Below are 288,358 nucleotides of genomic sequence, written 5' to 3' on the forward strand. Positions count from 1 at the left end.
TGAACAAGGAACGAGAAAAATTGAAGAAGCGTCCGTTACACTGCCCTTGTTGTGCCTTGTGGCAATGGCCGTCGCGTCGCTGTCGCCTGTCTTTTCTGCTTTTCTTCTGCTAGTTGCATGCCTCCATGTCGGCGGAGGTCTGCGGGGTTTGTGTGTGTGTGTGTGTTGTATTCCGGTGTCCACTGTGGGATGGTCACAGGGTCTAATCCAATTTGAGTTGTGCAGATGGAACTTGCCCTTATTACCCCTGTGCTCGGATGCTGCCTTCAGAGTATGGTGACGACGACTGGAGTCGGTGTTCCAGCTCCTGCCACAACACGAATACGGAAGCAGCCTTACTAGTACTGTTGGCTCTCCTTCTATCCAGAACTAATACGACCTCTGGCGCTCACACTGAACCGTCCCCTGACTACCAGCCAATACGTCCCAGTAACGAGCGCACTTTTCCAAATGTCACCCACCCCTCTGCGATACATCCACCATTACGTGGAACCCCTTTTCGTTCAGTAGAACTTTGTCTAGTCAGGCCACCAGCATCGTCGTTGCAGGTGGTGCTTTTTTATCATGACACCCAGCAGACGTTGCTTGCGGGGGCTCACAAACGCTGGCACAACATGTAGAGAGAGAAAGGGTAAGTCTTTGTGGGGTCTAGGGACTGGGAAGAAGCTGCGCTTATATAAGAGAAAGTGCTCTGTGCTTATTTCGTAAAAAGGAATGAACAAAATGTATTCCATTAAATAGTATAATGGCAAGTAGATTGAAAGGTATATACGCTTTGTGATTTATTAGTGAGCAATGTACAGATTTCACATATTTTCGAAATAGCCAACAACAGGACAGCACACTATCAAAAAAGTACTTAAGCATGTTTGATAAGAAGTTACCAATTCTTATCAAAATGAATTGAAAACATTGATTAAATTGATTGTCTATTTCAAACTGTTACTTGGGAAGCATGGAAACGGGACGTCGCAAAGATAGTCCATACAAGCACTAATTCATGCAAGGACTAGTCATTGTGCGAATATTAGAATATTCACCACGGCGTTTTGTGCCGTTTGCCGTCATAGGAAATACGTGAAAACGTTAAAACATGTTTTGAGAGTGTCTACTACTCAGCTGTTTGTAACCTTGAGTTCGAACTTAGGTTAGAGCGAGCGGCTTTGCAGCATTTAGCAATACTGACCTGGATAGGTAGTTCACATGGAAAAAGTTGAGCGATTACAACAATGAAATCATCAATGCCAGCGAAAGTAGACCGGGGTCGGGCGGTACAAAAATTCTGTCTTTAATATAAAATAGAGTTTGAACTGGAAGGGGATCTCCTGCACGGAAGCGTCCATTCATTCTTCTGTCACTATTTGACGTTCAGTCACACACACCTATCTGACACTGCCTACCTACACGCAAATTGCTAGTTTTTCTTGTGTATGGAAAGGCACGTTCACACAGCTTGTTAGGTTCTACTACGAAATATCGGGATAAACTATTTGCTTGCGATCATGAGTTGCACAGTGATACTATGGGCCATACCGCAAGCTTGATAGAATATTTGGCCTAAGCGAAGGCTGTAGGATTGCGGTCAGCTATTTGGGGTTTTCAAGCCTAAAAGATGTACTGCTAGAACCTTGATTAGCAATTTTACCAGAGAAAATATAGTATTTAGTCCACTGCTTCAAATCAAACGTCTTAAATAAAGCTAAAAAACAGATACTATCCTTGGCGACCATAGGAGAGTAGAACTTGCTTACTGGATCCGTATTCCGGAGAAAATTTATGGTATACATATAGTTGTGCACGCAAAATCGGAATAATACCAAATCTCGGTTGGAATATTTCTCCATGCGGTTCTCTATGCCGCACTTTTCCATTAAATTTATAACAAAAAAAGCAAACAATAATAACAACTGCTATAAATAACCCTTTCGAGTAATCAAGTCCTGTAATATAGGAATAAGCAATAGAACTATCTCTACAGGATAAACGTAAGTAGAATATATTGCAAAATAAACCAAGTGCACACTTAAAGACACTTTATCAAGTGGTGTCTTATTTACTTATATTTTATTAATTCATCAATACGTGTTTCTAGCTATGTTGACTCCTCAGTCGGCAACGGACTAACAGCGGGGTCTTGGTTACTAGTAGACTGAAACCCATTTTCATGATGAAGGGCACATTTGGAGAGCACAAATGTCCTTCAAGGAAAAACCTATGTGCAAACACTGCGATGTAAACAAGGTCTATGCGACTGTGTGCTGATTCCGTAACGTGTCCTATTTCTGATTGTATAAGGAAACGATCCGTCTAGACTTATCGAGTTCAATCAAGTCTCAAACTTCACTTTACTTTTTTCATAGGCATTTATATTTCGTGCTGATCCATGTCCTTTACCAGCGGCTAGTGGGTTATATAGACAGACAGGCGGGCGGATGTTATCGCCTGCCAGTTTCCCTGGGCTAACTAAGCGGTGGGCGGCATCACTCCTACCGCCTCAGCTCGGCCTTCGAGCGTACAATTGTACAATCCTATGTTGTTCGAGCGCTGTAAGGTTGCTACGGCGTCGTTGTTGGATTTTAGCGTCTTTAGTACAATCCAGCTGGTTCAGTCAAGTCGGCCGGGCCATTGGCCGCTGGTTGTTATATTAATTGTCCTAATCCGTTCCTGGCTGATTGGAAAACTAAAGGGAATGAGTGAGACAGAGCTTTCGGAAGCCGAAGAAGCTAGGCCAAAAGCAGGATCCTACTCAGGACCAGAAACAGGTTTGAATGACCGTCGGTAACAACAGCGTGCGCAACTGAAGCGAACGGGACGGCCTACAAGTGCCGATTGGGTGGATTTGTAGTGAACAGCATACAGGCCGACAAGGCCTCGTTTCGGTGCCTGTCAACCACCTATTGAGGTGGCGTTGTGTGTGTAGTACTTCCCAGTCTGCCTGCCAGTTCGAACTCGCTATGGTGGACAAAACTGAATCGATGGAGATTGTTCTGGGCTGACATCGATGACCCACTGACCAGAAATACTACACTCATGGACAGAAGCTTGCCCGGAAGGTGAACGGCAGAACCTTGTAGATAATTTCAGCTTAATGAGCCCTCGGAAAACGATTTAGATTCAACAGCAGCGGCGCCAGCAGCGGCTGCGGAAGCAGATGAATCAGCGACGAAGCAAACCGGAGCGGGTGGCGGCGGCCGCCGGTGTGCCAAGGTCGGCCTGCGCTGTTGACTCTGTTCTTTTCTGTCTTGCCGCTGCGTTCCATGCCCGCTGGCATGCGACCTTACGAAGACAAAAGAGCTCTGACGAGCAACGTGATGCATATATACCAGTGAGGCAGATGCCAACTGATTCTCGGCAATCAACAACGCTTAGCGTGAATGAATGAAGAAATAGAGCACCATAGTGATAACTTAATACTTGAATGCATTGTGATGTGATAATTGGGTATGTCCGAATTGTTAATTAACCCATAAGAACAAGGTAAATACGTTGCCAGGTAGGTCACACAACTGTCGCTGAAACAGGACATGAAATAATTACAGCATGGGTTCATTGAGATTTTTCTTTGCCAGGCTGTTTAAATACGCTGTTTGATGACGCATTGCGAACTGTGTGTACTTGGATTGTAAATAGCTTGTAAGAATAAATCATTTTTCTGATCTTAATCCCTCAGTCTGTTACTTTTCGTTCTTACAGATGATCTTTAGTAAAAAATAAATCACTATATTCGTAATAAATGTCATTGTAATTAATACAAAGCTTGCTACTATAAGTCTAAATTAATTTGGGTTTTGAAAACTGAACCCGATGAGCTCTTCAACCGTATAACATTGGGGGCGCCGCTACTATTTCCTTGATCTTTTCTTGTCACTGGACCCCTTATTACGAAAATCGTCAGAACGACAATCCAAATAAATATATAAATATATTCAATTTAAATCATCATCGCGCCTTAGGCAAAAAGCAAATATATTAATTTTCTTGCTACATATCTCAAGACTTGTATTTATACCAGCAACATCGTGGTTATGCTAGCAGTAAGCTCAAGATAAATTATTGATTTCAAATGAAAAGATATCATCACTGAGGTTGACTTAAATTTACGACACACGCATCACTCCTTACTCTCATTCCTGCGTTTTTTCCGTGTCCCCATCAGGACACTACCACTTCACACTTGCTTGCTAGCCAGGTTGTGATCTAAGCATGGTGTGCGTCTTTCAATACATTCAGCGTCATGTTCCTCTATCATAGCCAGAATAAGAAACGTTTAACACAAATCGTCACACAGAATCAAATCGATTTCGGTTCACAGCTTTACGGAAACCCAGGCAGATGAGTGGATAAGTGGCAAAGCGAGTTAGTAAGAGGTACGCGGGAACACGATTTGAGCGGTAGAATATATCTATTGTGAAACTTCTACATGAGGAATAAAGGGAAATATAACACGGAAAAAGGAAAACCACAGTGCGCTCTATAGAGAGCTCTCGAAATCACTGTTATAGAACTTATATTAGGGAAGCGAACTAACGGTGGGAATAAAATATGTCTGCCCGTGAATAGATCGATTGAGATTGAGGCAACCGATATTCGAGTAGCTGAGTGAAAAGTCTCGTAGTTCCATAAATGTAATGTTGCCTTCCGCAGGCTATTAAAGATGTTTCAACATTGGGAGGTAAAAAAATGTTCAGGTAGAAGAGGTTGTAGTCGCCGCGTCAAATCCGAGTTGTCATAGGTGTTCTCGTTCCGCCTCGTGTGAAGAAAAATTATACCTAATTTTGGCAAAGCTACATGTCCTTTCACTTGCGTATCTGTGACTCTATAACAAAAAGTAATCGACGCAAATCCGTTTGACTCATGCTGCTAATGCTCCATACGAATACTTTACTCCCTCCCCCTATTTATCTTTACACGACTGGGAATCAACATCGGATCTTCTTTGGCTGACCGGAAACGATCCTCTTCATGATTTAAAGAGATACTTTTTTGTCTTTCATTTCTTTCATTCTCCCTTTTGTCCGTCATTAGATCAGGCCAGCGGTCCTAGCAACTGGGCCGGCTGAACTGTATCCGAAGCATCCGAAATTCATTGTTGTACACTAAAAGCTATGGAACAGACAGTCGGTTGATCAGGTACGATCGTGTTCTGCTATGAGGCTGGTATACGGAGAAGTCCAAATATGTTCCTTTTCCCGTTAGTTCCTCTTTCTAGGTTTTTATGCGGCGCACTCAGGCGGAGTCTATAACTAGACACAGAGGATATTCCCGTGCCCGTTTTTATACTGCAGGGTGCTAATTTTTTAATCAATTAACGAGATTTAATTGACCATTTAAAATGGTGCTTCTCCTTTTACGGGTGTTACATTATATATAATTTTTTTTCCCTCTTATATTCTTTACCTATATATAAAAAAATATTGTAAAAAATCACTTTCCAAATGACCGTTAAAAATTGTTGAGAAGTCGCAGTGTTATCCTATAATCTATCAGCCGATAGCCTACTTAAAACGATCTTATTAGTACAGTATGAATTCGATGGCGCGAGGCAGCTATACTCTATATATTCTAGACCGTCTTAGAGCATTTGACGTAAATACTAGCTATTTTTGTGGACGCCTGCTTAATGATCGCCTTTCTGCTATAGCTGCTTTGAAAGTTCGTTCCGACCAATGAATTTTCATTAAGCAATAGCCTTGCGACACAATAAACGAATGATCAGGAGCTGGTTAGGCAGTAGTAACGACAGCTTCGCCAGCGAACTCTTCAGCCGATCAACGGCATACGCGCTCGAAGGTATCGACGTTGGCCGCCACACATGGTCATACTGTCTTCTTCCAGATAGATTTATCTGTCATTCATGGGAATCTAGTATTTCCTGCCGCGCCATCTCAGGTCCCTATCTATGTTAGTTCCGCCATGAGCTCCTCAAGTCAGTGTAGACATAAACACATACACGGAGGGTATAGGTTGGCACTATGTTATTTTCCAACGGGCAGACAGAGGCAGGGCTGGCTTCTTGCCTCTCTATAAATGTGTCCTTGTGCCAATGGAACCATTTGAGTATTGAGAATAACGTGAATACGTATGCAGAATTTAGCAGAGACCATGTATTTGCAAAGTGGATACACATATGACAATATGTATAATAGTTCTATATACTGCATATAGACATAAATAATTGAAAAATATAATGTCATTGTTAATAAATTCGTACACTCAAAATATGTTGCTTTTTAAAGCGCGTTATATAAATGGAAAAAAAGTGATATCTTACCTTGATGTACCTTTCCGAGCGTTATCATTGACGTTTGCCAATCAGACCTTGGTAGGAACGAGGGTGAAGAAAATATTTTATCCGAGATCAGCTAGCCCGGAGGTAGCAGCTACCTGCCCGGAGGGAGTTTGAGCGCTCCGATTTGATTAAAGAGCGACACCGTAAGACGCCATGCAAGTCACTTTTGTGTGGGTTACTCTGGTCTGATCTGAGTTCCGATATACGAACCCAGCAGTAACACCAGAAGCTGAAGCTGCAAAGAGCAACCTCTGATTAGTACGGGCAGGTCGGCGCACGAACCAGGGAACCGCAATGGTAAAGTGAACGAAGATTTTTCTGATTTTGCTTTTTAATGACATAACTTCATAGCAGATGTAGTCATCCACCAACTTCCATCCAATGTCAGCCGATCGAAGGTTGGTCCGTCTGCTGAAACCCTATCAGGTCAAACCTCGAAGCCTAAGCAGCAACCAATTCGTTCTTGAACATCCCGGGCCACCGGAAGGCATAGTAAGTCAGAAAAGCGAGAGAAAAGTGGCAAAAGGAGAATCCGCAAAGGAAAACCCAGGCATCAGAGTGCCGACAGGAGGCAAAAGTAAGGTAGCGGTAAAGAAAAAGCAGAATACGGCTAAGACAGGGAATTCGACATATCCACGAGGGATGCCCACCGAAGGGGTACGTAGTGTGCTCATTTAGCCACCAGAAGTCAAATAAGTTGGAATATAGAAATGTTGAGGCATTGATAACTTCTCCGCTTGTGCCGAAACGCCATCCACTTCGAAACTAAGTTGGTAGAGGTAGACAGGACCGATGGGCTGCAGGGAGGGCAACTATGCTTGCGTGCTACGGAATGTATTAAGGAGCGAAATCATCGTAGGCCCCTCATTATGTTGTGCGAGATGCGCTTGGTCCCTGCTGCCATCTTGATTCCTGATGAGGTACATAATTGCGCCTCTATTCGTCGTCCACGTGTCAATACATTCTTCCCATGAGGTGTTCACCCCATCAAATCCGAACGATGCGGCTGACACGTTACGGGACTAGTACCAACGGATACCTTAACCCGTCAACAGAAGAACTTGGTGGGCTCTGCCCTCAGGCGTATGGTGACTACGAGTGAGCAGCGTCTATTTAAAAAAATTCACAATGAAGTATCAAAATTCAGCTTTTCGGATTACACTCGGATTGCGTCTAACTATCTAAAGCGATGGCAGAGTCGCACACAGGTATGGAACGACAGGTTGGGCCAATTATGTGTCACGAATAAGTGACGATTTAACGAGTAGTTAACCAGCTAGAAAATTCTCAGAACTACACGACAAACAAAGGAAAAGGACAAAAAGCATCAGAAATTTAAATGAAGGTTTTTCAAGCGAAGGATGCATTAATAACAGAATTCAGTCATGATCATTTTTAAACATATGATTATAAGAATGTTATGAATAACCATGTGTATAACTATAGTAACTATGTTGTGCAAATATTAATCTGCTTTCGTCGAAAATCTCTCAGCCCGCTAATACAAACGGTTACTTTTCTAGGAGTACTATAGGTACGCGATCTATTCGCATGATATCTTAGTGGATAATGTATTTGCCTACTAACCTCAGGGGGTGTTGTGGTTTGGGTTCGAATCTAAGCATAGACAGACTTTGTGTCGAAGCCAGCCGTCTGGTAGAATGCTTAACTCGAACCATAGAGGTACTCGGGTCAGCTTAAGCCAGCGCTAACTCTATCGGATAAATGTCAAATTGATCATATCGAGTAACCTCCGGATCAAATAAGTAGTACGATTTGTAAGCACATCATGTACAACCTGTTACACATGCATGTTTGTCACAAAAAGACGTTTCATTATGTATAGGTCCTAGTCAAAAGACCACTGATCGACTTCTCATACTGTTGTCGATTAACTCGATCATTTACATACTGGCCCATTAGATAATAACACTTGAATCCCTTTTAGGTTCGAAGTTAAGATAAAATGTTTCTATTGACATGTAGTTTGGTAAGTTAGAGAGGAGGGAAGGGCAAGAACGCAACGTTCAAGAACGTCAGGTGGGGTGACGAACTGCACGCTCTTTGATACGGGCACTGCACCACGGTGGAGAGCCTATGTCTTCTATGCGGTTTTTCTTTTTTCGACGATGAGGGTATTAGGCCAGCCAGCAGAGTAGAAAATAGCTTCTTGTCGCTCTCTTTTGCTAAGACGGCTGTGTAAGCCATACATCTTTACGAAGGGGTTCCGCACCGTAACTGCTCACTATCTACCTCGATAGAGGAGGAGGAGGATGAAGCGGCTTTTCCCTGGTATTTAATGGTCGGATCAGACTTTTCTCAAAGATTGCGGGATTATCGAATCGGGTGTGTTTGGAACGGACCGCCTGTGTAGACCTCGTACGGTGGAAATAGATAAAAAAAAAATTGAGAAGCGGCAACACGGATTCATCGTGTTCTCGGTTTCAACAAGTTGTACCTGCATGTAACAAGGGTGTAGTCACTGCCCATAAACTAGAGGAAAACTCCCAGGTATAAGATAGAATCCAAACGCACTACAAGATTAGCCAGATAGTATAATACATGGATAATGGCCGTTTATTTTAATATTGAAATAGTGGAAAAGTGAGAACTGTAGGTCCCAAACCGCTCGGCGTTGAAACGCTTATCGTTGAATGTCTATAGCAGATATTCATTACAATAGGAGGGTTGATAGTCTTCATTTCTCTTTAATGTTATTTTCATTACTGGTGGTGGTGTTTCGGCAAATAATGATTGGCGGGTGCCAACGTGTGAAATTAGAGTTCCATATATGTGAGCCGCAGACAAACAAAGAACTGCGACCCATATTTTGCGAACAATTTGCCAGCAAAAAGAGTTACCCGATCAAGTATTGGTTTTTTAAGAATGGTTTTGTCTCAGATACACTTCAGAAGTAAAAGCCTATTCTTAGATCTTAAATGTGTCAGATATGTTTTCGGAACGCACTGCAGCATTTGAACTATTTTACGTACATGGAAACGTGGTGGTTCTGTTTTGTGCGTAAAGTCCCTGACTGTATTTATGCAGTTTGAATGTACGAGAAAGTGTACGTTTTTATGACAGACTGGCAAGCCAACTTATAGTAACGTCAGCTGTCTACCGGTGAGTACAGCTGCGTATAGCCGTCTCCTAGCCTCAAGACGGCAAACGATTCCGGGTTTTGCCCAAACGACCGTGAAAGGCGTTTCCCAAAACTGTAAAAGCAACTTGGAGTTGGTCCAAACCGTACAACAGTATCTGCTCGGCCTTCTGTATGTGTGCTTTCTCTCTCTGACTTCTCGGTGTTGCAATACCGGTAAATTCAATGACGACAAAAATGCTCATCAATATATGTTTGAGATATGTTAGTGAGAAAAAAAACCTCCGCGTGCTTCCCAAACTGAACCGTATCCTTAGGTTTGAAAAAGTTCTAGCTTACACTTTCCTCGATTTCTTCCTTACGATTTTCCTCGACTCAGGGTAATTCCTCGTAAAATTCATTCACGCTCTAATAGCTTGTTAGCCTCTCTATCGGCGGCGTACACACGGATTGCGATTTGTCTTACGTACGTGAAGACTGAAGGTGTTAGCAGAAACAGGCCAAACATATGCTTTGAAAGCAGTTTATAGGAACGAATAGCCGACTCATCTTTGGTGCCAGATGGTTCATTAGAGCGTACCTCGAAAAAATACTGGACCAAAATGCCCGCTATTTAGTGACTAGCGCGGTCAATCCTGAATAACGTTATGCAATATTCCCCGTTGTACCCCTCTTAGCAGGACTAAATTTCCTCGTTTTAAAAGGTAATGGTCACTTTTATTACTACTAGTTAGATTATTACAAGCTGGATCTTAATTAAAGCGTCTTCCCCAAAAATTACCCGCCCAACCGTGTTGAGTGCTCATGCTGTATGTGTGCGCAGAAGATTCTACCACCGTCGACAAAAAGCGAGAGATACCTTATTGATCATCCCTGGATCGCACTTTCTAAACTGATGCACGTTTGCATTGGTACGTCGCTGTTCTAAATCTTCTGGCTGCATGCGACGCTGATTGTACAACCTTGTCTGTTTAATCGAAGCCTACCGGGGCATCAATAAACTGAAGTATAACATTGGTAAAAATTAGGCCGAGAAATAACCTTTTGAAAGATGCGGTTCGCTCGTGGAATTGCCGCGTATCAAGAATCATTTGTAAAAATCTGAAACTAATATCTCTTTTATTGTCGACGTGCGAGGCTTTACTATTATTTCGTTTATGACCACATACAGTAACACTTGAAAATAATGAATACAATTTATGTGCCATTCCCGGAAAAACGTCGTTTCGCATGACGTTACGTCTATGTATTTCAATGCGTGGATCTACCAGGGTGAATCTATGCTTTATTGACCAATAGTAGCCCAGTTTAGATAGACTCACGTATTCTATGACTGTTGAAACCAACAGGAAGCGTATTCGGGTTACGACGACCGTTTCAAGGATACTTTGTGCGTGAATTTATGCAACCAAAAACGATTTGAGAGAAAGTATAAGCCTTAGTTAGCTGGCCATAAGAAGATTTCAGGGTCAACTGAGCAAGGGTAGTATTCTGAGTACATATATTTTGCAGGCAGTTTTCCGCAGGCTGTGTTGAGAATGTAAAGTGTCACTAGCTATCATTTCACTAACCCAACTGGCAAAGACTCAAACCCCAGTCGTAACACCCCAATACGCAAATGGGGCATGCGAAATGTTTAGTGCTGCGTTGACCGACATGTATACGATACACGTTAACACCACCTTACAACAGCAGCCGGTGACGAGTCGACTAAACAACAGGGACTAATGAGTCTAAAATTATAGGATGGCTTAAGTCGTCAGGAACGGATCATGTATACAATGGCGTCAATGCCCCCTAAAATTTGCCCTGGCCCGCCCTTGGTGAAACTTGTAACACCTTACAGGAACACATTGCATAGTGAAATGTCACTTACCTGCAAATTAGAAGGGGGAAACAATAGTGAGAGCGGCAAATACCATGTTTCGCAATGAGTTGACAGCACATTACGCTTAGGTAAAGTGGGCACGAACGAAATTTAATGCTGAACGCGCCACTTAATGAAAATTATGCATTTTTAGCATTGCTAAAAACCGGTGAGAAATTTCTAGCGCCCTCGGTGCTCAGTGTCTGAACGTGTATCGTATGTTAATAGCCACGAAATGAATGCAGCTGGAAAACCCGTGTTGGATTGAGTTTTTTTTTTTTATTTAACAATCTACTCTTTCCAATAACTATATGAGAAGGGGAAGTGCACTTCTAGCGAAAATAAGTTTTCATTGGAACTCAAAGCAGCAATTTGTATATGTAAGTAACTTGTCATGAAGAGCTCTAATTAGCGCGACGGCGAGAATTGAAAACGACATGGTATAAGAACAGCTATATGATACTCACATCCAGATGTCCAAGTATCATAAGATTAACTGCTATGCTATTGACGACCGGCCAATGGGATAAAAAGGGATTCGGGGTGGTTACAGAGAAAAGCTGAGTTGAGGTTTAGGTTAATGATTTCGTCACCCACCTCAAACCTCTGACCCCAGACAACCAAGCATCCTATACCGCGCTTCATGACTTTGGCAGGGGATCAGTTTGATGTACTTGTGGCTATCGGGATAGTCAGCATTGATTCGTCCCTCCGCCGTCTCTTTCGATGTGGGCACAGAAACTGGCTTAGGCAGGATTTGTTTAATAATTCGACTTTCTCTGCCCCTGACTTCGATGTACATATAGCGCGAATCAACGAGCACGGAAGTCGGGCTCGTATTGCACATTTTCACTGCAGTACAATACAAATAGGAGCAGATAAATGTCCAACCGTATAGCACCCACAGTAGTGTTCAGCGGCGGCGGGCATCTAAACTTTAAATTCCCTTGTCGGTGCATCTACAGTACGTGTTTCGTATACAGTTTATAATTGCCGTTTAGACTGGCAACTATATGACAGTAAATCTGTGAAAGGGATTGATTTTCGAGGTTTGATACAAAGTAGCGTATGCAAGAGAAATGAGGCTTGGATAGCCACGTCCCTGGTAAGTCGACAGCTTTGTTGGCCGCATCCAGAACGTTCATTGCGCTGCCGGCGTGACCACTATTTAACGTAACAGCTATTACCTCAATGGCAGCAGGCGTTATCAGGGCTCGACAAACTCAACCTGCACCATCACAACGAAGAACGTAATCCGAGAGTTCCTTGTCGAAAAGGCCTCTATCTTCATTTTCTTGGAAGTCTTTGTGGAACTAGCGATCCGCACAGAGAAAACTGCGCTTCATGAGAACAGGTATAGCTTATTTTGGCTTCCCGAGAGTCATAAGTTTCACGATAAGTATCACCAGCTGACCTTCATTTGTAATATGTACCTTACACTCTTTAGCTGTGCATCACGCTCAAATGCTAATTTATCTCAAGGGCGAATTAATGTAAAGTGTGCCCGTATTTCTGTGCGTATGCATAGGTAATCCAAGGACGTCTTTTTTTTCAATACAATTGCTAAAGACTGGTTTACCGCGTCCTCGTGATAAATTAACAAGTAACGTGTTTGCCTGCTTATTTTAGCACGCTCTTATCCATGTTCAAACCTGCCTGTAGACACACTTGGTTTCGTGGTGGGAGTCAGCCAACTGATGTATAGTCTAATGCCGATACCGAACATGTAATTCAAAACATAGAGACTGCTTTACCGCTCAGCTTATGTGACAATGATAACGGTGTTTATGACCTCTGCCAAGAATGTTTACAAAGCAGATCGAGTCCCATAATATGGCGCAAGCCGCGTCGGAAAGGTACTACAGAACTTCACAATAGCTGGTAAATTTGTAACATAGAACAAATACTTTTTCTTAATCATGAGATTCTGGATATAGCTCTCATTTCGACCCTGTTTCCGAAGAAATTATTCAAATTTTCCTCGCGTTTTGAAGTATATCATGAGGCGTGACACTAATATTATATATATATATATATATATAAATGTTGTCGTATGATATATATCATTGCCATTAAGCCAACCAACTTGGCTCAACTAGATATGGCGAGTTGTCGTGTGATCCGTCTCCATCGGCTTACTTTCGATGGGATACGCGATGCTACGGGAGAAATCCGGGAAGGTAGAGCGGCTTGACGACTAAAGGGTGAATTTTATACCGAGGGGGGGGGGGCTTGTGGGTAGCTGATATCGTTTCAACCAAAGACATGCGCTTGCTTTCCGCAAGCTACACGTGTTCTTGTGGGCGTCGTTAGCTGCTGTCGACTGCGTACCGTTGTTATGTCACGCGATTCTGAGTGGTTATGTATATTCGTCAGCAAAGAAGGCAGGGGCTTGGTAGCGATGGCGCAGGAAGTGGAGGCAACAACTAGAAGACTTTGCCCTAACCGAGTTGGGGGGCTATTGGACAGAGTAGCTAGCTGCCTACCTAGGCAAGCTGTAATATAGACAGCGTTCCACTGCTACAACTAACTATGGCTTGCATTACTCGAAGTTGCGCACGACGACCCTTCCATCTGGCCGTCCGGCCGGTCGACCTGTCGGTTCATGCATCAAATCCACTGCTTATCGCGACGCTTGAGGGCTAGATGTATAGGGGAGATGCATGGATACGACTCTGTGTATGCGCGTGTGCCTGTTTGTGCAAACAACTGTGTTCTACATGCCAACTTGTAGATGCAAGTGTGCTGTCTAGGCTAGTAGCAGCTAGGAAAGATGACGACCAAAGAGTGAATAGAGGAAACTAGGAGATTGTAGGCTGACAGTATTTTAACAAGGAAGAGACTGTGCATGCGTCTCTATAAACGTGGTCGAGTTAGAGCGATCGTCGTAGTGACTGGCTATCAGGCGGAAGCAACCCCACTGACGAGGTGAAAGGGTCCGAAGCTGGGTACCACTGCATGCGGTGCCTTAAAGAGTGCTCTGCAAGCGCTGAAGTACAACGTCCACCTAACCCATATTAGACACCCACGTTTATTATCACCCCCCATCGGATACATGGAAAGAGCATCCGGGACAGCCATGCGCTGAGTGTACGCGTTCGAGACTTCTTCGTCATTAGTAAGAAGTCCAGCGAGCCCGGTGGCATTCCACTTCTCCAGCGAAGGAAAAGCCCTGTTGGATCGGCGTTGCCTCATCTCCACCCGAAAGCTGAACATCGTACTGGCCACTTTAATCCCCTTACTTGTCTATGCCCTCAGTACCACAGCCGCTTATTGATCCTTTCTGACTGACTATCGTCGTGTCTCAAGCACTCGTATAGACTAATCATATTCATAAACATGAGGAGGACCTATACGAACGAACGAATGGCCATTCGGTTGTTGACGCGTTCCCTGCTTTAATGCAAGATTCGCAGTTGGCACCGGGCAGTCGTGTATAGGACATCAAGATGAGGCCATTTCAAAATTGTTAGTGGCGATGGCAAGCATAAACAGGCCTTTGTCACCCCTAAATCGTCGAAGGCAAACTTAAGGGAACGTAGCCTAGAACAGTGGACAAACCCTGCAGCAAACGCGTCGCATATCGTCTAAATCCAAAAGAGTTGTGTAATTCTGAAACAAGAGACGAGAACCCGGGAAGGAGAAGGCAACTGGCGCAATTGTTGCCTACGATAAGCTAACGGGCATATTCGAGTAAAAAGCTGTCAATAGCAGAAGGGTGTCCTTTCGCACCAGCCAATTTTCACTAATGACTCATTGCAATAGCGCGTTTTGTGGAGCCTAGGAGTCAGGCCTTTAAGTAACAGTGAGCGTATAGCACATAATGCCGGTAAAAGCATGCAGTTCGTTGATCAGTCTGCTTTTTTTGTGGCTGACCATGGCTTGGACCATATGACCAGGGTTCATATGTAGTTATACACTTCTCCATTTTGTTATGTAGCAAATGTCAGTATTTTTGCCCGTATTACAATCCTTTGTATTCTGAGACGAAAATGTATTTAGTTTCGCTGTACTCTGTTGAAAGGACACAGTAGGCATCACCACGAGGATATTTAGCCATACCGTTCAAAGACTATAATCGACACGACGACCTGTAACCTAAAAAAGCCAATAACAACAATAACCCGTTAAAGTACGCATAATAACAAATTCATTTAGCCGAAACCGGTCACTATCGAAGGGTGACGTGCGTTATGTGCGACCCAACCTTAAAATATTTACCTGTGTTCTAATCTTTATTAGAATAAGCTTGATAGAAAAGTAGCAGTTACAAGTACCTTAACCTAATCATTTTTATTTTCCTTCTCCCTGCGAAGACGTTACAAAGGTTTTGTATATACATTTGTTTCGTCGTGAAAATCAATATCGGGGCTATCGTAGCTTTCTCGCAAATCACCCGTACCTGAAAAAAGGTCACGGTTTTTAAAAACCTACCTATACAAGCTACATATAAAACTTCCCGGCACTATTGTGTATTGTGCAGTAAGTGCAAACGTCCACTCGGACCTGAATCGCCTATTGCCACATTCTGACTAAGCCTCGACTTTGGTGACAAGATAGGATTGTGTGAGGGTTGTATCAGGGGACACGCATTCTATGGGAACGCAGGGATGCTGACACAAATTTAGTTCCGACACAGCGACGTTTTCTGATCTCGAACAGGGCCTTCGTCGGTCTATTCACAGCCGTCCTTCTCTGTGTGCATAGAATCGTTTCTGTTCCGCAGGAAAGCAAATATCACACTCTAACTAACATGTAGGTCGTCCATGTGTGCCCATGGACAATGTCGATGAATTACTGGCGAAGCTTGGGGCAGAGCCTCTGCTGGTGATTCTGCTACTACCTTGGAGCTGTGGATGGCAAGTGCTCCTTGAAACGACTCAATTGGCTTGTCGGTGGCTGGCTTCTTGCAAGAAAACCAGATAAACGACAGAAAGGGGACTGAAAACTACTGACGGGTCTCGCCGACCCTTGTCATATACCAGCTCTTTATCATATATTTTAAGACTTTGTGCAGCAATGACATTTGGTGGGTGACGGTAACGGCAAAAACTACGCCCGCTGTTGCGCAGTGCTTTACCAATCGGACGTTATCACCATACTCACTTTCGCCGCAACTCTTAGCGATTATAGGATGCCGAACCGATACTAACTTCTCTAGCGCATTGATACTGCGTATAGGCAACGGCCCGTCACGTTCCTCAGCGTCACGAAGATAATTTGTCCATAGCAACAGCAGGCTTTGAACGGCAGTGTTGACATCAGATGCCTGCAAATCTGGTCGTTTACCAAGTACTTGCTGAGGACATAATGATGATTCAATCAGGTTAAAAGAGTGTTAGATTTCGAGTACAAGCACGGACACAGGAACACGTGCCTACTCTCTTAAGCTAGCTTTAAAAACATTTCGCTAAAAGTAGCGTCAGGAAAAGGTAACAGATTTTTAAACCGTGGAAACGTAAGAAAGATGTGCATCCGAATCCGTACCGAAACTAACTATCATCAAATTTGACACATTGCTCAGTGCAAGCTTATTTCGACTGTCGCATGCAGGTGTTTTAACAAACAACAGCATGCTTGCATGCAGCAAATATTCCCAAAAAAAAAAGTGATCGATAGTGCCCGAACGTCACAATATGGGTAGAAATCAAAGGTTAAGGGCACGTAGGGTCTTATTAAATTGCTTTAAAGCTTTGTGCAATAAATTATGCAATAAGCCCGCTACTATTTATTCATTAGGCTAAGGGAAGTAAGGGAAAGGTATCGACTTTGAATGTTAAAATAAAAACTCGAAAATATCTGTTCTACAAAAAATGTTAAAGTATTCTGTTAATGAACAGATTGCCAAAACTATTGATAGAACCAGAATGTTTGTGTTTGTTCACGTTCCACTATAGGAGGGGTACCCAATCTTTATAGCAGCCCATTTTAATACTTCAAACTAATTGTCTACGGAAGGAATCTTAATTTGCAGTGATCGTATTAGCTGTTTAAAAACAGCTACTATCTGGAGTACGTTTCTACAGATTTGAAGCATCCTGGTGCTAACGAGAAAGAGCTTCAATCGTTCCCCAGTGAAAATGACTCGACCAGTTTTAGGTGAAAGGTTCAACAGCGATTATAGACAGATGTATAAGGAACAGAATTAGCTCTGTTTGGCCACCATAGAATGACTTCCATCACTACAACCATTCAGAACGGATTAAAACCTGTTTAATGCATAAGTAAATTATATATTTCCAACCGTATTGGATTTGCGACGTAGATCTCCATAGACAGAAACGCCACCGTTATGATTATTAAATGAAAAAAGAAAAATAGTATTTCACCGCAACTGACCTAGTCACAGTGTTAATTGATTACTAATTTTTACAAACGCATATAGCTATAGTAACAGCAGACTTCTATAGAACTAAACTTTGTTTTAACGTGAAATCATTGCTAAAAGTATGTATCAAAAGAAATCTTTCAGACAATGATACTGCGTATAGACCTCGGAAAGCATTTTATATCCACCCTGATCAAGTCAGATTCAACATCGACCTCAGATCTACGATGTGCAGACAGGCAGACGGATATACATACGAATACACACAGACTAGTCTTTGTTACGACATCTCGTGCACGTCACTCACCATTATAGCAGGATAAAGGTGTGGGTGAGCAAACAAAAGACACTCAGTACTAGCTGCAGATAGCAGGGAGAAAGATAAAGAACAATGTGCTTCCAAGAACTGATCCAGAAGAAGCGACAGCCCGAAGGCAGGCGATGCAGACCTGCTTAGTACATTTAGTGGAAGAAATAGGCTACGGGACAGGGAGCAAGGAACAGAGAAAAAGTGAAGTTCGTTGTATGGGGACATTGAAACAGAGGCGCTGAACCAGATCTGTAGCAAAGAGGCATGACGTTCACTTTGCACGGTGTTCGTGTTCGTTGAGTTGGCTGCATATAATCCTGGTTTGGGATATCCGGATAGGATTCAGGTGAATCCTTGATTCTGTCAAATAAGTTCGTGTGTCTTGTATTGGAGTTTAGAGCGATATTGATACAATACTTTTGTATGTATTTTTTTTTTGTAAAACTTGTTTGTTTATAAACTGCTACTACAAAGCTAACGATATGAAGACGACAAAAACACGCATTAGGTGTTATCACCAAAACAGGTTCTTTTAATTCAACAGTTGCATAATAGTGTATTCTCTGTGAACGTATAACGTCATTTGTACGCTCCTTTCCTCGCTAATTTGTTCCTGTGGCCTGGCTTATTGATGGACCCACTATGCGGCATATAAGAAAGCTTTCTCGAGATTTCATGAAGAAACCAATATAATATTGCAACTTTTTTTCGTAGTACGCCTGTCATCATTCTATCACATTATTCCACGCTGCGTTTTCTTCCAACAAAAATATTTTGACGCCAAGGCGTCATTTCTATACTATCGAGCTTATGGAAGATAGGGCTCCTTAAATTTCGGTGTACGCTTGTTTCTGTGACCACGACCAACCAAGGCACGTTGAGTACTATGACAATAGAATTGTCAAGAAAGGAGAAATTCTTCTTCGGCTCTCTCTTATTTTCACTTTTATTTGCAAACCTCAACCCTCAATCACCACTAGCACATTACAGGGGCCCACATAAAATAGTATCGGGAAGCATCAGTCCGTTTGTGGCTTTTCAAAACTAGCTGGGATCAGCGTATGACAACAAGCGATCTAGCTGAAACAGCGCTAGCGCGTCAGTACATAAACCTATCGACTTCTTCCTCCTCATAACGCTTTCTGCTAATAGATCGTCGCCCTGGTTACAATAAAGACGCTGTTACAGTCAAGGTCACATCGGTCAGGTCGACGATCATAGACAGCATACTTGGGGGTCGCAGGCGTATGCAGCGCAAGCTATAGCGCTAGTCTGTGGATGGCTGTGGATGCGCTGGTCTGTGGATTCGTACTTCAGGCTATGTGTGGTGTCGTTGAAAGGACGGGCTATTTGGGGACTTCCATAAAAATCAAGGGACAGAACCGGCCAAACTAGGATGTAGTGCTACAAATCAAATAAGAGTTGTAGCGGTGGCCGCGGCCGCGAAAGCTGATGTCTTCCAGGAACTTCTGAGCATGACAGGGAGTTGGAGGGGACCAAGGGTGTATCATTGGGCGAGTCTATCGGGGTCGTGCGAGTGGAACTAAACTTCCCCAATCCCCAAGCGCACTATTACCACGTCGCGGTTGCTTTCATCTAATTGATAAAACGGGTTAGAGGGGGGGGCTTCACGTAGTGGTACCCTCGAAGCCACAGCCCAGTCACCCCGCATCCCAAAGGAGAACGAAGGCCTTCTGCCGCTCACGCAACAGCTCCTGATCACCCTGACTTTGGCGCATTCCGTTCCTTTGTTTGGATCACCCTTCGGTGAAAGGTATACACGTCGGAATCATTGTAGAATCATGTTATTGAATTAAAGCCTTACTGTTGCATTATCACTTGAGATAATGACTATGAAACTCAACTTTATTGTAGTAATTAGCTGTATTTTTGGTTTCAACCGTGAAAGGAAACGTACATACAAGAATCCAGGGGCAAAAACATGAACAAACGGAGTACTTATATGCAGCGTGACTAGCGAGTGTATCATGTAGCATATTTTAGCTTATTTAGCTGCATGATTTATTACACTTATAGTACTGTAGAGTATGTCGATGCATGGTTCAGTGGGAATAAAAACGTGAACTTGTGTCAGCTAACTGTAAGTGACCAGGAGCGACTGTCTAATTTGCATCTATATGGTGACATGCGCCAAACTTCTGCAATACGTAACTGCCTAGCCGCTGCCATATGTAGAGACGTGACTTGATTTTACCGTTACATAAGTTACTTGGAAAAGAAGATAGCATTTTAAAACTATAATTAATTACGACTCAATCGGCCATTTCTGACTGTGTCTCTGACTAAATGACCACTAAACATTTTACCTATGTTTCAATACTTTCACGGCAAACGTCAAGAGCTGTATAATAATTACCTCGACGCAAAAATGATTGAAGAAGATTGCTGTTTCTATTAAAATATATTCCACTTCTATAATAGAGCGTCGTTCAATTATCTACTCTAAGCGTCAAGAGTTATTGAGTTTCTTATAATTATCTATGCACTTCGGGCCAGTTCTTCTTCGTGAGCACAACATATGAATATGCGCGTTAGTTTTAATTGCGTTTTACATAAGATTTTAAATGTGTGATATTCTTCAGGGTCTTTTTCCGCTAAACATCAATTCTAGTGTACGTATTCCTACTTGCCTGTTACCGTTCCTGTACAGGCCTTTTGTCCTGCGACATTCATCTCAGCGGAACGTATTAGTGGGTTACGAATGTAAAATAGTGAATACTATCGTCTTTCATTGAAGGTACTGATAGAATACGTTATGAGGCGATGATATTTTTCCATGTACATTTTTGTGTGCAAACGTAGACGTTGCCAAAAATTGTAAACTTCAGTTCCGACAATAAAATTCATATTGCATTAAATTGTTATAAATAAGATTTTATTAAATTTAAATTAAAATGCAATTTCATTAAACGAGTTATATATACCTCCTAGTTGTTAAGTTCACGTGACCAGGCGATACAGTCTAAAAATAGTCAGCGATATTTAGCTTATCAAATTCTGAAGATAGCCCTCGCAGCTTCAGAATACGCTCAATGGCTATTGAATTACTTTTCTCGAAATTGTTTTGCTCCTGTGCGGTCTGACAGAGATTGGATATTACAACCGGTCGATCCTCCAAATATCTCTTATGTTGTTTCGCCCATGTCGCAGCTTCACCCTCGATAAGTTAACTGACTAATTCTAGTTAAAGTTTCTACCAGAAGAAGTTACCGTGCTGTCCTTTTGGTGCCTCGAATTCTTTAACAGACATCGATAGGTATCTGGAGCGTTCTATAAATATAGAGAAACTTTGGCCGCTTCTATTGCCGGGAACAAAGCCACAGAAGGACCCGCAGCTGCCACGGCGACTATTCAAATTACCAATCAAACATTGGCTTTAGAGCTTTGTTCTGCTTTTAATTAAACGTTCAGAAAATTATCAAGACAAGTTGTGCACAACTGTGTTGTTGTTGATAACTAGCCGAATTATCCTGCTACTGTTACTTGAGGGAGCACACTGTCTTCTTGTTAGAATCGCCGTTGTGTTTCACTCAGCCAGTCAATCAGTCATCAAACAGATTTTCAAATGCAATAAATTGACACGAGAGTAGATTAACCAAGTTAGTGGACAGAACTTGAAGACAACGGGCGATCGTACGGCCGGCGATTACATTGGGCGCGAAATACGAATGTGTAGCAGACGCTATCCGTTTGTCAACAAGCTTTTCCACAGTACCTGAGAGCTGTATGAATTTATAGAGCGAATAACAAGATGCCGATCACGTCAATGTCTGTGCATCTTGCTTTTTTGTCGTGTTTGTAATCTTGTGGGATCACTAACCTTGTCTAAGTAATCACCTTCGTTTATTTATTATAGACGTTTCTAGTATAAAGGGCTAATATTTTGTTATAATATAGTTATCTTAACTGTTATTATAGCCCATTGTTATGCCGTTGGAGTCAGGCAATTAAGTGTTTTTTTTTTTAAAGTTATATGCTGTATGTGTTAATAAATTCAAACTGCGAAGTAGCCGAGACGAGGTCGATCCTAAAATACTTGTTCCCTGATCAGAAATTGCATTAGTTACTTCAACAGAAAATTCGTTCTAGATGATATAATTGAAAGTTTAGGGTATTCTAAACTGGATGCAAAAATCACTGATTTACTAATATTAAAGTGGAGCCAGATAAATAGTGTATTGACTGACATATCGGGAGACGATGCAAACGTTTTTTTTTTTTTTTTTTTTTCATAAATAGTTTGGAACCTACCCTCAATTTGAGTTTACATCAATGAAATAAATGTTTATCAAGCTCGCCTTCTCATCTGAATGTCTTTTATACAGGAAACTCATTGTAATGTAAATAGTTTTGGTAAATTGTCTAAATGAAATTAGACGTAGCAATGTTATTTTGTTAGTATCTCTTCTATTGATAGTACAGCTTTCCACATAAACGTGTAGAAAACATGTTGAAAGGACACGGCAGCTTCGATTTCATAGCACGAGTGGGTACATCTTTTCCTGGTATGACCAAATCAAATCAATACATTATAAAACATGTCATGAGAAAAGTTATAGCCATATGAAGGACGACAGATTGTGCAAAATCAGCTCGCATCATCGGCCGAGATCGTCTGGTGTAATCTCGTTGTCTAAAGAAGACGTTGGAGTACGTGCTCTTCACCATTTCAGCAAACTCCTTAAACCGAGCAGACGGCCAAATTAGTCGAAAACCAAAAATTTACTCTGTAACGCTGAAACGAAATTTCTATGAGATATTGTCGGACAGAGTCGGTTCCAAGGAGCTTACGATGTGGTACATTATGAGCTTGGATCTACAACTAAAATCCAGACAGACAAGCAAATATATTCGTGGTTTCTTAACCAAAACCGACAATAACCATATGTCAAAGCTAAAATGGCGGCCGCGCAATGTACAAGTGAATGCAACCCGTTCATGATGTTGAGCGGCTTGAATCCCTAAACGCAACACAACACAGATAACAGTTTTCGTTCGACGATGCTAGTGGAAAAATCCTCCTATCTCCCATTCCTTCACTTCCTGGATATGAACCATTATAACTGAACGTGGGATCCATACACTGACTTTATGGAAAAGCGCAGGGAGATTTTTTAATTTCAGCCTCTGTTTCATTATACTGTAAACAGAAACCCATACTGTGCACTTCGCACTATTGTGGATTGACTACTAGGAACTTCCAGTACACGCCAGCCGCAGGAAACGCGAGAGAGTTATCTTTAACAGATCCACTAGACTATGAGGGGAACGAAGACTATCTCGACCAGTGGGAGAAGAGGACACAGGGGAGACAGGCTGAGATCTACGCATGTGTAGAACATCCATATATAGCTCCTATACTGACTTGTGGGTCGCATGTAAAAAGAAGGGGCTGCGAAGGGTGGGGTAGATGCGTAGCTACATGTTCAAACCATGTGCCACTGGCGTAAGTTTTTCCTCTGCTCCTGTAGACAGCATCGGAGTGACGTTCAAGCTTCTTAAAACGCGCGTACGACAGATACCACGAACTCCTTTCGACGTACTTTCGGCAGACAACGCTGCTGCTGTACATGTTCAAATATTAACCGATTGATACGAAGAAAAGATAGTTTCTAAATCTGAACAGTCTAGAATGTCCCTCGATATTCGGTAAGGACGTTTCTTCCGAGAAGGAGATCGCGGTATGCTGTCTTCGGCATTTTCAGGGGAGAATTATTGGCGCTTTCACCGGAACGACGTCTGCATAGCGGTAAGGAAGCGCCCAGCGTTGTAAGCTTGCGAACTCCGATCACAGCATTCCTCGGACAACACCACCTTCAAGAAATACAACATTTAGTTTACGGTGGTGCGGAATTGCCCTATCAAAACAATTCTTTGAAGTGACGGCGACAGAATAAGTTGAAGATCGCCTAACAGCATTAAACTTATGATGGGCCCATAATAAAAGAGCATCGTCATCTGTTATTGCATTGGCGACTTAAATTTAACTTTGATTGCCATGTGTCCAGTATGTTGTATCGTAACTCGCCCTTGAATAAACGTGTCAGGGATTGTTTAGACCGTAATAAGGACATCAGCGTGTTAGTCAGCGGACAAAAGTCGAGCCTGATCTGTGTGCGCTCTTGCTGTTGATACTGTGTTACACGTCATCAATAATGCATATGTAATGCGAGGACGACGGTTTAATCGGAACCCTGATGGTCATACTCAGTCGTCTAGATACCGTGCCTGTTTTGCATGTTCTAGTCCTTATTCTAGATGCTTGTTATTAGGATCAAGCCAGCATCATGGTTCTCATTCTCTTTATGCTACCTAATAAATGCCACCAGGTTGAATGAGGATCGCTGTCAATTATACGGATGAGTCTTTCTGTTTCTTCTTTATCAAGGAGGTTATAATGGAAGAATATTTTATGGGTTTTGTAGAGGTGTTGATAGATTTTATTGTTATACTTATCGTCTGAGCGTATAAAAGCTATATGCATTTACCTTAAACCATGATCAAATGATAATTCGGTAACGGTAAAAAAAGAACGATAAGTCATAGTATTCGAAAACAGTTTTTTTTTTTTTTATAAAAAATTGGTTCTTGGTGTAATCGAGAGCAGAGTCCATTAATGGGCCATTATCCAGCTAGAAGGTAATTTTATGCAAAAAAGTTTTTGGTGCTGCTAAATATTTGCCGGCACAAGACTTTCATTAATTACTAATAAAGGTGCTAACTTTGTTTTGTTTCTAAATATGTACCTTATGTACAAATGCGTCTATGTATAGACACGTTTATTTGGTTGATGACCATAATAATAATAACAACAGCAACAGACGGTAAGCAGCCTTCGACGTTAATTCAATTCCAAGTTGGCCACCAATTGTTTCTGGCTCTATTTTATCTAAAGCAATGTTAGAACGCAAGCTCTATATTATTGCCCGATTTAATCCAAGCGTTTGAACTGACAACTTGTTCAGTTTTGTACTTGAGTGGGCCAGGAAAGCCGGCAGCCGATCTGACCTGAGAAGGCACTCCTGTCCAGGTAAATAGTGCAGACAGACGTGGGGGACGGCGGCTAGTATACGTCCGCGATGGACTGAAACTGGACGAGAGTCTGTCTGACAGACTAACTGCATCTGCAACTTTCTCTCCTTTAGCAGTTGCGGGCATACAGTTACCATTGTTGGCTCGTTATCTACTTGTCCGCCTTGTTACAAGTTTTTTTTTTGCATTTCCAACTAGCGTCAGGAAACGTTTTCTTTCTTTCGTTCCCCAGGAAGACCCGAAACCGGTACATGAAATGCGTTCTGTAATGGGCCCTTACGTTTGGCTTAGAAGCAGGCGGAAATCAAAATAGATGTGTTACGTCTTTATAGCATAATGGGACGCGCGATTGGTTAGCGCCCAGTATCGATGTAGATGATACGAATTTCATTGATCCACTTTCGTATTTTAAAATCTATAGCTTATTCAGTTTCGATCTATAAATTAAAAAGTGTTTTAGAGGTACTTGTCGTACAAACAATGACATTCGCCCACCCGTCAGACTAAGTAGAGATCCGTCACCTTCCTGCTCGCCGCCAACTGCTAAACTTTTAAAACTGCGAATCCCTTATGAATAACTAATTGAAACAGAATTGTAAGGCACATCAGAGAATGTGTGAGTGGAGGTATAGGAACAGCTGAAGTGCGAAAATAATGACAAAACAATGCAATACAATACAGGTAGATATGCTCAACGATGTACAGCCTTCACAGCAGTAACTCACACACTTCACAGCTCCTCATGACTGGAGGACTAGGAAGGGGTCACTTATCAGTTTGAGCAATTTTCTTCAGAACAGCGGAGCTTTAAGGAATTGTCTAGATACAAGGTGCTCTCTTGCCTTCTATCCTTGTAGCGTTTTTACCAAGAATGAACGGAGCGGACCCTTATGCGAAGCTGAGCGGTGTCGTCGCTTGAAAACGCCGGCGGTCCTAATAAGAATCGACGGTTTATTGTGGAACATTAATGCATATGAGACATAGCTGAGGCAGTGGGACTGCTACAGATGTTGACTATATCAGGACGGACTGACGGATCGGTTAGGGCGGCGAACGCATCTTACAATCCATCACGCCAAGTGCTTCCACGATGCTCTCGTATAGAGTGAGGGATTACAGCCGTACTAACCAGCCAGCCAGCGGTTGAAGCGAAGGCATAATAGAATCTTGGATAGGTTCTGCGCGAAATCAGCATTGTGTTCCTTCCCGCTGGTGTCATATAGGTCGATTTACCTATTCGTAATGGAAGAACTAGGAAGGATTCGATCTGGAATCTATGGAAAGGCCCTACTCGAAACCTTTGCAATTAGATCATCGAGGACTCTTTGTTCATCTCCTTCCTGTACGTATTCTAGCCAACCCCTGACAATATTCGCAATTTGTGAGTGCTCATTGCTGCCAGCGCCTCCGCCATCTGTCTGCTGCACTAGAGGAGTTCTACGGGATTCCAATGCCATATTCCCATCGCGACTCTCTGCTTTAAACCTCAAGTGTCTGAGGTACAATGGCATCGTCCTTTTTTACCTTTTCTAGATCTTTAGACCTGTGTTCCTCTTGTCGATCTCTACCACCCCGTTTTCACATTCTAATGCCATCGCCGATCGCAGCTTTTTCGGCGGCATCCGAAAAAAATTCGAAACAGATTGATTTGAAAGCGGATTTCTTCTATCACTGTGCATCACGTGTAGTCTATGGTATCGTCAAAGTTCTTCACGTTGCCATGTGCTGGTCACGTGAACGCGTTTTATAATTTTATGTGCCTGCTCCTCTCGATGAGCTAGCTCTCTGCAAAACACTATTTTTCACAGTGTTTTCTGTTGTCGTAATTTAAACTTGTTAAGTTACTACTAACTCGTTCCGTATGATCTGGCTGGGCTTTAGCATGATTTTGAAAAGTGCGTTCTCCAGTTAATACGAGTTGTACTTTGCAAAGCTAAGTCACAATAACGGGCATGAATGGCTTCTTCAAAACTGACTCGTTCATTTACAGGAAGAATTTGCCTTTTTATTTACGGGTGAAATACATTTTGTGTATCTCTATTAATGAGTGGAAAATATACGGAATAATAGTATTGTTGTATTTTTGTAATATTTTGAATGTCATTGTAGCCGTTATTTATTTACAAACTCTTCTTACAAATACACTTAAGACGATAGAAGTGTTCCGTCTGGACATGGTCCATTTACGATGGACCGATAGACTGGCTTGAAATCTAAAGCTTTGTTTGTTATAAAGTACAGAAAAACGCATGAAAGGCGTTCCTGTGACACCTTCGCTAGGTATCATTGGTGTACAGATTAAGCCCTGGCCCTTAAGTTTTGACTAAGCAAAATTGTTTAGACCTCTACTTTGACAGTGAGGTGTTCTATTGCGCTAAACAACTACTTCTTTTGGGACATCCCAGAGAAATGTACAGTTTATACTCGACAAAAAACAAGATGTCATGTTTTACAATATCTAAGGTTTGTACTACGTACAAGGCTGGGGGAACCGACTGTAACTTTGCAGAGGACAATTTGAAGGCGTCGATAGATAGTGCATGCTTAGAATTTTATGCGGAACTTGAGCTTTCGAAAGCGGATCAGATCGGCGAAAACTAAGTTTAGCTTGAACTGCATCATGTGAAACGCTTTCAAGCTTTTTAGTTAGATTGGTGTAAGTTTCATACCAAACCGCCATGAATGAATATCCAATAAAATTACTATGGGCACACATCGAGACCGATAAAAGGACATCAGCAGGCAACTACGATTCTTGTCCTAAACATCCTTCCGTAGTAAATATTTTCTACAGCGGTAGACCCAAAACAATTGTCTTTAAGATATCAAACTAAGACGTATCGTGAAGTCAATGTTCTTCTTTGTATTCTTACACACACACAGATAATGAATAAACATGCAAATATTATAGAAGCAAATTGGGCTAGATAACCTTTTAAATTTTGCGGTTAAGGAACTTCGCACGATAGCACACATATGTACCTACTGAATGGCAAACCTGTTAGCTGTCGTTGCTGGTAGCTTTTACTGAGGCAAACTACAGAAGTTAGTCATTCATTAAAAAAACTAAGTAATTACCACGCGCTTTACAATACGTTACGTGCTGAAGGTTTGAAGCTCATTAGTACGGGCATTGTACTACTGTTTTAAGTGGGTTCCGTAGTTAGGTTATTCGCGCTATTCTACTATGTAGAATATCGTTCCCTTCATTCCAAATGCTACAGTCTATTGTTAGGTTTAAAGCTTGTGGATCGAGTTAGCTCAGCCCCGTTCGTCCCTACGACATTCCAGTGTTGAAAGCTGCACACGAGACGTCCTTGATGAAATGTTGCTTAAACATATACCACTATGAAGCGCGTCAGAAATCAAGCGACGTCGTAAGGGGTCGAGAAGTTACTAGCTCACGGCCACGGATATTTCAGCGGACAGCCAGGAAAGAACGGAGTGCGCCTGTCAAGTATTATTCTCATTGTAAAAAAAAAAGGGCAAAATGTTCAGGTGATTTCAAGCTGGACATGTACACGGTGGTTAAAGACGGTCACCAAGCGCTGCTGGTACAGCGTATTAAATATACAGGACGCAATAAACTAATGAGAAATGTCAAGCATACGTCAGGCAATAGGTAAGGTTATGATGAAGAGTAAATACTACATTTCTAGATTTTTTCCTGAGTTGATTTTTAAACGAAAGCTAATCATTGAGTGCAGGCCATTCATCAGGCGTTTACATGCGCTTAATTAACTTTGTGTTTATACCAGCATGTTGATGCTGATAGCAACCCGACTGGCCCGAACCTATGCAGCTTTCGGTGGATAGGTAGCAGCGCCAGTATTGGCAAAAGCAAGTGACGCTATTTAGGAATATTTGGCGCTTGCCCTGGTCAACGCCTAATGCTGGCCTGTGCAATAGCGCCACATGCTTTGCTTACGAAATCCTCCTTTGATACTGTTGAATTAGTAAAGCTGGTTGCCTATCACAAACTAGTACAGTGCCGTTCACATTTACGCGCAATTATCTCACAGTAAGGCTGTTTCAGTGGCCTGGGAAGAAGTCCATTGGAGCTTCAATAGGCCTATGATGACTACATCATTGAAAAAAAGATGTGTGAGCGCCAGCATTAATGTATGCTAATCATAATAGCTACCGTAAGGCAAGCTATTTGGTATTGATTCAATGCACGCTGTAACGCAACTTTCAATCGAAAATATGGCTACGTTCGTTCGCCGCGGGCTAATCAAAGAAGTCCCCATGACAGTATAGTGGGTAACGCATCCGCCTCCGAATTTTGAGGACACGTTATAGTCTAGCTTCGAGTTCGGGCACGCACTCGTGCATTTCGTGCTGGGAGCCATCCGTGTGGCCGCAGCGGTACCGGACGTAAACGCCGAAAATAACGCCGAAGAAGTCGAAACATAGGGGCCCACTACAGGAGCAATGGTTTCCATTTATTCCCAGTGTTTATATCAAGACCATGGTCAAAAAGGAAATCTTTTTCTCTCTTCTGTCTTATTTTTACACCGGACTGAACGGTCTGTCACGTCTGAATGTGTGTATATCGGGAAGCCACCCTCTTAGGAAAGGCAGCGTTCAGACTACGGTCTGATTCAAGTCTATCTTGATGTTCTATAAGTCTATATATTTGTACGGACCATTCTTTATCGTTTTAAAGTTGAGGCAAAATCGAAAAGTATCGAAAATTGTTTTTGGCCCATTGTTCTTTAGTGCTTTCCTGTATTTCCACAGTTCGTGTTTGCCTGTTGCATTGGAGCTGAGTGTACACAATGGCCTCCATCATGGTAAGAGACTAGGACATGTCGGGCTGCTTTAAAAACGTCATCAAGCTTACCTACGCTTCAACATTTTTAAAGGTCGTCACACGCCTCTGCCGTGCCGTGTCTCGCGCCGGATCGCATCACACATTTGAAAAGTCCGAGAGTGACATCATCAACTTGACGAATGATTTGAAATCAATGTCAAATGGTTTTTCAAAAGTATTCAGATTTTAATAGATAATAGTGATCTATTCATATAGCGTACTATAGTGTAGTAGGGCATAATCCGCTCGAAGCCCGAAACTCGAACGAGATAATTACAGTATTAGTCAATATTCAGATATTACGCAACGGCATATCGATAGACGGTAGAAAGGGGCAGAATGAACAAAGTGTCTTACCGGGAGCTTCAAAAATTTCCCCATGATACTTTTATTGTGTTCGAGAGGAATGCTGTCATATGGATCTGCTTTTTCAGCCAATATAGCTAAGAATCAACGAAAAATAGATAGAGCTACTTTATTTGGACATTATAATAAACTAGCTCTATTATCATAACCAATAGTTTAATTTTCATCAAAAGTTTACCGGATCTTTAGGATAAAAATATTAACACGTTTTCTCAAACGACATTTCTTAATATTGTTGTTCTAAATTAACGTTATGCCTTTCCTTGAGTGCTAGATAGAGAAGCGGTCATACGCTCTATCCACGAAGTGTTTTCTCCTGGTGCTCCGTTTTCAATAAAGTAGAGGCTTAAATTTATTTGATTTTGTTTATAGCTTTCGCTAAATTTTGAGCCTTCTCCTTATACCGTTATGAACCTGCGTGGCTATTGTTATTGAATTTGTCTTGGGGCCCTGCGAGTCTAGGGGATACACTTGGCTTGCAGAGAGCATACCCACCCGGGGGCCACGAATAAGAGGAGCAAGTCGAAACGGAAAGTTTACAGTGGCTGGGGTTACTGCCTACGTGATTTATCCCCCGTCGGCTTTTTTGCAGCAGTTACATTGCGCTCCTCGAATATTTGTAGATTTTGATTATAGTAGTAGTTGAACAAGAAGTGGAAAGGTAGACAGGTACTGAAGAAAGCTATGGTAGGTTCTCTTTCCTCTCCGCAGACTCTTTTTCGGGTCCTTCGAGTTTCACTCTTCAGACACGCAGATGACGTCAATATAGATTTTTCTCGTCTTTCACTTGTTCCGTTTTAGCTGCCTGTTCAGTCGCGTCGACTCGCCGCCAGTTCCATTGGCTCATTTAGACGTCGAAACACCTGCGCAGGTTCAGGATGCAGGACATGAAGCGCAATATGGTATCCCCTTCCTGCTGGCGTGGCCTACTCTGAGCACCTAAAGATGCTTACTCGGCTGAACCTCTCCCCGTTGTGGGGTAGTCGGACAACGAAATCAGGTTAATTCGTAGAGGAGGTCAAAATCGGGAGCGATGCGAACGATTTTCACTCAAAAGAAAAACAACAAAAACACGTTGTTCTGTCTTGCCATTCATCTCTAGTTGCTGTCTTACCGCCTGGTACGCGAACGAAGTCAACGTATATAACGTAAGCGAGCGCCAGAGTAGTAGACGTAGATTCAATGGCAACGAGTAGGTAGCAAAAATGCAAAGTAAGCAATAACCTGACAGAGAAAATACTAACTGTGTTCTAGTCTATTGCAGCCAAAAACTAATAAGACCCGTAAAATCCTTGTGGATTACGTATAGTAATCCCTCAACATGTACTTGCGCTTTCACAGTGGTTCGCTCCATTCTTAGCTAGTCATCTATATAGAATAGTACGTACGTTGATATCTGCACCTTCGAAACCTACAGAAACGCTACGGATCAATCTTAATGTTGATCTTTAGTCTGCGCAAAACTGAAGCAAAAGAACTTATCTGACCTTTTATCATTTACCATTGGATTTGAACTAAGGACGTTTTTGGGTTCTGTTCGGTAAGAGCCATTATACTACTACGTCAAAAAAAAAAAAAAAAAAAAAAAAGTGAAAAATTCGCTTTTATGCTAACTACACATATCCGAATCGTCCCTCAAATGACTTTGCATCGGGTTTAACGTACGTGTAGTACCGTTTTCTCTAATTCGCGAACTTATTCGCACATTTAGGCCTATTTTTGTTGTCCTTATAGTTGCTCAGTCGTGCCAAAGCTTTTCATCGGGCATGCTTCTGAAAAAGAACGTCTCGTGATCTGAAAATCTGGTGAATAACGAAGTTAACTGTAAAAAACGTGTTACAAACAGCGACATTTAGGTTGATCTACTACCCACAACCTGCCATTTAAGAGTTTCGACCAATTTTGGCGGACGCCGATCTAAGGTTGCCTTCAAAGCGCTCTCGTCAATTACCGAGCCTACAGTAGCACTCGTTACTTACTCGTAGACATTAATCTCGAAAAGCTCCCTGCAACGTTGCAGGGAGCCTCTCGTGAATTCTTGGCTTCGTCGTGAACACGGAACATGATGTCAAACCTTTGGTGCTCTATCTCTCTTCGGTTTACAAAGATCGACTGGAAGTTTTTCACCTTTAAGCGTCTAAAAGACAACACGAAATACACACTCGAATTATCCGCCATTGTTGTCTTTGGATATATCGAAAAGCGGTCTACTATGGGTCGAGCATTAGCCGACAAAGACCAGTTGATTTTACCGACATTTGTTTCATCCATAACGTGAGAAAAATTTTATTCGGCAAAAAATACCTTATAGCACACCTAATAGCTCTTTTAACAGCTGCATGGACGTAACGGATAAATCCATGTAGTATTTCTGATCCTTTTGAAGAAAACGTATGATATACATTACTTCAGTCATTGTGACACCATGACGATCAACATACGCTGTACTGTCTAGTGATTTTTAGGACGACCATATGCAATTTAGATGCAATACGACATATATTTCTAGCCGAGTAGAAGCTCCGTCTTTTCAGAAGATTTGAGATGTTTTCACCTTCAATCTTTACTTTTATACAGAATATTTATGTCGCTCCTGGAAGCGATAGGTATATTCGCATTTGTATACTACAAACCAGATATGACTATCACTTACGTCCCAGGTCGAGTTCCGCCCTTATCATCATAAACGTGATGCTTCCAACCTCTCCAATCTTTACTTTCTGTGTAAATTTGTGTAAAATCACTTCGCATTATAATACTATGTCACTCAATTAAGCTAAGAGTAGCACTAGAGCAAGACCCTATTATTCCAGCCGGGGGTAGTCTATTTAGATTGCGTACGTGTGCGGCCGTGGATGGTCTAATGGTGACCTAATGCGGCTTGAACGAAAAGTTCATCAGATGTAGCTAGGGCTATCAAAGGCGATCGCTATTAAGGCGAGGATTAGTAGCAGGGATAAGACCAAAGGCAGTTTTCCGGTTATTGGTATGAGCCATCATGCAGTCGGCTACAGTGCCCATTGCTTTAGCGATCGGAGCCGTTTGAGCAGCGATCTTAGCGAGTGCAACGGGCTTTTTACTTGCTTGCTGTATTATCATTTAATCGGAAATAATAATGTCCATATAAAGAAATCTAAATCAAATAAGTAGCAAACGGCGTTTGTGTTCACAAATATGGAATTTAAGTAAAAAAAAGTCGCTTGGTAACAACCGGAAAGCAAGAGGCATGCTACTATGCAAGGGACACTTGACTATCAGGAACTTCAAGGTTTAAAGGTTCTCTAAAATTAAATTAAATAAAAAAAATATCCTAAGGTTTTACTAGAAAACGCAGACCTTAACGCGAGGTCTACCTTATTCACAAAACCATTCCCTAGATATCTGCGCTGCCATATCTGACTTCTACCTGATGAATATGGGTCATTAGCCATTATTTATTATATTTTAACAAAAACATTTTAAGGCAATCTAAGGGGACGTTTATCGCAAACTTCCATTTTCAAATTTATTTATTTTGGCGCGTTCAACATTGACCACTAAAAAAAAAACCATGTGCGACGTAGTTTTTTGGGTCCCGTCGATATTGTTGTGTTTTTACGCTGTTACGCTAGTTCAAACCTATACTTTCTACAACGAATCCTTGGGTATGTTCTGTCTAATTGACATTTATAGCTCCGGGACATATAATCTGCACGAAGATATTTATTTGCTGTCCTAGAACTGCATTCATGCTCACTGGATCTACAAAATGAAGGTGGTCAGTAACTGGTATTCTGAGCCGTTCAGTGAAGAAAGCCAGTTTTGGTACTGGGTTAGACAACACGATTCATTGGCTTAGTCAGGGCTGAGTTAGCAACTTAGTAGTTGTGGTTCTGCAAAACAGCGAATTTTAAATAGTTATCTTCGTTTCAACCATCGGAGTCACTAGTTGCGGGTCCTACAACTGACGCCACCTCGTGTTCTGTCGCGCTGCTAATTTCCTCATTCAGAGTGTTGTTGGCAAGGTTCTAGATAGCATAGGACAATACCTGGCGGCCTCCTACGCTACCTATATCGAAACAGCAAGCAAAATCAGTTGACAGGACACGACGGCGCTCATGATCGTTCAAATCACGCGTATTATCAATAGTGCAAGTAGCGAAAACGCCCGCAACAACGGCAAAAGCTGGCCCATGTCAGCAATTCCTCCATTCATTTTCCCGCTCCATCTCCCTGCCGCCTCCGTTCTATGCTATACGAAATGCTATCTGGTGTCTCAATTCATCACCATTAAAGATATCCCAACTTCACAGTGCAGTCTCCTGGTACGGCTGATGTCTGAGTGCTGTCGTTTTTGCTGTGTTTGCCTTCTCGATACGCGAGTGTGCACAACCCCATACCTCCACAGGTTTTTCTAATGGCTCACATAATATTATCTGGATTTTTTCTTTCCCAATTCAGAATGAGTGAATTGGATACAATATAGTTTAATTAATCGATCTTCTTTGTACAGTGTCGACCTTTTCTTTCATTGTATGGCGCTTCCGAATTGTTAGTTGTAGAAATGCGCACACACACTAGTTTACGTCGGGAATTGAAAAACAGTAAAGAGAAACAGCGAGAAAAAGATGGAAAGGGATAGAGGGAAAGAAAGGGGTGGACAGAGTCTCGTTTGAGCGCCTAGTTGTTGCCAGACAATTCGCTGATTGGTTACGTGTATAAGGTTCTTGTTCATTTGTTTACAAAATAGTTCCGAGCAGTTGAACACCTGCTGACTATGCATATATATTTGCATATTGTTTTACTGGTGTTATAAAGTATTTACGAGAACACAGACTAACTAACATACATTAGTTAACAGTATAATAGTTAAGTAACGTGCATTAATGCAGAGATTCAACATAGGGCCGCTTAATCACCGATGGCTTGAACTCACCAAATTGTCCGCCTTATATGTTCAGTTACAAATGAATCCGGCGAACTTTAAAATTGATAAGATTTTGAGATAGAATTTTTTTTTTCGTGTATAAGAATTACTTTCCTTTATTATTTACACACTTAACCCAGCACTTTGGCAGCTTCCGGACAGCCAATATACCTCTCATTCGCGTTCCCATATGTAATTTCTTTATCTATGGCTACTTGACACTGCGATATGTTTGCCCAACAGTTGTTCTTCTTACGGCATCGAGAGCCCCGTAATTTCACGGAATTCAATCGAAGAAATAAGCGGTTTAAAGCCAACGCCTACTATTCCTTTGCTTAACCTAGGAAGTAATTGCGGTATGGCGATGAGGTCTGGCGTTGTTGTTGGACCAACAGACTGCATGTTTTCGAACGCCGCGCTATTGTCCATGAGTCTCTTGAGAAATTTGTGATATGTAGCATTTATAGTTTCATTTTCGGTAAGTATCCCGTAAGGCCAGGTGTCCTTGATGTCCATTTGAAGTACTGCCACCGGCTTACATATGAACCTAGTCCATACTATTACAGAATTCAATTTCTCTCCACGACGACGCCATGCTCACGCCTTCTTCCTGTCTGATTGACTGTACAGATTGAACCATGCTTCATCTACGGCGACCGTATCCTTCAGGCGGGTTGTCTATAGATTAAAGTCTCACAAGTCGTTAGTGAGGCATGAATTTACGGAGGACCCATTTTTTCGAATTTTCAGCATTTGGGTTACAATTCTGTAACACGTTACATTTAAAACCTTAGACGACTCGTGTAATATGTATCCAGCGAAACCGTTAGCCCTCAGTAGACACCACGTGGCCCAAGGCGTCTCAAAGGAGCTTGTGGGTTAGCAGTGCCTTGAAGAAAACGAGCTTGACAGTTGAATTCCGTGCGTTCCATTTGGGTAATTCAGCATTTCTCTTCCCTACCCTTAGTTGGCTTGCTATCTGGTTTCAAAGCCTAGGGTGGGGCTCGCATTGTAATAAGCATCATTTGACATCCGTACGATCCCATTGTAATAATTTTCAGTATTCACGGCGAAGATCGCTTTCTTTTTCTTTAATCAGGGTTATCCGAAACAGATACATCCAATGCTACGTGGATGATGGGACATGCCGTATTGGCAAAAAGACAGAAGAAAACCATCCAATAGGCGATTCCGATATCTTTATGAGTGAGAGTAAGGTTGGTTGTCGGTACGCGCCGGGTCGAAAGCCCCGTTACAATAAGACGCAGATTAATATCAGCAGACAAGCCATCATATATCTCTAAATGGTTCATAGTTTTCGCAAAATACTAATTATGGATAAATACTTGCGATGACGGTAACACATAGAAAATCCGGCTAAAATATTGGTATACAGAGAGTAAGACGTCTAGAAGAGTAAAATATGATTCATCGATTGCCATGACAAGAATATAAGTTTAAGGAATCGGTCTATGGTTTTTTTATATGATGAAGGTACTTGTCTAAAAGATTTATAGGGAAATAGATGGCCAAGTGTTTCCAGAACGCAGAGTAGATTTCAGGTGCTATCGGATATGGATTCTGTAGGGACGTGCACTTGTTAATTGCAAACAAACACTGGAAAGAACAATCGAGGCAACAAACTTGAGAAGCTCTGGGTAGAAAGCTGTTTTTGGATAGAAAAATTTCAGAGAGCGGATAAGAATCCCATCAAGAATAACAGAAGAACTCTGATCGAACTAAATTTTTTTGTCAAACAATTATCCAGCGCAAGTAACAAATAACTTATTTCGCTCTGCAGACGTTACTTACCGTGTAGCCATTAAATATCAGCTTGCCTTTTTCTTTAAATATTCAAGGCGAAACTAGCCAGTTTGTTATTCTGTTAAAAGTAACAGAAACAAACATATTGCTTTGTCTTGTTTACGAGTTCAGATGTTGTAGGATGTTCTGAATTAATAAGATCATGCGTAATTTCTGTCCCAAGTTAGCTTTACTGCCTAGAGCAACAGCAATTATTAAGCTTATAACAGGAACAATAATTCGTAGTTTACGTCTAGTATCTGGGCGAGTTTTATATAAATGCACGTACTAATCTGATTGTATTGTTTTTATTCTAAAAAAACAATGCATGCAAAAACTCATTATTAACCCAAGCGCACAGAGTTTGATGAAGCGGAGAAAAGCAATCGAAAAAAACACGATGTAAACTTGCGCACGCTGTTTTAGCGGAATTTTTGCTCATCCAATTTGTGGACTGCGATGTTTTCCTCGAATATTTAGCATCGATTATGCTGTAAACTAACTTCGTATAATGATTTTTTGAAGACATTTCAAGGTTCTGTCAGCTAAAAATATCAAGGCCGATAACTTCAGCCTACATGATAATTTTATTTTCCGATAATTTTCATGTTTTAAAGTTCCGCCAAACGTCTCTATTGCCGACGGTGCCAAAACGTGGAAGTACTAAAGCAACACGCACATTGCACAGGCCGTGAGAAAATTATGCTAGTACATTTTCAATATATCTAGATTGAAGGCTACCATTATTGATAGTAATGGTCATCGAAAATCGGCATCGTTTTTGAACGCTGTGTATCAATTGGCACACGAGCGCAAGTCGTTTGTTGCCAAGACAATTTTTCGTCAGATATTTCATGTAGCAACCTTCAATTTCTGCAATTTTAAATAATACATTTTTGTTATAAACCATCACATCATAATTGCCTATCGTATTTTATAGCTGAGGCTATACGCACTAAGCGGGCCCTGATATCCAGCTCGGTGCAACCTCTGCCAGCAAATCGACGAACATGCTGTGGCAGAACAAACACACTCACCTGTTTATTTTGTTAAAAATTCTAATTACATTACTATGTAGACTTGTATGTTTTTTTCCATGCAAGCATTTGACGCGTTTATATATAAGGCTTTTGTTTGCTGTACGTATATATATCCATCATGTTTAATGTCTAAGTTCGCTTGCATATGGTGCCAGTGCAAGTCCTCTATGTAACGTTTTATAGAGAAAAAATATTTTAAGGAATGCTTATCGAGACGAACAATTGTTCTATCTATTGTGTTATCATATTTTTGTTACGATGAATTTACTCAGCTCATCAGAACACATTAACCGTACCCGATTTCTTCAGGTTCGAATATTGTAGATCGGTGCAGTAGCAGGCATTTCGCATGATTCCGTTATATTGAGGTTTTTCTCTACCAGCTACAGCTTTTGCCGCTCTTCAGCCGAAACAGCCCCAGCCTGCCGGCCCTGATTCCTTGATAAGTGTATCGACCAGATCCTAGACGAGAAGAACGAGATCCTTAATAACACTCTCCCTATATATCTCTTCCTTAAAATACCAAAGGAATAAATCCCTCTTAAGCGAACTCGAGAAAACAAACTACCCCGATTTCCCTTCAGCCTCGGCTGCGTCGGCCTCGTCGGTCGCTACTTAGTCGTCGACTGCGGCTAGGCTCAGCGCCACGACCCTGCTATATCCTTGCCACACTCAGGCACATAGCTCTTCGACAGCTGCCGACGCCAACGGGCTTGGTTGCCAAAGCTCAAGCAGTGTCTCCTAGTATAGTTATAGCAGCTTCAACTGCTGCATGAGGATCCCGGTCAGTCGCTTGCTAGCTCAGGCTGGGTCGCCTCATCGCAGATCCTTGCCGCTGCCGCCACGTCGGTGGCAGGCAAACGTTAAGTCTGTCTGCTTGTCAGATCCGCAAGCCACTTCCCTTTCCGGGTTGGCTTCTAAGAAACGTGTCTACCACCCCACCCAGACCGGACCAGACAACAGGACCGTGGACAGTCAGTCAGACAGAGAGCAATTCAGCGAGAAAAAAGAGGCAGCGGCAAATTACGAGGGGACCAGCCCCAGTAGCAGCAGCCAGTTTTCTTCTCGAAGGCTCTTATTGTCGCGTAGATCCTACCGAATGTGGGACGGAATTTCCCTCCTTTCCGTTTCCTCACTAGCAGCAGCAGCAGCAGCAGTGGCAGTACCCCCACCATTTCCACCTCAAAAGAAGAACAACTGCAAATTGCTGTGTGACTAGACCCAGTGATCCACTTGGGCTCGGCGAGGACGACGCGAAGTGTACGCGACCAATAGCTTGGCCATCGAACCGTCACATTCAATTTACATATTTACCGTAGCTCATATAATCAATGTTGAATGAAAGTTAAGCTTGTGGCGCTGTTAGAAATTCCCGTAAACTTGAAGCGTCCCAAAAAATAATTAAATACCACACCTTTTTATAATATCTATCATTGAATGAACACCGTTTATTGATAATACACAACTGTATGTACAACAAGCGGGCGCAAGCATCCAGTAACATCATCGGCTTCGACAGAAGCTGAAGATGATTTTGCAGAACACTATTATATTGGTTCGGGATCCGCCGAGCTGTTTTCCTGCCATATTTTAGTCGAAACGAGACAGGACGGGGTGCCTGCTTGCTTCGTTGGTGCCTGACCGGTTAGGGGTACCCCATTCGTCGAAGGAACGAATCGCGCTTGCCGGGCAGGGCGCACTTCCAGGAACTAGGCGCTGCGTTCTCTGCTTTACTTACGGCATCTTGGTACAGCGACACCACGGGGTAGCGTGTGGAGGCGGGGCGAATGAGTATTGGCGGCGGGAGGAACCTCGGGCCCATCAAACCTCGGCATACCATCTCCTGCACATCATCATCTTAGTCGCGACTTGCCGCCAGTCAGTGACCCGGCGGCGGTAACAATGACAAGCGATACAGAAGTACCATTAGCAGAAGCATGCTCGGCACATCGCTTAGCAGCTCCTGTCTTACAGATCATATATTGCCGATTAGTGCTGGCCGACTACTAGGCAATTCATTGCTTGTTTGCCTGATCCAAGCGATTCCACGACGCTGTTCTGTTGTTGCGCTCTCTCAGAAGGTGGAGAGCGAGAATCAGGGAACGAGAGTGTCAACTGACGGCCAAACGCTACCTGCCCAAACCACATACAGATCCACCCAAATCACGGAGCGTGACGGCGTCAAATGGCATCGGCGCAAGCTTTGCTTTGAGAACCACTTTCAAATAACAACAAAAAAAAATATGACTGATGCGGACTGAAAATGCTCGCACACCACGTGTTTTCTGTAATTGAGGACTAAAATATTGAAAACCTGACACACATATTGACAATTCGCTCGAGCTAACTAGCTAGCTCGAATGATGAGCATCTTAAGCGTGGAGAAGATACAGAGCCCAAGCTGTCAAGATAAGTATTTCGATGCCGCATGCATATACGTTGTCCAAGCTGCACGACAAGGTTATCGCACCTCCCGACGTCTAACGAGTCAGGACTCTAGTTTGACTCGTATTGAACGAAGAAACGATTCTTTTCAATCTGCTGTGCAGCCTTTCTGTAATTCTGCTTGTTGGCTAGGGTATGCCTGTCTATTACGCAGTTTCGTCTTCCCTGCACAGTAGGAGGCATAGCGTAAGAGGATGAAGACAAAAACGAGGGTGAACATGCTAAGTGTCGTTGATCGCTTAAATTGAGGCACCAAGATCGCCATTTCCTGTATTGAACTGTTGGAAGGACTACCAGGAACAACTACCCTCCCCCCGATACGCTTGGGACTCCACGGACAATGCGTTTCTCTCTCTCCTCCCCAAATAAAGCGCCATAGTTCATTCCTCCCACCGAAGAACGGTAACCCAGGCGCTACCGAGTCCAGATCGCGGGCGGTGCAGATGTGGGTTAGAGTACGACAGCGCCTTCGGAGCCAACCCTCGAGAATAGGCACTGTTCCGGACTATATCGTGCCTTATAGATAGTGGATGAAATATTCATGCTGCGAAACGTATATTTGTCTTATGATATATTCTTCTCGTCAGCTCACCTTCTCAACTTTCCGGGCTCCCTCAGAGGGCGTGTATATATACGTACACATGTTGTATATGAGTAACTATATATATGTGTGTAAACCCATGTCGTCCTGCTTATCGCTGTTGCCAGCAGCGTTTCAGAGCAGAACACGACAGCGGCGGTAGAAATCATCGTCGTCACTCTCGTCACGGCAGTAGTTGCCAGCAGCAGTTCCTGGAACAGCTGGCGCGAAACGACCACTACACCCTCGTATGGCCAAAGATGATTTGGCAAGGGCGTTCGACGCTGACATGACGAGACCAATGTGAGCGGTGAGAGCTGGCGTAGCTTAAGTTGCCAGTGTCTCGCGTTCGACAACAATGGCATGGAAGAGAAGATATTTTCGGGGAAAGGCATAATTGTCGCTACTAACGAGTTTCGAATCGGAGATCAGCTAGACGACAAAACAAGCGTTCCACTTTTAATTTAGATGTACACTTTCTTTATATCCTTTTAGTTCTTTCCTCTCTCTGTCTGTCACTTGAACATCTCTGGCGTGCGGATACCTATCTAGATTGCTTCCTGTAGCAAACGATAGCGTGAACCAGCTAGATGACACCTACATACTAGTTTATGTAGCGATTTATACTTTTAATCGATATTGCTGACATTTTTTTCAAAACATATTATCAGTAGAATAAACGACTTTATAAAGCCTTCTCGAAAATATATATGTATATTCCAAGAAAATATATATCAATCCATATAGATCAAAACGTTGCACATTTTTGGTTGTTTTGTGGGATCATTTTATTCCGGTACTCTGGCTACGCAAACGGCATCTGCCTCCAAATGTAGGTAACTTAATTAGCCGGGCTACGAACGACCCATGCCCATTTGCCTCTAAACACATATAGTATAGATATGGTTATGCACTTGGTTGCTGAAGGTAACAGTTTCACAGAAAGTTTTCGTAAAAATCAGAATATTCTAAGAGAAAAGTTGCCTTAGAATACTGTACCTTTTTCCTAGAGATTAAATTTAAACCATTCTTGATTGTAAGAGGGCGATTGGAGCATTATTGACCATGATGATATGACTTGATACCATGGTTCGGGAATCCATCTGCAATTTCAGGATTTTTTAAAATTCGATCTGGTCAATTTTGCCTGCAAACATGCGTACGCATTACCAGCGTTGCTTCGTAATGTACCTAAATTGAGAACTTTATCTTAAGAAAAAGACTGAAACATTAAAATAGAGCACAATGGTAATTTTTTTATCTCCTATTATGTTTCTCATACACATGTACTACTAACACTTGAAACATTTAAATAGTCGAACGTTGAATTTTCGCAAGCCACGATCTCATTGCCTGTACCAATCGATGAAAATGGAAAAGCTAGCCTATTCTATATGAATTGTTTATTTATGAATTTATTTATTTGCAAAGATAATGAATGTTATCAACTGAACCCAATGCTAGCTATTTGAAATTAGCGCGAACACAGTCGATACGTGCACCTGTCGCTGCACGTACCCAATTAATTATCGCAGAGTTGTCATAAAGGCTAAGTAAAGTTACTTTGAAATTGCGAAAATTGCGTTACTGTTGTTGGCAGTTGCCACTATTATGAAGCAATTGCCGCCCCTTTTTCCTCATATTCCTTCCCTTTTTTCCTGTTTTAAGGCGTGTTCTTGCTTTTCTTGAGCGTGAGCAGTAGATCCGCACATGCGGAAACAAAAAGCAAAGCATCAACTTACTTGCAAGGGTTCGTACTCCTTTCAATTGGCCTGGCTCGGCAGACTTTTGTGACTTTTACAGGAAGTAGCAGCATTGTCCTACTTTCTAAATCCGTACAATAGAGAACCGATAACTTGTTTGCTGCTTGCATGAACACACGTTGAGGGCCAGCGTCAGTTTCCGTGCTACCTGTGGGGTGAATACCTCGATATCTGTTCACCTCGGAGCAGTGTTACCCTGCAATAGTTTTTGCACGCTTGTTTCCGATTTCGTTCTTCGTATCGCATCGTAAACCATAAGTGCCCAACACGAACAAGGGCACAAGGTTTTATGCGACCTCGAATGTTCTCTGTCCAATTTATCGCCGCAGTCGCAGCCATCCATAAGAACATTATGTACGTTCGATCATATGCTCGATCACTCTGCTGCCATTTTTTCGGAATCAGGCTGGGATTGTTGCTACTGCTCTCGATTTTTTGGATTATTGGCAGAAGTCTAACTAACATTATGGATTTATTAACGGAATTATTACACACACATAAATATCTCCTACAATCATCTATATATATATATATACATATATTGTTCTCAAAGGAAACGCATTCAGAGTTCACTGCACGTTTCCTGAAAGGTTTATATATACAGGTTCAGTATAATATCCCAATATCAAATAGAGTATACAGAACCAATTAAAACACCGCCTAGTATAGGGTTTTGTTAAGTTTATTAAATTTATTTGAAAGATTTCTAGATATGATACTAGAAAGTAACAAGCAGCATAATACCTATTACAATTTTTGTTGTATTTAGTGCATCTAGATGTATCGGCAGGCTTGTGGAAACCTAATTTCCTGCAGAGTATATGGTGGAGCCGATGTACGGCAAAGCGAGTGGTTCGTTTCTTTCCACTCATTGTTCCTTATCGCATCGAAAGCAAAGAAATCCCCATCAATCGGCGCGCTTTTCGTTCTCAGTTTCTAAGGTTGGTTTTGAGGGCTACCGTTGCTGGGACCTCAAAGCGACGGCGTAGGTTTTCGAACAGCAGTGACCAGTCGGCTAAGAGATATGGGGGTTATCATGTCTAGTCGTACTGCTTTTCTAAAGAAGCGAATTTCTACGCGATTTAACTGTTCGAGGTTTTCCACTGCTAAGACTCTCCAGTTGACGCCCATGCAGCCAACATTGCCTTCCTGTACCTTCGGTGACATGTGCAGTGGACTTTCTTCCATTCGCGGAGAAGAGCAACCTCAGGTACGGAAGCCGCTTTTCGCAGGCAACAGGTGACCTCGCGAGGTGTAAGGTGTCAGTGGTCGCTGTCGTGCTTCTTCTTTTTAACTTCATTGCTGCCATCTTAGTTAGGTTTACGATCAATCCTAAATCTGTGACTGTCGCATAGAGCGTATTACACTTGGAACCTGTTCGATCCGTACATCATTAAGCCGTCTGCATATAAAACAACTGCGATTGATTTTCCAGGCTTTTTTTAATGAAGTAGATCTTTGAGCAAAATAGACAATAAAAGTGTTCTTAGTTCTTGTCTTCCTGAGCCCTGAGTCCGTCTATACGAAGGATGGGAGTTCGGCCACTTCGCCAATGACTACTCTGGTCCTTCGTAAAATCGTAGCGAGAAGGTTGAGCACATTTTTTTTTTTTATAAAAGATCCACCCCGACCAGCGTGAGCATAACTTTGTCTCTGAGCGTTAAGTCGAAAGCTGTCGCGATAAAGTCGACGAATACAATTGCATAACGTGCCCGATGTCAGTCATCAGGCTCCTGCATGCCGTTTCTGTGAAGCGTTCGTTCCGGAACCCATGTTGCCCTGTTGCGACAATGTATACGTTTTTTAAGTAGCTACCCAGTTTCTTAACCTGTAAGCCGGAAAGCAACTTATAACAAACGCTTTTGCTCGTTATTGCCTGTCATGACGGTAGCATTGTTGATTTGTCTATTTCCAGTGATTATTATATCGTGCTCTCTCCACTGCGCTGGAAGTGTACCAGTACATAAAGATTTACTAAAAAGTGCCATCCAGCGCGGCGCCATAACGATGGTACAGTTGAGATGCTCGTTGCGGACCCTCTTCGAACTGGCGGCTTTTTTATTACATAAATTCCCGCACGATGCGGTCTTCTTGAAGATAATCGCATTGTAAAGAGATCTTTTTTTATTACGCTGCGACGAAGAAGGGCACTGCGCGTGGTACCGCATCGTTTGATGCAAGACATCTCGGGATGTGATTTATGAGCGTCGACGAGTTAATCGGTCAGGTCGCCGAGCAGCCGAAATAGTGTTATAGTCACTTGTGTGGTTGACATTCTGCATCGGCGATCAAACGAGTCACCAGCCGTTCAAGCTTTTGTTGCCTTTTTGACAAATCGCGTTAAAAACGGAGACTAAAAAAACTCGGCCTGCATCTTGGCCACACGGCTGAAGGCCATCTGGACCCTTCGTACAGGGCCTGCACCTCCAGAACCCAAGGGCCGAGAGGCTATCCTATAGACTCAAAAATGTCTACCAGATACTACACAGAGGTTGCGGCATTCTGCACGTCCAATACAGGGAGAGCTCCGTGGGCGTGTTTCACGAGCTTGTAGGTATCGCGACAGAGCTTGGCATTTGACAGTCAGTGCGGGTGCAATTTGGACGGTGAGATCTATCGCTACTAGCATGTGAGCATGAATGCGTGCTTCTTTTGACAGTAAATGTTGCGTATGTCAGAAACATATTGATAAGCAAATTTCCTGCATGTAGCGTTGAGGTAGAATTGACGATTTTAGCAATTATCGTCTGCAAGCATGCTTTGGGAGGCCGTGGTGCGGCGTGAGTTCAGCTGGTCGAGGTGGATGCTGATGCCGCTAGCAATGGCCTAAGAAAAGGCAGAGCGAGGAAGACAGCTCTTCTAGTCCGCAGACGAGCTTCTCCACCGCAATGTATGTTGACCATGAATCAGCCAAGGGTGTTATTTCTCACAAGGCTTAACATGGGGCTGCCTGTTCTATGACTGTAGAAAATAAAAGTGCCGTCGCTGGGACGGCCCGGTCCGTTGCTACTCGTTTCAATACAGCGCACAAAACAAAAACACGGTGTGTTAAATAAGCTAGTTTCTAAGGTTTTCATTAGCACGAAGATGTTTATACTCTCTAAGGCGTCGGGGGAGAAAAGCGTCAGAGTTGCGGCTTTCTCATTCCATTCTGTTATTCCTAGTGTCTCCTCAAGGTCCGGTCTCGCTGAAGGTCCGCGATTGTAAGCGACTGTAGTGATTCAAGGAATCGCGTACTGTAGCTGGTTCTTCAGTCGTCAATACTCCTAGAATCTGCTTCACGAAGTTCGCCTTCTTTAAGGGCAACCTCGCTCTCTTTGGAGAAGACCTTACGATATAAAGAAGGTCCCTGCATTTATTAAACTAAATCGGTACGATCGATCGAAAGAATCTGGCCGACGCCTAATTCTAAGGAAGACTAATCTGACTCAAATACTTGTTAGCAATTACAATTCAATAGCGACTGCTCGACTCATTGTAAAATATGCATCCTTCTTTTATTATTTGGTTTACTTAAATTCACAGATTGAGAAATTTGAAATTAGAAAGTAAGCTTCCATTGTCGCCTTCGCTATTTGCCGGATTCCTAGCAAGACCAAAAGCACCCAATCCAACGATAAATAAAATATATCTTTCTTTTACCTAACGAGGTGAAGCAGATTGGTACTACTACTCAAAAGCAACAGAGTCCATAAAGAGGCAAAGGCGTACGTATGATTTTCCAACTTTATATATGCTCTTATATACACTGGAAGCGCTATCTGGAACTTCGAAGGCGAAGGAGTACCTAAGCAGGACATAACGAATAGAAAGCGTGTGCAGACGGCTTTGAATAACGAACTGCCTCGAGAAATTGGGCCTGACAAGCGTCCTGACGTCAAGCAGATCTAAATTCAACTTTTACAAAAATAGCTTAAAACAATTTACGCTAAAGAGAGCGCAAAGAAATGCGCCACGTGCACCTATCTACATGCGCACATATGGAGACATACAGACACAAACATCCGCGCGCAAAAGACAAAACCCAGCCCAGATTTTATTAGAGAGAGTGGAATAGTAGCAAAGTAAACAGGATCCCAAATGCACAAACAGGACTTGCCACGAACGTCAGATACCATTACAACCAACAGCTGAATATGTGCATTTACTGATTGGCCTGCTCGCTACTGATAGGACGAGAAAAACTGAGGGGAGCGCATTAAAGAAATGCATGCCACCAAGGAAGCAATCAAGGGGTCTAATTTTGAATTTTTGAACACCATTCTATCCTTATACTTCTAGGGCGCAGTACAAATATCATTTATCATATATCTTAAAATTGATACTCTTAACGAATTATTATACCGTTATGAAAACAATTCTTATTCAGCTTTTTCGAGCTTAGAGGCTTCAGTACTAAGTAAAATAGAAACTAGCTTTAGAGAGATTCGGCAAAGATCTTCAAGGGACCCATGTAAACACGTATATCACACATAAAGCGATTTACCGATTATATACAAGAGTTAACTTCTACTTGAAAAACCAAAATCAGGACTTATATACATAACTTATTCTAATTATAATTGTTATTGCTGTGAATAAAAGCCAGTAGAAATTAATTTGTAAACAGGTATGGCTCGATTGGTACAATCACAGATAGTGTGCTAGCCGTCAGCCTAAAAGTTCGCTTTTTGATTATTACAATATATAAAATGAAACATTTGGGCCATTTGGTATTCGGAACTGATTTCCACATGTTAAATTTCACTACCAACTAATGGAAAATACTTCTAGTGGCACTTTCCAAGCAATTCATTTCCCTTCTCTTCTTTTTTTTTTTTTTTTTCGAACCAATGCTCTAACGAATTCTTTAGAATTTATTCGTGTTGAACGCCAGAGTTCAGCCATCATCGTAGAGCGGCCGCAGTGGCATGTAGTATAGTTTTAACGAGTTGTGATTGTTTTTATTATTACTATTATTATTATTATTGTTATTACGTATTGTGAAGGTCTGACGTCGAACATACGGAAAACAAGGAAAACAAAACCTATCGCACAAAGGATAGATTCGAGGACGTGTCAGGCTTCAAGCGTTCGTTTTCAAATCGAAATCGGTAGCAAAAATCAATTTTCGAAAATTTTCACCAAAAAGATAGCAACTGTGTTGCGCCGCTGACCATTCAGGTTTCGACCATCACAATCGTCTTCGGTCCTGCTTCACCGGCTTCACTATCGCCATCACACCCACCCATAGTGGCCTTCTGGCAAGGTGCCTTTTTCGTTCGATTCCAAAGACATACATTCTTTTGACTCTCACTTGCTTTCCGTACGGCGTTTGAGCACTTCGAAGATTCCCTGTCCGCTACCGCTCTCTTCTGCCCAAAATTTAACAGGCAGCGACGATTTGGCTTTAGCCCTCCTTCGCCTCCGCCTCCGTCGTCTCTAAGTGGTAGGAACAGCCTGGACAGCAGAAAAGTGGGTGCCCCTTGGAGCTATTTGCCATGCCTCGTAAGCCACGAGAAGGTGGAAAACGAAAACGCAAAAATATCGATAATGTAAGACGTCATTTTAGAAGAGGGTAAAAGCAAACCGGGAAAACGAAGAAACTCAAGGAACCTCTTTGAGCTGGAAAACGCAAATCGTTTTCTCCACTTGCAGGGCAAAGTCGAAATAAGCGGCGTGGCAAGGCTGGTGCGGGGCAGGGAGGGATGGAAGGAGGTCGACAGAAATACAACGAGAACAGTTAGTCCAACGAGATCATCGAAAGCCTCGAAAATAACAATGAGAAAACAGTGGAAGCTTTTGGAACGAACCCATAAGAGAAACTAGGTAGATAGGTAAAGAAATTGCTGAGGGAAGCCGTTCTACTGTGTGCGGCATGGCGGGCGAAGACTAGCCGTACGTGTGTCCGGGCACTTGATTTGTACAGATTTGTTCGCTCCGGAGATTATTTGCCATTTGTTTTTTTTTTTTATAGAACCACTTATTTAGCGAAAAAGGCAGGCAGGCATGCATGCATATTGGAAAAAGAACCACTACCGCGCATTTAGAGCATACGAAACAGACAGACAGTACAGGAAGACGGTGGGGTATGGTTTAAGCAACAGCATTTGAACTACGTCATTATCGTGTCACTGGTTAGTGAAACAAAAGGAACACGAGTGGTACATATTTACTTAATGATTTGAATCAAAGACGGATTAGAGAGATGATTGAGGAAGCACTCTCGTAGAACTGCGTTTGAAAGCCGGCTTAATATCTCTCGTTAATGCATGCTGATTGTACGGTACATAATTTTCCTTTATCATCAGGGACCGTAATTAACATTTTTTTTAGTTTTTAATCAGCTTGTATTTGGTCGTCCAGAGAGTAATAGCGGCTTTTGTGTTTTGTCTTCCTTTTGATCTTTTGTTCGTTCAAAGTCAGGTCTTCACTGGAAAAGTTTTTTTTTGTTGCCGTTCAAGAGCATTTTTCTGGTCTTTTCCACATTACAAAATCTTTGGGTTGGTTTCAAACTCCTAGGATCGATACGTAGAATGACAAACAGCATTTTCGACACCTATTTTGATTCATATGATGTCCCGTGTAGAACAACAGAGTGCTCCGTATATCGTGAATCGAACTTTATCGTTAAATCTAATAACTATCTTTCGCTAAAGGTGGCTAAAGACGATCCGCAATTTCGAAAAATCGTTTCATTGAAGCCTACATTAGGCCATTTTCGGGTCACGTCCTTGGCTATGGGGTCCCTATTGTTCGCTTACATTGTATTATTACTTAGGCTGGTTATTATTTCAGTGAAAACCGAGTGGTGACTTTTACGGACGCTGTTTTTTTTCAGCATCGGGCATATTGATCTCTATCCGTATGAAACAAAGACAGAATTTTGTGACCTAGAGAAAACGATAGTAACAAGCTAGAAAAACAAAGAGGGGCCTCTCTAATTCGATACGTGACACGCGGTTGTCCAAAAATGGAATGAGAACAAGGGAAGCGCTGAACAAAAACTATCATGACTTTTCAAACAGCCTTCAGTTTGCCACTCTGTTGTATATTGGATTTAGCATATTCTCACTGTATATTTCAGTACCCATGATTGTTTATGGATAGGAATACATGGACAGCGAGCACTTCTAGAACGGTTATTGTAAACCGCTGATTTTTTTTTTATATCATTTATTTTACTGGTTAGAGACATGCGATATAAGTTGGGCTCGTGAGCTTCGGAAAGTTTGCCGGTTAAGCCGATAAGCTCGGAATGATGGGAAAGGCTGGGGGTTGCTGAGTCCAATGGGTCGTTCCGTTTAGGCTCGCCGCGCCCCTATCCTTATACAGAAGTTTTGTGAATCAACTAAGATAACGTAGTACCAGATTAGACTTAACAGCTACAATCCTACTAGTAATCTCACTTGGATGCTAAACGTTAGAATTCACAGTGTCTTGTTTTACCAACCTATTTAACTTGACTTGGGAAAAATAGTAAATAGAGCAACAAATTTATTTCAAAGCGTATCATTGTTTCAAATGAGCAAAAATCCAGAAGCTTTTCGCGTCTTCATATATGGCATAGTTGGATTTGTTACTGTCTGACTCGTGGGTTCAGTATCTATGCAAATGCAGCGACTAACGAGAGAAGTAGAACGGTAATACATTGGCATGTCACTGCAATACCAATTTATACGTTTCAACATATGAGCTCATTAAAATTACTGCGTTAGTACTTTGCTATTAGTAATAGTACCGGTTTTCTTCGTCGTTGGAATTCATTAACTCGTTCTGGATGTCCCATTGGATACGAAAAAAGAAGATTGGTAAATTTCCTGGGAGCTGCTCTTCCTGGGAGAAAGCTCTACCGACAACACGTAGGCGATTCGTATTACATATTAAAACGCGAAGAAGCCACCACAAGCCGAACCCGAACGGTGATCCTTGCCGGTGAGAGGAAGTCTAATTAACTGGACGTCCTTAGTTAGGTGCCGGACACGGCCGCGACAGCTGGGAACTCTCTAGCTGTTACCACCATCGGCGATGCCGTCGCGCGTGGTCGCTGGCCGCTGCATGTTACTCGCTTTTCCGCATCACCACGAACCAAGTACAGAATTTGCAGACATTGGTGGGACCCCACAACAGGGAAAGGACGCTTATAGGGATGGTTGGGGGCAGCTTGGCGAGGTGGGGGTTTCAGGGGCGTGCAATGGTAGCACTGCAAGCAAGGGAGAAGGCTTATAGTTATTATTTTGGTTAATGTATGTGTCGAGAGCTGTTACCGGGCGAAGCAGATAAAAGGTTAGACAGAGGCCGTTGCAACGAGCTAACCAAAGCAGTGTACCAGCTCCCATTTCCACCTGCCGGCCCGAGTCGGTGCAGAGGAACTGCAGGCCCAAGTCCAAGGCTCCATGCCTTACACTGCTGGCAACGTGCGCCGGTAGGTGGTAATGGGTCAGGAGTAACTTTTCAGGAAATGGCAACCAAGGATAGAGCAGAAAGCCAAAGGACGTTAAGCCAGAACTAGAGGGATGAATGCGCTTGGCCGCGTACGCCTCTAAATGATATAGCTGGTTTGAATTACAAATGGTAAGAAGATATGATACGACAGTACGGTTCAACAGCATTTCATATAGAACGCACCGTACAATGGTCAAACATCCTTTCCTGCAGTTGCATACATAGAGGCCTTTAATATATGGCAGTGTAACAACAGTTCTACGCTTGCTAATGCCGTTAAATTCCAGAATAAAATGAATAGTATCTACGACTGGTTTCAAGTTTAAGCTACCTCACGCGTCTCTAGGTTTAGAAAGCAGACTCGTTACTACTTTGCCACTGAGGGCAATTATGTGTCAGTTTGCCCAACAAACTAAAATATATTTTAGAGCATCCTCATGCTAAAAGCTACAAAAAAAAAATATTACATTAAGTATCAGTTGAGGTATGTCGAAAAACTAGTAGATAGCACGTATAAAGTAATGTTCATTAATTAGCTACGAAGCACAAATGCCTGAGACAACAAATCGACCTAGTATAAGCATAGCCCCTCCTGACCATTTGTGAATATTCGAAATAATCGGTGGGCGTCGTACTGTATTGCTTCCGGTAGCGAATTCGATGACTACAGGAAAAAAACAGCGACTCACTGCTTCAAATTTTCACCTATAACATAAAGAATCTTTCAAAAATTAATATGATCGAATAGTTTGCCACCCCAGTGAGGTATGCTTTACGCGATAGTAAGTGTACGTGTCGTTCGGTGTTTCCTTAACGCAAAAACGTCAAATGAGCAGGAGAAAATTTATGCAGGATGTATTGATCAGCCAGTGTCAGTATCTGGCGCTTTCCGAGAAGCAGTACCCAATAGAAATTAATCAAAAACCTGTATAATTGGAATCAAAGAGACACTTTTCACTTGTTCACTAGCTGCATTCAATATATATCTTTTTAATATATCGCCTGTAGGAATCACGGTCAACATTAGTGATAGTAGTAGTAGTAGCAGCAGCAATTACTATAGACAAAGACATCGCCCATGTACCGCTCATTTGCCAATGATATTGACCTAAGGTCAGTGAGACGCGCCGGGCTTTTTTCTAAGGTATTAATTGCTATCAACTCGTAAATTGTGACTAAAAGTAGGTTCTTTCTCATTGAGTTTTTAGGTTAGGTTCAAATCGAGATAATGATTTTTTTGCAAATTGAATTGACGATACGTCCAACCAATAGCGTCTGGAAGAAAAGGGTTAATTTTTGGTAAGGGCAAAATTGAAACAGGGTTATGCCATTAAACGTGCTTTGTGGTTTTAAAGCAAACTAGGCAATCAGGCAAAAAAAAACTGTCTACAGAAGAGCCAAAAATCATCATTGCGTCTGACTATATATAACAGCACAATCGGTCACATTTAAACACTGATGTGCAGAAAATGGGGGCAAAGAGAGGCTTATAATTAAATAAAACATGAATCCACAGTGAGAAAAAAATCCATTTTACCAATAGGAAAGAAACTTTTTTTCTAGCTGAAAATTTGCCTTCAATCTAACTTCAACCCTACCCGTTTTTTCGCTGCATCAGCGAGTTCCGTAATACCGACATCGTCCCAATCACTTGCCAGTGGATCAGCTAAGACGACGTTACAAATACTTCGAAATGCTATATCCTTTAAAAATTTGATATTAAACAAATTCTGAATCCCTGTCATACCGCGACGGGTCCGATCACCTCAGGTTTCCTCTTTTCTTTCTAAATATATAGCTTAGAGTTGTGTATTTACAACTGCGTATGTCTGATATGCTTCACATTCCCTAGTCTACGAACTGTATTACGCAATAGTTTCAGTTGCAGTTTACGACTGAGACGTTTTCAGGTGTTTCGAGTAGCTGCTATATCATATCAAATGTATCCATACCTTAAAAATGTTGGACTGGCCTAGTATTAGGTATGAGCATTCAATATTGATCTGCTGCAGATGCATGCATCATGCCCTATACGTTTGGCAAACACTTTTTAGATACTGCACTTGTTCCTCCTATGACTTAAGTCATAGGAGCGCAGCGTCCCCCAAACAGTTTTCAATTAAAATCTTACTCTGAGCTCCAGCTGGTGCTTCTGTTGAATACGGGATGTCTGTTCCTTTATATGCGCGTTATTAGATGTTAATAAACTGCTCAGGTCGCTTACCGCAAAGGAAAAATGGTTGTGAGCATAGAACTACTGCAGTGCGATCATTGATTTATATTATTTCGAACTTAGCTGTTATTTGCAGAATTATTAGCGTCATCGTCGTTTGGCTTAAACACGCGATAGCTGCGAGGATCTGGCCTCAACCTTGTGAGGCTCATGGCCTGCCGGCTGATCCTATTGCTGAGTTTGTCGAGAAATCGGCGCTTAATTATTTTATGCGTATTCAGTCATATCGATCTGTGCAGTGGTCGAGTAAAAACAATGCCAGGTCTGATGAAACAATTAATATAAGCCTAAACAAGTTATATGGTCCCTGCGTATCCGTATACGTGTTGTAGATGTGAGCAAACGCTTTTTGGCCTAGCCCATTGCGCCGACCGGGCTGTCGACAAAAACGTCAATGAGCGAGATGATTTGATTCGATAGAGCTTCAGATATGAACAAGCAACTATTAAGGAGCCTTGAAATAATAGGTCGTGTCAGCGAATAGCCTGAACAAAATCCTATATCGTTGTACCTGAAGCACGAAGAGAGCGCAACGGCTTATCGCGGAGACTCCGCCATTCCCAAAAAGCAATCTGTATTACAAAATAAATATCAATTCTTACTGCTATTCATAAGCGTCAACGGATGTCCAAAGAAGACGTCCTTAATCACCTTCAGCAAGGTGCCTTGAACGCCTTAATTATATTACTATTATTATTATTATTATTATTACTGGACACAAAGGCATACTTCTACATTTACTGCTTAAGCCAACTGTGCCGTTCACGTATTTGATTGAACTAGCAAAGAAATGAATATGCGAAATCGAGAATGAGCTTTGACACTATGCTTTCAAGAGAAACAGAAGAGATACTGAGAGAATACTGGGTGTTATATTTTATTATTACTAAATATATTACACAGGTAAAGTACAGCAAACGAAAGGGTCATCAATACTATCTTTTAATCACTCGGATGCACAGATAGACGTCTCGAAGCTCAGCGGACGAGCTTTCTTCCTTGTCGATCCGCTCGGATAATCAGGCTTTAATAGCAAAGCAGGCTTAAGAACCAGTGCAAAGCTCTATGGTGACCGATAGTAATGCTGGAAGCAAATACTATGCGAAAGAAACTACGTGAGACCACGACGGAACTTGATCAGAACAGGACGCATAGACCAATGGCGTAACGAACAGCTAAGCTTACATCATCCTTTTTGTGGTTATTTTCTTCAGAGGTCGGTTGCGTTACAGGCAAGGTTATCTCAATCACTTTTAGGCTTTAGGACAATATATTATAGTCTCTAGAGATTTCTAACTAGTAGCTGTAGTTCAAGTTTCTCACTTGCCGCTGCCACTGTTCCTTCTTCTACCTCTTTTTCTTCATTTTGGCTATACCTCTCTCGTATTATTACGCTCTCACAGATGGCTGGCCACTTCAGCCTCTCGGCTATCACTGAAGTTGCTATTCTAGTACATTATAGACAATGATTACGTGACGATGCTTTTACAGACTTTATGCTGTTGGTTAACCCGTCTGGTTTCTTATGTTCTCATTCTACTCGGCCGGGTCTTTGATACAACCAAGCGTCTTTTTTTTTGAGTGCAGCGCCGCATCTATGTGTATGAGTATATAGTTTTGCTTCAGAAGACGCCTTGGGCAACCTCTGTTGTTCTTTGCCCCTTAGCAACACCCATTTGCTCAACGCAACTCATCTACGATCTGTCTTCTGAGCCTTGTTCGTAGATGAGCACTTAGCGAACATCACAGCCGAAGTCGTCAGCCACAGGGGTTCCGTCGCTCCTAACGGTCGATGTAGGCGTCCCCGCTCGTTTCAAACCTTACAACGGCCATAAGGCCACTAGCTGAAGAATAGGTGCAGATCCAGAACAGAGAAGCTCGATTTGCGGGTTTTAGGTTGGAACTGGACCTTCTGTTCAGGTTGCGGTAAGCAAAGCGGCGGTGGGTTCCTGCCTCCGTTATCTACAGGCAACTAGGTAAATAAAAAATCATAGCTACGGAAGGACTGGAAAGGACGGAGAACAGAAAAGCAACGAGAGGCCAAAGAGGGGATTTTGAGTGCTACAAATAACAGCTGGATACAAAACGAGCCTAAATTGACCAAAAGTTGCTATATAATGCACTCATTGTTTGATAGAAGTAGAATAGAGCTTGTACGGATATTTTACTGATTAAACGGATGTAAGCCGATGTCGTGTGCTGAACGTATTACACTTTCTTACCATAATTGGTCACAATTATAGTAGAGACAATTCTATAGAAATTAGCCTTTTTCCAACTCTTTTCTGCATCGCACCTAAACCTAATCTACCCGTGTGGTACATAACAGAAAATGACTAGTCGGACGCTTACAACGCGCTTCCTCAATCATCAGGCATAGAGATACGCAGTTAGCGGGCTAATTCGAGGTGGTCGACAGGATTGAGCGATAAGAAGGATTGGATATTTGATGTGATCGCATAACTCGTTCTTGGCGCATCTCAGCGTTCGACTTTATATATGTCTGTATATACGAGCCTTAGTGGATGTGTCTGTTCCTATTATAGTCTTCCAGGTAAAAGAGCATTCTGTCTTCCGGCACCAAAAAAGAAGCATCTTCTCCCACGAACCACATTCACGCTACAACCCCCTCTAAGCTTGCCTCTTATTGTTTCTGCTACAGCCGTTGCTACGACGAATTCGACACTAAACAGCTCACTATAACAAAACTGTGTTAGCTACTTATATGACGCCACCTTCTGGAAAGGCCCTGATAGCTTCTCATTTTTGCTTGCCGAAGTCTATTTCGAGCTGTTGCGTTGTGTCTGCCCGTATGCCATACCAACCAAATGTACCGCGTGTCGCATGCAACCTATAATAAGCCACACCATATACATATAGTTGATTCTTGTAAACTCTGCCAATCCATGATTCTACGGTAATTGGCTCGGGGACCGTTTCGTGGAAGGAATGGTTCATTGCTGCTATTAAAACAAACCGGCCCAGTTTTTCTAGCTCGAAGTACTTTCTTCTGGTCTCAGACACCAAAACCTTCAAGAACTCTGCTGACAACACAACCACGTACACCCGTAGAATGTCATAGTCAAAGGTAAAAAAAAAAGCGCTAATAAACGGACATTGTAACAATTATTTGTGAATTAAAAAACATCATCTTGGTCATATTGTAACTCACGTATTTCTGCTATGTGCCAAATGTATTTTCGCCGAGACGGAAATAATTTGTTTGTTACTCTTTTCGTTAATTGGTGACTGCTTTACTCCGATGACGCGCGAAGCCCGCACTCTGTTTACTGCTAGGGAATTTTTCTAGCATGATCTGTCTAACTGTAACAATAATCTCACAGCGTCAAACCCGATGGGGATCGCAGACATCCCAAAATTGTTTTCATAATGGAGATGAAGCTGAATAAACGTTTAGATACCTTCGAAATCTAGCAAATTCAATTTTAGACTAGACGCAAACTTTACATCTAAGCAGCTATCAAAATAGATGACGTAGACACATAGGGGCATTCGATAGAGATGAGTTCAGCAGCTGTCGTCGTTATGGCGTATTATTACTCACGTTCGACCTTTACTTTTAATCAACCATAACTTAAATTGCGGAACCCGTACAAATCTGTACAGATGTCCCTAAACTGAGCCGTAGACATTCAGCATCACAGTGGTGCGGCTGTAGTGGACCGCCAGTGGAGACAGCAACCGCTAATATATACATGTAAATGAACCTAACGGCTACGAGTACGATGGGGACGGCCTCTACAGCGCTGCTCGCCGTACCGAACATGATGACACCGAATCGCGACCATTATAGAATGATTTTAACGACGTAACCCCTGAATCCTGGCTGACCCCTCACCGTCTCATTTTCAGCCGCTGCTATTCCACTCAGTGAAACGACGCGTTGAAGAAAACTTCGAAGCCATCCTGGAATCGACTCGCATTCTTTATGAACGCATACTAGACGATATCTAACGTGCTCCCTTTAAAGCAAAGTATGGCTTCCCTATAAACCTATTGCAGACAGGGTCGCTAGCCTCCGTCGCCGGCACAGGAATTGAAGAGAGTTTAATATCAATGTTTTCGTTCAAAATAAGCGCGAGAAAATGCCGGTCGTGAAAGAAGACGAGCATGTAAGAGCGCTTATTGGAACACGCAGACATTACACTTCCATGTGGTAACGCCGCTGCTTTCTAGAACCGCCTCTACAGCCTTCTCTGACCGAGATTCAGCGTTATACAAACACATGTATACAAAGCAACCTTTACATCTCTGAAACTGTATCCACGGGGCACGGTGCAGTCGTCGTCAATACAAACGAATAAATGATTTAGTTGTCTATGTATGGCTGCCTGTTCGTTGAATACGCCACGACCTACCTTGAACATGAGTGCATGGCAGAACGCTGCGTAGCCCATCGGACGCTGAGCCGCACACTGATACCCTCGTAAGGCTTCTTCCTTCAATTGCTGGCGGATGGAAGGCAAGATCCATTCGCTCCAGGAAGTTGAACCCGCAAAAAAGTCGCCCCTAACACTACTAGCTGCCACCACGAGTGATACAACATCACTATTCAAAAACATCTCGAAAATCAACCGAGCTCAGGCATGACAACTGACTGCGACCCGGAAAAAGGAGAAAAAAAGAAGTGACAGGACGAAGAAGCTTAGGAGTTCAGTATGTTACGCGTGAGGAGAGTAGAACGAAAGAGGAGGGGTTAAAGCAGCTATATTCGAGGGAGCCAAGACCCCACCAAAGATGGTGGGCTTTTCGTTCGTTGCTTTACAGGTAAAATTTGTTCGTTCGTTTACGTCGTGGGTAGCCTCTCCCGCCTCCCGAGGGGGCTTCAACGAAAGAAACGGGTTTCGGTTCAGCTGGCTTTTTTCGTACTCTTGCCAATCTGCTGAAAGAAAAACGGAGTGGGAATATAGGTAGAGGGGAACAAAGGCGACAGATGGAAGCAAGGAAAAGCCTGTGGTGAGTAGCGTGTCGTGAGGCATAGTGCGAGGACTTGTATATGTATATGCGCATAGTCTGTCTGCATGCATGCCTGTCTCTAGGTTATCTGTAGACTGCTCCTCTACGCAACCAATACAAGGCTGTACGTATATTGCAAGCGAACATGTGGTCCGCTCCTTCATATGCTGCTGGCGCATAAATAGATGCGACGGAAGTAACGCCGTCGTGTTATTTTCTCTGTTCTTTCGGTGCGACTGGCAAATTTACTTACGCCACTACCGCTATGGCGGCAACATACATGGTGCGAGCAAATCTTAAACACGGCTGCATGGCGAATAAGGAAAGGATGCGGGGTTTAGACGACGGGCAGGCACAGGCCGGCCACTCCGCCGTTTCTTCGCTGGCTATATCGGCTGTCTACCAGTAGCGCATATGGCTATGTCTGTTCTGAATTTGGCCACGTTGTGCGGTGTTGCGGGTTTTCGTCTCAACGGCTGTCTTTGGCACAATAGTGGAAGAGAGGGATATTGAGAACCTGAATCTGGATGTACATATCACTGCGCAGTTATTTGAATTGGAGCTTCATTGACTATAAGGCTATCCTTACAGGGATACTTGATTGGCCTGAAAAGCTGATTTGAGTAAAAGGGTTGTGAGGAGCAGATGAAAAGAAGGACCAACAACACGCAAAGATATCGAAAGTCGTGACTAAAATATATACACGAAAGGCCAACTCTATTGAAGAACGTAGCTCATTATGTCCTTTTACGTGAGGACCCTTTTACAACAGTCTAACCGACCAGTGGCCTTTATGTGAAATCCCCCGTTATTATCTAAAGAGTTGACATTACTGGTCCGTTCGGTGCCTCGAACCGTTGACAGTCAATTTTAGGACATGTTAAGATATGTTAAGTTTTCCCACATTAGACATTTTTCTCAAAGCTGCAATAGAGTCGGCCAAAGCTAAGAAACTTCTTATTGCTTTAATCTGTTATCTGATAGTGGTTCAAGTGGGCGACAAATCGAAGCATGTATATCTGAATTCGACAGAAACGCGTTATTTTCGTTAATATGTTCTTTCGACAATAGCATCTTCTTGGTAAGTTGGAAGCACTTGACCATTAGCATCCCTTACGAAATTCGAATACCCCATTTCCGTTACTGTTTGGCGCCATATAACACTCTCGGTGACCATCGAATAGAGCGATTCTCGTTCTTTTTTTTTTATATTTTCTCGTCAAAGGTTAGCTAGATGCACTCCTACCCTGACTGTTAGTGTTCTGCCTTTTTGGAAGCTTCATCAAATGTTTTCTCCGTATATCATGGAAACGCACGTGGCGCAATATATCGCGTTTAAGCATTATGTATGCATTCAATAGATGTATTTGTCGCACCCTCTGCGGCTCTTGGGGCTACCAATTAGTTAGCGTTAATAAAAATGAACGGCACGCCAAAAAGAGCATCGCTAGTCAGATACGTCGGTGTTGTTTTCTGACAACTCATAGAAGCGTTACGCATGTACTTCAGCCCGATCGCTTGTCGTGGATGTCGCAAAGTTAGGTATGTCATCATGCTTCAACCGCAAACCAGCTTTCAGATTTCTTTTTTCGAACTTCGTAAATCAAGACTAGTGATGGTGGGTATCCCGAGGCTATTGAATAATGCAGCGAATATCAAACTGGTTAACCGTATAACTGCCTGTATAGGCACTATTTCGAGAGCTGAAGTGTCAGTTTAACAGACGGCCCTGTGGCGCTTTCGCGAGCGCCGTTCGCATCTCGATCATGTCAGTCACTTTAACGTTTCGCGCGCGACCTCTGCCCATCGCAGAAAGCTGACGAAGTCAAAAGGTCAAAGTGAAGTTTAGATCGCGAAAGACGATCGGCGCCCATCACGGAGCGGCGAGGAGGCTTAGCAATTCGTGGCTGAAATATTCAGGATTGGTATTGGATGTCGTTGGCTGTCAAGAATTCTCACAGCCTATAACCTATAGACAAGCGAGTCACAAGGCAACCTAGCCTGGATAGAACTTCTTGTTTTGCTTAAAAAAGTCCATTTGTTTTGTATTCTCTGTTGTAAAGGTGGCGTACATCGAAAACACTCACTGAAGCAATAGTAGGTGAAATAAATAACTTGATCCAAGCCGCATCTGAATATCAGTCGAAGCAAGCGCCAAAAAAGAAATTGTCTAACCACTAAAGCACGTTAATTAAACAACAATTAATAAAACGGCAACATGAAAGACTGAGATCGCTAACCGTCTTCAGACATGTCGGTGTGAATATTGACCAGAAACAATCATTGACAAGGGTAAGATTGTTGGCATCTCTTTCTGAGAAAGGCACCGTTCTGCACGGCAACATTTTGATATACGTAAACTTCATCAACACTTTAATCGTGAAGTACGGTTGTGCTGTACAGATCGGCTTTCACCGTCTCTACATGCTAACGTTCGGCACCTAATAAGCGTAATTAATCCCTTAGCGCCAACTGTCACAGATGCCTTTTCGCTGGGGCGGACCTATTAAATGTTCTGAAAAATACCATTAGCAACGATTTAAGTGTACCCCGTACTTCGTCGAGACGTCGGGCCGATGTGTGATAGTGTTATTCAGCGATGAATGCTCATCTATAGTGCGGTAGTGGGATATGCATCGTGCAATGCATATGTAGCTCGAACCTAATGACGTGCACATGCAGCCAGTGAACTGTCAGTTCTCGTGCACAACGGCGTCTCTTACTTCCCGGAAGACGTAGGCCCTCAACCTGAGTTTCCTCTTGATATCGTCGAGTGACTCTTCCCACTAGTGCGAGTACTGCTTGCTCTGCTGCCAAGCGGGTATATGCACTTTACGGATTACACTCGAAGGCAGCAACTGGCGTGATGAAGCATCAGCAGTGAATGCGCGTCTTTTCCTACGCCGCGCCAGAAGACCAAACGAGTGCCTTGTGGACACTGAGTTCGTTGCGGTAGCTTCGATCGTCAAAGGCAGAAAAGCAGTCAGGCTGGCTAGCAGGCACTGAGAGACCAGGTAAAGCAGACCGTTCATCTTATATAGACCGATCGGTATAGTGGTGAAATGAAGACGAGGTGTTGACCTAGCGGGCAAACCCAAAAGCCATGGCGCTTGCCGTGTCTTGCCGCGTCGTATTCGAGAACAAACGAATGTAAGTCTGCATGTGATCACTATGACGGGCTCTAGACGAAGGAATAACTTAAGATTAGCATATGTTTCTTTTCACACAAATGATCATTGAGAGCTGATAATTACTTAACACTATAGACGGTGGGACAAAAGTAACTTGTACAAAAGTACAAACAAAAACTAACGATTCTGAATCTTTTGGCCAAATGGCTTTGTTTCAAATTGTCAAAAGACGTTTGCTTCACTCTATATATTGCCTTGTCGAACACGGATATAATCACAGCCTCTTTATCACACAACTATACACTTCGCTCTTATTTTACCCAAAATATCAGCCCGCGAGCCTCGAGAACGCATGCGTGTTATATCCAGGAATTTCGTTGATCTCGTATTCGAGATTGTCCTCTTACGGAATGCCCAATTAGGGCAAAATGATATATGGATTTCTGTCTAAATAGACCTGAGTAGTATAAGTAAGAGAAGAACCGGCAAGGAAGAGGTTAGTGCTGTTATTCCGGCATTCTAAAATGGGTAGAATCGTCATATCCAAGCTCGAAGATATTCTATTAGAAAATAATATACAATGATGATTCTCGTATTAACTATTCATGCTCGAATGAGTAGTTTCTATTAAGATTGTAAATCATTCGACTGGATGGGAAAATCCTTACGAAACATTCTAGCTCTTACCTTACTTACGGGAGGTATACGAAATTTGTATAAAGATACAATAAGCTTCCCTCTGTATTTCGAGTTTTTCCATTACATCAATTTCAAGAAAGGCTCGAAGCTAGACTGCAGCGTGCCCCTTAAATTAGTACGGAAATTTGTTAACCATTAAACTATTACGGGACCTGTTCCTGCTTGGCTTTTCTGGCTCGGAATTTAGGTACTACCATATCGATGTAAAGGAATATGGCGATATATTATGCCATATTCAATGGAATCAGCTCAATGAAGCGTGAGACCATTGATAATAGCTGAACAAAAGTTAAGATTGTTTGCGCGACGCCACATAACACTGGCAAGATTTACTGAAGTTCTCTTCTCCGTACAATATATTGACGCCTAAGTTGAACCAGCTTTACATGTAACAGAAAAACACTTTATAGTTTTGTCAATAAAACTGACTTTTAAAAGATTTAGTAGCATATATATTAGCTGACCTACGTCCTAACCCGAACCCGCCGCTGCACCCCTTACAATTCTACAGAAAAAAAACATGTATTCACGGTGTACCGCGTCACATATCTATCTTAGGTCCTTCGAATGAAGTTGGATTATATTTTGCGATGTGCCGAATTTCATAGAATATCTCTGTACTGTTACTGAAAACAGTTGTCGGATTTTCATAATATGCACAGGTCACGTCAATAAGGTTATTTACATTTTCTATACAATAGAGAAAACCATATTTTATGCCACTCTGTGGCATTTAATCGTTCGCTTCCGGCAGTTCGTACTCCCTGTCCAGGCGCACCAGGGAACACTGAATCAGCTCCGTCTTGCCCATCATCTATGATCGTACGATAACCTCTGACACGTAAAATCACCTTTTAATGGGCACTTACTCGAAACTCAACCGACGTTCAGTAGTTTCCCACAATTCGGTCGTTAGCACGAATCGCTCGAGCCTTAAACAAGCTGAGCTCACTCGACAAGGAAGAAGTGCAGATAACAAAAGGTGAGGGTGTCCCACGAGCCAATGGTGCACAAAATCGTATGGCTTCTTACTTTACGTGCAATTCCTTTCTCTGTATGTCTCGTTGGATGCATTTCATTGGGTTGTACGCGTGAGAGCTGTATGTAAACAATTGTCTACTCCACTCAGTAAACGTGAACAGCTTCTTTACTTCGCCTTCTTTGAGACGTCAATGGCAGTTTCGAATATCTCAGCGGCACACAATTACGAGGTGGAGCTAACTTACATAGTCCATCAAGGACAAGTCAAGGACCTGTAACTTACACACCCAAGTGAGCTACAGGTAGCGACTAAAGTCACGAAAACGTACTTTTTTCGGTGACACTGATATATTGTGTAACCTACTGACCAGCCGCTCCAGGTGACATGCAAGTTCTACAGCAGTTCACACGGGTTCGAGTAGTTGCCATCGTCTTAGAGTTGTTGCTTTCATTCGTCCCTAATTCTTCAAAATACGGCAGCGTTAAGTGTGGTAAACAATTCATGTATATGTCTACTCTCGTATGTGAGCAGGCGTGTACAAATAGGATTGTTTTGGTGCGAAACCGTCAATCGCGTGCCGTCGTGTGGACCAGTAATGTGTGAACGTCGAGAAATGGCGGGTTGGCAACACTGAGGCCACTGCCCGGCTGATGGAGCCGCCAGAATCAGCCTTCGTTCAAGTTTTCGTTGCGAAAAAACAGGGTGAGAGTCGTCGCATTCCGAAAGGAACAAAGTTGTGCCCCAATCTGTTCATCAATCTCTTGTGTACTTTACGCAATGACGTCGCACTCCTTCGCTATTCATGCTACCGATGGCAGAGCATTGCCAACCAACACATGGTAGCTTGTAGCTACAACTTTCCGGCGGGGTGCAATGGAGCTTGGCACAGTAGACAGGCTTGACATACACATATGTGCTCTTTGCACTTATCATCGATAGCCTCTATCTTCGAAAATCTCTGTCGTCTTGTGAAGTTTCCTATGTATGCTTGAGAAAACAGCCCGGTTTGATAAACGGCCTAATAAAGGGAGCTGGACGGAGATATACGGATGGGCGTACCTAGGCCGTAACATAAACGGGAAGTACTTATGTTTATGCGCCGATATGTGTCTGTATTTCCTGCGTTGGTTGTGTAGCAAAGTCTAAAAAACAATATCATCCAAGGCGTTATTCTATCTATTATTAGGACCTATGTCAGGCTGTCCGAAATGAACAAAATTTTTGCCTGATGATTCACTTAATAGATATAGAATACTTACAAAATATTGTAAGCAACCGATTGAAGCACTTCCGCATCATCGTTCCTGCGACGCTTTCTGAACGAAAGACAAGAAATGCCCAAATGAGATTTACAAATGATGGTTCGATCTACAGTGGAAGAAATGTGACAAATTATGATTGAAATCGCAGATAGACGGTAAAGTGTTCCATCGATAAAACACTATTTTTGGACTATTAGGTTTGAATTAGTCGGGCGGTCGATTATTCGTTAATAAACCTAGCATGTAGTATTATTAATATAATCTTAAAACGTTTTTGTTGTAGTTGGTTTATTTGGTTTGTATAAATAAATTTGCGTGTTCTCCTTGAAAATATATTAAGTTGCTACTGCGTTTGCTTGGCTTGCATACGCGGTCCCGAGAAACGCTCCCCGGGGCTATCGACGAGAGCTATCAGACAACTACGATAGTCTAAGTATTGTTGTTCAATCTCTTCGTTATTTCAAAAGAACTGATTTCTATTCATTTGTCGGCGATTTGTTTCGTTGCTTGCCACTCTTGGCTATCCCAGCGGTAGCGAACGTCATGCAGATCGTCCGGGCTATCTAAACGCGAGTTCTAATCGAAGTATTTGTTCCCGTGCATCTCCACCCAGCGCTCTCTTCGTGTATAAAATTTGTTGTTGATTTACAGTATTCGCGAACGGACAAACATTCACAGACGTTGCTCGTTCAGACTGTAACGTTGATGCATACGCCCGAGCGCCCGATCCGCCGAGCGTCCGGGCGAAGGGCTGGGAGGAAACACTCATCAGATGCGATATGATACGAAATGCTGAAAGTATTAGTAGAAGAGCATGACAAGAACGCGTTCTGGTTCAACCGAAGAGCAGCGTCTTTATCTAAGACGCTTGTTTTTTACTCTAGGATAGAAGCCATTTCTTGTCTTGTGGCCACACGCGGTAACGACCATAGAACAGAAAGACCTTAGCCCCCCCCCGTTCAAGCTTCTCAAGAACGTGTTCACAATAGCAAACATCACATATATGTATATTATAATCATGAATCTCACGCCGCTACCAGGCGACGCGGTTTAAATACGAAATGTACCCGACTGACAAAAACATAGTGTATGTATATATAGTTCACCCACGTTATTTCGAACAAAAAAAAAAACACGCCGAAAAATACACTATCGAGATCGGTTTAATACTATTAAATCATATTTTGCCTCTTATGTAGTTTGGATGTTCTTGTTGTAAGCATTCTGAGGAGAATGGCAAATGCTAGAATCAAGAACAGGGGCAGAACGAAAACAATTTTGAGGTTCCAGTGGAAGCTGTACCAATTTTCTAAAGTTACTTGCGTTGACTTACACGGATATCCGACGATAGTCTTTTTTCACGTCAAACTTTGTTGGCTGTTTTAACGTGAAAATATACGTACTATGCGTATAAATCGGATCGGTCGATTCGGTGTTACCCTTGTACGATTATCGTCTGCATAATTCGCCAAATGCCGTTAGGGTATATCATACAATCTTGGTGCAATGCTTGGTAACATAGCAAAGCTGCAAGCTGCAACGTACCAAACGTTTCTCTATCTTCTAATACTAAATGTAGAAACAATTCTTTTTCTGTATTTCTGCTTTGCAGGCATCGCCATACACGGGAAAATATATATAAGAAAATGTCGAAAGGTGAGATTTCACAATAGTCCGCCTTGAATTAGGTCAGTTAAAATGTTTGCTACTTGGGCCCTGCCCTTTTCCTATTGTATTTCTAAAGTGTTTCAGGTTGGCTGAAGGCTTTAATCCAGCTTAAGACCGAACGAACTTTTGTTGCCAGTGTCAAATCGGATTTACCGTTGTTGTTATTGTTAGCAGCGCGTTCTCCTGCTTTACCCTGCCCGATATTCCGTTTCATATAGATTCCCGTTAATACCATTTCTTCTGGTGCTGCTGCTGCTGCTACCCTAATAATAAAGAAATAAGTGACTATGGCGGCACTGACAGCGATGGCGGCGGGTTAATAAAACCATAAATTACAAAGCAGATATTGACACTTTGTTTTCCTGAACTCTCCGTGCCTCACTCACGATCATTTTCACTACGACTACTTTACCGCGTTATCGTAGCCGTTTGGCGCCAACCTATCGAAAGTTCAGCCTGTTGGTCTTGCTGATCGCCGGTTTTTCCTAGCCCGATTCTATGCGAGTTCCCGCCACCGTCGTAGCCGGTGCAGTCGATTCCAGCGCGACGTCGGTAGCACCGGTAAACGAAACGCATAAGAAGAGGATAGTCGAGTTATTCTGCTTCAAAGAAAACCGTGCGTAGCATTCTACTCTATAGTCAATCCACTCTAGGATCAATCCCCTGGTGCTAGGCTCCCACTCTGGGAGGCATACAGGCACATTCAACCACCCAGCCGCTATTGCCTTGGCTAGCTACCATATCACATATTATACGGCCAGTCTCATCAGGGACTCAGTCAAGCAGTGGGGAAACACGAAAACTGAATCGAAGCCAACAACAAATAGAGAGAGTCAGCCACCCACCCGCCTGCCGTCAAATAATGAAATACAAGTTCCGGATACGACTCAACTGATCTTGTCCGACGATGCATGTCGCCGCTGCCAATACTGCCGTCCCGGACACCGTTCGAGGGTCGACTGTTCCACGCTTGATGCATTTCGCCGTAGTAGGCCACAATTGTTATACAATATATACGTTTTGTATGTGTGAGAGTCTCCATAGCTGGTACCGCACAAGTAATCCAGTGGTACGAGCTCGTGCTTAGCCACTTCCCTTCCGTTTGTCTTTGCGCTTTTTAGCCAGCTCTCGATTCCGTTCGTTCTATCAGATGATATATAGGGTCACGCGTTTTATATGAAGTATGGATTCGATGAGAATCGCTATTGAACAACAACTCTTCAGTTGCTGGTGCTGCTGCTGTTGTTGCTGTCAGCCTCAGCAGCAATACAGACAGCTGCACAACGGACGCTGCAATATACTCACTTCGATAGCAGCGGCGGCAGTAACAACGACAAGACTCTGCTGGAGACTGCCGGTTTCATGGACCGCTCGCACGTAGATAGGCGCTCGCTTATGGGATGAAACCAGCCCGTGGCCGGCATTATTGCATCTGTTCATACTGACATGGCGTTCATTGTGTTCCCAGCAGTAGGTGCTCGACTAAATGTGCGTCAAGTTCATTTGTTTAACCACAGAGGATTTAAGAGGGTGAGAGAGAGAGAGAGAGAGAGAGAGAGAGAGAGAGAACTGCTATACTCGGATGTAGAGATAGTATTTGAATAGATGCGTAACGTTGGTTGTAGTAATAATTGCCTATTACGTTTCTGCTGGCGTATCGCAGCAAAGGCCAAACATTATAAAAACCAAGCGGAGCCAATAAATGAATAAAAAGAAGCCAAAGAAAAATTCATCCATTCGTTATAAAAGCGTATAAAATTTTGAGCTAATCAAAAGTCGGTACTACTGATTGTAATGAAATGTTCATTGGCGCTGATTAACTAAACCTTATATTGTACATTTTCATATAATAGCTAGTTCTTTGATTCAAAGATTTAGCTTTACATAAACATGTATTATTCGGCAACGTGCCCGGCCGTTTGTCGATTTGTGGTGGGATATAATGCAGCTAGCATTCAGACATGAGTTACGCCATCAATCAAGATTCCTACACCTGTAACCTAACAAGCGACCCTGGCAACGTCAAACTCGCTCACCTGCCAACACATGAGGCTGAATCCTGTATGCTGATTACCTAGCTGATATATCCGGCGAGCAAGGGGGTTGAAGTGACCCAACTTTCGACGGTGCTCCTCCATACTAAACCTGAGGGATATGCGTACAAAAAAATAACCTATACCACATTTCGGTGAGAACATCGGACAGAATTTTATAACCAGCGTGTGAGCGGTGACAGTGCTAATAACAGGTACTATTGTCTATGTGCTTCCGTTTGTGCTTCTGCTGTTCAACTTTCCTTCTTGGTCTGCCATCTGTACGGTATTACGACAAAAACTTTTGACAGATTGACTAAAAATATTGCTGGCTTTAGCAAATTGGTCCCAAAATACGCACGAGCTCAGCAAGTGGCAGTTCACTAACCAAATCATCGTTTGTTCCCAAAAATCCGTTATTTCATCGTTGACTATCCTTGCAATACATCGATAGCCCCGAGGCGTCAAAGCTGGATTCTGCTAGTTTATATACTGTTACCTTTTTTTCGCTTTTCTATTTCGATATTGTCGGAAATTTGCAAAGTTGCTCACCCGGTAGATGTGGCGTAGCTAGTAAGGGCAACACATATAGGTCAGGTCTAAGACGGGAACACATGCGTTTACACAATGCCGGCAATAGTCGAGAGAATGTAGGACCTGCAGCAGTGGAGGCGTCAGAACCTTTTAAATGGAATAGAACAGACGATTGGTCGAGTTTAAGTGGCATTCGGTTGTCTCGGCATTTTCAGAATCAACACCCTAAAAACCTTCCTTATGTCGCAACTCGGCCATGGTAGAACCACTTGTTCTAACGGGGTCGGGTGACGGTGGTCAAAGCGGATAGCGCCCATGTGTGTTCCTAGGCTCTTCCCTTACCTCTTATTTTGGCCATTCCTTAGTGTCCTTCTCTCCTTAACAAAAGAATATCCCACGTTGCGCAGAACAAACAAACAACGTTCCAAGGGGATTCTTAGGCGATGGCCACCATGGGGCCTGGAAAAATGGTCTGCGTAGACAAAGGACGAACGTGAAAGCGCCGGGGTCTTTATGACCCCGGAGCTTTCGCGTTCGCGCTCATCCTAACTATTTACTTCTTGACTAGTTTTTCTTCTAATTTGGTGTTGTCCCAGGCCGGGCAAACAGATCCTCAGGCTGTGGCAAGATGTGAGAAAGAAATATACTAGAGAACAGACGAATATGGGCATATAATACAAAGAGAAAGTATAGGAAAAACATTACACAAAAGAGATAACGCTTTCATTGGTTTAATTTCATCCAGCTCAAATATTTGATTATCTGTCTTATTATTACGTCGACTGGAAAATTCTACGTCTAAGTGACGAAGTGTATTATTGCGTTTGTTAGATAGTTATTAATGAAAATCGTGGCAGGTTGGATCATGATAATGTTAAATCAAATTGACCGTTATATCAGAATTGGCTGATAACTTTTATGCCTTTTGAACGTATGCTGCGACGTTACGACGTTATGTTTGATTACTTATTTACCTCGTGAAGCAACGGTGCAATACTTACTTTCTAATGCAAGAACGGCTATAGCAGCAAAGAAGTACTACAATATTAAATATTTGATCCTTCTTAGATGCCGTTCATTTCGTGGAGCGCTGCACAAAGCAAAATCGAAATCCACGGTCAACCTGTCGCAACCTGAATCTTTGAAGTAGGGACGTGTACATACCAATGAAGCCCTTTCGCAAACAAAAGTATCTGTAGGAGAGCTGCGAAACACGAAGAGATCATAGCGGAATTAGTGGCCGCTGCCATGATCATAACGTTCTAGAAACTATCCTTTTTTTGTGCATTCGTAGTTTTTTTAGTCTATACACTTCTTGTCTTTCTCTGATCATGCTTTCGTGCTGCATGTTTCTCAGGCTGAAGATTAGCGCAGTTTCCCAAAAGAGAAAGCTTTTTTTGCCCGATTTCATCGCCAGTTACGTGCATCGTGCTTTACCGAAGTAACCTGTGGCCAATTATATGCGGCTCCATATCATACGTATGTATTACATAAGTACACGGAGTTTTAGGAGCATCCGGAAACGGGGTCTAGCCACGCCACAAACTGAATTCACTACTCCGTTGCTCAGAGAGGCATGGATAAGTTGCACTGCCGTTCTCAAGTTAGGCAGCTCGTCCCCATACAGCGGTTACCGATAAATAGTACCAGCTTACTTCGTTATTCTTGTTGTTGCACCTTTGTTAGCTTATCTCGCCTATAGGCTTTTACCAACTGCCTGTATTTCTCGTTATCACCCTGGGAGCACGAAGTTTTCAGCCAGGCAGTCGTCTGGATCCTGCTGCCCCTTCCTGAATAGGGCATGAGTAAGTGAGTGAAACGGCATGCAAACACAAAGCCAACAAAATACATCTACTGGTAGGCAAGTCAATCGCCATCTACGAACCCATTATTAAGTCCAGTCGTTATATAGTCGTTGGTGCGAATCAACAGGGTGGCCGCAAACGATCACCATGAACTCCGCCGGCGGCCTTTCTTCTCTTGATCCCGCAGCGCATAACTCAACGACTCGCTTAGCTACTCGTTTCGACACTTTCCTATTCTGTGTTGCTAAGAAAAAGGAAAAAGGCCAACACACAGCTTCGAGCCAACGAAGGAACTTGCCACCATCCGAAAACTGCCACGCATCTGATTACCACCACAGAAATTAGTGCCGCTTGAAAGCCTACAACAGCGAAATCGCTGCTATTTCTATCATTACAACTGTTTTCCCCATCAGCAGCAGCCAGCGCCTTCATCAGAGCGGCTTCTATGCCATATAATATGCAAATATTATGCCAGTTTATAGGCAGCCTCAGGGATTTGCCTCATGCGTCCACCGACCCCCAGACGATGCTTCCCGGTATCTAGGTGACGCTGCACTAACTAGCGGTGTCGGCCATCGTAGTGTTGTTGTATGCATTTTGCTGTGTATGTCGGCAAGCGCCCCTCGACGGCGTCCAAGCAGCGCGCGCTTAGTTAGAGGAATCACACGACATATCAAAAATATATACACATACATGCAGGACGAAACATAGTACTCCGTACATTATCTCCTATGCTTTAGGTGCGAGTCAGACGTCAAACAGCGAAGACTTAAGCAGGAAAAGAAAATGCACAAGAGAGAGATGCGTGGGGCGAGAGTGAGAGAGGAAAGAGCAGACTAAAACCAAGAGAAGTCAATTAGCAAAGAACGCCATCAACAACATCAGTAAGTGTAGGAGGCTAAAAAAAACCGCAACAGTGTCACGAGGGCACTGGGGTATTCAACAACGTCGGTACCACCCGCTCTCGACAGTAGCGACACAGAACAGAAAGCGGACGGAAGCGGTCCTACAGCTGCATGTATATGCTGTGTATTTTGTCTCATATACTAATTGCCAAAAGCTTTTTCCGCATGCGGGCGACTTGATGAAAATAGGACGTAATTACAAGGACATGGTCAGTGCGGGAGTCCGCCGGTTTATAGGGTTGGCGATGCTAGTAATAGCACAAACTGTTTACTAGAAACGCCTTTAAAGATAATCCTAACGAGTTAATGATGGAAACAATGCTTGGAGCTTAAGACTCTGGGGTTCCTGATTACAATTCAAGTAAGTACTGCAGACTGATGCAGTACTGGACCTGCAGATGAGTCAATGAAATATAGGGAGTCAGCTATACCTTAGGATAATTGAAACATTTATATATATATATATATATATATGAATAACACGACGCTTTAAAAACAAAACTTCGGAAATTAGAAGATCAATTAGTACATAACTAGCAGTTTTTCACTATAACCATTTATTTAACGACTATGATTGTTTCGTCCCACTTGACAGTGAACATCGTGTCCAACAAAACCAAGACTAGTGTAAGGTTGTTATTCCTGCCAAAGACGGCGACTCTTGTTGCTCTCTCAAAATGGACCCAAACTATTTCCCGTATCATAGACCTACCTTTACGATGCCGGAGGAAATGTGCCCGATGCTGCGTAGTTCAACGTGACAATTCACTGCTATCGGCTAAGGTATACGGTCGTGTGTCTCCTTGTGTGAGCATAGATACATATGTGTGTATCTCTAAAGTCACTTCCGTACCGCCATCCCTTGACTTCCATCCACCAAACTCCCGACAGGCTTTGACTTTCATCGTCGGGAAAAACTAACTACAACTCTCTCCGCCCAACGGAAAACCCTTTGAAACACATTCAACCGACCATAATCTAACGCATGGATCCTTCGGTCCCGTGTGCGGCTTGTAACGAGAAACTAAAAAATGTGCGGGAAAAGGAAGCGTACGTAGTGGTACGTAGCAGTAGCTGGTCTGTTGATTGAGTAACTGGTCTGCTCGCTCTGTTTCCACTGCTCGGACAAAAGGACACCTCTCTTGAGTCACATGTTCTATGTAGATCGCGTTATATAGCTCCGTGGAACAGACAAAACAAGCCAGTGCTTAGGCTTTCGACTATACACGATTATAGATTGCCCAAATAGGCTCATATGCAAAGTATCCCTTTCGAATATTCTAGTGAGATATAAAAAGAAGCACCGCAGGTACACCCATAACCATAGGAACCCTGTAGGTAAGAGATATTTGGAACACTAGTACGTTATGAATGTAACGAAGTTAACGCATCTCACCCAAATAATAATCCCTATTTTATTATATAAAAAAATATTTTTTTCCTTCACCCAAAGTGAAATGTGACGTATGTAACAATATATGTATTTTAAATAATTTGTCGCTTGCAGTCCGTGAGAACGTATTTCTATGTAATATAAAATTACGCTGTAATATAAAATTTTATATGCCACAAAGTAAAAATACTAGGTCCGATAAAGCTACCCATTACTTCGTTTTCTACGAACCTTGTATAATCTGATAAGTTATGAAGGAAATATTGATTGGTAGTACCATCATCGAAGATGATGGGTACATATTAAGCTTCGTAATATTTTTACGCCGATATTTTGAAAAACTACTTGGACATATACTAGCTACGTATCATCGGTTGTGTGAAATTAAGCACGCATAAGCTAACTATCTGCAGGACCAGTTTAATAAACTGAGTTGGACGGGTCACGCTCGTTATAACCATTTACGCGAAGTTTGACTTATCTTCTATCGTGCTCCGTCATTTGTCACACACGGTTATTACTTAATTTCAGCGACCGTCACACATCTCTTCGATAACATCGCGTTAGCTTATCAGTTCAGGAAACGGGTGGAGATCATTCTATAAACAGGTAGACTATTTACCAATGATTATTTTCATTTTAGCTTAATTGCTAGTGTCCAGCTGTACTAACTTCTTGACAATTCTTCCTCATAAACCATTATTCACATACTATCTATGGAGATATCCTTACCATTGCAATAAAACATGGAAAAAAAAAACCTGAAACATGAGTTGCCGATATCAACATCAGGCTAGTGACCACAGCTGAATTAAGCTTATAGGAGATCTTTAAGCAGACGCACAGTCTCTTCTTCCCTTCTACTTTCCCTTGTGTCGCGTTTCCTTTGAGCTTAAACCATTATATAAAATAACACGACAGACGATACTCCGCTAATCTTCATGTGAACTGTGTCTTTGTGCACGATGCCGCTCGTAAGCGACGATATTCCAGAACCATATTTGAGCTAGCACAACTCACGCCAGCGGAAAAAGTGAACGAAAGAACAAAAAAAAAAATAGAACTACACCTTTATGTCACCAAAAGACAAAAAGATGACGCTGAGTATGAACACCGGGAGCAAACATGTACAAATACAGAAGGACAAAGAAAATGGGGACCGATGGAGGTCGGTTGCGGCGGGTGGTGTGAGCAGGTCCATTTGCAAACACTGTCGTCTGCACAGGTGCACTGGCTCTGATGGGAATAAACGGCAGGGGGTGACGTTCTTTCTGCCGCAAGCTTTACGAAACGCCTGAACTGTTCAAGAGAAAGAGGGAGAAATGCAAACGTGTGGCGTGAACTTTCTAAACGGAATGTGCCTCTACAGACAAGACGTTTGACAGTGAAGTGGGGCTCGAAACCGCGTCCTCAGTTCGACTACTGTAGCGGTCGCCGCCGCCGTTCGTTTATTTCAAAAAGCGTCCCATCCACTTTCACGCTCAGGGGACCGAGCTGCCTAGGAGGCAGTCAAAGAAAGCGGCGTGGTGCTCGTCTTCGTTTCCTGAAGCCCCTTCATCGAGAAAGCCCCATCAGCCTGTAGCGGCACCTTTTTGCAAAGCTCGCAGCTTCCTCCACTGCAGGGCGGGAGTTGGTGGACGAGCGCGAAGGCTGAAGGGAACAGTGAGAGAGAAAATAGAAAAAGGGGCCAGGCGGGGAGAAAGAGACAACGGGAGGAGGCGAAGAACGAAATGTGATGATAGAGCCTGAAGGCGAAAGAACGGCAGAGGCGCTACTTGAATTACCTCGAATTGCGAGGCACTACTACCACCACTACGGAGCCACTAGTATATACCACTGGTGCCGCTTCTGCTGTTAGGAAATGAGGTAGTTCATTGGTCGGATTTCGGAACTCTACCACCTCTGCTTGACTATGACCACCATCCTCGCTGACAGCAACGGCGGAAAAAGCTAAGGCTACCGAGCAAAGTTTTAGGAATCGTGCGAAGACTTCGCTAACACCTGTCAACGGTAACTATTGTTGTTACCACTACTGCTATTGATTCTGCTGTAATAGTTTCTGCCTCTGTGGTTTAACGGAGGTCTGGGCTTGTGGTCTGAACCCCAGGCCCCTTAACTGTAGTACGTGTTGTTCACAGAATGGTAGAATGACTGGCTTATTCTGCCGCCCGGACTGAGTAAGCCGAACTGGCCAAGAGAGTTGTAACAACGACGTAGCCAAAATGAATGTATAGCCTCATATCAGCCATTTGGTGGCATGGCTTTTGTGTGGGGTTCTGTTCACGACAGCTCAATAAACAGGCTACGTTTGTACGTCGTGTTGGCTGGTCTGTCCGCAAGGCCGGGAATTATGGACCTATGTGTACAGCATAAGACAGAAAGAAATACGGCTCGTTCATCCCTTTATTGACACCCACTTTTACACATATTCATAGTAGGATCGGCTAACGTTAAGACAGCCGGATATTATTTAAGGGTAACGGCAGTACCATTATCGTGTCGAAATAGCCCTTTTGGCGGCGTATTACTACGTACACAACGTACGCAGAGCTCGACCTAGTGTCTACAGGTCTCCTTAATAATATTTGTACATTACATTAATGGAAAGAAATTATCGATTGGTCAATTAGAGGTGTGCATAATTTTCGTGGCCGTATGCTGAACCTCTCGATTACAGTGCGTAATAAACGCGAACCTGCAGAAACAAGCGGCCCGCTGTGCCTATACAGTATGGAAACTGATACGTACTATTTTAGTACTGTGTTATATACAACGCTGAGAATGTCACGCTGGCATGCCGAGATGTCAGAAGCCGTTCTGGATAAAAACGGCTCGTTCCGAATGGTAACCATATGCGCAGAAAAAGGTATTTACTTCTGAAAGCCTTTTGTTGATTGTTGCAGTCAGATCATTGAACAGCGCAAGGAAAAGTAATGCTCCCAGGTTGAGACCCTGCGTATCCTCAGTGGTTTAGCTAAGGGGTTCGACCGAATGCGCGACTCCATGGTACGCAGTTACTTCATTCTAGAAAGACGGTCCGTGTACGACGGAGCTAGCGACTAATGACCGCAGGTTCTTTTTGTTATGCTATGCCACCTACTTAGACTCGTTGGAAATTAATAAGAAATGAGCTTTTCGTCAGGTATTTGGTGTTTGGTACGAAATATGCATTGAAGACCCTTGAAAAGCAAGGCATCGCATACATACCTGTTCTGAATGCAGGTGGCGGATGCGATGGATCGTTGGCTTTGTTCGGGTGCGGGTGCAGAAATGACTCATTGTCTCTACAGAATTGAATTCTTCGGTGATTTTTCCCGAGATGCTGTATTTCTTAACCCAAAACATTTTTCGTGTAAGTCCGCCGGAATGCCTTCTTTATGAACGTAAACGAGAGTTCAGGGAAGACCACTGCCCATTCTATATTTCCACTTCGACTGATGATACCGTCTCATGATTCCAGTGAACCAAGGCTGAATAACAGAGTTGACTAGACGGTCCGTATAAGTAGGCGCGTACTCACTAATATCACTCCCATCGGGTATCGACAGACGACTTTTGAGAAGAGAAATATCAGAGACTTGACGAAATTCGGGAGTTCGTATATCCTTGAAGTGCACCCTTAATGCTACGCAAATCTATTACTACAACTCACTTTGTTATTATTATCTGTCACCGAAAATTCAATTTACATCCGGAGTTGACCAGCAAAAATTTTAACTATGGACATATTATTAATGTGGTTCTCTAATGCTGGAAACGATCCATCATTCACTGATATGCGCCATGACAGAGGTTCTTGTTTTCACATCGTCGGACCGTTCTAAACGCGAGTTTAGAGATTCTAAACAAAGAGAGTGAAAGCGCCTCGATCCACCGCATCAAAACATTTTGTTAAAATCTTTGATTAAAGATGCTGTACTCTCAGCGTAGGGTGGCCAGATACAGCGGGAGACCAAAGACGGGAAATGATCTGCATCATTTCGTCTTCGTTAATCGGAAGTGCCTTTAGCCTTAGCCAATTGTTCCGTTTACAGGATGGCAAGTCTTTCGCTCGCAGGCCGTTCTGGTTCCTTAGTCCCGACTTCGGTACGTTGGACAAGCGAATAGGCACTGTGGAACCTACTCCAAATGAATGGCATTCTACTTTGGACCCATGTTAGTATAAGAACATCTGTCTTACCGCCAACGGAAATCATGGTCACAGATTGAAGACACTTTTACTAATCCACTGAGCAATAATTAAGTCTGTAAGGGCAGGGTCAGCTTTCAAATTGATTTTTGTCGCCAAACTTGTTCGACCTTAGGATTTAGTTGAACGCACCAACTATTTTCCATATTTCGGGCTGAGGCTAAAACCACTTTTGATGCGTTTGTTTCGAAACGAGCCACCACGGTGTTATTAATCGTAAACACTCCGAAAAAACTACCCCTCCTGTCTGTAGGAACGGCATTCTTTCCATTGACTTCCAAATAGGCCTCGCTACAGTGTCAAAAATGCCTTCTGGGGTTTAATTGCGAGGTGAGTGCCGATACTGACTTCACTAGATCTCCGCCTGGAGTGAGTGAAGTTAGTATTTCCTAACCGTACTTTCCGAGTGCACACCTCATGATTAGTATACCTGTATACCGACTGTGCAGAATGGAACCCAACGTGGTAGACCCCGGAGTAAGACCCGATGTATTCGAGACCCCATCGTATCGCCAATGTTTCCATAGCATTATCATTACCATTACCAACGATGTAGTAAAAGGTACACAGTACTAATTGCGCAATCGAAGACTGCCATATTTTGTTCTATACGACCATTTGGCGATGAGTGAAAGGTAAGAATCGACACAATTTCCAGTGTGCTTGTCAACGACGCACTGTTTTTCCCTTTCAGAATTGGTTGTCCAGAAATTTACCCGTTAAACCACTGAAGTATTCCACTCTGTGGATCGCTAATTGTGTACTCAATTTGTCGTGTTTATGTAACACTGATGTGCAGTATTTTGGTAAAGGGTGCTGACGAAAGCATCACCCTTTACCGAAAGCATCTCGTTTCTGATAACAGAAAGCCGGCGTTCAATTCAATGTTTCTGTAACACAGGTATTATAGAATCATTCGTTTCCAGGTACAAGACGGATGTTGTTACAAATGGTTCTTTTAATTGTTGTACTTGACTATGCCAAAAGCTCGTTATGTTTTTTCATATTAGACTTTGGTGAACGGAACCTATTCCACGCAGGCTCTAGGCTCACTCGGATACAACTAATTAAACCAAATAGTTTTTTGTGATCTGACGTAATTATGTGATCAGGGACTATTAGCTGCAGCATGGTTTATAAGAACTGATTTTACATTTTGTGGTTTTTCCCATTAGGAAAATTTTTTTTTAGCTAATACGAGATATTGTCGGCGTGGAGAGATAAATTAGCATTCATACACACTGTCCCCATCTTTTCTAATCAAGTCATTCTCTTGCATCATTCATGATTTACGTCATCAATCAGATGTCAATGGAACACGAGCAGCGATCAAAGAAACTATCAAACCAACATGGTTTCAACACGGAGAAAAGTTACTACGACGAAGATCAGCGATTCTGATGAACTGACCGAAGAGATCAAGATTTAGACGCTTCGTAATAACAAATTTTGAACAACGTGAATATTTTGATTAGATTAATTAAGTCTATAGACGGACGTATCTTGTTGCATATCGCACTTACGGAACTAATATATGCACTATAACCCTTGTCGCATGTCTATTAGATTGGACAGTTTCTGGCCTCTCCAGCCCTGTGACCTATTTTCAACAGGCCAGATTCAGTTTTAGAGTAACTAGAAAAATCCGTTTAACCATTTACGTCAGTAACCACTGGCCTACCTGGTCAAAGCCGCATGGCTACACTTAATCTACGCTAGTTTCCCGTTTGGCGACTATGGTAGCGTGCGGTAGCTCGCTAAGTCTTTAGACTCGAGACGCGCACCTAGGATCCGCTCTGCCAACGTCTGCGGATAGGACCATGATCACTCATGTCGGGAGAGCTTTTAAATTGGTCATTCAGCTGGACGAATTCTGATTACTACTGCAGTTATCCTTTCCGGCTGCGGCATCATGATCCAAAGCTCGCATTGCAGTCGTAAAAAACGTGGAAAAAGTAACAGAGCAGTGAACTAACGCTGCACTAGAAATCCTCATCTCAACGGCCCTAAAAGGCCACTGCTTGAATCTATGATACTATTCGATATTAAATCTTCGGCCCAGTCATTCCCTTATTACAAAACGGGCTCAGTCGACACAAGATCGAACTGAAAGAGGTCGGAGTTACGTTAGCTGGAGCAAATTGGTCTAGCTTTTGTAAATCGACAACTTTTGTGAACGTGCTGCATTTTTCCGATAGAAGCTCTAACGTTCTCCACATATGCCACAGTCAACCTATACAATTGGTCAAATAATCCCTCAGTACCAGCTTTTACTCGTTACTCTGCTAGAGACCGTCCCGATTCGAAACTCTCTAAGAGAAGCAAAAAGCACACCTTGTTCCCTATATTTACTCGATATGAATAACATGAGTGGCTTCCTTGACTGTGCCAATTAGCAACTGAATCTGCGTAACAATTTTTCCCCCCCTACATATAGCGTTTCTGTGCCAGTTATTTGTAATTGAAATGACTCTGTTCTCTTTATCGATTTTAAATCGCAATACACCAAGACCATGACGGAGACCCGTAAAACGTTCTCGGTCAAACAAGACAAGCATGGTATGGTTCTTTATCTCAGTTGGTATCCGGCAACCGGAGGTTAAGTCCTACACCTGGTCGTCTGCTACGAATTGGCCTTACAGAGAAACTGGAGAACACTGGAGAATTCTGTTACATAAAATTAATTCACTGAATAATTTCTCTTGTAGTAAACACTAGTGAAGAATTTACACAATGCTATGTCTATAAATACTCGAGAGCTAGCCCTGTTAACAGGCTGGAACACTTTAAATCATTGTTTTCGTGGCGATGGGACGGTAACAGGAACTAACGCGGAACGTCCGGCGTTGTTCTAACCACGCGAACATATTTCGATAGTGGTGATTTTCTTGTATTATACACATTTGCGGGCATCGTGTTGTCGAGCTGAAAGGGTAGAAACCTGCTGAAAAGATGGACGATTTACTTTGACGAACGAGAAATCAAGTTACTTTTATATCAGTTCTATCATTGAATGACCTTGCTTTGACTCCTGAAGATTCAAATGAAGAATGAATCGTATTTTCGAAAACTCTTTTATTGGTGAATATGTAATCCGTACTATAACCCATATTTTCAGTTCTAAAAAGCTTAGTCCCAGTCCTCTTAGGCCTAACTAAAAACCACTTGGTTCAGGAACAAATGAAGAGAATAATTTCGTCTTTTAAAATTATTCTCCTCATTTGTCCGTTAACCAATTAATCAGTAGATGATCAATTAACCCAATAGTTTCCTTCTAATTTTAAGAAGTATTATTACGGCGTTAAGCAGCCATTAATTACTTTATTTGTAAGATATTTTCGGTACATCCGACTGCGCAGCAAATACAGAGCTGACACACTTAAATAGCTATTCAAGTTGAGAGGTCTATGGATAGTAACCTTTAGTATCTTTCAATAAACTGACTGTTCAATCTGACGGTGCATCTACTATTTAAGGACCCGGGATGAGGTTCGGCCTGAATCAGGCTGGCTACAAAGGCGTTGCTCCCGTGGTCATTTCCAGATTGTCGACCTCATTTTCAATTTGCTGAGCATGGGTTACGTTTGTTCCGGTTCGATGAAGCTATTAACTTTTCAGTCGCCATCAGCGCAGAGTATGGCAGAGATTATAGAGAGCAAATAGGAAAGATCGAAGGAAATTTCCGCCATGTTACCTTACCACGATAGCCATCACCGGCCTTCACCCCCAACAGCTTTTCGATGAATTCAAGCTTTCACTCTGAAATTTTCGGAATATATGTAAGATTTGTATGATGTGATCGCAACGAGTAACTTCCGCCCCTCATGGTGGTCCGGTTCTTCGGCACCCCTCTCGTCTGACAGGCACAGCCGAGTACAAGGCGCTTTCCTTCTCGAGATTATTCTGACGCTTTTGTCCCGCTTCTCCACCTCTGGAGCGTAACGGTCGTGCAATTCTTCCTGTGCGCTTATTCATCATGCGTCGTAGCCAAACAGTTGTGTTCTGTAAGAAGGAAAACATATTCTCCTTACTTTCACGCATTGGAGCTGACCAAGTGGCTATGATTAGATGGTAGCGTCGGCGCCTTCAGTGGCGCGGACGGATACAACTCCCTCTACAGGTGGCGACAGCGGACCATTCAGGAATTGTGATGGCCGCTCCGACGGCCGCAACCACAGACCACTGCCTCTGAGCGCAATAGGATAAGAAACAGGAAGAACAGCAATGTTTCTACGTATATCTGCCTGTATGAAAACAGAAAAAGGCAGGAGAAAAGGAACTGTACGAGGTGGCTTGACGCATTTGTTGTAGGATGTGACGAAAAGCAAAGCGAACACGCAAGCTTTGCCTTAGTCGTTGCATCAAGCACATACGGTCTTACACATAGAGCCATTCGTACACATCCGAGAGGTAGATAGGACACAGAAATGAGTAGGAGGATGTGGGTATTGAGGTAGCGTAATAAAAACGGACGAAGGCTCAAATGGCCACGAAGCACCACATACAATAATTTATCACATTTCTCTTGTCGCAGCCTTTTCATTAGCAAGTGCCACGCAAGGGACCCGGGGCACAGCTGTCGCAGAAGGGTAGCTTAGCAGGGGCAGCCGTGGGCGTGCTATCAATTGCTTGCCTCTGCGCCTTACAGCCGTTCACGGTTTAAGAGGAGTCGGCTTGGCGTCGGTGTCCTTGGTAACCCCCTCTCTTTGCATTAGTATTTCTTCTGTTTCTAAGTCGTTGGCGGCTACGTCTGGCAGGGAAGCTTTCCCCACTTGTCCGAGGGAACCAACTCTCAACGAAACAGTTCTCTGTTGCACACAAGACACTGTAGCTGCCACTATCAGCGATAGGAAGGATGTGAGGCATAGAAGCGGCCATAGACGTTGGATTTGCTCTGGTTTCAAACGACCGCTGAGATCTTCCCGTTGCGTAAGTAACCTCCAATGTGTAACAGAAGTTTATGAAATCAAATTATATTTATCTAATATTACGAACAAATGCAGTCGGCTGTATATATATATATATATATATTATACGTTCCCATCTACCTCTTACCACTGCATAGTTTATTCATAATTAGGCAAAATTGCCAGAATCAGTATCTGTGAAAAGTCGGTTAAAGAGAAATAACATTTTGAATAGCCTTGCCATCAAAGGCAAAACTGATTAATTAAAGAATGAAAATGTGTACCTGGAACTTTTGCGTTTAAAAATACCCTTGTTTCCCTATTAGTATTTGATTCTTTCAATAACTTCTCTTTAAAAGAACAAAAATACTCTGGCTTTTGCCTCTGCTAATTGATATATATTCATCGTTGGATGGTTCTACACTATCCCCAACAGCTATAGCCGTATATGCACGCATTGAAGCATCGCAAATCTTTTACCTATTTTTTTTTTTTACCTAAGCTATATATGACAGTCGTTTGGCTCACTGGACACTCATCAGTCGTCATTAATCGTCGACCGTGTACTATTTAAGTAGGGTCTATATAAACTCGACATGATTAGGCAAAATGCGTCACATTTACGTATAACTTGCAGATATCACAATAATTGAAACTAACTTTTGGTACGTAGCTACTTAGTAAAGATTAGTTATTCGTAATCTTCCAGCTAAATACTTTTCGTTTGCTATATTTCTCGATATATAAACACTAGATTTTGTATTCAACTGAAATCCTTCGTCCACGCAGTGTGTTATTATATTAAAACGTGCTTTTTATTACAATGATAACAAGGGAAAGAAATTAGGAACGAAAAGCATTCAGCTACTAATTTATGGGCTGATCACCACTTAGCTGGCCTTCATCATATGCCTAATTTATGCCAGTAGTAGTAGAAGTAGCGTAAGTAGCCGAGGTTCACTAGTCCTGCACACAGATACTGCTCAGAATCGTACTTGTAGAAGCGGTTCGGGCTGCTATTCAATTGTGTGTGCGTATATTTCCCACAAGCTAAAGCGGCTGAAATCAGAAACCAGATTCCATTGGCCTCCCGTCGCACTGCCACTCTCTTCTTACCCTATTTGTGTCCTACTTCTTTGTCTGTCCGCACTCCGTTTCCCGGACAGATTCCTTTGGCCCAATAGTTTGCTGTCCTCTTTACTTGTTCCATGGCTCACAGACACTGGGTATTCCCCTTTAACAGGCACGCTTTCGAAGCGGAACCAAATATATAGCAAATATCTGGCAGTATCGTGAGGTAAAATACGTCGTCTGCCTTCTTTGCCGTTCCCTTGTTTTTGTCCCTGGCACGCAACAGTGTTCCTGCAAGTCGCACCACCGGGACGGATCTGCCTTGCACTACGTTGTATTCAGCTCAACAGATTCATTGCACGTGCTCTGCAGCGACTACGATTACTAGTTCTATTCCCTATCAACGAATTTTATCTTACCAAGTTGCCTGTGTCCTTCGCATTCGCAACGGACAAATCTCTTTAGTCTTTCTTACTTCTAGCAGATGCTTTCATATTCCTGTGAAGGATGCAGGACACGCGGCAGTAAACCAAATTCTTCCAGAGGCGTGTGGCAACAAATCAACTCAGCCTTCCGTTGCCTATTATCAAACAGGCAAAGATCCTCGAACCTGCCCGCAGGCTTGCTTGCATGCCAGGTCGCATCTAGGCTAGTTGATGGCGCCCAGAACGACGAAATAAAATAATTTCGCTCCCACATGTCCGCCATAGCTTCTGGCATTCCTGCAGAAGTGAAACAGACTTCAGACTTGATATATAACCTTTGTGCATAGGTAAAAAGCAAAAATCGTTTCCGTGGCATCATACCTTATTAATAGTCATAAAAAGAATTTGACATCTAATAGCCATAACTCGGTTTGACCGAATTGAGACTTTGTGTTTCCTAAGTCGTACATATCGCATAGACTAGATGAAAAATGACGTTAATAATTTAATAATACCAAAGTACACAGCCGATGCCCATTTGTTGCTTTTCGCGGTTTCGTTGTCTTTGCACCCGCAGCCTAAACGGGTACACTGTACAGTTTCAGCGATTTTTTTTGCTACAGCCCACCAGTCTGGTTGTTTTCGCTTGTATCTAGGCCGTATGTAGCATGGCGTCGTTTCTCTACGCTTTCAAGCCATGTGCACTTCTGTATATTGTTGTATGCGTCTATGTCTACGTCTGCAGTCTGTCCTACATCTGCAAGGTTACCGAAGGCTGGCCTTAACGACGAATAGAGGGGGGTCGCTATACAGGTGTATTTGGCCATTTTCCTTGACCCCCTGGTTATCGCCGTCAGCTTGTGACCTCGCGTACGTTCGACCTCGCATGCCAACTTGTCGTTCTCTATCTCGCATGGCGATAATAAGCTTTAACAGGTAAACGAGCTAAAAATTGACAGGACCCACGTTCAGTAGTTACAGCCCGGCAGCGGCACCAAAGTTCCTCGTTCAGGCACCTCTCATTGAGCGGGAGCTAAGGGTTGCCTGTTACAGTCTCACCACGTTATGAGTCTAACATACATGTAGCGAAGCATCGGCAATTTTCTGTCCAATTAACGAACCTTTTCTCTTACTTGCGCTCCTTGTTCCTGTTTTAGGCAGGTTGTGTATTTTTTTCGGGCTAAATCCACCAGTCTAATATAGATTTAACCGTATAGTTTCGAGCAATTTTAGGCGTCGTAATGTATTAACTTACTGAAATTCCAATAGATAAATGTATTACCAGGGTTAGTCTAGGAGGTCGCAGCGAAACGTACCGGTTACCGGAATTTATAGACACAGAAGACTATGGCTCCATTGCTGCTTTTCTTCTGGAGCTGCTTAAAATAAGCAACCATTTTTTTAGCCTTCGAGCTTTCATTTAATCGGACCAGACTGTAAAATCTTTGAAGGTTCTAATAAAAAACTATGTAGATAGTAATCTACATGGTACACACTAGCAACATGTGATCACTACATAGTAGAGCTTGCTTTTTACATTCTGTTTGTCTACTATGTCACTACATGCTCACAATGTAGTAGATTAAATATTACAATTATAAATTCAATGAATAGCAGAACTCGCAAGCGATTGAAATGTAGATGGATGATGCACGGATGATATTGTTGGTTTTAACGTGCTTAACGTGCACATCAGCAATATAGACCAACATCAATACCGAAACAACAACACAGTGCGATGGCCATTGTTGGCTGCTAACTAAAATGTTACCTATCAATTATAACTCATGCGGAGACGGCAGATATGGCAGTGCCAGCAAGGCTATCAATAATTGAACACGGCGCAGAACTATGGTGGAATCCATCTTTTAAGTTTTTGATATGTGAACTTCATCTCAAACTAGCCACATTACTAAATCCTAAACAACTGCGACCCCCTCTCCTTAACCGCCATCAGGCTCATGTCAACACCAACGAGCAGGACTAGCATTACCACGACACCGTCCTGTCGTCGCAAGCAACACCTGCAACCTAACTATCAAATATAAAACAGTACGGCCGCCGCGTTACCGACACTTACCAATATAATATTAGTAGTAGAAACGGTCGACTACAGTTGCTCTTCTTGGTCGACTTTTGATGTTATCCCACCAATCAGGTACGTAGGTAGGTATTCGTGGTAGACGTGCCTCGTCTACAAGTATGCTACAGTAATAGTTGTAGTATCAGGGGGTGTGCAGGAACGGGAAACAACGAGGTAGGGGATGGGAACAGGTTAGTGCTTCACACGTTGATTCAATTAGAGATAAAGGCCACCTCGTTGCCGTACAGGTGCTGCATATATACACACGGCCCTGGCAATTAGAATGAATTACAATAGATTATCGCCCCTTAGTAAGCTGCAGTGCCAGCTGCAATGGCAGTTTCATACACACAAGTTGAATATCCGAACTAGAATGTATAGTATTATGCATTCGGTCGACGAGCATCCTGACATCGTAGCGGCTACCTGCCGAGTTCATTCGGGCAAGGCTCGACAGCTTCGGTGTCGAGAAACTCATCAAAGTGCGCCGGAAAACCGTGACTAAGCACGAGGAAAGAGTACTCCAACAAAGAAAGGAAAGGGAGGAGTACGAGAAGGCGATATTCGACTTTTACCGATAACAACGCAGTTAAGGGTCAGCGTAGTAACGTTTGCTACTGTTAGTCCTTCAACAGCTTCCACTGGTTCTAATTGAATTTTGTATAATGGGAGAACTTTCAACATATTTTGGAAAGTTGCAGTCTGCACACTTCGTTGTCGTTTCGTTACCGGCCATTATCTATAACCGGTCTGGCAGTGCTCCGGAAAAGGTTGTTTTCGATTGTGTTGCCGCGATCAAGGAGTGTTCTAGCACCCGCCTTCGCCGCAGGATTTGAGGCCTCGCTAGCATTTGCACATAATCGAACCTTAAACGACAAATTAAACTGTATTGTGTATAAGGACTGAAGAATGGTTTCCGGTGCGTAAGTACAGGATGAAACCGATGGTGGATAATGAAACTCAGTGTTGACTGGGTCAGTACAATATAACGCATTTGAACTATACTATGAATTCCGGTAGGCTAAATGATTGACTGAAAGACGTATCGAGTAGTCCTAAACTGTTTTGGTGGTATACTTTGAAGGGTTCTCAGCTTCTCGAATACTTTCACAGATTTCTAGCTGTGAGCCCAAGCAGTTAGCCACTATGAACATATCTACATATGTATAATCATAACAGCTCGTGATTTTTTCAGGCCAAAAAGGCCATTATCCATGGCACTAAATTATGCTCTAGATGAGACAAGATTGTTACAAGTAAATAGCCAGATACATTTCTTTTGAAGGCGTTCAAATCAAAAAAGTTAGCCTTCGTGACGACGACTCTAACCATAGCGGTACATGGACTTTTCACCCTAGGCTATGTAAGAATATTTGTACTAATCAAAGCAATGGCATACCTGCGGCACGAGGGAATATGTTGGGCCACTACCGCCAAGTGTGACGGCTGTACATAAAAATATGAGCTCAACTTCTATGTGGAATTGATCCTCTAGTATTGACCTCGTATTTCGAGCGTATTGTTTCGCAGTGTACCTATCTGAACAAGGCGTTCGTGAGACTAGTAGCAAAAGTAAACAATTTATTGGTTGGAAAATCTGAACTGCCGTTTACTGCTCCTTGATAACTTACCACTTCTAGCGGTTATTTCGCCAGTTTTTTTTTGTCTGAAAGCACTACGAAGCGCGCAGCACGGTGAGGCGATCTATGTTCAAGCAGAGAAACAGCCAAATGAGTAGATTCATAGCCTGTAAACAGCCATCGTCCTATTTTCCAACTGTAGACACGTGTTTTATCCACCACCATTCACTGCCCAACACAAACGTCAGGCCATGGCATATTTTGCTATGATGCTATGCTGCAGTAATCGGGAGGTAATTTGAAATCACTATAGTTAGGTAGGCCGTCGCCATGCCCAGCCTTCTCCACTTGCCATCTGCCGTGTTATTCAGTCTCTTATCACTTTAACACCAGTCATCCCGTAGTCATTTGCCGATGCCAGCGCTATCGGCGTCACCGGCCAGTACAGCTCCTTCGATCCCCGCATAAGATCTTTCGCCTATAAGCTAACCCGAAAATCTTATCTATCTTGGCAGCTCTGGCAAGTACGACACGGCATATTCAGTCACTGCGCCAGTCAATATCAGCTAGCGTAGGTATACGGTCATTGCACTAACCGTACTAACACAGAAAACCTGCTGCTTACCTGTGAGGTGGTCTTGGTGCTAACCCGCTTCGGCAATGGTACGGTATTCTCTTGGCGGTTGTCTCCTGAGACCCTTTCGTGAGCACTTGATTTAATCGCTTTGGTGGTAGAGCACATCGCTGATCGAGTCGAGCTGGCGGCGACAGCGGCAGCTCTTCGAGGGGCTCAAATATATATGCGAATATGATGATTTTATAAAGGGGAGATATTAAAACATCATCCAAAAGCAAGGGCTTCTAATGGGTCCCTGAGTATTCTTTTTGGTTAATAATAACGAAATAAAAAGACGAAGACCACAACCAAAACGATGCACTTTATGCATTTGCAATTGCTAAACAAACCAAACAAATGCATAGGCGTCTTGGGCGAGGAGAAGAACAGGAAAATTAACAGGCTTAAACATGTATATTAAATGAGGAAAAGTTTGTTTTTCGAACACTCACAGGCTCATTTAAGGCCCAGATAATCTTCTTTGTTTTAGGCTTATGCTTGTGTGTACGCTTGGACGTTATCCATACTGCCTGGCTGTAGATGTACACTATGGACACAGTCAGTTAATGTAGCTTGGTGAAACCATGTCTTGTTTCATAAGACATGATGCCATCAGTTTACGTCACTAAATAGTGATTAATACAATTTTTCCGCATCATAATATTACGTTACTGTTAATGCTGTCACTATTGCGCGGACGCAAAGATGCTGACCTCTGTCTCGTCCCCCTATTCAATGACTCTTTATATGGATGCAATAATACACTGCAATACGCGTCAAACCTGCCCCCTAATGACGATACGTACAAGAAAGATTATTCGTTTCTCTACATGTGCAGAGAAACGCTACCGCGCGTATGGAAGTCAACTTGAATATGGCTTTCCCCCGTTTTTCCGAGTTACTCCACATAAATTCCAAGGTCACCAACTTATACACAACATGTAGTACGGCTTATCTTTTATCAGCGTCTACGGTGATAGGTGTTCAACAGATGACTGCTAACCTCAGACAAAGACATCTCGTTCGGATTCCCGCATACATTCAGCTACTGTCTTTACATATTCTACTCCACCATATGAATATGCTATAATGGTCCTGTTAAGTGTCAGAAGCCTTATTCTCAGCCAAGCCATATTCAACTATTATAAGGGCCGGTCATCATATACAAACAGCGCCTGGAAGCATTTGTTTGTCGCGCAAAGAACTTTATGATACATTTGTGATGAAATAGAGAATGAGCAGATTTTGGCTTGCTTTCTTTATATTTTCTGCCGGCTTGCTGGCCTGCATCAACCGTTGCGACGAAAAACTACGCAAACGCCAATTAGCGCCGATAGAATAAGCCGGAGTGCAACAGCATCTAATGTCCGACACGAATGGCCAGCTTGAGTGCATTTTTTAAAATAGTAAAAAGCATCAAAGATTGCTCCTGAATTTGAGTCAATTCTACTCACAGCTCAGATGTTTAGCGCGAAGCTTTTATGGCCAAGGGACTTCACTCAATCAGAAAGGGATGTCTTTCCCATCTCTATATCATATCAATCTACTTACCTTGCGCTCAGTCTCTCAATGACGCTGCTAGTTGGTGCATTTTGCAGGACAGCTGAACGAAATAGAAATGGGGGGGGGGAGGGGGCTCTTTGCCTGGTAGAATGACTGTGGCGCGCCTGGCCGATCAGAGAAGACACCCGAGTTCTTGGAATCGCCAGCGCCGTCTGGCCGGACCTGACTGTGGGGCGTTCTTTTCCCGTTAGCAAATGGGGCTCTGAGAGTTGACTGTTCGGGAGTATAGCCGCAGTATTGTTTCTTCCTTTGAAGGAGGCTAGCAACGCTGGGAAAGTTGAATAGTCTTATGCTGGTCTTCACTCTGCTCTGGCAGAAACAGATGGGCAGCGTCGGCTATAGCGGGAGCGATGAGGCCGAAGGATCTAAGAGGGTGGAGACATTTCGACGCTGTTCAGTATAGTGTCTACTGCCACATACTATTCTGGATGCACTGCTAGTGGATAGTAGTTACAGCTGCTAGCTGCGATCCATTCCAGATGAGCCACCTAACTGGATCGGCATCGCTATTACTGCGTACAAGGGCTGATAAGGGGGCAAATCTAGGGATAAGGGGAAAAGAAAAAAGCATGGGCGGATGTTCGGCAATGAACGAAGGGGCTTCAAATGAAAGGGGAAGGGGGGAGGGGGTCGTAAAAGAGGACGAAACATGGGAAACGTGACAGGTCAATGGAAGGCTGGCTCGAGCAGGACAGATCATACGCAGCAAATGACGAAAGCTTTTCTAGCGTAGCGGGGTCGCAAATGAACTAGCAGGCCATCGTAACATGCAATAAAGCCAGACAAATAGAAGAATATAAGTGAGAGTAGTGTCTGAAGTGCAACGAAGTGAAGAATGACGATGATGACGAGAACAGTTATAACAACAAAAACAAAAAGTTTTGTTTGCGAATAACATTCGTAACTGTCGATATGGCGTGCTATGCAAAACGCGAGCGAAGAAGAGATGTTTCCAATCACAGTCACAAAAGTCGGTATACTCTGTCAGGCCTTTCGTACCCATATATGCATGTATTTATTTAAGACACAAGCAGACAAAACTGCGTACGTAGAATCTTGATTTAACGTTAAGCTTACATATTAAAAACAGAAGATAAAAAAGATAAGTATGACTGGTTTTATGGGGCACTGAAGAGGGACAACTGAGAAATGGCACGTTATAGCACGGAAACGACCAGGCCTCTGAAAGTGATTGTATAATGCTTCACATATGGACATGATACATGACTATCGCTTCCTTGAGCCAAAAATCTATTTAAGATTGCGGCTTTGTATTGATGGTTCCTCTTAAGTTTAAAAGGCACAGCTAACCACCTATACATTAGAAGGCGCTGTCAATGAGGTACGAGATAGGACTCTCGGCACCTGATGCGACGCTGATTTAAACATGTTAATAAAAAATAATTCAGCTATTCCTGCAAGTGCTTTGATCATTCAAGCTGCCTTTGTAGATTACGATATACAGGCCTCTTATTGCACTCCACCCTCTACGCTTGTTATGGAAGCAGATTCTACATGGAAAATCCACGGGTTGACGCGGCGATAAAAAAACCGGTGAGCGGGCTTCGTATAAGGGTCGCTGTGGGACTCAGCAGTTGTAAAAGGCTCTATTCGGTTGCACACTCGTACTGAAGCGGCCTTGTATTTGAATATTGTATGGCTTTTTAATATCTGCCTCAAATACTAAGGTCTGATACGCACTCAAACGTCCAATGAGACATTTTTTCATAACTTTTAGACGTTTTCAACATGATTTTGACCTAATTTTTAGAAGTTCATTACACCTTTAGACCAAAAATATTGTCATATTATATCTGTTAATTTAATATTATATTAATTTTATCGTTATTTCACTTGAACTACGACAACGCTGTCCTACTAGGCTTGTCATCACACATGGCTTTACTGAGTCTTGCTAATTGCACCCCACAGTGGCAACTTTTCAAATACACTTGGCCAACGTTCTAGGCCTATTTCAACAAACGTTAAAGCAAAGTGTTTCCATGATTTAAGAGGTCCAGTGATACTAGTATTTGTTTTTTTTGCATAGGAAGTAGAGTACAAGACTTAGGATTATTTCCATGATTTCTCCATTTTAAATAATCATCAGCACAATCTATTGCTAACTTATTAGATCAGTTTTAAACCTGTTCGATTTCACAAATAGGCCCATCTGCAAATTAACTCAAATAGATTAAACGCCTTTTTACAGTATACTTTTTTGAAACTAGAGATATCTTAATGCACCTCTGCATCGTCAATGGCAAGAGCATCTACTTGATATCTACTTTCATAGAACTTGTAGGGTGTTTATTGGGTATTGGCTTGGCGTTTTCGTTTCAATTTATACAGCATGCCGTACCGGGTGAACAGCTCCCTTTGGGTCATTCGTGAACGAGCTATAAATTACAAGCAAAAGGCCGATATGAGAAGGAGACATTATATAATAAACCGACTCCGACTCGGTTGCAGAATGCAAGAAAAGCTGGGACGAACGCAGTAAATCGTGACAACCAGATCTCGGCCACCCACAGTGAAGAACCAACCCAGTCAATGATGCCTCGTCGAAGCAATCTCACCGAACCGGTTAAGCTGAAATTGACTATTCGATTATCGAGTCCACTTGCAACGTATGAGCAGCAGCAGCAGCAGCAGCAACAGGCCCAGGCCGAAGCCGACTCAGATCGACCTAGATGGAAATCTTTTTCTGCTGGTCCTTGGCAAAGCTTTGAATTCCCCACCGCCGTCAGGATCACCAGCGCACAGGATTGCCAGCGTGACCAATAGGCTTGCTGGGGGGCGACACTGGACCGTTCAGGGCAACAGCATCTCTGAAAAGCTACTGCTTTCCATACTTCCAGACATGCGAACGTTGTTTCTAACGGATGTGATGGCCATCAAAGCACCACTACAAGTTTGTCCTGCTGTGAAAATGACAGCAACGACAAAAACAACATAAATAACAACGAAAGCAATTTCTTTGAACGCTTAAGCTAAACGCGACTAGGAAGTGGCAACAAGAGGAACGTGGTAAACCCATGTATGCATCAGCGCTCACTTACGCCAGTATCTATCAGCGGAGTGTTTGGTACTTTATTTACCAATAGAAGAACTGGCAGATACAATACTCACTTAAATATGATCTACTTTATTACTTTTGTTAGCGGTGAGCGTGGCATAGTTGGCAGAATGAATAATATATATATATATATATATAGCACTACATCTGCGCTATTCATATACATTCGAGAAGAGATGAAGTCGCGTTGTGATGATTCTCCGCCATTCGAACGAAAGCGTTTATATGCTCAGTCACACTGGCTCAATGGGGCTCTCAAATGGGGCGGAACTATGAGGTTTGGGCGTGTAACATCGTGTGGGGTTAGGGGGATTCAACGGGCGGTAACGAGAATGCGAGTTTGAGAAGACTTAAAACCGGGCGTATAGGGGGCCGTGGGGGCTTCCTGGAATCGAGACTCCTGTGCGGGACTCCGTGATGGCTGCGTTGCTTACAAGAGAGGTTGTGGGGAGGAACGAACGAACAACCGAGTGAGAGAACGAGCGAGAGAGCGAAATGGAAAGCCCTATATCGTGGAAAAGCGAGGCGCTGGCTATAAGCTAGCATTCGATAAGAATGGGTCTCAGTGTAGGTTTTATAAGAGGTTCGTTCACCAACAATAATACATCCTTGTGAGCGGACCTGACCGACTAAGTGAAACGATGGCTAGACCAGTTAAATACTACTAGATAACGACACAGCGGCATGGCTTACTTCCTGCCAATGAGAGGGATATGGCACTTCAGAGTCCTTAGGGTACAAAGGGGATGGGTGTAAATGTATACATATTGTCGGATTCCGATTAGCTACCGTTAGCTAAATGTGAGCCGGATAAATGTGCACAAACATGTGAAGTTGCAGTTTTAAGCCCTCATTTATGTGACCCAAGCATTCGCAGGTGGTCGAATGGTCGTTATCGTATAGTCCATGGTAGCGTACAACTAGAACGTGCAGACTATACCCGTTGATCAACAACAAACATAATCAAATACTCAACAAGCTTTTTCCTCGCTAATCTGATCGGTATAGGACTCACTTAATAATCTGCGTACTGCGTACTATGACACAGCACCCGAAACGGCACATTATTATTAAAATCATTGAGATAGTTTGTTGTCGCGCGAAAAGATTGAATATCTTATCTTAGAACATACAGTGCAGCCGCAATATTGAAACTTTTAATGGTTACGAATGCCTGTTATAATAAAATGATGTTGTCGGAGGATGTCTTCACAGCAAGTTTGCGAATAGTCCATCAATAAGCTTGAAGCTCGACACGATATAAGTCTACCGCGATGTTTTATAGTATTCGACAGTGGTAAGAAGAACGAAGGTTTTCGTCCGTCTGCTCGTCTGCTAGTACCAGCCGAAGTGTCAGGATTAGGCATAGCACCTTCAGATATTTTACACAATGGGTATTCGGAGAGGCACCATGCGATAGGCAAGGGAAGACGACTAGCCGACCAGGCGGGGTGTCGGTAACTGGCGGAGCAGCCTGCCAGAGGTACGGCAATAGCACAAACGAAAGAAAAAGACTCACGGAACGAGGTACAGAGAATATGAAGAGCGATGCGATTAATTAGGTTTAAAAGTCATGCTACAAAAGGCCAACGCTGTCATCGTATATGTGTCAAGACATCTAGCATCGCCGAACAACGACTAGCCTAACACGCCGAGGTAATGCCGTATCGGCAAAGTCAAATAGAGCGAATATTTGCGTCCTAAAATTGAAAATGAGGGTGGTGCTGACCATCCAGCCTGCTAATAGAACAAAGAGAAATATGGGGAGAATAACTGGGAGCCCATTAGACTAATCTCGCAAAGGGACAAGTGGCGAATAGATAGGGACCCCTGCCCATAGAGACTGCTGAGCATCGAATGAACGTGTGGTTGTAACTGGGCCTATCCGTGCGTTCAAATATATGAGACAGAGCAACAGAGATATAAGGAGAGCTAGAGACGAAATATGGAAAGGCAATACGTGTGTAAGCATGCGGGTGACAAACGTTATTATTTTTGACGGACAAAGCAAAAGCGTGAAGCTTAAGTAGCGTTTGTGTTTTATGTCCGGCGCTTGAGCAGTTAGGCGTGACTTCAGACGACTGGCTTTCGACATCAAAGGAAATGTGTCTGTGCTGGGATTTGAACCTAAACCGCCACGTATGCTTAGATTTGACAAGCGTACATGTTAGCCACTGCGATATCTCGGTGGTGGTATGCAGACGGTCCTAGCGCTGAGACGACCCGATATCGATGGACAGATTTGGTATTTTTTATTTTGAGGACCTTTTTTTGTTCTTTCATTTCTGACCGCGCGAACACCTACCAAGTTACCACTGATACATACATATGGCCAGTACCACAAAATGAACTCATATATCGAAGAGAAAAAGAGGCGCGTTCGACGCTTATATAAAAAGTTGTGCGATTTTTTACAAAAACTTTTTTACAAGCAAAAAGATATTTGGATTCATACGCAAATGTAAAACCTGTCTCGGTATAAATTAGTGGTGTTATTTAGCAAAATGGATACATGTTCGTGTACAGTTATCCTAGGTTTCTATGTTACTATTGAAATATATTTTAAGAGCTTCTTTGATTAAAAATTAACGTCAGCTTCGTGAGCGAGTTACGCGCACTGACATAAGAATCATGCAAACCTCCGACCATCTAACATGGCAATCCTAAAGCGATACATTTTGGTAATAATTATAAATTATTAAACAAAAAAAAAACTAAATCAGTTGTTGGTTATCGCTGTAAAAATAAGGAACGACACTTTAAGGTAACATCAAGCTGCCGGTAGAATAACTGTGTCCCAAGAAAGGCTCAGCCAATAATGTAGGAACCCTTAATAAACTGTCGTTGCAATCAACGAGATCGGTCCGTTTGTTTCAATTTTCTGGAAACTGTTAAAAAAGCAAGACTATACACATCCATAAATACATTCAATGACGTTTTCTTTCTTTCCTTCACATATAAGGTACTAGTTCCCGTATTCTATTTAGAATATGGAAACAGGTGCACATCTATAAAAACAATTATTACAATGTGAATTACTAAAAAAACGTGGTACCTTCGCCCGCACGCTAAACTAATCGTCGTAGGCTAAAACAGTGGCCCGTTTCATTGAACCATTATCTAAGGAAATAGAGGTACTATGTATTATACCGTAAATGGTGCTTTTGACTTGAACGGCCAAAGCTCTGGTTGAAAAAGAATTGCCATACAGTTTGTGCAAAGAATAAATAAGCATCACTGAGCCACTCTCAGACCTTCCGGAAACCGGTTTCAAGCTAGAAGCGAACAAGAAATAGGTTCGTTAGAAAAGGCGAGACCCCATTTTTAGAAAAAATCTTGTTACGATGTATGCTATGGATTGTATAGGATTCGCGCGTATCTTCGAAGCGTCGTAATCGTTCTAACTTATTGAATTGGAAATATTTTAATCACAGACAATTATAGCCGCGTTAGCGTTTCATCATCACCACACACTGCTGAAATATAGTGTCTCAGTATGAACAGTATAATTTAGCCTCTGCGAAATATTTGTTAGCGCCGACCTCATAGTCAAAAAAATTGTATTAAATCAATGATAGCTCCTATGGGGCCGAAATATTGTCATCTTCTGGGTTTTGCAAACGGTGTCCTATATGCGTGGATACACCCGAGAGCATTCTTACAATCCGAAACAACGTTCGACTGTATTTTGCCAATAACAAATATGTAAATGTCCATTTTTTTTTGTCTCATAGTCGGCTAGTCATCCGATACGGATGTCATAAGTTGTCAGGGAACAAACTTACTTCTTTAGTTGATTATTGGGATTCGGCCGAGACTTCGCCTACTGGCCGTATTGCTTGCTTTCTCGCTTTTTAGAACTGTACTTCATAATGACTGGGGAGTCTCTTCAAACGGCTTCACTACCCCCGCCCGGGCACAGAGGCCATGGATACGGAAGTGGAGCGGCATTTCTTCAATTTACGATATCGGCAACAGCCATCCTCCAGCCTACCCGAGAGCTCGACCGACTGATACCGATCGACCAATTGCGAGAGTGCTGAGCAAAACTGAAGAGGCTTCACGGAAAGGAAGGGCGTTGAACGTCTGCCGAAACTGAGTCTGCGCATGTTTGTGTACGATGTATGTGTGCGTGTGTGCAGGCATGCGTGCGTGTACGTGTGAGGCCGAAGGAGAAACGAGGAACAGATACTGCAAACGAGGCAAAAAGCAAAACCCATATTTGAAGATGTGTACTGCGAGAAAACACAACGACGTGCCCAGAAGCGAAGTGAAGCTCAAGAGGTAAACAGAAATTGCAGATACTGCTACATATAAATATGGAATCTCCATTGTACCATTGCTCTATGTGCGGACGCTAGATACTTATGTTTAGAAGCAACAGAACAAAACTTTCAGAGATTAATTTTCCGATGGACTTAATAGTACGCATGTTCCAGTTCGGGCCAGTCGAAGGTCTGATTTACAATAAGCAGTACCAAAGTTTCCCATCAGTAAATAATAAGGCATCTTAGGATCAAGGGGTAATAGGATCAAGGGCGCCGAATGACCTAAAAAGGACAGCGCAGGTAAGCTAGCTTTTAAAAACATTGGACGACTGCAAAAAACTCGAGTTCCTAGAACAGAAAATCCAGATAGTAATAATGTCTTCTTAATTATGAAACAACAACCGTTTGTCCTTGATCGCCTATTGAATAGCAGAAACGAAAATCTCGCCATGCAAAGGCAGTATTGTCATTACTCGCCAATACCTGTATGCTTATTATTCGCGACAAAAATCGTGTCTTTTCAGGTAGACAGCCTATTGCATTAGGCCCTAATTTGCAGTTGTCAGGAATATTTGCCGTACCAATAATTTCAAACAACAGACAGTCACTGTATTCAGCATCATGCCAGCCAGCCCGCTCTGTTCCTGTCGGATTGGCTGTCTTATCGGTCTGTCTGATGCGTCACTTTTCAATGAGTTTTTGAAGTTGCATCTGTAGGAGTTGCACCATCAGCGGCAACGATGATCCAACCTAGGCTACGCATAGTGCCCAAGGCACCGAGGAAAATCGGACCGCTCGTCAAAGGCTCTAGTGTATTGTCGACTAAGATAGGGGGACACCCCTGCGTCAGTGTATCTTCGTAGCATCATCATAAGCTCCGCATGCTTTCTCGCGCTGGCTCTGCGATAACGCGGAGAAGGAGCATTAGAAACATAGAAGCGGAGATGTAGACAAACCCATTTAGGGGGATAGTTGTTTGAGCAGGGGAAGACCCGCTGTCGGCCTATGAACACGACTTGACCCTACAAACGGGCGATACCAAGCGACTTCATTGTCAAAAGGGGGAAGACAGCTTATTTGGTGCCGGGAACGAAGAGCTGAAGGCGACTGACGAAAATGGGGGGAACAAGTAACAGACGAAGGTGTAGAGGACTGAAACGAGGAAGTCATCACTGCTGCCATCGCCGTTGTCAGTCTGAGCTCGTTGGCCGAGCTGTGTTCCAGGAACTTCACGGCCCAAAAGTGTCTGAGGGGCAGATAAAATGAAGAAAAGCGGCGTAAGAGAATAAACGAAAGCTAAGCTGGCTAGCGTAGGGAGTGTATGAAAACGAACGCAATCGCGGCGGCATTCGCTGGTCCGATGCTATCCGGCGCGAGGACGAGGTCGAAAATGATCATTGTAAATCTGCCGCTGCTGATAATGCTGGTAGTGATGAGAAATATGCGTTTGTTATGGCACTCTGTGTTAGTGCTGTCGTTGCCATTGCTCGCGCTGATGATGCTGCTGGAACAATGATATCGAGACAACGAAAGGCCGCGAGGACGGTGATGATAGCCAGTAGCTAAGTCATCGCCAGAGGCGTTTGCAGACTGTAGACCTCTTTGATACTGCTGCACAAAGGTTGTTCTGTAACTTGTATGCATGAAGCATAGTTTTCTGTTAGTCACAGCTTAAGTGCGGCGTTTTGGTCGGGGCCCTGGCGTTCAGGTATAGAGACGGTAAATACCGCTGTATTAACACCATATTTACGAGAAGCTCTATGGAGGTAAAGTCTGACAATGCTGTGATTAGTGGAACGAAGGCATCTAATTGTGATGAGATTGAATTCAATTAACGGCCTCGTGGTAATGGCGGTTATTGATCTAAGCGATGTTGCACAGGAGGGAGAGGCGTTCCAGGTCAATTACGTTTCAGTGCTTTAACTGTAGGTGTACACATGATACGATTCGATTGATAGTAGTAGTAATAAGCGAATGCATTTATAATTCAATACACCCCTTATTAAGAACACGTACGCACCCCACCTGTGCGCTACTTTCTACCCATATGTCTGGGCCTTTGTATCCGTCGGCCGTCAAATCATTTAGATCGAACTCAGAGCGAAATCGATCTAGGATCAGTGTGGTGTCTACTGACAGGAGCTCGCTAAAAAGGAGAATAAGAAGGATGTAATTGAATTTTCTATGCGTCGAAACGAGGCCGCGTACCACGATATGTGGCAGTCTGGATTGCATGAGAGAAGGCAAGAAGCGAAGTGATTTTTGCTGTCCATATAATGGCAACGATGTCATCGGTGAGATGGGGCTTGCTGGCCGGGGCTTGCGAAAAATGGCAAGGCAAATATCGAATTCGCTAGACGCTGACAAGTATTGAGCGCTCCACTGTAATACAACTGTTGTAATATACGGTGCCGGCAAAAAGTACTGCATGGGGCAACCGCGCCGTAAAGGCAATAATATAAGATTATGCTTGCTACTACAAATTGTCAACTGTTTGAGACTATGAGCGAGGCCTAGTTGTGAGACTGAAGTCAGAGGAATAAACAGGGCAAAAGGAGTCTCAAAGATTTGAAATGGCATACTGCATTATGTCTCAGGGTATTAGCAATCCTGACCGCAAAATAGCGGCTGCAGGATATTTCTGAGACGTTTTTCCGACAATAATTTTTAACTGTAGCTGTTCTCCTGTTCTAGCATTCATCCTATACCATACGCTTATTCGAAATGAATTGAAATTATATGCCAATAAACTTTCTCAACATGCAAGCAATGGCCAAATTTTTAGTTGACCTATATCCAATTTTCATGGAACGGTCGTTTTTTCAGGGATCTATTCACTCTTCATATAATAAGGCACCGTATCTGATCAAAGCGATCCCTACGTATTAAACTACCCTGTATTACTATTTTCGCGATATGTTGTTATGATATGATGAACTATGCTATTTTACACATGGGCATATACATCCTCTCTTCACATATATAGATTATTTTTATCAATAACTAATAAATAAGTAAAAGTAGTCACTCAAGCTCATGTCATATCAGATCATTTCAAAGTCTTCGATCTTTTATTTTGATAGGCTCTTTTGGTTGCTTTTTCTTTATGTATGTATGAACTTCAATTTTTTTTCCTAGTGATCGAATGCATCTGTACTATCAAAGAAACGACCCGCTATCACGGCTCAAGATTCGCCGAGCCGCGATGACCTTGGTCGCGTAGAGGTTCCGGGAACAGTTCGCAGTTACTTCTCTGTCCGTGTCGTTTTTCTGCTTTTCGGCGGTAGATTTCCTGATCTCGCTTTAGCTGATCCGATATTTCGTCGTTTTTTTTGTCTTCTTCCAGCGGACGCCCGTGCTGAAGCAGAAGCTGAATCGACGGTCAGTCGCATCCTCTCACGAAGACGATGGGGACTGTTGTGATTCGCCGGATGAACGCCGCCAGTGAAGCACTTAATGGAATCGATCGCAGACGAGTAGGACGAAACCTGTCAGCTGTATGTACACATACGTAAGATGAGAGCACAGCGATTGCTCAACCTGGTTCTTCGAAGCAGACTTTTTGTTATAAAAACTGCTAGCAATTGGGTAGTACGAAGCGACAACAGCGTTGAAAGAGATAGAGCAATAAAACTGTTCTGTAGCAGGCTTTCGTAAACGCTTAGCGGTAAGGACAGGGTTTGATGAGCGGCCTACGAACTAAGCAGATTGTTTGAAATTAAAATAATTTCAAGTGGTAGAATTTGTTGAAAATAGCGGACAGCGTTAACTTTGGTCTAACAATTTGGCGAGCGTTCTTCAGTTATATTTTTTTTTAGATTTTACACTGTAAAGTCTTCATACTGCGCGGGCAAATGTACACACATAGAACATGGAGCCAATGGCCTGATAAGGCCATAATTCGTCCGGGAATAAGTCAAGGTCAGGTATTGTCCTCTCGTAAAGAAGAGCCTGCAGCCATAACTTGAACCGTTTTTTCAACAGGATCTTCCCAATTAAAATTATACCTTTCTGAACGGAATCTCCATATGATAGTGTGCTTGTTCGGTAGAGCGTTCGTGTTTCACTCTGTGTTGGTGAATGTCTGTTTACCGGTGAAAGAGACTGGCGCAGGTCTACTCGTCGTTCAATGGCTACATGCCGCTGACCTGAGTCCACAGGTATCTGTCCCTGAGGCGCGTCTAGCGTCACATCCCACTGACCTACATTTTCTGTTGACAACCGTGCGTTAAATGAATGTTTCGAACTGAAAGGTGGGAACATTTTCAACGAGACAGCCTCCACTGAGACAGACAGCCTGTTATACTAGAAGAACCAAAACTAACGGGTTCGGACTATGACAAAAAGGTTTTTCGAAACAAGGCCCTCGTCCTATTCAGACGGCTCTACATTGTGATAATAGCAGACACCTAAGTAAACCGGTTACGATCTTAAGCTCTAATGATTACGATTCTCATCAGCTTTTCTAAATGTTTGTATAAAATAGGTTTTCAACTGAGCAGGTGTAATCTGGCTTTAACGGACAAAGGCAATTGCAGCATTCATTTAATATGACGCATATGAACGAGGTCCATGTGGGATGTATTGATTGCGTAACAGCAGCAAGAAAAAACATAGAAAGAATGGAAATCGAACGGATAGCCTGTCAGTTAGTAAAAGGCTATTTAGATGCGCGCACTCAGACCAGAGTATACGCGAATTTACATCTTAGGTTATCTAACGTAGAAAGGCTATCTCGATACTAGACTGTTTCTAAACATAGTATGAATTTTCTTCTATTCTTAGATATATGCATTTCTTTTGCACCCTATGCATAGAATGTATCATTTCAGAAGTGCGTACACCGCTTAGCCGGATAGATACACGTATGTCACGTATTTTACATGTGGGTACATTTGCTTCAAGTTCTGACTAGAGTACATTTAGTGTGGGGGAAATTCTTGTACTCTGGTTGTAGGCAAGATCCAATTAGTAAATATGAAGCACTATTCATTCGTATGAAGTCCACAAACGTTCTGCAGCATGTTCTCTATCGCACCGATATTTAGAGATTATTCGTTAAATTTTTTTAGAAAAAAGTCCTAGGAATACGACATTTTTGTTACTAAAAATTAAGACATTGAGCAACTATAGCAAACTACACCGACTGTGGGCCAGCGATCGTTGTAAAAGGGGACGTTTGCATCGATGCAGAAAGAGTCGGTCGCCAAAACGAATAGCGTCGTCTTTGTTGTCTAGCGAGGAAGCATGGAGATATCACAAAAGCTCTTTAGGTGGAAGAAGCAGTAAAGAAACGATGGCAAAGAAAGGACGTGACTTCAGGAGAAAACGAAAGTGTTGATCAGAACACAGAGTGTTCGTCTTCGTCGGCGGTACTCGCGATAATGCTAAATGGTGAATTCGGCCGGACCGCTAGGAGGTGGGCGAGCCTAAGAAAAGACATTAGGGCAAACCGGCAGGAGGTCCAGCAGAGCTAGAAGTGAGGAATATGCCAGCAGGAGGAGGAGGAGGAGGAGGATTATGACCAAAGAAGTTTGGGCCAGGGGCTAAAAAACGCAGCACGGATGACGATTGATGTCAACACTTTATGATTCCTGGAAGCCAATTTTGGGTAATACTAGCGCTGCGACATACATACATACATACATACGCGTGCTTAGACACCACGCTGACAGAGAAGAAGGCCTTACCGAGACTTCTACGCACGTCCAATATGCAACGGCGTCGACTCTTATGCTGCTTTTGCCCAGTTTACTGCCTGCCCCGTTTTTGCTGCTTAGAGCTTTACGCGGTGGAGGCTTAGGCGGGTAATTGGCGACCCAATGTCATTTGTGTCCCGTCACTTAGTATCGTCATCTATGCCCGCAGAAGCGCGTCTTGCACACGATGGTTGTGGCTGTACCGTGGCGGAGGGCGCACCAGCTCTATGTGGTGGTTGTTTGCTCACAAGGCAATAGTCATGATGGCTATTTCCTCACAAAGAACAGAAAAGTTTTCCATCTGTTTGCAAACGATATTTCTCGCCCTCCTGTAGGCGACATAGAAATGAACGAGTTTAGCGTCTGCTGAGAAAGGAAAGCCAAACGAACAGACGAGGGTAGACAAAAAGAGAGAAGGTGCCCATGAATGAGCGAATGTTCCTATTGTTTAGATAACTCTGAAAAAGATATGGGCATATGAATATTATAACGAATTTTGCTACTATCTAAAATACAACAGACACGGGGGTATGACAGTTAAACGCTGCATCAAGGCTACATCTGTGTTACTACTGCGATCAGGTCAAACGATGAGAGATGTTATGTCGATTAAGTTAGATATAATCAAACAAAATGCTACAGTGCTATGATATATTTACGCTAATATTTTGAGAGTTCTTAGATCGATTGTTAATTCAGTAGAATTCCTGAATACTGAACATAAATGTATGAAGATCAAGGTTCATAAGGTCTTTATGAGTGTCCTACCAGTGGAAATTATACTTATAGAAATAATCATTTGTAATCCGGAGTCGGAAGGTTCTTGGGGCAACATTGTTGCGATAGGGTGATGCTGCACCGTATTCATCCATTTAGAACGTACGGCTTTAGCTCGCGAAAGCCTTGCGTTTTGAAGTATCTGTAGCTACGCTGCAATATCTGCGTGCACCCGAAGCCATCATCTGACCATTTCCAGCTATAAGCAGTCTGCCTTCACGCGTATATATCACTTATTATTGAGTATCATTTATTGTAGAACATCCTTCGAAGGTCTCTTTCCTCATCCTTTGCCGACAAAGTAGAACACTCTGCCATTAGCTTAATTTTCGGCTAGAATATTGGCTCGAGAGCACTGAAAGCGGCCTATTAAAAATATTCGTATGTGCGGCACCTTCGCGTCTTTTAGGCATCTTTCGACCTTTATATCTAATATGTCAAATATATATAGACCTCTTACGTAGATTGATGAGTCGCTTATGTTGTATGTCACTGTCACAAAGCGTCGAATGCCCGACTAGCTGAGTTACGTTCTAATATAAGGCAGGTAGTAACGACGTTTGGTTGATGATGCTGAGGAAAGCGTCACTTGTATTTCTGCTGCGCCTATGAGACCCAAACAAATCCCAGCCCTAAGATTTGTGAATATTTTCTTAAGACGCCGTACATTGATATATGACGAAAATGTTTTCATTCAAGAAGTTTAGGGTGGTGGGCAAATGCTTTACTTAGGTCTAATATGTGGTAAACGATAAGATGTTTTCGTCACTTGTACAGGCAAAAGAAAGAAAGGGTTGGCCTTTATTTAATTTAATGCGCGCTGTTACAGACACAAACTAACAGCCTTTTCGTCAGAATCTAGAAATTTAGAGCTAAACCTGTATTCAAAGGAGTTAAGAAAATCCTTCAATAATGAATAATGATCATCCATCTCATCGAAAGTTACCGCATCGCGAAGTAGGATATTACAGGTTATTAGTGCCCTTTAGTTGAGCCTATGATACTTCGCCTGAGAATAACGATGTGAATCGATTTCAGTTTGTTATGATAAATTCAACATTATTTGACTACTTTACACAGTGCCGTAAACGCTGCAAGACGCCATGCTTATCCGGCCCTGTGGACCCGTGGTCCAAGGAAGAGACCCAGCCAGTTTGAGGAAAGCCGCGTATCAGCTGGAGGAAAAATAAAAATAAGAGAGCGAAGAAAAATAAAAACAAAATATGACCACCCGAAACTTAATACGAGAGAGCACTCAGTGCGATCGAAAAAAAAAAGGCTGCTGCTTATGACGATTGTATCTACATGGCCATAGGCCCCTCCTGTCGTCTAGCTCATAGCCTCGTTCGACATCCCTCGAGCTTTGCCAGCAGTGCGTTTCGACTGCAACCAACGCTTTTTCTACCAGCTAGTCTGACAGGAACAATGCTTTGGCGGTCACAGATTGCACACAAACACATCTGAAGAAACCAGCGACGGACGGATGACTGAAAGCTTACTCTATCATATTATCAATAGTAGAATTATTTCATTCTACTAATAGCATGTACGCTATCGGCTGTGTGAGATGCGATGATGTATTAGACATTCTCTAGTAACGCATAATAACACCTACAAACACGCTGGGAATATGCCTCGTCACAACCTGGTGCTTCATATGGCTGGATAGCAATTTAACAAGCTGCAATCTTGAAAGCTGAACTCTCGCGGTATAGCGTAAAATATAAGATAGATGTTCATTTTATATCTACGGAGAGAGAGAGAGAGAGAGAGAGAGAGAGAGAGAGAGAGAGAGAGAGATTTATACACTAGTCTCAGCCCAGTGACGGATACTAGCAGCACGCGTCGTTGGTAAATGCAGGTTGCAGGATGCTGTCTTTAGCGAGACTTCAGGTAAGACGTTTAGCGCACAGCACTACTGTTCAAACCTGTGCCTTCGCTTGCCCTCGTTTGACATCCGCCAGTGAATTCGAAATCTCTAAGGAACGCCGAACCCGCCAGGAGGTCAAGAGATTAAGAGCTCGAGGGTTGGGAATGATGGCAGCGGGGGGGGATGAAGCAAGGGAATTGCGGCAGCAGCGGCTTGCTTAACAGTACGCGGCTGCCGCAATTCCCTCGCTTCCCAAAGCGGCACCGAAACACAACGGAACGCCTTGACAGAGCTCCTTCAAGCGACCGTTCTAATGGGCGAAGTGGAACGGGTTGAAATGAAAGGATCCAAGTGACGGGTTAGTCAAAGCGGAGCAAAACAAGCGGCATCAACCGCACAGCAGTTAACATATAGGAAAGTTTGTGAAAAAATATTAAGATAGAATAAAGGTGCGCCATGAAACATGATGGAAATCAGCATTGCAGAAGATGAAGAACGTCGGCCTAAGCCGCATAGGCAGCCGACAGTAAAGAGAGGTTGCATCGTCCTTAGCTTGTACGCACTTCGCACTTCCTTCCTACTTACGGTGAGCAATGTTTCTGGAGTTAGGCACGCGTGCCTCTGCTGGAAAACAGGTGAGCAGTATACGCCGACATCGTTTGCTTTTACCGCTATCTATCCTTTGTAGCAGTTCTAACAGCAAGAAGAAAGTTTATTAGATTTAGACGGCAAGCGACATATATATGAAACAATAGTGAGTTTGTTTTGAATAGCGGAATCTGATTTTATGGAGAGCTTAATATGTAATGAAAATAGCAATTATAATAGGATTCGCGTATATATATATATATATATTATTTATGATAATTAAAAGAAGTACCGTAGATACGTTTCGCCAGAAGCGAACAAATCAAACCCCGAACTATTCAGAGATTAGTTTACATTGGTCAAGTCTGTTGCTGCTAACGCTAAATTTGAAAGAAATCGTCATCACGCCATATGGGCTACTTTAGCTAATTAAGAATGATAACTTAAAGGAACTTGAACTGAATAATGCCAAACCGCTGCTATACGAAACTGTAATCATTCCCCTTTAACGTAAGTAATAACAGCGGCGTAAATATTCGTATCCACCATATTGGTATTATGGCCATCAACAAGATTTCAAGGAAAGTTGTTTCCATTGCACAAAACGTCAACGATTCTCTAATGTGGTAAGGTGCAGTCCGACGCTGTATCGTGTTAAGTTCAGGTGATTTCTTAGTTAAAAGTAACACGAAAACTACGTCAAAGTTACATATCCTTTGAATTCAGAGCACTAGAGTTTTTCGTAAAATATCGCCTGTTTCCCGTTATCGTCGAACGTATAACGAAGCACGATTCGAGAACAGATTAGTCGGTTTCATTCATTTCCCTTTTTTGAAGTAGAATCTTTAGCCGATAATGATGGTCGGGCTTGGCCATTTGAGGCGTAGCTTACCCCTGGATAAAGCAATTCGTAATTTGCTTTTTCAATCACCCACCGTTGTCTTGCGGCGTACCTTTATTTCTCTCTAAAACCATTCTCGATTCGAACTAATTGCCCTGCGGTACAGCAGTTGTACAATGTAGATTTTAATCAAAGCTCAAAAATCGCGTGGCTGAGTTTACACATATTCCAAGTAAACCGGTAGCCGCACAGGCTGAATCGGTGAAGCGCCTGGCTAACGAACAGGGATCCAACAATTAAACCACCCTAAAACCATTATCTTTGCTATTGGCTTTTTAAAACGGCCGTTATGAAGACAAAATTTCGTCATTATGAAGCCTTGAACAACAATTACCCCAGCCAACTTTAGCCGCTATAGCCGGCAACCTGCTACGCTCAGAGAGCCACTGCCTATTCTAGGACATTTATATGCTCAGTTTGCTGGTTGGCTGGCTAACTCACTACCGCCTTAGCTCGTTGAAGGCAGGAGCAGCCCGGACCTCAGCCAACGATCTCTCGGACGTCAAATTCATCGAAGAAATGACTCAACCGGTACTCGCTTGAAATTCGATCATTATATTTTTACGAAACGTCACACAAATGCATTTTCAAATGTCGTGCAAGTAACGAGTAAACCCAAACTCAAAGATATATATCGTCAATAGATTTTCTAAGGTCAAAATAACGTTATGACCAAGAGGTTCAAGCAACTGATACGGAGGGGTTTACACTATCAGGTCAGTGATTCAATTTCAAGTACCAACCAAACGCCTCCATAAACTCTTCCAAGTTTTCCGGCTGTAATTTGTCTTCCATAATTAATGAATTTTTCCGTAAGTTCCATAGGTAATGAATATCCTCATCTCGGTTAGAAACATACCTCTACTAGGCAAATGTGTTCAAAAATGTAATCGGCTACTGCATGACTCTGAAGTAAGCTAAAGATACAATAAAAGTAAGTAAAACGATCGAGTGCTATAGTCATAACACGCGAAGATAACAATGAACTCTATTTTTTGCTCATAGCGTCAGCACGGACGACATACCTATCGCCACAGACGACAGATCATTGACCGACGCTTACGGAAGCGCTTAGGTAAAGTTCAGCTGTTACAGATGCGGCGTGCAATAGCGTAAGAAGGACGACGTGCATTTGTCATCCATCTTTGAGTGCAACATATCCTTTTTGTCATATACGGTACAGTACCTCGTAAACGAAAAAGGGACAGGCCAGCATCGATTCGCAGAGAAAAGAAAGTCGTTGTAGCATTTGACTCGTCGTTTAGTGAACTTTCATGGTTTAATTAAGTTGTACTCCTAGTGCATTGAAATATGCTAACAAGTTACAGAAACGTAATTATCACGTATAGAATAGTTAGGAGGGGCTCTCTTCCGTAAGATGTGGCAAAGCAGCCCATACCTTATGCATCTCTCTATCTAGTCTCAATCACCAATTAAAGCGTCTATTTAATGTAGCCTTACGCGTGATGCTCTCCGTTGAGCCTCGGTGTCTAATTGCCTGCGGCGACGTGTCTTTTAAGGCCTACCTATCCTTCGACTTTACGCACCTAGCAGGACAATGCTTCTACTGAAAGTTAAAGATAAAGGCGAAGATCGTTCAATATGTAATTAACAAGCTTGCTAATTTCCTGCGTTCACCCTGATATTGAACCATGACATACATGGCGATGTTTACCAGGCTGATTTTAACATCGACTTTTATGTTGTGCCTTGATAGAGGCGCCTGTTTCACTGGTAGACGAACTAAGAGCGTTTCGAAACCGCTGACTGGATTGGAACAGCGTCATTTTTGTCCACGGCTAACATATGCTTTAAGTGTTTCATTTGCTAGAACCACGATCTTCTCATCGAGCATGTCAGATATGATTGCCATTGGTACGGGTACAAGAGCCGTTGTGCGAAAATCGAATAGCGCCAACCTTTTTACCTGTTTGATATGTTATACCATTTGTTGTCTTTAAATGTTATACCTGAATGGTCTGCTTTAAAGATAAATATCAAACTTACCTAAAAGCAACATAGTCCAAGTTCTGCAATGATTACAACAACGCCCCATTCTCAACTGATGTCAAGTCATCTGTCAAACATATCTACCTTCAGATTTGAAAATTTCTTCAGGCACATTTCTTCTAATTGACAAACTTACCAGCTGATTACATTGTAGTAAGCGTGTGCGTCTGCTTGACATTTCAGCCTTTGCCGAGAACGAATATATAAAAGCACGGAAACCTACCTAGTAGAATCTGACCCAGTAGGATTGCTATGGCGCTGCATAATAAGTACGCATCAGCGTATATTTATATAGACTCATTCAGACACATAAACGCACCGTTTACAAGTACCAGACCAGACAGCCTGGGCATTCGTTCCCTACCGCGTTACATCACAGAGCAAATGCAACTGGCTCCGCTTGCCCGGGGCACAGAACAATACCACAGTGCAGCGGGGCGCATGGAACGATCGATCGAACTAGTGGACTAGCAAACCGTTTTATAGATCGCCTTAACGTTCTCGCCAAGTTAGGCCGTCTCTTCTCGTTCCCAAAAACCGAAGAAACCGACCTCAAATGAAGCTAAGCAGATTCGCGCACTACTGTGTGCTCAACGGACAAGCTAAATCCACACTGGGTAACGTATGGGTAGTTGGCTAATTAGACAATGAACGTACGGATGTTCGGGCGAGCTGCATCGCAGCGTCCGCATGCTTTACGCCTTGGTCCTGTGGACATCCTCTGTTACTGAAGTTTGTAGCTCAAGGCGGGCAGCAGAGTTCGTTAAGACGAACGCGCATCAGACATCAGAAGGTGCCACCCGGCAAGATTCAACGAGGAAAGACATTGAAGTCAGGGAGAAAAGGGCGCTTACTGATGACGGAGTCTACGAATACTTTACAGCCCTCGCCCAACGGTCGCTCGTAGATGTTGTCGAAAGGTCCGTCATTTAGCTTTAAGACGAAGTCTGGATAAGTGGAAATTGTAATACACTAACTATAGAAACTAGTAGTGGTACATCGTATAATATACTAAAAACATAGTAAATGTTAGGCGGGCGAGAGGCCATTGATATGTTATGTGAGATGAGCTCTACTTTATCTGTCACCCTCACTAACCGACCGAGTTTTCTGACATACTACACAACCTGTTTAGCGCGTTAGATAGTTGGTCATTCGCTCAGGTCGTATTGAAAAGGGTTTTTCTTCACGTTTCTTTTTTGCCTACGGCTCCGCTTGGTTTGCCTAGAGAGGTTCTACAGTACGTCTCCTCCCTTTTCGACCTCAGCGTAGACATCGGTGGCGCGAAACCACTGTGGCCTGACAACTAACGGTCGACGTGAGAAGAAAACGTAAGACTGAATACGTAAAAGCCAGAAAAAAAACTATTGAACAAGACACACACATCGGGTGGGCCTACGAAATCGTTTTCTTAACACGTTTGGCCTTTTGACCGATACCTACAAGGAGACAAAGTACTTCTGCTGAAGGAAAAACGAAAAGAAGGAAAGGGCCGAAACGTTCAGACGATTGGACCACAATAGTAGCATGTAAGCAGAACAGCAGCAATGTACACAAGCTTTAATACCAGCCCATACTCAAACAGACAGCAAAGATCCCCGGGTATTCAGGCCGGTAAACCTCCACCGCAGCTCTTATTTAGCAATATCGCATGAACTGGAGGTCATGAAAAAAGTTAGGCGTATTTCCACTAAACACCGCCTATATAATTAGCTAGCATGAACACGTACTCCATTACATAAAGTAGCATAAAGGTGTGATCTTTTTATTCGCTAGTTTATACTTTCATTCTTGTCTCTCCATAATATCGTTTTCAACTGAGGTTGATATAGAATAGGTCTACAGCTTTCACGCCCTTGTCCTTAGCTTTTAGGCCCTCTGCTTTACTAGCACACTCGATAGTCGGCTTAGGTTAAGTTAGACTACTTTAAGGATCAGAGGAGTTACGCAGGACTGCATTACTTTAAGGATTTGTGGATTGGTTACTACGATTATAGCTGATGCTGTTTTTGCTGTAACTGCTTCGGGTTCCCCAAGAGCCTTGTCATGATAACAAAATTCGCTCATCTACGTGCAGACGTCTGCGTGGGGGGGGAGAGGCAACGTTCAGCTATGTCTCAGACTTTGACTCTAGGTCCACGCTACTTCGAGCATTACTCATCGTTTCTGTTCGACGTCGATATGCTTAGAAGCCGTGGAGTCAACCAAGTTGTCTATCGCTAGTTTTGCCGATCAACTCCTGCTGGGCAAACTTGCCCATGGCCTACCTTGTCGGCTCGAGAGAGATCCAGTTGCCCCGATTTTTTTGTGATACGACTACTTATATAGCTGACACTTTATGCAGGCCACCTAATTAGTGGCCCACCCATTCCCTGCCTACTGCTGGTCTTCGCCACAGCATCACTTTGTTTCGTGCTTACAATACAGTTATTAACAGCGAAGGCACTCCTACTCAACTCCTACAAGGTATGTGCTACAAGGTCGCAAGAAGTGACTTTGTGAGCGTGCACATGTTTGCGTGGGAGTTTCCAACAGGATGCCGCTTTGCAAGGTCAGCTCCCACTGAGAATGCGTCTACCAGTTGTTCCATTACAATGCAATGAACGGAATATCGCTCATCTGACGCACTTGTCCAAGCTAGCACTGCAACATATGGTAGAACTTATTGGCAATAGTTACTTTGTGTGCATACCTATTACGAATAGATATTTCTAAATGCGTCGTTTGTGGCTTACTTTATTCGAATCAAAGCTTTTGAGCTGAATATCTCTTTTTAAAAAATTACATGGTCACTGGACTTTCTAATGATTTTTCGTAATAATAACCTCTTTGTCACGATTCCGGCTGCGTGTCATATTGGCACGGTAGCAATAGGTGTGAGGCATTTAGTAACTTGCCAGACTGTGGCAATGAGAGTCTGGTTGGTTGGTTAGTTGGTTGATAAATATCGCGCGTGACGTTATATTTGCAGCTGTAATAGAATAATTCGCTGAGTACAAGACATGATTCCGTGTGTCTTTTTTGGGACCCGCCGTCTGATGAGGCCTCGTAGTCAAAGGATGAATAGCGCTTGCAGGATGACACAGATGAACGCTATACTCACTGTGCATACAGAATTTGCTTTTCGAGGATAAATCCAAATGAAAAAAAAACTAATCAAATATTATAGGTTTGTTGCAACCTGCTATCTATATAATGGAATTTAGAGCTTCTTACTTGCGACTGGGTTTTCTACATCTATCTCTACGCAATATATTAGTCTACAATTTCTCATTTAAATAATTTTAATATAGTGAATAGTTTTTATTGTTAAGATCCCGTTTTCGATATAGAAAAATAGTAGGAACAGTAATTAATGGATATCATTGACTTCGGGAACTTATCAACGGAAAGGAACAACCATTATGTATTTATCCGGGTGTCTGCTGTTCACTGTTCGATTTATTCAGTATGGATCTTTGTAGAGATAGGCACAACGTGGCCTCTTATCAGTCTGGTAGACAACGGTCAATGCTGCAAGTTACCAAAAACAAAATTTTCGATAATTGCTCATATCTAGATAATTAAATAGCTAATTAAGAAAAAGTTGACAAAGGCCAACTATTTCGTCCCCCGGATAGCCTAAACTGAGAAAATCAAAATAACGGGATTATATGTCATAAAGACTAAAAAATCGACATTTTTTCCAAGTTGATTTTTTTCTCTTTAATACCACCAGATGAGCCTGAAAAAAGCACTAAGTTGCTGTTTTTATACACGTATCAAAATAGATAAGCATTTTGCAGTACTTTTCCTCAAATAACTATAAACAAACTAGGTACTGACATTTTTTTCTCATTTGAACCTTTCATCTTGGGTGTAAAAGAAAAGCCCTTAGTTCAGCAGCATGATGTCTACGCAACGTCAACATACATACTGGACCCAGAGCTAAACCTAAAGAGGCTAGCCTGCCTTTGCGTTTGACATAGAGCTAAACCCACGACAAATGAGGAGGAGGGTATTTCCGTCACTCTCTCACACACCCCACTCCCCACCCAGTAAGCACCAGGAATGCGTCCTTTCCTCGTACGCTTCGCCTGGCACGTGAGTCAGCCTTAGGCGTTGGTTGTTAGGCTGGGATCGGAATGAGTGAGAAAGGCCCGAGTGATTTTGCTGACGCAATGGTGCGTCACCGCCCAAAGAGGTAGTGGTGCTGACAGCGGGTCGAATACGTACGTTCTGACAGAAAGAGCACGGGGTGGAGAAAGGGTAGAGAATCCGATGGCGATATATGGGTGGTTGGGTAGCGGCGAAAGAGGCCAATGCAACGGGCCTATTGTGGCAGGTGCTCAAGACCTTTACGGGAGTGGAAAGGACACAATCCGTTCAGGCCACCGTGGTTCAGATGATGGTGGCGAAGAAGAGCACAGGTAAAAGAGAGCTGAATAAAAACTAGGTTAACGTAACAGAGAAGGCTGGGGAACCGACAGATGGCTGGAAAGGTAGTGCATCGATGAAAGGGTGGAAGCAATCCAGTTAGCCAGCCAGTGCCAGTCATACCCGTTCCATTTGGGAGGAAGACAACCGAAAGACTTGGCGACCCAGGAACTTGGCCTAGTTGCGGCACTAGTCCTGCTCCAGTAGAAGTGCTACACAGCGAAGCACTGTCCAGGGATCGGCCATGCCGCAACGGCACCGCCGCCAGCGTAAAAATGGGTCAATGAGGATCTCATTAAAGGGTGGTGGGGGTGGGTTCGCTAGAAAAGAATGCGCAGTCTAGTTGTCTCGAGAATTCTTGGATAGAATGTAATCGGCATTCAAGAATATGGGGATACTATGTATCCTAAAAGCGATACCTGGTACAGAAGACGTCTGTGGAATACATTATCGAACTGTCATCACTTAGCTCCCAGTCGGCTAACGTAGTCTGGATAATTGTAGTTATCGACTTACGAATGTAAGCGTGCTTGCTAAATCATTCAAATTCTGTCTCTGCGCCTTCGGAGCAGGTTCATTAGCAAGGGAAGGAGGCAGAAGTAAAAAAAAATAACTGGACGTTATTTTTTCGCTAAGACCTAACGATTTCCAATCAAATGTACGTAAAAAGTCAAATAATTATAGTCGAATACTAGTAGCAACAGGTACGTCTCATAATATGAACACAATGGAAGCAAATGATACGCAAATAGTGTAAACAACTTAATCGAGACAATAGCGAAGGAGGCAAGAACCGACAATTTTGCAGCTTGCAGCCAGGCTTGTCCTGAAAGGCTTTAGTCCTTATAGAACAAAAACATAAGTAGAAGACGTAAGATTTCCGTCATACAAGACGCCGATTAACGAAAAGAAACCCTATACCGAAATAAGTCGTCCGCACCCCCCCCCCCACACCCACATAACGTCATAAGATGAAGATCGATAATAAAAACTATTTCTAATATAAAAAGCATGTACGACCATATAGATTTATGCTGCACTCTGATGGAAAGGTGGCATACGGTAGGAAACAGTTGACGCACCAAATACATTGAACGCTTCTTTAGATTACGCACACGGTAACGCGATGTCGGAGAAGAGGTAGAAAAAGAATGGTAAAGGCTTACGAACTAGTAATTAGTACACGAGCATCCAGTAAGTGGCGATCAGGAATCGTCAATGTTTGGCTACGATTAATACGACTGGTTTGTTCTATATTTACGATGAGTAGAATGATTGTCGTTTGATATTTCTGCCTGTGTCCCACGTTCGTTCTATAGTAGTAGCCCTTAGTGCAGACGACGACAAACGGTGACTGTTAATGTCGGTCTCTGTTGGACAAGCAATACGTGTGAAAACTACGACAATAATGGAAAAAATTATGAGGAAAAACGAATAACACGCTAGGCCTAATGTCGGTCATGTATTTTATGCAATTTGTTAGATAGCCTTTCCTGTGAACAACTTTCCAATCCAACATGGCGTCTAACCTAAACCGGCCTGATGATGGCAACTCATGATAATCTAAATCAATGCGGATTCATAAGAAGAACATTATTGATCTAGTAATGTTTTTTTTCGTTGTATTTCAGCATCAACTTCTAGCAAAACGCTATGGATATGGATATCACTAGATCCATTTTACGGACTGACTGTAAACCATCGCGTAACAACGTTAAGCATGCATTGCCCCCTGTAGCTGTATTCATACATTTTAGGCATTTCAGAAGGCCTTATATGAAAGTGATCGTTTGTATAGCGTTTAGTGATTGAAGTCAAATATAAAATTTAGCTAGGATTTGCTGTCTAGCAAATGTGCAGAATGGAAACATTCTGCACATCTAATCTAGATAATAATAATAATAATAATCTAGATAATCTAATTATAGATGAGGTTTTTTTGAATAAAAAAGACCAGAAATCTCAGCTAGGTCACAGTGAAGAAGTGTTGACACAACACGATTCGGCTAGTGAATCAAATCTAAAACACAAATGCCCCACCCTTTCAATATCAGATGACCAGTTTCATCTGTTCATCATTCAGCAGCATTTTCTCAGTGACTTTTGCACAATATAGATTAAATAAGTACGATACGACGAAATAAATAATTGAGTTACATATGTCTATGAATATATATTGCGAAGTAGTTTTTGTACATGCAGGTTAATAGTTCACATGGTGCAATGAGGGGCTATGCCTCGGGATAATTTTTGCCATTCCAAATATTCTTAAGTTTATTTATCAGTCGTCTGAGCTAGCTTAGTCAAAACGTACACTCATATGCATGTCTGTTGCAAAAGTACTAAGACTGCTTTTATTCGAACGGTTCAGTAAGACCCTGTTGCTTAAATGTGCATATTAACGGGTAACGACAAACATATCTTCATAAGCCTTGGCCTGCCTGAATCGAATTGCCTAACCTCTGAGTATCGCAGTTTGATTCGTAGCCTTTGAGGAGGAGCTTCTTTTCCGTGCACCGCGAGTGCTTTAAGTCATGCGATCGGGGTATTCGCTGTATTCCGGTTATGTAGGATGGCACTGATCGCCGGGTGTGGCGTGACGCGATTTTTGTCTTTCTCGACATCTCGTGTAATTCTAACGATTCGACTCTGGCTCGAGAGCTCTGGAGTATCACCATCAGCCTGGTTCTGGTTGCGCTGGTGGCGGTAACCAAACCGATTGGTTTGGCCTGATCCCGCCACGTTCACAAGCACAGGGCCTTCAATCAATCGGTGCCGCCTGTACGTCAGTGTCTACGGCTCGAAGAGACGCCGCACGTTGGCCGGACGCATCCTTGACTCGCAATGGGGGAAAGCGGTTTTGGGGTTGGGCCTCATAATGAGCATAAGCGCAACAAAGACCCAGCACACAGAATCGGCACCATCACTATTCGGTACTAATCGTAGTAGGTTAAGCTTGAAGCGACATTAGCGGACGGGCAACAGCGATAGCGGCCGCAGAGGCGGCTACGGCAGCGGACGCAGCAGTATGCAGAGGTACACACACAATCACTGACATCTATGTACTTACATATGCAAACATACGGCTTCTCCAAGTTCCTCTCTCTCTCTCTCTCCCTCTCTCTCTCTCTCTCTATATATATATATATATTCGCATGATGACAGCGTTTCCTTCGACCGCGGATTGCTAGTTCCATAGCCTATTGGCGCTCAACAGCCGCAGCAATTCCCGATTCACGAGTCACTCACCCAGTAACTCTCTCACACATAAACTACCTTGGCCAACCAACGGTCGCCACCGGTGGGGTGTACAGTCTTAAACTGACTCAGTGCTTGGTACTGCTGATCGTGATGGGGTAGCGGTGATGTAGCGACGATCATCATAGTGGTTTGTAGTAGACGGTTGATCAAGATCGTTGAGCGTGAGCGACTCTCCGCCAGGAATTGAGAAGGCTGAACTGAGAAAAGGAATAGGAACCAGAAACAACTGGGTCGGGCATTTAGGCACACCGACAAACACGCACGCTCATACACACACTGATCTACGTTTTTTGTATGTGGTAGCTAGTGAAATGGGAGCAATGACCGCCATCGACCTGCTTTTCGGCCTTGGCCGGGGGCCCGACTGCCTCCGCCGGCCAGGGTAATTGACCTGAAAAGGCAGAACTGGCGCGGGAGTTTAACTCAGGTGAAGAAATAAGCAATTAGGAGATTCCGACGAATGTACAGAACAGCATTGGTAGCGGCGGACTACAGCAGGCCAATAACTCGTAAAGGAAACCTCTACCTCAGGCACGGCCACATGTTAATATGGATACAGGCAAGACTACATATGCATCGATAGAAGGTATGGCGACGGAGAGAACATGGTGAACATCAACGAATCATAGTACCTTAAACTGAACAAATTTTGAAAAGTCGCGGTTCACAATGACAATCTGAGTGTTTAGCTGCCACCTAACTCTGCCAAATTCCAAGAAAGCTGGATCAGCTTCTACCGTCCATTGTGATCAGGAACAAAGCTGAAAGGGATTGCCGACGTTGCTTTAAGGCAACTTGGGCCTATGGAACAATTACATTGCAAGCAGTCACATTCAAGGGTTTTATTAAAATTGATGAAAAACAAACGATCTGTATACACAGCTGAAAAATCGACTATCTTGATAACTACGTTTAAAGTCGATTATTAACAACATTAGAAGAGTCACAGATGAACCGATCAACGGGCTAACTACTGAATATAAACAATGTAAATTAGGGCGGACAAGCAAGCTTTTAATCTGAGCTTCTCTAATTTGTGCCTATGCTGGATAATAGAATTGATACGAGACAGCGTCAATGACAAAAAAGAAAGGGTCTCTATTATATTGAATAGTTTACGTTAGTATGATTATCTTGGTCTGCGATATGAATCGTTACTTTATCAAATAGAACTTCTCTCATTTTAAACACTGTTCACAACACAGGAAGATAATTGTCGAAAAGTATCTAGTAAGGCGCCAAACAACCCGTTTTTGCAATACCGTATCGTGTAATATAGTACCAAATTTTACGCCGTTATGATACTCTTAACAAAACCTATTATCCGTAATATAATAGTAAAAGTAATAGACGTGAAAAATATATGAAAAAAACGTGAACGGTTCATTTCCTGGAAAACAATATACCTACATGTATAATCTATACTTGATTGTTGTTGTTGCCATGGTAATGATTATGTCTATCTCTCTATCACTATAATCTAGATTTTTATAATGCATCGTCAAGTCCATTAAGATTACGGTGTAGTCATCTAGCATTATAGTTAACAAGGTAATGGACAAAAGTAAGTGAGCTATGGCCTGAAAACGGTATGAAGTCACTGGCCATTTTTAAAGGTGCAGTTCTCCCTTTAGATTTGCTCGCTCGTTGACGAGACAGTTAATATTATATGGCAAGCGTTCCATTGACGCGCACTTCTACAATGGAGCATCGCCTTTTAATTACTACACTTTATAAGCTCTACGTGATGTAATCATATTATGCCGTGCGATGCTTATAGACTATAATGGACTACCAAGTAAACATCAGTTGGCTTCGTTGATGCTGTTCTGTCAATATCATCATTATTCATCAGAGGGCTCTTGACGGGGGTGGTGGATACGAGAAATTTGATGAATCTCATTTTGCTTCGTCTGAAAATCCGTCTTCACTCGTCTCCTATCTTCAGACGCTACCTAGTTTTCTTTCGCGTTAGCTGCACCTGCTCATAAGCATATCAATCTTGATGGCGTTCATTCATTTGCGCACTGTGACGTTAACATTCCCAGCTTCTACATGTACTTTATAAAATTAAATAAAGTATTGTGATGTCTGGTCTGTGTAATCAGTGCCACAAACGGCCTGTTGCTCTTATCAACCCCCCTATCCGTCTTATCCTTAACACCGCCAACTTCAACATCAGCAACAACAACAATAATAGTAACAACAACAGAGCCATCACTCACACGGGCATCCCCGAGCTCGACGTCTAGTCGAAATGCTAGTCAGAGCGACGCTCATACGATATGCTGTGTTTCATATTGAGTAAACAACATGCGCTAGCCATCCGTACAATTGCGCGTGCATGAATTAGAAGTGTCTGACTAGCAGATAAACAACGTCGGTCTTTACGTGTGATTGCCATAGCTAGCTAGACCGGCTCATAATGCGCTATGAGAAGGAGTTCGCAAGAAGCAAGATGCTATGCCAAGGTGATCCGAAAACTGCTGATGAATCCAGTCAGCCCAGTACGGTAACCAAAGCTTCAGCGGCTGCCTGCCGGTCTTTGCCATAGCTACCCGTGCCAATCATTACTGAGCTGCACGCGTATGCAAGACGGATTAGACTCCGCTATTAGCTATGAAAAAAAAAACTGCGTTTCTATTTTTTTCCATTTGCGTAGACGTCTCGAGCTGTGTTTAGTAATATAACAGAAAAATTGCAGAATAGAAAGAGGGAACGAAGCGACGCGAAAAAAGGAAAAAAAAAAGTGAAGTGCGGCTAAAGATGTTCACTCACTCCTCACATCTGGAAGATGAACTTCACTATTATAACTGAAATAGTAATAAGACGACGACAGACATACTGCAGATCGACAAAAACATCGGTATAGCTAAATACGTAAATTTGGTGCAGTTCGTAAGGAAGCCCTTTTCCAGAAAAGCGTTGCATTTATCGATGTTATTGTTTCAGTTGCTCTTTTTTTCTCCTATTTCTCTCAGCAGCTCTACCAACTTATATGACATTTTTAATCTGTTGACATAAGCAGGCTCGCAGTAAGTAATGACGCACCATCTGCAATAATGCTAGATGATTTCCATAATACATGTGATTAACAAATGATCATAAACAAACACATGCTCCTCGTTACGTTGACGAGTACTTCAACCAACTTCAGAAAATGTTTCAAGTGATCGATGCCACACCTGCAATTGATTACGTTATCGGCTATGAGGAATTGGCTTCGTTTACTGTTTTCCTTATTTTTTAGAACGGGGAGGACTTTTACGTGATCCACCGCATTCAGCCACAAATGGGAGTATCGTGCAGTAGACTTTTAACTTGTTCAACTTATATGATTCGTTTTTATCGTTTCGTCATCTCAGGCAAATAAGGCGCCGGATATATTACTCTCTGCGCTCTTCTCTTCTTGGAATAGGTTCGAAGAGTCCTGTAACTATCGTAGATGGCATTTCCCGGTTTGGCGTACCGAAAATGTTCAGTAACGTAAACGTAAATGTCTAGATATTCAACGGAGGTTTATGGCGAATTTCATATCAGCTAGGCTGGCGCTGCCTCTGCGTCGATCGGAGTATGCCCCCTTTTATATATCTCCATCTACACTATTCACCCCGCTAACTGGCGTAGGCCGCCTCGAGATTGATGATGCTTATCCTTAGAGTCTGTTCCTGGTGCTCTATGCATCTACAGACGTCAGAAGTATGAGAAACAACCTGTCCTTAAGGCCAAAATACAACTTTTTCGAACTGAACTTTGCTCGTAGGTCAATTTTTAGTTGGCATGATAATTGTCGACTTCTGGAAGCGTTGGTTAGCGTTGGAACCTTATCGTTTAGTCAGTCGCGTTCGAATTTCGTTACGACATTGACTCACGCCTAGAATTTAAAAAAAAGGGTATGCGTCTGCGTCTGTTGGTGACTCCTATTCGCCAGTGACCTCAGTTCAACATCATACGTTCTGCAATAACTTGTAATTTGCAAAAAAAATCGTTTCGCAGGACTACGTAGCGCTATCACAGAATGACGAGAAACACATTTGCGCAAAAAGTCTCGTACCTAAATGCACATTCATATGTAATCATTGCAAAATTAATTTTATCTTGAAAATCGATTGCAATACGCCTTGAGCCGTTTTGAGATGAATAAAAGTTACAGTACCTAAGTTGAGACTTCTTTTCATGCTTTCTTAAAAAAAGACTATATCTAACTATTTAAAAAAAAGTAAAAATAGATAATTCGACAAAATTATATGTGTGACTTGTGGCGATTATGTTCACTTAAGATAAGCACCATTTACTTCGACCACAAGGTGGATGCTGGACCTAAATCGCTTACTAATCATTTTCAAAATTCCTTTTCTTTGATCCGCGATCAACTTCTCAGTAGTAACCGTGCGTCAAGCGGTGTTGGCAGGTGTGCTGTCGTTCAAGTGCCGCTCTAATAAGCTATAATAGAAAAACCGAGCAGGATTAATTTTTGATGGTAGTTGGCCTGAACGCCTAAAAATGCAGGCTTCAAAAGCCGTTGGAGCTTATTTAAACGATCTAGTTGACAATTTACATTTCTCAAACTTCTTGAATCCTTCTAAAGCGACCATTAATTTTTCTATGAAAAACCCAAATATACCAAATGCTTTTTGAGCCACTTCGATTAATTACTCAGCCCCCCTAGACCTAAGATCTGGTGAGAATTTTCGGGTGTACTTCACGGAAAATTTCTTCTGACTTTTCAAATGCCCCACAAATCCCAGCAATAACAGGAAGCGTCGATTTTGGGCGAAACAAAAGCTTTTGGTCTTAATCGGGTACGCCAAAGTTTGTCCCGATTTGAATATCGCGCCTTTCGTTCATACCGCTAAATCAGATCCAAAGACAGACCAAGCTGTGACACATCTGTAAATTTTAATGAGTCGTATTTTTCCCCATGCTACTTCATCGAACAAAGCTGTGGGAAGTAAAAACAACAAGCAAAAACAAATTTGCAACAAGTGTAAATCTTATCGCCTAACGGGATGTTCCCCAGTTGTCTCTTTTTTTCGTTTAGATAGCTTCGTACCTGGGCACATGAGGAAAAGGTTTTGCGCTACATTTTTATGAGCGAAGGATCTTTCGCAGTGGTTTCCCAGGATCATTGACCTGGTTATTTTTTGCCGCTTGGGATCAATCAGGCGTATTAGGGCGTTCACTGTTAAAGAAATATTTGGGAAGTTATTCTAATTTCGAAGTTTGCAGATCAGTTTTATATAGTAAAAGACCTACGCACTAAAATTTTATGCAAGCGAAAGAGGCTTTAGTCGAGGTAAAGTTGAAAGTTGGCCTAAATTAGGCCATTGAAAGATAATTGCTTTTTCAGACAAAGCATCATTTGAAAAAATGCTGTGCATTTCCCCAGTTAATGAAATAAATTGGGGTATATATAGACATGAATTTCCTTTTGGGGTGAACCACACAGCAAGATCGTTGAAAACTTGTGCGCTGAGATGAAATATCAAATCCCCACCACTAAGTAGTCACGATATTTTGAAGATATAACGACCAGGGCATATAATGGAGCAGTGCGCTAACAATAATAATAGCTCAGCTCTCTGAGCGTCAGCCAAGGGCAGTACGTCACGATGTAAGTGAAGCGTCCAATCAAATTAAACTCGACATAAAGACTTTCAACAAGGGATTACTAATTTGATATCTATATTTTAGGGGTGTTGACGTTTTTCAGTTGATTTTTCCCAAGACGAAAAACGATGCTGTCGATTTGATGTTCGCAAATTATTTTTAGGCCCTTCGTTTCGATAAAGGGCAAAAAATTTTATCGCAATACGACGCTGACCATCACGCGGCCAGGGCACATCCGTGAATAATGAGCATCGGCTCTGAATTTACAACTTGTAAATTGGCCTATCTTTCATAACATACCAGCCCTCAGGTGTTCCCTCTGTACCAACGTGTCCTCTAGCTCTGTCCAACAATTTTGCAGGGCCATGCGAAGTGGGACATTGTTCAATATTATTAGGCTACATTTCCACCTATAAACCATTCGGACATAACGACGTTGAGGAAGCCGGCCCGTTAGAATCCGGAAACGCTGTTCCCCTCATACGACTACTTTAGCGGCGTCGACTGATGCAGCGAAAGTAGATGAGCTAGCTATGCTAACAGGCCTCCAGTAGCGATGAAACGAACTTTTGTAACAAACATGGCACTGCAGAATTTGAAGCAGTGGCTGTAGCAGAGCGACAATGGGTATGGTAGTCCTATCAAGCTAGATTATTTACCTGCAATACGTAATGGGGTTTTGAAGCCACAAACGACTATAGCTGTCCATCAGTTCTCTTCGGCTTTATCATTATGACTATTATTATAGCGGTCGATCCAATCAGTAGACCAATCACCATCATCGACTTCTACAAATTTGAAATATCTAGTGCAGATGCCACGAAGTTCATTAAGAGTTACTGCATGCGGAGACCTTGTATGCTATTATATCTTGCTGAAACGGTGCTCCGAATTTCGCTAATTAGCCTTCTAGTGAATCTAAGGACGTGTAGCCAGTAAGGACAAAAACAAAACAGGTGGCAACGCCATGGCCATCCGAGCCTTAGTCCTATTCACACTTATTGTAAACCAATTGTTAGTCTATTGAGCTATTCTTGTGAAAATGATCATCACAGTCGAGTATAGTTAGGCCTACACGATTTGCTCACCCAGTAAGAGCAGAAGATAACAGGCACATTGGATTCTAGTGTGCTATTCTACATGTTTGTATGTAATGATACTAATATATGTCTGTTTGTATTGATGACCTAGAAAACGGCGCTTACGTTTTATGAATGCAGTTTTGATTTGAGGAGGAAAAAGTTCGATAAGAACTACATGTCTCCGGAAAATTCATTTTACATTAAGTTTATTTTCAAGGAACCGAATGTAAACTAAAGCAAAACAGCTTTTGAACTATTTTCCTAGCAACGGGCGAAAATTTCTATACAATTTCAGTGTCTCAATTTTTATCAAGCTCTACATTGAGATTAGATACGAAACTGTCCTGTTCTATAAAATCGGTACGTTTATATTGTGTGCATGAAACGGATATCCGATTCTAAAACAAACAAGGACCTGTAATTTTTCTGCTAACTATCAGTTAGCGAATATAGTACAAACTCATTGTTGTTTGTAGTTCCTCAGCTTGTTGACGTGAAAGCTTAGCGTGGATCTATCCTATTTTGGCGTCGGCTCGCATGTTAAAGCCTCCAGCTGCGTTATAAGTAGACCCAGCCGTGACCGCCTAATTCCGCTGCTATATGAGTATAAAAACGAGCTTGTTAACTATTACATTTTTGTTACAGAACAGTGACAACGTGCCCATAGAACAAAACAATCTTTGTTGTAACATTTTTTAAAAATGCAAATATTCTACAAGAAGACGGTCATTGGGATCGTCTAATTGAAATATCGATGAGCATAGCTCGCTGCCGCTGAAGTCCTGCATAGACAACAGAGCTACATTTATTAATTGTGGTCGTAGGCTGAACAGAAAGGGGCAACTGAAGAGGCAGAACAGTCGGTCAAATCTACCGAAAACACGAGCTAAAATATTTTTCCCGTTGTTATGATTTGTAAATTTGAAAACGTTTCTGTGAAGTTCGTATCTGTATAACCTTCGCGAGCACACAATTCTTTAGCCAGAACAGTTGTTCCAAGCTCCGTTTTACGCTCAACGACACTGCAAAATATTTTTGCCGGATTTTGGTTCACTGCTGTACCTCACTGTGTACCTCACCATCCTGAGCAAGTTAATTTCTTTGATAAGTTCTATACGTGAATCAGTAGTTTTCCATAGCTATAGTAATTTGAATAGAAGTACTTTGCTATAGTTGATTATCTTTGAAGACACAACCCAAAAGATCCCACTTACGATACACTTACGTTTAACTAGAAGACAGATTTATTTTTTGGTAAGCATCATTTAAGGTACCGGTAGATTATCACGTAACAAAGAGCTTTTATTATAAGATACATATATCCTTTCAATATAAATAGAAAAACTGTTAATTGCAAAACACTTCTGAAAAAAAAACAAAATTGAGGTACCTGTTTGCAGCATTTACTTTAGTCGCATCTTAACGATGTGCTTAAATGAAAACATTGATAAAATCTCCAAAGTAAATTAAATATTTCTACATATACTTGGTTACTCTGTGCGTACTCACTCTGGTCGTTGTTAATCTGTATCTGTAAGTATGAAAAAGGTTTCCAGATATGGATCACGTTAATAATACTCCTTATTGACCCGTTGGTTATGTGCGATCTTATGTATATATAATATTGTTTTTTACCTATCGCTGCAAGGACTCCACCTAGGATTACGCGGAATATTTATAGTGACTGACATGATTAAACAATCAAATCGCATAATCGAGGCAAGGCTCATAGACACTAAATTATCCACCGGGTCTATGAGCGCGTTCTCGCCTGACCTCCAGTCCTGGACCTATTTCCTTTTACGACGATCTCGAGAAATAGTGCACATGTCAAAATTATTAACACATTCTACAAATATACGTACGTGTATGCTGCAGCGTTTACGATCGTTTGGCTTATGAGCCCTTCCCCTCTTTAGCGTCGCCTGATCCGTCTTTTCGTGTTCTTCTTTCTTCTAAGTAACCTCAACGAACTCACCAGCATCCACTACGATTACCGTTGCCACCTCACTACTTTAATCCGCAGTGGCCATGTTCTCATTATCTTCGCCACTAGTGCAATACACAATGTGGGTAATACCTGTGCTGCTTTGCCGGCCCTTTCCGGAGAAAGTGGTTCACGGATATTGCTTGGTTGGCAAGCGCCGTTGGTAGCTACAAGCGAGATAAGGTGAAAGGGCGGAAGGGACTGAAAAGGTGCAGTAGTAGCTAGAGGGTGGGAATTCAGATCGAGGGGTGCCTTGGTAAGCCGTCGCACATAGTTGTACACAACTGAAGCCCAGCAACAACGTTCCTCCCTCAGACGTTAAGATGGGAGCGCCGAAGGGCTGAAAGAAGGAAAGGAGGTTGAAAATGCATAGGTGGGGTACTTCCTATAACCCCGTCAAACTGCCTGTACCGCATGTACGTTCGTCTGACGCTGCGCGTAGCTATAACGTCGAGCGGCGGCCGCATTGTAGCAGTTCGACTAGGGAAGCAATATATAATGCAATACAGAACTCACCTCCGCTATGGCTAAGCTACCCGTTACCATACAACTGCGCGGCCGGTCGGCCAACAGCTGAAAGACCAACAACACCGTAAACTGTCAACTGGACAAATATTGACAAAGTAGCCATAGGCTTTCTCAATAATGGTCACGGATGAGGCCGTCAACTGGCATTCCTGTGTCCTGTACGCGGAGAACATTAAGGGCAAACGTAAAACGACGCCAGCTCAAAGCTAGATAGGGATCTGGTGTAATGGGCCTACATTCGTGCATGAAAATCCCTCTCCTGGGTGTGGTGCAAGGAGTTGGATGCAGCGGTGAGCGACGATGTAGACATTGTTCTAGAGTACTACTGAGCAAGAGTTTAAGTGAAGTAACCGTCAAAGACTACAGCCAGAGAGAAATTTAGGAAAAGCACTTGTTTCACGGGCGATAGAAGCGGGCTGTCTGCTTTCTTTTGTAGGTGACTTCTATCTAGCGGCATGAGTGACAACGTCAACAACTACGACGGGCTGGAAAATCGCCGCGACCAGAGGATTTTCCTAAGCAGAAAATAGGGGCCTTGACGAACATTATAGGGCCAAGGAAGTACGTGCCTGCTCTTCGCCAGCCATCGTCGCCTAGCTAGTACAGCTTAGCGTGCGAAGCAGCCAGCGCAAATTCTAGCGTTGCACATTCAACCCACCGACGCGACGCGCGCGTCGGGACTCAGGCGGGTGGGAGCCAGCGTCTGACCGAATGCCCCCGTGGCACTGTCAACCCTAGTCGCAGCAGTAGATTTGCGAATGTTTACCGAGCCAACACAGCACAAAGAAAAGACACTGTGTTGTTGCCAAATGTACCACCGACTACTATATCTATCGCTACTGTTATTTTTACAACCGTGGTTGCACTGCCGTCGCATATCGTACTGCTGCTACGCCGATATACATGTGCGAGCAGTGGACAGGGAGAGCGAGCCGCACATTTTCCGGTGCAACTTAAGCGACGACGCTTTGAGGCCGACAGCCGTCGAATACCTGTTGTCCCTAGAGTTTTTGTCCGTCGGCTCTTCTACCTGCCAATCAGCGGTGCTCCAAGACACTATAGTAGTTTTTTTCTTATTTCGGCTGCAACATAGCTTGCTAGCAATATTCGAACAGAGTTTTTACCCCATGCTTCCGAAGCCAACGAGTGACTAGGATGGTGGCCAGTAGCGACACAGCGAACGTTCGCTTTCAGTTCATTTTCCTAAGGGCGTATGGTGACATTAGCCCAGGAAATGTTTCTTAGGCGGCAAGTAGAACGACATCTGAGTTTTGACTTGTGAAAAAATGCACGAACATCGCCCAGAATGCTCTCGCTTAATTCATACGCTTATGTAAGCCAAATGTAAACAGACTATCGTGGATGTTCATTAATATAGAGCAATTTTCTCATTTACTTACTAAAAAAATTGACAAAGACGATTTTGGCAGGCGGTCCGCCATTGGAGAAAATGACAAAAAAATTCGATTGAAAAAATATTCTTTGGAAAACGATTATAGACGCCCGCTGTTTGACGAGTCTTCACTTCCTCATGGGAATGGCGAACCATTCTGACAAGCTTTGAGGTGTTACAATTCAGTTTTTTTCCACTGAGTCCATAAAACGCCGATGCATCAATTGATGTCAAAACGTATGAAGTTTAAAAAACATGCTATAACCCGCATCACTTAAGGAGATAAATGATTACCAATTACTATATTATATCTCTTAATATTTTTGCTGTTATTATTATTATCAAAGCCATTATTTTGATTGAGATGGCGCTCGTAGAAAAGGCTCTGGTCCTGTGGCGGACACCCGTTTCATGTAGTGGTCTCAAAGCATGTTTTCCATAGCACTGACCACGTCTCAGATTCCGATGAGATATCCGATTTTGAGAGAAAAGTGCAATAATAAGTAAAGTGAAATAAAAAAAGGCTGGGGTTCGCTTATTAAATTTTATGTTTAAAATGTCACTTATTGACTTTTATTACACAAATGAGAATAACGTAGCTCTTCCCTTGTAATGACAGATTCTTGGGTAATTTAACGTTAGCATTAAAAAATCAAACAGGTTGAATTAGAAATACACGTATCCTTCCTAACTTACCACGGTACGTCTTTTGTCTTTTTGGCTAGAGTCTGAATAATAGCGTCTCTTATATGAATATATTTTCTCACATTCTTGGCTAATATAGTAATTCAGATGAACCTACTTACTCAATCCTATTTGATGTATATTATGTCACAATTTCGCAGTAAAGCGATGCCTATCGGTGCCTTGCGGATAACTAGGATTTTATACCTCTTTTAGCAGGCTAACTTGCTGAGCTACATTTTCAAAACGATCGCGCTATCATCGTAGCCATTACATACTGTAACTTTCTTATGCTATGATACAAACTTGATTCTGCAGGCTATTGATGCACTTTGCTACGAATTACTACAAATCAATTGCAATTTCCTAGGTCCAGACACGCATTCTACTCCGTGTAGCGATTGTTCAGCGGCCCCCAACTGGGTTCGGTTATTCTATTCGGGTCGAAGCACAAGATACTCGTGGTTCATGAAAATGGCTCAGTACAAATCAATTACGTAAGACTCCTAGCTGGGACATTTCTTCGACGCTTGAAAAGAATAAAACAGAAGGTAAAAGTGATGCACAAAGGAAAAGACGCAATTTAGCCAACAAACGACTGGGGACCTGAGAAGAGTTCGCAGACGAGCCGATTTGAACATAGACAGCAACACGGTTGCCTTGGGTTGGACCAACTGCTGGAGTTCGGTGAGTAACGGCGAGCTTCCCGTTGTTATCTATCCCCCACCAACAACCCCACTGACATTATACATGGGGCACGGGGAGTTGCTCCCTCATAAAGTAATGTGCAAATGGACAAAGCGTGCAGGAGAAGAGCGATGCCTAGACAAGAAGAATAGAATAGCAGCTGTTTCACAGAAGACGACTAAGGAGAAAAAAGGGCAAGCGCGCTGGCCGTTGGTTAAAGCAAGAAATTCAAGCGAAACAAAGGCCGGCGATTGAAATACCCTGTTCCCCATCCCGGTCTCGAACATCTGCCCTCTGAATCTGCACAATCGCTTGATGGGCGACTACTTCTTCAGGAGAGTGAGTAGAAACTTTGTCAATTGCTAGGAAGCAACAACAGAAACAGAAATACTGAATAAAGGGCGTAAAAGTAAGAGTGCGCTCACAGAGTCTAAGAACGACGCAACGCTGTCATGTTCTTATCTGCTTTATTTTTGAAAATATCCAAAATGGTTAGTACAGTAAATAGGGTGTCAAGTCCCATTGGAAAATCGCCCGAGTGGGGCAGCTGCCACAAAGAATAAAAATGAGCTTTCTAGAGGAAATCCCTTGTCAACGGCCCTTCTTCTCTTCCTCGAACTCGATCCTTTCACTGCAATTTCTCCGTCAACAACTGCCCGTGATTCGCTCTGTGCATTCTATATTTAATCAGATTCATCTTTCGAACGTTGTATTTACAGTCGGACTGGCTTATGGTAAGGCAAGTTGCCTTAGGTTTCTTGTTGGCGACGATGGCGGCTAGACAACCGCCTGTACCCTTAAAAAGATCCAAGGCTATACAAGAAGTACATTGATTAGGGTTGGGAAGGGCGTATTTGATCTGTCAAATGTCAAATGTTTCACTGTAAACGACTCTTAGTCCTCTATTACCGTTTAATGCATCTTTCCGTGCATCAGACCCTACATCATTTAATACCTCGACGTAATTACTTAAGCTTCGCTCTTAGCCTATTAAGAACCGAATGAAAGCAGATTGCATTGCAGTATTGATAAAAACATAAATACACCCATGCTATCATTGCTGACTATCTAGACAATGAATAGGCTTGCTGGACTTATTACTCTCTGTCCAATTTTCAAGCAGCTCGTAATTCCGTCAAGCCAATTTTGTGCTCAGGAGACGCCCGCGAGTTACTATAATATTTTGGGTCGTTCGTTTTAAATAGCCAACTCATCTTACTGCTTCGGATCGGGCATCGCAGGTGGCCCTGAAAAATTCGAAACGAGAAATGATCCTTATGTAAGGTGGTCGGTCTATGTCACTCGGAACTCTATGTGAACTCTTCCGGTGCTTCTCCATCCAATACTTTCTAAGTGAAACATGGAAACCGCTCGTATCCATTGTCCTACACATGGGTGTCTCTCCTATATGCTAACGTCACCGCAACCTGACATCGCTACTTCGCCGGCAAAACAGCTTAGTTTCTGCCCGGACACTGTTATGCAACTGCCAAAGTCGACTCCGGTACGCGCTGGCTCTGCCGCGCTCGTGGCACGATCTTCCTTTCCCATGCGTCGACAACATTGGGGGGCCGGTGTCACTCCTCCAGTCCTCTTCACAGAGGTCCTGCTAGTACACGAAAGCTTCCGGGGTGAATGCTTAGAGAATGGCATGGTTTGAGAAGCTGTGCCTATTTGTGGCCCACTGTTTGGCGTGAATGAAAGAACGAACTGTGTAGCATGGTACAGGGAGTGTGCAGATAAACTCTAGCAGGATTAAAAGTCTCCAAGACGCTCTTAGAGCGCATAGTCAGCTCACACTAGACCTACCAGCGCGCACACTAGTGGATATGTGGCATTACCATGCTTCTGTAGAGTTCTGTTTACGCCTCACCACGTACACTCCTTACTGCTTGCTAGCCAGACATCGGGTGGCAAGAAAAGCGTTGCTTTGGCCTTGCCTGCTTGCCATTGGCTCGCCCTATTGACACTGTCCAGAGAATGTTGCAGGTCACTAAACTGTACCGGTCTGCACCATGGGTAAAGCGTTGAAAGGTATAACACTTGCAGAGATTACTTAGACAGTCACGGATTGATAATTTTAATGACACACAGGACACAGTAAACTAAATAACTCGATAGCACCTGGCTATTCATTAAGAGTAACCAGAAACTAGAAAAAAACAAGTAAACAGATAGAATTTTCTAATACATTAGTACTTTTCTCTCATCTTTGTTACTGATATGCATTGATAAGTTTTTCTTTGCAACGCTGTAGCGTATCTTTATCGGTATCTGGATAAAATTGCTCCGTTGTAAACCAACCGCGAAGGACAAATTGATTGAGCTGTAAAAATGTTTAAGCCCCACATCGCATTTGCTAGATAGAACATGATGCTTTATTTTATATTGGTATTGCCGATACTGGACAAAGGCGTCGTTCACAGCGACAATTTTTGCGACCGAATTCTCTTCTTCCAAGTTTCCTTATATGCTAGTTTTTATGGACTAACGTATTCGAAGGTATCTCTGATATAAACCTCAATGCCAATAATGTCCATACAATTCAAGCGTATTGTCTTGGTTATTTGAACATCAAACGCTTATATTATATAATTTTAGTATCTCGATCGGCTTTTACCACCATCCTTGACGCATCGAAATGTCTTCAGTGATCGTTTTATCTTTTCTATAGATTGATAGCTTCTAAGGAACGAGGTATTTATATATTCAATAACAGATCTGACATCAAGATGTCTGCTCGAATTTGGCATTCGTTCTTCCTATTTGACGAAATGTTTTCTATGTGCTGGAAGTTATGCGAGCGAAGCATCGTCCATCGCGATTGCAGCTTGAAGTCCAAGTTTAAATTCGCCATTAGCTATTTTCGAACTATTCCTTTATCACTGTGTAAATATTTTTTTTTTTTTTTTTTTTTTTTTGTAATAATCATGTGTCAGGTTGTGCTGATACGTTTCGGGAAAAAAAGCTGTTTGCCGCCGTGTCAAGCTTGTTGTTAGGTTCTAAAAATGCTAGCTTTCTTTCGCTGCCAAGGGCAGCACAGGAACGTACATCCGCTACGATAAACAGTCCGCCAAAGTCTAAATTTAAACGGTAGATAAACCTTTCGTTCTCCTATTTAATGTCCATTATATCTGCCATAGTGCTATAATGACCCAGCAAGCTTGGGATCTGAACTCAGGCGTAGACACACTTTATTTGAATCCTGAAGGGCTAGCCCATTGATACAGTGGTTAATCGCTAACCCACGGGTATACACTTTAGTATGTTCAATGTCTACTAGTCACTGATAGCTATCCTACAATTAAAATCTAAACAAATTATGTATTTCTAGTGGCGACAAGCTAAAGCGACAGTCGAACTGAGAAAAATGTATATTGGTCAAACACCTAAAGGTTCTATTAATTTGTCCACCTGAAAGATAAAACATTTACTTCATACTTTATCGAATAGATCGTTTCAAATCGAAGGGTGAGGATTAGATTGACGATGGCAAGGCCCAGAACTTAAACCTTGTTAAGCTTCAATGGTCAGCGTATGAACGTATTGCGAAAAACTTTCGGAAAAAGTTGTTGAGAACTGTTCGCCCAAAAGGTTATGACTGAATTTAATACTATAAATACTTCCAAAGACATCGAAAACAGGAACTCATTATATAGAACAGGAGCAGCCTTATAATTCTTATTGCGGACTACGCAAGCCAGCATGTGTTAGGCGCAGCGGTATCTCATAAATACACCAATCGGTCTGAATTGCTAATATTATATTTAGCAGATCCTAGGTGACTCACCTACATCCAAAACTGGCTATGATTCGCTCAACTCGAGTTGAATCTATTCCCTTTAAACTAATCGACGTGCAGCTGAAGTATTTGTCGATACTTTTAAGAGAAACCACAAGACGCTTAAGGCACGGAAGAATCCCTTGCGATGGTCCTGTCTGTAATGTTAGGCGACCCTATGAAAGACCCGCCAAATTTAAATGATTGAGGTGGCGTCTTTATGTGTGGTTACCCACCTTTCTTTTCGTTCTATAAATACACTCGCATATATAGACAGAATCATGCACTTTTTTGGCCTTTTTTCCAAATCTGCCAGAAAAGTCCGTATAAGATATCAGTATAAGATATCAAAGAACATTAGTTTGGCAATTTCACGCAGCAACAATAAGGTTTTGGAGGAAGATCAATTTTGGAAAAAGCACTCCTTTAAATTTGCTCTCCCGTCTTTAAATACATCTTATCACCTTAACATAGGTTGGAAAGAAAGACAATTAAATGCTACCTTCGAAACCGTTGAACATGAATCACCTTATCGCATACAGCTACGCGACCTTACAAACATTCCCTATCTTTGAGCGCAGTGTTCCGAGTCCAGTTACTCTTTGTTCCCGTTTACGTACAAACTGATAAAATAACCAGCTGATCATAAATATTGCATTTGAGACGAAATCAATGATTTTGTCCGAGCCTGCTAAAACTGATAAAAAGAAGTATTGAGATTTAAACAAACAGTCGTGCATTTTTTGCTAGAGTTGACGCCTCGCCCTGTGTCACTACTCCCAGAATTCTTATTTGGAAGCCAGTTGAAGATACTAATAACGCTGACGCTGCCGGCGTTACGAACGAGTGAGGTATCCAAACGGTCTACATTGAGATAGATATTGTTTCATAATATCTGGTCACATACGGTCAATAGAAATGTAGAGCTTTTGACGGGTTGGGTGGGGCGTAATGTACAGCTCGTAAACATCTGGTGAGCTATCGAAACCCAGTTACATGTTTTGCTTCGATTCGGCCGTTTGGCGATTATCGAACAAACGTTTCAGTGGGCAGAGCATATATGATTAGTTCTAAATAAGACCAGTGTTTTGCAAAATAGGCCTGATATCGAGTCTCTGCCTTATTACGCGACACGAAATTGTAGTTAATTTCCACTTTTTACTTTCTAACCGTGTATACTATTAGCGGTTTGTTATTGACTGGAAGTAGATCTCATACCTCCATTTCTGGGCTTTCGAAACATCGGATCCGCTTTGCGGTAATGCAATAGCGAGTTTTTGTTCCTGGTTCTTTCGCTCCTATTTGTTCTGCCGAAGCGTATCGGCGACCAGTATTCTCTACGGGAAATCGCTGTATCCTTGATACATGCATATGTGACAATTACGAAACATGAATGTTTGTGTATTTCGATACGGGCTTAATCCAGAACTCTCTATTTCTGAAAGTGTGAAAAGCCTTTAGCCTTGAGTGCAGCGTCGATAATGTCAGGCAAGTAATTCTCGTATATATATATATATATATATATATATATATATAAGGTTCATCTCTTCTCCCGTTCAGTTCTGTTCGATGCGGTGTACTACGCATACTCCATTGAGGTTGCAGCTGCCGCTTCAGTGTCCCGTGATGCCTCTCTGCAGCTCTGTTTAGACCACCGCTGACATTCGTCTCCGCCTATAGACTCCCTCGTACAAACACTTATCCTCTCGCTTAGGTATCCCAAAACACAATCGAGTCTAGCACAGATCGGCCTAGCTGCCAAGAGTATCGTTGACTCTCCCAAATTCGTTCCGGAGCTCCGTGTTGGCTATGGCTGGCATCTCCCTCGTCCGAACTATGTTGAACGATCGCCATTCAATCTCCTTTTGTAGGTAACATATGTTACAAAGGGAACGTCATATTGCTGATTAGCTCACGATGCTCGTACCGTGCAGCCAACAACTGCGCGCTGCTTCGGCGTGAAAGCCACAACAAGGCCACGAAAATCCGTAGAAAATCTGTCTTGTAGTTTCCGTGGGCCGTCGGTATTTCAATGGTCATCTCTCAATTTGGGCGTTTCCGTTGTGTCTCTTTATCACTATCTCTATCATAGAAGCGTTGTAATAGCCTTTTGGTCGACTTCTCGCCTCGTTTCAAAGAATACCTTAAGACACTGATGACGGTGGTAGTGATACCAATGTTGCATCTGCAATACCGGCTGCTGTCCGTTGGGTGACGCCAGCTATCGACAAGACTCTTACGACGTCGTGCGTGTGAAGAATACTTCGCTGAGCTAATGCAAGCCCTAGCGCAACGGACTGCCTGTAGCCTGCGCAGGTGGTAGGGTCGGATGCATCGAATCCGACGTTAACACTTCGATACGGTAAGCCACACAACTTGATCAGTAAAGAGAATTCAATGTACAGCTTTGGCCCGAGCTTTCTGAAGTCTGTGATTTTGAGGCCCAATTAAAAAACTCAATGAGGCGATAGAACGACCAGGATCTAGACAGCCGGGTTCTTCCTTGTTTTGAAGCTTCGACATGGCGGCAGTATTTTTAAATGATTAGCTTAGTAATATACACTGGCCGGTGCTCCTGTCACGGCTTGTTATCGTCAGAATTCACGGACTAGTAGACTAATGGGATGACGTGTAGATAAGTCGTAACGGTGAGTCATTAGAGGACAGCAAGCGTCTGAGACAGAAAGGGTCCAGGTAGTAGAGTAGAATATCTGACACTTATTAGGAAATCAATGTTGTGTGAAATCATATGAATAATGGAGATCGTGCTGTGTTTTCTATACTGCAGATTGCACCAACTGCGTCCGAAATCAATACCCTTGCAAGCCGTCGGCACGGAATCTGTAGCGCTGACAGTATGGCCTGTATAACTTAAGCTAATTCTTCCCCATACTGCTGAAAAGCTTCGAGGGTTTCGGCTTACAGAGATGCATGTCGTCATATACCGTAGAATGCACAATAGAATATAAATGTTTAGCATAATAAATAGTCGGCAACGTAGGCAGATTTCGTGAAGAGCGCACACTACTGGAAGGCGAGCAGTGGCGAGGCACGAAGGTTCCCACAGTAAAAGCTGCTTTCAAACCGTATTAGCTAATGACTGCTTCCGTAGCGGAGGTGGTGGCACGCCATACGCATTGCTGATGGATGCTGCCCAAAGAGACTGCTGTGCCTTACCGTAAGCAGGCAGGCAAGCAGGCGTCGTTGTCGCTGTCGATGGCCGTGACGCAATTTAGAGTGCAATGATCGCCTGCGATTGGGGTGGGGGATCGTGAAGTTGCTACTGCTGCTGCTGCTGCTGCTGCTGCTGTCGTCCGAATCGGAGCGGAAGCGATTATAATTGAAATTAAAATGTTGGGTATGAACGAGCATTCAAGTTAACGTGTACACTACAAAACAAGGGCCGCATTGCAGACTTTTTTTTCGCAGTGCTTTCAAGTCTCTTCGTTCCTTTCAGATTGGCAAGTAGCTCCTTTCAATAAGATACCGCCATATCGTCAAGTATAAATTATAGCTGAATAGGGAGTAACACTGCCGCCTTTACCGAACGGGGGACGAAGCTGCAAACTTTAGGAAGAGTATTATTATATTAAGAGCCTATTATCCTGAAAGTAGGAAGAACATAACATTCGGACTATTTCGCAAACTCGTATGAACTAGCAACTAGCAATTGCGGTATCCAGCAGTTAGCGCTTGTGTTCGTTTTACTAAATTCATCAGATGCTTGGTGAGATTTTCCAATAAATAAATTAGTACCTATTTTCTGGCGATTTGTTGTACACGCATACGATCGTGATCTATGATGGGCGAACTCTGTCCTAATGACAGTGTAGTGATAATATGTTTGCCTGACAAAGTTAAAGGTCCGTGAGATGATCTAGCTTCAAAACCAAGATATCGACACGTTTAATTCCGTGTTAATAGCCAGCCGCTTGAACGATAACATTAGACGTAGCGTTATTGAGGCATTTTGGTTGAGAAGGAGCTGGCCATTCAGTACATTCGTGCAACAGCCATCATTTGTGGTATATAACTTCGTTCCAAACAACTGGCTAGTCATCAAATGTTACAATCTCCTGTTTGCAGTACACGTTACAGCTCTGTATCTAGCTACTTCAAGAGCTGTTTCATCTTAACTACGCTCATTAGAACTTCAAAACTCAACGAATAGCTGCGAGTGATGAAACCGCCAAAAGTCGTTTACCAAGTAAGCGTTACGATTCAGCTCCCCTTCATACAGTCTTACGCACAACTTTCTCGTTCGGTAATTGGGTTACCCATCTGAGATTGAACCAGCGCCTCATCGTAAATTTTAAAGATCAAAATTAGTTTCCCCCCTGATTTCATTGTCTCCTAACAAGGGAACGTATTATATTAGTCCTACCTATAACCAGCTTCCGTTATTTCAGTATAAAAATTTTTGGCTATACTTCAGCAGTGTTAGTTGGCGGTATCACTGCAGCCTGCGGAAGGACGAGAGGGAACCGGCAGATACGTTGGATAAATTTGAACTGAAACACGTCTTCCTAAATACTGATCACGGTGTCGATTGTCATAACATTAGCTTCATCTGGCTCCTGCTAGATATAGTTCTGTATTTTATCGTACAACGATCCTCACGGATGCAAAGGACAACTCCGACCTGCAATTACCATCGACCACGCGCTTCCAACATATATTTGACAATCCGTTATTTCAAGCCTGCATTGTTCTTCAAACGAATCTAAAGTGTATGATTTTTGCGTCTGACTTCCAGCAAAGTCATCATGTAAGAATGCCACAAATATTATACGCCCGGCACTGAAGCCGCTGGGCATTACCTCAGACGGCTGGTTCTCGGCACGAAACGAAGTATGTATGTACACGCCCACATCCACATTTAATCCATCACCACTCGCATTTAATAACCAATAAACAAGTTAGCCACTTCGCTATGACCGGGCCAAAAAAGTTGTACGCCAATGCCCGCAAGAAAACTGGCGTTTTTAAGTACCTAGAAGTAATTATTAAGCTTCGCAGCACAACAGAGTTAACACTGTAGACACCACGAAAAACAAACGTCCAGCGCTTCTATTTACGCAATGTAGCGAACAGAAAGTACGCATGGACGGAAGGTGACGTAAGAAACGCTTAAAAATGTCCAGGTTGGTTAATTAAGCTCTATTTTGCCTGTTTAAAATTTCCACTCGAATCAATCGACTGAACACTTAAGTGCCCTAGATCGGACATAATAAATAAAAAATTGACGATTATGAGTTGACGGTCATAATTTCAGTCCTGGCACATATACATATAGCACGGCGGACGATAATTATGCTGAGCAAAATACATCTGCGAAGTCTAATTTATAAGGTAGGCTGTCGATTCCTTTGAAGGGGCTTTTTTTGCAATGAACTTTTCATAGCACGCATCATCTCAACTATCGCATTGTAGATCGCTGGTGTTTCTGCTTTAGGTGCATAGTTCCAAAGTTCGAAATAGAAGATTTAGTATCTAATGGACCCATGTTAATATACCAGAGCTGTGCACGACAGGTTTTGCATGTCAGGTAGTGATATACACGCCCGACCGAAAGCCATAATCAGCCAGTAGACCTTGGCAATGTAACTATCGTTCGACGATCTGAGCTCTGAAGTTGGCGCGCAATACCTGCCAGAAAAATCAAAGACTATGCTATGTAAGGCAATTACATAGCACCTCGTTAATCACCTGAGCGTAAACTGATCGATTTTTAATAGCAGTGATTACAAAACGTCTACCACTATCCATCGTAATTCACCACACAACTTACTAAGTTACAATCTAATAACATATTTAAGTCACTTTCCGTACACTTAAGCCACAATCTGATACACCTATATTGATTTGCAGTAAAGCAGGTCTTTTCTTAGCCCAGTGGAAAAACCTAAGGTCTATGGCGAATCGGTCTAATAAAAGTACTGAGAGTGTGTATCCAACTTCAATTTCGTTCACAATAAACAAGAGACGAAAATAGCGTACAAGTCGGTAACGTTTATGTTTTTACGAACCCTGTCAGAAAAAATAATGTTCTTTTCCTACCCTTACGGGAATAGGTTGTCTTGATTCGTAATTTCCACTTACATATATTGGTTTACTATTATGGATACTCCGTATTTATGGTTTTACTAGAGGATGCAAAGGAGCACTATCCTTCGCAGTAGGAAAATTGAGCTAGCCAAAGTAAAAAAAAAGAACATGTAATTTCGTTTTATTTGTAAAAGCAAAACACATTGCGACATTCAGCGTTCTCTTGATGAGTGTTTGCTGTGAAGACTGTAAGGCAATGGCACGATGACACGTTCTTTACCCGGACGCTAGTAAAATCAACACCAGCGAATACGTCGAATAGTAGCTAGTCCAACTGAAGTGTTGCCTCTACGTAGACATTACACGGTCAACGCTAGGGATTGGTCGACGTTTGTCCTGGCCGTTAGAGTTAACAGTATTCCTGCGCAATGATAATAAATACTATCTTCGCCGTACAGCTGCATTAAAAAATTCATCTATCCGTACGATTATTATCTTTGTCTCTCGCCTAAAATAACTCTGCGAGGATGAGCCACAGATTGTCTCCGAAGGCTGCCAGCTGAAAAGCAATTACTGCTTTTAGTCCTTTATCTATTTAAGCCTCTTTTGATATCGTTCCCATAAGGTTCCGTTATCAACTCTACATATATCTACATGCATACATGCAACATGGAGCCAATAGAAGTCGTAGACGTCAGCTTTCTATCTGTATGACTAGTTTATGAATATTAATAGAACCAGTTAATGTAAAGTGGAGCCGTACAAGCTATAATACAGTGATAGAGATCGGCATCAAAGGTCTTTCATCGTCTTTGCCCTACAGTAAACTCTGACTCTGTTTCCGTTGTCCGAACTACAAATCCCTCTATTACTATCATCAGCTGGGCTTGATCAGGCAAGGTAAAACAATTGCCATAATGCTTACTTACGTTCCAGTCCTGTCGAGGATCCTTCAGGATGCCATGTTCTGCAATAACAACTTGGGAATATGTTTTAGCATAGGGTTAGTATGCAATCGCAAACTTGAATTCAGATTTAGACAACAAAAACTGGCCGAGGCGAGCTTAGAATGAGCTGTATAGGATGAGAGAAGGCGTCATGGGGAAAGTGACAAAATCGGTTGAGATGATAACTCATGCAAGACATGAGGCTGAATTAACTTCGAAGAGTACAAGTAAAACAAAGATATACGTACGCAAAGAAACAACAATAGCATCGAGGGCCACTACGGTTTTTGCTTAAGTAAGGTCGTTTAAGGCTGGCCCAGCATTTGTTAGCAGGCCGGCCCACAGCCGCCATCGGTACCCTTCTAGATGGGACCATCGTGGAGTCTAATACATGATCAAACAGAAACACGCACGCATACACACACAAATACGCATGTGCAGCGCCGTTCACGGTTCTCCTTAGGCTCCTGCAACGTTGGTGTTTGGATTTTCGCGCAGATAGTATTATGCTGGCACTGGGCAGCCATCTTCTGGTTTCAGTCTGGGGATGGACGATGCCAGCAGTGTGGTCCGAGCTTTCGTCTTATGTCGGTCGGTTGAGGCTCGTCGCCTTGTCCTGATCTTTCTATAGCATCGCTGGCTGGCAGGAAGGTACTCTAGCAGAGCAGCAATGCATGCAGCCGTGTGTTGCCACTGCCATCGCCGCTGATAGTGTACAGCTGTAATCGAGTTAACGATAAAACTTTTACTACAAACACAATATATCCAACAGGGATGGGGCGACAGAAACGCCTGTTATTACTATGACGTTAAGAGAAAAACAGGGGAGAAGGGGAACGAAAGGAAGTCGGCAGAAGAATACTAGGGTAGAGGGGAAATAGAAAGAGGGTTACATTGAGAGATAGGCTCAATGTGATGGTAATAGACGAGGCAAGCGTTCGGTACAGCTGGACTGTATATCGGGTGCGGGGACTCAACAGCAGGAGCTGAAGTAGCAGTAGCAGAACAGATAAAAATGGAACGCGTCGCAGACAAACATTAGACCGAACGGAAGGCGAATTGAAGATTAATGCGTGGATAAGAGAAGAGTCTGAGACCTTCGTCACACTGTCGCGGGCGATCGCGACTAAAGATCACTTCTTCAGTGTTAACGAGTAGAACAACGGGTGTTCCGTGCTTTTAGGTGGAATATCCACTCTTGTGCGCTACCGGTATAATCTGGATTCCATTGTCATGCAGTTACTCCTGAATGGTGGGCCCACCTACGACTTCGTCATATTAGATGGGCATACAGACAACTTTGCTTACAGTTTAAAAATGGCTTGATCATATGTCCAGATATTCATATAGATTAATGCGTACTCGGAAACTACAGAGAGAAACACTTGTTTTTGCAATGCTAAAGTGATTTTCCTTTACGCGCAATGAAGTGTGAGATATTTCCTACCTTCAGGCTGATCTGATCATATCTACACAACAGAAAAGATCGCAACTGTTTATTCGGAAATCACGAGTTCAGAAGGGCACAGATCACAAGTTCGAAGTAAGCTTTTTTTTTGCAAAGACCTGAAACAGTCCCGTATTAATACTTGTGCTGTTTTTCATATTCTACGTCCGTCGTTTAAGTCGTTAGGCATGAGCTGGGCTAGGGTGGCTGGCTATTAGCACGAAAGAACTTACGTCAACGCCCGCATTCGAACTTAGACCACTGCGTGTCTTTGAATTTAACAAGCAGACACATTACCTATTGCCCTGTAATGGGGACACCAATACCTATACGAAACACCAACTGCCCATTTAGTTTTGGAAAACATTTCGAATATAATACGAATAAAGGATGTTATAATTTCCACGTTACTTCAGGATAATTATCCGACGAGTCGCTATTAAGAACTTAAATCAGTTAGAGACATCACTGAACCCCGGTCGACGACTCAAGCATGGCTACAAGTTCGACATTATCCCCTATCCTTTTCGACGAGGATAGTGCAGAAAAAGTTTTCGTCTTTTAAAATGTCAGTAGTTCTCTTTGACCATACGTCGTAAGTGAATGTCTAATTAAAGTTACGTTTGAATATCAATAAGACGATGTCAAATGTTGTGCAGACGCAGCCCTTCCTTCAATGCTGTCGAATATATATAGCGTAATACAACAGAGTGGATGCAATTCTTGAAAGATCAGTGTATGCAAATGGAAATACTATGAAATAAATCACGCGTTTTTTACCGTGAACGAAATAGACAAGATCCGTTAGAAGATCTCCGTCCCCTTCGGATCATTGAGGAAGTGTAACTGTGAGCCTTAGACCTGGTTGCGGGAAATGAAAATCGTTTATAGCGGCCATTGTTCTATTTTTCCCCGGTAGAACTACTGGCCGCAGTGACTCTGCGGAGGCGAGCCAGGCCAAGATACGTGGCAGCTTTATTTTAAAATCAACTGGACTATCATTTATACCAAAGAAATACGACGATTTTTCTCCTAAAGATGCTAATGCGAAACAGAGGAACGATCAGACTATAATTTTAAAGTGCTAAACCTCGCATTGCGTATGCTTATATTCCATACATTTCTACGACCTCTATCTGTAGCCAAGTACTCTGCAAGAAATATATACATTGTTTCTAATACGTTTATCTTCAGTTTCTGTGACGTAACTATCCTTACACCTAGCGGCAGGCAGTTGTATTCCTGCTTGATTGTGGAAAGATACATACTTTGAAGATGGGCGTAAAGGAAATAACTTGCTGGAGCTAGGCGTAGCGTTGCAGATGTTTACTGAGAATGGTCTGATCGGACTACAACGATGATGACTAACTAACCGATTAACGGTACAGGGACGTCAGAAAGCCACTATCATTGTGTCACTGGCCAGTCAATGAGGGAAACTACTACAGTGCCTCACAGAGGTTGAACCTACGCCAGGGGTGTACGCAAAAGGGCCCCTGGAAGAACAAACAACGTCGTCATGCCAAGAGCGGCGTACGAAAGATGGACGACAACTTAAGACAAGGAAATCAAAAAAACACGACGAGCGTACAGAAGACTTCGTGATCAAAAAGCTCCAATAAAGGCAAGCCGCCACACTGCCGTATTCGGAAAAGCTCCGATTGGATCAATACTAACTTGAGCCTTACATAGTTTGTGCTAATCTGCAGACTGACATCTATCTGTCAAACTCTTTATGTAGGAAGTGCTGTGTTTTACAAAAGGGTTCTTGGCTTACATTGACGCTTGTCGTTTTCACGATATATATGAATATTTTTCACACAGCAGACCAACGGTCTACTGTTTTTATGTCAGCTACCTATAATTTTAACTTAAGTTTTATTCAAGATATAAACCGGCTCATTAAGAGTAGGCTAAAACTGAACTATGGTCAAATTGTCTTAGCAACGCGTTGTCTTCATAAAGCCGTTCTAATAATGATACGCAACATTGCTGGAGAAGAACTTGTTGTCATTTTTACTGTTTTGTTGCAACACTGTTTATGCCGCACGAGAAAGACGTTAGCAGCCTGCCTGTCTGATTAGCGTTGGCACTGCCAATCAGACCCATTGATGCGGTCGTCGTTCCGTTACCCTCTTGACCATAAATAACGTTTATTCAATTGTGATCATTCCCCACCCTATCAGTCAGTCAAATCCACGATTGGATCCAGCACAGCTGTCAGGCAGGCAAGCAATGCTATGTACACTTCAACAGTATCTGCATTTCTTGACCAATTAGTCTTTGGATTGATACTGTGTAATGTATTAGAGGTTCCATCTACAAATGATACCAGTAGTCAGTGACGAAAGTTCGAGATTTCAAAAAGGATTATCTTATATGAAAGGTAGACAAATAATATGTATAGTGCTTTCAAACTACAATGACAACAATAGCAAATTGGAAAAGGCGCCTTCCGATAAGTCGGTGTAATCCATCTAGAAGTGTTAGATAGATCAGGAGTAACACTGATCGGCCTAGTATAAAATGGTTGGGTTACGGGAAACATAGGATTATAGGAGTGATCTTGTTTTCAAAAAAAGAAGGAACATCGCTCTAAAAACTAAATCTATTAAATTTGTTGCATACGCGTTAATAATTCGCCGTTCCGGGTTCTTTCTTCGCTCGAATTTGAAAAGCTCGAGCTCTCTGGGTCGACTAACTATTTTTGTACTTCATCGGACTGAAAAACGATATAATATCTATTGGATCACAAAGAAAGAATCAACGAACCCATTTTTCCACCACTACTTTGACCTAAATATTGGATGTGTCAGTTATTAGCACCAATTAAAAGGCAACAAAAAATCATATGCACCCAAATGCAGATGAACTTCGAAGAGGCTTTGGCCTGACTAGTCGCGCTAAATAAAGTACCATATTATCTAATCGCAATCGTAGCTCCTTCTTCAAAAGGGTTTCTCTAGTTTTGTTAATTGACTGACTTTTTTTCCCATGAAACAATTAGTGACCCATTTAATCTCTACTCTGCATAACTCCACCTTGTAGGGCTATACAAGCCCATGATGTAGACATCACTAACCGATCATTTTTTGCGATTTGTTAAATTGCTAACAGCCTCTTCTCTAGTAGGAAAAATGTTTGTCATACATTCTGTTACGGGCTTGATTCTTCCATAGTAACGGATATTTCTCCCAATCGTGGTAGGTACATATTGACTAACATAAGTCCTTTATCTTTTCAGTTCGACAGAACCTCTGTGAAACAAATCTAAGAATCATAGTAGATGACAGGCCGGGCAGTGTCGCTATAGTATAGATCGCTTCTTCCCAGTTCCGTAGTCTGTGCATAGCGCCCACGTTCTCATATATTTAGGCATTTGCACGTGTCCTCCTGTCCGGGTCTGTTTCCGTTCGTAGCATCTCCCTGCTGCTCGATGAGACAAATGCGTGGGAGAATGGCCAGATGACACATGGCGGCCTCGGGACACGACGGAACACGTAAGCGAAACCGTGACAGCGTGCACCATACTACAATGGTACTAGTACCTGTCTTACAGCAATTCATGCCCTATATCCGGATAGCAAGAGTTGACGCATAGACAATACCATTCAGTTGCGACTGGACCATACCTTCGTAAGTGCGCGGAGGCATCTAGTTAAATATGCATTAAGCTACTCCACACTGGGGTTGCTGCCCTACGCTGTTGAAATAATGTTCTTAAAAGTTATTTCCATAAGGGCTTTGGGCAAAAGTCTTAGGTGTAAGAATAATATAAGCTGTATTCAACGGCGCATAAACTGTTCGTAACGGTGCGTTGCATCTTTGGAAATGCACATATACTTACAGGCTATGACTAGGACGGTGTCATTGCTAGGCGCTATCTTTATTGAGCGCGCGGGAGGAAACAGAGTGACCAGATGGAATCCATTGATAAATAGTACATTGGCATCACTACATTGGCCCTTTCGGCAATCTCATCTTTACGTCTAAAATCCATTAAATCAAGCGAGCAGCATTTCTACTCGAAAACGATCTCCTTGAGCATTTCCGTCGTATCCATGAACGGTCCGCTTCCCTGACCTGCTTCTGGACCGGTTAGTCCCAATGGGTGCCGGTAACGAACCAGTCCTGTCAATGACTAGACAAGGAAAGCCTGAGCAAATGGCGACCAAGACATTGTGTCTCAACCTCATTGTTGAGTAAATGCCGGAAATAACTAATCGTGAAAAGCGAAAGCAACGCCAGTGTACTTTAGTGGGATAACTGGCTACGATGTGCGCCTCCCATCTGCCTTGATACCAGAAGTGAAGCTGCCCTGAACCCTGTCTGCAGTGGATGCTTTTTCTGTGCTGCCTTTCCTATCGTTAGACTCTGTTTCATTATTTAGATTCTGAGCTAACCTTGAGGTTGAGTGAAGACTTCTACTACGACGTCTGACGCGTAGAGTCGCTTCCCACTGTAGCAACAATAGGGCTTGCTCTTCCTGACCAAAGCACGATGCGTTCAAAGGCAGTAATAGACGCTTGTGTGAACGGTCGCTCATCAATCGGCGGCTAAGTGCGGCTCTCAAAAGACGTTGAACAGTATGATGAGATGAGTTTTCGTTGTGGGTATTTTACCTTCAATCTCGTTCCCTAACACGATTTTTCAATGTACTAATTTAGTGTTGGGTTGTTGTAGAAAATTATAGATATATGATTATATCTGGAGGGTGTGCTAGAAACGTTCATATATGACAGGCACACAATGATTGTACAATGATGAAAAATATAAAACTAATTGTTTTTTGTATTCGTTGTATGGGCATATTGCATGTCAAGTAGTAGGCCTTCCCTACTTTGGCTTTCAAAAAGCGCTTTGACGGACCATTGAGGGAGCCGGTTGCCCCTACACCATCCCCCGACTGCTATTCGCAGTTTGTTTTCTTCTATTTTCTCTTTTCGAACCATAAATTGACATCGTTTTTTCAGGTGATTTATGGAAGTTGGGCAAAATGCAAAACGCTCGGAGAAATCGAACTGCTCTCTATGAGTTTGAACAACTAGTAATGAAGGCAGCTTCTACAAACATTGATATTGAAGTAATCAACCTGCTATGGATTCAGCTCAGGTAGTTCATGCAGCGAGTATATTATGCGTTTCGTTACGTGGTTATAACAGATCAGATATACATACATTTCCGCCTCAGGTGCGCCGTACACGACTGAAACTACGCTTGAAGTGATCTAGGCATCTTGTTTAACTGTCAAACCACACATCTAAGCGTAACGACTTTTTCGACGCTAAGACGGAACTTATGAAACAACAACAATAATAATAACAATAAAGGACGCAAAGTTAGCCTATTCAGATTTGTTCGTCTGACATACGGAGAACATGAGTTGTATTTTTTTTTTTGTCATTTCTTGATTGGTTGGATCAGTTTTGTAGAAAAACGCGTCCGGTGCGTACACGCGTATTCCAAGTTGATCGTTGCAGAGGTGTGGAGGCCACTGTACCTGGTATTAACTACCACGCGTTTTGAGTTTTCCATTTATCATAATACTACAAGAAAATCGGGCTCAAGATTCATCTTTTGTGAAATACCGATTTCTAATTCGAGTCCTTCTGCGGCCATCAATGTCATCACCAGATAATGTCTTCGTGGAGGATGCGCGGTCGTGAGCCGGAACACGCTATGTAATCGCGACTCTGGTGGAAAGAAAGGAGTGGCAATACGATGTAAACGTTTGAGCTGATCTCTTTTCGATATTACCCGCCTGTCCACCTCTCCTAGATCCCGTCCTCAAATCAAACCACACTTGTTCCGGTATCACGAAAAGGACGATATTTAGGCTGCCGTCTATGGAAATAGTGACAATGGTCAATGTATCAAAATAATTGCTAACCGCGATTGCCGCCGAGCAGCAGAAAGAGATTTTGTAAAAGGGCAACTTGCGTCTGCAAGATCCTCTCGGTTTCAAACAATACGTCGGTGATCGTATTTGACAATGCTCCATTTTATTGCCAGGTAAAGAGGACATACGTTCTTTTAACTCTTCCGTCTTCATCGCTGCACTTCTATTACGCATCGCCGCCGAAGAAAGATTGTTTCAACAACGAGTCAAACTAACAAAACCTAATCTCTACTTTCTCTTCCCTATCTGAGCTCGAAACTCACAGATTTATAACTAAGACTATATACTGAGGCGCTATCTGCTTCATAAATAAAGCAATCGCCAGAAGTAGCAGGAACGGCTGCGTCAGTAGATATCGTAATTTCCAACATTGTGCTCTTCTAGCCAAAGCAGACAGTCGCTTTCTAGCAAACTTAGCAAGTTCGACTAACTTCAGAACTAAAATGTTCATAACATCACGCGCTGCACGATTTGGTGTGCAGGTTCATTTTGCTATTATCACATTCGTAGCTAAGCTGAAAGGAAGAAATATATAGACTGTGAATTTGTAACACGAAAGACGCTTCGTTATCATTGTATCGCACTATATCTTATACGCTATCGCGACGCTCGTATCATGTCAACAAAATTGTCTCGCGGTAAAAAGTCTTACTTAATAAGGTACAAATACGAACTTACTTTATAATGCTAAATAAAAAGGTTACATTTAGATTGCGTCACGTGAAGAGCTATTGTGCTACAATAGTCCCTGTCAAAATGTTCCTGTTGCACTTATTCTTCAGTGGGAAGAGATTGTTACGAGGCCTAGTCGGTTATCTAGCCGACAAACCCATTCATTAATATAACGTATGTGCGTGGCACCGGAAAAAAAGCCAGATCTTTTTAGTAGACGACAATCAAATCATCCCAGAGAAAGCTACACATTTTTTTCGAAACTTGAACGAAGATCAGCTGTTAGCCGATCCTTTTGGAGACGCTGGACAAACCTTCACGAAAACTTCAATTTTTTTTCCAAAATCAACGGTCCGCATTAATGCCAGTTTTCATTCGACTTCTGAAAAACGCGAAAAGGATTTTTATGGGGCAAAAATTGAAGTTTTCAATAAGGCTTACATTTTAAAGGGCTTGAAAATTCATCCTGCTATAGAAATTAATCGCTTATTCGGAGAAGGGAATATCGATTGCCAGTTAAGTCATCGAGATAGGCTGTAACGATTAGTCCTTTTAGGACTTCTGACACCTTTTGAACTTTTTAGCCACTTCGAACCCTTGCATTGTTGGGTCTTTTGGTCTGGTGTTAGCCCAAAGTTGAATTTCGATGGAATCCTTTCCAAGTAGCATATTTGAGCGATACTTCGCTGTGTGCAAGCTTACCAATATCGCCTAACGCTTAGAAAAATGCTTTGAACATGATCAGTTAGTGCATTTGGTCCAAAATTAACGCTGTAGTCGCGGCGGATAGTAGTGATCCTGAATACATGTGGCCGTCTGGAACGACACTTCTAGCACGCACAAAACATTTCGTTAAAATATGTTTTTGTTTGGGCGTAATTCTAGGAATAGCTTACAAGAAAAAGTCCGAATTCAGATCCCGCAGACGGTTCAGCTTACTCCCATCACAACCGCTTTGACGTTCTTGAAAATCTCTTGGGGAACTCTATTTAGTTTGACGCAAAATGCAGGGCCATGGTTACTACCAAAAGGAGGTAGTTCAGATGTGTCCTGTCGATTTCCAGGAAGCCATCCACATTTATCGCGAATATGAATTCTCGAATGCCCTCGTGCTCCGGCTTGCCCCCAGCTAAAACTTATTCTACTGATGTCCAGTCCCACTGACAACGATCCCGCGATAATGCAGAATTTGTATGTTATTGAAGCTGCATACATACATATCCCCACGACCTTTTTCTGTGCTTCGGGCCGAATGACTTTATGGCACATACAATTGTGTAACACAGCGTGTGCCCTTTGAGACTGTATGAACAGACTGAACAGACTAAGGATGCCTGTCGTGGTTCTGCCGGGGTATACACTCAGACACACACACCCGCACTACACATCTGTGTTTATATAAAACGACTTCGAAAATAGCGCGGTAATGCTCTATTGGTCGGCGATATGTAGATCGTAGGTTTTACCCCATGCTTTCCCTTTAGCTCTAGCCTGTGAAAGCATAAACACCTTGGCTTCATACAGAAGGCTTTTCTTTCAGAACTATTATCGGATGAAGGAAAAAAATGCATTTTGACTCGACTCGGATCCGGTTTTCGTATGGCATACGATTATGAGTACGGCTCTGTTCGGCGGCACATGACAAAACCAACGCCAGTCGCTGGCTTCAAATAATCTCATCGGAATAACACGGTCCCCTCAACGGCATCCTGATATGCGATAAACAGTAAACTGAAGAATTATTGCTTAGAAGAAAAATCGTCATTTGTAACATTAGCAATAGCTATACGGAACAAATTATTGAGCGATACTTGGAAGGTCACGATGCTTGGTAGTGTGGTAGAATAGATCAACAAAAAAGATAACATTAAGTTTAACCAACTTGTTACATAGCTACAAATATTATTCGGGTTGATCGAAATCAGGTGTGGCACGAGCCATTCCAAAGTACTTTATCAGTAAAAATATTAGCCCGGTGCGGGGTTTGCCCTATAGAGCCAAGAAGAAAATATTGTTTTGTAGAGTTAAGACGCTAGCCTATAAAAGCATCCACATATTGGTAAGAATCTGTCATATTTCACGCCTTCTTCCCACTATGTAACGGGATGCACAACGGGACTCGACGGCATACACAATCTCGGGCTTCTTGGACTGAATACCTTTTGAAAAGTTAAGTTTTCAAACAAAGACGGTCCATCTTTAAGCTTTAGGTAGCGGGGAGCTAGAAAACGTGGGCAGCTACAGTATGGACACAGCCCAATCAGTAATTACTGTAGTCGATCACGTTACTCTACTTGGATCAGGAGCAAGACGCTAAATGGCAACAGCGCACAGAAAGGAATACTAGGGTTAAGGAGATCTATAAGATAACTATTGCTAAATCCAACCAACTCGCCAAAATCACTTGCAAGCCTTAGAAAGCGATGATTTTTTTAAAATTTATTATGAGGAAGGTATTCTAACCCAGGGTGGATTGACCATATGAGATTAAAGGATAAGATTAACGGAAATTTTATTTATTACAGGATTTGTTATCGCAGTACGTTCGTGGCTCACCTACGTTGTACTTTTGATGAATCCAGCAAGATTTATGATAATTTGGAAAACTACGGGAAATTAAATATTGTAGAAAGTGTGTTATTGCCATGGCAACGTCGTTTGCCGTGTCCCATCCTTCGTAGGCGATCTAAACTCGTATATCCTGTAAAACGGCATAGTGCGTATTCTTTAGTATGCTCTGAATCCTTATCTCTGCTAGAAGCATGTCGTGCGCAGGAGATACGTATTTCGTACTTTTACAGGATCGAAAACCTTTCCCCCAAAATGCGTAACTAGCCTTACCTGTGTCGTAATGGAAATCGAGATTGTTATAAGGGTTGTAATTTGCAACGATATCCTGCGAAAGCTTATAATAGAGCAAGGGTAGTTTACCGCAGCTGAGAGACGCACGTCGGGTATTATTGCACGGCATGGAATTGACGGTACAGATAACACCATTTAAATACGTACTTACCCCACGTTTTCTTCCATTTGACCAGACGCTAGCATTAAGCGTCCAATTAAATCTGGTTGAATTCTATGTCTTCGAGTGCTAATCCGATGTATACGTTGTCTGCATACATCGGTACGTTAATAGTAACATCGGTTCGTTCGCGCATAGTTAAGCGAGGTCATCGTATAGGTAAAACCCGTCTGAAAAATAAGTATTAATTACTAAGGTTCGGAGGGAAACCAACAGGTTCTTGTTGATAGCATATTGGTTAGCGTAATTAGAAATTTGTACGGCCTTTACCCTTCGTTAGAAATCGTCGATGTTTCCGGTAAGCGAAATTAATCGTAACAAGCGTAGGCCACGACAATTCGGTTACGTTATACAATAAAGCTAACTTCAACGTGACAAGAGCTCAATCAGATGTGATGCTGATGATCATCGTTAAAGCTTCAAGTAGAGTTGATACGAATTGCTTTAGGGCATCATCATCATCAACAGATGTTTGTAAATACGAAGACTCTGGCGTATGCAGAAAGACCTGATACTATACATTGATCTGAATAGAATGCTGGAATTTAAGGCAATTTATAGGGAAGGGAAAATCTGCTAGCTTGTAAATATAGGATTCTAAACGGAGCTCCCGATTCGAATACGAAGATTTAGCTTGTTCTGCAGAACAATATCGTCTGGAGGTGCTTTCTTCATCGAGTCAGCTTGAACAAAGGCTGTCATGCACTTCAGTAATTTACTATAATTGCAAGAGTCGTACACGTTTGTACGTCCATACAGTTGTTACAGGTGCAATTGCGGAATCTACGAAGTAGCAAAATTGTTATTGCCTTTTAAACGTTATTGTTTTCTGAGCGTATGTGTAATATAGAACTTCTAGCGTCAACGTATAGCCAGCTCATTGTTGAGCCTGCTGTAATTATCGTAGCGAACTTTCGGAGACCAACGGTGTATGCGTATCCCGCCGTTGGGCAGTGACTAGACTGCAAAATGGGTCTACCTCATTGGAATTACAAGCTTTGGGCGCCGTTGTAGCTTCGGCGACGGGGAAGAATGGTCATTTGTTATCAGTACTTGTAATTCTGATTATCTACCGATCTTTATTATGTAAGCAGCGTTTCTCTGATAGACGGCAGAGAGGAGACAGCTAATGAAGTCACCAAATGATTAATATCTCTTGGCGACAAGGCTTTTCAGCACGACGTTTTTTTCACATTAACGAACTAAGGATGAAACAAAATGTAAATATAAGAGAAACTAATTATTTGCTTCCATTGTTGGCGCCATAAGCTTCTTAGCAGGGTCCTGAAATGTAACGCTTCTACATGAAAAGGTTATAAAAACAGTACGTATATAAAGAAACACTGTAACAAGACCTGTGACGTAATGCCGTTATTGATTGCCTATCGAACATTCACATATTTAAATATTCGAAACTTCCATAGTTTATCCTTATTAAACAAAATTTGAGTGGTAGCTATTACGAGTCTACCAATCGTGAATGAGCCGGTTTGCATGTCAACGTGTCATTAACGAAGTTTCGAAAAACCTCTCCGTAACAGGAATTCATTCTCAAACTTGCAAGAAGATGCTAATGAAGCTTCTCGAAGTACGCCTGATGACCCACCATAGTAATCCCGATCATTTTCGCTGTCCAGATACCGTTGGTTATGTTTGATGATCAACTATTGTGTGCACAATGATTGCTACGGTATTGGGAAGCCGGCACTGCCACGCTCCATGGTCGCGTTGGCGTAGAAATGAGGGGAAGTGCTCATGTTATACGTCTATAACAATAGAGCTAGGTAAAATGAAGTACTTTTTAGATCAGCGATGCCGAACAGTTTTGAGCGTTTGTTAAGTTATGGGGCAGTTAGATCCATCCGTTCTAGAACGCCCGTCCCCTAATACGTTTCAAAGGATCTTTGCTATGCGCCATTTCGATCATACATTTGTGTAGTAGATAAATTTTTCGACAATTAACACTCGGGACTATATTTAGAGCTTTTGCTCGGGTGGAAATTCGCTCAATTAGAAACAAATCAAGCGTTACTCGTATAACGTATAACGACTACGCTGATGTATCGTATATAATAGATTATCAATGTAGAACATGGGTAGATAAGAAAAAGGGTTCAACAATAATATTAATTATAATATCAGCGCTCAGTTGTGGCCAGCTCTGACAGATGCCAAAAAAATAAAATGGGCATCGTAACAAATAAGATGGTTTCTTGAAATAAAAAAAAATTTATACCTGCTTTCTGTTAGCGTACGTTAAGCTGCCAGTCAATACGGTTCTGTTTAGACACAGAGAGTCAATGCTAGACAGAAGCCATTCTATGCATACAACATACAAATCTACGTCGATGATCGGCACTGGGTTTATCTCAAGAAAATAGGGTTGACTCACGTTTCGCTGTTTTTTTTTTACCAAGAGCAACAATGTTTGTTATAGGTTACTACTTGATGGTTTTTTAATAGATCATAGTTAATTCGGGGAGGTTTCAAACGTAGCAGACATTTCCTACTACAGTATATTAATTATTAACGAGACGGGAACGTTAACGCGAAAAAATGCCCTTGCTATTTCCACGTGCCGGCTGTACGCGGCTAGATACAATGCGAAGCTGCATTAATGCATTTCGTAATGGATGTCTCTTAATAGATTACAGATATTTCATCTACTATAGCTGGCTGGTTCAGGGCTGGGCAAATTTTCTCGAACTCCTCTGTCGGCAAGACGCGTTTCCAGATGCATGTTTTCGTTATTGGACCACATTAGAAATTTATTCCCGGCTCAGTACATACATGGGCTTCGTGTTGCTGGTTTAACGTGGTGCTTCATATGCATCGGCCTTCATAGCAGGCTTGTTACAATTATGAGTATGGCCGTTACAGGTTTCACTGAAATGTTGATCGGTACATGAAAGAGTCATCGTATCTATACAAAACAGGATGAATCGCTGCGTGAGCGTCGATTCATTTTATATGGAAAGGACTCTTATAGCGTGTCGCCGTTATAAAATCGTTCGCGCCTGCTGCGTCCATTGACCATTGCTTAACGTATTCCAGAAGAACCAGACACACTGTTCTAAACCAACTAGCTTACTTATTTCGAACAGGAATCGAGTGAAGTGTAAATAGACACTTAGAGGAGAATCTGGTAGCAGCGTCTTCACGAAGATAGATACGCGAAATTAGAACCATTGTCGGACTTAATCACGTTACACAATATAGCCGAACTACATGTCTGAGCGTTCATGTTTCGCTAATCATATTTAAAGAAGCTCACTCAGCCTCTTTTGTCTAGAGGCTCCTTAGAAACCTTGGGGTATACTCTCATGTTGCTGATAGTTGACCCGCATCCCCATCAGCTCATGATATAAATGTCAATTCGGTAATATGCCGCTAATCTTGTTAGCCTTTTAAAATGCACAAGCAGGTAGGCTTCACTGTTCAGCGTAATTTACGTCCAATTGATGAGCTAAACTTGCAAGCGTCCCTGGTGAACCTATTAGAAAATGTAGCAGATCACGTCTTGATCCGCAAAACAGACACAACTTTGCACAAACTGGTAGAAAGCTGCAAGACCGTCATGCAAGACCGACAATTGCAGTGCTCAGGAGGGGGCTTCTTAGAAGTAAGATAAGGACAAAGATGATAGCCAACTCGTGGCGAAGATCAACGAAAACCGATTATTTTCATCTACTTACCCGACATGTTCAGATGAAGATGGGCTGAAAATGAAGCGCACGTGCAGACTATACACGATAACAGTTAAACCGGGATTATCATGAAACAGTCTCCTCTCGTATTGCGGGGATTCGAAAGTATTATCACTTGCTTTATGTACTGAGTTAGTGAGGCCTGGGAACGGAAGCAGACATAGACACTCATCTATAAACTGAAATTAATTTCGTCACTTTTATCATTTTTATAGGCAGAACAGAATGATATTCTAGGTACGTTTGTATCGTAATTTTGATCATTGTTCAATTATCCGCGTTAACACGAACGTTTTGATTAAATTTATATCATATAAGACAGTATACTAATTTAAGTAATCATTGAAAAAAGTATTGTCTTTATCACAGAGCAAAATTTCATTTTTTTTTTGTGAAAAAAAAACACTGTAAGCTTAGTCCTTGCGATGGGTCTTCGTGTTGATAATAAAAAACTATCTTATTTCTTTAGTAACTACGTTTACAAGTTAATTTAACAAACATTTTCATTTAAATCTTATCCAGTTTATAAGCTGTAGACAAAAAGAACAGAAGTAAATCAGTATTTGCAAAGCTCGACAATCGTCATCTTTAGCTTGAACCGTTAACCGACAACGGGTTTGGAGTGCATTTATATATATGCTCGTGTCGCAATCTCGTTTGACATAACTTTACGAGGGACTAACTTGAACAGTTCTATTTATTGTTCTGTCTGGCTTATTTACTGCATGTATCCGCTGATCGCTACGTTCTGCGCAGTCTGTTTCGATCATAGATCTCACTTATAATAAAGATGGTGGAGTTTTATCAAAGACGAGGAAAGCTGACGTTTCAGTGAATCGAACTTGAAGGTGAGTAGTACTTCCTTTGTTCTAGAAGGGTCACTCACCGCGTTGGTCCTTTCTCGAACCGACATGCAATAGATTTGCCGATATACTAGTACATCGAGGTATAATTGAGCCAGTATCGGATCTCGACCAATACTTGCAATCCGAATTATATTAGTACACGTGCTTTCATAATAAGTAGATCGAGTGAAATGTTTTCTGTGTAGGCTTCCTTCACATACACAAACACACTTGTATATTCGAGTATTCATACGAAACTGCATATAGATAACCTATGACGCACATCTCCCCTAATATGTCGAAGTTCTAGAGCCACTTCACCCCTCATTTCGATTGGAAGTTATAACCCTCAGAAGGCTCAAGGCACCTGAGAGCACTTTCAAGCGGACTGTTATTTACATTCTGGAAGGCTCAGCCCCCCCTGGAAATGAGCTTTTCTCTATGGGTTTCGAAATTCCCACACACGTCCCTACTAAACGTAGAGCTAAGCTTGGCGACAACGAGCGCGACTTGAACGCCGCTGATGAAGAACAATATTCAACCTATGGCAACGAACCGGTGCCGAGGTGACTCGCGACTCGGCCCCAAAAAAGCGGCTCAACGTAGCTGCGTAGTTCTTCATTATATGGAAATGTAGACTTCCTTACTTAAGCTAGCTTAAGCAGGACTCTTATAGGCGTAACGGCGGCAGCGGCGGAGGCGATCACATGAAGCATTGAGGTCCACACAGGGGCGGCGGGGGCGGCAGTGGCCGGCGACGAAATCCCCGCTCAGCATGCGCTTTCAATTTACTTCGTTGTGTCGATTCAGCCAGCCAGCCAGCCAGCCAGCGGACGACACTAAACCTGTTACCAGCTACTGCGTTGGGATGTTACCCAATAAAAGACGGCGACACCCACTGGCGCGCGTGGTAGGAAAAGACTAGCGCACACAAACACACGAACAAATCTGCATAGGAGCGCATATTTAATGCACATTGGAATTAAGTGGAGTCGAGAGGTGGCCAAGGCCAAGCAGAATGCACAATATAGCGTACTAGCCGTTGCTCGCACAGTGGTGCAGCTGTATGATCAGAAGAATTCTGTAGAAATGTTAGTCGAAAAATTATTAGCCGATTCTGGGGTCAAGCACCGTGTTAGGGATAGATTTACCCAGGTTCCGTTGCTAATTTCGTCGCAATGAAGACAACAACAGCACTATCTCATAGACATTTCTCCATTCGACGAAAAGAATCGTCTTTGAATTAGTGCCATATCAAGCTATAGCGTTGACGAAAGCAGTCCAGTCTGAGGTTAACTGATCGATCGATCGATAAGATTACGTTGTAAAGCGAACGAATCAAAGAGAGGAAATGATAGTGCGGTCAGGTACCATACATTGCTGAATCAAACAATCCTTTGACGTGCCAGGCCATAGCGACCTGAGATTTTTTAGCCTACACACCAGCCGGTTCGCAATCGTCCGTACTATAGATAGATTTGGCAATCATTAACTTGTGCTTTAGTTAGATTAAGGACAGCCCATTTATTACAACCAAATGATAGCGATCAAAGCAGAACCGCCTACATATATGTGTGCGTATGCGTGCTCGGCGCTAATAACACCTGTAAAAAAGATATCACAAAACATTTATTTTTTAGTCTTACAAATAAAGCGTCCTGTGTATATAGTAGACAGGATGCGGCGAACTTTGACTATATCCAGGCCCATCCGCAATGTTCGAAGCAGAGAGTGTTCTTCAAAACGTTATTGAACTGGGTCTTGTGTAATGTTTTGAAGGTACCATTAGTTGTTGTAGTAGTTGTGCAGCCTAACGGGAAACGTGGCTTCTTTAGCTTTACTAGTGAGATCCATATAACGTGCTTTGCAAAACAAAGCTTTAAGTGTTTGTTAAACCCGATTAGTTAGGTGAGATACCTAGCAGAGTTCTAAGCCTGAACAAAGACACTACTGAATATGGAGATTGTACGATAAACCCGTGGCTGTAGCAGTGAGTTAGCGATGGCTCGCTGTGTCAGCTGTAATCTCTTATCTGTCGACGGTAATCTCTCTCTCCTTCTTTATGTCGACACAACGGCAGCAGCGGCAATAGTGACAAGTACACGTCTAATTTGACTCACTCGTACTATGACTTCAAGGGTCCCATTTATTCTTTCGTAGCTTTTTCGAGCTTTCGAGCTTTTCGGAGCTTATTCGAACAAAAGTGTCCCTACCACTCGGTATTCACCTCATAGAATCGTTCATTTGTCAACTGTGTTATCAATTTCCAGCAAACTATATGCGTGCAGCCGCCATTGTTTAGCCCATCTGATCCCTTCTTACGTTCTCGAGCTTTGTGGTAACTGGTGAGGAATTCTCCTTGGGGAGACGGAAACGTAGTTTAGAAGCTACTGGAAATAACTGAAAACAATACTTCAGCGAACTTTTGAGGTTGTTGGCTTAGGCGGGAAGACACCTAAGGACCATGAAGCAGACAGCCAATTGCAAAAATGACATGACTTTCGCCTTGTGCGGTAGCTGGTACGCACTTCGCACGTTCGTATTGTCGATTATCTGATCGATTACGGACGCGTGTTTGAGATCTAGCGAAAAAATATATATATATATATAGCGTCATAAGCCTGCACTGTCCTTTTATTGGCGTTGAATTTGTTGCTTGTAATTAAGTTTCGTTTGTCGGCCGAGCTATTTTCTTAGAGTTCGTCGTTATTATACAAACGGCTCATTTACACTGTATAGGCCCAACAGACTTTCGAAGCTGCCAGCTGCACAGACACTAGAATGTCCCCACAATTACAGCCCATCATCAGTAAGAACACGACTGTCACATCAGAATCATCGTTCTCGTAGCTATTCCTTCGATTGCTGGGGGTACTGAGTCGTCAGCTGACGAGTGTGTACCGCGAATGGTTTTGATTCGGGAAGTGGGCGACATCGCGCTATAGCCGCACTCGTTGCTTCGTCGTCGTCGGAATCTAAACTCTGCTTTTCGGTCCTACGTACATACAAACCCTGGAATCATCGCCATGTTTCGCGTTGCTCGAGGCCAGGCGAATAGCCTGTCGCTGCTGGGAACGCCACCGTCGTGGCTGCCTCTTTCGGTGCCAGTCATACTTTGACATTCTTGCAATAACGTGCGTAACTCGTCGACGTCTAGATGGATCGCGAAAAATTGCGAGCTGTCATCGTTTGCGCCCACCGGCAGCAACAACAAACTGCTAAGTGTCTATGCAGCATAGCCGACTGGGCACTGCTTGCTGGTATCACGGTGGAGCTTGCTACGAGAAGGCCCTGTAGCGTTATTTTGAGTCCTCTATGGGGTAGAGCGAGAAGGGTCGGTGTTACAATCTTTATAACCACAGCTTCTTTCGTTACCCGTCGTCGAGCAGAGAGAGTAGCCGCGCCCACTGCCAACGACGTTTCAAACTATGAGCATCTTTGTATATATATATATATATATGCGGAGCACCATTAGCAAGATGGCTTTTAAAATACATAGTGCACCATGAGAAGGTCGTGAAGACTTTGCATGTTAGTCGAAACGGACAGCCATAGAGTTTGCTCCACTTGCCCACCATTAAGATGGAATTCAGCAAAAGAGAAATACAACTGACACAGTGGGTTGTCGTGTGAATTTCTTCATTCATTTAACCTTAGCGACCCATCCATGTTCTAGCCTGTGAGGCCTGCCAGGGCATGCGGTCTTTGCTGGCTGAAATCAGGCCGCCGGTGATTGAACTTTTCAGAAATGAACGATGCATTTCATTCTATTTTATAGGCTTCGACTTTTGCATTACACGATTAATATTTGTCCGAATAATAATTATCCGATTTTCTTCGGAACCGTATATTTTATTCGAAATGTATTTATGGGATTTAGAGGCGACGGTACACCTTGAACATGTGTGAAGTTTACGATCGAATGTATACGCATACAGATTATAAGGCTAGTCTATTTTTATGTTAGTAGTAATCAGCCTAGGTCTATAAGAGTCTCGTATCATATACTGGTCCATAGATGTTGTTTTCTATTACGACCCAAATAATCGATGCTTACTGCTAAATCATTCGTCGTAGTGCCATTCGAACACAATGTACCGTCGATATATAATAGGAATAGTACTTTTCCTTAACAAGATGTCAAGGTAAGAACATGATGAAGCTCCATCTCGGGCGTCAATCATAGAATCGTTAGCAAGCCAAAAAAAGCGACGCCTTGACAGCGGAAGGAGTCTTCCGCCCTAGCAGCAGCAGTAGCAGAATTAGCGACAAATCCACGCCGGAAACACAACTGTCAAAATGTATTTATCTGAATAGCGGGATACAAACAACAGCGATCGACCCCAATCGGTAAACAATCTTCTTCCACACCCGGGTCAGTAGAATTTCGAAAGCCTTCCGCATTGAGCGTCATTTAGTCGTAGATTTGCTTATTGATCAAATGCTGTAGTACCATGTTTATTTGCTTTTCTTTTTCCAGCTGACTTATTTTCACCGGCTTGTTGATTGGACCATCGCTCGTTGTAGCGCAGAAACCCAGGCTGTTTCTTTTTTGGCTTTTACATTTCATTTATGTTACTGCCTTATACAGCCATATAAAATGTTGGTTTTCCATACCATCCAGACGGATATCACCTATAAGCCAAAGACAGCTCTTCTCATCAGCTACAGATCATCCCTATCGTTACCTTTGTATGTGAATAGACACATTTTCTATATACCATATAAAGTCATTCGAGAATCGTCTTTTGTTGTTGTTTCTATTGTAGTTTGCTCACAATAGCTGTGCCACTTTACCCGTTTAATTCATAAAAGCTGCCTGTTTTTTCTATCATAGGCCGATATGTAAATTTCACAAAATCGCCTTTTGAACCCACCTTTTAGTACTATAGTACAGTGCATGTACGACCCACAGCCCGGCTATCTTGCGTCAGCGAGGTGGCGCCGACTTACCCCTCATTAATTCCGATAGGAAATTCTTGCTTTCGTGACCCTCGCTAAGCGAATCTAGGACTCAACTTAAGCACAGACCCACACTAATAGACCCGTCTGATTGCTGTCTCGAACGTTCGTACTGTGACTGAGGGCTACGGTATCCAGTACGGCGACAGACTGGATGGCTGAGATGTCCAACAGACAGTTGAAAATACTGTTTTCAACTGTAGCAACAATGGCGAGACTCGTAAACAGATCTCGTTGCGGATGTCACTGGCCACGCTTCACTGAAAGCTAAACACGCCCACTGACAAAGGGGCGGCTTCATCTATATTCTATTCTAACCAGCCATTGCTACCGTTCTAGCTGCGATACGGCGTAATTTTCATTGTGGCATTGAGTTACTCAGCGCGTATTCAGTAGATCTTTCTTAAAAATAAGGCATTGGTGAACCCTTTATACGACTGGAGGTATACCAGAATAGAATTGTTTCATTTCTTTTCGAGGAGATCAGTTCTGTTAAACAAAATCAAACAATCCAAACGTTCTATCGCTCACTTACGAACACGTTACTTGAAAGGATCCTCTTTTGGACGCCTGCCGTCTTAAGAACTGTCCACTTCCTTGGAATATTGTGATAACTCTCGAGTAACCTAATTGCTCTTCTTTACAGTTGTACATTTGCTGTCGTACGTAAATACTGTTTCAACCTTATATAAAACTTTAATTATAGTTAGTTATAATTTCACCGAATTCAAGCAACCAAAGGAAACATAGTAAACGATTGCTTTAGAAAATTATATATATATATATATAATTTTTTTTATAGTCTCTTAAATTCGTTGTAATTTTTGCAGATTCAGTTGGTACCTAAATCGTGTAATTTAACTGGTGCCTACTCTAGACACACGATTTATCACGTTAGATTATTTGTTCACCTAACGGGTGGGACGGAAGACATAGTTCAGTGCTTATTAGTCGCAAGCAGTTGCAAGGCAGAAGACCAAAATTAGAAAAAAAACAATAAATTTCGTTGCAGCCGGCGACGAGTCGGCCGTTGCAAGAGCCAGTTGATAGGTCGTAAACAAAAGCAGATCATATGGACGAGAACACAGCTTAAGCTGGTGGAATTACGTCACATATTCGCAGCTGCCTTCTTCGCTATTGTCTCAGAGCGGAACGCCGAGAGAGATGACTGTCTTTCGTTGGCTATCACTTGTACACAGCATATGCTATCACTTCTACTTAGTAGTTACATCATTGTTTAATGATGTATCCGCAAACGGCCTCGCAGCTCGTATGTGATGTCCCTTCTTACCCCAAAGAGTTTTCCGTTCATACAGTCATCCCTGCCTAGCTGCACCGCGCCTCTTCTTAACCTTTCTATAGGGTCACGTTCAATCGCCCTTCCCATTTGGAATTTGGACGCAAAGCAGACGTCAAGAGCTTGCTGCGGACGCCCCGCCGTGAAATGGTAGTACTCGCTTCTCCTGATCCCATCTCCACGAAACAGGGGCTGGTTTTGTTCTCTACCCGTAGAATCCTCATCACAGTGGAGAATGCGGTACAGTGACGGGAAGCCGTAAGCTGAGGATGCGCTACCCTCTTGTCACACGATTTTCATGCCCTTTTCCTCGATTTGCCCCGCCTAATGAGACGGGACCTGTGAAGTACCATGCAAGCAATAGCTCGCCCTCTCAGTATGGCCCACATTGGTTTAAATACTTTTTGGCGCATCAACCAGCCGCAACAGGTGAGATTGCCGGGAGCGCACAGGCATTTTTGGGTTGCTCGTATGTGACAGGCTGGAAAGAACGGAGATACCTCCGCGGTAGCGGTAACAGGCTTCAAAGCGGTAGGAGCTGAGTACGGGTGTGTATGTGTGCCCATGTAGATTGCAAAACAGGTAGCTGAAGGCTCACTCTGTGTAGCGACAGTGTTTCCTGTTGAAAGGGTGGAAAGATGGTTCCTTAACGAGTGGGACAGGCAGAGGGGCACGCTGGATTTATAAGGTTTCACCGTACGAAGAGAGACTGGAACGCTATATGCGCGTCCGTCAGATGTGTATGTGTGTGTGTAGCTGTGTGTTCACATCGCTGGCGTAATCCAGCTGTTCGAGAGGAATGAGTTAATAGACGGGAATCTCCGCGGTAGTAATCACTTGCTAAGAAGAACATAAAATGCGAGGCGAGATGGCACTGGTCGGAACACCTGGGAATTTGTTCGATTTGCGTGAGATTCAAAGGGAACGAAGTGAAGAGAAAGTCGGACGCCAATGAACTCTGCCTCACATTTCTTAGTGGACGAACTTAGCGATGTCTGCTTCTTGTTGCTACAAGAAGGCCATACCAAAAGCAGTTTGGCCAAGGCCAAATTTTCACAAAGAATATACATTTTCGAGCGTAGTGAAGTTTGTTAGAGCCGCTTGATGTGTGGGACGTCTTCTTATAGCGTTGTTACGACTTCTGTGTTGATTCGGCATCTCGTTCAATCATGCCAACACTAATATCAAAGCCAGCAACCCGGAAACACACGGTAGGTATGTAGTTATAACATGAGGTCTGGACCCTTCTCAGATTAACGAGATAATAATGAACTGTGCCAGGTCCGGTAAATTCGAAGACACGACACAGGTATTCAAACGAATACAAAAGCGGAGCCATTGCAAGAAGAGTTGATAGGAACGCTTCGATGGCAGAATTCTAAACGGAAAACGATTGCTCCGTCTAACTGAAGTCTCTAGGCAGCTTCAGTGAAGAATTAATCTAATATAGCCATGTCACGTCGGTCCTACTGGAAATGAAAGGATCATGGATTAAAATTTAACTCTGTAGAGCAACAGAAATTCGTATGCTTACCACCTATATTGAACAGTGTCGAAATTGAAATACAAATTAGCGAACTTAACTCAAATATCGATCTCGCTGCATAGTCGCCCCTGTCCTTAACTTTAACGTAGTAAAATATCAAGAGCTAGAGGCAGAGGCCTTACCCTAAAAAAAACACTAGCCTAAACATAGTTTTCCACCTCTGATAAGGCTGCGTAGCACTTGTAGAGATAACGTATTGTGCTCATATATACGTATATATGTCGACCTTAAATTCAGTTTGTTTCGACAATATCTTGGCCATTAGTTTGTACGGCTCTGATATATAGTACTTACTTTTGCATACCGCATTAGTGTAACGGCCGTAGCAAGCACTTGGCAGAGTTTTGCAACTAGAGCTGAAATCAGTTTGCTCTCTCGTAATGCATTCTTAGCCTCGGGCAACTTCTGTTTTCCTTATGTGTCCTTCCAGTATATATGGTTTAATTATTCATATACTTAACTAAATTTACCGCGCTTTCATCACGCTAACTCATCTTGCAATGTTTACTTAACTCAAATATCGATATCGTCTGCACTATCTATTCATGCAAGCGTATGTGTACCGCAGATGTTGCACGCCGAGCTATGCACGATATAACGCACGATGTGCCAATATGTCACACAATATTCGTTTTTTTTCGAATTTAAATACGATGCACCCATATGTTGCCGTGTGCATTAACGTGTTATAACGCCGTCGTTTGTATCAGTCGTTCATCCTCTACCGTGATAATTTGCGCAATCTTCAGATACGTACCATCTGTCTGTGCGTGTGGTTCACGGCTTTCTTTTACCTACGACTCTTCATTCCCTCTTGACTTCTGCTGCTCTCTCTCTTGTTCGCAGGGGGGGGGGGGGGTCTGGAAATGGAATCGAGTGGAAGAACCCGAAGGTATGGAGAGACACTCAGCAGTCCTTCGAAACGCGCATAGCCCGACATGAAAATGAAGATGTAGTCAAATCCAGTTGCTCTCCTTCGCCTACGAAGCATCGAGTGGCTAGATCAGCGTACCTGACTCGTTCAACTTTCTTCTGCTCAACTTGCCTACTCTTTCTTTGAGACAGTACGGTACAGTGGCAGATGAATGCACGGTCAGCCGAGCAGCTTCGTAGTGTCTGGTCGCAGAAGCCAACCAGCTACGACCTACCATTAGCAGGCTGAGATAAGGACGATTTATAGCAGTGACGTTTGCCATGTGCGACAACTTTAGGTGTCACCACAAAGCAAAGAGTGGAGCAATTCAGCAATGGTTGGTTTGGAGTTGTTAGCAGTATCCGAGTGCCGACTACATGAAGCTGGCCGCCGGTAGGCTACTGAATTCGAATGTTAAAAGCTACGCTAGTAGGCTCGAACACACCACATACGACAGACTCTACGAAAGCGCCTTCACACAAATGGGCAAATGACTCGCCTCCTGCTGCCTTTCGTCCTCTGGATAGGCTTTTACCCGAAAAGTCCCAAGATCCCCGCGTCCACTCAGTTTGACTCCCCAGGGGCCTATCGTAAGAAGGAGAAGTGACAGAAAGAGCGAGGGCAAAAGTGTTCCGCTAAGCGATAGGGTCGCCTAGTGCAAGTGCTACTAAAGTTAAAGCTGTTGTAGACGGCACTGTCTTTGCTAGTTGTGGTATTGACCAAACGGTGTGATTTCTCATATCACCAGCATCGTTGCAAGCCGCGGAAACTGGCTCTGACTATTATCAAACACAAGGCATTGCCAACATTGTTCTACAAAGGATACGCCGAGTTAACTTAACTACACGGTTGTTTTGGATCTACTAAGCAAGCGAACAAGCACAGAAGGACCCAGAGACAAGGGTGAAGAAAAAAACAAGTTGGTGTGAATAGTGACAGCTCTAGCGATGTTAGCGGGCGGACAAATAGGGTGTGGTCAGACTGACCTAAAACTGCAAACCCGAGAGATAAGTTGCAATAATATAATTGAAAATACGAATACCGTAGATTAGTTGCAAGAAGAATCCCAGGCCCGTGATAGATTGCTGGGTAACGTATTTGTCTGCAAAACTTAAGGATGCCGGACGAAAAATTCGATATAACGACACGCCGCTCGGGCTATTATCTGCGATTGACAGAGGATGTGCCCGAATTGCTAAATTATAGACCATGGAACGATTTTCCTACAGTAAAACCCAGAATCTCGAAGTGATCGACGATATTGACTTCTAGTGCCGATGGACGCTGGCTTTTATTCTCTAAAATGCCGCTGGTATTTTGTCTAATTTGATATCAGACACCTGCTTACCCCAGTACGGGACGGGTGTTGGCCAAAGATTGAGCTGGGTGGAAAACTACGTAGAGGTAGCGTGTGAGCGACTTTGAGCCGATAGCTCAGTAATTTCCCTAATGAAAACGAATAAAAGGCGAGGGCTCCTTCCAGGACAGTCGACGAAACAGGGAGGCTCAAAAGATCAACTTGATTTAACAGTTGGCATCGACATCGACCGAGGGTGGCTACCTACGGTTTCTCCATATCTTTCTTTGCTCTCAATCGTAGTAAAGAGCACTTTTTTTTTTAATATCCACCGCCTGCATTGAGTCGACTGCCCTCGCACCATCCCTACAACTTGCGGTCATCCCACGTCGATCCTTCCTCGAAGCGTTGCAAGTTCTTACCGATCCTTCTTATCAATATAGATAAGGCAGAGGAATAGTCCACGGACTTCAGGCAGCCTCACATATGTATATTCGTCGATGCCAAGTTCCGAAATCCGCCTAACCCTGTATCCATTGTAGCATCACGTTGCTACTAGAGTTCTGGGGCTGGGTTATTATAGCCACAAGTCATCTGCACGGCTATTTAACTATGCTCGTTAGTCGGTAGTCGAGTAACTGTGATTACAAAATCCTGAAATTTCAATATTAGGATCAGTAAACGCAGGTGCAGGGGAAACAGTTACACTGGGTGAGGGCAGATAAAGACAAGCTTCGCATTTTTACATGAATCAGTAGTAGATAAGTGCACCCCCATGATGTTTCCGCTGCAGCCTCTGGTAATGACATTTGATGTTACTTTTTATTTATCAAAGTTCTCACTCGATAGGTTAGGTTTTGCATAACAGATTGAAACTGTTACCAACCATTTGTGTATTCATTTTCCGAGCGGCTTATGGACATTAAATATAGTTATACACATGCCAGTTGAAATTCAGAAGCTCTGCACATTTTTTGTTTAAAAAAAGTTGTAGAAAGCTTATGTCGGCTTTTTATGCAACGAACTAAGGCTATAAGACTGAGATAAGGATAATCTGACCAAAGCAAATGATACTTGACACAATATATAACTCAATATATTAGTACCGATGTAAAATATCGACTTTTAAACTGTCAAGAGACTTTTACCCTATGTTGTGTAATCTTTGGTAATATGTTATTGTCGTTTTTGCTCATTGCTACGTTACCTAACTTCTCGTTTGCGATAGTCGATTTTTATCAGGTGTTCGAAGACTGCCCCTCTGCTCTACAGGTACTTTTCGTCCTAATTGCAAAATTTCACATCCAGCTTGAGTATCAACAGTGGATGTATTGGATAAAAAAGGCAAATTTGCGGTACGGCCATTTTACCGTTGTAGAAATGCTACACAAGCAAGTTAGGAGGTTGATTAAACGTAAGATGAGCGCTCTATAACTCAGCTTTAACCTTACAACTATGCTTTTTCGAAAATTGCTTGAAATGATCTTCGATAAACGCGAAAAGTCGGGAGGAACGCGTTCTTTGGATCGCAAATGCCGCTTTTTAACTTTGCAATACATTCTTGAATAATACTTCCTTTTATAAGATCTTCATCGTACGCACCTTAACTGTATCGGGTTTTTCTTGCAGTTCCCTGACGTCGACTAAAAACAAATAACAAGTGGCACCCAAAATATACATTTTTGGGACTTTAAACTCAAGGCGAGGTTCAGATCTAAGTTAGATTATACTAAAAAGATCACAGAGAAAAAAGAGATCTTGTTCAACGTGCGGTATCTCCTTGCCGGATATAACATTTAACTATAAGCAGAAGAAAAATTGGTAAGAGAAAGAAATCAACAAAGATTAAAGAGTTTTAACAGAATAAAAATTGATTTTACTACCCTGTACGACGACATATGCGTGTATGTATCAGTGGCTCGTATTGATCCCATCGCCGTTTTAGAAAACATATGATAGTGCCAACATCACCCTTGACGGACTCAGTCACTCTAAGCGTTTTTTTCTAACGGCGTTCAACGACCCATGTCTCACCTACGATAGCTGAATCGCAGTACACAAGCTTTCTTTAGACCCCAGGGATATGTGATGTTTATAGGCCATCTTCTTTTAGGCCATTCAGATGCCTTATACTCTTTCCACTAGAAATCATCGTAGTAAGTGTAACGGGCAGTCGACGCTTCCGTTGCATCTCAATTTGAGTCTTGAGCATCTGGCACCAAGAAAACGCAATTTCAAATGAAAGCAGCCATAATCTCAACCGCACCTCACACACGGTACACCTACTCGATACGAAATCCACACGCATCGTGGGTTGGCTTATCCGTTGGTGTAGGCTGAGCCTTTCTGGGCTATGAGCTCCCTGACCAGACCCGGTGATCCCCTCTGCTGGGAGACACATGTGTGCTCATTAGGGCGCGTTGCATATAGAGTCGTCTCCCTGTTGCATTTTTCAAGACACAATCTACTAGAGGTTTGCTTGCACTACGATATCGACTAAGCCGGTCTATGTCGGTGCACGGAGCACCGAGCCGTTCATTGAAGTCTTGCCTTACTATGCCCTTCTTCGGCTGCTTCGTTGCCTGATATCCGAGACAGCTTAAGGGAGTTTCTTTCCCATCCCGTATTGATGCCCCCAACGAAAGAATTCCTTTGTTTGGATTGGTAATATAGACTATGGGGGCTCAGCGTCTTGTGCCCTGCGTGAATCTACCTATGTAATATGCAGTAGAAGGTGTTAGGAAAACTTAAATCTGCAACGATTATACTCACCCCCTGGATGAAGTAAGCGATTCTACTTCAAATTTCAAAGTTGATATTATTTAAGCTCAATACATTCAAATTGAAACATAATATCTTACGTTAAACGTGTCGCTAACGTTATCTGGCATTTTTTGAATCAATATCTTCCTGACAACTTCTCGCTAAAGAAACTGAGCTATTCCCTATATTCTTTACGTTAACATACAACAGAGCCCACATGTTTTATTTTTTATGCGAACATCTAATTTCGCAGTTAACTCAAAGGCTTTTTGTGATAGTGTTTCCTTAGGTGTAGACCGATAAACCTGTGAACATGTCTATTTTTTTTTTATTATCGTGCGGATCGAGGCTGGACGCGCAAATGCTATTAGAGTATTATTATTATTCATGGTATGATTTGTAGGATTGCAAAATCTTCCCACAGCTCAGCTTTTGGTAGTATAGATTCTGTCGTGTACTGTATAAGTTACTTAGTTACCGTTTATATATATATATATATATACACCGAGAAAAGATGTTAAAAACACAATTAGCTTGCCCTGTCGTATACTAACACGCAAGTCAAGCTTTATCCTTCATAATTGAACAAGCAGATCTGTGCTAATCAAAGTCAAATGAATAGAGTTTGTATTAAATATTAGATTAGAATGAATTAATACCAAATACGAAGTTTGAGAGAATTCCGCTATTGTTTGTTAAATAATATATATAATACTGCTTAATATATTCGCGCAGAATTTTCTGCGTCCTTCTTCTTATGCCTGAGACACCTTCCAATCGGTATATGTGTGTACCTTGGCTAGTAAACGATTGTACTGTTATTCTCTATAGAAAGACTCCTATGAGGTTTGCGACCAGGCACAGATGTTTCTGCAGGCCGCTCCCGCAACCTGCTTTCAGGATATAAGACAGACCTTTTTCACTGGCGACCAACCGTTCAAACAATATCTCTTACTACTCGTGTTTCCTTCGTCGGGCTTCCGTGGTTGTTCACGTCCCTTGCTTTTGGCAAGCTACACAACGGCATCAGCAGCAGCTTTGAAATTCTCCAGAGTCACTCATACACTCGCAGGAACATTGGATTTCTCGAAACTGAGTCGTCCGCCTTCTCATCAAGGTTCAAGAGAAGGATAAGAAATGATAACATCTTTACTAAATGAACTAATTGCTCACGAAGCTTAGGTTTTGTCGTTCAACATTCGATAAGACATGTTAATAACAAGAAGGGCGTAAGGCAGAAACGAAAGGCAAAAAAAATGGTTGAGCGGTAGGCCACGTTTGATCTGTCTGATTCTATTTCTGTTTTTTTTTCTGACCTTTCTCTATGTCCTCATGTTCATTTTTATACTTCAAACTAGTGCCTTTTCACCCAGGTTAACCGAGACCGTCACACATTTGCGTAAGGCGGGGCTGGCTCTTCAGCTGTCCAATAGAAATAGTTAGTCTGTTTCTGTCTGTAACAAGGAGGCTTAGAAGAATTCGGCAGTGGCGCAGGAACACGGATGGCAAAAACACGACGAGTGTGAGAAAGATAGAGAGCAAGAATTTCGAGGAGATCCACGTGGAACGAAGGGGCAGCAACAGGACAAGGGACAAAGTCGTCGGAAGCAATAACCCACCGCCGATGTAGGTCGGCTGGCTGGCACAGCTAGTCGGGCCAATCGGGTTGGAACTTAAAACACTTGAAAATTTGGACCTTCAATGAACGAGCCTCGATACGCAGTTGACACTTCAGATTTCATTCGTTGAGGATTTGCCGCTCGGCTTCGCGGCTAGAGCCGGCAGGTTTATGGTAATGGACAAAAACTAGCGTAAGCCAAATGAAATTTCAAGGATTCTGGAAGGAACCAGCAAAAAAACTACTTTTTTGCACACATGCACAGCAGATGAGGTGGTCATCGGCATTGTTATGCGCGGATGCTCTGCTATTGGCGCCACCTCACTGTATCCCTGTCGCTGCATTCGCGTGGCCAATTTTTCCACCGAGCGCTGTTTGCCTGTCCAGCCTTCGGTTGAGTCCGTTTTCCAAAACAATAACGAATCTCAATAGACATTCCGTAAAGCAGTGGACCTGCCGAGGGCTGCTTTACGACGAATAGTATACAATCAGAAGCTAACAAACTGTGTGTAAACTGTTTTTGATTATGACACATTATGTAAACAGTCCAAATGTTGTTCTCCTCTGTGCAGCAGTGTCATCTTTACTAAGCCGCTCTGCCTCTGCGACTGACATTAAACTGGCTTTCTCGGCTTCATCGCAGCCGTCGTCGTCGTCACCAGGCGCGACACTCGCAAGTATCCTCAGGCTGCGGCAGTCTGACGGCGAAGCCGAGGAACTCGGAGGATGTTGGGCTACGACATTACAACAGACGAAGCAATCGTGCGTGGATTTAGACAGTACGAGGCAGGCCGCTTTAGCGTTACGTTATCTCAATTGCCAGCTCCACCAGTTAGGGCTGCCAGAAATCCGTTGTCCTGATTTAGATAAGTGTGCAACGTTCAAGGAGATCTCTAAATCGGCCTGGCTACTACCTGTATTAGTTCAGTTTCACGTACAGGTGATGTCAACGTGCGCATTTCAAGAGTTACACAATCAGCAAAAGCGGGTGGTGAAAGTGGCCCGGCAGATCGCGGAGGCGATTGATGGCATCTCGGCTGACATCCGCCAGCTTCTCATTGTTGGACAGAAGGTAAAACTTTTCGAAGATCGAATTGGCTTGCTACAAAATCAAACTTTAATGAAGCAAACTCGTATTAAAAGGATGGTCGAATCCGACCATATGGTTCGTATATATGAGACAATTGAAGAAATGCGGGTGTTTCTCACAAGCACATACTATTCGGCTCAATTTTCAATAGAGTCTTTTATATTACTTGTTATCTCATTGGCGCTCACGTATCCGTCGTCTCTTCGATTTGCCCGAGGTCATTTGGCCGGATTGGTTGGTCTTAAATTGTTCATTGAGCGACAGATTATCTACAGTTTACTCAGACATAACAAGTCAATTGACGGAAGCTTGACGAACGTACAGATATTTAGCAGGACTGTGTTTTTGTTGGGGGCCATGCTGCTGCTAACGAAGGGCAATAAAGCAACTGAGTCAAAAGTGACTTCAAGAGACATTGAGAATAGTATACGTCAGCTTGAAGTAGAGTTGATCATGTTACACAGTAATCGCCCGTTGAACTTGGCTACTGAGTGACTATTGATATAGAGCTAATTAAATACTATGATTTAAAAAGAGCAGCTTTTTTGTTCAGTTCTCCACGTAAGTATATCACTTACTTGCTCTTTAGGCATTTAATACGCACAAAGTTATGAACTTCGCTTTGTGACGGCATTCATCTTTACTTCTAAACCGGATTGCATCCTGGTGTAGAAATGATGATTCATTAAGTGCAACTTAAATATTAATTTATCAAATCAGGTTTGTTAAATTGAAGTTACATTTAATGAATCATATTTATTTTAATGAATTTAGATTAAAGAACAAATAATCGTCTTATAATAATTTTTATTAGTATTGAAGTTCCTGGTCGAAAAGCGGTCAGGGAAAGAGCATGCATAGATTAAATACGCAGAATACTGATAGTCAGTCGACAACGATTGTCCCCATGTAAGCAGAAAACTATTATGGATTGCCTAACCTTGTAAATTTTTAGGGTTTATGAACCACTTGGACAAGCTCCGTTAATGGCGCAACGTAGTATCACGTGTAATTCCCATTCCTAGAAAGAAACCCACCCCTACTGCTTTGAAATATATATTCACCAGCAATGATCTGTATCTCTTCTGATAAAAAAAAAACTCCATGCTTTTATAGATGAAATTAGGGTGATTTATTTGTAGATTGCGATCTAAAAGAACAATCGTTCAACACAGGTTGATCTCGAACTATGAATAGTTCGCATAAGCCATATGTAGAGTTGGGAAATATACTCGATGATAAAGCCCTTTCATCGTTACTGTGCTCCTAACTAAATGTGATTAACTGATTTTTTTTTAAATTAAAAAAAAAACTTTTTTTTTTAAAAAAGTTCTAGTTTTTTTAGAGCTTTACGTCCGATACTGCTGTTAAGTACACTGTCGCACGTCTGAATTTCTACGTAAAACTATTCTGGCTATTCGTCAGCGCTCAGTTCACTCGAGTTGAAATTGTGTGTCACAGGGTTACAATCGAACGATTATGGAGAAAAAAAAGAACAAATTTTCAGGACATCGTCAACAGGAGAAGGAAAGTTGGTGCATATCACTGATTAAACATTTTGCGTACATGAGTCCGTGGCAGTGTTTCAGTCTAAACATATATAGCAGTCCTCTTACGGCGACTTACGAATAGTCCCGTCACAGACGACAAAATAAATGATCTCTACAACGTTTACAACAGCACTCATTATATCATTTGATAAGCAAATTAAACACGCCTGTCCATCGTGCGGAATTGACTCGTACACCTCCAATAAATCGAAGAATCTTCACGACATGCGAAAAAAGATAGGTGCTTACCGAGAACCTGGCTTTAACTGTGGGGTGGACCTCGAAATCTCTGGTCGTCTGGCTTTCTCCAACGCGCGCATGGTTTTTCGAAGCATACACACACGAATCACAAATCCCAGTATTTCTCTACGAATATATGGTATACAGAGGAGGTTGAAGGACCGAACTATTGGAAAACGAGAGCACGTTATAATTCAAACGGTATTTGACACTTTTTGTATCGTTAAAAATCGTCGTGGAAAATCCCACTGAGACAGGGTGACTCCGGTACGTGCGAGGTGCACTCTTGAAAAATGACCGTACAGAGGTTCTTCTTTGCAGATACAGTGAAACGGTCGACCGGACGAAGGGTCATCAGAAGAACGACCTTGGTTAGGCCATTCTTACTTGATCACGGTTGGGTCAATCTCAGACGACAAAAAATACCAGGCGCTGCGCCGGTGACAATATATCCGTGGTACAATAGTGTCGTCGATGCGATTCTATATGCTATGACAGCAGCTATTAACTAGTTCTAAGTGTGTTTACGCTCGCTGGTGCCGCAGAATGCTCCGAAGTACCTAAGCATAGAGAGGACAGAATGTTGGGCCACTCTTATTATTGTACTATTTTATTCAGTTCGAAAAGGATTGTCATCCCGATGATCATTATGCAAGCTTAGGTGCTCACTTTAAACAGGAGCACGCTTCTAGAACTTAATTGCTAGTAAATTGATAACGTAACAGTAGACCGAGATTCAGATCATCATACCGAGACGGTCGCCTGATTCGTGGTAAAACTATTGTCGCCGTTTCTTTAGTTGTGGTCACTTGCATATGCAACTATGCATATATATATATATACGCGTTCACAGAGCAACAGTTCTCCGCTATATAGATATATCACCGTTGCGTTCCTGATTTCTCTCTTACTAGCTGTCCAGTTACAGTATATTAAATAAGGATACATATGCCGAAAAAGGCAGGCGTCATGGTGATATTCAGTGATTGTCTCCGCAGTTGGATAATATGTAAAAACCAGCGCCAATGACAGCGTTTCTAATCTTCCTTGGTCATGATGAAAGGAATGCTCATCACGGCCTAGTGAGGCCATAATCCGAACGCCCGGAGAACCTGGGTTTCTACAATATCCCATCATTTGGCGGCGCTGGCCGCAGAAGGACAGCGAAGAGAGGAATCGAATAGGCATTAGGAGGCGGTATCAACAGTTGACGTAGCAATAGTATGCATTCGGTGATATATCGGGTTGATATTTAGCGGTTAGAAACCGTCGGATCGCCGTGGAGTATACCCACTTGCTGTGCGTGTCGGTTATCCGTATGTGATGTCGCGATAAGTGTCGGATGATCGAAGACACTGTGACGATATAAACCGGACCTATGGACAGATATGTACTAGACAGTTGGCAAGATCCTGAACAAGATGTTAGCCACTTGCATATACTGCTTGAATACAATGCGTGTACAGCCAGAGAATGTACTGAACTGGTTACTTGTTATTTTAGTTAAACCACAGACACGTCAGATAAAATAGCAGTTATAACAGTATACGATACCCTATCAACTTCCTTGTATCTGGTATCGTTTTCAGCGTAGGCAGACGGGCTTCCCTTTGAATTTTTCTAGACTTGAATATTAATGGTAACATAACGTAAAATTACTCAACTAATACGATAAAATTCGGTAGGCGTTCGTGCGCAAGATTATATTGGATTTTATGGTATTTCTCAAATACGAAAAGGTTTTGGTTGTATGTGCCCTTTGCTTGAGCCGTAAACATAATACGAAATGGACAGCCTTACATTTGCCAGTTTATAGATGTTCTTCTGACTACAGATGAGATATTAAGCCGGAAGTAGCCATGCAAAATCGTCGACGATTTGCATGGCTACTTCCGGCTTTATTTTATGCATTATTTTTGGTATTCATTTCTGAGTAGACATTTTTCGTTTTTACGCCCGCAGCTCGTTTTTTTATCGCCTACTTCCTCCGCCTGGACGTATCTTTTTAATGCGACCATTTGTCCACAGATGGGGTAGTCATCAATGAAGCGTTGGCGAGCACGCTCTATCACTACATTGAAAGCAGAACGAACAAACGGCACGCATCAGGCGTCTTCAATTTGATCTCCTCCTACTGCCGTCATCCGTCCGCGCATTATCCCGTTGCCTCTGTAGGACCATGCCTTCACTCAACCTCTATAGGGGTTTCCCAGTTCCTCTTGGGCTCTTCGTCATAGCTTATCCATTTCCACAACCTCTACTCGTACGAGTCCTCTATCCCCAGAACATCATACTCTGTCGATTCATTCGACATAACTCTACGATTTTCGTTCTCGCTTCGCGTTCAGAGTCTCGGCTCTTTTTTGAACCCCAGTTACTCCCTCGCCACGCTTTTATTCCAGTTTTCCCTCTGCCCCCGGGTCCCTTTTCTGCCTTACAGTTTGCGTCGCCCCCTCTTCTCGCCTGCTTTTCATTTCGTCGTCTTCTTCAGCCCTGTCTGTGGCTGAGTTGGCTGCTGCTCCACGGAAGGAGCTTCCGATCGAATTTCCCCCAGTTAGTTCTGGCCTCATTTTCCCTAAATCCCTTCGATCGTCATCCGTAGGCCCAAACGCTGCCCACTCTTCTCTTATTAGGTCAGTCGTGCCAACAGCCCACGGCGGTGGATTTAAGCGATTTTAACGTTGAAGGACCGTCTTGATTATGGGATGGATTTTTGGTGAGGACCACACTTCACTATGCTTCAGGCCTATACAACGTTCAGGCATGTGTTGGAACACCCACACTTACTTCTGCATTCAGCCAGGGTTTTTCTACGCCGGCCAACAGCTTCATAAATGCAGGCCAATGCACGCATGTGCACGCGCGAGCATTCACAGTCAGATTTGAACAACTTAAACCAACAGATTGCTCACACGTAGCCGATGAAACCTCCACTGCATTAGAAACGGATATGATAACGACGCTGGCTGGCCGCATTGTTTCTAGCTTCTGAAACGAGTGGTGTCATTGCCTCTATGCGTGGGAAGGGGTTTGTGACGCCAGCAACTCTTGCTCTTAGTTGGTTTTCACAACTATGACGACCGGCACAGCGAGCTTAGCTGTTGGCTTTCGATTTCGGTCTAAAGGGTGCATATACAACGGCAGCAGCACCAGTTGATCGCATTCTCTCTTCTCGTCCTCCTACATGTCTCTTTTTTTCGAGTTCGTTTCCACTGGCTTCCGATAGTTGAAGCCATCTAGGAAGTGTGTAGCTGATGGGAACCTCCGCCTTTGAAATATAAGTGCGAAGCAAGCATTGCGTTTCTCCAAAGTGTACTTTGGCGCCGAAAGAGTCGTGCAAAAGTTCCGATTGGTAACAGTAGCATAGTAGCATTATAGTGTAGCGACCGTACGGCCAAAGACTTTTTTCTTTCTCACCTGCGCTGTGCATAGAATTGGAGCAGGTCGACATGATGTGGGCCGATTGAGGGGTACCCGCACTCGGACGAAACCGTAATGGAGGAGAAACGTAACTAGAGGAAGTAAAAACGAGCGGTGTTTCCACCTCCGTCTTTTCTACCGGCTACTGCAGGCGTCGGGCGAGGCTGCAACGAAAAAAATAAAAATCTTCCTAAAGTTCGTTCACGCGCGCAAGAATGAATGGTTTCCTTTTCCGCTGCGGAGGCGAAGACGGGACGGACGTGTACAAATGTACGCGTAGTTGTTCCAAGAAGGCGGCATGCGCTAAACGCCACGAGAATGCACCAGCTAAACTTACCAACAGATGATCCTCTCATGCAGTGTGTAGGCTGAGCGCAAATTCCGGACGAAATTAGCTTGTCTGCCGGTCCTTCTGTTGAACAAGCAGCCGAGCGTGATCTATGCCACCACACCGGTACGGGTATAAGCGCCTTGCGTTATACTTCCTTTTTCTTCGTGGTAATTTGTTCATGTCATCTTTAGTAGTAACATTAATAATAGCCTTTGTAAGTGAGCGCCGAATGGCAGCGTAGACGGTGCCAGAGAGCAAGTAGACGATGAAAGGACCCGTCAAGGGAAAACAAGGAGGGGAGCATGAAATGAATAATTTTTGTTACATCAATTGGCATCAAGTTGTTTGCTTACGAATAGGCTGGCTAGAGCTCATCTTCACATGAGTTGAATAGTAAACTGGACATCGCGGTTTAGTGTCGAAAGCGACGACCAAGTCCAAACAATACATCGGATAGTCGAGGAGTCACATATGCAGAGGAACGGAAATCGTCAATGATTGAGCTAATCCTGATATCACTACGCAAGACAACCTGCAATTCGCTGCAAAATGTCTCTGCTCTAATCGTGATAAATTTTGCCGTTTGCTTCGCAGATTTTCTATAGGAAGGAACTAAACTAAGATCTACTGAAAGCGTAAGATAATTTCCTGTTCGACTAACGAACTCAATGTGAGACGTTAGCATTAATAAAGATAAAAGTGACAAGCGTTAGGTCATACTATGTTGCTTCTATTTGCACCCTTTTGACATGTTTGTTCTTCGGTATCATATTCAGAGTACGAACGCTGTTATGGCAAAACAGAACAATGCTAGACGGTCGTATAAATGACTCACCGCGGTATTATTCATTTTTTGGTTTAGTGACTGAGCTGAATCTAGAAGCTTCGAATCTTAAAGAAAAAAATAGACTAGACTACGTGCAAGCAGTTTGTCACATTTTACATTTAAGGTACGGTGGACTCTCGCGTCGACACTTCAAGGACAGCATAGCCAGCTAGACTATCAGGACTCTTAATGCTCAGGCCAAGGTTGCTGACAGCCGTTGGAGAAGCTTGCCGCTTGCGCGACGTGGTCTGCGCAGTCGTCGGTTTCAATGACGACAACTAACCGTAGGATCACGGTCCTGAAGGCTACCATACGGTCGAGTCGACACAACTCATCGAGTCCAAGCTGATGATAAGGTTGTTACGCCACTATGCTGTCCTGCGATAGCTCATCGATCTTTTCCAGCTGTGTGTTTTGCGGTCAGATTGTCCATTGATTGCAATTTTATTAGCTGACAAGCCGATAACTTCACAAAAGTGGCAATCCAGTTCCCTAACAGAGTTATCTGGCAGTATAGGGTAGCACTTTTGGTACTTTCTCTTTTCCAGCTTCAGAGTACACATTTTGCAAGACGATCCATTGGGTTATTTTTCTTTATTGAATCTTTCCGATCGCCTGGTTACCGTTCGGGCACTTTAGCTTTGATAGTTAACTGTAAGTTTTTACACCTTCAGGCTCATCTAGGGAATCTATAGTCCCTTTCCGATTCGTTTATCGCTTTTATCATTTGTAGTTGGTGATGAATTTTTAGTTGCACAATACAGATCTACAATATGCTGTTTCGAATAGAACGAGTTCGGCTGTAGTTAACACTGAAAAGCATGCCAGATCATGCTAAATCGCCATGTTTCCTATCAGATACAATACTGTACAAGTATCACCTCTATATAGCACTTTTTAAAATTACTTACTGTAGAGCTTGATCGGAACGTGTCTTGCATTTAAAACGATCAAATGTTTCTACCCATTGACGGACGCACCTGTAACAAGCTATCTCGGTTCCGGGACAAATATCAGTTTCAATTATGCCTGCTGCATGGTATCTTATGAGCTCCGTACCAGGATCGAGGGGCTTCAAATAGGGGAAGCTCGAAAAGGGTGCCACTTTTCAGCCCTTGCAATACATGAGCTAATGGAAAGCGCAGAGTATGCTCGTGGTTGGCATTAGTTGCGTCTTCCATTATTTTCTTCCAACTAAGCCAGGAATACTAGCGACAACGATTTTTAAAATTACGGCTAGTACAAAACTCGTCTACAGCATTGATTAACTAATTCACGGAAAGTGAATTTGTCTAAACCCCATAAAAAAGATTATACCAAAAAACCTAGCAGTCGGAAAACTGCTAGTTCAATATAGCAACCTAAAATAGTATAGACGCATGGCGGCCACTAAGGATATAATGAAGTTGCGAGTCAGTATTTCATGAGTGCAGCACTAAATAATACTAACATCTTCCTTTTTCCTAATTTGAATATTATAAACCTCGAAAGCTCAAGGGAATAAGTCTTATGTTGAAATCTACAGAGTTTATTCTCTGTTTCAATAACAATCCAACTTCATCAATTTAGTCACGCACGAAATAGTACGTGCTCACACATTACCGGATCGCCTCTAAGCATCGTGTCTGTATATGTAAAGTTTGTTAGAAGAATGGTAAAGTACTGCTTCATGACATTGTCTGTTGCACAGTTTAGTCCGCTAGAGAGTAAGAGTCAAACGAAATTTCTCTGAGCGGAACTTCTGATTACTGCTTTTCGAAGCCGCCCGAGAACTGTTGATGGCATCGTCTATTGCATACGAGACGGCATCGAAAGATATGCTGATAGCTGTTAGAAAATAGCTAACACACAGCTGAGATTTGTGTTCATTCATTACGGCGAATAGCGAGCTTACAAAGCTGTAGAGAGGTATGTATTATTATCGTAGCTGTTGATGTTGATTGCCCGTAAACGTATCTTTTGATGACCTCGATCTTTCCGTTGTTCTCAGTACGTACCGCGTTCTCAGCGGAATAGCCGCCCCGGTCAAGCTATTTCGAGACGAATCGACGAGGTGGGGAAGGTCATTAAATGAATGCATTCCTTCGGTATACCTGCCGGCCATGTCTGCAATAAAGCATCTCCTTTAATATAAATACACCTCGAATGCACTTGCATTCTTTACCCTCGATGTAGCCTAGTCTCTGCTGCTTCCGAACCATACGGGCTATTCGCATCTGTGGGACGTAAGGAAGCGGCACATGTACACCCAGACACAGGGCACGAAAGGACACGGCCTACACAGCAGACAATACAGACGTGATTCCTTTACGGGCGACGGAGGGTGAATGGTGCCAGTGAATTCGGCGGTGTGGTTTAGTGCCAGCGTAACGGCGTACTCGATTGATCATTAATTACTCTTTATTCGTACGGGGGAACTTTGTTTTCCAACTTTAGACACGAGGCTGTCGGCGACCGACTGCGGTTTAGACGGTAAGGTTTGATAAAAGCGAACACGACCGAAGATCGTGTAAATAAATTCTCGTCTTCCTGAATTCTAAATGTAGAAAATTCACGAGGTCCGTTCCACGAATGTGAACGAACAGGCACAATCTTCGCTATACATGTGCGATCTGTTAGATCCTGGCCTCGGCGTGACCCTTCTCTGCCCCGATCTCGTTTCGACACGGAAGAAGACTGAAAATTAGGCTGACTGGAAGACACTGTCCTGCAACCGTAGCCGTGTGGGCTAGTGGGTGGCTTGCTGATGTGCATGTTGTGTTTGAGTTGCCTTAGGCATGACGCTTTAAGGTCATACGTTATAGTGTATTGCAAGCAGAATCTTGACTAACAATATTGTCAACACCCACGCGCAATATCATATGTATCTGCGTACATAGGCAAAATAGTTCTTTACCCTTCTGGCTACTTTCTATTCCCTTTGACTGGTAGTGTTTCTTTGCAATGTGCATCAACGTCCTCGAACTCGTATACAACTCTTACAAAGGCAACTACGGATGGACTACGCAGGAACTGGCTGTTTCGTTATTCGTCAGCACCGAGCAATACTACCTCACGAAGACTTCCGCCATTCTGTGAGGTCCTCGGTTAACTGATACTCTTCCAATTTGCATTTTCTGTTACCGATTTTCGAATACGAGTCCTGCCAGCTTCACCTGCTGCTGCTATCGGGCTGGTCAGCAATCAACCCTTCTTGCGTTGGTGCCTGTTCTGCCCGTCGTTGCACTAGCGATTGCCTCCATACTCGCCTGTGTTCTAATAGTCCCTATCGATTGAGAAAACAAACATAATTCCATACGTTCTACGTGGTGTTTCCCATGGCATGCAGTTGTCGCCTGGATAGTTTCGCTGACATAGCTTTGTGTTGTTGTTGTTGTTACCACTGCTGTTGTCAACATCATCGCATTCGTCGACGCCGAGCTTTCACTCGCGTCCTTCCGTCGTCCTGTGAGCCCAATCCTGCGTATCTTCTATAGTGCAAGCCAGAAGGGTGTATCCTGTCATGCGTCTGCAAAGGAAGGTAATACAAGAATTCAACACAGTATGCATAAACCGCCTATGCAATTGATGGGATAGGTGCGCGCTTGCGAGTCAAACGATAGGCGGTGCTACTGCAACTGTTGTCTTTATATTGGCCGGGGTGTGTTTTTATTTAGCTTATTAACGAATAAAGGGGATGAATATCGTTTGGAAATGTTGACAAGACAATTTCTGTTGGTACATCCATAGTACTCGTATTATTAGTGGCGTAATAACGTGGCAACCAGTGCGATAGAACTCCCGTACTCGAGCTCTACGAAGAGATTCCATCATCTATACCCATAAAGTAATAGAGGCCATTTATAGCATGGGCTTACTAGGAAGAAAGACCTTTGCAAGGCGAAAATTGGACATGAAGGTGTGATACATGATTAAGGACCGGAATACCGCGATAGCCAAGAGCGATGTCCTTTCCAGTCTGCTTGCCTTTGCTCTGTGTCGTTTGTCGAAGCGCCGGCTACTCTACTAACACCACGCCAAACGCTACGTATCGTCACCGCAACGAGATCCCGATGTTTTGTTTAACCCACCAACCTCATTCCGTTCACACTAAAGTAGAATTACAAATAGAACAATTGAAACAAAAAGAAACTAAACTAAGAAAGGAATGAAAGGCACTATGGTGGCTGTCCTTCTTACTATAACCTTTAGTCGTATAGCCTTCTCTCATCTACAGGTCAGAAGGGGAAAAACCGTAAGCCAAAAGCGAGGCTGGCACAAAGTAAGCGACGATACAACTAGCTCTGCGTAGTGAGATCTCAAGGGGCGCTATCGCTGTGGCTGCCCTACCAACGGCTGCTCCGTTTGCGGCAGCGGCGGCTTCGGTTATGACGGCCAGCTCGGCTGTTGACGTTCTCAGCTGAGCATTGTTTCGGCTCTCGTTGAGTATTCCGTTCAGGTGGCAGGCCAGCTATCTTGAACAGCTGTCGATGTCCGCACAGTGGTGGCGGTCGGCCGACGGCCGGTGATGAGTTGGCTGACTGCGTGTGTGCGCGGCCAATAAAACCATAGAAAACTTCTGCCGCAAACACGTTAGCGCCGACGCCGACAAAGATGATGGAGAAAGCTGAAAAAAGGAGCAACCGGTAGGAAGGAAAAGATGGATACGTGGTAGAGGTAAAGCTTTTGTTGGTCTGGCCGCACCGACCCCTTTACATTGTCGTCGTTTTAGTCGAGACCAGCCAGCGCATCAGCCACCTGTAGCAGAAAAAAGCGCTGAAAGAAGAACACTGTTCAAAGGTCATGCGCAGGCCTTGATCGGCCCTTGAGAGGCAACGCCTAAGAAGAATGGCATTACCCCAGTTGTACACATGAACGCCAGTGAAACACTGTAACAACCTGTGGCGCAATAACAAAGACTAAACAAAAACTGGACGCCCTAGAAGCTGACGCTCCTACCAGATGAGGCAGAAAGGTGCGATGACTCGGGAAAGTTTTTTCGAGGTGCTTTTTGGCCAGTAAATAATCATGTTCCCATAATATTGCAGTGGTGAGATGTTTGCTTACTGAGCTTTCGGAGTGAGGTGGTTTAGGTTGGAGATTAAAGCAGATGACGTTAGCTTTTTTTTTACTATGAAGTAGGTTTCAGAGCAGAGCAAGGGCGTGTTCTGGGTAGGTAGTACGACTCTTTGCCGTGGCAACCGTGGGCAAAAAACATTCTGACCAATGCTGGTTCAAAACGTAGCATTAGCAAATGAAAACACAGGACTTATTATGAAAAAGGAGTTAGAAGAGGTAGTAGTTATTATGCTGCGTTACAGGTTTGTTGCAGAAACTTCAGCTATATCCAACAGGGTTCCTCCCGCCAGTCTTCAGAGCAAAGGTGATTCTAAAATTTTGTCCTTTATATGAGGATAACTGACGACCAGCTTAGGAAATTCGAAAACGGGTATATACCCTAAGTATCATGCCGTAGGCCAGCTGTCTAATCTAAATCTCGTAGGTCTTCGTAGTGAATAATTTGTTCCTTATAGTTGGATTTGATAAATTTGGTACTATTCTATTGATTCGTATGTCTTACGACTGTGTGTTTAGATCATATCTTTTGTTTCTACCTTGCATGGATTACTTAAATTTAAATCTTATCCATAATCAACCACTTCTTCAAATCGCGCTCATTGACCTTTTGTTAAATACGAAGGATGTCAGAGGTACCATGCATCATGTGCAAACAAAATAAAGTTGTGTCCGAACTTCTGACAGTTTGCTCGCGACTGGAGAAGTGAGAACCGGCAGCGAGATTTTGGGCTAAGGATGAATGATCCTGAACATTTATCTCCTTAACATTATATGGTTAGCGTTACATGGGTTTCATTGCAAGGATAAATTTAGGTGAAGCTAGATGGTATCCTCTGATTAACCTAACTCAGTTATTTAGTAATGCGAACTTCGATCCCATTGTCTGGTATGACTCGGTAACTGAAATCAATTATGTTAGAAACAAGTATCATTGAAATTTCCTTGCGGGTGCTTGAATCGAGCTGGCTAGAATGCAGGCAAAAGCGCGTTCCATTACTGTTTGATCCAATCATCAAGCAAATAAATGCTTGTCGAACAACAGACGAATATGCAAGCCAAAGACAAAAAGACCAGAGAAAATAGAGTCCTTCCAGGTAGCAAATGGGTTTACGGATTTATCGTGGCTCTAAGCTTTGCTTCGTACGATGAAGGACAACTTATTCGAATGGCCCTTGAACGCTTGTTTACTAGAGCGGTACAATATCTCGACTGGCTGACTTCGTTCCGTTTTTCTCGGTCGCAATCGCTCAGGGTGGCTCGCGCGTACCTTCTCACACACTTGGTTTCTACACATTGTATATTGCATCCACCCATCCCTTTCTTTCAATATAGGCGCCTCTTTCATTGACATATCTATATTTTTATAGACGTATTTCTGCCCAGCCTCCTCCTGCTGCTTCTCGGGTTATCAAGCGCCCGTAGTCCTTAGCGGCGTGCATTTCAAGTGTAGATCTTTTTGAGATAGCTAACCCTACATGGTGAAAATCTATAAAGAGATCTCTAGTCGCTACTGTTGCTAACCCTTTTTCAAAGGTTCGTTTTTTTTGTTGTATGCCTGACAGCGCGGCGGGAACCTTCGGCCGAACACAAACGCAAAATCGGAGCAAATCTTGGAAAGAGGAAAAGTACGAGCGGATACTGATTGATCCGCAAAAGACGAGAAAGACATTCTTAGAGATTTGGCCACGCAAAGGATGAGCGGGAGGTTGAGCTGAGCTGGACTGGGCCAGCCTGAGCAAACCTCCGGCACAAGGCCACAGCTACTCATATCGTACTTATGTAGCCGCTTATATTATCGATAGGCAGCCACGCGGTGCGGCCACTCACGTCAAAATGCTTCTTCAGATCATCGAGGAGCGTAAAGACATCTTGCTCTTGGAAGCTGTCGCCATAGGCCCCGCCATCCGAAACGCTCCCAACGAGTCCAAGGGTTAGCAGAGACGGCTAGCCAGCCAGCCAGCCAGCCAACGCCAATCTACGGAAGCCAAACATACGGAGGATGAGTACGATTGAAGATAGGGGGAAGCGAAAGAGCTGACTCATCTCAGTCGATCGAATGTGGGTTTGAGAACAGTTCTGAAGACGAACGGATCGAGATCTTGATAGTACGGCGATCTTCAGATTAGTTTATAGTCATTTCAACATAGCCTACAAAGCAAACGAAGACTAGCAGCAGCGAAAGCAACAGAACTGAAAAAACAAGTTTGCAGAAATGTCGAGCGAATTGGTGCTTTGGCAAATAGTATTAAGGCTCCTGCTGTAGGGATACGAAAATTGTTATTCAGCTCAGGGACACGAGCTGATCTAAAATTGAATGTTTTACTAACTGTCTTAAAAGATTACTAAAATTAGTTAAAGGAAGATTATGTCAAGAGACTTTCTACCGGATAAGGGGACAGAAGAACGTCTTAACCTCAATCAGCTGTGAAACACCGTAGATTATTTACAAAATCAGTAGCCCTTCAAAGTTTTTGTTCGCTGCCATAAGGAAAGGATAACAATGATTACTTCAAATAAATGATCTCCACTTGTTAAATTATTTTCCCTAGTTTACTGTTCTCATTTAACAGCATTCGAATGTAATCCCCTTGACCGTGAGTCATCCACTCGTTAGCGCGAACGCATAACTGTATACCGCATCTGTTGTTACTGAGTGAGATCCTGTGGCGGTATGAAATCCTATGAACGGGCTAGGAATATTACATTTAGCGTGGGCCATCTTGCTCGAGTCAATGGTATCACGTAGAGGGCATTTGCATGTGTGTGCATTTTTGCGCTGTGCATGCAATAAACAAGATCGATTGCGGTTCGGTGTCTTCCGTTATTATATTATGTTGCTAGTTGTAATGGTGGCAGTGGCAGTAGTACGAGGCAGCGACCGTGAACTATAGAAGCGTATTGGACGACTGCTTGTCCCTTGTGTAGAAGTTTCGTTGTTGTGCATCCAAAATCTGTGCATGGCTTTTCAATGCAACAGCGGCCACAGGAACAGAAATAACAGCTGGTAAGAGATGGCCCCCAGACGCGCAAAAGCATTCGTTTCCTCCCTTCAGCTTCATTCCTTTGTTTCCCGCTCCCCCCGCTGTCGTTACCTTTGACCAGTGCTAGTGAGAAATAACGAGCCGAGTCAAAGTAGGGAGCGATGACCAGGATTGACGGTATTATTATGGTGCAGATGGTTTTTTTCCACAGAGGACACAACCACGCTTCTTTTGCCATCCGTGCCCCTATAAGGGCTTCACTGCAGGAAAACTGCTCAAAATATTCAGTCAATTGATATTTGCTAAATTATATTATTTTCAATATATAGTACATGGCACGCATTCAGAGAATAAGGAAATTATTAGTCAAATAGTACTGGTCTTTTGTTGCTCTAGTTACGATGCTCTATAGGCAAACATGCTGCTTATAGACACTATGTACTGCATTTGAGTCACTTGCTCAAACAGTGTTTTCTTGTTCGTGCCGGAACTTATGCAATTTAAAATTGTGGTCATGATGATCGCACCCGACCAGGATGGGCGAAGAAGACCTACACGGTTGACAGTATTTGGGGCTGGCTTTATTTAGACCACCTTTTCAATTCCGAGCGATAAAACGTCATTGTTTTCAATTTCACCAACGTCATTTTCCGAGTCCTCCCACTGCTGCACATGCTTTAGTAGGAAACAAATGGCATTAAGTGAGCAAGAGGTTATTTGAATTGATGCGCTCCTTCTTGCTTTCGGATATTATCTTAAGAACAAAAAGCTTTGTCGTAATAATTTCTTCGGTCAAAAATGCTACATGCTTCCTATATCGTATCGTAATCTAGCTTCTGTACTGTGACAGGGGCCTGACACAAGGCCAACGTTTGAAAATGGCACTTGAGTTGACAGGATGTCATTTAGACGATAGCGTTTCGCAGGACTACGTTTATTGCTCGAAACTGTTTCGCACAGGTGGGCATTGACGTCAATGGGCTGTGTGTGGGTGAGTCACATCCGGCTGATCAGGTTGGCTCGTACTATCCTGACTCAAAAGTTATTCCCGTTAGTAGAGGATCCAAAGAGACTGTATTACCATATGTTCTACTGAGACACGTACAAACGGTTCAATTAGACTTACATGGGTCTCAGAACAAAGCTAGAATCGGCCTATTAAAGATGCTTTACGGTAGGTCAGCTATATTAAATGTTGCTGGTATTCACATTTAATATAGCTGACCATTCACGTTTAATTTCAACTGGCTGAGAGCGGGTGGCTACACGCCATCTTCGACAGGAAATTCTCGTATTGAAACAAAGGAAAAAAAGATTCAATAGAATAAGCAGTTAGGTTTTTCCAGGGTTTAAGATCCGACTATTAGCCCGATGTTGTATGTATGAAGTAGAATATTACTTTAAACCTAGATATTTCTGCTAGTTATTTGCTTTCAACATACCCATTGGAATTTATAACACATTGTAGAATTCATTGCAATTATTTGATGGGTTTGAGGTACGAAAGTTAGAATCAAACCATAGCCATATTGATAGAATTCCGTAAATCGACAAAATTGGAAGCCGCAAAACCAGGTCTTCTGCGAGACCATTCTAAGAACACAAATAATATTAACATTTATTTTGTCTATCTCGGGAACAATTTCTATTTTTCCATTCCATTTAATTCATTAACAATGTGTATTATTGAAATTAGATAAACTAAAAAGATCTAGAGCTGATAATGTAAGTGATCTCTTAAGAGCTTATCTTCATGCGTATTTGCTTTACGAATCAGGTGAATTCACTCGTTAGTTAACATCATCCCGTAATTATCGTTTGCGCATGGCCTTGGCCGATTCCAGGAGCCGGCCTGCCTTTAATGGCCTTGCCCTCCTACACTCCATACGACCGGCCAGAGAGCTTAACCCAATATTAGCGAAGAGCAGCAAACGATGTGGCATCGATCATAACAACCGAAGCGTCCGTATCAATTTAAATGTTACTGAATTGCAGTAAGCGCACTGAGGCGGCCCAACTGATAGGCTTGGGCGACCCACCGCTTGAATCCAGAGAGCTTTTTCGTTCGATGTTTCAAAAAAATATGGCGAAAATGATTTTCTCATTGGGTCAGTCGCTATTGGGAATTGCATTGAAATGTTATTTCCTGAGTGCATCATTGCACCCCTTTTTGTTGTGTAAACTAGCATTGAATATACTAGGAAAGCTTACTTACGCATGCATTTTGCGTAAATAGCAATATCACTGAACAAATGGCGGGCAACAACAACAAATAACGGATGAACGCATGCTAAATAAACTGTTACTAAAGCTGTTACTAGAGCAGCTTTTTAGCCAGCATTAGGCAGGCGCCAGCCACATGCCAACACCGAAAGTCTACATCGAAAGTTTAATGTAATATAATTTTCGACCTCAGATAAAGTAATATTTTCTAGAATCTAGCTCAACTAATGACGAGAAAATTGAGCTTGATGAAAAAATATTTTTTCCCACTTGGTCGTTACTATTCATGCAAAGTAGATCGTTCTTTCGCTTTGTTTTTTAAATACGCATAGTTGTCATGACGATGACGGTGCTCTAAGATATCAACAGAAACGTGTCTCGAGCATCGATGCTTTGAAGTATTTTACGGAGGACCGCCGCTACTCTTTAGAGAATAACAACTTTGAAAAAGTCTTCCCAATTTCTTATTCATTATTGATTCTTCCTTCATCACCCGCTAGAACGTCCGTATACTGCCAGTATTGCTGCTTGGTGGCTTACCTATCGCATCATAGAATCTCAATTATTCTCGGAAAAAGCACAACGTTTCAGGACTAGCAAGACCAGCTTACAGGAGTCCTGAATCTTAACGTAATGAATTATATATACAGCTGCTAGTATTGACTGAGCTGCTGCGAAAATTGTCATATGTACGGACAACAAAACCCAAAAACCCGCATATATATTGCACTAGAAGCCCAAAAGCAGCTGGCCTGCAACCCGTTATTTGGACGCTACTATACAGTGTTCGTGTTTGGCCACGTCATCGCTTAGTCAAGTGGCCTCTCATGAACATTATAGCTGACAAAACAAACTCGGTGTTTGAGTCACTCACTTACTGAGTCGCTATGACGTCCTTCCCTCAGAGCCCTTTCCATTCGCCTGCGCTAACTACGCACAGTACCTTGCGATACCCCTCGTCCAGACTGCTCCAACATCGTCTTTGGCACAAAGCTTGCTTGCGTGAACTAGAAATCCGTGACCCTCTTAGTTCACAAATGATTCGAATAACTGGGGCTAGCTTATAATGAGCGTTTTTATTGCAAAAGGTGTCGAGCGCATGTTCGTTTTGTCTATCTAAGCGATGACTGCAGTTCTTCATCAGCAGTGAAGTACGTGGTCCACTTTAGGTATAGTAGAAGAGTGCCAGGTTTCACTTTATCTGCTAATAATATCAGTGACTAGCGCAGAAGTACCGAAATAATTTCGGCATACGGCAGATGGGTCGGAAACTAGTCTGACAACTGTTTAGCAACATAAATCTACATTTGAACTAACTATTTGACATACTCGAAGTATCAAACATAGATAGTAACTCTGATTGAACAAAGCATTTGGGTTGTTACTTATATTTGTCGTAGAAAATAAATGAGAGTACACATTTTAAGGTTTCCTAGGTGTACATAAATCCTTTGTATAAAGAAGCAATTTTCATTAGGCAGGCGCTTGGACGATGATTCTTCTATATGCGTTCGGGATTTTGCGATGCTTGACATGTACAGACAATGCTGCCATTGTTTAAGAAAATTTATGCCTTACTGCTGTAAGAGCAATGCCCATAAACAATACTTGTGGGTTGTGTTATACATTATATCTATAGATCGGTCCAAGGTACCCTAAAAGGATCTCTGCGTAATGCCTGCTGCTGCTATATACTTTGTGGGATTTATACGTGAGAAATAGAGAACCCGTTCCAAATACAGCGGCAAACGTCTGCATGTTTGGGATAATCGTCACCATTGATATATAAGTGACACCACATTGATCGATCTGCCCGTTCCGAAGTTCAATGATCCGATCCCTCCTATTAGTTGTTGCTTAAATCGGTACGCGCCTATTTGCTTTTTAGTTGACTTTCTGCGACAACCGTTGCAACAACCACTAAGGTGACGAAATTTCGTAGCGAACTGGGATATACAGACATCTGCCTTAGGAACCCTCTAAAATCTATATGCATAAAATTTGTTACTTTTTCATATAGACACAAGTCGATCCTCTCATTTACCGCATACGTTTTGTTATCCGCAGGAAGAATCTCTTCTTCGTAGCATAATGTTGTTGCTGTGGTAGTAATAATAATAATTAACATTATTATTACAGGCATGTATGTGATATTTTCGCCGAACCCGAGTATACACGCTCCCATTTTCGTCCTTGACGAAGGAAAAAAGCACCAATTTTCATTTATTGTCATAACCATGGACTCAGCCCTTAGCCGTCGCAAAAAAATCAACTTAACTGTACGATGACAGAAAAGTTTCTCTGATTGCTGATAAGTTATCTAAGCCAATGATAGCCAATTACGTAATGTGCGCAACTTGCGTTCTGTTACCCGCCGAGTTCCGTATAGCAGGAACTGTATGAAATCGTTCGTCGTTGGTCGTGCCAAGGACGCCTTACGTGACTAGCACTGCATCAATTACTCACATAGAGTGCAAAACAAGCTTTTTATACGTATCCTAATTTTGGGCCAAGGTCAGAACCGCTGTGCGAAATTTTCGTCGACTTAAACACTGATGCGGGTGCAGCTGGGTCAAGCAACGTGACGATGACGATGTCGCTCTGGACTAACCCGGATATCTGGGGCGTGAAATTTGTTGTTACAATTGGATGTCTTTTTGACATATCCTCTCTTAATTTCTGTCATTGTGTATGTCTGCAATTTGGCTTACCCGATATGGGCAAGCTTTAATCCAAGGATAGACGAATCGCATCGAGGAAACATGCGGACAATCCTTCCACCATTACGATATTACTGATATTGTGATGATAAAAAATAGTCAATAAACCTGTGCTCGTAGCTTACTCTTGTCAACTGATTGGAACAAAATAGGTCCATTAGATATGATAGTGCTGAAAGACTAACCATAAAATGACAGGTTTTAACAGTAGACAATGTATATATATATATATATATTATAAACGCGTTTCTTAGTTTGTTTCAACTACTAAATAACATATGTTAATAAATAGCTCAGCTGTTTGTTATACTGTATCGGCTTGATTAAAGTCGGCCAGCAGTTACTACTGAAGACTAGAGCTTCTACGAAAAAAAAGGATGCACCGGATCTTTCATTGGACATTTGATAAATAGTGAGAAAAAGTTTTGTCCCAGATTTATCGTAGATGCAAATCGTCTTCTCTTGCCAGTAGTAAGCCCAATTACCCGTAATTTGTTTCTAGGCTGTTGTTAAAAGATCAAAGATCATGTAAACTAGATTCGTTTCGGACGCTACCAGAAGCCAAGTAACATTGTTCTCCAGCCCCCGTCAGGCGAGAGTTCATCGCCCTGTATGCTTCCTAAGATAATAACTAGGTAAGTAGGAAATGGCATATTGCAGATTCGAAAATCCGCATTGCTTTAGTTTCGCAGACATGCAGCGCAAGTCTAACAGCTGGAATAGGCGCTCCATCGTGTAGTTCAACCCATAGACGCATAAAGAATTGTTTGTATCGGTTGTCCAACAGGTGCGACGAGCCTGTACCACTTGCTCGTTTCGAAGTTCGTAATAGGAAATGAAAAAGAAGTAATACAAAAGTCTTCGTCGGCGTTGACAAGTACGTGGTAAATGATCTTGCGTCTATTAGTCAGTAGGAGATGGCAAACAAGCTATCGTGTTTGGTATAATGTGACTTTATGATGATTCTATGACGTGACTGATACCATAATATGGCATATGTATAGAATTACTCCTACTAGAACCTACAAAATCATCAGATGCTAGCGCTTCTTATTGGCACGTACGACCAACAATTATTAGACGGAATTAATTAAGATATTTAATTTAGTTATTGTACAGGCGGAGTTACTTAGGAGAAAGCGGCAATCCTATTATATTTTTTAATATGTATTAAATCTGGCGACAAAAAATGTTCACTACTCTTGGAAATTATGAGAAAATTTGAAATAACGTAAGTGTTCGCAGGCGCTGCGAACCTCGACAATGATTACCTGTAAACGTATTACAAAAATCATTATAGCATAATTGTGTAGGTTATGAATGATAAGTTCAAGTTAAGCGTATAACGAAATAAATTTGCATAAATAAAATAAATGACTTCTTGCGGTGAATAATACAATTAATTCATAGAAAAATAGAATGTAAATTCTTTCGGAAAGTAGTAGTAGTAGTAGGCCAATTCAGGCGATAGATAGTAAATTATCTTATACCTGGAAAATATATTAGGCCTGGAGGATAAACTGTCTGATTCTACAATTAGGAGATCAAGCCAATGTAATTGGTTTTGAACGTCTTTCCCGTTAGGAAAAGTCACCGCCGAGACCTTAAAAACATTAGTGTTTACAGTACATCTTGATAGCATAAGTGAATGTTGCTTAAACTTACTAAAAAATAATATCTTTTTGTGAATTCCGCTGATGTTCAGACGCATAGGTAAGATCGCATGAATAATCACTTCCACATATATATATATATATAATTAGTATAATTTAGTATATATTGCAAAGCATTGATAGCACTTGTCTACTATTGTGCTGTCGTACTGGTATTCGTAAAGAAGGACCACCAGCTCATACGTTGTGCATCACGAGATCGTACTTGGCCGCAAGTGGCACAAAGTGCCGACTTCAATCTAAGAATACATAGCGTAACGTCCTTAGCTGAGACTGTCAATAGTCTTTGGTTTTCAAGCAGCGTACGCGGTTAAATCAGGCTAACGTGAAGGGCATTTCTATTCTGTCCCTTGTTGATACAAAATGATTTCAGCTTTTCTGCGTATTACAGGTACATTGCGCTCTAATTGACTAATTGGGACGTATGATAATGGTTTGTGTCAAGCTGCCACTCGTGCTTCCAAATCACGGATTTCCAAATATTTATTGGAGGCTGTACGTTTCAAGGTGTAGAATCCTTTCGACGTTGAACGCTAAAAGGGAGATTAGGCAGGCACGTGTCAGCATCCATCAATATTCGTCAGTCTACTAACATATTCTGAAAACTGGATGTGTAGTAAGCAAAGCTGCTTCAACCTTCAGCGGTACGAGCAAATCGCATACTCAGCGTCTGCCTTATATAAAATGGAAACTTTTTTTTTATTCGGACATTGTTTTCGTGTTGGACAAAATAATCCCCTAGGCTTTAAGTCGTTCAGGTACAGAATGCGTAATCTAACCCACTCAACCAATCCTATATAGCAATGTTAACCCTAAGGTAATCACTGAAAACCTATAGGTTGATCTGCGCACTGCCGTAAATAAACCCACTAACTAACAGTCGATACGTTTTGGAACACATTAGAAACTGGCTTTTTCACCGAAGCCAAAACTAGCTTACCCATCTGGTCGGCGCCTTGATGTTCGTATTGAGACGGAGAGGAGACCGACTGCTATCAGCCTACGCAATACTTATCCAGCTAACAGAATGGTACCACTTGTAAAAAAAGCGAGACCAATAAATGCCCCCATTGACCATGTCAAAGAACTATTAGACAGATATGTGTTGGTCGATCTGCGTGTGTATCGAAATAGCAGATTCTCCGGAATAGTTGCTACATCAAAATTGTGCGAACGTGATTCTAGCTATGTATTTATAATAATAATTCAAAGACTACACACTGTCAATGTGTACATGTCTGCCTTTAGTAGAAATAGCATTGACCGCCTTATCGACATCAATAGGGATCCTGCCTAATGCCATAATAAAACGAAGAAACATATGAATTAAATTAGCCAAATATGTGTATTATATTCGAGTGTATTCTTATTCTGGTGGGCAGTGAGCCTCGTTTGAAGAAGGACTCAAACAAAGAAGTGACAGCTCTCCTTCACTGGAAGTGTGAAGCACTTCATCTCGGCGAAAACGCGCGAAAACTAAATGCACGCGGTGCGTGATGATACACATTTCAACGGCACGGTATTGCAGTCTCAAGGGCCTATTTTGATATGTCTCTCTCATTGTTGTTAATCCAGACACGCAATTTAGCGAGAACAAAACTATCAATTAGACAACAAAAAGCTATCGGTTGAACAAAAATTCATTCTGCAGTTGACATTGGTACCGACAGGTGGTAATATCGTGACCGCGTTCCAATGTAAAACATAAAACCGGAATTGTCAAATGTTGCCCTTCAGTTTGTGTTGCCTGTGTATGTTAACGAAAGTCAACTTCATACAGAAACAGTTATTAATATATAAGTTATATTACACCTACATGGGGTTATTATTTTTGCAGAGAAAAGTTTTATAAATAAAATAATATAAAAATCTCACTGATTTTCCTCTAGCATCGGTAGTAATACGATCACAAGGACAATTACTAAATATTAACACCTAGATCAATCAATACATAAACAAACAAAAAATTTCAGCTATTTCAAGCAATATCCTTGCTTTCAAACTCTAGCTTGCATCAACTCGATCGTGTGATACGGCAGCAGAGTATCATGTGGCAGATAGATTAGTTAAGACTTGAGACCTCCACGGAATCATTCAAACTCAAGCAAAGAATGAGTAAAATGTGTACTAAGCTTTTTTGATGCTTGCATCAGTGGCTGGTTCGACGCCTAGGAATGGCAATAAATTACGATACAGGGCAAGCCTCAAACCCTTCAACTTACATTTGCTGAAGCATAAAGTTGTCACTGTCGTATTCTAAACATCCGGGGGCTCAACCCCTCCCCTTCAATTTCGAACATTTCGTATACCTCTAGATAGCTAGCTAGCTAGCTAGTTAGTCGATAACGCTTAAGAATTTATTAAAACATCAAAATCAAGCTTTTCATAAATTAAAGGAACGCATTAGCTTTCTATTCGAGTAGGCCTCGTTTCAGACTGGATTGTCCTAAAATCAGCGACGATTTTAACAGTACATTACGATATCTTTTGTGCCATCTTTAAGTGTGACTGTTAATTACTTAATTAGAAATTCGATATAGGTATATTTTAAAGGAGCCCCAAAAATACAATTTGTATCTTTCATGATAAGTTAGTGGAAAACTTTATTTCGACATAGCTTTTAAGATTATTTTTCATGTATAGTGTTTTAAAAGTTCCAAGGAAAGCAGCATATTGTTCAACTTGCATTATTACGGCTATGCTATGCAGGATACGATCCACAGTCCGATGAACTTGTTTGACTGACTGGATGTTTTTTCAGAATTTACTCTGTCGCAATACCGCTTGTCAGTTTAAGGCTCGTTTATTAATATTATTATGATTCTTGGCATTTATCATTCTGTGTCAAACTAAAATTCCTAAGCTTGCCTCGTTAAAGATCAATATTGTACGGGGCTAAGTTACTCCTCACCAGGCGAACCCCTGAGATCTCCGACTACGTTCCTATTTTCCTTCTCAGAAAATTCGCTCCTTTAACCCAAGGACCTCTAGCAGAGCAACCATGTGTGGCCAGAGATCCTGGGAACCAGCCTTGAGGTTCGGCGTTAATTAAAGCATCAAGCCTTAATTAAATTCGAAGGCATTCTATATGAACTAGCCTTGCGTTCCGTCGTTATCAAAATTGAGTCGACACGCGTCGGGGTTTAGAACTCATTCTCACGAAAGGTGGGTCACATTTTTGGTGTTCGTGAGCGAAACCAAAAACAGCAAGCAGGAAGTTACGAAAACACAGTATACTTCCTGTAAAACACTACAGGGAGTACACTCAAAACTTGAATATAGTTCTTGATGGAGTGATAGGTCCCAGCGAGCGAAGGATAGTACCAAGTAGCATCAATACCCTACTAAAGAAGTTGGAATTTGTAACAAAAAATCACGGCATGAAAATGACTGCCTCGTGACCTACTTTTCTTCCAAATCTGTTAACTCATTAAACGTAACTGTTAGTAGCTGGCTAAATAATGAGGAATTATAATCAATCGCGTTTATATTTTCAGCTTCATTTCATTGAAAGTTCCCTAAAGAATTCCATAATAAGAGAAAAGCTTGAAGTATGTACGTGTTGGAAAAATTCCAACAACCTCAAAGGACTAAGTGCCTGAACAAGGCACACAGCGTCATGAGCAAGTGCTTTTTTCGACGCAGACAAGTTCCTTCGCTAAATACGAGAAGTAATTGATTTTTAGTTGGGTCATTAGTTGATATAACGGCAAGTTTTTTTAAAAAGCAATCGTTGATTATCGTATCTACGCATGCTTTGTACCAACAATCAATAGCCACTCACGTTTCAAAGATTTCATTAAACGGATATTTCGAAGACTACTCTCGCGACAGGGTCTGCCCACTGCGATCGCCAAACTTAACAAGTTTTTTATAATATCGAATAAAATATATTATTTACAGAAGTCGTTTTGACCTCTGTGAGTTTCTGTCAGCTTTTTGCCTAACGTACTGATTATTTACATCAAACTTGCACCTACTTAAGGCCACAATGCTCTATTGAATACAAGTATAACCATTCTATTATACGTGGAAGTACTGCGTCCTAGGGACACAGAAGTGGTATGGGTTCGAATATCTCAAGGTAGGCATAATTTGACCCCCTGAATTGCTCGTACTGATCCCCCCTCCTACTTACACAGGGCCTTAACGCAATGTCTAAACAACGTCGTATTAAGGTCTGTTGTAGAAGGGATAGCTGAGAAAGCAATGGAGAAACTCGTACTACATCAGTGCACCCACAGCGCAAGGAGCTTTTTCACTCCGTCCCTTTATTGTAGTCAACATGCGTCACTCCGTCGACGATCTTTGCCCCACGGATCTCCTATTCCTGTGTCCCTTTGCATTGTTCCCCTCCCCCTTCTCGCCCGTTTCGCGTCTATGACACACCGCTTGCAACTTGTACAACAGTTACAGGTATGAATAGCGGCTTGTTGTTACCGCTGAGTCAATAGAACGAGCGGTGTTAGTATCACGATACAGTAGAATTTACAGCAGACATTATCACGGCAGTGCCTCGTGTCTTAAAGGCTTTCAAGGGACAATATCAATTCCATTTAACTTACTCCCACGCAACCAGCTGCGTTGATTAGACCTGGAGCCAAGCGAACCCTTAGGAAACGAAGCGGGCGAGCAAAACAGGACTGCTGAACTGCAACATTTGAGATTTCGAATATTCTTCTCTGCTAGCTGGGGCTGGGCATCGCTTGCCTGAGACGCCGCAGTGGCCTAGGGAAGGGCTGCGGATCAAGTGTTTTCTACTCATCGATCATCGCTAGTGGTTCGATCGCTGATGTCGTTATCATGATGGCGCACAGATGCCCTCTATAGCTTCACATAGAAGTCTCTCATGCAGACAGACCTGGGCAACCTGCCTTGAGTTGTTCTAGCTCACTTTCCTTTGTTCAGCACAACAGCGGCAAGAACTATAGCTGTCTGTGTTGATTAGTAGTACCTATGACAGGTAGTATCCACTGTATACAAGGAGACGAAAAATCAAACGCACTCCATTCGCAGTAGAATTAAAAAAATGTATTTTTTTAGCGTTGCCATTTTATGAACAAAATTATGAATCTAGCTGTTGAATGCTCTAACGGATAAACTCAGAGTCTTGTTTATTTAACACATGGTTAAACTACGCCTATTATCTAAAACGAGTTTTATATACATATATATGTGTGTGTAGCTAGCGTTTCCGTACTGAGTGACAACCTGTGAAGCATCCAAATAGAAAAGCTGTGTAGAAAACTGGGCGTCAAGTGATCCCATGCGGATCGTTAGAGAGAACAACGGCGCTCGAGTTCGTATATTTATAGGTCCTATAAGTACCTGTATATACAATATGCCTAATTACTGCATAGCCAAGGAGTGACAGTTACTTGGTCCTCATATCAATAGTGGTTTGAGCAATCTGAATAATAAACATCCTGAATCTTCCTACATTTGCGTAGTAACTTAAATTTTCTGCCAAGCTACACTATGAATTAGAGACGGAATAATCAATTTGAATCTTCTAGAATTTTACTGCTATCCATAACAGAACGACCATATCTACCTACAGGTTTTACCTGAGTAAAAGTGGAAAGGTAGAGGAACTAACGATAGCTACTGCACGACTACTGCTGTTTCGAAGGCAACACAGTCGATAATTTCAATTGCTTATTTAGGTATCTTATCATAGTTAGAAAGCATTACAGAGTTCTATAGTGTTTCGTTTTCGGTTTGCGCGACGCACACGTTTTTTGCCGCTGAAGCGTCCACCAGTGTCTTTCTTGATAAATATATGGCTATCGATCACGAATCATTCATATCGTTTCCACTCTAGTGATTCTAAAATAATTGAATCATATATTTATGCTATTAATGAAATTTCAATATAAATGTGTTTGTTTTTTACCATGATGATGTGGTTTGCCGCAAAGTTGAAATAGTGTATCTTGCAATGTTTTTCTGTTTGTAAGCTCTCCACATGGGGTCGAACATGCGAAGTTGCTTACCGTAGTTGCTCAGGAAATCTATTAAACAATATGTTTATGAGATAAAATCTAAAAATAACTGTAAAGGTGGAGATTTGGTTAACCAAAAGCACTTCGCGAGTCACGAAGGCTATCTGAAAAATTTGCAGAGGACAGCGGGCAGGCTAGGTACGTCGCTAAATGCTTTGCACGCCGATAGATTCTTGTGCGGTGTGGGTTAGGTCGTCAATGAAATAGATGTATGAAGCTGCCCGACATCCATCACCTCGTCAGATTTTGCTTTGTGGCACTTCGTTCCACTTAAATCGTGCACAAAGATCAATATCATCGTTAATGTGTTTCGTTTAGTTTTTTTTTTTGTAGCAAGAAGTAAGCATTCGCAAATGTCCCCCTTCATCGCGCGTTAAAAGTTTCTGTTATTTATTACTGATGCTCTACTATCCGATTTCTACGGTTTCTGCATTAGTACAGGTTATTTATGTAGAATACTTGTAAAGAAAATTATGTAGAACAATAATGTAGAAGCGAAGTAAATCTAGGTTTGCAAAAGCCGCCAATGATATGAAACATGAAATCTTTGGGGCACATATTGCAGTGTATGATTGATCCGTTCCATGCAATAATTTTAAAAATCAATGGTTTATTTGTGGCTAAAACGGCGAAGTTTCGTTTAAAATAGTTAGGTAAAAGCATACTTAATTAACTTTTTATTTTTTAGTTACATTTCTTTACCGCCCTTAAAGATAGCAGTTTTGCTACACTGACATATAATTATTAGTGTCCATGATAGAACAATCTTGCAATAAGGCACCCCACAAAAACAATATAAACTCAGTTATGTAATATATATATTGTTATATATGTTAGAAGGTCGGGTAACTAATCAGGCTTCCCATGTGAACAGACTATCTGTATTTCCCATCAACCATGATAAACTGCAAAGGGAAATGTATTGTTTCTTTTATATTTGCCACTATAATGCCATAATAAACCATCAATTAGAAACAGACAAATCGTGCCGCTACCGAGAGATGACATATGCGAATCTAATGTGTTAAGTGGTTTTGGGGGAGGCAGCTGACCGTTTTGATCGACAGGATTAACGGTATATAAAACGCTATAACAGCAGCAGATGCAGAACATGAAGCCTTCCGTTGAGGACAGCTTCGCTGTCTTTTTGTCCTTTTGATTTCCCGTCCAAGCTGACCCCTTCGACGAGCTCTTTCGCGCCTGTGAGACCCTTTACGCTCCTTTTTTCGCGTGCGGTTCCGGTTCAATTACATTTCAGCTAGCCATACGGAAAAAAGGTGCCATCAATAAAAAGTGCATTACAAAGCGTTTACTAGAACACCGAGTCCGGGATCATGTAGTATGAAGTAATACCATGTTACTTAGTGTAAGCAAGAACAGACATTTTTATTTGCATCTTTGGGCTCGGTTTGTTCAGACTTCCCTCGTCCAGGGACGCGTTTACGTTTTAACCTAAAAAACAGATACAGATATATCTATTTCTATGTTCTAGGATTTTGCTTGGGGTGCGGGGCTGTATGACGAAGGAGAGTGAGTGTCTGTCATCCGGGCTTCTTAGAAAGTTTGCACCAGCACTAAAAATCTGTATTAATTCTTTGACGATTTTGCTCGCTTTGTCTTAATATCGCAGCATGGATTTCAATGGAACAAATTGTATTTTTCCTACGCCAAGCAATAGGCAGACTTGAATGATGTTGGCATCGTTTACGGCATGCCGGTCGACAATATTGTAGCAATCTGTAGGGAGGCTGTAACACTGAGCCTCGCAACTCTGCCTGGTCCATTCAACGAATTAACAAAATGTCCACGCATCGAATTAGAAATCGTAACTTAACAGAATTTATATAGAATTTCCTTCAGATAATAAAATTGATTTAACTAGAAGATGACTCAACAGTGGTGTGCAGACCTGATGTAGAAAATCGTAACCCAACATTGAACATTTCGACTCAACAACCCTAAAAACTTGTTGTTGCCCTATGTCTAGTACAAATGAATTCAAATCTAGAAGCGTAGTTGTGGCAATGCCATTGGCTAGAGGATCAGATCGCCATCCACGAAAGAACGCGCCGAGTACAAGATCAGGCAATTAGACAGTACTTTGTTCTTATAGAAACACATTTATAAACCACTGCAGCTAACGACGTTTAGACTAATTTTTAGCAATGTTCAGTTTTGCCAATCTTCGAATTAGGAGGCAGATCCAGAGATGAAAATGAAAGATTCCTATATCCTATTATTAAAGAAATTAACCGGATATCTCCAAAAGAAAAGAGGGTACAGCTTCAATTAGGCGTGAAAGTCCTTGCTTGTATCAAGCACTGTATATAGATGTTTTTATGAAAGGGTAACGATTTTTGGTGCCTCGTAACATTGGACGATAGAACGGACAATGTTAGCGCTCCAGAAATACTATTGTTTGTATTAGCTATTTTTTTTTGTTTTTACATTAGTTTTACTGAGAACGCCAGCCATCATTTTTTTGAACGGGAGTTTCTATACCGATGATGAGTTCTACATTACAGGAAGATGACACGGTTTAGCTACCATCGTCTATTGGGCCCTACACATTTGCCTATAGGGACGTTTACACAGAGGGCACCATGTCTAGACGAACTTAATGAGAATAAACTCCGGCGAACTTAACGATCATGCGAAGTTGTCCTGTGGGAACAAGTTAATGCAAGGTCAATTATAGATTTACCAAGAATTGGGTCGAGAACGCCAAATATTATAACAACTGCAAAGACCTGGATCGCCACAAGATCATCTAATAGCCGCATAGAATATGTATTTTACCGTACGGCATAACTTTACATTTGGAACTATTCCAATATGTAGTGATAATTTTATAAACACACTTTAATTTCGTCTTGATGCCGCTTTTAAATGTGTCCATAATGACATTGTAACAGGTCTTGACCCGTTTTACTTAGGCTCCTCTTGATTTTAAGGACAATGATCTACCCGAATATTAAAAAGATAAATAAAAAAAAACATTTCACTAGACATAATAAATTAGCACACATGATTCCATAGAAAATGATGATTTCGAAATTCCTATAAGACGCACTATCGCTGGTCAGTCCTTTAACTGAACTCAACATAGTTTGTTGTTTGCGTCTTTATTTTGAAGTCACTCTGATGTGTGGAGAAAAATATAAATAGCAATAAAGACATAAGTGTTTAACGACAATTGGTTCAATCATTCGGGACTGCATTCGTTGAGCTATTAGTATCAAACTATAAAAAAAAACTTGGTAAAGAGATGGTATTTCTTCTCTGACATTTAATTTCTCTCATTTCTGGTAAACCAGATCTTGCGGCCTACGTATATCCAGATCGGTCTTATTTTCCAAATCATAACATCCGCTATAATCTTGCTAAGGTAAAACTTTCAGTAGATTTAGATAATACGACATAAATAATACCAATTCACCTCAACATGTTGCCTGAAGGAGGACGGTTCTAATATCCTAATGTAAACAAAAATGAGTGCTGGGCCAAATATAGCTATAGGATAGACAATTCACAATCGTTGAAAGTTTAGTACACTACGATATTTTATCGTTTGTCAAAACCAGTAACATCAAAGCCTCTTATCTACTTTGTAGGTCCTTTCCGCTATGCCTCAGGCTTTCTCGTGACGAACTGGGTACAACTACCTTAGTGTTTCTTACCGTTTCTAATGCTATAATCTGTTAACAACATATGTCAGCTTTGCGCTTTAGGTTTAAGGGCCTCGTGAAATTCTGAGATATGACCTAAAACTAAGTCACTCCCATGTCGATAAACATTTGCCCAGGTGCTTTTATGTAAGTAGCGATAGTTGATTCTATAATAAGAGTTCGTATTCTTGAGTAAAAACATATACAAGCAAGCTTGCATTTAGATGCTATAACTAAGCAAAAACATGATCGTTTAAAATACACCTAGATTAGTTTTTTCGTACGTTTTCACCACCAGTAATGATTGGCGGGTGTGACCTCTTGAAACTGACGATAGCATAGCGCTGAGGACGTGCAGGTCATGCAGCTTCATTAGGACGACAAGTTATTAGAATCAATCGAATGCTTAAAGTTTAGAAAACTGCATGAGAGGCTGATTGCTTGTCGGTCTCCTATTGGCCGTCTCCCGTTCTGCCTGCTGCTAGTGGATGGCCCACGGACACCTGTCTTCATCAATTGTCAACCAAGTTCTCATTGAGAACCGAAGGAAGGGTACAAGATGTCGACATTGACTATAGACATCCAGATTGGAATGGTTGATTAGACGAAAGCAACAAAGACGTAAATAGAAAAGCAGCGTAGCGAGCAAGAAAATAAAATGTAAAATTCTATATATTTATCACGGCCGCTAGTTCTAAAAAGCAGGTCACCCTCACTTTGTCCTATTTGGTGACACCGGCCAACACAAACAGCCATGCCTATATGCTTGTCGGTCGAAAATATGAACGAATGATACGTTAATTCTGACATGTATGCACTGCTTGGCGTCTGTCGTATTTGATAATAGCGTTATCAAATAATTATTCTCGATTTTCCTTTGAGGCAAACGGAAAAATAACTGATGGATTTAATGATCGGCCGTATACAAGCTGGAAAATTTGGAGACTCAATATTGTAAAGCAGAAAAACAGCCCATGTCAATGCTGGAAAAAACTATTAAAGCAGATAGCTTGCATGTGGTTTTACTTCAACTATGCTACTACGTATACAGATGAACGCATTTCACGTCGAAGCTTAGGCTAAACATGTGCTAGGCCGTTGAACGGGAATCGGTCTGTATTTTGATGTATATATGTATGCGTGTATATGTACTGCAATGAGATAGGAACCAATATTGTTCTGCATATGTAGTACATGTGTACGTTCTATGCAGATGTCCGCTATTTCCTAATGAGACCGACATCTATGCTGATTCCTTTGTGTTCCTATGTTTTTTCGCCCCCTCTTTAAACTATGTTCCCTAGGGAAGAGAGAAAAAGGTGGCTGGTCTACTGTACTCTTTCTCAACACGAGCGGATGAGACACCAAAGGATAAAAAGTTACAGCATATATATGCTCTCTACAGTACTAAAACAGCAGTGTACACGGCTACTGGGTACGTTCACAAACAAGCAATGGTAGTAGAATACACGCGACAGATAATCGAGCCTCAAACAGGCGCGTTAGAGGAATAGCCATTACCGCCAGATCCACTCACGACAAAAAGTGAAGGGAGCTAAACCATATGTATATAGGGCTATGTAAGATGATAATATTCAAAGATCGTGTATATATTAGCCGAATAGAGGCTGCGAAAATGGATGAAGTTCATGTCGGAGCGGAATAGGCCAAAGTAGAAGCGAAAACACGAAAATTGTGCTCAGCTGACGCTAGAAAAAGGAGTTCAGCATTGTTATTAACATTGCAGTTGTAGCGGGCAGACGACCAGTAAATACTGCTCAGTGGTTTCTATTGTCGAGAGGCTAGATAAGGGTCATATAAAGGATCGCACCCGGCAAGCTCTGGTTTTTGAAATTTCGTCAACTTCCTTTTAAGTGCTAATCATACGTATTAAGAAATTGTTCTCCCACAGTCTCGAATTATCACAAGCTGTCCAGTGTCCTCAGCTCACGAATTAAATTAATCTCAGCTAGAAATATCGAGCTGACTGGAGGCAATAGAGCCCTCTATTACGTAGCTTTCTGACATCTCCTATTGAATTTTTTCGCAGGAAAAGGTGCAACGGAATGGTGATGCTGTTCAGTACCTATTTGCCTTCGCCTTTGCGCCATGGTCCCTGGAAGCTCGTTCTTATCCGTTTCATAGTTTTCCTCGTAGGACACCCTTAGCTACAGCTACTGGTTCACTGAGTATCGGTATGTTGTCTCATGTGCCAGCAGTGCTAACTAGGCGATGACGCAGGAAGTGAGCTAAGAATGCGTGTAAGAGGCATCCAATGATCGTGTCCTATATTATGCCCTTATAATTGACGTCATGGTGGTCCTCTCCCGTGCCCTTATTGTGGGAGGAGCTGTCCTTTGTGGCGCAATGTAAACCGTTGTTGGGCATGTTTGACGTAGATGGGGAAGGATCAATAGGTAAGTGAAGTAAATGAGCAAGTGTATTTCAGAGCGCCGGCGGAAAGCCGTAAAAACAACGAAGCTGAATACATTCGAACTTCATTTGTGTTCTAATTAAACCGAAGGATTCGTTGGTAATTTAGATTTAAAAATATCTGTATTTATTTATCTGCAAGCACTTTTTATATTGAAAAATGTTGTGACGAAATGTATTTGTATGGCAAAATACTTTGCCAGTAGAATATTTAAGATATTTTTTGTGCACGCAATCTTACATCGTAACGAAGTTACTAATTCAGTGTTTACAAAACGATTGCTTTATTGGGATAGCATTTATAACGATGCTAGTAAATATATGTAATCAGCACATTCATAACAAATTATGGCATTGAAGATGGATACTACTTCGATGAGAACCGTGTGAGTAACTTACTTCAGGTCAACAATTATCACCGAGTAGCCAATAATAATTCGTTGGCATCTTAGGGGCAGAGTGGTGAGTCTTATAGCACATAAATCCCCAACACGTGTTTGACCTCAACAGAGGCAACAACAAACGACAGTGATCGCAGTATCCAGATGCGATATCCGTGCATGCAAACGCTGCCACTTTGCTACGAAACTTTCACCATTGACTTTATTTATCGCAAACCCCATAAGTGTCCATAGACGTTCGTTCCACACGACCAGACCCGCTGCAGATGAATCTGTCTATGGCGTGTTTGCTTGCAAATGGTCAGATGCATAGCCAGCTGGCACGTCAGAGTGACACGCTCTACTTACCACTACTGTTAATGCAAACAGTCACTCTTTATATATATACAGATCAGATACATATGGTACGTCTTGCAGCCGCTTTGTTGCCAGCGCTGCGGTAAGGAGGAATTATTGAAAAATGATTTTGCTTTTTTTCCATGAAGCGGACGTGAACGTTGATAAACTGTTACAGTTACATATAGCATTGTGGACCGTCGTTGTGTTGTTGTTGATGAGGTTTCAGCTGAAGTTCGTTGTCTTTCCTGACACGCGCGCATGCCTCCGAATACTATACTTGCTAATATCATAGACATCGGCGGATAGCTGTTGGGTTGCAGATGATTAACGTTGTTTATCGTGCAATGACTATCTTTGCGAAAAAATTTCAAGCGCGAGAGAGCTAAAACAGCATATCCTGACCTATTCAACGACGATGACGCGTATTCCGCGTGAGTTATGTACAAGTTGTGCCTATATAGTAATTGTTCTATTTCAGGATTGTGCGTCGACGGCGTGGTCACCTCAGCTGCTATAGTTAGTCGATCTATAGCGCCGACTTACCTTCCTTCGTGCAACATATCGTAATAGTTGCACCAAATTTGTGTGTATGCCATTATACAAACGTGGTCGTATTGTTTGTTCGTGGTAGCGTCCACCGCGTCTACCGTGCTGCTTACAATTCACCAATACGCTTTCGTCAGTATATTACTTATTTGTTTTGCATCTAGATGGACGATCACGGTAAGGCCGAAAAAACGAGTGAGCCACACGTCAACCCATAGCAATAATAGTGAAGGCGATTGTTGCTGATAGCGGGATTATCAGAGCGAAGCCAGCTTTCGCCATTGTACGACAATGGCTAGAAACAATACGATACATCGTAATATATATGTGTGCAGCTTAGTTGTCTCCTTCGATGTCGTAATAACCATTTTTAAATACCTACTTACACCTGCTTCCTACGACCCCTATCGGCAAACCCCATGCCGCCCTCATGTTGCGTTTGTAGATATATTAAAATAACTAAACAGTAACCATCAGTCTTAAAGTTTTTATCGTGGTTGTCGCTGAATGTGCAGCTGTTACTGATATTAACAGCAGCTTCACAGCTGCCGACAGGCGTTTCCTATAATTAACAAAGAAAAGAAATAATAGAACGAAAAGGTCCATGTTCGCTAGAACTGATTCTTCGAACTTCTTCACGCACTCACCCAATAGTCCGTTATGTTGAGCCCACCTATATCCGATCCGTCTAAACGTGAAGAGACGCAGGCCCAAGGAAGAAGACAGAAAAATGGCCACATTTGTTTTATTGAACACAAACTAAATGTGGCTATAATCCGTAACGGAGAGAGGTACGCGGTATAAATTGGCAGATAGAAAGAAACAAATGGTCACGTTTCTGTTTTGCATTTCAAATCGAGCACTCGAATGGAAGCGTGCTTTAACCTGGGGGCATTTTACTGCAGTATGATCCTACCCCGAAGATTCACTGCTCCCTTAGAAGAACGATGAAAAAATAGAATAGATACGTGTTCTAACAAGCAGTTGTTAGCTTTTCGTCTATACCGTAATGGGTCATCGATACAGCTTGAAGACGATAATGACAAGATACATTTTGATGACACCAGGTAAGAAAGACGACGTATTTATGGTAGTCTACATTTTCATTTTTTTCGCTTCGTAAAACAACGGCGGCAGAAAGCGTAAATAGTCTTCCTTACAATGCTGCTGTATTGCCTGAGAATGATCTGCGAGGATGAAAATGGACCCTCCCTGCTGGTCCGAGACCCGGGAGGGACAGCTGTAGAACTAAACTAATAATAAGTGTAGGAGTTATACTAGAAGCAGTAAATTTTCTTCGATGTTCTTTTATCATCCTTACAATTACCAGTGGTGCGTGTGCGTACGTATTATCCGTGCTCTGATACAGTGTCCCGTAACAAACCAATAAAGTTACCACTTTCGGATTGCACAGTTGCTCAATACATTGACATTGCCGCAGATCGCAATGTTTGAGCTCACAGCCGCTGCTGTTGCTGCTACTGCCAACAGTACGAGCCTCATTATCTTCTTTTTTTCCGTCTATGATTTCCGTTATCTCTAATTATCGAACTAGTATTATTAGTTTATTTTAATTTTCCATATTTGACGTCTGTTTCGAACGCTTCGGGAATTTTGTCTGTATATTTGGGCTATTTGGGCGTCTGTCAATGCTGCTGATAGTACAGTGCCGGCTGTATAAGTCTACTGTACCTTGGGCAAGTGCACAGGGAGAGCTATGCATGGAAACGTTTCAAATCTTTTGCAAATCTAACTTGTAAGATATATAATTAGCTATTGTTGCTATTATTAGTATTTAGTTATAGCTATACGTAGCAGAAATAATCTGGTCCTAAGTAACATAGTAATTAATTGTTACGTACTACCGTATAATTAACCAAGGTTGTGCAAGCACCATAATTATATCTATTTCACGATGTCCAATTATAAACGTTGCATCCTATAATACTTAGGCTTTGTGAAATTGTCGATAACGTAAAATTGGATGATGGTAGTAACTCGACATTGTTACATCCAGTCTCAGTGGCAATGCTTGATTTGTTCATTGATCTTTGCTCATTAAATCTAAATTAATCGCACCATATACGTAAGACAGACACTTTATCGTGTTGATTACTCAATAATAGTGAGCAATTGCGGCTGAGAGCTCAAAGTTTGCCGTACGACCTATACAACAGTTCCAGTATGCGTTGATTCGTGTTCATAGATGATCAGCAAAACATTTTGATATCTATAAGAGCATATATGCTATTTGAAGAGGGTCTAGAGGAAAGCATACGGTAATCAAGTTGCCAGACCACCGTGCCAACCGTGTGAGGATATCAGAAATGTGATGAAGCAACATCCCAGCCGGCGGCTGTTGAGGTCCGCTTAAACTTCGGCGAATTTTCCACAGACAGTTCCTCGTGTCGGATGCTGGCCTTTACACAAGCATTTCTACCTCTGAACTAATATTGTTACTCGGCTAGACCTCTGCGATAACGACAACAACACGACGTTACAGCAACATGTTGTTTAGTTTCACTATATAGCCAGCTACGTATTTGTATGTAGATATAACTGTTTCCTTAACCATGTCAGGCTGAGCGTAGAAGGAAACTAACGATCCCGTCGTTGCCTACAGCCTGACATCCTCCCTCCTGTTGTCGCGGTATCTCGCTGTTGTACGAGCAGTGAGTACCGCTTTCTGCATAGCGCGGCCGACAGTCATACGTGATTCCTGCACAGATGTAGGCAATGTTGTGTTTAGATGGATGCGGTCTGTGCGGCAGCAGCGACGGATTTGCTGACCCTACCCGACCCGGCAACGCGACATCCGCAAAACGCGTTTTGACTACTGAAGGCGAGCTCGACGGAAAGGTGTATCAGCGCCGAGGCCCAGGTTGCGTAACGCGTTACAGACGTACAGCCAGCCGTAACGAGAGGTGAGGGGGAGAGAAAAAGACCGAAATCATCGGCAAAAAAGTACCGGACCAGTGATGTGATACGATGAGCTCAGCTGCACCGTAACGAAGCTAAGTGAACTTTAGTATGCGAGAAAATAACTAAAGTATGACGCTAAACGTAGCAGTGAACAGTAGACAATAAGCTTTACATCCATATGATGACGTTGAACAAGAGGCTAGTTTTCAAAGAAGCACATTATGACCTGTTTTTATCTCTTTAGCTATAATGTCAGACCATGAAAGGAATGACTGGCTCGTGTGGGTTCATCATTTCCGCATTCGCGTTATTGCGTGCCTTAATTTGTCCATCTCACGCTGCGAACTCTTCTATAGATACGGAAGACTCTGAGCAAATCCCCATTTTCCTGCGTAATGATACATTCTCTGTAAGCTTCTACAAAAAAATTAGCTTCCGATAGAATTAACTATAGCATGCTTCTCTGGTATTACTCGAAAGTCATCTTATATAGTTTTTCGAAACCGTGCTAGGTAAGCATTGCTTTTTGAAGAACCTTTAATGATAAAGCCTGTTCTCGCCGGACCCTAAATTTATACCAATATAACCTCAAACATCTATATATATACTAGTGAGGCTATACTGATATCAAGTTGACATGCTACGCCCATGCGAAATGAATAAATTCAGAGTATAATTGAGCGAGGGGTATACGGCACGAAATAGTCAAATATTTGATAGACATATTTACTATTGTAATTATCAACTAAGAAGAACCAAAATCTCTGGAAAATAACTATGACACACCATAGAATGTTAGTGGGCTGAGATTACGCACACCGCGAACTATTCTTTAGTATAGTTAGGTTGGTCATAATAGACTTTTCCATAAGATATGCCCTTCCTGACCTCGACCAGACACCCCAGAGTATGTAGGCTCGTACTACCGTGTTTAAAGGACAAAATTATGTGATCATTCATAACCGAACGTTAACATTTAAGCTGAGCTTTGCATTTCGCATATATATATATGTCTGAGTCTCGGAAAATCATCTCCTAGGCAATGTCGAACAAATGAGATGCAAATGAACGCAAGGATTTATGTCATACACCTTGAACAGACAGACAGACAGCCTGACTGGCTGGCTGCAGTCTGGTCGGGGGTTGATGCGACTTAATCTTGGGGCCGTTCCTGTATGAGCGGGTCGAAGCACTGAACGGGAACCCGCCATCAGTTGGTTTAACCTCCCGTGATAGATCTGGCTTCACTCACTATTCCGTACGTGGCAATAGCTGTACCGGATCAAAGCTATCTAGCAGTCGCTAGTGGACTATGCGACCTGAAGCATTGGCACTCTGCTGCAGTCTGACTCCTGAGGAGATATGGCCTCAGCCCGCTACCCCATATGTCTCCATTCGACTTTCCCATAGGACTACGAGCTGGATCAGTAGTGAATCGTAAAGTAGAATTTTGCACACAGTAAGCTGGTGCAGAACGAAATGATTACACTTTGCCGATATTACATGTTACGAGGTACGTAATATTCTTCGAAACATATTTCCTTTCCGTTCATGTAGGCAGGTATATCCCATCCTGCTGCTACTGCAAGATTAACAAAAAATTGAAACTATATTAACATAAGCACTAGATACTCTGTACATTTTTTAGCACAACAGATCGGGGGTAGTTGGATAATTTTTTGATATCCTTCTTTGGATAGAAACAACATATCGGTAACGCGTTCTAAAAGGAGTAGTGCATTTAGCGAGTTTGAAAGAGATCAACGAGCCGTAGAAAGCTAAGCAAATTCCCGCTTTCAATATATTGTATTGAGTTCGCCCCCTTAGCCTGCAAACAAAGTATCCATAACATCTGAAAGAGCAGAACTGCACGATGGAAAAATATCCAGAATACAATTATTTACACCAGTACTGCACAAAGAGATACGATGAAACAGAATAGGTGGATCATTTACGGGCTATTGGCTACGGATTTTACCCTTATCTATCTAGCGAGAAGCCATAAATGTTTCGCACTGGCTTGTTCCCACCTCTCGGTACAAACATATAGTGGCTAAATCGACAATAGGAACTTGGTAATCATAAGATATTGTCATACCCTCTTTTTGAAAATACTTTATTGTGGTTTATCACATTGAATACTCTGCGAGGTCATGCCAGAAGGTAATTAACAGAATTTTTAGCATTTATCTTATCTTATCTTCAATTTTTAGAATACTCAAATGTACAACACTGTTGTATGTATGTATTATGTTCCAACATAAATCGCGTCAAGAATGTTGATTGAAATTCAATAAATTATAGTACTTGAAACATTTTTAAGCAAGTAGCAGGTCTCAGTATATTTTTTTGCAAAGATTCACTTTTTATATGCACTTCCTCAATTAGAATCATAAATACCGTGAATATCAGGCATAAATCACTCAAGGACACCTGTATTTCTATAGCTAAGGCACTGGCGAGCTGGTCGTGCTTTCATTGTGCGTCCTATTCTAATTCGTCTAAAGTCAACTGTCTTCAATTTCTGTGAAATCAAAATATTTCTTTTCATTTAAATTACCACCATTAAACGTATAGCAACTAACGTCTTGCACGATCCATTCTGGTAAGCGCACGCTAAGCGAAACTACCATGTCACCTGCCGCACGAAACGTATCCGAGTTTCATTGTATTACGGGGTTCGCGCTTTTAAACGGAACGAGGATAGCTAATAGGATCAGCTTGAGTCTCCCAGAAACTTGCATCGGATCAGCTCTGAATAACAAGATTTCCCTTTCAACAATATCTAGACATTACCAAATCAGCCGCAACTCTATCTCTGTCTACAGATATAGAAGATTTATAGAGCTGACATTAACCAGAAAAAGTTAAATTTTGTCCTAGACGATAAAATGTTCTGCTATGTTTTTGGACTAAAGTGTATAATACACAAACGCATTTCTATAACTATGTAAAAACTTAGCTTACAAACTGGCAAAAACTCGCACCTCTACTTGCATGTAGCGGGTTCCATCAGCAGCAACGCCAGTTGGGGAGGGGGAACGAAGAAATATCATAAGCTTGAACCATTTGAAATACCCAGTGACATTCCTGCTCGTTTAATTGCTACCTTGTACAGAATTTCTGTTTGTTTTCCTTGTCTTGGGCCAGTACATTGAGCCCATAAATTGTCACCTAACGGCCCCATTTACTGTTACGACGATATCAGCGATACGGGAAAGCGCCCTTTAGATAACAGCGGTGATACGATAAGGCGTGAACGTATATCGGTTGGAACATGCGTACACACAAAATCATAAACGCGTTCGGTCCATTGACGCTGGAAGACTTTTAGCTAAAACCGTTTTGTGAAACAATGAAAACTATATCAATACTACTTCGTGGTGTACAGATGCGCGACGTCACACAGGCACCCAATAGTCCAAGCGGCTTTCACCGTCGATGCTATAGAAAATACCATCAGAGTGCCGCGTACATACCTGCAAACGTACACCGCTGCCGTCGATAAAATCTTTTCGCCATTTTACTTTAAGCTTTTACGTTATACACTACGGGTCCAAATCAACGCACGCTATATTTTCTATATATATATATATATATATATATATATATATATAACTGCTGAAAATATGCTAATTGTATCGTGTAAAATAAATAAGTTTCGCTGTCTGTCTCAACTTAGTGCTATGGTAAAAGCAATAAAACAAAAAAGTCCAGTAAATGTTTCTCGTCTACTGGGGCTCATAAAGCTAGTATTTGGCACAGTATGTGGTTGGAACTATCGTGCACCGTATACATGGCATGAGAGAAGATCTGCTGCATTTCTTTAGTCCAGGAAAACTTATTTTTTGGCTCTGAATATTTTCTGAATACAACTAGACCGAAGACGTAACTATAAATGTTGTCTTTACAGACTTACCTTATTTGTCAGAGGGTTCTGTTGTCCACAAAGGCCATTCACAGCATCTATTTTACTTCCTTAGTAATCATGCAGCGCAGTCAAGTAAGACAAGCAAAATTATCCTAGCCGATTATAAGATGATGAAACCAGACGCAGAGCTAATTTTAGCGCACGATAGTTTACAGAATATATACGTGCTAGTGAGAAAAATATATTACCTGGTAACATGTAGAAGAGGCAAGCACACCCATAAGGTCTGGACATTATGAAACAGTGTAGATTAGATAATCATGGATGTTTGGAAGGGAAGTTGACCGAGCTAAAAATTACTGAACTTTAATTATAAGCAGGCATGCTGCTTAAATCTTGAACGACTGGCCTTAGATCTGTGTTCCTGTATTAATAACTGAGGTCTAGCTAGAATTTGTATTATGTCAATTATGGTAATCGATCGCGATGTGCTAACGTTTCACGCAGGCTCAGCATCGGTTCCTCATAGCAGTCGTGCGAGCACCCGCGGTCTGTTATCATAATAGCAACGTTCGACGACGCTAATGCACAGAAAAAACGTCGCTCAGCTTACTTTTTTTTTTATTGCAATTTTATTGACAGACGGGACTCGTAGCTGTGAATTTTCTGAGGTTGATGTATTTTCTCTTAGCTGTTTTCCTTTCACTTCTTCTTTCCCAACGATTCTGACACGTTTAACAGCATTCGCTCTAGAGATTTCAGTTGAAGCCTAAACAGTCTTTATCACATTGTGCAGACGCTATCGCATAACGAAAAAGGCCATAGTATCCTACGGAGAGGCGTACTAATGCTCGTAGCAGTGGGCGCTCGCAGAGTATTGTCACAATCTGTTAAAAAAGATTCAGTTACATACAAAACAGTTACCACATAAGTGGAAATTCAATTGAAACATTAATGAATTCGCTACTACTTTCGTACTCGTTAAAGAAGTTCCCTCCACAGTCGATGCAAATTAACAAAGCGTCGCCCATTTCGACATGGCTTCAAACAGACCAAGATCCAAGTTGGGAAAATAGCATTCACAAATGCGGAATCATGCATTGCCACGTACCGCTCCAGTGTGCTGCTCGATAAACCCAATCATCTTTTGGGTGTCTTTGCCAATTGGTTCTATTCGACCCATCTTTTTTAACAGCTAAGCAGAAGGGGTCAAACTACGCTTCGTTCTCCTCCGACCGTTATCAACTTAGTCTAGTCCTTAATAATGTACTTTCCGTAGTTGAAATCAGAATAACTCTACCATTGGCTATGGCATTATGCACGCCTTTGCTCAATTTTTTCATCGTCTTGGCCTTAAAAAAAAAAAAGTTAAATAACTGCCATAACTTTCAGTTGTAGCTCAAAATAATCATGTTGGCATCACAATCAGAAAAAATCATCTGCTCCTTCTTTCCGCTTAGTTTTCCCGTAGTCCACTCACGGCCATGCGTGGACCGCGTGCGATGGACGAAAAGGAGACGTGTCAGCCTGCTACGTTCGCAGGCAACCCGGTTTTCGTTATCGAAATCTTCGTGTGCAATTTTAATTTTTAGGTAGTCGGACAAAGTTCGTCATAGATAGATAGGTATTGAGACGCTGAATCTGATGACGACTCAACACTAATTTCCATAGTGTTGCCATTGAAAGGTTGTTGTTTTGTTGCTGCTGCTGTTGTTGTTGCTATGCTTCCATCACCGCTGATGATTCTTGGTGGCTTTGTTCTTAGCCGTCAACGACGACAGCGACAGACATAATGTGGTTACTCTGTGCGGTTCTTTGATCACGCTTCGGTGGACGTTCGCTGGCGGATATATTTCTTTGTGTCTATCATAAAAATTCATCTGCATTTAACCTGTAGCAAAAACGGTGGCCACAACAAAGCGCTGGTAGCAACGAAGCGGCCCATGATACCAATAGCTGCGCCTGTTGGTAACGAAATTGAAGATGAGCATTGTGAGTTTGTTCCTCATATCACCCTCTTCGAGATGAACATCATAGCCCAACATTCAACGAGTTGTTAATGCTGCTCCCGCCACATAACAAATGGCGTGTGCCAAATCGAGCCCACGGCTTGTAGTAGATTTGAACAGAACGATCTTGATGAAAAATTAATTATACGATATGATTAACTGATCAGTAGGACAGTCGAAGTGTTGACCAGCGATCAGTGGATCTCCGGACAGAAACAATACAAACAACAACAACAACAACAACGGCAGCACCGTCACGGCCACGAGACCCCTAGCCTACGAATGGAAGGCACGAAACAGCAGTTAGAAGGGAGGTAGAGCACGAATCGATCCCCGGCATCGAAAGAGAGTCGGACGGAACCCGACGTTTTGTCGCTAATTTTCTAATAACTGCTAACTTTTTCTCGCCTGTTACGTAAACCTCTCTAGGTAACAGGCCACTATCTAAAAACCTATAGCTATGGCATCAGCCACAATAATGTCCGACGTAGAAATGCCCAAAAAAAATAATTTTTAACAATTATAAAAATCAAAACCGGGGCCACTGGAAGCAACTCGTCGTTACGTGTCGGCAGAGAGGCAAAGCGGTTCCTTTGACCCACGGAAAGAACCGGTGGCACAAGTACAACTCGGATTCGTATTTGCAAAAACTGTGTTGTCTTCACTGTGCGGTACCAGCAGGCGGTTTACAAGAGGCATATCGGTGCCGACTTCACGTAAAAGAAAGCTTCACATATTGGCTTTGCCTTTCGACTAGCTTCTAACGACACGACCAACTGCGTAGCGTGCTTGATTATGGTGAGGGTGAAGAATCGGGCAATTTGCTGGCAAATGTATATGTGCGCAAGAGCAGAAACACACAATGAAGGCTATGAAACGGAGGACGCGTATTCTGCGAAACTTTTGGGCAATCATTACTACGCTATGTATAAAAGCAACACCAATCGAAAAGCTACCCATTAGCTAGGTAGAGAAGTAAAAGGAAAGTTGGAACTTACTCGTGTGTTAGCCTTCTTGCTTTTAGGAAGCTAGTGGGCTATACCATACCCGACTAGAAATCACGAAGGCGGTTTACAATGCTCCGATTAAACGCGGCGGCCATAATCAGCTACTGACCACAGATAGTTCCAGCTGAGTGATGCGAGCTAAACTGCTACCAGAAATCCCACTGAATCCCTTGCTGAAAATTAATAGCAAAACCAATGAAGAAATTTCATAACTTGCATCCTCAGTCACAATGAAATTGAAAACAAGAAGTATAATTAAAAACCTATTTCGTTTATATACATCGGTATAGGTTTTTGAATCTTTTTTCTCTTAAACCTTTTCGAACTGTTCTGTTTCGTACTAACATGCCGGTTCGAATGCACGACCAGAGACAGAAGCGTCGTGTGTATGTGCGTGCTGCTAGGAGCATGGGTAACGTGTACTAACATTTCACGTCCGAGTACATCGGAGTCCTCGTCGTAAAGCGGCTAATTTTTAAGAGATCAAGTAGCACTTTGTAGCTATCATTGGGTCAGTTTTGTGTGTATCAATTATATGTGTATATTTACCTGTATACTTTTGATTACGAACGCCACCTTTGAGTACAACGTCACAAAAAAAGTATGTACCAAGAATGCACATATGGATATTGACAAATACATGAGTGAAGCCATTAAACAGAAATCTTCATCCTAACGTCGAAGGACGTCACGACGACACTTGTGAGACTCTAGCATAATATACAAAGGCCCCGATTAACTTAGTGCGCCGCGCCGACTTCCCTGAATGCGTGGCAGTGGCGTCCATAAAACATTTAGGGGCCATTTAAGCTAAACTCAGCCATGTCAACTATGACAATGAAGATAAGTCGGTAGACTTCGAGAAAATCGTTTAGGCAATCGAACGACAAGATTTCCTCTGTCTATGTACTAAGCAATATGTTTTTGGTGCCCTAGCTATCATGAACTAGAAACAGCTCTTTTTTTTTGGAAAAAAAATTTTGGATATGTATATAGATTATACATATCCAATGTCGGCATCCACTAAAAAAACTATTAATTAACGTAAAACTTGGTGAACTCTACCTAGATGAAGCTGAGGTAAACGAAATGTGAGGATTTGTGCATTTTACTACCGGATGTCTCGTGTCGTTTGCTTCGCTATTAGAACATACGTAGAAAAAGAGGTTTCCTGGTTAACTGCCAAGGTTGATTACTAGTCAGCGTTACAATTGAAGGAATCGCGCTCTTCAAGAACAGTTTTTAACACTAGCCACTATGCGATGCTAAAGGCGTAAACAATAATCTGATCCCAGAGAGGCAATATTTGACTGTAAAAGGAATAGCATTTATGCCGTTTATCCCGTTCTAGCATTAGCAACTCCGTGAAGAGCAACTGTCCACTATAGCAGTTACCTCCTGTCCAGCTTGAGCTGGGCTTCAGCACTTGAATTATAGAAAACGCATAGATGGCTCACATTCCTATTTTACCATATAATTTACTACCACTGAAGCTATTTCCTCTGGACCATCTTTCGAGCAACTCCTAAGATAGAGAATACGACAAAGACTAAACGAGTATACAGATACGCAAAACTCTAACCACTACGCTCTCTAAAAAGTTTTCATTGCAATAGCGAAAAAAAAAAGCCCACTTCCGCTAGATGTTTGATGACCCTCAAACGGCGAGGCAGGAAAGAATGAAGGCGAAGCTTTAGAAAAAAGGAAATGTGACCATCGGTGTTTATCATACAGTGGTTACTAGCACCTACTAATTGTTCGGCGCATTCGCTTATATAAGCTAGGCAACATCACAGAGGCAGATGCTTACGCCTTATTCAGTAGCAAGCGGAATAATTCCTTATTTATTTTATAGTCGTCAATGTAATCGTCGTAGGTATGTATATTCTATGTATAGTATGTCACCATCTAAGCTTCCACTGCTTTAACGAAGCTCGAAATCTCGACTAATTCGAGCTACTGTATTATCCAGTATCAGCTAAGACGTTGCGGAATACTTTCAAATCAACACGGCAAACATATAATATATGATAAAAAAAAAAAACCCAAGTTGAAAAATTGTATTTAAGCTTGTTAAGTTACCCCAATAATACCTACTGATTAGGTCCAAACCAGCCAGGTCGCAAACGTCCGGATCGTATGGCAACGTTTCGATATCGCATGTTTAGAACAGCCTATTCGAATCTTGCCCCGAGGTCTAAAAATGTTTATCAGCCATAGCATGCGCGCATACATGGCATGCATCGTATAATGCAGTAAGCTCCATTATATCCATTGTATCTTCTCTGGTTCCTGTGCATGCGATGATATTCGATTGTGGTCACTTCTAAATGATTACGTTGTTGTTCGACTCTCCCTGTTTTTACTTGTAGAAAAATGGCAGTCTGTCCTCACTCAAACGAAAACCGATCCGTGTCTTCAAAATAAACCCAGTTTTTATCGTCTGCCGATGGTCCGAAGATTCCGCCCCGTTCGTTTCAGCTGGTTTTGTTTTACGCTCCAAGAACGTATCCCAAGCGATGAAGACAACGACCGCAGACGATCACCGTCATCTTCACCGCCATCCCCGGAACGTCCAGCTGGATCGGTGATACCGATTTCTCTCGCTCTTATTGTTGTTGTTACTGCCGCCACCGTCGCCATTCTAAGTATCGTCATCCATCGTTTGTTGTGCTGTTCGCTTACATCACGAAGTTCGCCTGCTTCGTTAGCCACGCAGATTTCGAACAAGTCCACGGGTAAACGAAGAAAAAAAGGTCTGCAGCGACGACGTTCTTGTTAGCATTTGTTTCGTCGTCGCAGTTATTTTCACGCCGGTGATGATGTTGATTCCTACGGTATACCTTCCTAGCCTTTTCTGCATTTGCGCTTCGTTTTCTCTATCGTCCTACTTGCACCATGTGTTCTACTATCTTTACGAGTTGATATTGCTGTTTCTGAGTTCGCTCAGCGCCGGATTCCATTCGTTCGTCCTTCTTCCAGTTGCTCTTGTTGCTCCTGCTGCTGTTGTTGTTATTGTTGTTGTATAATAATAAATGCTATAGTTGCTGTCGGCGATGTTGACGCGCAAAGAGACTATCCTTCGGGCGATCGGTCGCGTTTCGTTGCGCTGATGCGACGTGGCATCAGACGAACACGCGAACTAGCACGATGTTGTTGTTATTGGTGACGGCAATGATTCTGTTGATGATAGTTTTCTTCTATGAAGCTCACTTAGTCTTTTTCATTCTGTATCTATCCTATTAGCTCGTTCCGAGCACTAGAAAATGGCAAAATGCAGGTTTTCGGGTTTCAAGGTCCCTCCTTTTGTTAGCTCCATAGCGATTTCCAGCGGTAGCAATTTCGACTGTGTTGGCTATTAATACTACATACACACGGCAAAAGTTGCCAGACGCGTGCCATCACGGGCGGAACTTACCTGAGCTTTCACAGTGACAGCAGCGGTCGGCGTCGAACAGTCCGCCGACGTGTTTCAGCGGCGCCATGGAGCGGTGGCAATACATGACCGTGTATAACCGCGATTTTCTTTAGCTGAGTGTCGTTTCGGCAAATCTGTGCTATTGTCCGACGACAATATATTATATATATATATATATGCGTGTGTGCGTGTATTTGTCCCTGGCTAGGGTTCGTAGTCACACATTACTGAGGCCCAATCGGTCGATTGATGAAGTTCAACAACGCACCATTTTTATGGTCGTTAGCTGTTTTCCTTTTTGTTTGTCCAACCCCTAAAAGATGATGGTAACGGAAAAAGGTTGATCCAACTTCACTTCATCGTCGCTGCACGATAGATAATGATCTGTGGGATCAAGACAGGTCGAGTGAGCGGCAAAAACAAAGAACCCTAGTAAGCGGACAGATTTCAAAGTGTTCATTGCACTGCCTTAAAAGGAAAAATCACTTTCCTTTTTCAGTTCATTGAATCGTGATGATGATATTATTTGTTTTTGCTAATTAGCTTTCTTCTATTCTGAATTTATCTCCAGTGGAAAAGTTTTTTAGCTAGCTGAGCACAGGAACTACTAGGCGAGCATTTAGAATTCATAGGGAAAAAAACGCAGGGTTTCGCTTCGAAACATAACTATACCTCTTTTCAGGTCAGTTTTCCCTTTGATTCGAATGTTGCTCCGTACGTCCTTTCTCTGCAGCTAGCTAGTGGTCAGTATCATAATCGTGATCCAACACTTCTGACATGTCAAAATTTTCACAAGAGTCTCCTGCTAAACGTAGTGGACTGGCCACTGAGTGCATGCCCTTCTGGGAACATCATTTACCCTTCAGCTGATGTTGGCAAGGTGGAGGAGCCGTAGGGCGCGCAATGGAATTGCTGCTCACCTAGCCAAAGTATAGTGGATAAGCTCAACGTGACAGACCGCACAGTTCTTGTATAAACATTATAAACGGGTTGGCAAAATCGTAAAGAGCACCTTCGAAACTGGGAATTAGAATGGCAGGTAAAATTGAAGGGAGCTCTATACACTGTTCATCGACATTGCAAAGAGCTACCGATCAGACAACACTGAATCAACTTATCTGTATATTAATCTATTGCTACAGGACGCTACGCTGCCGCACAGATCAGTATATTATAATGGGTCGGCATTTGCGATCCTAATCTCCTGAAGAGAGGGTGACAAAATAATGAAATTATTTCAATAATTTATGAGTACGCCTCATAAGATAACATAACAAGCCGATTTTATTATTCGGCTTGTTACGTTATTTTGCTTTTGAAACAACCAGGAGCTATATAAATCTAACCAATAAGTCAACAAATGACAACGTCCATGTTTTCATTTATTCTTTTGATATTTCTATTTTTATGGACTCTATTCGTCAGCCAACTTCCTTTAGACACGTTCAGATTCTATCATTTTTGTTTTTCTACGACAAGCTAGTTATCTATTAAGCGTGGTGATTTCCTTTTCCTTTCTACCAGACAATCTGCTTCAAATCGTCGTGCCTATAATTTGCCGAGCCGGTGTATGTAAAAGCTAATGTAATTAATTATTACGCCATCAATATAAGATTGTGTTGTCGAAAGAGAACTAACCGTTTTTATAACTAGGAGCTAAAGTATTATCCCATCCCAAACAATCTAAGTCGTGTCTGGGTCGGCATCGTTGGCGTATCTCTATTTAGATTTGAAATAGAACGTACTTAAGATGAGTGAAATTTCCGCAGAGACTCATTTGATTTTGATAAAGACACGACTGTTGTTTATGTTCATAACAAATTACCCTGTTTATGGCCAAGGTGGCTTACCGAATTAAACGGTCCAAGGGCTGCACTGTCGCTTTCATTTAGAGATGTCGATATGAAAGGAACTTCTCGTAGTGGTCGACCAATTAGGGAAAAAGCTGATGAAACTATTAAGCAAAGCGGACACGTCAGTAGTTGTGATATCGCCAAAAAAAGTAAACATCCAGCACTAAATAGTTTGAGGGGAGATGGCTACGAAAAGAACTCGTTGTTTGGGTGCCACACGGATTGACGTGAAGTATTCCGACCGTACTTCCGTCTGCGAACCTTCACAAAGTGCCCACAATCACGTAATAAAAAGTAGATTACATACATCAATAGAATGCAAATAAAGAGAAAAATAAATTAACAAAATGTGCTTTACAATCTTTGCCTGATCTTGCCTGACTGATGCCGCTGGCGTGGGGCTATGTTTGGCGGGGTTGTTAAGGAATCACTCATTGTGAGCTGCTGCTGCTGCTGCTGCGATTTCGCGAAACGATTGACTCGGACCTGTGCTGTTAACAGTTAGCAAGATTAAGACAAGCCATCGAAAAAATCGATGGAAATCAGTGAATGGGAAAGGCGTCGTCAACCATCATGACAATGTCAGACCACGTACGCCTTTGACTACCCGGCAAAAATTGGGAGAACTTAAATCAGGAATTTTAACGCATCGCCCATACAGCCCAAACCTTGCGCCATCAGACTTCCATCATCTGTTTCGGTTGTTGTCGAACTCCTGCAACGATGTTAATTTAGCTTCAATGGAAAGGTGCAAAAATCACTTGTCATAATCTTTTGCCCAGGATCCACAAAGCTTCCACGATTACGGCGTTACGGCTTTACCAGAAAAATGACGGAAGGTCATTAATAAAAATGGCGCACATTTAATTTAGTAGTGTTATTCTAAAATATAAAAAATATTCGCTTCAATTCTGTTTTTAAAACGGCTAAGATATTTTCGACAACAGTATATGGGCTGGAGATACAGACGTTCCTCCTCAAGCCTGACCAATGATCTGTCTATCGGTTTACAGCGTCGTGTATCACAATTCAGAGCTTCCAGAATAGGATATGCGATATGTTTATGTGAGAGCACATGCAAACACTCGTTGTTTGCATGTGCTCTCACCACACGAAAACAGAACGAAATGACGAATGCCAACCAGTCCCCTACATATTCCACGAGTTCGTAGATAAGCAATCTACATTTCGTTAGATCACTGTGACCTGATGTGATCAACAAGTTTCCTCTCTGATTTCTTAGCCTATCAACATGGTTTCCTTGATTTGGCAAGTGGCCATCATTGATTTAGCTATATTTGATGCGCGTACGAACTTTAATAATTAAATGAACGAATGCCCACAGTTACAGCGACGTATGAAGTTTGCACTGAAGAATTAGCGAGACTGCTTACTATGATGTACTTCAGAGTTGAACGGTCATTATTGGTGAGTGCGCGCAGAAGTCATCACGAATCCCGGATTACGGGCAAGGGCCAATATAGAGCCATATAGTTACACAGATAGGCTGAGCTGTAGAGTTAAATAAATCTGTATTTTATCTGCCACCATAATACAAGCAGTAACTATTATATCAGCTCGTACCGCGCACGTCCAATTTAACCAAGAAAGGAATCTGCTTAGGTGACCCCTGTCTGAAGTTTAGCCACTTGAATTGATAGATCGAGTAGACATAGATCGAATTCGTCAATATTGCTATGCTGCCAAATGATCTGGATAAAATGACACAGCAGCGGCTAAAAATTAGTTTAACCATACGCGAAATATACAATGACAATAACGTGGATATAAACATGTAAGCTAACACTCTACCTAGGTTTCACTATCGCTATCTGGTATCCACTTGGCGGTGGGTAAATGTAGGAGCTCCAACATGTTCACCTCGAGGCCGACCAAACGACTCGTCCAACAGAACAATAGAATTAGCTGGAAAGGATGTTGGAGTTTGCAGCAGGGTTCTTTACAGGACTCCCAATAGTCACGTTACCTTTATAGTACTGTAACTTTCATGTTTTCCATGCCAATATCAGTTATCAGAGCTGAGGTAAAATGGAATAGCAACTCGGGGCCATAGGCGAGGCAAGATTAATCTCTTTGAGCGTGATACGTGCATGCCGAAGTCAGAAACAATATGTTATTTTGATGCCTCGGATACAAATTTCAGGTACTATATAATAATACGATAGACTTCACTAGGGTTGCTCTCAGTACGGGCTGTCTTTAGTCTGTTGTGTGTATCTGTAATATGAATAAACGTTTTACGGTATTAACGTCTGCTGCTAACCAACGATGGATGATTAATTAGATGCTTACTAAATACCCTCCACTACAGACAATAGCGGATAACACACGCCTTGTATAGCGATGAGTACATAGCAATAAAATATAATGGGTTATATTAATAACAACAGTAGTAATGGCCGAGAGATGAAAAGAGCACAAAGATTATTCAGTCGCCCTAAAATATGGGTTGGTTTTGAGCACTGGAAAAGCATCGGCTTCCGTAAGGTTACAATGTTTCCTGGTAAGACACCGTACTTCGAAGAGAGATGCTAGCAGTTGTGGAACGAATTAAATCGATCCGGTGGAGTCGGTAGGGAAAAGGTAAATGAATAGCGCGCACAAGCAGAGCGTGACCAGGCACATACGCACGCACGCACGCACGCACGCACGCACGCACGCACGTCCGCTCGCCAGCACGATAAATGGAGATGGCAGAGACGATAGTTGGTTTAGCGAGCAGACCTGGCCGAAAACATCCTGCCCAATTGTTACTCTACAATGTAGAAGATTTACTGTTGACTAGTTGAAAAATTGCTAGTCGAAACTGCTCTACTAACAATCGTTAGATCTATCATGTAGTATCAACCTTCTACATGAAATAGAAGATGCACATCTAAAGAAAAATGGACCGTGACTTTTACGACAGTTATAAGGCTCTATATGTATCGTAATCGTATTGCGCATTAAACGAGCGTCGATATGACAAACAGGTCGAATAACGCACTAGCAAGCTCAGACAAGAGCGGGCCATTTCATACTGCATCATAGATGCGAAATAGCCTCATTATACTATAGAGATTCGTGGAACTTTCAACCTCTACGTACTACATACTGGTACCGCGTGAATTACGTAAGATTAGGGAGTAGGCGGCGTGTCCCTATATTATCGTGCTAGGTATGTTGCCTTCGTTTAGACTAGATTCCTGTATATTTTTATGTGCTTTCAAAACATCCAATATGTTCTTGGCAGCACAGTTTCCCTGTGAGTTGTGTTGGGCCTTTTCGACGTTCTTTTGTGTATAGAATAAAATTTTCGGTTTTTTACTTCTTAGCCATCATATGACGTATATCAATACAGGTCACTGCACAAACATAGTCCTATATATATTTCAGTAATATAGAAGTCGTTTTTTCGTTTTTATCGCCATGAAATCGAAAGTGTTGAATTCTTTTATTCTCGGCTCGCACCGATCCGACGGGCGCTAGCAACCGCGAATAGAAGTTGACAGTCGGCTGTGTAGATGCAGGACATATCGAGGACTCATTGATGCCACAGAAAATCCATTTCTTCCAGTCGTCCCGTCCCGCCCCGCCGTCGTACCACAAAAAGCACCAGACGCCACAAAAATCGCTCGCCGAGAAGCCACCAAACAAACTGCAAACAAAGCTGAAGTGTGATGACCTTTTTGAGAAACGCAGAGACTAGCCAGCTAGCGGCCGAAGAGGCAAGCAAGATAATGGCTTCCAACTCAGCCGAAACAACCAGCCTCGGCCAACTTTCGAGTCATGTGATTGTGTACAACGCAATACAGCGAAAGCCAAGCTTTACGTAAGTGTATGTGGGTGACCATATTGAAAGCAAGTCAAGGTGGGCCGCCGATGCTGATTCGCGGCCGGAGCAGCCCGCTCCACAAATGCATGGAAACTCTTTTGATGACAAACGGAAAAAAATAACAGAGGCAACAGCACCGGCTTTCAAGAAGTTGGCAAAAGTGTGAACCGACTGATGAGACTCGATGATTCCGTGGTCATTTGAATTCTCCGGATACTCATAGAATAAAGTCTTGGTAAATCCAAATAAAAATTTACCGGGTTGGTGTAAACCAACACTCACGGACGCGCTGTAGTCTGTGACAGGTACAAACGCAGCGATACATTAGGGAATGGATGTTTGTGTATGACAAGTCACGAAATCGTATCAGCCTCGTCTCGCGTAGTGAGAAAGCATGAACGACTTCAGAAACTGATTAGGGGAGGCGAAATATGTCTCGATAGATTTTTCTTGAACATACGAGACTGTATAAATTGTATGCATAACAATATGACAACAATGCACATGGCGTTGTTTGACAAAAAAAAACAACAGAATAGCAATACCACAACATGAAAACGAAGTGAACGAGCGTGTGCGCCCCCGGCTAGACAATCCAACTACCCCAAGTTCATCAATCAAGCTAGCACCAAGGCACCATTTAGATTATTTATCTCAAATAGTTAGATAATGTCTCATTATGGCTAATTTGTCGCGAAAGGAGACCAATCAAGACCGACGCATCATAGTTCGGTGGCGTCTCATACGGAAGTATTTCGAAAATTGCCGAATCTGCTAACGATGCCTGTTGCACATAACGACAGCTTGGTCCGTTTTGTACGTTATACTTCAACCTAGGTGATCGTCGTTTTAATGCAATGCCAACATGTTGCAGAAAATACGTACTCGAATCTGAGGTACAGATAGGGCGTGTTGAGCCTAAGCTCTCTTAGAACTGATAGCGCGGATGTTCAAGGTTGGTCACTAGGCCCATCAAATTCAAACGGCACTGCAGCGGCAGAATAAGCTTATTCTGATGCTATGCCGCATCAATTTCAATTCGTACGTTTATTTGTCGTCGGATGGACAGGTAACATGGTCCGACTGGATGACCAATACAAATAGGATTCGGGACTGCGAAGAACCTCCTGTTTCATCGAACAGCGATACCTGGTCGTCGTTTTTGTCCTTTTGGCTGTAATAATTTTGACTGTGTTTATTTAATTAACAAATCCTAATAACATTTTTGTAATGCTGCTGATAATTAGTATTCTATTAGTTTATTGTTTATATTGAGGCTGAACATTTTTCTTACTCAACATTATATTCGGCCTAGCCCTCGTGCATAGTCAAATGCCGAACTCAACCACGCTCCTCCAATTCAAATACAGGCCGCACCCCCATTCTACGTATCTGACTTGATTTCGCGTATTGGCTGGTTTATCTAAGGAGAAATACGTAAACACAAACAAGCTTTAGCACAGTTAGATCTATTACCATTTTCTGATTAACGTTAATATATATATATATATATATATATATGCAGTCAAATGATTTTCTTGCGACAGAGTGTAATACGTTAAAGCAGTCGATAGTTTGTGTTCTTTCCCGTCCAGTTGTGTTCTCGTGCTAGACTAGTTGGCCAATGCCACCGTTATTGACTACTGCTGCCTCGCCAGCTAACTATCTGAATCACCGAAACCGAGGTGTAACAACGCTTAGACTTCCTTCTGTCTGTCTACTTCTATTTGTATCGCATGAACATAAGTCCTGCGTTTAACTCCGAGTAGCCAGCTGCACGCGTATGCATGCACAGATATCCGGATACGAACGTATTCGTCTCTCCATACGAAACAGAGTCCATCTGTTGCCAGCCGATCGCTGCTCCAGCAGAGAAGCAGGCAATTAGCAGCGCCGATCAAATGAATAGAACTTGGATGAGGAAGCAAGACCGTTCACTTCGATGACGAAAGTGATCTGTTTGCGGGTTGAGAGCTGGCCTGCGTACTTGGGTGTACGTTTCCGTGCAACAATACGAACATACACAGACTCACGTGCACACACGCATACATATAAACACTTTAGTATAGATTGTAGAATACTAAGCTGACGGTCGTTAACGTTCTATGGCTCGTGAGCTTGTAGCGTTCAGTTGAGCACTGCCGTAAATTAAGTATTATTAAATGTCGCAGCCTGAACGAGGCATTACGAATACAGATGTTGGATAAACACATGTTAAACTTTTATGCATCAAGCAAGAAAAGGGTACCCAATACCTCGCGCGATGATTACAAACCTGCTACTCTTTTTTAATTGACCTCTCAACTTGTAAGTGGAACGCTAATTCTTCATTAAACTTGATACAATTTCCATTTCTCTTTCAATGATTGTCCTTTATACAGTCATTTCTGCAAAAGGACGACGCAGTTGAAGAGCAACAATACGCCAGAAGTCATGTGAAGATTTTGGCTCGTGGCAAGTCGACTGGCCATACACGTGGTAAATCCTTGTTGAAAACAATTCTTTGTTTCACGCAGTGTGATCTTTCCTTCATGTTGGTACGATAACAGAGTAACCGAAGAGGTAATATCTAACGAAAAGTGCACGTGGAAAACGTGAAGTTTCCTCCCGCACCCTGCTCCCTACTTACATACATATATGCTAGTCTTTCAGAAAAACAAAGAACGGCAAGTTAGATTTTTTCGACCGAAAGTGCCCAATAAACATACTGCCATTACACGATTACGCGTTCGTGCTGATTTAATTTTTACTGACGATTTCAGAAAGGCAGAAACACCATCGGTTGCATTTAATTTGCAATCGATTCCACTCATGTGGTCGCCCGGCTGTTGACATCAGCGTTTGAGCGAACACTGAACAGACGTTGATTTCCTTCGGAGTCGCCCTTCAAAAAGTTACAGATGACTCGTCGAAGTGAAGACCGGATTTACTGCATAGTTTTCTTCTATATCAGTCTTTTTGTGTCGCCGCCCCGCTGATCTTACGTGTCCAACTGATCTCAACACTGCCTACGAGTAAAAGCAAATCGTTAAAAAGCAGACCAAGTAGCCTTGTACTTTTAAACACACAACCGAACGCGGTCATCAGAATAAGGAATTACCACTTTATATTATTCCTCACCAAGGTGAAGTATTGAGGAGAAGCAATGTGTTCGTTCAAGATCACTTACAAAAGTATGGAGTCGTTAGAACCTAGCTTGAATAGATTTCCGTGATCTATTGAGATAAATCCTCCTTCAGCTAACCAAGTTGGTTCGATCGGGTATGAAAGAGGTCATAATATTATTTACGCAACCTTGCTTACCTACTTACCAAAGGACCTACACTTTGAGTTCATATTACATCATATCGATAGATTCGATCATTTTTTTTACCTCAAAATTATAAATCAGTCATATTTGTACTTCACCAGAGTATTCATGTTCCCTGTCATTATTCCTGTTTCATGGGCGCTCTTCTCGATTGTTACTCGAGGGCCTTTATCAGCAATCGCCATTTCGAAGTTAACTCAGACGCTATATATATTGAACAGACGACCAAGACTCTGTCGAGTGCTGCAAACTTATAATCTTCTCACACAGCATAAAGGGCTCGCGTACCGTATGCTAAATTGAGCTCTCAAAACTATTAGACATGTGGAGTGCGCCTCTTCGCTATCAAATTTGCTAATTTACAGCAACGTAGCAAGCTGCGTATTATCTATAGTACGCCATGGAAGCTGCAATTTGTTGGCACCCCCTTCCCCCAAGAAGGGCAGATAGAATAGGTCGTGCATCCGCTCATGGTCGTTCAGTGACGCCACGAACGACAGATGGGTCACGTGAGGTCTCCCTTTCGCCGCTGAACCGCCTCAGAGAAGGTGTTTTGATCCTGACAATATGTAAAGTTATGGTATTACGAAAAGTTACATCCGAATTGGGGTAAACTGAAAGTACCAGAATTGTTACCGATAAATATACAGTCGTCTACTGTTTTAACTACAGGCTTGAGCTGATATACACTGTGGATTAAATTCATGCAGCATACATTCACCATGTTACGACGTTCTATTATCGTTTTAATAATAATTTAGTAACTAATCAGGGATTATTAGACGTTAAGAGTTAGCAGAATGAAGGAATTTTTTTTTTCTGTCGTTTCCAGTAGTTCCGATATGAATGGACATTACAAATACTTACCCGTGCCGACCAAACGCCTTGTTAAAGCATCAGAATCCTTTCACCGGTCGTGACCCGGTGACTATTAAGCGAATGCGTCTGTTTGTGTATTCATGTCGGATCGTATCGTAGAGCTGTTCAACACTTCACGTAAGGGTGGGGGTTGATCACTTCGTCTCGATACGAGCTGCCGTTCAGTGTTTGAACGTTACAGTTGCTGTTGATCTACACCTCCGTAGAGTTTCAAGCTGGATTAACATAACGTATGTGTGTTCATCCTATTAGAAAGTGCTCCTATTAGAAAAAGAAGGGCAACTCATCTGTTAAGCTAAATACTAACTATCTCTGGTCGGCCAACGTTCGTCAGCTGGTACAGCTACGCAAGGAGCTACTGGCAGCCGGTAACCGCCCTGTTCGAGTTACCGAAATGGCGCAGATTGCAGACTCACTTTCCCGCCTGCAATATTAGAACTTTAGTCAGAAGTTCGGCTGGCTAGAGTTGGACCAACATCGGTACGACCCGACGTAATGCTAGCACAGAGGTGAAACCAGCTTGTAAGCCCAGCATACATTGTAAATTTCGATCTAAATAGCTGGGTCTTGCTTATTAGTTGATCCTTAAAAATGGTGGAAAGTATTTGATAAAGAATTCGATAATTTTGTCAACATAGTGATTATAATTGACATGGTATCTTTTGAAAGTGTAGCTTAATTTGCATACAGAGTCCAAACGAACTGGAAATCGCTAATGTACATACTAATTACAAAGGTTATGACAGCGACGGCAAAGTTTTTATTTATTTATTTAGAGAGAGTAGATCTAAATTTAAACGTAAATGTCTCGCTGTTTTACTAATAGTTCTGATATATCCACTGGGTGCAAACGATACTAATTGAACCTGTGGAGGTCGACATAGAATGAAATACTAGCTCTAAAGAACAATGCGGAGATTCTACAATTGATTGGGGCCTATTTGGTTGTTTTCAATAAACATTCCTCAGATATTCCGATGTATTCAGAATGCGACGTGGTAGCCCGAATGCCCAAAAGAACTGGTCTAGCAAAACAGAACTTCAAGCGCCAGTTTATACAAGTCGTATTTTTCAACATTACTGACTAGCAAGATGCATTCGCAAATCTAGAAGAATATGGCAGAGATTTCGACAGGTGACAAAATTGGTCTTCTACAGATAGCGAAAGGACCACGTATGGAAAAACATTGACCACTGCGTAGTGAGGCTGATTTGTCTCAGTTTTTGTTCCGAAGGCTCCGAATCAACGTTTTTTTTCATGCTGCCCCATGGCGCACAGCGCGTTTGCTGGGGAAGAGGTCATACTGCTTGATGGCTGTTGTTGAAAAATCAAGTCAATCGCTGGATCAGCCCATGTCAAGATCGCAAGAGGAAGTACCTCTATTACTGAGGAATTTATAATAAAGCGCGTGAAGCAAGTGAGCTTGAGTTCTAGAAGGCAGTGCCTCCTTGAAAGTGGCTTTTGTCGATGACCCGCTTAAGGTTGGGAGGCACCGGCGATTGACTTGATGATCCGTTCACCTTCGGAGTGTACCGAAAATAAACAGCCCACGTCCCTTTTTCTCATTCGTTCCATCTTGAAGAAAGTAGCTACGCTGCAAATATACGCACATGCCTGCAGATAGATCAGCAAGAGTCTTTGTAGTAACGACAGTAATCTATCAGTGATCACATACGACGACGACGACGACGACCCGGGATCAGGTGCCGTCACGATGGCGACGTAGAGCTTCGTTTGTGCTTTGCCTTGTAGACAGGACCAAACGAGACGTTGTCCTAGGGAGAGACTCCACTAAATTTAATAACTTAAAACTCCCATTGTTTGCTACTGCGTCTTTTGCACGTTGCTGTTCTGCCACCGCCCTTCGAGTGTAGCGGCTGTTCAATACAGGGGTGGTAGCGGATAGCGTGAATCGCGCCAGTTCTCCCTGGGGACGCCCTCCGTATTCGCTTAGTATCATGATATCTTGCCTCTCGTTTCGCCGCATTAAATTGCCTTTTGGAGTTTTGGGCGTTTCTTTAAGAAGCGCCACGTACAACTCTCCCTCCAGATGGGCCACGTTTGCCTGGCCGTCGTCACTTATGTAGAAAACATCCTGCCCTAGTCTGGTCTGGGTTACACTAGCCGCAACCTCTTTTTCTTTCGATCTGACAAAACTGTGGGGCAGACGCGTCCACGTCAGTGAGCCTAGTTGTCCAGAAGGTTTCATGTTAAGGAATGCAAAAAACCTCCCTTGCTTAAGCGGGTCAACGCTATGGGTGCAATGTAATATTGACGATGGGCCATTGTGAGTGAAACTACTGCGACGGAACCCAGAGATACACGTTCATTAGCGGACGGACGTTGGGAACCATTACTTGAGTGCGTGCTGCACTGCTTGAAAGCGGGAAGTTATTGAGACTTTGGTGTTGAAAGGCGTAGATGTACGTGCGTGTATTTGAAGCTGAAGTTTCTGCGTCAGCTGACTTTTTTTTCGCATTTTGATCTAATGATGATCAGTAACAAGTTTTGTAAGCATCCATTTATATGAGTGCTGGTTTACGAAATATTTAGTATAACATCATGGCATCTTTGTAGTCTTGTAGGGAGTATCGTTTCTGTAGGCAAGTGGCACAACAAGTTTGTTGTTGCAAAAACAACCAAAATCCTGTAATTTGCCGGGGCAGATTTTAGAGTTATCGCTGCATGGATAAAGCAGCAAAGATGAGGAACATGTGAAGCGTAAATTTTCTTTCGTTTCTAATAAACATAAATCTTTCAAAGGTACAAGAAGCTCAAAACAGTTTACTCTTTTTTTCCTAAAAGCAATGAACAAAACTACTTTCATTATCAACAATACGTTCTACAGGGTTTAGCTAGAGATTTTGCACCTGGTTACTATCCCATTCGATAAAAATTCCATGAGAACAGCACAATTTCAGCGACCGTTTTGTTTCGTAATTTGAAGGCAGAAAGAACTTGGATTTGAAGTCTGTCTTTGGTATGCAGCCAAACAATGGAAGTGCAGATTCGTATGGTTGTCAGGTTTCTCATGACACCCCTACAGGTCCCGCATCATTATCCTTGGTTTCTGTTAATCTTCAAGATCGTTTTAAATTTCGCCATATCCAAGCGAGTTGGCACAGTCATGTAGAACTATAGATAAAAAGACCATTCGAACGTCATGCGTAGGAATAAGCAAGGTCCTTTGGAGGCCGACACTGCATTTTCCGTTCACCCTGTTTCACGCATAGGACCATATTGGGCTTTTATTTCTTCAACGAATTTCGACAAACTCTATGTTTTTTATCATTTAAAAAAGTTTCCGGCAGTATCGTTGTTCGCTGTGTGAAACTATTAAACAAAGAGAAGAACTTGATTATATCCAAATAGCATTACTATTAGACAGAGGCCTGAATGAACAAAAATGTTGTGACAACAACCTGTGTCATTTATCTAAGTGCACCTATGCATGCTAAAGAGGAGCCTAACCAGCCTACATGGATGAAGTGGTAACTTCAGCAGTTGCATGTTTGTAACTGGTTCGCACAACTTTCTCTGCTTTTTTTTTTCACTGTAGGTTATTTGCTTGACGAAATCATAAAACAAGCGAAACTTCCACTTGGAAAAGGCAAGCTCATTAAAAAATGACGTAGATTCGTTAAAACAACATAAAAGTATGCTATAGACAGCAACGGAACTCGACAAATGTGATAGCGCTCTTTTGAGAACTAATAAGATGGCTGAAACTATGGGCCTTACCATACACGTTCTTGTCGTCATCAGTATCCACTGCCCATAATTTTTAAGTTATATTTTTCCTGCAGCATCCGAACTCCAGCTGTTTGTTTTTGTCTAGAATGAATGGTTATGTAATATCTTGGTGAACCTGAAGAGTCATCAGATACGGACGAAGAGGTGATTTTGGCAAAGATGCCATGATCTCTTTGTGGCTCTTTCTGTTCGTCAGAACCTTACAAAGTAAATACACTTTAAATTGAAGTTGTCGACGGGAACAACGATCGAAGCGAGCGTTAGTTTTCCATATATACCCCTCCCGCCTCTTAAGAGCAGTAGGAGTCCTCGTTTTGTGTTCGTACAAATTAACGTTTAAATCAGGGCTTAATTTAGCATGTCAACATGGGGCATTACGCCAGCTAGAGAATGTACTCCGATACAAACGTCTTCCCCCTCTGTCCGGCCGAATTTAATAGCTGTATAATTGGACAAGAGTGCATTTTCGTTTACAGGGTGTTCAAGATAAACTGGGACACATCTTGGCTGGATGTTTATCGACATAAGCATCCGCTAATATGTCTAATATATTGGCCGCAAGTAAATTCCTACTAGGTTATAAAAAGATATAAACCCGAAATCAACGACTTACCTCATTGTAAGTAAGGATGCGGCCTTCGAAGCGCTATTCTACATCGGGAAACGCATGACATGACTCTACAAGTATTTGAAAAGGTGCCAAAAAATTATGTTTGCACATTTTGGCGGCTAAATTTAGCGGCCTAGCGGATTCAACTGGTTCACGCGAAGCTAAGGTACAAGTCTTATGCCATCAACGTCAGGAAAAAGTTCGCTTAGTATTATACTTGTGATTTATATATATATATATATATATATATACTAGTGACTTCGTCGATGGATATTGCTACTGTCTTCTCTCATGCACGGAACGGCAAATCATCGTAATTTTTTTCGGCTATAAGAAAATCCACCGTGGATGCAAAAGTCGCTTTTATAGGAATAACCGCTTGCTTGAGTATGATCCAGATTCTGTTTCCATTGTACGTTCGACAAAACTTCCACCCAATGCCCACATGCTGATTATCATGATACACCACGTTGCCTTATTTATTTATAAACGCGTATCCATTAGCAGAAAAGTTTTTGAATAGTTCAAAAACAGTAATGAAACCGACCATAGGCTTTTCAATACGATAGCGCATTTGCTTCCACGAATATGGCTGGCCTCCTAAACGCGTAATTATTTCCTGAAAAAACGAACTTATAATTGCCTAGCAGGATAGATTCGAATCTGATCAGGTAGTGCGTATCAGACGAAGCGTAATTAAATTAGAGCGTATTGAGACCCGATACGACAACATCGAACCATAAACTGCCAATGTTAAAAAGTGTGTTTACAAAATCATTTATATACGATTTTTTGGACATCGGCCTGTAAGGTTTAGAAATAACATTAAATCAAAGTAGATAACCTTGAATACACGCGTCCACTGGGAATGTTTGTATCGGCGAATGTAAAAAATTCTGTCTCAATATGCGTTTGTATTTAATGCCGTTAGGTTTGTTATAAACCGACATGGTGGATTGGATAGCTAAGCCTCAGGTTGAAAGGTACCAGGAGTCGCTGCTTCGAGCCTCGTAACGGTGCTTAATATCTCTGCGAGTAAACGAAGCTAATATTTATCCTTTACAGATGTACGAACTGCATAAGCGCCATCAATACAGTCCTTAGATGAAATTGTAGTAAAGTTTCTCTGTTAGCCTAACAGCCTAGGCGGTAGCTGATAAGAGTTCAGTAGGTAGCTCTTGAAATGTATGTATCACAGATATGTATTGATAAACCATTGACTGGCAAAGCGATTTATGAAGAAAGCAAAATTTCGAGAGGAAACTCTTGCGACCTTCAAAACAACTCAACAAGAAGCAGAGCTTCCATCTATACGTGACTATTGTAAGCAACACAGTAATGCTGACCACGGTATTAGGCAACGTTCTACTTCTATTCCACGTATAGGTCCACTTGCTTGATGCGTACCTACGATCGCTGAGCAGTTTGTTCTTGATTAGAGCTCCAGAAACTGTTGCGTGTATGAATGTGGGCACGCAAACTACTAGGTACGGATGAGCATTCAATAGAAGACTAAATCGGATTTAAATATGGCAGCTTGTAGACGATGGGTTCTAATGCTGGGAAATTCGAGGACTGATGCGATCGTACGTGGCTGTGTAGCGATAAACCTATCGAATGGATTGGTTCAAGTAGTAAATATCCCGGCCCTTCTTTTTACTCTACTTTGTTGGCAAAAAGAGAATCTATTGCTATACACATTTGTTTCTAGACGCATAAATACTACGCTAACAATAGCTGCGATAGACTCGTCGAGGCGGACAACATTCAATAGGAAAGCATCCAATATTGGGCACGTCCGCGGTATAGCGGGTCACTTAGCTAATTCAAAAGCGCGCGCTGGCAAAAGCAGACAAACTTCAGCCTATTATTTGAAATAACGCTGAAGTACTGTGCATTAACGAAATATTATACATTAAATATTAAAATGATACAGGTGACCGTTTAAAGTATACATACAACAAACATTAAGATTTAATAAGCGAAACTTGTTAAATCGAAATATTCCGTTCTGTATATCCGCTATGGCTTTCGTTTTCGACCCATAATTGATACTATGCAAACTGTGGTACATGATATAGGATAAGGTGGCACTCTTCAAGCTTTGGCGTCGTTATTTGTTGCTATATGATATTTAGAACACTGTTTAAGCGATTAGGTAGGTGGCCTAACGTATGCCACTCAGGTTTTAATTGCATTTTAAATACATGATAATCTGGACCGATACACTATTGTTGTTATTCTGCATACAAAGGATCTGTGCTTTTCCTTCTATCGCCCTCCCACGAGTCGTTTTTCCAGTGTCACTCCCGACTTAACGATGTATTTTGCCCGTCTTCTGTATGGCTTTGATCAATGTCGAGTAGTTACGACAAAGTAGAGGATGCGTGACGATGGTGGATTTAGCAGAGTGCCTGAGTTCGGAAAATATCAGAGGGACCGGCGCGTTTTGTTATAATTTCCGTCGTGTTATCAGCAGCCCAGCTGTACTTTAGTTTACACAAAAGAATCGATCTGAACGGGATCGATTTGGACACGCACTTTGTCAAAACATTTTGCTACTCTACGTTGCGCCCTCTAGGCCATTACGGGGGCAAGAGTGGCGTCGTACTAACCCGTTGCTGTACGTACATGTATTCTCAGTGCCGCAATTTGTTCGCATAATAAATGTAATTGACACTTAGTACAAACGGAGGCACGATGTGAAATAGACACCACTTATACGACCGTATGAGCGAACGTGCTTTGGGACAGATGCACACGATTCGGTATGATGCTGCGAAGAAAATCTTCTCAATTATGTAAATTGTAAGTCGTGGTCAATACACCAACTCACCCATTAAATCGGTCCCCCGCAGAGTCGGCCACGTATGGAAAAAATATATTGATACTGTAATAGGTTACATAATTGTTGAGTATCATAACTAGACAGGTAGACAGAACATATACTGACGAAAAATATAATTAGGCTGAAAAAGACTCTGCCGTAACTAAGGATCAATCGAGTAATTTGCTAGCATGAATTGAGCTAAGATCGTTACTAGAATTACATAATAATAATAATAATAATAATAGAATCTAGAAGAATTACAAGATGAAGACCATGCATTGTCAAAGTAACGCATTGTTGTCGAAGACTTTGAAAATGCATTTTCTTCCTTAAAACGAAAGTACTCATTAAGTAATACCATACGTATTTGATTTAAACAAGAAAGAAGATAACGCTGTATCCAAGTGCCAGGACGCTGTACCTTTAAACGGTCTATTGTACATCCTAGCCTCTGCTCCTTAGGAAACTTTATGTCCGATGCTTCAACAATAAATGCATTTTATTTTAAAAGATAATTAGCCGTAAATTTAATCATAATGTGAAATTTCTATGGGGCTAGCGTTATCTTCGCAAGGCGAACGACTTGTGGAGCTCGCTTAGCCAACAACTGCTTGTATATATATTTGTCAGGGTTCAACTTAAGTTATGCATGGTTACGAAATAAACAAAATTAACTTTAGTTAATTTTAGAACGTTCCTCTAGAACGAATCCGAAGATACGCTATAACAACTAGATATATAGGGGAAAGAAATCATGCGCCTACAATTGGCGTACGTCAATCATCCGTAAAACATATAGATTTATGGCTGAAGTAAAATTATTGCCTGCATCTTCCTCAGCTGAATGAAAAGGCTAATGGTGCACTATAGTTTGACCAAACGAAGTGAAAGAATTATGCTGATGTCATCGCATAACGTTTGTATGACGTATGTACGCGATATGTTACAAAGCGAGCCTCTGTTTATAGACGCTGAAAATTTGCCTAAAATGCTATCATGCTCTTATTAAACCTTTTTGTTCGCAATCTATTGACAGTATCGATCCCTAAGCTATCAATAAAGTACAAAACGATTCGTTGAAAGTTGTGTTTGCCAATTAGTTTCTGAGTATTGGTGCACCTAGAAAATAATCATGGACGAAACGACACCCTTAAATTGATGATGGTCGGTAAGGATCGACAGGCAGCCGGCAATAGATATGGTAAATTTTGTCAAAGAAGACTTTCAACTCGTAAAAACAAGCATTTCTGGTCTCCCTGTTTTTGGCTGTACTCGAACGAACACTTTCAAGCGAAAAATTTTATAGAAAATTAACGAATCTCTCAATGGACGTACGCGTATTCAGGTACTGGACGCACGAAAAGCTTGTTGTCCATACGGTAAAGAGTCAGATATGGGCAAACTCAAAACTGCTTTTGTAGATACAATAATTACTTACCTGTCGATTTAACATAGTTCCTATCAAAAGTATCCAATAAAAATATAGAAATATCAGAACAGGTTTTCTTGTTCATTTAAGTTCAATTAGGTCTGTGAAAGCTCGTCTTTTTCATGGCACCACACTCAATGTGTCAACGCTTGACGAGCGTGAGTGCCACTATCGACGCTTATTTGAGCGCATCTTCTCTTTCGTCCCTATATCTTTCTATTTTAGTAAAGAGCTCTGACACACTTGACGCAAGCCAAACAAGACATCTATAATAATTACTGTATCTGTAATTCTCTTAGGATGACACTGTCACATCTCATTTTCCTTTTTATGACGGATTATAATAGACAACAAACACGCTAGTCAGTACTGAGCAATATCTGCATAGGCGCATGCCGCGTCATTCTTATCTAGCTATAAATTTATGGAACTCCTCATCGGAATAAGGTAAAAGGCGAGTTTTGAGGAAGTTCCAGGAGAGCTGACCATCCGCGTGAAACGGTTCTCCCTTCCGTATATGTTTCCTATGCCATTCGTGCCACCTCCCACGAATTAGCACACGTGTCGGCGCGCTATGCCGCCAGAAAGCAAAGACGCGGAAAGAGTCTAGAATACGGAAAAAGGCTTTCCCACTTCCCCCAAGCAATTTAATCTGTCGCCTTTCAAAGGCCAGTTAAAGCTTAGGTTAGGATATGTGCAGCTGCTTATGAAAAAATCGGTTTCTCGTCTATGTACCTTGTATCGTACGATCTTTAAGAGAGGCCTTTTTGCTGTCACAAATCAGAGTTGAAGAAAGAATTACTCAAGCTACACTATCCTATCGATTTACATCATACTTTCTATTTTGTTGTTATTATTATTATTATTATTATTAACCGTTTCAAAAACTTGTTTGGGCTTTCATACCATTGATCGCTATAATTTAAAATTACACGCCAATATATCAGTTTCATACTTACAAAACGAGGTGTTTATTTATAACTAGTCGAAGAAATGGAGCTGTAACACGCACAATATGGGAGCTATAATAGAAAGAAAGACTATTTGCCGAATTTAGAGACAGGAGTTCGGCCAAGATTCCAACCATGAGCCTAAAATTGTTAAGTTTTGACAACATTTTCCTATTCCACAAGCGAAACTTAACAATAATATATCTATTGCAACTAGATAACGATCGTACATCTACAATCGTACACAGCAGTGACCACTCGATGAAAGTCTTAATACTGTGCTACCAACTCAGATAATTTAAATTAAATTTTGCTTCGTATCGTGCCAATTGCACGGCTAAAGAGCGCCGCCGATCTAAACAAATCCCAGTGGTCGGCTGTCAACTAATGAAGATGACCGGTGACAGTGATAAACCACGAATATCACAGTTTTGATTAGATGCCTGATCGTAGGGGGACCTTCAATTGGGGAAACTGTATATTAAATATAGATATCGGTGTACATGTAGCTATGTGCATTAGTCCAGCCGATAGACAAATGTAACTCTCATATGATACGCTCTCAACCCGATAGCAGACAGATCCGCCACACAATCCGAGGCTGATATAATAGTAGAGGATAATACATTCGTTATAAGAGCAACTGTAGTTGCAAGAACAACGACGACGACGACGACGACGACGACAGCGCATGGGTTCCCTAATTCGGCCTGCACCGCTATATCGGTAATGGAGCTTGCCTAGCGAGTCGTAACTGTTGCTGGTAGCAGAGCCTCGAAAATAAGGCCAATCTTAGTTGGAAGGCGGCAAACTTAGTTGATCGGGCCACTTCTGCGCGGAATAGACACGATTTACCATTGTTCAATAGTTATACGGCTACTGTCGTCGTAAGCAAATTTATATCAGAACAGAGAACGTATGACAGAGATGAATATATTTTACTACCTCCACAGTCTGAGACACGCTGATGATGTGCTTGAATCGTGCCCACATGCTCGCTTTCATTAACTTTCGTAATTATCCGTAAGAGGGATTAGCTTAAAATGGCATGATCTTGAATTCCGATTGCGACCTGGGCACGCTTTTGGTGACCTTGCTACTACCTCTATAGATTATTGCGTGCGCACTTTTATCACAAAGGGTTGAACGAAAACAGTGTGTTGGTGTAATAAGTAATATAAAGCCTCTATTTACGGTGCGACAACAGCATTACTATATAAAAACAACACTCTATATAAAAAAAAAGTTGTTCCGTTTTGATAGATTTAAGATAATTGTGCTATTTGAATGTGTCCTTCAGGGTTACGTTTAAATATATCTGCCAGCTGGCGGTAGAATTAGATACACTGCTCAATATCCTTTGTGTATACATACTTCTGAGTTCTATCATTTCCAGCAAGTTCTGTATTTCGGTATCTAATAGTCCGCTACGTTTTGTCGCTGACTATTGTTATGACAATAATCAGATCCCGTACCTATTTACTCCTGGTTTACAATGACTATGCCTGTTCCTCTGACAAGTAGGATGAATTGATGACTAAGATCGGAGGCTGTAACTTAGCCAGACGATTGTAACGATAACGTTACGCTAGTCTAGCGGGCAACACGCGCTAACGGCTTCATGTAAAAAAAGAATATACGAAAAACAATATTGTCTTGTATATATATGGTCGTCCACAAGCGTCACTTCCCTAATCTATCAGAGCTGCTGCGGGAAGCAAAGCTATAGGATAGCTGCAGACCCTGTACAATATATAATGGACGTATAACGGTACAAATTTTCTAAATCTAACATGTTTCTTACGGGATGCTCCATAACATTAGGAAAACTTTCCAGGAAAAAGATGGCCGCTCAAGATGAACTGGCTGACCTTACGATGTACGTTCCCCCAACAATGATTCCCGTTTACAGCGTTGATTATTGCTCGTCGTCGATATAGTGCCATGATCATCTGAGGGAGCGCCAGAAAGCTATACGTCGTCGCTACCGATCGTCTCCGGCCAGTTTCAATATGCGCCTTGCTGTTTCCGCCAAATCATCAGTTGTGTACTGATAGTTACAGCGGCCTTGTTTCACCTGCTAGCCCTGCATATCTATAGTACTAAGAACAATAACTAATATCATGGCTGTTGTCGACATTACCACCTTGAAGTAAACCTAACGACGCAAATCTATCCATTCCACAAAGCTATCGGCGCGTATTCAACTTGCAAACTATTCACACCCTGCGCCGGATATATGTGGATGGATGGATGGATGGATAGATACTTAATGCGTTGCGGAAAACAGATGACGACCGAACAGATTATCGACAACGACAGCTATCGTCAGATGGTCAAATTGGTGTCTATGTATTACTGTCAAGCACTGAGTTCAAAGCGAAATCCGCGCGCGCTCTGCTCTCCAGTAGCTTTCGTCATTGGCCGAGGCGCTCTGAGGAGACTGAGCAGATATTCACTAATAGTAATGAGATAGGAGACAAGCGAGAAAAAGCAATAATAAAATAAGTCGAAGTACTACATCTAAACAATTCAGCAAGCTTAGTAAATGCGGCAAGACGACGTCGACGACGACGATGATTTTAACAAGCTCTCACATTGAAGTTATCGCGCACAGATAGCTTCAATGTGAGAGCTAACAATGTGTCCGTATCTATTGCAAGCATATAGATCGTTTAAGCGGAGTGTCAATCGCCGACTTCGTTAAGCACATGAGGCCCTAACTAGCGTGTCAGAATCGCCTGTGCTGTCTGCGTAAACACAGACATGACACAAACACAATATGAACTAATGTGGCCAGACGGCGACCTTAAAATATAAAAAAAGTAAAAACACTACATGTACTCGTAACAGTGTTTGCTGTATATTTAAATCCTCACTCGCAGATTTTTTCAGATTATCCAAAACTTTTAAGATTGGCCAAGCCTCTATCTATTCCGAGGTGAGCATTTGCGCATGTCGGAAAAATAGATTTATATATATATACAGAACCAAGAGACGACCTGTCAGGTAAGTAATCCTCTATGGAATGACAACGCAATCGCGGTGCTAACACGAAATTATTGGCTTTTGCATCGCCGAAATTTGTCTACGGCATCCCAAAGGGACTGTAGTCCTTATTTATAATTAGATCACAGCACATTAAGGAAAGAAACTACACTGTTATAAACAATAACGGTTAAAGCGGATTACTATCCAATAAGTATTTAAAACACACGTTCGTAGTAACGTGACTAATTATCTGGTCTAAATTTTGAATTTGCAGTCGTTTCTTAATTTCGTTCTAGCATCGGCATCGCTTGAGCTTAACTGCGGCCGCAGTTACATTTCGACGACCAGAAGGGCTACCGCACAGCTTAATGCTATCATGATCGAACAGAATTCTAGAATACGTTTAGGGACCCGCCTTGTTTTCAACAAGTTAACTTTCGTTACCTAATGAGTGTGGTGAAGCTTGTGCCTATCCAGAAGTGCTACGGCGCGTCACCTCGAAAATATAACGTCTCGCCATTACGTCTTCGACTTGGTAAGGCAACGACCCATTCAAACTGCCGTGAAGGATTTGTCAGTCAAATAATAATAATATCCGGATCACTGTGACGAACATTATTTACTGTCGTTGCTAAGCTCGAACTAATCAAGAATTTATTTCAATTATATATACGCTTTATTAATTGGGCAATAAATAGTTACAAGTAGATACGAGTATGCTTTTCAACCAGTTCGTCTTTTCCACATTGTAGTTCTATTAAAAAGGTAGAGCAGTGGATATAAAAGAAAAGAAGCGAAAGGAAGCAAATCCTTTCTGCTTTTTAATGATTACCCAATTCATCTTCTGAATGTTACTATGAGGCGCCGTCGGTGGCCGAACATCCTATAATAAGATATACCAATTGGGGAGAATATTTTTCTAGCGGTTGAAGCATTTGCCCATATCCGAATTTTTATTAGGACGATGGAGGTCGATTTCTCTTCAAACGGTGAGCAGATCGACGGACAATTTAGGTATCAAGTATTTTACCATATCGTTAACAAATCTTCAGAGCATCGCTCAAGCGCACAAGTACGACAGAGAAAATGCCGTATTTAGCTTTGTCGCGTTGAAGCGTTAGCGTTTGATGAACTGGATACACACGATAGAAGTACAAGGAGGCGCCGCCCAACGATGATGCGTACGTTGGAACCATTTCCAGATATCTCGTGTACAACTAGTTCTTGGTTTTGGGCTTTAATAGTTTTCCAGATCGTTAATGTATTTAACCGACCTTAAAACTATAAAAGCTGAAACAAAATATTTCTAGTCGTACGTATCGACCTGGGTACCATATATTGAATCTCGATAATTCTAAAGTGAGTTAAATTAAAAAGAGGACGCTTGTTTCAGAGTTCGCTCCTGTGAAGTTTGCTTCGAATGATCTTCCTATACAAGATTCGTTATTTTTATTTAGTAAGATTTATAAACGCTTCAACTTTTTTTAGCCAATAACAAGCACAAGTTTCAAAACTGAGATAAATACGTCAGCCAAGAGCTCTTTGTTTGGCTGGCCTCTAGCGGCTTGTAGGCCCTACACTAACAATTTTATTAGCTGTATGACGATTATCGCTGCGCGGGCACCAACGGTACACTTTTCACTTGAAGATATAAGTGACTAAGCGAAAGATGATAGGTCTTCTACTGCGAACACGCCTCGTTTAATCTCTTTAATAAAGCGTCTGATGAATTTAGAATTTAGTGAATCTATTGTCAATTCTTCACTTTTTCTACGTATTAACCGCAATCCAAAAGAAGCTCGGTTGGTCTCTGAAAAGCATTCTGCACTATAGGACCCGTACCAGAATAATAACATTAGAGTCTGGGCTTTCGGAATGACTAGGACTTCTCAAGTACTTTCCCGTAGTAAGCTGGGAAGTCAAATCCTAATTGTGTCACTGTTATTTGCCTGATATGAACAAACAAACAAGCATAATATCGTTCTTATGTTCGGTCGCTATGTATAATAGTGATTTTCTAATTCGCTTGTACAGCGGATTTACCTTTCTGATGAATTGCAAAGCTATATGAAGTCGCAGAAGCTCTAGCAGCACTTATAGACACATAAAATATTCATACAGACTTGAAATTGATAACGATAAACGTCGCTTATCGCTGGAACCTATAATAGCAAGCTCATTCCGACATGCAAAACAGACAAAAACAAGTCCACGAATGTACCAACTGACATAGCCCTCTTCAGTATATACAAGCATGAGGCAGTATACCTGATCCTCCGGCGTATTTTTATATTATTTTCCTTCACGAAAATTAAATTTTTCCCCATATTGTTTTTACCCATCATGTCCCGCAGTCGTTTCCATGGCGGGCTCGAAATTTGTCCGGAGCACAAACGCCAAAAGATCTCTAGTCTCAACGTTGGTCTGATTGTAAACCTCGCGGTCCATTGTCAGTTGCAGGTCAATTTTTGGAAAAGACAGTCAGCTCTCACAAGCAGATCTTGTCCACATGCTTAATTTCGCGGGAGCGCACATTTTTCATTGTCATGCTTTTAGCGATAGCATTCTTAGTGGATCGCGTATATCAATCGGCAGGTCAGTTGGCTTTGCGGCTTCTCGCTTATTCATAAAGCCTCTGTAACGGAAGTTTTTAGCTGTCTCATCGCCTATACACACATATACAAACACACATTTTCAATCTGAACTTGATCCATAAAAGAGTGTAACAAACAGTTGTTCGGGACATCAACAAAACAAGATCCCAGTCGTGACATACAATAGCAATAATAACAAAATTAAATGAGAAGAGCATGTAAATGTGCAAACAGTTACGTTGACATAACAGCTTCGACAGAAGTTCCTTAGAATATCATTAAGCATTCCTGTAATTGCTGAGGCCGCCAATAGAAAACAAAGTACGAGAGCATATCTACCCAGTCCTAGCTGTAAGCACAGCCTCCATAGCCTTTTTTAACATTGCCGCTCGTGTACGACTACATATTCGAATAGCTGGCGAAGTGGTGAACGAACCTTTAAAACAAATCACAACGTTAAAAAAGATAACAGCTTATTTTTAGTTATATAACTAATTATTTACATACTCGATACGAACTAGCGGTCTATGAGCAAAGTCCGTCCGATCAACCCCATGATTCTATCGTGATATTGGGATTACGGTGATGTGACTGTCGGTAATGGCAGACGAGAGGTAGACGAAACAACCGCATCGAAGACTTCAGAGAGCGACAACAATAATATGAGGACGTCAGCCTCTTAAGCCGTGCCGCGTCATACGATTACCTACATCTCAGTTGTTTCTTCTAACGGTTGACCGCTCTGGTATGATATGCAACATGATAGATATGTTAAGATCCACACATCGACACGCATGCTCAGCAAACTTTTCCTCCCTCCTCTATAAACCTACCTCTCGTCGTTTCGTCTGCTCTCGTGTTGGTATACTTCAGCAGACAATGAAGCTTTTTGTTACGCGCGAACCGCTGGAAATAGTCGCTAGATTCCATATTCATTTGAAATTCATAGTGCAAAGTCGCATCAGGCTTTCGCCAGTCATAGGCATCGTTATTGTTACCGCGAAGGTACTGCACGTTCGTGCGTAGCGTTCTGCTAACCAAAACGGAAATCACCAACCAACCAACCCGATACATAGACTTTCGCGGCAAAGATACACCAAGAAGCAGAGGAAAAAGCTTCTTTGAACGTCAGAACAATACACAAAGAAAATTGATATTTGTATCGGGAACGATGGCGGGATCTTCCCTCTGTGACTCCCTGTTCTGCTGGTGACCAGTCGATTAAGTAAATGCACAAAAGGTATGGATTGCCAACTATTTCAGCTCGAATGTGTCTTATTATTAAATCAATTTTATCACTTTAGCGCTACTATTTTGGCCACTGTAGCTAGTAGTGTTAGAACCTCTACTACTGCCGCTGCTACCTTCGCTGACGGAAAGCCAATATCCGACGTGAATAACTAATGCACGTGCTCTCGAGACCTTATATTTCTATACTGTCCAATAAATCGTGTGTACTTCGATTTGGTAAGCGTATGGTTGCCTCTGGAGTCGAGCATTGCGCGGGTTTTAGCTCTATGTACCCAACCACAATTGCCAGGGAATAAATATAATGTTGTTGATTAAACAATCACTTCGAAAGGGAGAAGTGTTTGGATGTTGTCAAACCACCGATAATAATACTCGCTGGCCTTGTAATGCCCTTCAGTCGGTGGGCGCAATGCCCGTACATGCGTTGTAGGAAACTAACGAAAAAAAGCCTATTTCAGAGTCATTTTAAGGGTCATTGAGCCTGAAAAAGCTGCGTTTAGAAGATGTTAGGCATATGAACAGAAAAAATATACAACAAAAAGAAGAACGAAGTTACGACTAGCTGACTAATGTTGTATCTATTATTATAGTACCACACAGTTATATCTAATACTTGGAATGATGCGAGTATCAATACGTATTTTACGAGTTTTATGTATATTATTATATTTATGCTGGTATCCGATATGACAAACAGCTAAATCTGGTGAATTCGGTGTACGTAACGGCAAATAAACCAACGCTATCGTTTATTGGCCATAATTAAACTATATCTGAATAAACATCCTGTTCCTTTGTATAAGCATAGTTTTCCAAGGGAAAACTTGTTAGAAAACATAAAGCACGAGAGAGGTACGAGCATCAAGCAGCGCACGAATACTATATTCTAGCGTACTATTCATCGTACAACAATTAAATGCGTGGCTATTGCATTAACTAGAACAGACAACAACGTACCTTCAAGACAAATGCGGTACTTCACTAGGTTTATATATTTGATAGCAAAGCATGTACTGCCATAAAAGTTGTTTCGTTAGCCAAACTATATCATATAAGAAAATAAATACATTTAAGCTGGATCGTATGTTTGCCTATTTTTGTGCCATTAAACAAAGTTAAAATACACGCATTAAGCTTTAGAACGAAAGGGGAAACGGTTAAAACCTGATACCATCATCCCATTTTTTGTCTTCTAATCCCTCTGGGTCATTTGTATGTTACGTATTATTGAAGGGACGCGCATTCGATTGTTATTAAATCGATAACAAGCTTTTTATGGTTCTATTCATCTTGTATTTGGTTGCACTTTACAATGTATATTCATGGTTTGCGTTGGAGATAAAATGTTTGCCATGAAATATTTTATTAGCTAAATATAGAAAATCTAGCGGCAAAAAATGGCTGACAGTGTAATTTTCATGTGTCTGTTTGTCTTGACCTAAAACAGCAGAGGTGGTGGCAAAGGCACAGAGGAAAGGGGGGGGGGGGTCATAAAAATGAAACGAGGCATCATCCTCTTCCCCCATTTCGGTGGCTCCCTTTTCTCCTCGTATTTCTCTACTTCTTCCGTAACGCTCTTCCCACAACGGACTGAGCGATTAGTGGAGTAGTTGTCTCGCTTACTGGCATGCTGATCCATTCGATCTCCGTAGAAAAACCACTTTGGTCGACCACTCTCCCCCAACCGGCTCGTTCTTTTTACCCCAAACATACATATCTAGCATCGTCCTCCCACATGTGTGTGAGCAGGGTTTACGATGCAAGCAAGCTAAGCCGCCATTACTACAAGTCCGGCGGTCCATCGACCTGGTCGGACACTCGGGGGAAGCTTAAGCTAAAACTACTTAGTACTGAAACGAAGAGACGGGTCTGGCTATCAACTCATTGGCTGAACCGTTTGCTAGTGCTGCGGTTACCGTCGACGTGGCTCCGCGTAGGAAAAGATTCGATCGCGGTGTATACGCTCTTCGATGGCAAGGATGAGCAAGATGTCCATCACGTTCGCTGACACATAGCCACGGTTTAAGTGCGTTTTCGTTCTTTTAGCTTGAGCGACTCATGAACGACTCTATTGAGCTAACCATTGCCGCACACTAGCGTGAACAACTCCGATATTCCGCAAGCGAGTTCATACACAGGGCGCTACGATAGCAGGTTTACAACCAGCGCGTATTCGTTAAACACGGCGACTTTGGAGATTGTTTAGCGTGCGGTCAACGTCGTAGGTCGGACTCTTCTACTTCTCATTTCGTAGTATGTAGTTTTGTCGCGAACAGATAGCTATCTTCGTACCCGCATTCATACATGTGGAAAGTAGTAGTAGTAGTAGTACGAAATTTAATCTATTTCTGAGCTTGGAATTGAAACCGTATGGCCAATAGCAATGTAGCTTTTTACTGAACAGTAAATCGCTGGCTTATGTTTATGCTTATGGTGGCTGTTGGTGCACACGGAATTAGAAAACGGTTGGATCATTAATTAGTTAGATTTCATTGAACGTACAACATTGAATAGCATTTTTCCAAAGGCAACGATTTGTTGCTAATACTAACAAATTAAAATATCCAGATTGCGAACTATATTCATCTCCCCTTTGCCCTTGGCAACTAACAGCCATAACATATAGTAAGCTTCAGGCTTGTACGGGTAAAAGAAGAAAAACCAAATACAATATCGTATGTAGTCAAGAATTAAACGTATTCAATTGACGGTCGCCTGCTTCGATATCGAGAGGAACTCGCGAGATATTTAGCAATTATTTTTTTTTGTAACTTAAAAAATACGACTGTGCTCAGCTATTCTGTTATGAAACACATTTTTAAAGACTCGAAAACCTGATCATATCATAATTTTAACTATTTCCATTAGATATTTTATACGCGCGCGCACACACACGAACGCAGGCAGGATTATACTACGGAATACGCGCTTGTTTCAATAGTCGCGCTTCTTATGTCGTTTTTCGTCTACAACGAGTGGCATAAGCCTATCATCGGCTCGTGATAGCTATGCCTAAAAGTATTCTATACGTGCGCTTCTTGCCCATAACTTCCAACAACTACAATCGGAAATTATATCGTATTTGTAATGTCGCATACTCTCCGTCTTTGTGCTAAATTAAAACCGCTCCAAACGTATTCATTTTTCGTTATTTAACACATCTAGCAACGTTCTGCCATAATGATTAGTGATATTTAGTAAACTCGATCTGTCAGAAGCAAAAGTTGATGATGGCATACCATTAGAAAGAAGTGGAAAACAGGAGAGTCGGAACAGCTGGGGGGGCGGGCGAGGGGTTATGTTCGTTGTTACTCCCGCGACCGCTGCGGTTATGAACCGATACTCAATGCGTAAGCACTATGGCAATTTGATTATAGATCGGCTGACGTCAGATTGGAGAGGGTGCGTATCCGTTTGATTGAGCGATTTGTTAGTGAGCCGGCCTCTCGAGCGTCCGTTGAGTGTCGACGACATCAACACTGGCCAAACAACGAGACTTTTAATGCGCTTCTCCCATCTCAACCGTAGTTCTTCTTCTCGGCTACAGCCACCACTACACTGTTACGCCCTCTGCGAATAAAGCTCCGTCGCTTTTGACTTCTTATTGAAAAAATCATACATGTGCGCTTCTTATTTCGAGTATTTTCAGCTTGCCTGCCGCCATCGAAGCCAACAGGTGTATATTTGCTATATCTAAGCTTCACACTTCTCTTCGAATAGACATTTGGTCAAAACTCACTGGAAGTGCTATGTGAACCTGGATAAACAAACAGTACATTATTATTATTATCATTGCTTATGTAGAAGAAAATGGATGCCAAGTTTGTGGAAGTGGCAGGGCCCAATGTCAGCTTGGGTATTTTTACAGTAAAGGAAATAACGACGAAATGCACGAGTACAAGCAAGCGAAAGAAAGGACGGTATCGAATACGTTTTTACTTTGCCCAGTGATTTAGTTACAGGCGTAAAATCTAGTTATTTACTATCCATGAAATTCGAATATGAACGGGGTTGAAATCTACTCAGCTCTAAGAGATATCTTCCGACTTAGAAGAAAGCGTCTGCTATCGGCTGCATTTGAAATTCGATTTAAATCAACATTAATCATTTTCTGGGATTACGCTGAATTGAAGATGCATTGATACAAAAAAGTCTGTCGGCCTAAAACTGCAGGTCGACCTCAGCTTCACGGTATCAAAATTGGCGTACATCGACAGACATATGCAGCCAATATATGTTCTCGAAGCTTTCACGTTCTATCTACGTTGACGAGTCAAAACGGTGCTTATAATTAGCTGTTAGCGTCCGATCCCTGTCCGCTACCCTATATCGATATTCTTTTTCGCTCCGTTGTTTTTGAGGCGAGTGAAATTCTGCATTACACTGTCGTGTCTATCCTCCGGTTGGGCGGTGTCCCCGAAATTTTGGAAGATATCTGGGTTGTCTATGATTATTGCCGTTGTTGTTATTACATATAGTACTGCTATTCTCACCGCGTTAACGCTGAATGATTCGCGTAGTTTCGCAATTAGGCTGCGTTCTACGCGCTAGGTCCGCTAGGTTGCTACAAGAAGCCAACACAAGTTGCTACTACATCGAGATAGAAAAAGGCGACGATGATCCATAAAGGAAAAGGATGACCAATCCTTCTTTGATGATAAAAGAGCTAGCTACCGCAAAAATGCTTGACTATGTGTCGCATCGCAGTATGCCCAATGCAAAGTATAATAGACGCGGGTTTGTTCCGCTTCGGCCATCTTGGGCTTCCTTCACGAAGTCGTCAGCGCCATCAACAACAGCACTGACGCGAGCAACTACAACCACAGTAACGTCAATGCTTCCATTACAGTCGAAGCAAGAACGAAGAAGGAGCATCGACAAAAAACAAAATGTGATTTAAAATGATTTACCTCAACAACAACAGGACTTGCGGTTGGTGGTCAATAGATACCCTGCAGATCGTTCCAGGACGAAGCGAATCGGATCAGGTAACGAGTGACGTAAATCATGAAAATTGCTAATATTCGAATGGCAGCAGCATTTAGAAGGCAAGGAATGACCAAAGTGCGCATCAAAAATATAGAATTTAAACAAACGTCGAAAAATACAAGTAGTAAATCGATCGATTTCTTTTGTTAGAACCATTGTTATCATCATCATATGGCCGCTTCTTAATAATGTGTTAGCCACATTTTCGAACGAGTGCTTGTTTATTCTAATCTTGATACTATTGGTAAGCACTGAGACCGTTCTCAAAAGCGCCAATCGCAGCGATACGATCCTTGTGTTACTGAGTAACAGTGATTCGGGCTTCTTCCAACGTTTAGCGGCTTCCTAATTCTTAGTAGGTGATACAGAGGAGTAGGTTTTGTGTGAAGAAGCGTAAGTTTATTTAATCTAGAAAAAAAAAAAGCTACTCTATTTCTATGGCAGACTGAGCTAAATAATGGGTCTGGATTTTGATTAAGTTTAGGTAACATTCGATATTGAAATTACCTTTGTTCCTTTGCAACCAGATTTTTGACTTGCCTACGTTTCCTGTCTTTTTAGCGAACTTTAAGAGTGTTCATGTTCCGATTTTTCCGAGACATACTGTCACATGTTTAACTAAGGATCGAACAATAGAGTGGCTTAGACCCTTTTGTATCGGAACTTCTATTCGTATCTATCTGTTACTTATGAATTTTCCTAAGACATCTTGCCAGAGTGTTGGGCGCATCCGAAAAAAAAACATATAGCAATATAGATAAAATTTAAAATTGATAAAAAAAAATGGTTCCATTTACGTCTAAACAGACCCGTGGCAACGATAGATTATGGTGGCAACTACTTTGCTGGTAAAGATCAGGCCAGTGGTCGCCGCTCCAATCATTCAGAATTCATCTGGCTTCTCGTGCGATTTTGTACTCTTCCGTACAAAACTTAAAGATAATTTTATAATACCGACATCATCCGCCCTTTTTCAAGAATCGCTCGTAAACGTTTGGCTTTGCCTGGGTAGATACATGTTTGCTATGGCCGAAGCAAGCTTATGCCAATAACTACAATAACATTAAGGGTTACATACACAGTCTTGAGCGCACGGCAATATACTCTAGATGATGGAACATTAAGATTTTTTGAATGTTACGTCGTATGGCACGGCATGACGGCTAAATGACAAATGAGCTGCGGGCCGGTTTGCGAAGGCACCGAGAACACACACTAATTGGTACCTGGGAAAATATAAAGCAGATCGAAAAATATAGAAATTACGCGTTAACTCAGAAAAGCAGCAATAAAACAGTGCAGCCATCTTTCTGCATAACTAATGTTTTAATTGTGTATTAATTAAGTATTCGCTGGAACAGTAAAAAGATCCGAGCTAAAAAAAAAAAAAACATAAAAAAGCAGCCTACACTAAACGCGTCTAGCACGTCAGGTGTCCTGGATTAGCTTACCTAGTACTCTACTAGAGATAAGATTGGCGGACAAACCAGGAAATTAATTGCTTTAGATTATGCACGCAAAATGTCTCCAAATCGTATGTAAATATGGAATTCGATTAGGAAAGTAAGGTTAACTTTACATAAATGTTAAAAATAATCGAAAACATATGTTACTTATCTGGCCTACCTGCAATTTCCTTAGCAATAACGGTTCTTCAGCTAAATGTAACTGGCAGTATACAGGGGTACGCACACGCGCGTACATCCGCTCTCGGCATAGAGACCGCAACGGGTTGGAAGTTCTTGACAATATTTTGACAATATCTCTAGACATTGGAACCAATCATGTTTTTAAGATGAGTGAAGAACTGCGCCTTTTCAGGTAAGCTACGGCTCCTTTACGAAAAATCGGGTCAACTTGAAATCGGCAGCGCTTCGATAAGTTCGTTGGTCTAAATATTATAGGAAATTTCTATAAAAAAACATCTGCTATACCCTGTATGTATGTTACGTGTAGAATTATTTGTTGTCGTTAACTAGCTCGATTATAAAAAAAAAAAAGCTTATAATTAATCGTATCGCTATCTATATACAGCCGCACGGGGTTATTTATGTATTGAATAAGCAGTTCTTTTATTTTTTTTCTCTCTGATTCAACGAGTGTTTTTATGTAATTTTTTGTTGCTTGGAAATGCAGCAGAACCTCATTAGGTGTCTATTTCAAAAACATGAAATAATGTTTGCAGGCCAAAGCCTTCGTATGGTTGTTGTCTCAATTGAACTACATATCAATTCTAATTATTTTACAAGCTGAAGAGTAGTATAATTTGCAATTCTACCACGCATCTGCTATAATTGTGATTGTCAGCTCAATCTAATTTGCAGCTACGGTGAAGTACAATATTCATATTATCTTTCCTATTGCGTGAACGAATTTAATCATCTTGGTCTTCGGGGCCAAAATGTGCCCTAGACATTTTCAACGCGTTTACTTAATAATCGAACATACTGATTCTCATGATGATTTACTTTACTACATCAATTTTTCTAGGTTTATATTTTCCTTGTCGCTGCTAACTATCGTAGCGGTAGTAGCAGTAGTGCATCCACCATTCGCTCAATGACCGTTTGACCCGCTTCATGTTCGAGGCTATTCGTGTCCCATCACTGAAATCCTGTTCGGTTCACGGTCTTCTTAGCGTCTATTTATTGTTACAACATATGTAGGTACTTCGCTGAAAACATCACTTTGCCGGCGTATTCAAAATTGCCGCTACTGGTAGCAACGGTCCAATCAGCAACGGGAAACGAGAAACAGTGCAGCAGTTCATTTACGTTGTTTTCGGTTACCGCCTTTCACAAGCAGTTGTACGCTTGTCCCCCGAACGCGGTTTCCCACAGCTGAGGCTGTGGCGATGAATTTGACAGTCCGCACCGTCCGTTTCCGAATAACTGGAAATCGTGGAAGTCGCGACCACTGCTCCACCCGCCACCTAGCCGACATCAAAAACTAAAGATAGGTTGCATTTATGCAGTGCCAGGAGAATCGTATTCTCTAGGTATAGCATTAGTCCTGCAACCATAAACAATAAAACACAATATCATTTCTTGAAAGTGTTACTTGAGCTCGACGAATCTAGAATATCTACATACATATATATGTGTGCGCAGATCGACATGTCTGTGAAAATTATTGTAGGCCGGGTGGCGGTGAAGCGAGTGCCTAACTCCGCGCTAAATTCATTGATACAAAAACAAAATGGTTGATATGTAAAGACGACATAGTTATCTCAACGAAGCATCTGTACGGTACACGAATTTTTTTTAAATATCAAACTTATTTGTATGGGGTAATATAGAAATGAAGTATCTTATCACCGTGTTTTTTTCTTGTTAATACAATACAGAAGAGTTGAGGTTTATGCTCAAGAACGATCTTGTAATTTAGCGAAATACCCAAATTAATTACAATTTCTACAGTATAATTCGGCGTGTGAGCCATTCATAAAAGAGTTGTCTCCGAAGATAAAGGTGTCGAGTAAGCGTAACAATGTATCTTTTTTTGTATCTTTTAACACTCTAAGCTCCGTAAGAACGCATTTACGCGAGAAGAATACCTTGAGAGAATGACACTTGCAAGCCAAACCGTTAGACGGGAAGAATTAATGATAAAATAGATAAGTATATAGATAGAGTCGTATGCAAATCAAGCGCGATCTATCCTTAAGGCTATAAGTATATTTTATTATGCCATTATGGCAAAATTAAGATGTGGGTTCTTTAGAATAAGGTACGAGATCATACAGAATCGGCGATCGACATCCCCGTAGTATATAAAACTTGCCTATAGAAAGCAGTGCGTCATCCTGCATCGAATCCAAACGTGACAATCTGGCCAGTCTTAGCTTGCCAGGTCATTTCCTAGATAGATTATATGATCGCAATAGAAACTCATGTTATTCTTTTCAGTGTTTCTTGCCTGTTCTAATGTACCTGTACATATATTGACAAAATAAAAATGTTTTGGCCTTCTTATACCATTTATGCCTAACACGTAAGTATATCAGAACCAGCACGGCAGTTGACCGGATGACTGGTCGCACGTTTGCATAGACCTCCTCTTTTCTTGCTTTGGGAGATCTCAATTAAGGGAAAGTTTTTATGAGATACATTAGGGTACTGCGCTCGAAAGCAATCATTATCGTTAGATCTAGAGGTGAGATTTTTAAGGGGTAGAAGATCGTTTAAGTGTTCATTTCAATAAATTAAATAAATTCTATTTTTGTCGATTTGAAACAGCAGCTTACTCAAGTAAATGGCGTCCCGACGTTTTCAGAAGAGAGCATATTATGTTTTGAAATTCGCATATGTATTCATCGCCAACATTAGAATTACGTACCGGTAGTTCTAAGTGAGCGTTTACTCATTAGATAGAATATATTTAATAATTATGTGTAACTAAAGGTACATTTATAAATTATTTAGTACGTATGAGTATGCTTTATAGCTTTTAGAACATTTCGACTATCAAGTTACCTTTCGAGACAAACTCTATGTCTATAGCGTTATATATGCCGGGTTGGCATTACCGCAGACAAGGATCGTCATGCTCCGGGACTATCGCCACGAACCCACTGCCATTTGGTCCAGCTGTTTTTTTCCTTCTCTTCTAACCAATAGCAGGTCAAAACTCGTAACATTAAAGCATACTTTATAGTCTATTGACTAACGTGATATTAGTCTACCGATTCTCGGGTACTTGAGGAGGTAGCTGTTGACTGAGATTACAGCGTACCCCTAAAATGTACAAGTCTGTCTTTCCTGTCCTTGGCGTATAAGCGGCTGGTTTCTTCCACGAGTTGTAGTACCTCTTATGGTCCCGCCTGACCGTGTCGGGTCTAACTGATTCCGGCGCAAGCCAAGACGTTCGTTCCGCAGTAGCAACTCTGCTTAACGTCACTGGGCACACAACGATTACAGTCGAAGAGTCCGTCCTCTTTAATGACTAATTTCTACTAACATTCCTGGTGTTTGTCAGCTGGCCAAAAGAAGATGGCGCGCTCTCTCTGGAGTTGGGGACGTGTTTGGTCGGAACCGCCTTCGCGAATGGTACTGCGACGTTACATTGGTAGTCATTAATGGCTTTGTCATTATCCTTCCGTAGTAGATATACTTCCGAGTAGAAAATGTGGCATCTAATTTTTTGTCATGGCTCCTTTGGGCGTTTTTGGTGACCGAAATTAGGACAAAATATGTTTATGAAGGAACAGAGGACCCTGAATCCGTAGCAGCGGCAGACAGCAAACCTCAAACAATTATTGTCACCTTGCACATGATCAGTCATTAGGAGAGTCCACGACCGATGCAGGCTCTGACTCAGACATCCTGTGGATAGGCTCAACGCACTATATTTTCAAGGGGCACTGACACAAACACGTGCTAGATGATGTCGACTGCTGTCGGATTATAGCCCTTTGATGCGCTCATCGTTTTTTATCTGCCTGCTATCCTACCTCTGTCAAAAACAGGCAAATGTATTGAGCAAACGAAAATATTTCTGTTAAAGCGCCACACAAACCTAGTGGACTCTCTCCATTTGTAGAAAAATTCTGTTTTTCGATACGAGTGATATCACTCAATTGGCAACTAACTGTTGAGCCGTTTTACCCTCATATAGTTACATACATAATCGTGCGCATATCTACATCTGGACCCGTCTGCTACGAGTGTATGGAACCCTATTGCTTGCGACTAGACGAATGAATGAATCCGACATACCGCTATAGTCGCTACAAGCACTCATATGCACTATGAGCTACTTGTACGTCTACTATCACCCACTCCCGCAAGCGAAGAACAATATTTCCAAGATGTGCGCGTACTAATACCGCAATGGCCATTTGCAGTAAACGATAATCTCTTATTGGTCCCCCTCGCTATCCCGTATCCCAATGGTTCCGACGTGCTGTTGGCGTTTACGTCAAGTGCAATCGATCGCGTCCACAGCAGCCACCAAAGATTGAGACTGAAGAAGTGCCAGCGCTCGCTATCGCTACTTCAGTGGCGACGCAAACACATTCGGTAAGCAAACAAACTGGCAACCAGCCGCAAGGAAGCGAGAAATCGACAGATAGATGAACAAGTACAAATATAATATATACACAAACACATATTGAAGGCGAACTTTGCTCAATAGCAATTAGATGAATTTATCTTCTGTCGCCGATGCTCCCGCCAGTAGTAACATCGCTACCAACTATCGCTGCTCGTCGTGTCTTCGAACAAGCACGAAGGGACACGTGAGATGGTCTAGGTTCGATTCGAAGCCCAGACACAGTTCGTTTCAGTAGTACGAGAAATAGTGCGGGATTGAAATAGGGGAATTGGACCTAAGATCCGAAAGATCAGAAACATCTGACACTATCAGGTACAATGCAGAACCGATGCAAAGCGGAACGCGAAATACGGTCACACGAAAAATATAACATCGCATTAGGTACTTGTATTTTAACCTAATAAACGTTTCGAGTGTTTACGTTCAGTATCGTCATTGGGCATTACTTAACACCTTTAACCCCTTCTATCATGAAACGAAGTGTGTTTATTCTGGGTTTTGAACTGAAACTATCTCCCAAATTTTGAAGGCAAACAGCTACTACTGCAGCATCACGGGGAGGCGTGCGTTTTAATCTGAGAAGTTACAAGGTGCTGACCTCCAGGTAAATAGCATAGTGAACGCGAAGACGCACTTGGGTATACAGACTTATGCTAGAGAAAATATTATGTACGGAAAAAGCTGTCTTAGAAATAAGCTGCATGTCTATTGATATGTAAGCTTACAGCATCAAATCCGTTGCAAAAAAAACAAATTATTTTATATAAGTATTTGGCTTACTATTCTTTAACGGTATTATATGACTGAAAATATATAAACAGCTAGTGATGCAGCGATATTTATAGCTTCTTCTTTTGTGACTCCAGAACGTAAAAGCGTTCACAGCTTCACTTATTATTTATGTTGAAAACGAGGTATTTTGTAAACATTTTAATAGCGAAATAATGAAAACACACTTCTGGTCTTATTTTCTCATATACTTATAAGTGATTATTGATTGAAGGAAAACTGCGAGAATTTACCGTGCTTTACTCATTGCAGTGAAATCGTCTCCACAGATTCATACCGTAGAAAAATTCATCACGCTCATCTTTATCACTCAAAGGGCAATTATATCGGCATGATCCCGAGTAGACTCTTCGAAAACAAATCTTTACTTTTCACCTGATAGAAAAACAGAAAAAGTTTATCGCCTAAATGAAACTGTAATAACTTAGAGACATCTTAAATTCGTGCGCGGAATTCAAGGTATATTATAACATTAAACTACAGCAGATCTCCTTCCTCATAAAAACAGTGATTTATAGTTACAAACGCTAATTACGTATGGCAACTGATTTTAAATATTTAAATTTTTCAAATAAATAAAAAATAAATTTAACAAAAAATTAAATATCGACGACTAGATTATCATTATTGGTTTGCTCCACTGCACTGAGTTATATCTATATCTTCACAAAAGTGTGGGTTATCTGATATCATAGGCTAATATCTTTAATTAGTAAATATCCTTTGAAAAGGGAAGAACCCATAACGATTGCAATGTCTCGAGACTGCTGGGTGGGTTTTTACCGTGTTTACGTACAACGATACCTTTGGAAACAAATCAAACCGTAGAGACTATTAATGATGGATTAAATTTTTTTTTTGCACAAATAGGTGCATTTGACACTGCATTTGTGTGTGTGTGGTTAAAAATGATATATGATACAAAAAAATCAACAAAAATTATTTTTTACTTCTAATGAGTTCTAATTAAGTAATGATATCAATCGATACCAAATGTAATCTATCTTCTATCCATAAAAGTACGTTAAGTGGATTGTAACACGTTATAAATATCAAATGCGGCCTTTCGAAGGGTCAAACCTTTCATTCATTGTGCTCTAGAATGATAGATTACTTTTACTTAATGTTCAGATTAGATAATTAAGTGTTAGGGCTACCAAAATCAAACAATTAACAATCACGTTTTGTTAATTACGCCATTGAAAAATTATACAGTTTAAAGCAATATCTGAGGTGTCCATACTTCTAGAAATGTCTACTTTATATCTTCATTCATTTGTTCAATAGCAAAGGTCACGGACGAAGAACCCAGACATCACATCATCATCAGTCGTCATCAAATGAACCAACCGCGATAGTAAAATCAAGCCGCTGAATTGTAAAGCCGTTGATGGCGTAACATCGGCTCGTGACCCTCTACGTTATTTTTAATCCGTTCGTCAAAGGATTCAGCTTCTAACTCTAACCGTAACTACTTGGCAACGAGGTCATTTACATCTCCATCTCCATTTTTATATGTGCATTGATGTCTATGAGTAGTTGTTATCATAAGAATGGTGTAATAGCATTTCCGACCATATAGACGCGCCCATACCGCTGAGAGGTCAAACGCTGGTTGGTTTGGCGTCTCGAATCGCGACGATCTTTCGCAGCTGGCTGGGGCGCACAGACGTGGGAGTAGATTGGCAAGGCACCAAAGGGGTGTTTGGTGTTCAAGTCTCTGGCCGAGGACGGCATGTCCTAGCGACTGAACAATATATAGCCATCTGTATTGGACGAATAAATATATACATTAGAGGCGATTAATAAAGATACGGTCTGTAGCCTCGGTTGAGCAACGTATTGGCAGAAACTGCAGCGTCAGAATCTCCTGTGCTGCGAACGAAGCGATTGTCAACGGGTAACACGAGCAGGTAATTTAAAGTGTCCCTGACGTGCTGTACATATGATTAAAAGGAAACCAGTGTCATAATAACATTCAGCAGAGTAAAATGTTTGTCGCGAATATCCGGACAGAACCTGCATGAGAAATACGTACGCATGTCTGTGTAAATCTGAATTTTTGCTTGTGACGGATAGTTCATCTTCATTTTATGACAGTAGGGCAACAAACAACACTTTTGCAAACTTTTCTACGACGTATAAACAGACATTTTAGGCTAACTCGGTTCTGCTCGGAATCTGGAGTCTACGTTTCAGCAGGGGTATTAAATGAGATTTATCTTGCCACGAACAAACGAACGCCTGATATAAAGTTGCTGTTGCTGCTGCTGTTGTTTCTACTAACAACAATCAAATGCAGCTGTGAATCATGCCCTGACTACTACAACAATGAGTTCCGTGCTAACATAAAACGTCAGCTACGGCAACTATGGCCCCGCGAAAAGATCGTGCCTGAGGAGTCCTTTTAGTAAAGCACATTTAGGTATCGCCCCGCGGGTGGGCTGGAAAGAGTCCTACACTGCAAACCTAACGCTTACGGAGAGCAGTGCTCGTTGAACACTGCCCAGTCGTAGCAGCGTGGCTCAATTGATTCTGAATATTGGCGATAACCGGCAGCATTCGTAAACACGAATGACACATTGCGTGAGTGCAGGAAGTCGTGTTACATGGCGCTGGCCTTTACAGATAAACAGCACAAAAAGAAACAGCACAAAAACGACTAGACCGCCATAAGCGGTACGTTGCGCCGTGTGTCGTACAGGAGGAACCTTTGTTTGACGTGAATAGTAGAAAGTACTGCGTGTATCTCAAGCACGATTTTAATTGGAAAATGTTTGCTTCATTTTCTGTCTGTGCATATGGGCAATCCGGGCCATATTAAGCAGACGTCAAACAAAGGATCGAGCTTTGATAATAAGCCAATATTTAATCTTTAATGGCTATGACCGACCGTGGCTACGCAGTGTACCGTTTCTAGCTTTAGAAATAGGAGCCAGCAGCTTTCAGGGCAGGGCTGTTTCTTAGTAGCGTCTATTCATAGTATAGTTTTTCAACCGAAGAAGCTACGAATCAATGTAGGAAAGATGTCAGTTACTTTCAGAGCGTACATATTTCCAAGCCTCATTTTGTTTTCCGCGTGACCAGCTCAACTCATAAAATTCTACGTAAACTTTATCTAATGATCTATAATTGTTTGTAAATGCTAGTGGAAAACTAGCTGAGGCCAATGAAAACAACATACTATAGCAAGCTTTATGTAAGGCGAATTTCTATTAGACAAGGTCTATTACACGACGTATTCGTACATATCAATAAGAGATTTGATATTCGTAAAAGTTTTAATTTTTATCATAGTTACGGTTTAGCGGTGATGAAGCAACGAAAAGTTCTAATTATAGTTCAGCCTGGCCAAACGTTGGCGGCCACAGGACAGTTGTGTGTTATAATCCGTATCAACAGAACTGAGCATTGTATAGAGTTATTGCTATGGTTTGGCTAGTTACGATTAGATGCCGTAAATAGCTTTGAAGGGAATGTTTCTGCTACTCTGTTACCAGATCGATCAGGCCGAGTTGCTGCAGCGCGGGAATGGACAAATTTCTGTGAACGTGTCCTTGGACTGCCCCTGTCCAGACTGCAAGAGTCAACGAGGGGCTTTGTTTGCTTGATATTTATGGTATACGCAAACAGAAGGAGAGAGAAAGGGACGGGACGGAACGCCACGTTCTCTCGGAGACTGCTTGCAGATAGCAAAACTCCATTGACAGCGAATCTATCGCGCATTCTGGAGACGTCCAGGTTCAAGGCGGAATAGCAATGTAAACGGTCGACGGTGGGTAGGAGCATTAAGGGATGGCAAGTCAGAAAAATTCCCACGTCAGAGAGTTTGTTGGTTGCTGAGTTCATAAAATGTTAAAACAATATGACATCTATGCGATTTGTGACATTATAGTATGGGTTACTTGAATCGAAGCACAGGATCGGCAGTGCCAGACTGCTAATATGAGGAAATTCATTTTGTACTGTAATATGTCGATGGCGTTGAACGATGCATTATTTTGTAATCTAAGTGTTATGAAATGGAGGCTTTGGGTTATTCGATTCAGCAGAAAGTGGGTATTGGAGACATTTTTTTTGGTTTGCGGAGTTTCGGCTCAGGAGATCTGATATGTCGGATCCATTAAATACTCGGCTTTCTCAACATCCTGTGTGTTTGAAACCCATTACTTATTTGTTACTTCCAACGATTGAGTAATAACGAGGGCATGCCTATATACGAAGAGAAAAAAAGACGCTAACATGCGTCAATGCTTTCCTTCTGTCCAAATATTTACACAGTGTCTCTGAAATATAATTGCCAGTCTATAAATCTTAGACTAGACTATTTTAAAATTCATAGTGCTCTTACGGCATTACTTGCATCCGTCAGCCAATTAGCCAATATTGTTGTTGCCGAACGGTACTACAGAATGCGAACTTTCGAAATAAAGTTTTGTTTTCTTTCGAAGTACTATCTGTTGTCTGAATTTTTTTTGAAAAACTCATGCATTACCACAATTTCACATGCTACGTACACGGCAAGCGCACGGCTAAGTGATATGGGGCCATCAATTAACAAAGCTAAATAGCTTCAATTTTCAGCTTTAATGATGGCCACGTCTGCCCAAGGCATAACCCATAATTGGACGAACAAAATTTGCTGAATATGTCATTTACAGGTTTATACGGCGCCCGCTTTCCGTCTCTCATTGGGTGGCTGCCGAGGTTACGATAAAGATTGTACAATTAAAGAGAGAGAGGCTTCGTGTGTTTATTAAGGACACGAAATAAAGCGTCTCGACACAATTGTACATGAAGAATGAAATTCGACAGTGAGCGTTTCGGGTATATGCTAATGCGTAGAAGATCCAGGATGACAATCAGAACGTTCAGTGCTTCGTTAGCCGTAATATTGTTAGGGGTGCCGGAAATAGTAGGTGCACTGACGCATTTGTATTGTTCGAGGCAAAATCTCCGCACCCGTTTACCTGCCCACATGCGGGTAGGACCGTGGACCAGCTCTCGTTGGCTTAGAAGACACAACAACAGTACCTTAAAAATATCTCACTGGTACATAAATAATACATGCATGTGATACATTAATTTTATAGCTGTGAAACTACGCAGCGAATTCGAGCCCTATTTGATTTTTATGTGCAAATCAAATAAAGTTTGGCTTAATGAAGGTGAAATCATCCGTAACAATTATGTTCTAAGTAAAAAAAATTCATAAGAACCTATTTAGATGTTGTTATGATGATAAATGTCAAATACCAAGTAGACGTTGTGAGCTAGGCAACGTACTAGCTCCATTGCTTGTTACTAACGTGCCCCCTCAATCAATCGCTCCAACGGGGGGCGGAATTATACCATCGGCGTCACAAATCGAAGAGCCTACAAGCTTTCACAACCATAGGGTATGTTAGCTAATTGTTGTGTGCATCTGGCTTACTGGCCACTAGCAAAAACAATGTACATCTCAGTCTGTCATACCGATGTTATTGAAATGGTCAAGTTTGCTACATGTGTTTCTCGATTTGTTCTAACGTATGCTTTTTGAAGTTCAAAACGTTTATTTATTTTATTGAGCGTTAACTTTAAAGTCCAGCTTCTCCCCACGGTGCCTCGTAGTAACGAAGGTGTTTTTATTAACTAGAAAGTAAAATGCCCATAACAAACAGATATAAAGGGGGGCATTTTGTATCTAGTTTTCTTGTTGCTTTATCGCCCACACTCAACATGGAGTCGATTCGGAAATATGTAATGGTGACACTGCAGACACTATCAAGATTAGAAAGCTAATCAGCAGTATCAACTGGGATGCTGAGGTATACTACTTTTACAGAATAAGAACAGAAGTAACTATAAAAGCCAGTCATTGTTATTTTTGATTACGGTATGTAGTGGCAACTTTTTTTTTCATACGCGACATGGATCACTGATTTACGAGCGACAAATGGCAAACCGTGAATAGTGGCCACGTTAAAAGCGTTATTACGTCGCAAGTCAAGTGAAACGAACCAGCCTTACACATGTGCCAACCTGCAGGTTGTCGACTACCTCCTGTGTGTGTTGTCTGGGCTTGGTTCTTTGCTGCACTGCTGAGCGTCGTCGATGTAGATATATTATTTTATACTGGGAGGGCCACACGAGTTTGTTCACTGCGGAGACTTTGGTGAATAGCCAGCGCCTGATGGTCGAGACGGGGACACGCGGGCAGTGGCCGCGAAGGCCTCCGTTACCCTTTTAGGGGAGGACTTCTTGGCAGTGCTGACCGATCGCAGCAAATGATTTTCCAACTTTGAGAGAAATTTAATATAATAATGTTAATAATAAGCCGGTGTTTAGTGGGCAATAGAAGACTGTAGAAATAGTTTTCCGTTCCAGTTACGAAACGTTCGTTCGTTCGTTTACTTCTTGTTGCGTCCGCACCCCACAGGATGAATAGCTGATATTCGTTGTAAGGTTTTGATTTCGTGTTTATCAGAATGGATTAGGTGCACTTACGATTCCGTCAAACAAAAGAAGCTCTTCATACAATTCATTGTTGTTGAATTGTTCTAAATTAGACAGTAAAGTCAATAGTGAGTTTATGAATATCTTAGATAAACCCCCTGACTTTTGCGAACACGTTACACCTCATTATCATTGATAGGCAATGATGCCTAGTTAAACAACTATAATGATGTTAGTAATTACGAATATTTTTGTTAATATTATACCCGTATGAAGATATGTATGAAGGTAAACATGTCGAAAAGCAATCTATAGACATTTTTCTTTCACATAGCGCCATGACACCACATATTCCACACTGGAACAATAGCCGCTCTTAAATTGGCTTAAAAATGTAAAATCAATATTCTACGTGAAATAAATCTTTCTCCTCTGATATTTTTCAATTCTAACATCTTGTGTGTTTGCTTTGTTGGCTTGGTAAGAATCTACGCTGTGTACTGTTGCAACGAGTGCTTTACTTTGTCTAGCTCCTGTCTTCGTTAAGGCAACGTTATTGTTTCCATAAATTCTTCTAAGGTTGCGATTCTTCGTTTTGCAGCACCAACGCAGACGCCTTCAAACGCCTCTAGCCCGCCTTCGGTCTCCAATGCGGGCTATTTTTAGCTACGTAACGAAAACGGAAGCACACAACTAACGTGCGTAAGGTCTGGGAGAAAAGTGGCCCTCTGGCTAGCGTGATAGTGGTTAGAAACCACTTGACAGATGTGGCTGAAAAATTACGCTCTCCACGTCTATCGGCCTTTTCCTAACCTGGTATCCTAGCAGTTTCTTATCAGGGAAGTGACGCCAACGCCGCTGCTGCCGACTAAAGCTTCTTATTTCAGCGAAAATGTGTGTGTATGTGTGCTACAAGAGTCATGAAGGGCACGGTCAGGTAAAGTTAGGTGGACTGTACAGGGCCGTAATGGGGGTATAGGTGGGAGATCGGATGGTCATGAAACGAAGATGCCTACTCACGCCGGAGCGATAGAGCTAGGCGCCCACGGAAATCACCAACGACGCCATGGAACGAGAAACGACCCGAGGAGATGGTGAGTGATCCGAGAAAATCGAGCGATTTTGAGAGGGTAACAAGAAGAAATAGAAGAAGTTGGGAACTCAGAAACTCGGGAACACGAAAACGTAGAACCCCGCGAATGGGGCGTCGTGGTAGCCTCAAAGCATCAGAGACTGTGGACGGTGCTAAGCAACGAACACTAGAGAAGGGCAGACATCAATGGATATTATATTATAGAATGAGCTCAATGTAGTAAGCGTACTTGTGGCGGTTAGGAACGTCAAGGAAGAAAGGCATTAGGTAGAGAGAAGGTAGTGAGGGTCAGACATGAGGCCATAAGAAAGCAAGGGTAAATCTACCAGTGTAGAGGTGCAAAGAAGACCAAGAAGGCTTCAGGCACTTTTTTTGTAAAACTGAAAACGCTATTGCACCTGGCCTAAAATTGGACGATTCATCCGCACTGAACAGAAATTTGGAAGCGATCGCTCTAGAGATCACTAGGCAAATCAGAACACAGACAGATTAGGACGGAAGCATACCAGAGGAAAACAGCCCGGTAAGTTGGTTTGTTAGATTAGGAAAAAGGTGCGGGATAGATTGGTAGAAGAGAACCATTCTGATCAGATAACGTTACTTAAGCTGGATGCAATCCCATATCGGGAATATCAACTGTTTCTACAAATTGCTCTTAGTGAAAGAGATCACGAAACTGCGTCTGCTTTGTTTGACCAGAAATAGGGACCTCGGTACTAGTATGTTGTATGACAAGCTGCAAGCGACTTCACTTAATGAATATTAATATATGAAAAAGGATAAAATATAAAAATGCCATAGAATATAGGATTCACCGTAGCTCTTCCATTTGGCTTCGTACCCGTACCTTCGATCAATGAGTTAAGAACTACTGCAATGTTAACATTCGTAAACGTCCGCCCGTTCTCTGTTTCTTTATTTAATTTCTCTCTAATAAAAATATGTAACATTAGACAAACGAAGTAATGCTGCCAGTCAGACTTGGCGCCCTGTGATGTTTTCTTTATATCTGCAGAATGAAAGTTTCAGTCAAAAATGTTATCCTAAAACTAGGTAACCTTTCATTCTATTTTTACTTCGAGCATTTGCGAAAAAAAAAAAAACTCCAATTATACGTAATTGCCAGTTATAAAAATAACACAGATGCAGATACGTATACCGTACGAAGAAAACGCGAGTGGTTGACATAAATAAAATCTACGGACCAGGATGGCCCTGGCGTAGTATTTCGGCATCTGCAAAGGGCACCGATTCGATGACGGTGAACCGACGACAAGTACATTAGCGAACAACAGGAGAATCAGCACTCCAGAAACATCCACAAGCAAGACCTGCTTTTTTTTTTTAGTTAGTACCGTTCTTCCGCTTACGAAAGATACCCAGAAAAGCGAGTCAACTAAAGACTTCGCAAGATAGATCCGAAAGCAACGACACCGCCCCCTATTATACTTAAATATAGTGACGGCATTCTGTTCTGTACTGAAATAAGTTACAGTATTATATAATATACGATAGCTGGACAACAGTTACAACCAAGACGCAGTTAAAAACTTTATTAACGATGTGTAAGTTAGACGTGGTGGGTAGTAATAATGGCAGGGCCATGATTTAAAAAAAGGTAGGTTTATATGTACAGTTAGTATTGGTGATGCTAAACGAACAAACAGACTAATTATGGCTCTTAGCTGTGAAAAGGAGGAGTCGATCAAGCCACGCTTCAAGATTAGGACAAACCGGACTTACCTAACAACGTATACGTTTATCGTTTATATATGTAACACAATAAATCTGCGTACGTTGCGCTCACAGACGGAACGTTGACTGAATACTTATTTATCGGAAAAGCATATCAAATTAAAAAAAAATTATAATACATTAGAATGAAATAATTTACGCTGTTTAGATATCGTCTATAGTTTATCCACCGAATACTCTCACATATGTTTGGCTAAACAATTTCTATAGGATCGAAAGAATAGCAAATTAAAGATTTTTCAAAACGCCAAGAAACATTTAGATACGTAACCATTGCCCCTGCACACAAATCATGATCAATGGCACCATCACATACGAGTTATATACGACCCAATAGATGCACATGGAGGACCATCGGTCCATATAAATAGAAGCGATATGTCTCGTTGCGCTACTGCTGCTGCCAGACTAATAGGAACGTTAGCAGGGTTTAGCGGGCGGTCCCTATACCTTGTTGTACGACCTATACTGGCCTTAACCCAGCCCATGACGAGTATTGTGGCCCGTCGGCTTTCTCGGTACATCCCGCATATGCACAATACAGTAATGCATACATGCCTGTGATAGTCAATTGTTTTACGACGTCTTGTTAAAGAAAAAACATTCTTGGAGCGCATTGTCCCTTAATATTTATTTTTTGACAAACAAAATCGTCAATCGTATGAGATATCAAGTATATCGTCGTAGACAATTTAGGATTAGACTATAAATCTATGTGACATCATGTAAAACATTATGTGAAGAAGGCTAATTTCTATATATAATTACTCGAGCTACTAAGCAATAACGTTCCACAACGTTGTCCCTCTAAGGCACTATAAATATATATATATATATATATATATATATATATATATATATAGTGTGCTGCTTGCTATTTATGCCGCTCTTGAGAAGCCACCAAGTGGGATTCCCCTGGGACACAATTAACTTTTCCGCGGAACCCAGCCCGTTTCAAGACAAAGCAGCGGCTAATGGTAGCTTGTTTTTCCCGCTGCAGAGATCATGCGTTTCCGCAGTACGGATGGTCCATTCCCACGCGGAACAGCTCGTCGAAATCCTCTGTCCCCTATAGTTGAGCATCATTGCCAAAGCTTGAAGAGATTCCTAGTTCTCGAGCTAGACTAGAAATCATACTAAAGCTGGCAACCGAAGAACTTCCATAAAGGATGAGTAATTCTTATATAATATACAGGCAGCCATTTCAGTATCGCCTAATGTAGACGACTAATAGAATCAGTATATGCACCGTACAATATATAAGTATGTCGTCATAGCTTTATGCCAACCAGGAGCTGAAAAACTAGTCATATAGTATTTACGACGGTGTATTGGAAGATCTGAACTTCGTATTTTATCAGGTAGTTACATTTAGAGACAGGAAGCAGGCATTTTTAACAAAACCGACTAGTAACTGATGTTTCTTTAACACATTCGCTTTAAATAAGAACATGAACTCACGTTACTTTTTACACAAAGAAAGATAATGTAGAAATAAAGAGTAAGGTTTTGCAGTTAGTGAGTAAAAAAAAATGCTAGAAACTTTCAATGGAGCTAGTAAGAATTAACGATGGCTGCTTACTGAAATCAGTCACTTATTTAACAAATAAAAAATTCTTAATAATTAATTCGACCTGAAAAATGCGTTACTTCAATTCATTAACTCAAACCTTTTCATTTTAATTAAAGCGAGTGAGCAGTGATATTTGCCATATACAAGTAGACGAGTTTTCATTGCGACAACCCAACCCAGCGATCAGCAACAAGTGACTCTGTAACACCTGGTCTTCTTAGTGCCTTCTGCTAGCGTTTGCCCGCCTTCGCTAGCCTCGTTTGTCCTTAAACCTTTCTCTAACACGTCCTCACCCCCAACCTTGCGTCCCTGTCCCCTGACATGGACACCCTTAACGCATCATCATCACTCATCACAATCCTTATTTTCGTTGGTAAGAAAAAAACTAGCGCACAACCTCTCTATGGCCTCTATTAGAACCCTGTATTCACCTGTCGTTTACGCTATATAATGTGCCTATACGGTTTCCTTTGTTCAATAGCTTCTTTCCTTCGTTTACCTATCAGCTGGTCTTTCGGCTTCCTTACCGAACTGTTGCGGTCCGGCGCTCGTTGTTGCTTTGACGTAATTTTTGGTGACAAGGAAAACAACGAGGGGAGACACTCACTTTTGACAGAATCAACAGAGAAGCCAAAAGCCGATTATTGACTCAATATCATGGTAGTGTGCTGGTAAAGATGCTGGCCGTAGCATAAACATATATCATAACAAACTATACAAAAGCCTTTACCTAGGTAGCTGTATTGTAAGATACGTTTGGTAGAGCTGTTGTAGTCCTGTTTGTCCTTTTGTTCTATTAGTCTTGTGTCCTGCTTTTGCAGCTCTCTAGCAGTGCTTATTGTCCATTAATGGTCGACTGAATTACAACCTGCAAGAACGGCTAAACAGGCCTCGTCTTTGCGCTACGTGCTGCCCGTGCAACTATATGGTTTTAGTACTTTATATTTCCGTCTGTATTTGCACGAGTCAGCAGAGTATGCTGCTAACTCTCACGCTTTGAAGACCTGGCTTGTACACTAGTTTTCACCGAGGAAGCAAACAATTACCAACAATGTGTTTCGGTGCTCATCGTGATCTGCCACGTAAACTACAGGTCTATGCGTTAACGTTTCTTGTCGTAAATAATCAACGCAGTGATTCTTGTATAGGCCACAAGGTAGATCTTTCTACCGGAGCGCGTTGCGTCTCGTGTAGCTCCCGGTAAACTGTTCTCTCTGTAGACATGCTCCTAAGGCACCGAAGGATCGAAAAGGTTCAACAGGTCGAGGTAGCTCAAAACTCGCCTGTCGGTAACCTAATATGCGCGCCCAATTCCTGCTTCTGTTGTTACCGGTGTAGCAACGTAAGCGAAAACAAGTTCTAACAGGCTCATCCTATGTAGGGCACTTCAGGGACCAATACGCCTGCTGGCGGCGGCGCCGAGACTCCCTTGCCTCACCTCTACACTTGAGCTTCATAACTGCATTGTCTAGAAGTTGTTGTTTTTGACCCTTGACCAGTTCTGCGGCGATCCTTTACGGCTTCTATATTCCCTCTCGGCGCTTATGCGTCATACGCGTTCTTGGATATTGTTTTGCTTTTGCTATTGGTCACCAGCATACTAGGGAACGAAAAACTGATTGGGTGGCTCCTTTGAAAAACCGTGGCGTGTTCAGTATTCCGCCAAACGATCCAGCGGAACGTTTTATTATTATTGAATAATCCTTTTGTTTGTGTCTACTAATTCCCCATTTGCACAGCTCAAACGTTAGCCGGCACCATAAGACGTCTACCACAAAAATGGATTGAAAGTTTGTATCCGTACCGCTGGTACGCCGTTTGCTAACAGATGAACTATCTCATTTTACTGTTGTGCAATCAGCGAAAATAAATCCGTACTAGATTATGTCGATGATATATGCTATCGATCTGTATAGGCCATTTACTGCGAGCAGATATTTACTATACGCATCTAATGACTTCAACATATTTTTATACTCGCTTGCATAAACGTCCGTTCGCTAGCTATAGGAAATTCATTGAAGTGAGGCCTATTTACTTCAGCCCAATGGAATTGGATACACCACTGTGATCGGAAAAAGGTCTACTATAACAAACAAATGGTTAAGATAAATAGAATCTAGATTGTTAATAAGACGAAAACGATACACACCTTATTCTTATATATATATATATATATATATATAACCTGTAATACAAACAACCAACATGCTCTGCGTAGTAGAAGTACTCCAGTGTATTTTAAGCAAGAATATCTAGGATAGTTTTCTAGCATTTAAGGATTTAAATGAATTACTTCAGTCGAATAACACAACCCGTCAGCACTTTTCGAGCCTAACGCAAACCAGTTGGTCACATTAACCAATTCTAGTCCGTTCTGGCCGAAGGAAGTTAGTAACTGCTGATTCAAGTTCTATCAACAACTTCACAACATGTATACTACACGAAAAGTATGATCAACTAAAAAAGAAACATCGATCTATCCAAATAAACTAAAGCTAACAAACATGGCGTGATGCCCTCACCTACAATCTTCTTAAATATCGAACTTTTAAGGAGGAGTGCCATAAAAAAATAACAGCAAACCGTATCAAGTAGTTGCGTCGCATCCTCTAACAACTCCATTATTTTCTATGTACTATATTGGGTAGGTGAAGAATTACTGCGTTCTAGCAGATTCTCGTCGTTGGTTTTATCGGCGTCGTTAATGCCACCGCCATCTTTCGCGTGGTTGTTGTTTACGTCGCTACAGTTCCTGCTCTTTCTGTGAGCCAAGTCATTCTGCTGAGGCTCTGCACAAGGCACCAGCTTTAGCGGCAATATTTGCATAATGTAGGCAAGACTGTGTCGGCTTCTGCCGCCGGCGACGCGCGCATTGGCGGTAGACCGGCGGCAGGCGCGCGGATCAGATATCGCCGCTCACAGCAATAGCAAACATTGAGAGAACAAGAAAGCGCCTAGAGTTGACAAAAACCCCTAATACAAACGAAACGCGATAACGCGGCTGCGAACATGGCGACAGCGGGAAAAGAAATGGAGCCGAGCCCGCTCGTAAGTAAGCGGCTGGCCGGCCGGCCGGCCGGCAGGTCGGTCGGTCGGTCGGTCGGTCGGTCGGTCGGCCATCCATCCGAGCGTCTAACCAAGCAAACAACCACTCGGAAAGCGGTGGTCGACCTCGTGCGCTATCACCATCACAGACTCCGCAGTCGAGTCATAGTTTAAAGGTTGTCTATTTACGGACAGACGTGGAAAAAGACGTCGACGTATGCGGTAGATTTGCACGCTGATGCCTACCACTTAGCCACGGAGCAGACTGCAGATTTGATCAAATACGTTATGGCTAAAAGATGCACCGTTCGAATGTCTAACTTAAAGCCAGTTTATGGCTTCTAAGCATCTTCTGTCCACGAGCAGGATTATATCGTATCATATGTATTGTTTTTATGAAAACTGGACCTTCTTCTAACTTACGTATATCTTGTATGCCTGAATAAGCCCAAGGTCGAGTAACTCAAGGGCCAACTAACTTACGCCAGTTGTTCCGGAGTTTGAGATCCAAACGAATATACACAGATCTTCTATAACGAATACTTCGGGGGCTTATTATGTGTATTGGCTTATAAACGCGTCTGTTCATTGTGTCTTTTTTTGTTATAATTGTTTCAACTGTTAATACTTATGCGAACAGGTCCCCAGAATCACCTTTTTTAGGCATAGCGTCAAAGACGTACCGTTATTACGGGTTTAACCAAGGTAGGTTTTGCTACACTTCAGTGAGTTTCCTCTAACGGACCTATGAAACGATATGATGACCATATAAGCAGCTAATACTCTTGAAAATTATTTTTTCCTTGCTTTTTCCTAGCTATTAATTTCTGGTAATCGTTTTAGCCAACACTGAGATTTGAAGCGGCGTTGGTGCGTATTTGTTAGTTAATGGTCAACGCACCCAAAAAAGCGCGTATCATCTAGCCGGATCACACTTTCTACCTACTAATTGCAGTCATGAATGGGCCTAGTTCAAATTAATCTATTTATAACCCCAAACGATAGACAAACAAACATACTTACAAGCTATAGTCGTCTTCAGCTACTCTACAATACTACAGTCCCGCTAGCTTCCGCTGGCCTATACGAATTTACTAGACATACGTATTCTTGTTGCGTTTTGTTGAATCACTAATGTTAATAGTGATGCAGCATAGCAGGGTGAACAAATTCACAGGAACAACACCCGCGCTTTTTCTCTATCTATCTATCTTGCTTCCATTATTCTGTTTTCCAGGCATTTTTATCCGCAAGGTGACAATGAAATTGATTATAGCCATTACGTGTCGGCTAAGATGAGATCCCATAGAGAAAACTACGAGCCAGTATCATTCGACTGAACGGAACTATGTACAATTTGTATCAAATCCGCCGAATCCATGGGTCCGATACAATGGGCCGCTTTGGCATTGATTTAAACAGACGCAGTATCGCCGACATGAACAAGATGCCCACAAATCGAACATCTCAGTTGTTACTGCTGTCACTAATGCGATATTTGCTTTTGTCAAACAATGGCCTGTGCACGTACGTGCGTCGATGCGGTGGCTCAAGCAAACCTTGCTACGATTATCTTTTACCAAACAGATGGTAACAAACGGTAGCCGCATAAGGAAGAGCTCGTAAGTCTGTGTTATCTTCAACACGCACTATGTATATGGCAGTACAATACGATCGCAATGTATTAGCTTGTTTTTTTTGCATAATAGAATTGGTTTTTGTTAGCCAACAGTTAATCCAGTTATGAGTTGAGCTATATATATATATATATATATGTCAGGCTTGGAAAAGTGTTTCTAAAATCTAGCTTTCAGCAAAGAAGAGAACTTTTATGACTTAATTATGTAGTTAAATATGATTATGGCAATTATAAATGGATGCTTATGTAGGGGCGTTGATATATTTGAAACACTTGTATGACATGATCACGTAAACTTAAAAGACATTTTGTTCTACGCTGTTATAAAGATAGACGCTGGGCTATGGCAGATAAATCTTTGCCTTTCACACGTATACCGCTTGGAAGGCATTACACGGTTCAATTCTCACTATTTTGACCATTTATTATACTGTGAACAGAAAAACAGGCTGACACAGCCATAATACTAATACTTAAAGATAGAAATCTCACAGGCGTTAGATATCCATTACAATATTGGAAAATTTACCTTACAGGTAGTTAAATTGAAACCGTCTTCGAATTTTTCGTATCGAACTCGCAGCTGCCAAGCAAATGAGGCGCTAATTAGATCTGAAAATATTGCGATACATAATTAAATATACAGAAAAAAAAAAAGGTTCCCACTGTGAAGTCAGGTAGCGTTGATTCGAGTCATTTCAATCTATTCCACCAAACAAAGCAAGGACGCTACAGATAAGTTGGAAAAAGTTGCGAGTGAAATGTGGTTTCGCCGTAACAGCTTATGATTACGAGGCACAGGTCCAGTAGTACGTAATTTGTGCTAAGTTAAGTGTATGCTATCATAAAGGTCGTTAGTTTATTCGTGAGTACAACATCCATAGATATAGTGATATTGTAAGTCGTAGTGTTGTAGAGAAACGTAAATACCAAGCAGTTGTTGGTTGCCAGTTTAGGAAGCGAGTCACTCGAGACGTCTGTGGTAACTTTCGACTTTTTAGTGAACCATTTATGTGAAAAGAGCACCAGTGTATTTTGTCCAGCCCGGGCAACCTGCCCCGTAGGTTTGTTTGCATTTATAGACGCGTGACGTTTTATACACTGAATATTCCTTTCACTCGAAACCGGGATGGCTTTACAGCTACCGTTTACTACCGTGGCTATTTTCTGTTATGCCAAAGATTGCTTACCCTGTAAATTCATTCAAGGCGTTGCTTCACTGAATTCGCAACGGGAAAATAAGGAAGCAACGGCTCAGATAGTTGGGTCTATATGTATAGGTGAGTGTGTTCATAATTAGGGACGACGAAAGCTAAAAGGGAAGGTAAAGCTACAAGACAACTTGTCTTTTCAGTCTCTCGGCTTCGGTTTTTCATCTCTTGGGGTTCCTCGGCTAACCTGTTTTTCGTTTCTTACGAAAAACCCAAAACATTAGCATCTAGCTACGCTTTTCGTAGTCATCTCCATCTTTGCCAAACAAACCATGACCTTTTTAGCTGCCTCGATTACCCTCTCCGGGTTCTTCTTTTTCAGAGGACCCATGTACGATGTCCTCATCTATGGTTTACCTACCTACTGTGCATTCACTACCTCAACATAACCCCTCCCTCTCTCTCTCTCTTTCCCTACCGCTTTTTTTCCTGCTTCCCGCAGCCAAAGAACAGCGAAGCTTGCGTTCCTCAACTGCTAGCCTTCCTCGGAGTTCTACTTGCTAGCATTAGCTGATGAAGGTCGGAAAGTACGTCAGTTCTGCCGGAGCTACAGCAAACGTTGACGGGAGAAAGCGAGTCAATGGGGAGGTACTGAAAGAAGTTGGATGTCGGGTGGAAAAGTATTGAGAGCGAAGGGGGGACTATATATAGTTACGCGACGTTACACAGCTTTCGTGTTAAGTTCGGTGAACTTGCCACTACTGCTAGTTGGTCATGGACAAACTGGTGCTGGATAGTAGGACGAGCTGGAAAAGGTAGAGCGGACCCCCTGAAGTTTTCGTACCAGGGTTGTTTCTTATGGATAGCAATAGAAATGATGACGGTCCAAAGCAGTTTAGGAGATAATATTGGAACAGGATGCGTAAAGAGGAGACAAGGACTAAACGCGTCTTCAGAACAACACTTCGAAGGCTAAAGTTAGTGGGGTGCCAACGAGAGTTATGACAACGCTGCGTAAAACCGTCAAGTTACGAAGAAAATATGTCCTTAAGGAATGGGATTACACGGAGTAGTGCTATACTATAAAAACCCTCCAACTTTATGACCGACTAGTGAAATGTTAAGCCTCCTTCGTATGTTGATTAAACTTGTATACTTCTATACGTTTATGTTAAGCAGATTAATAACTTAAACATTAAATATAAAGACAGTATGAAATTGTTATCTTATTGATATGGGGATGTCATTAGTCCTGGTTTACTATTTCGAAACACTGTGTTTCTGATAAAAATAAAGAAATTAATGGCGGCTTGGTGGAAATTTAAAAGTTGACACCCCAACCAAACTAAATTGTTCCTCAATACTTTTACCTAGTTGTATGCAATAAAAAAAAAAACACGAAAAAGTTAATTTCGTTAAAACCAAGGCAATCTAATAAAAACGTATAAAATGAGAATTATCATTAAGCCTTAGTAGCATGCATATAATTGTAGCTTTTTGGATTTTATCTGCATGATACGAAAATGATATCGCTGAGTCCATATATTTCTCGTAATGAAAACCTGGTCTATAAGTTCTTTAATGTAAAACATTTAGTTAAAAAAGCTAACATTACCTTTATTAAAATGAATCTGTTCCAGAGGGCTGTCTTCTAGCCTATTTAAAACAAATACCGTTCAAGTATATAGGGACAATACAGTGCTTTTTTGTTCTATGGTTTTTAATAAAAGACGTATAACCCAAGCAGCGCAGTCCCTAGGGTCTAGCTAAAAGCAAGCCGTTTCGAGGCAGTCTAGTCGCATTCTAATGAATGGCTCTTGATTACAAACTCAGAATGGTATATTCTTCTGTCCTCGTTGGCCATCGAGACTGAACTTAGACCGGCCTTGAACTATGTCTCAAATCGCTGCCTCGTGTTTGGTCTCGTTTAAAATCTTTATCCAAATTTGTACCGGCTAGGACCTCTTTTCTGATCCTTTTTCTCTACCTTCGCCTAAAAAAAAAAAAAGATGAGCGTCAATAAACGACTAGATACAAGTTGTCCGTTCTGCGAATACACACCGTACGTATTCGTATCAATTTGATCGGTCTATAACACCTTGAGTTCTCATTCCAATTCGGCATTAGTAACTTTATAGGCTTCAGTCGTTCCCTTCGTCGACAGCGCGCAAGTTATAACTATGACGGAAAGCAGACATGTAACTATCGTGCCACTCTAACTCATGAGTGCAATGCTACATGCAGTAGGTAGAAATCGTCATTAATATGTTCGCACATAGTAAACATTGTAGCACGTTTGTCGAATGATTTTACTGTATCGTCCATTTTAAGCATCCACGTTTGATTTATTTATGGATGGCGTGCTCCACATGCGTTTATACGCGTGTGGCGCAATGACTTCATACGAGCAACGCCTACTCGCGGCTTAGCAGAGCTAAACAGAAAGCCAGCGTATGATTATTATTATTATTATTCTCGTCGGACAAGGACACTCGCTCGGGGTCACTGAACGAACGGATCGTTCTCTGGCGAACAGCCTTTCTGATTATCCCCGGAATTAAGCGCTGCCCTTCTCTGAAAACCATCCCGCGTCTCCTACTGAGCTGTTTCAAGTAAAAGCACTCAATGAAAGTTTGAAACCAATACCGATGCATACGCCTATGTGTGATATAGAATATAACATCGTGCCGTATTAGCTGTTTGTGTTTCCAGTGCGCCATACATATAGAAATGAATGGTAATAAGCGTGCAGTATAGTCAAACAGGACAACTGACATAGTTAACGTATTGCTACATGCCTGCAGTGGACGGCATTTGCGGTAGAAGGGAAGGAACAGCGTAATCTATGTACATTTGACAGTAATTAACGTCCCCAAAAACGCGGCACAAGCACATACTGGTGTCTAGTCGTTTTTCTAGAAAAAAAAAAAGTCATCTGAGTCAAGGACGTTATAAAATTAAATATGACTAGCGTGTTTCCATTAGCAACATGTGGTAATGACAAGTTCGAACCGAAAAAAAAAAGTTGATACTTAAAAAATAAGAGAGAGTAAAGTCCATAGGGCGCCGATCATTTACTCGCTTTCTTTCGTGAAACAGAGTGTTTGAGCGTTAACGTCTGCTTGCAAAAATCTCCCCGAAATATGTTTATTCAATCTGATGGGAACTGCAATAAATCGTAGCTATAACATAAACAGTGCTGAATCTATAATATACTAATGGTGACAACGGCAGAAGGCTCGAACGTGACCTAACCCAGCTGAATCGGCCCGCTCTGACGGTAAATAAGGATACTCGCTTATAGAAACGTATGGAGCGACAAGTGGACTCATGTTTTGTAATATAATTGACAAAGACACCTTCCCTACATAATGATAAACTGTTTAGTTCACCAAATAAGTACGCCACATGCATATAAATATAAAACATTTTATTATCATCGTCCCTTTTTCTGTCTATCTTCTGCGGCGGCGGCGGCGGCGGCGAACAATGTCGCTTTTCGAATAGAAGCAGATTAAGCGCTCTCTGCCATCGCGGCTGTTGCCGCTACCGACAGAACTGACTGCAACTTCCATTCATTCAAAAGACACCAAGGCGTACTCATTTACATTATAGATTCCGTTTCCCTGCTGTTTTATATCTTACCTAAATTATGTTTTTAATTATCTGACATGTTCTTCCTTTATTATATTTCTATTTAGTTACTAACTACGCTAACGTTTGTGCAGAACAACCCCAACCTAAATATTATGATGACGATATTATTATATATATGGGAGAGAGTAGTTATGTCTCTGTATCCAATAGAGACTTACTAGCACATCTATGTTCTCTTCGGTATGGAAGAGCAGCGGACCATCGCGGTCACAGCACGGCTCGGTAACAAATAAATCTTAGAAGACAGCTAACAACAGCAGAAAAACTATATCACCGTAACAGCAGCGGCGGCGCTCCATTATCACTCTCAACATTCACCGTATGGAACAACAAAGCGATAAGGACGACATCAACCGACGAACCAGGCAGACTGTAGCTATCTGGGCATTTAGTCAGACCCGTAAAAATGGCCCAGCAAGCAATCATCCAGCGAAAACTAAACTGCAGAATTTCGAAACAGCAGTGCCGACGCCAACAGCAAAAATAGAGACAAGAACAATGCAATTTCCTCTACGCTTTAACACTGATGCCGCGTAGCGGCTGCTGCTTACTCTTGATTATGTTCCACTTTAAGGACATATGCACTTTAAGGACTTTGGCAGCGGGCAAAGCGCGCTCAGTCAGTTTCTGTGGAACACTGACTTTTCCAGGGTCTCTCAGCGGCTGGTTTGGTAACACGACCGTTGCAGAAGCTGCGTCAGTAGCGGCTCGTAAAAAATAATTGATCGAATCATGATATACTTAGAGTTATCGTTCTTCTTATTACCGATTTCGTGTTATGTAGTGTTTAACACTGATAGTTACGCTGCGACGCGCTGAAGATAACATCAGACTTTGCTTACTCAAAAAAATAGCCGCTCACGTTTTAAATCTTAGATCATCGTCTAGTGCGTATTTGAATACTAGCTGCCTGTTGTTGATTAACACATGTTTTCCTGGGAATCGCTACTTACGTAAAAGAAAGAGTATTGTATATAACACCTATTTATCATAATACGCAGTGTTTTTAAGAGTTCGAAGCAGCTAGCTTGACAGTTACATGCAGCCTCCACCGGATCTGGTTCCGCAGGGGAGATTCCTGTAAGGACCCTTTGTATTTCGCGAAGTTCCTGCGAGACGATGCTTAGTACCGCAAAAAAAATTTCATTTACAATAACGTTAACTTTCAACAATTATTATTATATTAAACGCTATCTGTTTTGTTGGGCATTACTTTGGCATCCATGATAACTCTGTCGGATGAACATCCGTGGAGGTATCACTGGCCCATTTTGAACTTTTTGGCCGAACAATCATTTGAGCAAAAAATACCCAGGACCTGCATATTCGGGAGCAGTAAAACAGGCTTATAAAGAATGGCTTCTCGAGTAAAGCAGTCAGAATAGCTTCGTTGGAGCTCGTCCATAGTGATAATCCTAAATTGTTCTACTACAATTTCTCAGTGTACAGCTGATGTCGCACTTGATGGAAAACTCTGCCGTTCGTTCCTTTCGATCAAATAAGTATAAGTCTTTGGGATGGATTTCTCACGAGTATCTCGTGTATTATATGGGCCTGACCACTGTATGTTCAGGGCTGATCTTCTCATAAACCTGTATACTTTGTTGCCGTCCTGTTTTTTCAAATACACTATGCGTTATCTTAGAAATTTCGCTTTCCTGGCTTCTTTCTTGACTAACAATGTTGCTTTTTCAGACTAATCTGTTTATTTTTTGGCGTCATATGCGGCGAAGGGCCAATTTTTATACATGTGCTGCATCAGTGACAGTGTGTCTTTTTGGCGAACTCATTCATCTCGGCGTTCCATAAACAAGCCCAACTTCCGCCGTTGAGGGAAATAGGTAGACTGATATCGAAAAAGACGAAGAGCCACTTTTGCCGCTATCGGTCAACCTTTGACACCTTTCTGAAACGCTGAAACAGCGCAACCTGATCGAAGTATTCAACGGCGTAATGGAAAACCGGTAGCGTTGGTATTATGAACATGTGTCGTTGTACTGACACAGTTCCCCAGCAGTTTCATATTATACTAAACATATAAACAATTTTCATGCAAGAGAGCGTAATTTCATCTCGATTTCTATGCAAACAATGAACTTAATGGTATTTAATTTTTAAACTAAATTCTCACCTTCTCAGTTTCAATGGTGAGAGCAGTCGTTCAAACGGATTTTTCTGCGGAAAACCCTATCATTGCCTATGTCAGCTTTTGTTATGTCAAATTTTTTGGGATATCTTTTAGGCCGCAAAAAGCATTAAGCGGATCCACGAAACACGTGAAAGCCAAATTCGGAAAAAGGACCTAAGTACATCTCTATACAAATCTTTCGTTATAAGTTACTGCTTCATCAGAAGCTAATGGCTAAAACGCTTTGCCCCGAAAATGATTATACAACAGGCCATCAAAGCTGAGTAAACAAGCCTGAAATGTAAAGGTATTTTCGGTCGAAGCAGTAACCCTTATAAGCTACAAATTTATAAGCTTATAAGAACTTATAAGCTACAAATAAACGACGATATTTCTGAGAAACATACAACCGCCACTTATCTCACACACTACGTATAATACAATTATACCATTATAGAGATTAACCGTTTGTATTGAGGCGTTAGGTGTCTTTGTTTTAGCGTCTTCAAGTTTTTTCCCATATGCAAAAATATGCAACTACGTAAGGCTGAACTATTAAGTAATGAGCCAGCGACATAACCGGTGAAAAGTATTAGTAATAGCAATAACTAGAATAGTAATAATGATATGAAACAATATGCATATGGCGACACACATATTTTCCAACAAATTTTTACTCTCAATCATCCTGCAAGTGATCACTTCATTCCACTCTCAGAAATGTAACACAAGGTAAAGCAATCAAGGGCAAATGCTTAGTTTCTCTAAGCCCACGATTCAAGGTACTATAATATGCACACATGTCTTGTAAGTGCAGCTCCACGAAAAGACATTTTGGCTTCGAAGTTCTCTGTCCTAGACAGATATCGACGAGTCTGAGCGATCGTCCGAGTTTTCGAGCTACTATCTAACAGGTGCTTGTTGTTCATCTGACAACTTTTACCATGAACTTATTTAACTGGTCCGAGCTGAGCCTATTTCCTCTAGCAAAAGCAAGTTCTGTGGCAAATACCTTATCGTATTGTACGCACTCCTGCTTTGTGACAGCAACTTACCCATATCCAACTGCTGTGCCAAGCAGCGGTGATTAGCAAGCAAACGACGTGGAAGGACTGCACGTGTTAGAAGGGTTAGGGCCGAATTCGAACAACATGAAAGATAGGTAGCGTTGCAGGTATGTCAGACCGAACCTGTAGCACGCGCTTGTTACGTAGGTACTATGTTTGAATTTACGTTTATTTAAGTTAGTCGGAGATTCGAAGAGGGAAGCTGAAGCGTGATCGCTCTTCAAGCTTCTGGACTCTGCAGATTGTCGCAGAGGGATATCGTTATGAATTTCTTGAAGTAGTTGTACTAGTTCTGGCAGCTGTGGACCAAGCACCAGTCGCAGAGAACCCAGAGATATTTTGGAATGGACTTGTTGAGAATGAGTCTGTTAACAAATGTCATACTAATTGTAAGTGAGTGAGCTCTGTGGAAGGAACTATGGGTGACTATATACGCGCTGTTTCAACAATTATACCTGCGAACTGGACCTGCCATATTGAGAGGGCACGCAGAGCATAGCAACACAAGCAACGCCGGGAACAATAAACTTGGTCGAACAATTTATGCTACCAAGAAAGATAGCTGTGAAATTTCATGGAACTCCCTCTCCAATCTGAGTTTCTCGTGAGTTACTTCACTAATCGCCCCCCTTCCACTGTTCAATCGCGCGCACGGTTACACGGCTGCACGACAGTTCTGTCAAAGTAAGGCAAGGCTAAAGGATAATCCAAAAATGATCATCATGCCGAAGCTACGTGGACTACGAACATGTTATACGGTTCATACGCTAAGCGAAACAGGGAAAGTCGGAAAGCCCAAAAGGTCATCAGAAGTCACAGAAGAGCTCAGACCAATTTAGTAGCTGCTTCGGTGTCTGCGGTAAGTGGGATATGCGCGTACGTCGAGGACGAGGTCACCGAACCAGAAAGCCTCGCAATGCATGACGACAATTTGATCCGATACTGGAACCCGCTGGCCACGCATAATTTCTATTCTGAACTAGTGAAAACGAAAAATTTGCATCTAGACCTCCTTTCAAAAATTTTTTCATTATTACGTAAAGCAAGTAGGCTACCCGTATATATAGTAAGGACTTTTCCCTAAAAATAGTCTCGCAATGATCTAAGGGCAGCCATAATTTTCAAGTTACGAATAATTGTCTTTCATGTAACCATGAACGAGTGAAATCTGTGAGCCTTACGAGTATTTCTAAATGTAACAACAACAATCGCAAACGCTATACGGAACCGTTTGTCGTTGTTCGTACCCTTTTCGAGATTAACGCATAGACTCGTAGAAGAGCTATTGATCACATATCAATATTTTTTTTTTCAATTTTCGCGTCGCGTTTTTTGACTTTGTTAATCTGTATCCGCTTGTTCGGCACCGCTACCAGGTCGCTAACGTAGAGTCCGCGACCATTGTAATTTCGTCCTATAGAATATCCACCGCTAAGTTCGTTGATGACGTCGCCGTTATTGGCCATGGTTATTGTTCAGCATTTAGAAAAGTCCCACAATGACGGTGTAGAACCCAAGATCTGCCCAGACAGAAATGCCAGTTCCGCCTGTAAATGGCCCTACTGCTTTTGACACCTTCATGGTTAAAAAAAAAATAACCATAAATCCTGCCGCATTTGAAATCCATCACAACCGTTCAAAAGGCACGACACAAGTAGTTAGCTGTGTATTGCTCTTACATTGGAACCATATAGCGGGTATGGTATTCGATCAAAAGGCGTCCAAATCTTAAGAACAACTAAACAAGTGTCATCGATGAAAAACACATTTATACACGACTGCTACTTTAAGTTATTAATGTAGGTTCAACTAATTATATGCGTAACGATCCTAGAACATGTACATGCTTACATTTCTTAGCAAAAATCACCATTTAAACTGCTTCTAGAAGATGTGCTGAATGATAGAAAAATTTAGACGTAAAATAAACGTACCGAAAAACAAAAAACTATCTTTGTATGAAGCGCAAGTTTGACGCTAAGCAGGCTACTTAAAAGTACTATGTCGCTATCACCATAGCGGCCATAACTAGCTAGGAAAGTCAGATAGGGTTGAAAGGCAACGCGTCTGATATTAATTTCGCAACGCGATTTGTAAGCATCTGAAGCTCGAAGTGCTTATCTAGCCTAATCGCTTTGCGTCATAAGCGACGTAAAAATTTCCCTCGCGTTCAATGGTCGCGTTCATCCTGGTGTTTCTGCATCCTACGAACTTTTTCGTTGATTGATCGGCCGGAACTATGGCTGGAGCTTGCAAGTAACGTTACGCTTATTCTGCCAGATGGTATACCAATTCGGCCCACTGGTATTTAGCCTGAAATTCTTCAACGAATCACAATTCGTGTTATAATGTCATTGAAATTATTCCCGTCAGTGTGTATTCTTGTCCTCTGTATGCCAGTGATCATTACAAACACATCTATTTTTTTTCAGAGAATCCATAACAAACATGAGCTGATTACACAGGGACTTTCTGTTGAATTCAATTAAAATGAAGACGAACTCGGCTTCACTGTTAACAGATGTTCCGTTAAAAGTGGCTTCAACAATAGCTGGCAAAGTATGATCCTTTGCCTGTATGACATTATACAACACACTTACGTAATCATAACCTTACGTAAGATTCTGCTGCCTGTCTTTTTTGTGGACAGTTAGGGTAAGAACTTCACGCCAGTGACCAGCGTAAGTCTACCCTTCCGATGCCGAGGTCGGTCAGATAAAAGAAAAAAGCCTTTGTTTATTATTATATTATTTTAACAAATATATATTATTATTATAAATTATTATTATTACTGTTTATTCGGATGCTTTTGAATGATGTTTGAATCAATACTCATCAAGCTTTACGGATCACAATCTCCATGAGCATCGTCGTCAATCGGACCGAAGCCCTCCTCCGTATACCTGTTAATTGGTGGTTCCATGACATTACGGAATATAAATTACTTTCTTTATACACATATCTTGTCCAATGTATTTAGTTGGCGGAAGCTAAGGCAGCGCGCGCTGTTTTTTTTTTTTAAGTAGAAGTTTGGCCGGAATATCGTCACCTAGTATATAGTTTACGTGGTATACACGTATCCTCTCTAACATCCATATAATTTTATGTTCAGGAAGCCTGCGCAGAATACCTGACCTGTACAACGATTAAGTAACGCTATTGCTCGGTTTGTATATTTATAACAGTACTATTTAAAGTTGAAAATACGATTTAGCAGCAATGGCAATTCTTACGACAGTTCCCGTAAAGCAGCTTGTAAAAGATGCAGATTCCTGCTTGATGATATCTGTGCGCTGATCTATTTTCACCGTCACTGGGTGACTTACTCTCTAAATCATAAAAATAGAAACAGAAATCTGTTATAGCGCTCTATCTAAATAATGAAAATTAGTTGATCTATGCTCATTTATTTAAATTTTATACATCGAAATGACCTTAGCCTAAAAACGTAAGTGTAGCTATAGGATTGTATAATATAATAGGAATGTTTATAATTCTGTTAGAATTATCTATACTGTGCTAGGGTGTTGCGAAATGCGTCCTTCAAATGTAATTATCTATAAAATTATTTATACTTCACTATGCCGTTTCTGTGGATTCTCTTCAGCGTATTTGTCCGTCTACGACACGTTCAAAATCTTCTATGTGAATAAATATAGTCTACCCGCGACAAATACTTATATGTCTTTTTGAACTACCACTTTGTTCTGTTCACATTGCAAAGCTCTGTCAAGTCACCTCAAGTTGACCATCCCGTTTTCATCAACGATGAGGCAACGCTTGCCCAATGAGATTTCGAACACTACGGCAAAAGCATGAGTTGCCTGAAAAGCTCGAAGCCTTCGATGGCGGTTCCCTCCGCCTAGTCAACTCGGCTTCAGAAATATGCATTTCATGGAGGTACACAAAAACCGATAGAGAGGGACAGACCAGAGCGGCAAATATGCTTATGACAGAAAGAATACCTTTCTTGTTCTTTACGTCGGCTTTGTGAATCTCGTCCGCTAGCCTGCCCCTTATACCTTCACTAGTTCTCCCTTGCCCGCCCCCGATCACATGCCGTTTGCCTTCTGATTTTGCCCTGCGATGTCCTGATTTTGAGATGCGAATCCTATCTGTTTAGTTCTGCTGCCTTTAGGCTTATTCTGTATCTTTTCCCTCTCCATCCCACCCTATTATATATTACCATGTATCTATAGAATATGATACTTCATTGATACCCCCTACCCCGCGCCTACTCCCAAACAGAGTCTAATTTTTCGCGCTTTTGGTTTTTAGCCGGTTCACTTAATATAGTTAGTGATTTTACGAATTCTAGCGTGGGCAATGCGACATTGAAAGCTGGCTTACGTCCTTTCGACGAGCGTATGTACGCATATTTAGATGCACAGGCAAGAGTCCGACGGCAAACAGAGAATCACTAGGAAGATAGAGAGAAGGCAGCGAACGATACATGTTTTCTGTTGATTTTCACGTTGGCCGTTGTTAAAGTTCTCTACATAATTTCACTGCTGGTGATGCCGCTATAGCTGCTGTTACCGCACTCTGAGCCCTATTAGGGGACAGATTACTGGCGTATCTACGTCCGGAGTTTGCTTGTGTCCATGCAGAGAGGCTAATACAACTAGAACCGCCACAGAGGGCCAGTCAACAGACTTTTGTATTTCATTCCCTATTGTTGTTTGAACCGTGGTATAAAATCCTTTATGTATATATTGATATTGATCGATGGACATAGCAGACAGTATGATGGACGACACATTTACTACCATTCAATCACGCTATATTTAATATATAACCGAAAAAATGTGCTCGAATAACGTGCAGCTGATTCATGCGGGTTTCAGGCGTTTTTGTTGACACAGTTTCAAAGGTCTGCAAGGAGCCATCGGCCTAGTCAGGTCTTCGTCACGCATATACAAACATTTATGCAGAAGACTGTGTCGCCGATCTCACTTTATCCTAAAGTCCGACTTTCTAACTTCCGGCAGTAAGTATATTTGTTGCTCGACACCGTCTCCATTGTCTAGATGCGTGTTGAGTCGTACCAAGTTGACGAGCAATGGTTAATTTGTGTGCAACCCATATATCAACTCGTATAGATCTACAAGCTGGCCAGGTTGAAAGGAGTTTTTATTCGCACCAATATATGTTCGAGCTAGTATTTATACTTAATTATACTATACTTAATTTGTTTGGTATCCTGTATAAATTATCTAGAGTAATGGAACGTTTTGATGGATTAAACCGTTTATAACTTTCGTTTCGTTTACTTTCAGACTAAACCGAAGACATTTTACTTGCGGCGATGTCTACTTGTCAAATTTATAAATATGCATATATAAAATTAATCACTTGATGAAAGCACGCACTAGACAAAGGGGTAAATACTACTTGAGTTAAAATCAATTCAGTTTTAGATATATTATCCGACGATCTACAAGTACGCAAGTACGAGATAGTATATCAAGGCGTGTGTAGGAACTGGCAAAACTGACCTTTTTGTCCTTAAAAAAACTTTGCATGTTCTACGCTTACAGAGGCCAGGTCTGGCCTAAGGTCGTCGAGCTGTTCTACACGAATATCCAAGTTTCTACTTGCTTCTGACTCTGAAGCGTATGTATAACAAATTTTCTCTTTCTTACGTCAGTTTCTAGATGATTTAGCAGGAGGACAGCAAAAAGATATCAACAATAACTAATAGTTGACCGTTTGTCGCGCTCGTTCGGCTCCTCGTTGACTTGGTTCATTATTCTGTCAAAAATAACAATTATATCTAACCGCCGCTGCCGTCACATGCCGTCATGAAAAAATCAAGCTTTTTTTTTTCTAAAATGTTGCGCTATTTTATCCCCATCGACGCTTCGCTCTGTTATTGTGATTCACATCGATGTTGTCGCGGCTGGCGCTCCTGTTTCTGTTACGCACTATAATGAGGTGTGCCATGTAGCGGATGCCCGAAAGGCGGAAGGAAAACCGTTCGCTGCCATTTCTTTCCGTTTTACAAGCACTCGTTGCCTGGCCTGCTGGTATCCCTCGTCCTGTAGATACACCCGTATATGTCTATGACTAACTGTATGTGTCTATGCTTTCAGGCTACGTGAGCTGATGGCCGACGATGGATTGCGCAGCCACGTAACGCCTACGCTAATTTCAAGCTAAACTAACCTGCTTGTTTGTAGAAAATTACTGCAAAATATTTTAACAAATGTTGGACAACAATCGAACGCCCGTACAACAGCAGACGATTACATAGAGAAAAATATCGCACACAAAACAATATTAAGTGTGAGTGAGTGTGTCTAATACTATAATCGCTCGAAGTTCGGAAAGAATAAGTAGATGGGTGGGGAGAATGATAGACGGTAAGTAACGCGTCAGGAACGATAAAGTACTTCTATGTATTTTTATAATTACCTAAAAGAAAAAAAGCATAAAGATAATTGAGCACAATTGCAATTAAGTAAAGCTTTCATCTGTTTGATAATGAAATCGGCCTCGTACTCAAATCGCGAACCTTTATTGTTACGGTTATAGCATGAGTTAAGTGCGACCAAAGACCCAATCCTAAGTTCCTGTTTTCTGTTTGCACATACACGAGAGTTTGTGGAAGGTTTTCCGTAACGCGAACATTTTTACTGGTCAATCATAATCATCTATCTTATTTTATAGCAATTTCGAAACTGGGCGTTTTCCCCGCAGATACTGTTGTCTCTTGATACGTTCTAATTAGCCACTATGGCCACATGATTTCTGGAAGCGGTAAAAGCCATAGAATGACGTAGTACTTCCGAACGATTACCATTAGACTGAGTAAAAAGCCTATCTGGCGACAAACAATGCACAATACGCGCCTTCATAAACTCTTAAAAGCTACAACTAAAGCAATGGGCAGCTACGACGCTTCGAAAAGGCAATTTGTTATTGTGGTCTACATGTTATTAAAGTAATGTCTATTGTACCGCCACCACGTGGAACTTAACACAAATAAGTTCTGTTACACCTACGGATAAGTTTTCAACGTACTGCAACTACATATATATTAGGCCAGGACAGATGTGACATATATGCTATCTTTGCCTTTATCGCATAATAGATACGCAAAAATGGTAATAGAAGAGAGAAAGGACGTGAGCTTGATACGCTATTAGCGTCTATAGGGAAGCACATACTTAATATTCAGTTGTTGTACAGACGAATATAGCATTTACAAGATAACTTTCTTTAAAGTTACTTACATGGAGAGTGGCACCCAGGGTTGATAGAGGCTGAATCATACTTACTTTACTTGACAACGAGAGAAACTTACGAAAAGAAGAACTAAAATATAAACAAAAGAAAGACTAGCACCTACGTGGACGATATTCATCTGGAACTAGAAGGTAGACCTTATACTGTATCTAACTGCAGTGTAGATTTTCTAACTGTAGAAGAAGATGTTTATTTCCTTACAATCCCTCTTAGGGATGTTTTCCAAATATTAATATGATTTCTAGATCGCTAGTAAGTTAGTACAATGGATTTTTAAGAAAGAACCCTAGCTTTAGTAATCACTCAAGGACGAAAAGACCTACGCTAATCCCGCAGGGCCCCGCTTCCACTTCGTATGAATTTTTAACCGTTCTGAACGCTGCAATGGTGTATACGTTTGGTGTTTGCCGGACTCTTTTTGCATAAAAATGTATCTTGTTTTTGTAAACTTTGCTAAACAAGAGTTCAACGTGAAAATCATCCCTAATTTGTGTGAGTGATTCAAAATCACAAATTTGCTGCTCATAAAGCTAGCACTATCATACTCTGCATCCAGTTATACTAACGTCCTCGGATAACATGCTCGAATAGGAAGCTTAACTACTTCTAATCTACATGCCACCAAATTTAGCGGGTCCGATGTCTTAAGTGATTAGTATTTTTAACCCTTCTGTCTATTGTATTGTAACTTATAACCAGTGAATACCTAAGAGACAAGAAAGACACACGGAGCAACAATTATATGCTTTTATATCAAAACATTTATTTATTATCGCGCTAGATTTTATTCAGTGATCTATCTGTTTATCCCTCGTTCCCTTGCTTTCTTCATTACTCCTTTTACATTCATTAGCAGGAGCGTCTCTGTGTTTTTGCATGATGTCATCATCGCTAATGTGCTTTCATCACCTTTATCGTCTCGTCGTCTTTATTATTATCATTATTTTTTCAGTATTATTAGTTATATTTTTATTCTTTGACGCTTACTCTGCCTTCGTTCTTTTTATTAATATCATTATTAGTATTCATTTCATTATGATTCATTATATATATATATATATATATATATATATATATATATATATATATATATATATATATTTAACAAGAGAGCCTCGTTTTGGGGCCTCTTTGTTAAGTTAAATAGCGTATATGCACTGCATACTAATATGGAGGCTGGTGAAAAAGTGGGGGGGGGGTGTTTACTGAGGAAAGCGCCGTAAGGAGCTGGCTAAGCAACTTGGACGTTGATTTTCGAAGTACTACCCAGTACAGTTCGGTTAACGGGCTAATTTCAAATCGGTGAGCGCACTTGCTTAAACTGCCCGACAGCTGATAATATGCTTCATACACATAGCAATTTAGTATTTGAAAAAGACACATACTACCCATCCAGCTCCTTCATCACCTAGTTTATTCAGTTTAGCTTCCCACTGGGGAATCCTAGCTTCTTTTTTTTTGCCGTCAAGTTAATCTCCTTTCTCCATCGAGGCTCGTTGACGGGGAACGCGTATGAACCAAAAGAAGATTATCGCTAAACAAATCCAGTGTAACGAGATCTTCTCCTGAGTCCGATGGCGTCATCAGTCAATGTCTATATAAGTCTACTGTTTTGCATCATTCGTGTCTAGTGGATCGCATCTGTACGCATAGTATCTGTATTCGCTAATCATCATGGCCGCATACAAAGCATGCTGGTGTTTCGTGATTACATTTTAATCAGTCGTTTGTAAGCAACTATACAGGCATGCCCTTATATTTTTGATAAAAGTCGGCCACTTTAAATGACAATTTGCTTTTATGCTCAATGGGGTAGACGTGATTGGTCAGTAAATCAGATGTTTGAAATATTTAAAAGAGAAATGAACGGGACTACCGTTCTTTATTTTTTCACATTGCCATCTGCGTTATTAAATTATGCATCAATATATCGATTGTAGCGTTTGAAGCGATGACACA

At 42.0% G+C, this 288,358-nt stretch overlaps 3 protein-coding genes and 5 long non-coding RNA genes across 25 annotated transcripts; 2 read left to right on the forward strand and 6 right to left on the reverse strand.

Moving 5' to 3' along the window:
• Window positions 1-99,855: 99,855 nt before the first annotated feature.
• Window positions 99,856-129,172, reverse strand: LOC111247719 (uncharacterized). Its single transcript, XR_002672236.2, has 4 exons — window positions 124,573-129,172; window positions 124,217-124,238; window positions 105,425-105,532; window positions 99,856-99,988 (listed from the first exon to the last, which is right to left on the reverse strand). It is a non-coding gene; the product is annotated as an uncharacterized LOC111247719 (long non-coding RNA).
• Window positions 129,173-137,969: 8,797 nt separating this feature from the next.
• Window positions 137,970-150,204, reverse strand: LOC147756936 (uncharacterized). Its single transcript, XR_015323659.1, has 4 exons — window positions 149,794-150,204; window positions 149,337-149,481; window positions 138,745-139,481; window positions 137,970-138,374 (listed from the first exon to the last, which is right to left on the reverse strand). It is a non-coding gene; the product is annotated as an uncharacterized LOC147756936 (long non-coding RNA).
• Window positions 150,205-169,136: 18,932 nt separating this feature from the next.
• LOC111248156 (uncharacterized) lies at window positions 169,137-192,690 on the forward strand. Of its 5 annotated transcripts, none has more exons than XM_086984133.1 (3): window positions 169,137-169,822; window positions 176,332-176,563; window positions 182,828-183,813. In XM_086984133.1, the coding sequence occupies exons 1-2, from the start codon at window positions 169,277-169,279 to the stop codon at window positions 176,395-176,397; spliced, it is 612 nt and encodes a 203-aa protein (XP_086840259.1). In that variant the 5' UTR covers window positions 169,137-169,276; the 3' UTR covers window positions 176,398-176,563; window positions 182,828-183,813. The 5 variants fall into 5 exon arrangements, 4 of the variants coding, with proteins under 4 accessions (XP_086840259.1, XP_086840260.1, XP_022655735.1 ...); XM_086984134.1 differs by lacking the exons at window positions 176,332-176,563; window positions 182,828-183,813 and adding exons at window positions 188,609-190,066; window positions 191,254-192,690 and having other exon boundaries at window positions 169,138-169,822; XR_015324128.1 differs by lacking the exons at window positions 169,137-169,822; window positions 176,332-176,563 and adding exons at window positions 179,538-181,161; window positions 181,508-181,569.
• Window positions 192,691-211,696: 19,006 nt separating this feature from the next.
• Window positions 211,697-217,833, reverse strand: LOC111247785 (uncharacterized). Of its 2 annotated transcripts, none has more exons than XR_002672261.2 (3): window positions 217,482-217,833; window positions 214,055-214,236; window positions 211,697-211,934 (listed from the first exon to the last, which is right to left on the reverse strand). It is a non-coding gene; the product is annotated as an uncharacterized LOC111247785 (long non-coding RNA). The 2 variants fall into 2 exon arrangements; XR_015323875.1 differs by lacking the exon at window positions 217,482-217,833 and adding an exon at window positions 216,161-217,452.
• A 6,669-nt stretch (window positions 217,834-224,502) lies between these two features.
• Window positions 224,503-232,173, reverse strand: LOC111247204 (uncharacterized). 3 transcript variants are annotated; one of them, XR_002672001.2, is made up of 4 exons: window positions 231,726-232,173; window positions 227,347-227,603; window positions 226,578-227,038; window positions 224,503-226,177 (listed from the first exon to the last, which is right to left on the reverse strand). It is a non-coding gene; the product is annotated as an uncharacterized LOC111247204 (long non-coding RNA). The 3 variants fall into 3 exon arrangements; XR_002672002.2 differs by having other exon boundaries at window positions 227,347-227,573; window positions 231,726-232,171; XR_015324461.1 differs by lacking the exon at window positions 231,726-232,173 and adding an exon at window positions 231,101-231,633.
• Window positions 232,174-239,662: 7,489 nt separating this feature from the next.
• Window positions 239,663-247,149, reverse strand: LOC111248057 (uncharacterized). 3 transcript variants are annotated; one of them, XM_022799779.2, is made up of 3 exons: window positions 243,350-243,590; window positions 242,856-242,952; window positions 239,663-242,557 (listed from the first exon to the last, which is right to left on the reverse strand). In XM_022799779.2, the coding sequence occupies exons 1-3, from the start codon at window positions 243,588-243,590 to the stop codon at window positions 242,467-242,469; spliced, it is 429 nt and encodes a 142-aa protein (XP_022655514.1). In that variant the 3' UTR covers window positions 239,663-242,466. The 3 variants fall into 3 exon arrangements, 1 of the variants encoding a protein (XP_022655514.1); XR_015322967.1 differs by lacking the exon at window positions 243,350-243,590 and adding an exon at window positions 247,007-247,149 and having other exon boundaries at window positions 239,663-242,952; XR_015322969.1 differs by lacking the exon at window positions 243,350-243,590 and adding an exon at window positions 243,035-243,322 and having other exon boundaries at window positions 239,663-242,952.
• Window positions 243,615-287,469, forward strand: LOC147756937 (uncharacterized). Of its 9 annotated transcripts, XR_015322963.1 has the most exons (4): window positions 243,624-243,756; window positions 283,996-284,138; window positions 284,689-284,764; window positions 285,244-287,469. XR_015322963.1 is itself a non-coding variant. In XM_086982511.1 (3 exons), exons 1-3 carry the CDS (start codon window positions 243,746-243,748, stop codon window positions 255,976-255,978), a joined length of 213 nt encoding a protein of 70 aa, XP_086838637.1. In that variant the 5' UTR covers window positions 243,626-243,745; the 3' UTR covers window positions 255,979-256,203. The 9 variants fall into 9 exon arrangements, 2 of the variants coding, with proteins under 2 accessions (XP_086838637.1, XP_086838636.1); XR_015322964.1 differs by lacking the exons at window positions 283,996-284,138; window positions 284,689-284,764; window positions 285,244-287,469 and adding exons at window positions 256,887-257,085; window positions 259,100-260,055 and having other exon boundaries at window positions 243,619-243,756; XR_015322966.1 differs by lacking the exons at window positions 284,689-284,764; window positions 285,244-287,469 and adding an exon at window positions 284,428-284,531.
• Window positions 250,801-253,368, reverse strand: LOC147756938 (uncharacterized). Its single transcript, XR_015322970.1, has 2 exons — window positions 253,232-253,368; window positions 250,801-252,616 (listed from the first exon to the last, which is right to left on the reverse strand). It is a non-coding gene; the product is annotated as an uncharacterized LOC147756938 (long non-coding RNA).
• Window positions 287,470-288,358: the final 889 nt, after the last annotated feature.

The sequence above is a fragment of the Varroa destructor genome, unplaced genomic scaffold (assembly GCF_002443255.2).
Source record: "Varroa destructor unplaced genomic scaffold, Vdes_3.0 BEIS01000003.1, whole genome shotgun sequence".
NCBI classification, from domain to species: Eukaryota; Metazoa; Arthropoda; class Arachnida; order Mesostigmata; family Varroidae; genus Varroa; species Varroa destructor.

What these genes read in the sequence shown, in the direction of transcription:
- LOC111248156 (XM_022800000.2), top strand. Translation starts at nt 169,277, where the DNA reads ATGACACATTATGTAAACAGTCCAAATGTTGTTCTCCTCTGTGCAGCA. An exon ending in TTCTCATTGTTGGACAGAAG is followed by an intron (nt 169,823 to 182,827) that starts GTAAAACTTTTC and finishes TATGCCTGACAG; the next exon opens with CGCGGCGGGAACCTTCGGCC.
- LOC111248057 (XM_022799779.2), bottom strand. Translation starts at nt 243,590, where the DNA reads ATGTATCGGGTTGGTTGGTTGGTGATTTCCGTTTTGGTTAGCAGAACG. An exon ending in AGCAGACGAAACGACGAGAG is followed by an intron (nt 242,953 to 243,349) that starts GTAGGTTTATAG and finishes TTTGTTTTAAAG; the next exon opens with GTTCGTTCACCACTTCGCCA. An exon ending in GTGCTTACAGCTAGGACTGG is followed by an intron (nt 242,558 to 242,855) that starts GTAGATATGCTC and finishes CTTCCGTTACAG; the next exon opens with AGGCTTTATGAATAAGCGAG.
- LOC147756937 (XM_086982510.1), top strand. Translation starts at nt 254,499, where the DNA reads ATGCACTATGAGCTACTTGTACGTCTACTATCACCCACTCCCGCAAGC. An exon ending in TGGCGACGCAAACACATTCG is followed by an intron (nt 254,777 to 255,339) that starts GTAAGCAAACAA and finishes CAAATTTTGAAG; the next exon opens with GCAAACAGCTACTACTGCAG. An exon ending in TACAAGGTGCTGACCTCCAG is followed by an intron (nt 255,415 to 255,851) that starts GTAAATAGCATA and finishes TACTCATTGCAG; the next exon opens with TGAAATCGTCTCCACAGATT.